The 288,358-nt window shown below is 34.2% G+C and overlaps 10 protein-coding genes across 11 annotated transcripts; 3 read left to right on the top strand and 7 right to left on the bottom strand.

Annotated features, from left to right (window-relative positions):
* Positions 1-7,235: 7,235 nt before the first annotated feature.
* On the bottom strand, positions 7,236-47,618 carry LOC128989436 (probable cytochrome P450 6a13). Its single transcript, XM_054411327.1, has 4 exons — positions 47,465-47,618; positions 9,673-9,894; positions 8,523-8,774; positions 7,236-7,414 (listed from the first exon to the last, which is right to left on the bottom strand). Exons 1-4 carry the CDS (start codon positions 47,520-47,522, stop codon positions 7,236-7,238), a joined length of 711 nt encoding a protein of 236 aa, XP_054267302.1. The 5' UTR covers positions 47,523-47,618.
* Positions 47,619-47,741: 123 nt separating this feature from the next.
* LOC128988805 (RNA-binding protein pno1-like) lies at positions 47,742-51,375 on the bottom strand. Its single transcript, XM_054410462.1, has 2 exons — positions 51,268-51,375; positions 47,742-48,450 (listed from the first exon to the last, which is right to left on the bottom strand). Exon 2 carries the CDS (start codon positions 48,441-48,443, stop codon positions 47,763-47,765), a length of 681 nt encoding a protein of 226 aa, XP_054266437.1. The 5' UTR covers positions 48,444-48,450; positions 51,268-51,375; the 3' UTR covers positions 47,742-47,762.
* Positions 51,376-59,779: 8,404 nt separating this feature from the next.
* On the top strand, positions 59,780-91,496 carry LOC128990343 (uncharacterized). The gene is made up of 8 exons (XM_054412684.1): positions 59,780-60,077; positions 64,894-65,125; positions 68,046-68,357; positions 69,338-69,513; positions 83,096-83,259; positions 83,867-83,997; positions 85,112-85,392; positions 86,383-91,496. The coding sequence occupies exons 1-8, from the start codon at positions 59,896-59,898 to the stop codon at positions 86,576-86,578; spliced, it is 1,674 nt and encodes a 557-aa protein (XP_054268659.1). The 5' UTR covers positions 59,780-59,895; the 3' UTR covers positions 86,579-91,496.
* Positions 91,497-95,068: 3,572 nt separating this feature from the next.
* On the bottom strand, positions 95,069-113,095 carry LOC128989438 (arrestin domain-containing protein 3-like). The gene is made up of 9 exons (XM_054411329.1): positions 113,078-113,095; positions 103,628-103,742; positions 101,563-101,662; positions 100,538-100,686; positions 98,054-98,262; positions 97,583-97,765; positions 96,445-96,636; positions 95,781-95,949; positions 95,069-95,302 (listed from the first exon to the last, which is right to left on the bottom strand). The coding sequence occupies exons 2-9, from the start codon at positions 103,734-103,736 to the stop codon at positions 95,169-95,171; spliced, it is 1,245 nt and encodes a 414-aa protein (XP_054267304.1). The 5' UTR covers positions 103,737-103,742; positions 113,078-113,095; the 3' UTR covers positions 95,069-95,168.
* Positions 113,096-115,130: 2,035 nt separating this feature from the next.
* LOC128989439 (carboxypeptidase B-like) lies at positions 115,131-138,248 on the bottom strand. Its single transcript, XM_054411330.1, is given in 9 exon segments — positions 115,131-115,765; positions 119,169-119,539; positions 120,185-120,413; positions 121,249-121,407; positions 121,863-121,968; positions 133,998-134,075; positions 134,077-134,186; positions 134,189-134,254; positions 138,041-138,248. Coding segments are annotated over 9 exon segments (1,506 nt in total). The 3' UTR covers positions 115,131-115,586.
* Positions 138,249-143,312: 5,064 nt separating this feature from the next.
* LOC128989440 (MOXD1 homolog 1-like) lies at positions 143,313-170,960 on the bottom strand. Its single transcript, XM_054411331.1, has 12 exons — positions 170,703-170,960; positions 161,819-161,971; positions 160,944-161,126; positions 159,687-159,773; positions 158,951-159,143; positions 157,155-157,256; positions 155,718-155,881; positions 155,026-155,139; positions 148,347-148,472; positions 147,527-147,711; positions 145,483-145,807; positions 143,313-143,543 (listed from the first exon to the last, which is right to left on the bottom strand). Exons 1-12 carry the CDS (start codon positions 170,958-170,960, stop codon positions 143,370-143,372), a joined length of 2,064 nt encoding a protein of 687 aa, XP_054267306.1. The 3' UTR covers positions 143,313-143,369.
* A 7,324-nt stretch (positions 170,961-178,284) lies between these two features.
* LOC128989441 (uncharacterized) lies at positions 178,285-179,412 on the bottom strand. The gene has a single exon (XM_054411333.1). The coding sequence runs from the start codon at positions 179,410-179,412 to the stop codon at positions 178,285-178,287; it is 1,128 nt and encodes a 375-aa protein (XP_054267308.1).
* Positions 179,413-182,525: 3,113 nt separating this feature from the next.
* Positions 182,526-186,324, bottom strand: LOC128990716 (invertebrate-type lysozyme 6-like). Of its 2 annotated transcripts, none has more exons than XM_054413248.1 (4): positions 186,168-186,324; positions 185,012-185,194; positions 184,229-184,320; positions 182,526-183,639 (listed from the first exon to the last, which is right to left on the bottom strand). In XM_054413248.1, exons 1-4 carry the CDS (start codon positions 186,211-186,213, stop codon positions 183,412-183,414), a joined length of 549 nt encoding a protein of 182 aa, XP_054269223.1. In that variant the 5' UTR covers positions 186,214-186,324; the 3' UTR covers positions 182,526-183,411. The 2 variants fall into 2 exon arrangements, with proteins under 2 accessions (XP_054269223.1, XP_054269222.1); XM_054413247.1 differs by having other exon boundaries at positions 185,012-185,197.
* Positions 186,325-220,635: 34,311 nt separating this feature from the next.
* Positions 220,636-227,815, top strand: LOC128990548 (uncharacterized). Its single transcript, XM_054412957.1, has 5 exons — positions 220,636-220,735; positions 222,666-222,726; positions 223,965-224,470; positions 226,652-226,673; positions 227,303-227,815. Exons 1-5 carry the CDS (start codon positions 220,691-220,693, stop codon positions 227,746-227,748), a joined length of 1,080 nt encoding a protein of 359 aa, XP_054268932.1. The 5' UTR covers positions 220,636-220,690; the 3' UTR covers positions 227,749-227,815.
* Positions 227,816-230,226: 2,411 nt separating this feature from the next.
* On the top strand, positions 230,227-233,451 carry LOC128989442 (uncharacterized protein K02A2.6-like). Its single transcript, XM_054411334.1, has one exon. It carries the CDS (start codon positions 230,227-230,229, stop codon positions 233,449-233,451), a length of 3,225 nt encoding a protein of 1,074 aa, XP_054267309.1.
* Positions 233,452-288,358: the final 54,907 nt, after the last annotated feature.

Below are 288,358 nucleotides of genomic sequence, written 5' to 3' on the forward strand. Positions count from 1 at the left end.
AAAACTAATTGTAATTACTCATTGTAATTACTAATTACCGGAGGGGAGGCATGTGTGAACTCGGCTATTACCTACTACTGACGAATACAGTAGTTAGTTCTCGCAGGAAAGTAGTGGAGTCGTGTCGGGTATATACAACGTCGCTAGAGAGTTGATCGGAGTAGTGTAATTTGACCTCCTTTTGCATCAGTTAATGACGAAATGTACACAATAATAAAAATAAGAGGAAGAAATTAACCAATAACTCCAACAGTTTTTGTTATGATTCGAATCAAACGTATAATTTTATTAAGAAGCAAAACTATTTTAATGGTTCGTTATAGTAGTTGAGGTTAAAACTCTCAGATGGCTATTTATTTTTTTATCTGTCAAAATAGATGGCGACTCAAAACACTTTGGAAGGACTAACACAAACTCAACCTATATTTGGTTAGATTTAGTGAATGAATACTGTCGTATAGTATTATTATTAAAACCTACAATTAATTAACTTGCTAAATCCTAAGGCTAGATTTAACTGTACAAGGTTTGTTTAAATAATTTTAGCTGGCTAGCGAATTAAAATTGTTTTATATAGTTTTTGATCAGAAAACAACTAGCCTAAGGTTTTTTTTAAGAAGGTTAGGGATTTGAAGTTTTAATAACTCAAATATTTCTATAATTTAACTACCAAAATGATAAAGTCTGATCTAGGATTTTTATATGGTTAATTTTTTTTATTACAATAAGCCTTAAGTAACTCTTTAATAAACAAACTTAAGTCTAAAGTTAGATTGGTAAAGGATCGTATCAACTGGACTTTTGATTTAAAAATTGTTCCATTAATAACCTCAACTGTTTTCAAATATTCTACGAGATTGTAGTTTGGTTTGTTTATAAAAAAAATAGCAGTACTAATGAAATATTCACGATGTAGAAGAGCTATTCTATATTTTAAAAAGAAAACAAAAATAATTACAACAAACAAACATGCGATGAAATAAAATTTCGTTGAGAATGATGCAGACAACTCAAACTGGTTGAAGTGCATCTCTATGAATGAGCGAGCTGTATCTGTATAGGTGGACGTAACTCTGAGGTAGCTAGATATATCGATTTCGAGTTTAGAGTATGTTAGGGAGGGGTGGCTGCAAATGACACCTAATATCTTGTGGCTCGCGACGCAGCTGCCGCCAACCGACCTTTTTGCGACCCTGATCGGTAAATAAGCCCTTTCCAACAAACAAATATCAGGACAGAATGGTTTATTGCTGATGGTATTGGTTTGTTAAACTAACATGGCCTTGTATGCAATTCTTTCTTAACAAATGTTAAACTATTGTCACCGTTACTCAATATAATTGTTTTTATTATCCGTATATGAATCTTAAAGTACCCATGAACTTTTAAGAAAACTACTCACAAACTAGTCACATCCCCTTAAACCATATACTTAAAATGTTCGTCATAACGAGAAACCTTGCGCAAAACTATCCATTATTTCATAAATTCCCCTTTAAGGTCGTAATTCCTTTCTAATATTTCAAAATCTATATATCTAATCCCGTAAGCCCAAAGTTTTACAATGAAATTGTGAGCGAACGGGAGGCCGAAGAAAGCCGGGACAGGTCTCATTTTAAAGGTCTGGGCATGACATTTTGGGGAAAATTATTCATTTTTCTTAATTATGCACCAAAAGGTTGTTTCGGAATAAAATAATTCACATTTTAATAACATGGGAATCTAGGTCATGTCTGCCTTGTTTACTTTAAAACACGTTTTACTTTATTTAAAGTATATAGTAATATGTAATATGTATACAAACCCTACAGAGTATGTTTTATTTGGTTTTATCTATGGTTGAACATACCAATTGACTATATAAATTCAATTACTCCATCTGGAATGCTAACACACGAATTAGTTTTAAAAGTTGGTTCAAAAGTAATGCTCATAAGAAATATGAGCCTAGGGTCTGGATTAGTTAATGGAGTACGATTAGTTGTGTTAGGTATGTCTGAAAAAAGTGTAAAGTTAAAAGTAATTACTGGAGTAGGCAAAGGGAACATATTTTTCATGTCAAAAATAAAACTAATATATACAGATCCTAATGCCGTTTAAGTTTATAAGGATTAAATTTTCACATAATTGTAATTTATTAGAAAAAATTATCTCCATTGTTTTATCTAAGTGAATTTGTCTATATTCAAAGAAATGTATATACATTTAATTAATAGTCTTGAAGGTTATTATTGAAAATGTTCCTTGGCTGTATTATGATTATAAAGTTTATATTAGAAACACACCGCAAGAACATTCCTTTGGAATTTTTATTTAAAACAGAGCAGACATAAAAATTCATTATGCAGGTATGTAATAACTATTAAACCTATTATAATACCTATACAAAAATGTTAAACGATAATTCAAGGTAGGGTAACCGATGAGACTAATAATTTGTAAAAAATAATTACTAGAATATATATAGGGGATATTGTCACTACAAGCCACTAGTTTAAAGGTACAGTAATTCAAAGTGTTGAATATTGCAACCCAACTCATCTAGTCTGGATTAGTGATGGACCATCATATGTTTTTACATTGTACATATGAAGTTGTTTACTAAATATAATTTAGTGTTGTGTTTTTAAGACAATAAAAGAGTTTACAACAATTTATTCTTTCATTAACTTTAATTTCACCAACAAAGGTTATGGGCCATTTGGAATATTAAAATAATCATTTTACAGTATTCTGTGCTTAAAAATAAGTAAAATGAGTTTTGGCTATAGAATTGAACCTTTGAAACGAAATAATTATGACACTTGGAAAATTCAAGCTGAAGCTATATTAATCCAACAAAACATAATGGAATATGTATCTGGGGAGAACAAATGTCCTGAGGATGAAGTTGGTAAGAATGCCTGGATAGTTAAAGATCTTAAAGCTAAATCAGAACTAATATTGATAATTTCACCTAGTGAATTGAAATTAGTAAAAAACTGCAAAACTTCCAAAGAAGTATGGGATTGCCTGCAGAACAATTACCAAAGTTCTGGTCCTGCAAGGAAAGCCACATTATTAAAGCAGTTAATAGTTCATAAAATGAAAGATGGAGAAGATGCTAGGGATCATGTCAACAAATTTATGGAGATTGTTGACAAACTTCAAGAAATGGACATAATTATCAATTCAGACTTACTTAGCATTATGCTACTTTACAGCTTATCATCATCATTTGAAAATTTCTGCGTAGCAATTGAGTCTAGAGACACTTTACCTTCTCCTAATGATTTAAAAATAAAAGTAATTGAGGAGAGTGAAGCTAGGTCAAAAGACACTTGTACGAATAATGAAGATACATTGTATTGCAAAACAAAGCAGTTCAACTCCAAGAAAGGTATTCACAACACTTATAGTCATAAGAAACCAGATGAGAACAACACTACAAAAGTAGGTTTCAAAGTTAAATGTTTTAGATGTGGAAAAATCGGACACAAAGCCAAAAACTGTAGATCCAAACAAATGGGAAACAGTTTTAAAGCAGAGGCTGAATGTTTCTCTTCAAATTTGAACATTTTAGGTTCTACTTCATCTGATTGGTGTATTGATAGTGGATGTACATCGCACATGTGTGGAGAGAAATCACAGTTCAGAGATATCAAAAATTCAAACGGAATTTTGAAACTTGCTTCTAAAGGAAAGACATCTGACGTTTCTGGAACAGGAACGGTTTCACTGGAATTAAAAAATTCTGAAATCATCCGTTTGAATAACACTCTGTTTGTACCAGACTTGGCAACAAATCTAATGAGTGTCAGTAAAATAACAGACAAAGGATTTAAAGTGATTTTTTAAAAAGAGAAAGCTGTCGTCCAAAATCAAACAGGAAATAAAATCAAGTTTCTGCAAACAGATAACGGCAAAGAATATTGTAATGGTGAATTTGACAAGTTCTTGAAAGAAAGTGGTATAAGGCGAAGACTAACAGTTCCATACACCCCGCAACAAAATGGTTTGGCTGAAAGAAAAAATAGAACATTATTGGATATGGCAAGATGTTTACTGATAGAATCAAATCTACCAGGATGTATGTGGGCTGAAGCTATTAACACATCTAACTATATAAGAAATCGATGCCCTTCAAAAGCTACTGAACACTTAACGCCATATGAAAAATGGACTGGAAGAAAGCCTTCAGCAAGACACTTGAAAGTATTTGGATCAAAAGTATTTGTATTAAACAAAGCTTCAAGAAAAGGAAAATTTTATCCGAAAGCGGATCAAGGAATATTTGTGGAGTATGCAAGCAATTCAAAAGCATACAGAATTTGGATGCCGCAACAAAAGCAGGTTAAAATTGCAAGAGATGTAAAAGTTCTATCAAAAATGTACTATGAAAGAAATAAAGATGTAAATGATTACAATCTTTTTGAGCAAAACGAAATAAAAGAAAGTGATAAAAAAGATCAAGATTTTTGCATTATTCCTATTGAACAGAGCGAAAATAATGATGACCAGTCTGATTTTGACACTATATTTGAAGAAAATGACAGTGAAATGGAAAATGATATTATTTTCGAAGATGATATTGAAAATCAACCTGATGATTCACCAAGCTCAAATGATATTGAAAATCAACCTGATGACTCACTAAGCTCAAATGAACATTTAGACACTGATGAAATAAGGGTATCACAGAAAAGGCAAAGAAAACCTCCTCTTTGGACAAAAGATTATCAAATGTCAGCTACTTGCAATGAAGATTCAACTTTAGGATCTTCAGGGGAATGGAATGAAGCAATAAAAGAGGAAATAAAAGCTCATTTAAAAAATGAAACTTGGGTGCTTGAGGATAGAAACAAAGAAATTAATGTAATTGGTTGTAAAATGGTATTAAAGAAGAAACTAAAACCAAATGGAGAGCTAGAAAGAAGAAAAGCACGATTGGTAGCAAAAGAATTTGCACAAAAACCAGGCATTGACTACGATGAAACTTTTGCTCCCGTAGCAAAGCTAAGTTCAATAAGACTTATGCTTGGACTTGCTGTTGAAGATGATCTAAGTATTGATCAAATGGACGTTTCAACTGCTTTTCTAAATGGAGAAATAAAAGAAAAAGTTTACATGGAACTTCCTAACAACTTTGGGGGATACCTCCAAGAAATAATGGTGGATGAGAGTGAAAATGAAGATAAATAACTATTCAACAAAACAAAGAAAATGATTACTGACTTAAAAAATGCTCAAAACAAAAAGGTTTGTCTACTAAAAAAGGCAGTTTATGGTTTAAAGCAATCAGGAAGACAGTGGTATATGAAGCTTGATGAAAAACTAAAGGAACTGAAATTCATACCATCTCAAGCTGATCCTTGTATATACATTTCAACAGTAGGTGGATGCAAATCAATAATCTCTGTATATGTAGATGACATTTTAATTGCTACAAAGAACCAAAAGTACCGCAATTACATCAAAGCCCAGCTCATGAAAACTTTTGAAATGAGAGATTTAGGTGAACTAAGCTATTGTCTGGGGGTAGAGTTCACAAGAAAGAATGGAAGGATATCAATGTCACAAACGAAATACATAAATGAAGTCCTGAAAAAATTCAATATGACTGACTGCAAACCAGCTGTAACTCCACTAACACCAGGTCTAAAATTGGTTAAAGGACATGAAAAAGATTGTAACTACCCATACCAAAATTTAATCGGTTCATTGATGTATTTGTCAATAGCCACAAGACCTGACATAACACATGCTGTGAGTTACCTGAGCCAATATAACTCTTGTTTTGGAAAAGAACACTGGATTGCTGCAAAGAGGGTTCTCAGATATTTGCAAGGCTCAAAGAACTTGTGTCTTGAATTTTTCAAAACAGGAAAGCCATTAATTGGAGCAGCAGATGCAGATTGGGCATGCAGTGAAGACAGGAGATCATACACCGGCTACTGTTTTAAATTTGGCGGTGCTGTAATCTCCTGGGAATCAAAAAAGCAGAGGACTGTAGCTCTGTCTACGAGTGAAGCGGAATACATGTCATTAACTGAAGCAGCAAAAGAAGCCATTCATTTAAAACAATTGATTAATGATATGGGAAGACCTCAAGAAGACATTGAAATATTTTGTGATAACCAATCAGGTATTACAATGGCTAAAAACTCCATTATAGGAAGTAAATCTAAACATATCAGTATCAGAGAACATTTTATACGGGAAAAAGTACAAAATGGAGAAATAAAATTGAACTACCAACCCACAGAATACATCGTTGCTGATATTTTTACTAAAGGACTAAGCAAACCAAAACATCACAAATTTCAAAAGTGCCTAGGACTTTTACCTAGCTAAGTTTGGTGAGGGGGGATGTTGAATATTGCAACCCAACTCATCTAGTCTGGATTAGTGATGGACCATCATATGTTTTTACATTGTACATATGAAGTTGTTTACTAAATATAATTTAGTGTTGTGTTTGTAAGACAATAAAAGAGTTTACAACAATTTATTCTTTCATTAACTTTAATTTCACCAACACAAAGAACCATTATTTTTGTATACAGTGCTAATTAAGCCTACCAGTTATATACTATGTTTTATTCAAACAGAATATAGATAAATCAATTTTTTAAGTACTTGAGTTATTAATAGCTTTACATTTTCAAATCCAACAGAGATAATATGTAATTCATTGATCCATGAAACCAGTGATCAAAATAAATAAAATGCATGATGTATGTGTACTAATTTTTTCCACTAAAAAGTTATTGGTACTCTCTTACTCTTCACTTCAAGAGTGCTGTTTAAGGATGTTTAATTTAAAACTCTCATACAAATTTGAGTACAGCTTTGAAATTAAATGTGTAATTTAAACTAACTAATTACCTAATTAGCGAAATTTATTGCTGCTAAGTTACTACTAAGCCTAAAAGATTTGTAAAATAAAATCTTAGGGTACTGTGAATAAAGAGAGGTAGTAACTACAACAATGATCAAAAATATGCATTTCAAGAAAAAAAATTAATTGATTATTTATTTATTATTTTTGAAGATGAAAATTTAAATAATACACCACTATAATAGTCATTCTTTAATAGGCAGTAAAATAAGGTAAACATTTCAAAAAGAATTATTTCTAATCCTTATTATATCACTATTTAAAATGAATTAAACTTACTGTTCTGTAAAAAATGTAAGTTATAAATATTTTACAGAACAGTCTTATTAACAGAACAAATAATGCAAATTTTACACTAGAGAAGAGGTTTTTCCCGCTGCTGAAACTTAAGTGGAATTCCATTTTTAGGAGCGAAGAGAAAATCAACAGCACTGGACTCAAGTTTTTGAGGAGTAGTTTCAGTTAAACAAACTTCAAACTGCTTCAAAATATGGGCTAAGGCTGACTTTATCTTGATGTAGGAGTAGAGAACAGCTGAAAAAATAAAATTTGCTGACACACATTGTAAAACTATTAAATCAAATCCATCCTAATTTCAGTTAACTTTTATGTGTATTGTAGGATCCAATGAGTAAAATCTCATAAATCATATTATTATGTATTAGGAAGAGACTATAGTTGGGCCGCTTAGAAAGCGACCTCCTCTAGCATTGGTTTAGTATTAGCGCGCAGGTCGCTTTCTAAGCGGTCGAACTATAGAAATAGTTCTCTGCAGTTTGTCTTACTTTTTAATAAGACTAAAGTTAATGTACCAATCTAACAGAGACATATCTAATTATTCACTTTAAAAACAATATTGTAAATATTAGGCTACAAACAAACAAATGATTGTTTTTAAACAAAAACTGCCTGCCAATTTAGAGGGACATTCATTTGGACAGATTTAAAATTAATCTTTAAGAATATTTAACCATAGGAGTATGTTATATCTATGATTTAACCAACAAAAGTACCTATAATATGTGGAATTAATTGGTGCTATGGAATATATGTTCTTATGTATATAATCTAATTTAAGTAGTTTTCAGTTGAATTTGATTTGTTCAAAATCAAATGTTCTCATGGAACACCCTGTAGTTTATGATGCTTCTTTTAAAGTGTACATGTGATTATGAGGCTTCTCCTTTTTTTAATTTTTCCTCACAAGTTTTACTCATTTATGTTATTATTATTAGGAGCTATTGCATATTCAACCTTGGAAGAAGTAGCTCATGTAACTTTTGTGTTGTGTTGTGTATGTTTTACTTATGGATGGTAAAATTCCGTTTTATTTATAGAGATCGTCAACTGCATCAACTGAGGTATTTGTTTTTTTGTTTTTGCAGGCGAAATAATTTATTTATCCTATAAGAACAAATCACTCTGGGTGAAGTTGGGAACATGTTAGGTTAATTTGTTGGACAGCCTCGTCCATTGTATCTGCTATGGATACAATTTAAATCTAAACCTACAAAATCTAATCAGATGAACAACACAACTGTGATTGGTACAACCAACACAGGTAGAACATACGATGAAAAATAACATTATGGCTTTAAAATGAAACTGTACTAAACTTTTGTGGACCTGGACAGGTATTTACCTGGACAGAATCTTGGTCCGATGCCAAAGGGCATGAATGCAGCGATGTGTCTAGCTGCGCTGTTTTCATCCGAGAAGCGATCAGGATCAAAGACCTCTGGATCCGGATAGTACATAGGATCCATATGGATACTCCTTAGAGGTATAAGGATCAAGGTCCCTTTCTCTATCACACTGGAGGTTCCAGGGATCAAATAGTCTTTGGTGCAGCGTCTGAAGATCAAAGGAAGAGGAGTATACTTGCGAAGAGCCTCTGTTTAGAAAAATACACTTATTGAATTTTATATCCTAATATGTTACCGGTATATTTTTCCTTTTGAAAAGACGGTATACTCTTGCTTATGTTTAAGGTGTGAGTTTAGTAAAATCAGGGTGGTAGTAAAAGGGTAGGAATTTGGATATTGGTAACATAGTTAGAGAGAAGAATATAATTATACTGGATTAGCTTTGCCGCAATCTATAAGCATCAAAGTCCACATGAGTATGAGTAACAAAGTGTATTGACTTTTTGATACTAAAATAGACACCCCATCTATATTGACTAGCTGTATCCATTTTTGTATTGGAAAAAACATAAATAACTATGATCAACTGACAGAGTGCGCTTTGGTCAACAATTAAATTTTCTCCCAAGTGGTATTGTATAGTATGTAGAATAGCATAAAATTCCAGCAATAAAATAGCATACAATGACAGTAATGAGTAATTCACCTCACCACACCCTCAGTGGCAAACTCAAGAACGATTACTTTTAACAACCGTTTATAGGAATGTGTGCATGGCTCTAAGGATGGAAGAAAACCCAAAGTTTATACATTCAAGTAGAGGCTGTTTAAAAAAAAAATCAAATTGGAAATAGATTCATACAACAATGCATAACCAAATGGTTCCCGTTGAGCAAACACAAGCACCCATATTGCAGGAATTATACGGTAAACAAAAATTAGAAAACTTTAAACATCCAGTAGGGTAACTTGTTTTGATTTAGATTGTAATCATCTGTTTATTTTTTATGCTGTATGATGGTTATACCATTGTAGGCGAAGCCATGGGTACAAGATAGTGTTAAATAAAATGTAATTTTTATTAGAGAGAAATTGTTTTTTCAATATTTCCTGAGCGTTGCTAAGCTTTTCATTTTAGAAACATACCTGATACTACTTGCTTCATGTACTTCATATCTTGCAGAGCCTCAAAAGATATCTGACCTCCATGTTTCTTCAACACTCGAACTATCTCGGTGCACAACGCATGCTGAACATTCGGTTGCTTAGCTATGTCGAACAGGGCACAAGCTAGGATATTTCCAGGAGTCTCAAACCCAGCAAGGAAAAATATGAACGACTGAGCTACCACGTAGTTATCGTCTATTTCTGTGAAAGGAAAATATTATTTATGAGTAAACCTTAGCGTTATTATTTAAGAATACTTAGTACACCGACCATTAGGACCGTTTTAGTAAATGGAGTGGGCCTGGGCTCAGGTTCGGAAGAAGTTTTAGTTTTGTTAGCCGTACAAGGAAGGGAAAAATTACCCGTGAGGAAGGGGGAGGGCGCGCAATTATCGTGTAGATCTTTCGTCATATAAATTAAAAATTTTACAAAAAAAATAAAATAACACATGACCCAAAGTTTTTTTTTTTTTTTTTTTTTTTTTTTTTTTATTGAAGTCTTTGTTCGTAGTCTACTGGATGTAACAACCAAACCAATTATGTGTTCCATAGCAATATTTGTTCACACTAATGACCAAGAGATCACCAAAAGTAATGAAAGTGTTATAAAAAGATTATGTTATTAAAAGATTGTTATTAAAAGATTCAAAAAATTAAAATTTGCCTTGAGAATCCCCCTGTACTTATACTCTATTTTAAATTATAATATCTAATGCAACCCTTAAACATCTACAAGGTTTTTCTTCTATTAGATATAATGAATGAACTCTAGGGTTTTCTAAAACCCTGAAAAAATATATTTTCCAAACCTAAACTATGTAAAATTTCTTTTTGCTGCAGTAAAATTAACTGATTAGTAAGAAATAGTTTTGTGCAATATATGTACAATGATTTTAGCTAAAGGATAAAGAAAGCCTGTTTCACAGAGAACCTTTGCTTCACTGGTTTGTTTACTGCCTTCTATCAATTCTTTGCTTTTATGAAGCGACCAAAGAGATTGTTTATTCTATTACTTATTCTGAGAGGAGTAATGTTGATGCTAAAAATTGTATGACAAATGTTTTATGAATTAAGACTTTTTTAATATCATAACGAGGAACAAATTTTACTACAATTAAATAATTATTGCCAGTAGGTAAAAACAAATATTTATTTTTGGCTAATACTTTTTAACTATACTCTGTTCACAAACTTTATACCGGGTGTCCAAAACCACCCGTACACCCCTTTCAAAACGATGGAAACCATTTCTTACAAACAAAAAATAATACAGAACTAGCTAAATTGGGCACGGTCTACCAAATGGTGATAATTTCAAATCCAAAATCACACCGGAAGTGGCTTTTTCAGACCGGAAGTTGAATTTTTTAAATGTAAACTACCAATTTCGATTACAGAATCGGGTTTTACGTTGAAAAATACATAACTTTTGTCTAAAACATTTTTTGAAAAAACTTGTTTTCTACCTCTAATGCCCCATTAAAGTCAATAATTTTTTGTCATTCATCTGTCAAGAAACAATAATAGAGAAAAACAAATAACAAAGATTACATAAAGACATGTGATAAATAGAATCAGCTGTTCATTCAACACCTTAGCACTTGAGTAACAGCTGGTCTACACATTGCTTAATTTCATTTTATTAAAAAAAAAATCATTTGTTTTTACATTAAGGGGTCAAATGCAAAAATTAATAATAAAAAAAATTAAACTAAGCAATGTGTAGACCAGCTGATACTCAATTGCTAAGGTGTTTAAAATAAACAGCTGATTCTATTTATCATATGTCTTTGTAATCTTTGTTATTTGTTTTTCTCTATTATTGTTTCAAGTAACTTTGACACACGAATGACCAAAAATTATTGACTTTAATGGGGGATTAGACCTAGAAAACAAGTTTTTTCAAAAAATGTTTTAGGCAAAAGTTATGTATTTTTCAACGTAAAATCCGATTCTGTGATCAAAACTGGTAGTTTACATTAAAAAAAATCAACTTCCGGTCTGAAAAATCCACTTCCGGTGTGATTTTGGATTTGAAATTATCATCATTTGGTAGACCGTGCCCAATTTAGCTAGTTCTGTATTATTTTTTGTTTGTAAGAAAAGGTTTCCATCATTTTGAAAGGGGTGTACGGGTGTTTTTGGACACCCGGTATAGTTATGTGTACCTATCCCCTCCACTTGATCCTACCTTTAATTTAATATCTCAACAGCTGAGGTTTTCCCAAATTTCAATCAGCTGCAACATACATACAGTAACTTTGATCACACTTAACTGAAACTTCCCCTTAAACTGGCTAAATTTTGTGAACGGTAATAAAAAACTATTTCAATTGTTTTTTTTTAGATACAATAGCCTAAGTTGTATACATTGTTCTACATAAAAAAGTGAGAAACCCCTTTTCTGGAGGAGGGGCCGTACCGTATAAGATGCAGTCATATTTAGCTGATTTGATACCTAGTCATACACACTGTTTGAGTGGTTATAGTTATATTTAAGTATATTATTGACTTTTCCTCATATCAGAGAATACCTCAGATATTATAAAGTAAAATAAACTACTCTTTATTTAAAAACTATAACTTGTTAGTAGATTGTATAATCTTTGAGTTTCATATTGTTATCTTTTCTTTATTTTGTCTAATATGGATTTTAAAAGTAAGGAAATTTACCAAACCGAAGTTTGCTTTTACTTATTCTGTTTTGAGGAAACAGTGGAGCTAATAATCAATAGTACCCATAAAGATATGTTAAAGGAGAAACTGGGAGTAACATTTTTACAATTGTTTGTAAGAATAGCAGCACTGAATAACTTAGTTTATGCAACTTTCAAAACCGTAACTTCTTAGAGGAAATACATACCTGGAATATTTTTATCGACACTATCAGAGTTCTCTTTAAGCTGTAACAACGTCTGTATAAAATCCTTCTTTTCAACACCATTGACCTTACGATAATCGATAATTTGGTTGATAACATCATGAAAAAACCTCTTGACCCTAGCTTTACAAACTGATATTCCTAGGTATTTATGAAGCCTTGGGAAAAAACAACCGGTAAACACATGATAAATAAAGTGAACTCCCAAAAGTTGGCTACCAGCTTCCCTGAAATGTTCCTGTTCTTTTGTTAAAGAATCAGGATCAATCCCGATAGTACACAGTGTGATTACATCGGTTGTGTAGCGTAAGGAAGTATCCCAGGACTCTATCAGTTTATTGTTGGATTGGTCCCGCTTTATTTTCTTCACCAAAACATTACTTTTATCCAACATAATTGGTAGCATGGATTTAACTCTGTTCACATTAAAACAAGGAGATAATTTAGAGCGAGAATACTTCCAGTCCGGACCGGTTTGGTGAATCAAATTTCTTCCTAGTGAATCGCTGGAGTTGAAGTGAAAACCTCTGTCTTCAAAATATTGGAAATCCTTTACTAACATGTTAGAAATTAAGTCTAAGTCCCGCACATACAGCACTGGTGTTTGAAATGCATAAATCCCCACATATGAGAGTCCTGATGTCTCTTTGTAAATCCTGTGAGAAATATCTACTATGTTCTTTAGAAAAACAATATCATGCATGTGGCCAAAAATGGGATATACAGGTTTTAAATATGGTATTCCACGCACTTTCCAATAGTGATATTTTGTACTTAACCACAGATAAAAACAAACACAAACTAAAACAACACTGACTATAACCGGTGTGGTGATGTTAAAGAGAAATGCTTCCATCTTGACTGGCCAGTAGCTATGGAAAGACTGGTTGGAAGTTGTTCTCTTGCAAATGACTATAATCTGTCAAGATAGCAAAAACTTGTCTGTCAAGAAAATTGATTAAATCCTATTAGTGGGCAAGAGATGATTATTTTTTATTTGTGTTATAAAACTGGTGTCCTAAATTATCTTATCATTTCCACACTTTAGCCGAGCGATAATGTAACTTTTTGTTTATTGATTTTAATTCTTAAAAATGAATCAAAAAGTTTCTTCCACAAAATAACATTTTAATAGTATTTTTCCAAAATTTTAATTTCCAAAAAATAGCATATTTACAACATAGGTTAGTTTTGGTTTTACAATTAACATTAGGCCTATTTATACACTATACTACGATTATATTGTGTTATAATCTATTATATTACGAGTTATATCGGACCATGATATATTGATATCAAAGTAAACTTTGTGCACAGTTATTTTAAAATTGTTATTAAATATGACGACTTACACAAAATGAGGTCAAACAACTTGGCTGCTTACATTTCTCAAGTCTAGCAAACAACTTTACGGTGCAGGGAGGGAGAAATGTTCTTTAATTAAAGGCACAGGTTTTACATGCTTTACTACTGACAGTTAATGGTTCTGAGTCTAAATCAAGTAGGCACTTTTTTAGTATATGCTTTTGTAAAGGTTTCATTTGACTCAATTGTGTACGCCTTGGTTTAATACTTTATTGTAGTATTAAATGTATTAAATGTAATGTTTTTTAGGTTGTGGAAACTTCTTGTTCGAGTTTATGTATGTGTTATTATTTAAATTGGTGTTATGTATATTTTGTTAGTTTATTTGGATTCATCCACCAGTTATTTAGTGAGAAAAATAACGAACATATTTTTATTGTACATGGGCTATTGTATTACCATTTACTTGATACTTTATACCATTTACTTGAATGATAGGTTTACGGAATAACCAAATGGAATTTTGAAAAGGTTTTGAAATGTTTTTTTTTCATTCAAACGTTTGTAGCAACGTTTTTTTCAGATTCATTGTATTTTTACCTTCACTTGTTTTATAAACTGAATTTAGTTTATTATTTAAAACGACTGGAATTCGTAATTTTAGTTTGATTTATCCAAACAATAAATGTCATCAGTTCTCCATTCTGTTACAATGGCATAAACCTGCTTGAATCCAAAAATAAATACAAAGCTAAATAATTTAGGGTTATTGTTATTGTTAGCTGTCAAGAAAGAATAGAGATTACATTTGCAATGCTACAGAATAATGTTGGAATTAATAAGTTTAAGCCAGCTAATCTTGCTTTGATGCAACCTCGAGCGAAAAATCTGAAAAAGTGGTCCCCAACATTCCATTTTTGATATGGTCTTCTTCAAACTGCAAAGAGTATGCGGTAATTATAAACAATTTGGTATGCCCCTATGATGGGATTTTAAACATAAAAAAAATAGATGCAATGTTTTAAAAAAATGGTAATGATGACTGGTACCAAAAAGGGGACTCATAGATATATTTACACTCCTTTAATGGTTGAAAAGAAAGAGTATGTGAATACTTTTACCAAGCTAAATAAACTTAAATAACTAAGTTCTTTCCTATCTTAAATAAATGCAACAATACTAACTAGCACGGAAAGAATGTCCAATGTGTCCTTCGCTTTTCAGAACAGTGGTAGTACAACTATAATCAAAGATAGTGTAGAAAACCCATAGTGGAAATTGTTTAACAATTATTGAAATATTTAAGCTTATAGCAAAATTTTCAGATTTAAGATTTCTTTTTTACCTAACCATTAAAAACTGAATATACCTAGATTTTTTTTTAATTTTAAAATTGTGTTTTGTTTATGTATTATATGGTAGTCTTACATAAAATTTTTTGATAAACTTTCAAATGAAAATGATTCAATTTTTGTTTGAGTTTTAGTTTTCCCATAAGTAATAATAATTTAGTTTATTTTTTTCTGAAGCTCTTGTTAATTATTTAAATCTATTTAAAATGTTGTTTAGAATATAAATAGAGAATGCTTAACTTATGAATGATGTTATGAATAAAACTTTACTCGGTGTTAATATTGCAATATGAGACGGGTAGGAAAGAGGTCAAACAAGGCGACACGTTTAAAATAGTTCCCAGATCTTGACAAACAAGTTTACAGCCAAGAGAGTGATGTTCTTTAATTAAAGTCAGAGCGTTTACTTCGCTTTCCCGCCTCTGAGAATTTATAGGTTGAAGTAACATTTGAAAAGAACAAGGTAGTTTGAGTGTTGAATGGATTTCAATTTTCCTTTTTAAAATTAAAATTAAAGTTGAATCAAATTTAATAAGGTACCACAATGGTCAATGATGACCACTATGAACGTCATAAAACATATTATTTTTTTAATTGTATAGCTAATACTTTAAAATCATCAGATTTTAAGTTAAATTTATAAAAACATTATTTTGACCCTTAAGCATTAAAGTTGTAAATAGTTTCTCCACAGCAATTTTTTATATTTCCAATGGAATTTTTTTGCATGTCTAAGTGTACTTGATACTTTTAGTACCTGCTGGTTCATATATTTACTTAATTATACAATAAACTTCGGTAGATTTGAAAATAAGATTAGGCCTAAGTTTTCATAATTTCTTTTATCATTAATTTTGGATACTGCAAGTACCTACTTGTAAATCTATTGTATAATCCAGCACGTTTGTATGTGTGCTTAGCACCCAGTAGATATAAGGTTTTTTTTTTAGAATATACACACTTCAATTAAACATGTAGTATGTGATGTTAGGCTAAACTTATGAGAAAACCGTAAGCCGCACACCAACTGTCAATTAAAGGGCTGTATTTAAATTAATCATATTTAAAATCTTGAAGAGGAATCATCAGTTGTTAGATTTGTTTATATTTATAGTTTGTATGTTTACTTTTTCCTTGAGCTAATCTTTTGATACTGCCACACAGTTTCATGCAATTACACAAGAGATTTTCATAAAAAATAAACAATAAGTATTATTAAGAATTGCAAAGTGTGTGTAGGTAATCATTGTATTTTACAGTAAATTTAGAGACCCAAATTTTCCACAGGGGCTCACATCTTGTGGGTGTACGTGGGTGACATTCATGGGGTCTCTATGCTTGGTCGCATCCTTCTTTAAGTGGCAACCAGTGAACACATAACAAAATATTTTTATTATGTGCTCGCTAGTCGCTGGTGGCAACATTACTAACTGGGGACATGCCTCTCTTGCCTCTTCGGGGCCTGAGTCATCTTTCTTTTTGACAACGAGTTCCCAATTCTTTCAATCTTTCCTGGCCCAATTTTGGGCAAACTCTTGCATATTTTTGGGGCCCGACCTATAAGGGTATCCGAGGGGAAGAGATCCATTTCAATTTCTAAATACTAGCTATTCTAGGCTAACCCTAGGGTCAGGTGAGGCGACTATGGGTTGAATGGCACCAGGCAGCAGTGTCCCAAGCCAAATGTGGTAGATACAAAAAAATTATTTCAGAACAAACATTTGGAGAAACTACTCAAGAGCACTTGTGCTAATCCCACCCAGACAGTCATCAGTCTGGTCGGCGCATGGATTCTGGGGGCGCCAAACTGGCATATCAACAAAAGAAGAACTTGGCAGAGACGGACAAACATCTATTTTAAACATCTTCGTCTAAAGAGCTCCATACAACACCCAACAGGATCTCCTCCAAATTCTGGAATGCAAGGAGGGTGGACAAGGTAAAAACTCAAAAGCGAAGCCCAGGACCTAATAGCCATTCATTAAATTAAGTCAAAATATGGTGAAAATCTCAATGCAAACCAAGAGGCAACAGAGATGAACTCAGACCACAAGAACTGCTGTAATTCCAAAAAAAGAAATCAGCAAATGGAGTCCAAAGAAAGCTTATGTACTGATGGAAAAATGAGATGGTGGAGCTCAGGAAAAAAATCCTGATCAATAGGTGATTTGGAGCTAAGAGAAGAGTATCTTAAGCATGTATCTTAAGACTTCTCTTAAAGCAAGAAATTAAGAAATGCAAAATGCCTCACTGGAAGAAATCAATTGACGAAGTTGAGGAAGATCCCAGGGGCCTCTTTTACAAGATTGTAACAAAAAAGATAAAAGTAAGGTACATAAGCCACACATTAACGACAAGAGGTGGGATTGAGATAGGCAGATAATCTCTGACTTATTCATAAAAGAGATTAGTACAAGGCAGCCCTTGGAAGAACTCGGCATCGGAGAAAACATACAAACTTTCAGTTTGAAGGAACTAGAGAAAGAAAAGAATAAACTGAAGCTGGGAAAAGTACCAGGACCAGATGGGATTCCTAATGAAGTTGTAAAGATGCTACTAGAGGAAACTCCAGGAATCTGGCTGCATCTATTCAACAAGTGCCTACAGGAAGGTGTTTTACGAGACAGATGGAAAAACAGAAGTTGGTGTTGTTGAGAAAAGGCGACAAGCCTCTTGACGTAACCTCATCTTACCGCCCAATCTGTCTCTTGGACGTAGCTGGAAAGGTATTGGAAGGCCTTATTCTTCAAAGAATTAAGACCCACCTAAAGTCAGGACAACATTGATAATTTTGCCTCTGAACTGTTTCTAATGAACATTGTCTCAAGATCATATGTTTGATACTTTTTATGTTTAGTTTTTGTTAAATTTTGTGTGTGATCTAAGAAAATTAAATGAGTGTGGATTTCTTCTGTTGAGTGCAATTTAATATTTGCCACATGTCTGTTTTTAATGTTATACTTCAATGATGAATACCAGATGGTTAAATTGTTAAATGTGTTGTTAAAAACAATAATAGTCAAATCTATGTCTTCTTTACTTGGTTGAATTAAATGTGTTGAGTTTAATAATTCAGTTTGCCCTTTTATTTTATTGAGCTAGGTATTTTAATTTAGTGTCCAGGGAAACCACATATATTTACAGGTTAACTATGTGCCCAGGGCTGTTTAAATACGGAATTTGTTAATATTTTTTTACCTGGCTAATCAAATTGAATTAATATGGCAACTGAACATAAAAAGTATCGAATACCATTGTTTGATGGAACCAATTTCAGCAATTGGAAATTTAGAATTGAAACTCTGCTGGAGGAATTAGAGTTATTGTCTTTCGTAAAGGAATCTTATGTTACCAAAGTTGAATTACTGGAAGAAGACACAGAGGAACAACGAGAGAGGAAGGAAGCAAGGTTGTTGGAATTAGCGAAACAAGATCGGAAGTGCAAGTCGCAGATTATACAGCGTATTGCCGACAGCCATTTGGAATATGCAAAAGACAAGGCAACTGCTTTTGAACTATGGCAATCTCTCTGCAACACATTTGAAAGGAAAGGTATTGCTAGCCAACTTCTACTAAGGAAGCAGTTACTAACAATGAAGTTTGATGCGAAGAATTACGTTTTAAATCGTCACTTTCTGAAATTTGACAAAGTCATAAGAGATGAGTTACGTTCTACAGGAGCAACTGTTGAGGAATCTGACATTGTTTGTCACCTATTACTGACCATGCCCAAAGAATATGAGGTCGTTGTCACGGCCATAGAGACTCTATCAATGAAGGACTTATCTCTAAGCTTTGTGAAGGTCAGACTGCTGGAAGAAGAGACAAAGAGGAGGGGCGTTGAAAAAATTGAATTTGATTGTACATCACCACCTACTGCCTTCCAGTCTCAACAAAGGAAAAAGAAAAATTTTCTGGGAAATCAAGGAACTTCTGGCAACTCATTCAATTTCACTTGTCACAGATGCGGAAAGCTTGGACACAAACGAGCTAACTGCAGAGTCAAATTACCACAGAAACCAGCAAAGAAAAATAATTCTGCGAACGTGGTCGACACCAAACAGGAAGATGCATTTTGTTTTGGAACATCAAGTGAAGACTGTTCAGCAGATACCATTAATTGGATATTAGACTCTGGAGCAACAGAACATCTGGTCAACAGTAATGAGGTATGTCTCTCTAACTTTAAGAAATTAGAACAATCTATTAAAATCAAAGTAGCCAAGTCTGGAACTTATCTTGAAGCAAAATGGAAAGGGGAATTGTATGTCACTAGTGTTGTGGAAGGGAAGGAAATTAAAATAACAATCAAAGATGTTTTATCTGTACCTGGAATTAGTCACAATTTACTTTCAGTAAGAAAATTGGAAATGAATGGTTTTTGTGTTATCTTTCAAAATTCATGTGGCTTGATTAAGAAAGATAATCAAACTGTTGCGGTTGCAAAAAGAAACGATTCTCAGTTATATATGTTAAATTTTTTGCAACACAAAGCTTTGTCAGCGTCTTCAACTGAAACAGAAATGAAACTGTGGCATGACAGGCTTGGTCATTTGAGCTATGGTTGTATTAAAAGTCTCAGGTCACAGGTAGATGGGATGGAGTTTAATACTTCAACATTACCCTTAGAAAAGTGTTCAAAGTGTGTTGAAGGGAAACAATCACAATTTCCTTACAATCAGAACAGGAGACATGCCACCAGACCTCTTGAGTTGATTCACAGTGATTTGTGTGGTCCAATCTCACCAGTTTCATTTGACGGTAAGAAATATATCATCACTTTTATTGACGACTTTACTCATTTCACGGTGGCCTATGCTCTAGAATCGAAGGCGGAAGTCACAAGATATGTCAAGATGTATCATGCTTTGGCTACATCTCATTTCAATCTAAAGATTAGCAGATTTCGTTGTGACAATGGTCGTGAATACATGTCAAATGAGTTGAAGCAGTTTTTTGAGGAGCACTTGGAATTCAGTATGAGTTCACAATCAGATATACTCCTCAACAGAACGGTGTCTCAGAACGAATGAACAGGACTATTGTTGAAAGGGCTCGTTGCTTAATACTTAATTGTGAATTAGGTAAGACATTTTGGTCAGAAGCTGGTCGAACTGCCGTATATCTAATCAACCGAAGTCCGACATCAGCTTTAGGAGGAAAGATCCCTGCTGCTTTATGGTACAATGAGAAGCCTAATCTTAGTAAGTTAAGAGTTTTTGGCTGTGCAGCATATTTGCTGTTACCTAAGGAATTAATATCAAGTAAATTTGACAGTAAGTGCTTGAAGTGTTACTTTACTGGATATTGTCCTAATGGTTATCGACTGTGGTGTCCTGAAGAAGGAAAAATAATCGCTGGAAGAAATGTTGTGTTTTATGAGGAAAACTTTAACTTTGAGAGCACACCAATTGAAGACTGGATTCCCGATCATGTACATGAATCCAGATCAAGTAAAAAGGAAGAAAAGAACAAAGAAGAACCCAGATCATTGTCTGATGAAAATCAAAGAATTTCTATACCAGATCTTGAAGAAGAGGAAGAAGAAATTGAAGACCATGTAAGTGAAGAAGAAACAATAAGACACTCTACCAGAAAGAAGAATGTGCCAAGATACTTACAGGATTATGCAGTTCTTGCTCTGAATGCTGAATCCTTTGTCGATGATGTACCACAAAGTTACAAGGATATTGCGACATGTGATGATAAGGATCATTGGTATCAAGCTGTGAAGGAAGAACTTCTTCATGGGGAGCTGAAGGAGGAAATATATATGTCCATTCCTGAAGGAGTTGAAGGAACACCCGGCTCCGTTTGCAATTTGCAAAAGGCACTATATGGCTTGAAACAGGCACCATTAGCATGGAATCAAGCTATTCATTCATTTCTCATTTCTTGAGAAAGATGTTAGGATTTTTTGTTTGTTAATTGTGTCAAATGTAAAATTATTAAATTGAGGAGGGGTGTTGAGTGCAATTTAATATTTGCCACATGTCTGTTTTTAATGTTATACTTCAATGATGAATACCAGATGGTTAAATTGTTAAATGTCTTGTTAAAAACAATAATAGTCATATCTATGTCTTCTTTACTTGGTTGAATTAAATGTGTTGAGTTTAATAATTCAGTTTGCCCTTTTATTTTATTGAGCTAGGTATTTTAATTTAGTGTCCAGGGAAACCACATATTTACATCTTCCTTTCTTTAATATATTTGTTTCTCTGTGTAATGGAATGACATGTGATTTAGTAATTATTTGTATGTTTACTCATATGACTATGGTTACCAGGGGTTACTATGTTGTTGACTTGTTTTGAAGTGAGTTGTTAAGTTAGTTGAATGTTGAATAAAAGTTCTTAGAAGAATTCGTTTTATTCTATCTTTACATGGTGGCAGCGTTTAGACTGAAGAAGAACATTTTAAAATGGAATTGACACCAGAATTACTGAAAGATATATTAAACTCTGTTCTAAATACTAAAATGAGTGAAGAGACTAAATCTAGGCAAGAACCTATGTACCAAGTCAAACCTCCTGATCCTTTCAACTTCCAAGATCCAGCAACATGGTCAAACTGGATAAAGGTATTTGGAATGTTTTGTAAAGCTACTGGGTTGGCTTTAAAATCTGAAGATCAGCAGGTGAACATGTTATTGTACTGCATGGGCCAAGAAGCTAAGGAACTCCTAACGTCACTAGGAATGTCTGAGGAAAAAAGGGTTTCATTTGATGTGGTAGTGAAAACTTTTGATGATTATTTTTCTACCAAGAAAAATATATTTTACCATCGAGCTATGTTTCTACAGAAAGACCAATGTCCAGACGAGAAGGTTGACTCTTACATTAATGATTTACATAAAATGTCAGAGAAATGTGAATGGTCATGCAGCAATTGTAAGAGTAGACATTTTAATGATGAAATGATACTTCTTAAGCTTGTTACAGGGATGTCTAATAAGAGTTTATCCAAACACCTACAATTAAAAGATGGGATAACGTTGACTGGGGCAGTTCAAGCAGCAAGGCAAGCAGAAGCGATGGAACAACAGGCTGCTAACTCGGAAGAGATAAGCGAAACATCAGTCATGGAAACAAGAAAGACGTTTTCATCAAGGTTTGGTAAAACCAGCGACACACAGCAGTTTGGTAAGGCCTCAGCATTTAATCAAAATAGTCAGAAATGTAGTCGGTGTGGTTCAAATCAGTTTCATTCCAAGGAAAAGTGTCCGGTAGTTGATAAAGTTTGTTTCAAATGCGGATTAAGTCGGCCATTTTAGTCGGGCATGTAAACGAAAACGTTTCAATTCAGTAGTTCAAGAGGTTGAATGTGAACCATCATCTAGCAAAGTTAATCCATTTGCTCTGAGTTCTGTTACGATTGATGAAAGGGTGTCAAATATAAGTTCCTCCCAGCCGTTTTATGTAAAACTTTTGGTTAATGAGACTGATTATCTTAACTTCAAAATTGACACTGGTGCTGATGTCAGCTGTATTGGAATTCAACATGCATAGATTTTGAATCTTAAGATTGAAAAAACTAGTATCAAGTTAAAAGGTCCTGATTGTATACCACTTAAAGTAATTGGTAAGTCAATCGTGAGCTTAAAGAAAGATGGTATAGATCATATGGAGGAAGTGTTCATTCTAAGCAGCCAGAAAGAGCCCCTCTTAGGGAGGACAGGGATATTAGCATTTTCATTGCTTAAGGACATTGGTGAAGTAAGTTTAAGAAACGAGTGGGAAGCAAAATATCCAAAGCTTTTTTCAGGTCTAGGAAGGTTTACTGAACCCTATACGATCAAGTTAAAAACTGATTATAACCCAGTTTCTATTGAGACGCCACAAAGGATCCCTATATCGCTCAGGGATAAAGTAAAGATTGAGCTTGATAAAATGGTAAAATCTGATGTGATAGCACCTATCACAGAACCAACAGAGTGGTGCTCTCCCTTGGTTGTTGTCTCTAAAAAGTCCGGCTCAGTAAGGTTGTGTGTTGATTTTACAGCTCTCAACAAATATGTAGAGAGAGAAAGACTAATTTTGCCATCTGTGGATGAGACCTTAGCTCAGATGGCAGGAGCAAAAATATTTTCTAAACTTGACACGAACAGTGGTTTCTGGCAAGTAGGCCTTGACAGTGAAAGTGCTAAGTTGACAACTTTTATAACGCCTTTTGGTAGGTTTTATTTCAAGCGATTACCTTTTGGGATCAGCTCTGCTCCTGAACATTTTCAAAGGAAAATGTTTGCATGTTTGGAAGGTTTAGAAGGTGTTGTAAATTTGACTGATGACATATGTGTGTTTGGTAGTACGAAGGAAGAACACGACAAAAGACTTAACTGTGTTCTCTCTCGTCTATGTGAAACTGGTATCACTTTGAATCGGGAGAAGTGCGTGTTTGAAAAGACAAAGATAACTTTCTTGGGACATTTTATTGAAAATGGCCAGCTTATGCCAGACTCAGAAAAGACCTTGGCTGTGGAGAAGTATCCTGTTCCAAAAAATCAAACCGAGTTGAAACGTTTTCTTGGAATGGTAAACTATTTAATGAAGTTTCTTCCCAACCTTTCAGAACTGACCAAGCCATTAAATGATCTCCTTTCAAAAAGAAATGAATGGTACTGGTCCAATCTTCATGAGAAACAGTTCAAGCAGATAAAGGAGTCAAGCAGGATAAATTGATTCAGGCTCCCGTTTTACATTTGTATAATCCTGAGAGGAAAACTAGAGTGTGTGCAGATGCATCGAAATTCGGACTTGGAGCCATTTTGGAACAAAATGTGGATGGTCAATGGAAGCCAATACAATATGCATCAAGAACTATGACTAACACAGAATCTCGGTATGCTCAAATTGAAAAGGAGGCTCTTTCCCTAACTTGGGCTTGTGAGAAATTCTGTTCTTTCATTATGGGAAAGAAATTTGAACTGGTTACTGATCACAAGCCCCTTATCCAAATTTTAGAACAAAAGTCTTTGTGTGACCTGACACCTCGGTTGCAGAGATTCAGAATGAGACTCATGCCTTTTGATTATGAAATGAGATATGAAACAGGAAAAAGCTTCTTTGTTCCTGATGCACTGTCTAGGGCACCATTGCAGACTGTTTCAACTGCGGAAAGTGATATACTAGATGAAGATGTTGAGGTGTTTGTTAATTCAGTTGTGTCTACATTACCTTGCTCAGACAGTAGATTAGAAATAATTCGTCAAAGTGTGAAAGAAGATGTTGTATGTAACATGTTGAGGAAAGCAATAGAATCAGGTGAGTGGACAGACTTAAAGAATACAGAATTTTTCAGAGAACGAGGGAATTTGTCTTTTGTTAATGGACTGATTTTAAAAGGATTAAGGATATTTATTCCAAAACCTTTAAGAAATGAGATTTTATCCCAGATACATAGTGGACATCTAGGAGTAAATAAGTGTCTGGCTCGTTCAAGGGACACAGTTTGGTGGCCTGGACTATCGGTGGATATAAAGAGAATGGTTGAGAACTGCTCTAGTTGCTTGGAGAATCGGGTTAATCCTGCCGAACCATTGATCACGTCTGTGGTTCCTAATCAACCCTGGGAAGTTGTTGGGACAGATTTATTCGTGTATAATCGAAAAGTATATATTTGCATGCAAGACTATTTTTCAAAATATATTGAATTGTTGTCATTAGCCAGTATAAATACGGTTGCTATAAAACAAGCTTATTTGTCAATATTTTCCAGACATGGGATTCCACGTGTTGTAAGGTCTGATAATGGAACTGCTTTAGTCTCTTCAGATATGAGAGCATTTGCAAAATGCGAATAGGGTTTCGCTATAGAGACCTCAAGCCCTCACTTCCCTCAGTCTAATGGACAAGCTGAGAGAGCGGTTGACACATGTAAAGGGATATTAAAGAGAAATAAAGATCCATATCTTGGTCTTTTAGCACATCGCTCTTCTCCTCTTGCATGTGGAGTATCACCTGCAGAATTGATTTTTGGACGGAAAATACGCACAACTCTTCCGTCAGTTCCAGAGCAGCTTCAACCTCGTTGGCCTGATATAGATCAGTATCGAAATGACCAAGAAAAACAGAATCAAAAGAACAAAATTTACTATGATCGTAGGCACAGAGCTAGGAATCTTGACATATTGGAAAAGGGGGTTAATGTATGGATAACTGATTTGAAGCGTTACGGGACTATAGTAGATAGAGGTTCCAATGATAGAGAATACATGGTGAAGTCTAATGGAAATTGTTTAAGAAGAAACAGGAGGTTTCTTATCCCGACATGTAAACAATCATATATCAACATGTATGATTCATGGGATCGTTACCCGGATGAAGGAACCCCTAATATTTGTCAAGAGAGAGAAGATAGCCTTAGCAACGGAAAAGAGAGCGAAAACACAGAAACTTCTAATGGAAAGAAAGAAGAAAATAGAGTGGAATGGGAAAGAGGCAGAAAAGTTAATGGACGGTATTTCACTAGGACCGGAAGAGAAGTTAAACCTACATTGCGGTATCAGTTTTAACATTTTATCATGGGAGAGAGGATGTAATGGAATGACATGTGATTTAGTAATTATTTGTATGTTTACTCATATGACTATGGTTACCAGGGGTTACTATGTTGTTGACTTGTTTTGAAGTGAGTTGTTAAGTTAGTTGAATGTTGAATAAAAGTTCTTAGAAGAATTCGTTTTATTCTATCTTTACACTCTGTAATTTAAAAGTTTATTCTCATAGGTCACTTAGAGAGTTAATGCCTTGGATAATGCGTATCAAGCTTGTGGCCTATTCCACAAACAAGGTATTTTTTTATTACGGTACTTTTTAAGAAGTTATATAAGAATTTCTTCATTGTTTTGCCATTGTAAATGTTGATTTTTTTAAGGAAGTATAAAATTTGTTGGACATTATGGCAAAATATAATATAATAGGTTACGTACCTTATTCCGTCTTCAGTCTTAACTTAGTCAATGCTGGATGACTAGTTTCGGGAACAAAGTCCCATTATCAAATCCTTATTTAAAACATCAATTGAATATGGTCAAATATCCGACGTAAGTCTTCATCAATGTATACATGTAGGTTGACGACACATAAAGTTCACACATTTTACATAAATATAGTTACAAAAACAATTACGATAGGCCGGCCACATTGAGTACGGGACAAACCGACGCAGGTTACACGGCGGACACGACAGAACTATATAAGACTGAAGACGGAATAAGGTACGTAACCTATTATATTATATTCAATTATCAGTCTTGGTGACAAAGATGTTTAAATTATGGCAAATGCTAATGAAAAGAAATGTATAGAGAATCTTTTGGGTGCAAGTAATTGGACTAAATGGAAGATGCTTATCCAGTTGTTGTTAAGACAACAAGGTTTGTTAAATTTTTTATGGAATCTGAAGTATGACCTATTACTAACGTCTCTGGATCTGAGCAAAATGCTATTGCAGATTGCAACAGAAAAGATGCGTCTGCTATATTATACCATTGACTATTGAATTAATAGTCAAAGGTTATACCTAATGTCATCTCTAGGCGATGAACCATCTACACTTTTTTTGACTTAGACTTCTAAAGAAGTTTGGGATTGTTTAATATCTGTGTATGAAGTCTAGTGAACAAAGGCTAGATCGTTTGCTAGAGGAGTTCTTTAGGTGGTATAAGGATCCTGATGAGGACATAGCTACCCATGTTACAAAGCTTCAAAAACATTTTGCCGAATAAAATTATGCACTCGAGAAACAAAAGGAATTAAATGTTGGTGATAGAGTTTTAATTGCACAAATTTTATCTACTTTGGGGCAATGCTTTCGTGAATTCAGAAATTTATGGGATGCTATGCCATTTAAGGATGGAACAATTAAAAGACTAGTTGAAAAGGTTAAAAGAATACTAGGTACAGTAAGTATGGCTGTGTGTTTTTATAAAGAATAAACGTGAAGTAGCTGATTGTATGCGCATCTTTCTCGCAGAAGCAAAACAAGGTGGAAAGGTCATAAAAGAAACGTTGTTTGATAACGGTTCTGAATTCCTATCACAGGAAACCACAAAAAATCATTCAGAAGTATGGTATCAAGATACGTACAACTTCTCCATACCATACTGTCCTGAATAGAATGGGTCTGTTGAGAGGGACAATCAAACGACTGTGGAGTCTGCTCGTTCTATACTTCAGAGGAAAGTCTAGCCAAAGTTTCTTTGGGCTGAGGCTTGTGATACTGTAGTCTACCTTCTTAATCTTACAGAACCAAGTCCTGTAGAAGGCAATTCACCACTTATGGTCGGGTAAGAGTGTTCCAGATCTGCAACACCTCAGAGTTTTTGGAACTAACTGTTTTGTACATCAGCCGAAGCAAATATATCATGGTTTGGAAGATGGATACAGAGTGTATGTGCAAAGCAAACGGCAAACTGTTATAAGCCATGACGTTATATTCAAACATGAAATATCTCAAGAAAGTGCCGTTCCTGATCTTCGAGCGATAAGGTTCATTTTTACCTCACTTCAAAAACAACGGAAGTGGAAATTGACGAAGCAGCACCTCCTTTTGTTTTAGAGAGAGGTGAGCAAGACAAGTCTGATGTGTTGTCTAAAAATGAAACCAAAACGATGTGTTGCGACATGGAAAAAAAGTGAAAAATACACCAAGCTGGATAAGCAGTTGAAATTTTGATCTGATGCTATTCAATCGGAAACACAGATGTTTTTTAAGGTCTTAAAAAGAAGCAATGGTATTGGATGATGCATCTGACTGGAAGGCTGTTATGGACGATGAGAGAAAATCCATCCATGGAAATGTAACTTGGATTTTGGTGGATAAACCAGAAGGAGCTCATGTCCTGGGATGTCATTGGGTACTTCGAACCAAACCTAATTCTGATGGTTCTCATGAAAAATACTAAGCTCGACTTGTAGCCTAGGGATATGTAAAACAAAAAGGAATTGACTATAATGAACTGTTTAGTCCTGTGGCACGTTATGACACCATTAGATCTGTGCTATGTACAGCTTCTGTTGAAAATCTGGAATTGTGTCAGTTTGTCGTGAAGACTGCTTTCTTATATGGTGATCTTTCAGAGGAAGTTTACATGAAGCAACCTGAAGGTTATTCTGATGGAACTGGACGTGTGTGTAAACTACAAAAGTGATTATATGGTCTGAAACAATCTCCTCGTTGTTGGAGCTTCAAACTTACAAAGTTTCTTGAAGCTCAAGTAGGTCTTAAAATAAGTAACTCAGATCTCTGTCCCTTTTAAAAAAAAGAATCAAGGGAAGAATTTATGTACTTATTTATTTAGATGATGGCTTTGTAGCTGGGACCAACATCATTGATGACTTCATGAAAAGTTTATCCAATGCTTTTAAAATCAAAACTGGTGAACTTGACAGTTATTTGGGATTGCAGATTAAGAAAGGTTCAAGTGGAATATAGATTGGTCAATCAGCCTATACTAAACGCATATTACAATGTTTTGGTATGAGTGACTCAAATTCCAATTCTATGCCATGTGAAAGACCTGTAAACAATGGTCCAGTGAAGACTGTCAATGGGAAAGTTCCATACCATGAGGCTGTTGGAAGCTTGATGCATTTAAGTTGTGTATCGAGACCTGATATTTTCTTTGCTGTGGAAATGTTTGCGAGGAATCCTACTCAAGCAGACTGGTTAAATGTCAAGAGGACATTTAGATATTTTTGAGGAACCATAAATGTTGGTATCTTGTACAAGTACAAGTCTTCACCAAGCAGTAGTGTGGATGTTTTCACCGATTCTGATTTTGCTGGGGAGGAAAGTACTCGGAAATCAATGTCTGGGTTTATCAGTTGTTATGCTGGAGGACCAGTGAGCTGGCGAAGCGAGAAATAGGGTTCCGTAGCACTGTCTACGACAGAAGCCGGGGAGTTTATGGCTGCATGTGAAGGGGCTAAAGAAGCAATATGGCTGAAACGTCTGTTTTAAGAAATAAGTTGTAATTCACAATTGACACCTGTTCTGGAAATTGACAGTGGAAGGTCCCGTGAAATTCATAAAAACCCATGAGTTTCATCGCAGAATCAAGAATCAAGAATCAAGAATCAAGATCTTTATTGTCATTGACCTTTTACAAGGAATAGACATAGTCAACAATAAATAAAAACTAAAGCTATAAAATACAGTGGGTTCTAAATTAAAAATTAATATTAACATCAGAAACTAAGTACTCTGTTATACAGTAAAATGGATTTTGGATGAGCCACTCAAACATTTTAGACTTAAACCTATTAAAAGGAACCTGTTTTGCTGTCAGACCTAATTTATTAAAAAACCGTATGCAATTTATTTTATGGCAGTTATCTGTTTTGGCCAATCTATGTGCAGGGATATCTAGATTGGATTTGCCTCTTGTATTGTAAGAGTGTATACTCTCTCTACAAGTGAATTGATGAAGATTGGCTTTAGTGTAGAGGAGTATGTGAAAAATATACAAATTTACAACGGTCATAATTTTAAGGTCTATAAAAAGAAGTCGACAGCTATCCACAGGGCCAGCCCCACAAATTGTTCGTATGACTTTTTTTTGTAATAAAAGAATTTCATGGGTGTGGGGGGAGTGTCCCCATAGTATAATCCCGTAAGAAATATGAGATTGAAAAAAACCAAAATAAGTAATCCGAAGGTATTCATTACTAACAAAATCTCTGAGTTTCCAAATTACGAAGCATTTCTGGAAGCATTTCCAGAACGAAGCATATCGAAGTTAAGTATTACTTTGTCAACAAAAAATTCATGGAAGGACTTGGTTGATGTTGAACATGTATCTAAAACACATCAGCTTGCCGACATCCTTACTAAACCTCTTAATCGAGTAAGGTTTAGCCTACTCAGCTTATGTTGAAGTAATCATTGGACTTTGTGACATGAAGCTTCAAAATTGTGAAGAGAGTATTGGAACATTGACAATTTTGCCTCTGAACTGTTTGAATGTAGGCTACATTGTCTCAAGATCATATGTTTGATACTTTTTATATTTTGCTATGTTTATTTTTTTGTGTGATCTAAGAAAATAAAAATAAGTATGGATTCCTTCCTATATTTGTTACTCGTTAGTTTAAAAGTTTATTCTCATAAATCACTTAGAGAGATAATGCCTTGGATAATGAGTAATAATAGACATCAACTCTCATAACCAATATGGCTTCAAGAAAACCCGTTCTACAGTGGATGCCATAGTAGAAACTGTCTGAAACGCAAGAGAGACAAGGGAGAAAGTTAAAAATATGAAGGGATTCTGTGCACTTATTGCACTGGATACTAAAAACGCTTTCAACTCGCTTAAATGGAGCGATATAGACAGGCTATCGACAGGCAGCAGTTCCCCTTTTACATCAAGAAACTGGTCTGCAGCTACTAAAGCAAAATGCAGATAAAGTTTGATGGTAAAGAATGGGTTCTGCAAGAAGAGATGTCCCGAGGCGACCCCCAGGGATCACAATTAGGCCCATTCTTCTGGAATCTGGTGTACGACTTGCTACTCGAAACAAAACTCAAGGAGCTAAACTCATTGGTTTTTTGCGGATGACTGTATCTTGACTATGGAAGCAGAATGCGAAGCACAACTGTAAATGAAAATGGAAGACAATATAAGTATTATCAAATTATGGTTGGAGAAAAAACCTATAGTATGGCAGTCCAAAAAACAAAGGCAGTGCTTGTCACAAAAAGAAGAAAGTTCAGGAACCCTAAACTGACCATTGATGGAGCCATCATGAAATGGGAAAAGCAATTCACATAACTAGGAGTTGAAATCTAAGGACATTACGTGTGGTCCAAATCCATCAACAAAGCAGCGCTACAGGCCTCCAAGACTATTGGCAATCTCTCAAGGCTAATGCTCAACATTGGGCGAAAGAGCCGGAAGAAAATAAATTTATTGCATAAATTTATTTACAACAAATGTTGTATGCTGCTCCAACCTGGGTTGATGGACCAAAGAAGGAAGGTGACTTAAAAAAAACTTCCTGCAGTGCACCAGTGTGCGGCCCTGAGGATTATTTCTGGATACCTGACTCTGCAGCTTTAGTTCTTGCTGGAACCCCATCAATCAACCGTCTAATAAAGAAATAAAGCAGACTGCTTCTGACAAAACTGATAGGGTGAAGATAGCCTAAGAGCAAAAAAAAGCACGAGCTAGGCTTATCGACAGGTGGCAGCGTAGATGGCATGATGACACAAAAGGGAGATGGACATACAGCCTAATACTAGACATAAAGTATTGGCTTGAAAGGAAGCATGGAGCCATGGCTTTTAATCTTGCACAAGCTATGACAGGACATGGAGCCTCTTCAGGACCTCTTCAGGATGTAAAAGGTCGAGGCAGATACCAGCGTACACTGTGGAAACCTGAGAGACGACAGCGAGCATGCAATCTTTTGGTGCCAAAAGTTTACAAACAAGCGGCAAAATTTGGAGGAAAGCCGCAGCCAGAGGGTCATAGCTGATAATCTAATCAGAATAATGTTCAAGAAAGAAGAGAACTGGAAAACTATAGAAAGTTTCATACAAAAGGTTATGGAAGAAAAAGCTGTTGAACTGAACCAGTAAAAAATACCCATCATGGCAATTTAGTGGGTCACCCAGAAGAATTGGAAAGAGGCATCCCCATATACCCTTAGTGTTTTTCCCTCTCGTAAGAAAAACCCCCAAATTATTCTCCTTTGTATTCTCAACCCGTTGGCAAGGCACGGTAGAACAACTCTATCATAAGGTCATTAACCTCAGTTAAATGGTTGTATTTAGTAACTTTTAAAATATTAAAGATTGGCGTACATCAGCTGTTTAATTTTTTTTTATATAGAGTTTGTTTATTTTTCCTGGTGTTTATCTTCTGATTCTCATTTTGGATATTTACATTATGATAAAGTTACTAGTTTTGATTCTGCTTCACCATTTAATGCAAATACACATAAGATTTTCAAAGACAATTTAGATTTGCCTCTGTAATCTATATATTTAATAAGCTAGGCATATTTTTGTCATAATTGTTTTGGAGTGGTGGTGCTACCGATCACCATGTTCAAGGTGTCGTTAGAAAGGTCTTAGCATGTAGTTTTGCCATCAAACAAAAAAACTTTGGAATTCCATCAGGGCTCTGCCCCAGTGGCCTTCAAAGTTCCCATGTTATTCTTAGGGAGAAAATGTTTGTTTATATTTGAACAGATGAATACTTTCAAATTGACACTAATATTTGAAACAGATGGTTATACTAAAATTTTTTACAAAATCAAAACACAACCAAAAAAAGTTTGATATAATGGAGACTATAAGACGTTGACCAGGACGGCCAATCAATAGGAGGAGGCCGACGAATTTTAACTGGAAGACGCAAACGAAATACATACTATTGTCGTTGATAGCCGAATACAGCAAGCACCCTTCCGTGCTGGGTTTAAAGTGTGCTCTCCAACAGTCACCAGAAGATTTCACATTAAGTTTAGGACTGTTGGATAATCGCTGCATAAGCTGTTGATTTTGGAAGACAAGGAGGAGGGTAGGACTAATTTGAAAACAGAAGAGAGGAGATATTAGAAGAGTGGCAAATGCGTTGGGAGCAGAGTGTTCTATTTTAACGTTTTAAAGGTAAACGTTCGTATTTATACCTAACATAAGAAAGAGACTGGAACAAGATTGGGAGATGGGCCATTACGAAACACAGTTTGTCACAGGACATTGAACATTTCAAGGCGATTTTGTGAAGATTTCACCAGGTGTAAGAGGAAGTATGTAGATGTGAAGAAATAAAAACCACGAGTCACGTATTTATAAATTGCTCACATCAGGAGACAAATAGGTGAGAACAGGAATATGTCTTGGATAAGATAGGCCTAGAGATGAGAAAATAAAACATGATGAGTGACAAGGAAGCAATTGAGATGTTTAGAAAAGTAGCTAGGGAAATAGGAAAAGGCAAAGGATACATACAGGCATTAAAATTTAAAAAAATAAACAAACAAAAACTAAGAAAGAAAAGGTATGAAAACTTGCCCATGAAGGGGAGAGGAAAGGTTAGATTGAATCTCAATGATCCCTATCGCTCAGGGCGGTTTAGGGAAGGGAGTCGTACTGACTTTTGGACACACAATGTGTCTGGAAATCCAATACAGCTATGAGTAAGGCTATTTTTGTAGAAAACACTATTCACAATGTTGATTATATCGATCTATTATGTACATCTTTAGTATTTCCATAATCTTTGAGTCAAATACTTTAAAGTCATCAGAAATTATGACTGTTATTCGTTTTAAAATAACGCCTGTAATACTTAGCAATTGCTCGAATTCGAGCAACAGGTACACTTAGTATTATATAATATAATAAGTTAATAATTGTGAGTAACTACTGTTTTTACAGTAGTTTTAGAGACACACATTATTCTCTTAAAAATTCTTGCGCTTGCCCTGTTGCGAAGCACGGGCAGAACAAATAGTTACCTTAAAGTTTGGATTGAGTTTCTCAGAACGGTTTCAATTGGCTTCTTTGAAAAACCGCCATACTAGTATTGACAAGAGCAAAAAAAATCTGTAGCCAAAATTGTCAATTAAGTGATGTCAATGGACGCAATTGTCCAAAGTGCTACAGACTCTTATGTTGACGACATAGAGGTGAATGAAAACATTGTTGATGGTGATGTTTTAAAGAAGTTGTTGTAAAATATGGGCTGTCAGCGAAACCAGTGGAGCCACTTGATGGAAGTAGGGTTTTGGGGCTTAACATTTCAAAAAGAGATGGCAAGTTGATGTGGAACAGAGACAACAAAATGAAAGATTTGGATGAAATTGAGAACAAGAGGGATGTGTACTCATTGTGTTGGATATAGTATACAAACATTTCATTTAAATAATCTATGGTTTATATTTTGTATTGTCTTTTCCAGCTGCTATGAAAATATGAACTTTTATAATTTTGAGACATATGATTTTTGAATGAATTGTTATGTTGTGATTACAGGAATATAGTTTGGTAGCATTTTACTATGATTGAGTAACTTTTCTTTTGTAAATAATTAAATTATTTTCTGCTCATTATCTAGTCTATTTCTCTTTCCATTTTTGACTTTTAACATTTGGCGACCGTGACAGGACTGTATGAGTTCTTAAACAGATAGTCACTATTGAGATAATGGAAAGGAATAGGAAACTAAGAAAAACCTTCAGAACAGCATTTACCAGAATTTATAATGGAATAAATGAGGAGTTATGCAAAGATGAGCAAGACCTACACAATATACAGGGTAAATTGAGCTCTCTGGAAGGTAAGATAGAAGAACTAAAAACTTTGGACAGGGAAATTTTAGATTTCTTGCTTGATTCTGAAGCAGATGAAGAAGAGTTAAATGAAGAAGTTAGGCTAGCAGATGAATATGTAGAGAAGTTTAATCAAATTAGTTTAGCTGTACAGAGTAGATTGATTAGGTATAGGGATACTTCACCTGAGTCCAATGGGTCTGTAATGAGTAAATCTACTGCTGTTAGGTCTAAGCTGAGACTACCTACTATTGAATTCACAAAGTTTAGCGGGGATTTGAAGGATTGGCTACCTTTTTGGGCACAATTCAAAAGAATAGATGATGACGAGAATATTGACGATACGGTATTGATAAATATCATTATCTTGTGCAGGCTACTTTAACTAATTCTAGGGCTCGTCAGCTGGTTGAAAGTTATCCTGCTACCTCTGAGAACTATTTGAAAGCTTTGCAAATTCTTAAAAGTCGTTTTGGTAGAGATGACCTTCTCATAGAAGTGTATATTAGAGAACTTTTGAAGTTAGTGCTGAGTAATTTAAACAGTAAGGTAGAAGTTTCTTTCATTTACGATAAACTGGAAACCCAGCTAAGAGCATTGGAGACATTAGGAGTAACAACTGACAAATGTTCTGCTATGTTATATCCTCTTATAGAGTCTTGTTTGCCCGAGGAACTGTTGAGAGCTTGGCAGCGTCACTCCGGCTATGAAGTTGATGCTGAACTTAAGGATAGACTTGATGGTTTGATGAAGTTTCTGCAGAAAGAGGTTGCTAACGAGGAAAGGATTACTCTAGCCGCATCTGGTTTTGAAAATAGTAAGCAACCTAACCCACAGCCTAAAGTAAGTAAATCTACTGTATTTCGACCTAAGCCTAGTTACGCCAGACATACTGAAATGATGCCGACGGCTGCTGGTTTAGTTAACCCAACGAATTCTGATAAGTTTAATACTCAAGACGTTAAATGTATGTTTTGTGGTTCTAACCACTTAGCTGAAAAATGTAGACAGTAAATTGACAGTAGACGAGAAGGTGAAAATCGTTGGAAAAAATGGTTGTTGCTTTACTTGCTTGAAGTATGGTCATAGGAGTGCGCAATGTAAAGTTAGAGTAAAATGTCCCAATTGTGGAAGGAGGCACACTGCTGTTATGTGTAGGGCATCTGCTGCAGAAGGAAGTTCATTGAGTGAACAACCAAGCAAAGAAAGTTCTCTAGCAAACAATGTTCACACAGAAGTGTTTTTACAAACCTTTTTAGTAAAAATTAGAAACCAAAATCGAGAGCGAACAGCACGCGCTTTAATAGATACGGGATCACAACAATCTTATATTTTGAAAAATACAGCAAAGGAATTTGGCTATGACATAGTCAGAAAGGAGAAGCTAGCTCATGCTTTATTTGGTGGCACTAGTACTGAAACAATTGAGCATGCGTGTTATAAGGTTAGACTAAGTGACTTAAATAACAGTTATGCCTGCAATTTTGACGTTCTTGATCAAGATATAATTTGTAACGATGTTACAACAGTTAAGCCTGGTCCTTGGTCCATTGAGCTTGGAACATTGGGAATTAATGTAACAGATGGAGACGGGCCTATTGAAGTTCTGATAGGTGCAGACGTTGCCGGGAAACTATACACTGAGAAACGATATCTGCTTTCCAACGGGTTAGTTGCGATGCATACTTTGTTGGGTTGGACTTTAATGGGAAGAACTACAGTTGAAGGGAATGACAGGTCCAGTTCTATGGCAGTAACTTCTTTACTGTCCCCTATTGATAATAAATCCATTTCAGATTTGTGGAGTTTGGATGTTTTAGGAATCAAGGATCCAGTGGAGGTAAAGAGTGAATCTTCAGTTAAAAGTAGAACAATGGAACATTTTGTAGAATCTGTTTCAGTGGAAAATGATGGAAGATATCAGGTCAAATTGCCATGGGTTGATGATCACCCGCCGTTACCCACTAATTTAAAAGTAGCACAGAAGAGACTCAGTAATCTAACAAATAAACTTAATTCTAGTGGATATCTTAGTTCATATCAACAGGTGTTGTCTGACTGGGAGGAATTAGGTATCATAGAGAAGGTTAATGATGCCGATTTGGAAATTGGTCACTACCTACCGCATCGACATGTGATAAAAGAAAACAGTCTTACCACGAAATTGAGACCTGTATTTGATGCATCTGCTAAAGAAAAGAATCAGCCCTCGTTGAACGATTGTCTAGAAAAAGGTGACAACCTAATTGAATTGATTCCGTCCATATTAAATCGTTTTAGACTACACAGATATGGAGTTGTTGCTGACATTGAGAAGGCTTTTCTACAGATTGGTGTACATATGGATGATAGAGATTTCCTTCGTTTTTTGTGGATTAATGAAGAGGGTCAATTGGTTGTTTACAGACACGCTAGAGTGGTCTTTGGAGTTACCTGTAGCCCATTTATGCTAAGTGCAGTAATAAAACTTCATTTAGAAAATCATTAGACTTGATAGATTCTGGATCGTTAAACTACTCAAGAAAAGTAGTAGAGACACTGTCGAGAAGTTTCTATGTAGATAACTGTATGGCAAGTTTTGATGACTTTTCAGATTTGAATCAATTTGTAGATCAAGCGACTTCTGTAATGAAAGATGCTAGATTCTGTCTTCGGAGTTGGGAGTACACAGAAATTCAGAGTTTCAAAAATGATTCTACCTTGACACCTATCTTAGGTTTAAATTGGAACAAAAATACTGACATGATTGAGTTGAATTTTGAAAACTTTGCGTTTAAAGAGCCTGAAATAGTCATAAAGAGATATATTTTGTCTTTTGCACACAAGTTGTTTGACCCCATAGGTATAACTTGTCCTGCTACACTCATGCCTAAGATATTGCTGCAGAAAACTTGGGAAAGTAAAATTGGATGGGATGACAAGGTTTCAGAAGAGATAAAACTTTTGTTTTTAGATTGGGCAAGGCAACTTGAGATTTTTTCATATTTGAAAATTCCAAGATATTTTGGAAATAAAATCGAAGGGAATATTTCTTGGACAGTTCACTGTTTTTGCGGTTTTCCTGAGGGGTGAATCTAATGGACTTGTCACAGTTCAATTAGTTCAAGCGAAGAGTAGAGTTGCACCTGTCAAGAAGATGACTATTCCTCGACTGGAGTTATTGGCGGCTACCATTGGCGCTCGTCTAACTGACAACGTCTTAAAGAGTATGGGATTTGAAAATGTCAAAACATTTTATTGGACCGACTCAACCACCGTTTTTTCATGGATTCGTCGAGAAGATTACTGGGGAGTGTTTGTTTGGAACCGAGTAAAGGAAATAAGATCCCTTAGTAACATTGAATCTTGGAATCATGTTCCAGGCCATATGAATCCAGCTGATTTGCCGTCACGTGGATGTTCTCCTAAGCAGCTAGTGGAGTCGAAATGGTGGGAGGGACCACAATGGCTAAGAAACTCATCAAACTTGTGGCCTAACCAAAACTTCAGTGATGATTGTGATGAGAAAGAAGTAAATTCTGAACTTAGGAAGAGCAAATCAACTACAAAGATTCTGATTAATTCAAAACCTGAACCAGATTGTTGGTATTACAGATATTTCTCCAGATTTGATAAAATCGTCAGATTGGTAGGCTGGATTTTGAGATTTTGTTGTAACACAAATATGTCTAAACAAAAGATATCAGGAGGATTGTCGGTTGATGAATTGATTGAGGCTCAAAATAAAGTGTTTAAACTTATTCAGAAAGACGCTTTCCATAGTATCAAGGATGAAAAATTGAGTTCATTGTGTCCGTTTGAAGACAGTGATGGCTTATTCAGGTTAAAAACGAAAGTCACAGAGAGACCTGATAGTAGGAATTTTAATCTTCCCATAGTATTGCCGAGTAACCATCCTGTTGTTCACAGATACATACAATACAAACATGAAGAAAATTCACATGTTGGAGTCCAAGGATTGTTATCTATTCTCAGAGAAGAAGTTTGGATTATTAGTGGAAGAAGAACTGTAAAATCAGTTATTGACAAATGTGTCAAATGCAAGCGATACTGTGTTAAAAGTTTGGATACTGATCCAGTACCACTTCCTTCGCAACGGGTTCGAGATGCTTCTGTTTTTGAAGTCTGTGGAGTTGACTTAGCTGGACCTGTTTTCCTTCGAGATGGACAAAAAGCTTGGATTACATTATATACATGTGCAGTATACCGTGCAGTGCATTTGGAGTTAGTTACTTCATTATCAACTGAGTCATTCTTGCAAAGTTTGAGAAGATTCATTTCCAGACGGGGTCGACCAACAGTCTTGTTTGCAGACAACGGCACTAACTTCCGAGGGGCTTACAGTGCGTTGAAGCAAATCGATTGGAATAAGATTGTTGAGTACAGCACAATCAAACGTATAAAATGGAAATTCAACCCACCTGCCTCACCATGGTGGGGAGGCTGGTGGGAAAGACTCATAAGACTATTGAAACAGCTTCTTCGTAGAGTCTTAGGAAGAGCTAGTTTGACTTATGAAGAAATTTTGACCGTTTTGTGCAGTTGTGAATCTGTCATAAATAGTAGACACTTGACTTACATTTCAGAAGACAGCCATGACATGGAAGTTTTGACGCCAGCTATGTTTTTGAATGGTACGAAGGAGTATGGAGTTATTGATTTGGACCAGATCAACTACAGTACACAAATTTGTCTCGACGTTGGAACTTTAAATTAAAATTAAAAGAAGATCTTAAAAAAAGATTTAGAAGCGAATATTTAAGTCAATTGGTGTTGCATTCGAAGAAGAAGAAATCTCGTCAAGTGCAGGTTGGAGAAATTGTTTTACTTGGAAGCGACAATACCAAACGGATGGACTGGCCTTTGGCGAAGATTGAGAAGATACTTCCTGGAAAAGATGGCAACATACGTCTTGTGGAAATGAAAACATCAAAAGGAACAGTGATGAGACCCATACAACATGTGTTTCCACTTGAATTGGTCCAGCAGAAAGACAATCAAGATGGTAATGAAACATTCGAAATGGAAGATGAACAAGTAGCCGAAGGTGTTGATCGTGAACAGGATCAACCTGTTTACACACAAAGAGGAAGAAAAATTATACCCCCACAAAGATACCTGAATTAATAATTAATATTTTGACTTTGCAAGTCAAAAGGTGGGAGAATGTTGGATATAGTATACAAACATTTCATTTAAATAATCTATGGTTTATATTTTGTATTGTCTTTTCCAGCTGCTATGAAAATATGAACTTTTATAATTTTGAGACATATGATTTTTGAATGAATTGTTATGTTGTGATTACAGGAATATAGTTTGGTAGCATTTTACTATGATTGAGTAACTTTTCTTTTGTAAATAATTAAATTATTTTCTGCTCATTATCTAGTCTATTTCTCTTTCCATTTTTGACTTTTAACACATTGTGTCGGGCAGTTAATCGGACATTTCCCGGTGGCTGGTTGGCTTTGACCAGCATGCAGTTTTCTTAAGAGGTATTTGACAGATTTGAAATGGGGCAATGTGGTGGATAACCGAATCAAGATAATGTTAGGTGAAATGGAAAGCGTAAAAGATCCTGTGTTTGGAAAATGGGCAGTGTCATCTAGTGATAAAGGAACTGTGTGGTGTTTTGCTAGCAGCTTGGCGATCAGTATTTGCATTGAAATTGGTGGTGAAATAGTTTAGTTAGGAAAGAAGATGTTTCGGCTCATATTAACGTAGCTGAGTTAGAGGCTTTGTTGAAAGGAGCGAATCTATAATATTAAAACGAAACAGTGTTTTTTTATTTCACGATTCTGAATCAACCACTCGACGGATTTTCATGATTTTTGTGTTGAAAGAAAGATAATTTTGAGAACTAGGGAATGTCGAAGCCATAATTTTAGTTTAGGGTCCCAGTTTTTTATAAATTAAGTTTTAATTTTTAAAAAGTCTAGCAGCCGACGGACGAGTTAAAGTCGTTTTAGTTTAACTATAACAGCTGGTTTCTAACTGTCATTGAAATGTTTATGTTACAAGTTGTTTGTATACAAACATATTGATCCAGAGTTTGCCTTCACACTATTTCACTTTAAAATGCAGTTTATTACCTACCATAAAAGATCTATGTTATCAGGAGATTGTGTAATTTTGAACTAAACATTTTAAACGTATAATCAAGTTTTTCATAAATGCAATCCGTCTAAGTATAAGTGCTTAATCCTTTAAGATATAAGTCTACGTGTTGATACATCTTTTCTAGATGTTTGAATATAAGTATGACTGCATACAGTACACATGAAAATGTCAATCGGTGTGTAGGTCTCCAGAAAACTGACCAGTAAGCTGCAGGGTGTCAGTAGAAACCAAAATCGATTCATACTATATCATAACTATTCCAGTAGTACTGTATGATTCAGAAACTTGATAAAGGGGTACATTCCAAAAGGCTCAGATCTCGGATGGGCTGGGCAGGCTTTGCATGGCGAAGAGGAGATACTTCAACTTTTAAAAGTGTATTTCAAGGAGTACTACAAGGTAGACGACCACTTGGAAGACCAAGTAATGAAAGACATCTTCAAATGGTATCTTCCTTAGAAATGGCAGGGGATAAAAGAGGACGGGAGGCCAGGATCATTTTTGAGGTTTCAGTGGCCAATGTGGTAAAATAAGGTACGGTAAGTGATAGTAGGCCTATCCAATGGAAGGTGGTATGTAGCTACTGTACTCAAAGCCAGTGTGTGTGAATCGGCCACCAAGTTGTAAACTAGCTGTTCTGAATCATATACAGTTTTAATGGACTACTCGATTCCCGTACGTAGGACGGGCCAAACAGCTTGTTTAGCTTTGAAATGGAATTTGAAAGAGTTAAACTTGGTCACGGATTTGGCCACCCTTTATGCTTGGGTAACATCTATATTAACAGAAGACCAACGTATTAAAACACATGGGATGGGTGAAGCTCTTGTAAGAAGACGGTTGGGCTTCTTAAAAGACCTCATATCGGAATGCGGCCTTAAGGTGAGGATGGATCTTGTTAAATAGCAATTTAACAAACCAGATCGCTTGATGAGAGTTTCTAAAAAGTGTTTTGCAGGAGAGGAGGTAAAGACCAGTATTGCAATGATGGACGAAGAAGAGAATTGGGATAAATAAAAGGTGGTCCAAAGTATCCTTCGTCTGTATCACTTTGGTGTTAATCGGACTCTTTTTACAATCAGACGTTGTTACCCGGACGTTGAGTTTGGCAAACAAGACATTGACTGCGTAGTGAAATAATGCAAAGCATGTTCATCTGTTATTCCTTTTACCATCACATGGAAGCCGGGGCACTTGGATTGCGACAAGAATTGGCACAGGCTTGCAATTGATGTGACTCACTATCATGGGTCATATAAATTTCTTACAATCATAGATTGTGGTCCGAGTCGGTTTTGCATTTGGCGACAGATACCAAGTGAGACTAAAGAATAGGTGGGAAGTAAAAATTTTACTTGAATTATTTTCAGATTGAGGTCTACCCCAAGTATTAATGGACAATAGCGCAACATTCAGATGTGAATGTGTGAGGAATGTGGGGTTATCCGTCGTTTTAGGTGTGTGAACCGTCCAACCGCCAATGGAATCGTTGAAAGAAACCATAGAACGATAAATAGAATGGCAACAAGAACCAGAAGAAGTGTTCAAGAAACGGTATATTGGTATGATCTAACATCACAAGATTTGTATGAAGAGTCGGCACCAACCTCTAAATTGTTCTGCTAAAGGTGGAGGTGTACAGCAAACACTGCATAATATTTTCAAGTGTTAAACTCAGAAAACAATTGGATGAGCAGAGTCCAAGTTAACTCTCCTATTTCCCTAGAAAAAGATTTTAAGTAAATAATGAAGTGTTCGTGCTTTTGGTTTGTATAGAGTTCACATTATTTATTACCATATGTTACATACAAATAACAAGGTTGTTTACTTTTTGTTGTCAGTTAGTTTTTACATGATTAAAGTCAAGTTTCGTTTTACTAAGTTGTACTTTTTAATTGTATAAGTGAATACACGTTATTGGCGACGAGGAATTAGAACTCACACAATGCCGACATCAGGTAGACATAGACGACATCAAGACGATCCAGGTACCGATCAAGTTCGTAATGAAAAAAGTATTTGTAATTTTAAATGTGACTTGTTCGACCCGGACACAGTAGAGATTGAAGTGTGGCACATTAAGTTTACTACAGGTCTTAAACTCAATGGAATTAACGATGATGAAACCAAACGCTTGCTATTCATAAACGCTTTGGGTACAAATGTGTTAAGCACACTGGTTAACCTTTGTAGACCTAATGATTTAAATGACTTTAAGTATGAAGAACTTTTTAAACTATTGTTGGACAATTTTAAAACTAAAAAAATCACCATTGCAGAAAGAGTCAAGTTTTTTTCACTGCGTCAGGGCTGCGAGAGTCTGACGGAGTTTGCCAATGTTTTGAGGAATAAAGTAAATGATTGTCAATTTCCCATTCAATTTTTCCAACAAGCACTTGTTACCGCTTTTGTAATGGGGATATGTGATAACAATATAAGATCCAAACTCATGGAGAAGGATTATGAAACGTTCTCAGAAGTCATTAACGTAGCTAATTCTCTTTTCTCAGTAAAAGATGCTTCATTAAATAGTTTTTCTCAGAGGGAAGATTGTAATGTTTTATCTCTAGGACCATGCTTTATATGTGGTGGTAAACATCTGAAAAGGAATTGTGACATTAAAAATCCAAGATGTTACAAATGCGGGAGTAGGAATCACATAACTAGAATATGTAAAACGGGACAGGTGGAGAAACGACACCTTAAAAGAAACATTGTTGAGAATGGTCCAATGTCAAAGGAATCAGGTAGTAACGTTGTTGGTAATGATGTAACTAGCTATAATGATACGAACTCTTTGGGAGGAATACAGGACGTTCTTTCAATCGGAAAGCAGACAACCTTTTACCCGATACTTATTCTCAATATCTTACTCAATGACCAGATCATAAGGATGCAGTTTGATACAGGTAGCTGCGCTTCAATTATCTCAGATCATACTTGGAAACAGATAGGAAAACCCGACCTTTTGTTAAGTAAACAGAATTTTACTTCATTTACAGGTCATTGTGTTAAACTTCTTGGTGAGATGGATGTAGAAGTGGTTTTTGCAAACGTTAAAACCAAACTCAGAGCTTTTGTCGCTTCGGGTGTCAAACAAAATATTTTTGGAAGAGATTGGATTACACCTTTATTTCTCCACAAAATATCACTTTCCGATTTGCAAAGGATATGTTCAGAACCGTATAAACAAACCTTACAAGTAGAAAATACGGATCAACAACTTGCCAAACTTGTGGATGAGTTTTCTGACCTTTCAACCCAATGAAAATAAATGTTCAAAGACAACTGCTCATTTGTACCTAAAAGAGGGTGCTACACCAGTGTTTAAAAAGGCAAGGCCTGTTCCTTTAGCTTTAAGGGACAAGGTTAAAGAAGAACTTGACCGGTTAAAAAGAAATGGTATCCTTGAAGAAATAGACCATTCAGAATGGGCTGCGCCATGCGTGATTGTAAGAAAACCGAATGGAGCTATTAGAATATGCGCAGATTTTTCAACGGGACTCAACTAAGCATTAAAGGTGCAACAGTTTCCATTACCAACTCAAGACGATTTATTGACCAAGATAGGTTCTGGACAGAAATTTACCACCCTTGACCTCTCTGATGCTTACCTTTCTATTCCAATGGACACAGAATCTAAAAAACTCCTTGTCATTAATACTATTTTTGGTCTTATGCGATACAATCGACTGTGTTTTGGCGTAGCTCCTGCTACGGCAATTTTTCAAAAGAAGATGCATTCTATGCTTGCTGGATTAGATGGAGTCGCTTTCCTACTGGATGATGTCATTATAACAGGAATAAATGACACTGAACATCCAAACACGTTAAAAGAGGTTTTGAAACGCATTGAGGACAATGGTTTTTGTTTAAACAGAGCTAAGTGTCACTTCATGAAGGAAAAAGTCAACTATTTGGGTCTATGTATTTCCAAAGATGGAATTTCGACGAATCAAGACAAGATAAAGCCCATAGTAGATATGCCTGAACCCCAAAACATTAAACAGTTGGAATCATTTATAGGAATGGCAAACTTTTACTCAAAGTTCATCCCAAACTTTTCTGAGATCTGTGCACCATTAAACGAACTAAGGCAGAAAAATGTTCAATGGACATGGACAGAACAATGCTCTCAGTCAATTAACCGTATTAAAGATGCTTTAGTTTCCACTCCTATTCTAGTGCCATTTAATAGTGAATTACCTATAGTAGTTGCAGCCGATGCTTCATCAGTGGGGATTGGTTGCGCAATTTTTCATCGATATCTTAACGGAGAAGAGAAGCCGATCGGGTATGCTTCTAAAACACTGAACAAGGCAGAGCAAAATTATTCGCAAATTGAACGAGAAGCTTTAGCTTTGATTTATGCTATTAAAAAGTTCCGCATCTACCTTTGGGGCACACATTTTCTGATCCAAACAGACCACAGACCTCTATTGTCTATATTCGGATCCAGCAAAGGAGTGCCAGTAACCACGTCTTGCAGAATACAAAGGTGGGCTTTGTTTTTAACAAATTTTCGTTTTGACATAGAATACGTTTCTACTAAACTATTTGGGAAAGTTGACTGTTTAAGTCGTTTGCCTTTCGAGGAAGATGTCGAGTCTGACCAAGCCGATGAGAGTTATAGCACCGTAGTTGGAATAATATTCTCAGGTAACATAGATTGTCTACCAGTTACGGCTAAAGAAATCAGTGAAGAAACGTCGAATGATGTCACTCTTAATCGGGTCAAAGAGTTTGTATTAAGTGGATGGCCAAACAAGACAAACAATCTGGAGTTAAAACCATATGAGTCAAGGAAGAACGAAATATCCATACATGAGGGCTGCCTAATGTGGGGGGTTAGAGCAATTATCCCAGAAAAGTTCAAGCAGAAATTACTTATGAACCTGCACGACACTCATTTAGGAATGGTAAAGATGAAGGCGTTGGCCCGAGATCGTTTTTGGTGGCCATCGATGGACAGTGACATCGAAAACGTGGCAAGAACTTGTGCACTATGCAACTTGTATGCTGCAAGAGAACCACAGAGAAAGTTCCTCAGTAATTGGCCGAGATGCACTGACCCTTGGACCCGTATACACTTGGACTTCGCTGGACCTTTCCTTAATAGTGTTTTTCTTTTGGTCGTAGATGCATACTCCGGTTGGCCAGAAATTATCAAGTTGAACTCTATGACTACTTCAGTAACAATCAAACTAATTAAGCTGTTAATATGCCGATATGGAATCCCTAAAACCATAGTGACAGACAACGGACCCTGTTTTACGTCCGTAGAATTTGCACAGTTTTGTAAAGCATTTGGAATCGACCACATAACCACTCCACCTTACCATCCGTGTTCCAACGGACAAGTTGAAAAATACGTCGGTACCATGAAACAGGCGTTGAGAAAACTTTGCCAAGAACAATCCCCTAAAGGTTTGGAAGCTGACTTAAACAACTTTTTATTTAAGTAAAGGTTAACACCACACATAACTTCTGGAATGTCACCTTCTGAGTTGTTTTTAGGACGTCAGCTAAGATGTATCTTAGATTTAGTTCAACCCCAAAAAGGAAGTCAGATTAAAACAGAAGAGGAAGAAAATAAAGAAGATAAAACAAAAGAGGAAGAGAATAAAGAAGGAGCCACTACTAGCCTAAAAAACTTCAAAATAAATGAACCTGTGTTTTGGGCAGAAACCAGAAACGGAAATGTTGTGTGGAAACCCGGCGTAATCTTGAAGAGACTAGGGCGAAACGTGTGGAAAGTTGAAGGTAACGATAGAAGAATCTTTAAAAAACACGCTGACCAACTAAAGCATAAAAACCTTCTTGAAGACAAGGACAGTAGTTCAATCTCGGCGAGAAGGTGAAGTGTTCGTGCTTTTGGTCTGTATAGAGTTCACATTATTTATTACCATATGTTACATACAAATAACAAGGTTGTTTACTTTTTGTTGTCAGTTAGTTTTTACATGATTAAAGTCAAGTTTCGTTTTACTAAGTTGTACTTTTTAATTGTATAAGTGAATACACGTTAAATAACTTTAGATTAAATACAGTATTTCATCATTCATAACTAACAATAATAAAATCAAAATTTAAAACTATCTACAATCAAGATCAATAACTCATGATAAGATTTATATCAGGTGTTGACCAGAATTCTAAACATATTTTTACCTTTCTGCATTTATTGTTTGTAACACCAAAAAAGATTGGGTCTGGGGTTGAATTGCTAGTCTAGCCTGCATCATCTTATCACTGCAATTACTCCTAGCACTAGCTAGCCTATGAGACTTGTACCCCTATACACCATTGAACTTGTACACCATTGAATGTTTTTTCCTAACACAAACTTGGACACCTAACCACCCTAGAAAAAGATTTTAAGTAAATAACTTTAGATTAAATACAGTATTTCATCATTCATAACTAACAATAATAAAATCAAAATTTAAAACTATCTACAATCAAGTTCAATAACTCATGATAAAATTGATATCAGGTGTTGACCAGAATTCTTAACATATTTTTACCTTTCTGCATTTATTGTTTGTAACACCAAAAAAGATTGGGTCTGGGGTTGAAGTCACATTTGCTAGTCTAGCCTGCATCATCTTATCACTGCAATCACTCCTAGTACTAGCTAGCCTATGAGACTTGTACCCCTATACACCATTGAATGTTTTTTTCCTAACACAAACTTGGACACCTAACCAAACAAATGCTTTTAAATCACGAATGATTGGTACAGTGTCGAGGGTGCATAAAGTATTACTCGTTAGATGCTATAGGTTACTCTGCTTAAGACAGTTTTTTTATAATGTAGGTTACCCTGTTTCATCTTCATAGTGACCTCTGAGGGTACCACAACCTGTGGTGAAATGTGCATTCAGGAAAAGTAATCTTCAAGAACTAAAGGCAACTACCAAACAAATAACTTAGTTTAGAGACAGTTGTTCTATGTCATATTCTGGGTAAGTGTACAATTGTGTATCATAATCAAACTAACTAAGTCACTTTGTGCAAAAGATTAAACCTAATAAAACAAAATATTTTTTATCAGGAGAAGCTGTTAAGTAGTAATGAAGGAAATATAAAATTCTAACTATATAATAAAATAGATTTTATTTTACAATCGTTCAGACATTCTCGTTGCCACATTCCTCAACTGTCCATAAACTTTGGAGGGCGGACTGCCCAGAATCAGGTTACAAACTGCTTTCATTGCAACCTGAATATTTTGGTACGAACCCAAAATATGAATTTTTGAATCGGCCAGAACAATTCGAGTTTTAGTGATATTTTCAATGGTAAACTTTGTCCTTCCTCCCTTACCCGCCAGTCGGCCAATGGCTCGCGACAAATGGTCGCCTCTCAAAGTTTTAACGTCTTTGATTTCAAAAGACTCTATGAATAAATTATCCAATCTCAACAAAGCAAGAGCATCTTCTACCTCAAATCCGTAAATAAAAGCTTTTACAAAGTCAGCAGCTTTCTGTAAGTTGCCGATATCTTCTGTGTTAGGGCAGTTGCGTATCTCCACGTTCCTGGTACGCAGATTAAAACGGACTTGGAGTTTGAGATGTTCTACGATCGGTGTGAATATCTTCATCCAGTTTTCCTTCAGAGGGGTGTACCTATGAGCTGGCACAGGGACCTTGCGGACTTCTGAGCTTGGCTGCTGTTTTGTCTTCTTGGCTGCAGGTTTGCTGCGCGGTGCTTGACCTTCGATGCCGTTAACCACTTCCACCTCCATCTCTTCAGCAGCTGCCCTCTTCGGAGCCTTCTTGCTAACAGTGTCTTCAGTCATGTTGTTCCTGAAACAGATGCTTTGATTAAAATTAGAATTTAGATTTAGACAAAAGCATACCATTGAAGAGAAGTACTAGAGACTCCAGATGTACCTATAGCTTATCAAAAAAGAATATGCCTGTACAGTAAAACGTCGATAATCAAGATTAGTTGGGACCAGACCCGATCCGTATCACAAAGTTATGCGGATTATCAAAATTACCTTAAAAAACCAGCAGGCACTATTTGGGTGAAAAACTTTTGAAAATGATTTAACTTATTTTCTATTAAATAGCTAGCCTACCAGATGAGTACAACAGTAAAGGCTCTAAAAGAGAGATCATAGATAAAATATACTCCCTTAGTAGATTTCTCATCCTAATGGAACAGCTGAAGACAATTTTATTGATAGTTCTGTACGGTTTATGTAGAGGTCGTTTACAATTTTTTTTCCGTTAATGCAGTAATTTTAAACCTCGTTTAACCAAATACAGTCTAACCTTGATATAACGAACCTCGATATAACGAATTCCTTGATATAACGAACTTTTTTAAATCCCCTAGAACTCTCCATAAGACACAATGTATATTTTACCTCTACATAACGAACAATCCATATCAACGACCTTGATTTAACGAATTTTTCATGATCCCGGCTAAAATAAGACACCTCAATATAACGAATTTATCATTGTCAGAACCTCTACATAGCGAATTTAACCTCTACTTAACGAATTGTCTGCGTTTCTCCCTCGATACAACGAACCCCCCACCACCATTATTGCTTTTGAAAAATCTATTTCTTCATAAAATGAAATGGAAAGGTGACGTCAACGCTTGCGCTAACATTCGTCTGCTCCGTTTTACACATCCCTGTCTGCTGTCGTCGTTGCATGCGCGCTATGTTTACATCTAACTGAGAACCGATTTCATTTACCGAGGACTGATGGCACCGTAATGTGTAGTAAGCTGTGATTGGGTGATAAGTAGGCCTAAATATGGTGAATTGTACAATTTTTGGATGAAGTGAAACCTTAGAAAGAAAAAGAATAGCAACATGGATATCTTAACATTCCTTTTACGAGTGTTTTTATTAAGTTGGCTATAATTATACACTTCAATAACGACTTAGCCTATCTAATATTTTTATTATTTTCAATATGATTTGTACTAAGTTCATGATAATTACAGTACATTCCTATATTGTGATTTAAAGCACTACTGTCTGTAGCCTACCACCGGCCTATCACTAGCAGTAGCTTACAAAACTCTCTACTGTTTTGTTTTGTTCTTTACGTGGTTTATTGCTATGCAATACAGTGTTTGGCTAGGTTTTAGGTGGATTGGAGTAAGCAGTAAGCTGTGATTTTAAACTTAAAGTTTGTAACCTGTACCAAGGTCAATGACTATAAATGTCATGATTGCGCAATATTTAAGTTCCCTTCCCTTTAGTATCCCGGATAATCGAGATTCTACTTTACAATGTAAACATTGTACACTGTAAAGTATTGTAGCCTTTGCGACTTTAATTTTGTTTTAATGAGGTCCAATCCCAACCTTTAAATAGACTGATGCTGGTTCTTAACCTCGACTTAGCGAAATTCCTGCACACCTAACCTCTATATAACGAACCTCATTTTAACGAAATCCTTGGTATAACGAATATTCAGTTCGGTCCCTTCAGATTCGTTATACCGAGGTTGGACTGTAATACGATCTAATCATAAACAATAAATTGTCCCCTAGTTATTTAACCAAACAGTAAAGCACAAATCAAGAAATTAACCCTAAAATAATAGAAACAAAATTTCGTCGACACTAGCGCCCAGTGTGGCGTACATCAACTAGACATGAAAAACGAGCTTCAAAATTTACAATGGGATGAGAAGTCTACTTGTGTTGGTTAGTCTATGGAGAGATAAATAAATTGACACAGTTTTTATGTTCAAGCAGTGTTCACATTTTAATTTCCTGCTACAGTACATACATGTGCGCAGTGAAAATTAAGTTATCAGACACTACATATATTTGAGCTTATAAAAAAATAGCGTTAGTGGTTAGTTTTTATGGAGCTACGTCCCTAATTAGTTTTAAAAGGCAGTAGACCTACATTTTATTTATTTGCTTAAAACACAGCTGGATTATTGACAGACCTGATTTTTTTATGTCCAAATTATGGGTGTTCTACTGTAGTAAATGTGAATCTTACAGTGGGCTACTATCATTCCTTCCTGTTTCCACATTTGTTTATTAGGCCTAGGCCTATAACAGTTAATTGTAAAAAGGTAGGCCTACCTAATCTTAGACTGTATTTCTTTTCTATTTATTATAGGAACAGAAGACTAGAAACAGTAATTGGCTGCATCAAAAGATAGTCTAATCATAGACAAATAGAATGAATATAGATTTGCTTGCACAGACGATAGACTTAACTTAGGTAGGCTATCGTCGTTCAGCTAGGACGGGGCTTTCAAACGCCAGATGTTAAGTCCATCAAATTGCTCATATCGTATACGCTATCAAAATAATATAGCAAAATAAGTTTACTTATATATCTGGGCTAAGATAACTTAACTTTTAATAACCTAGGCCTAGGCTATTTTCAATGCTGGTTTAGGCCTACCGGATTTTCATCCAAATTTAATATGGTCTTAGGCCTACATAAAACAGGTTACTAAAGTTGTATGGAATTTAATGTAAATAAAGAACCTATCACAGGCATAATGATAGGCTAGGCCTATAGGCCTAAGTCAATGATGAGAGTTACTAAGTAAGCCTACAGATCTGATACGAGAATATTAAATTAATTAACTACCGATTAAATTCTACTGTTCACAACTAACCTTTAAATTCTAAAACGTGTTAACAATTTTTCTTAAATGTCGCTGACTGACGAGTGACGACAAGACAAATGACAGAGACAGACAAATAATGGAAATGACATCGAATCGAATAGACTTCGACTATCGATCGACATCGAGGAGCGACGAGGACAATTCGACGAGAACCCAACGAGCACATACGGCCCTAGGTGTCGCGTTCCGGACAGTCTCCCGGGGGCCATCCATGACGACATACTTAGTTATAAAATAATTTTATTTATTATAAAACTACTAGCTGACCCGGCGAACTTCGTATCGCCTAAGTTATAGGTTTCCCCTAAGACAGACCGATGGAAAGAAAGTACCGTTACGTTTAATTTTCAAGATGATCTCGTTCGCATCGCTCAATCACGTCCTGGTTGAAGTTCGTTCGCTACGCTCACTCACCTTTGGGTTGGAGTTCGTTCGCTACGCTCACTCACCTTTAGTTTGGAGCTCGTTCGCTGCGCTCACTTGCCTTCAGGTTAGCTCGTTCGCTACGCTAACTCGCCTCCAGGTTGAAGTTCGTTCGCTACGCTCACTCACCTTTTGGTTGCAAATTAGCTGTTGTCATAAATGTAAAAGAAATAATAGTGCTGCACCCTGTTGGTAATCCTTGTAACTTAAATGCTATTGAACATCATAGAACAGAACCAACTTGTTTAATTGAAACAGCTGTTAAGATTCATTAATTCCATTTCTCATAAGGTTAACATGGGAAACTCCAGAGCCACTGGGGCGGAGCTTTTTTAAGAATTTCGAAACGGGAAATAGTTTACGTCCGATACGCATACCTACAGAATTTACACACCAAATTTCATAACGATCGATGAAGTCGTTCCGGAGGAGTTTGCAGACAAACACTGTGACACGAGAATTTTATATATTAGATATACTGTCATAACCTAACCAAACTAAATTTCCTAAAAATATTGTACATATATTCAGTTCTAGGTATCTACATTCGATTTTACAACACAGGCTAACCTTCTGAAATCCAGAGACACCGACTAAAACCCAGATTGCCTCAAGATGTTTTATCATAACCATTTTTTTTCATTTGTGTTTCATTGGTGGACAGCGCCTTTACAGTCCGACCCGCTAAAACAGTGACAATAAGAGGCTAGCCATAGCTGACCTCTACCCTCTACCTATGTTAATATAATTAATAATGTCATTTGTTTCTTTCTTATATTATACCTAACCTGTATTGCAATGTAATGCTGATCGGTTAGTAAAATTGTTATTAAAAAACAAAAAAAATAAAAAATAAAAGGTTCTAGGTATCTAAGAACAGATATCCTGTAAATATCAATCCTACATTTACGATTGGAGATTGATTATAAAGACGATAAAATGTTGATAAGTGCATCATTGTTTCATCAAGAATATTGAATGTTACAGTTAGCCTTATTAAAACAAAGGATCTAAAGTCATCCAAAAAAATCAACAACCACTAATCAAACTAAAACTTATATTTTAGTAGTTATATGGTTATTTTGGTAGGATAAATTATAGCATGTCGTCTCCGTTATCATAATCCGCGCTACGTCGTTACCGTGTTACGGTTACACCGAACACACACGAATCATCTTGATTGAAAAGTCATTCGCTTGTGCTCCGAAACAAGAACTCTGCACGATGACGATAATCCCCGTTATCGTCACAGTGCAGTTCTTAAACAGAATAAATGTTTAATAAAAATTTAAAAAGCTGTTAATTTTTTTATTTAACAGTTTATAATCAGCACTATTAGGATCCCATAACACTGCCTTGCTTTGTATTCTTCAATCAGCTTCAACACTTTGTCATCAGTCCATTCCATAGATAAACGAAATACTGTATGGATAATTAATTGTAGTGCAATTAAAAAAACCACCTTTGACCTTAACAACTTGTTGATAACGATAACAGTAATGTATACCCCGGCAAGAACCAGACTGGAGTCACTCCTATGTGGCCACACTGAAGCGAGCGCCGAACTCGAGTGAACGCGAATTTCCTTTGATCGTTCGCGCTGAAACCGACAATGGATGGAGCACTTCTCTGTGGAGCAGGGGCCCTATTTTTGAAATGGTTGACTGTTGAGTCAATCGTCAGCACTCAACTCAACCAACAACATGATTTGGTATTTTTGAAACCCAACAGTTGGGAAGCGAGTTGGGAATCACTAGTTGAGAGACTCGTGGTGGAAATGTAGAGCATACGACCGTCAAAAATTCAGATGACGTCATTTTGAACCAATCACAATGCAGAGTTCTTGCGGACTTCGATTTAACCTCTTCTTACTCTAAAATCTGGCAGCTAATCTCAATCTGCCATATTTCGAGACACTGAGGTAAACTGTCAACTCCGTTCTTGAGAAATTGAGATTGAGGTTATGTCTTGCTTAATCTTAGTGATTGCAAAGTACCTTAACTTAAGTAATTAACTAAAGTAAACTAAATAAAGTAATAAACTTAAGTATAAAAAATAAAATTTACTAAGTTATGGATGTTTGTTTTAGGGTGTAGCTAATTATAAGTTTAGGCATAGGCTGCACTTTACTTTAGGTCCTACACTCATCCTAAATACATTATTATTTGCTTTCTTCGTCTCTATTTCGGAACACATCACCTTATTTTAGTTTCCTTCATCGGTTTGTTTTATGTTATTTTTAATTGTTTTTTATTTAGGTTAAAGCGGCTATTTGCCATTGCACTGAAAGCATATCGTAACTTAAATTAATTTGATCCCTTTATTAGGTGAATGGTATTGAAACAAACTATGATATTGTTTCTCTCTACCACAATCTTAAAACCTTAAATCATAGGTCTAATAACAATAATTATCTTATAATAAGTTCAATTAGTATGCCTAGTCTATTTCAAACATTCCAACAAGAATAAAACCCTTGATTAAATAGTCTAGTATTGACACAGTAAATAAAATTAAAATGCGATTATTCTACAGAAAACAATCGCATAATTGGGTGCTAATACATTGACAACAAATACATAACCTCTAAATCGCAATTAGTAAATTAAAGCAATAACAAAACAATATGGCGTCGTCTCAAAAAGAGTAATTTTTTGCCGAAAGAGAGGAAGAATAAAGTGCAGTCAACCTCCACTCAACAGCTCGATAGGTGTTGAGTAGTTTTGGTTGTATAAGTCCACCGTCAACCGTTTCAAAAATACGAAACGATTGGAAATAGAATGACTCGACACTCAACTCAACAGTCAACCATTTCAAAAATAGGGCCCCAGGTGCGAACACGAACATGTGATGTGACTACCGAGCACTGCCGAACACGGCCGATTGGTGTTCGCTGGATCGCTGCACCGGTCTCACAGATGTGAATTTCGCATTCGTTACTGCTCGTTCGCTCCTGTTCACTCTCGTGTAATCGTACCTTTAAAAATAAAATCCTTGGAGACCTGTGTATTCCCCGTGGGGCAGAATAATTATAAAGGTAATTAAAAAAACTATTTTTGTATCAAAAGAAAGCTTTTAATGTCCTCTTTGGAGGAAAAACTCAGTTTAGCCTTAACTCATGATAGTTTTCTTTTAAATAACTGTTTTATTGAAGCATGACGTAATAACCACTTTTCAGAAAAGGGGCCTCTTGTTGGCCCTGTGTTATTTCTCCATAAGATAAATAAGGCATCTCTGTCGGGACCGCAAGTAAGATATTTCGTTCTCCGTAAACTGAACTTTGTTGTAGTTCTCTAAATATCCTTTAGAATGCAGGGCAATTCATTTTATGGACTAATAAGTCTGTTTATAAAGTGAATATTATAAATGGAACCTGCTTGTCGTATGAAGAAATAATATTGAGCGACAAGAGGTACCATTTCTCAGACCGTGCAGAGGCTTAACAGGCTGATTTATTTCGATCTTTTACAATCTTCAATTCGATACTTTAACCGATTATGTCCTGTTCTGTGATAAACGGGGCATATATAACAATAGATAAAAACACCAAATTTCGACATTTTCTACCTTAGTTACTTAAATCGGTCGTACTGAAAATTTTGCATCGCCGACAAGAGGTCCATTTTTGCTTTCCACATCTAAATTCAAATACCAGTATCCTCCAGCTCCCAGCAAAACAATAACTATTACTGCTTAAACAAATCATATTATCAAAAATTGTAAAAAAGTACTAAGACCTTTGCATAGCTGTTGGCTTTTTTTAACCACTTGCAGTGGCGTCATTTCACCAAATCCTTGGGGGGAAACACCAGGGGGTATGGGGGACCCTCAGAAAAGGGGGGCACCGGCCCCCCCCCGGAAAATGTTGCAGTTTTTAAACAAAAAAGGGGGTTTAAGACAGGGGGGATGGCGTGTTATACGAAAAACTCTTCACTATATCTTTTTGCTATACCCACATATATGTGGGTGGTCTCTAATAAATCTCATAATCCTATAAAATAACTCTATCTTGTAGACAAATTATTATAAATTCTAAAGCTCAACTTAAGGTTAGAAATTAATTGTAAACATCAAATTGCGAGTCAAACGTTAAGCCTAAAAATCCTATATGTATACTAGAAGTACCGTACCCCAAGTACAGTAGCAAAAATCGTTGGCCCAACGTTTCTGTCGATCGTTGGCCAACGGTATGTTTTTGGCACTCAGTCTTACGGTTGGCCAATCAACAAATTTTTGCGGAAGGGCCAACCATCCCATATTGGGCCTAAACATTAAAAAAAAACACAAAATAATAAAGATTTAGAATGAAAATCATAATTATCAGTTGAGTAAATTGATTAAATAGTTCATAAAAGCTAATTTAAAAAAAGAGATAAAATTATTAGGCCGGAACGGGTCTCGAACCCGGTTCCTTTGCCTTGTGAGCCTCACGCCTTGCTTTGTGCTAACTGTGCTTGTTGATTATGGGTGTTTTCAAGTGTTCAAAGAGTAGCCGACAGGTGCAATGGTCATCGACACTTAAAATATTTTTGATGCTACAGTTTAATATGATTCTGTTAATCTGTTTAGGCCTCAAGTAGTTGAATTGTTTTTCTGGTAGTTGAAGAGGATACTGGTATTTGAATATAGATTATTTAATTACCAATAGATTAGTAGGCTACTGTTATAATTGACTGCTATATATAATTAATTATCTTTCCCCTATAACTATTAAACATTTGCTCAAATAAGTTAAAGAATATTATAAAAAATGAAATTATTATAATTATTATATATTATTATAATTATTGCAGGTGTTTCCCACTGTATCTAGTATCACATTGTCTGACTACATTTATTACAGATCCAAGTTTTTACGCAATATTTGTCTTATATTCTGCTGCTATAACATTTATGTACTTTTTAAATAAATCAATTCGTTAAAATGCGTTTTAGAATGTTTTATACTTAAACCCAACGAAGGTTCAACGATTCTTTCCTTTAAAGGGCCAACGAATACCAGTTTCCGTTGGGCCAACGTTGGCAAATCGTTAAAATTTCTGCCAACCATTTCCCAACCGTGCCGACCATTTCCCAACGTTGGGCCAAGGATGTGTGCTACTTGGGACGTTAATTATTTTAGATTAAACCCCACAGCCACAATTAACACCATAGGCCGCGCGGCCTTTGAACTTCGAATGAATGGCAACATCGCAAGTAGAGTTGTAACAGAGTGAAAATTTAAAAACGCACGTTTTCAGGAAAAACACTTTGCAAATTTTTTTCCCCTTTTTTCAAAACTTTTATTATTTTTTTTATTTTATTAACATTTGAAGTTTCATAAAGTGTCCATGGTAACGCAATATCTTTGGTAGTTTTTTTTTTAAAGAGCATCTTTAGTGGAAAAACACAAAATCCTGTCACAACCATAACAGACGTTTAAATGAATATTAAAAATAGTAAATATTATTTTTATAACTATGTTTTGCTATAAACTAATTTACTTTTATGACCATTATACAATAAAAAGGTCACTGAGCTTTTGGTATATTTGGTCTTCCTAGAAAAAATAAAAAAACTCAAAAAATTGAAAAAAAGCCAATAAAATCTTTTTAAGTTTGTATAACTCCGAAAAAACCTACCTGAGACCCGAAAAATCGTTATGTTTGTATAGAGGTGTGCTTCTTTTGTGTATAAAACATTGAAATATGACGATATTTTAATTTTTGAAATTTTTATGATAGAAATCGTAAACGTGATGGTCAGGGACAAGCGGTACGGTCGTGAATTTTCTTAAATAATCTAAATATTTCTAAACAATCCTTCAATTATACTGTTAGTTATAATAAAAATATGTGTTTCAATTGAACTAAACTGTTCAATTTACAATTATATTAAAGTTATTGTGACGACCAAACACACTATAATCCATAAGGCTGGATTGGTCGTGAAAAAACCCGCGATGGTCGTGAAACTTTGGTCGTGAAATTACGTGTAATTTGGCTCTGTTCTGGCGGTAGCCCTGCACCTCATGTTCGAGGATACAAAGTAGACTTCTAGGTTAATCTAGCAATTGAAATATCTTATAAACAAAAATTAACACCATGTCTACTTCATTGAATGACTACGTACGGTCATGGACACACCAAAATTATAAAAAACACAATCTTTCCTTTATTAATCTTGTAATTCCTCCTTTCAACTCGAAACGACCGGCACTACAATCCTGACGTACACCCTGAACTAGTCTCTAAAACCAACTGACTCCATCGACGCCAGGCTTGCCACTGTCATACTCCAAAGTTGAAAATTTTTCCCAAATGGTCGTGACGCCAAATTGAGGGACAGACTTATTTTGTCATGGTAGTCAGTTTGCAATGACAATAAAATTATAATATGCTCCTTTTTTGTAAGTTTAATAACCATTGATGACATAAAAATATGGCTTTATATATTTCGGCATGAATAATTAGTCTAAAAACAGCGTGAAAGTTGGAAAATGTACCCTAGGGACACGTCATGGTCGTGAATTCCGAGACTTTAAAAATACTAAAAAAATACCTAGAACCTATTTAAAACCAAATAAATGTGTGTAACATGTTGCCCCCGTCGCAAAAAATATTAAAACACATAATAATAAACTACAAATCCAGTATCTACGAAGTAAAAGGCCAGGGACATGAAAACGTACGTTTTAAAATTTTCACTCAACAGCTGATTTGTTCGGATGCAGCTAATGGTACCTAATTTGTGTATTTTAAGAACACGAAAGCTTGGTTGCTGGGCTATGAAAATATTGACTCCACTTTAAAAGTAAAAAAATTTAATTTCAATTTATTGTTTTGGTTTTCACTTCTATGTGTTTTATTTTCAATCTTTCAATAAATTTATGTTTATACATTTTAATTTTAATGAACAATACGCGAAATAATAAGCTGGTGTCACCTATCTGCCATGTTATCTTATGGGATGTATGGCGCTAGACAACACCACTTGCGACGTTGCCAATTCTACCAGGCTGTGGCCTAGGTGGCCGTGTAATAACATAGACTAGAAGTCGTCCAGTGGTCGAAAACTCGACCAAAAACATGTAATGTATACGTATTGACTATTGGATACTGAAGTAGAAATCTCATATCTATATGGACCGGTCAGCTGTCACCATTTTTATTTAAAAAACATGTAGTTGTGTGAGACATTCGCCAAAAGCGTGTCTTAAGTTCTATTTTCTACCTTATTTTTGTTGCTGACAAAGTTGATGGATCATACAGTTGCTATAGCTGATTCAAAAAGTTTAAATTGGTAAAACACAACGTGCATTCGACAGAAATTTAGTCATTAAATCAACGCAGTCTGTTGGTGGCTCACATCAACTACGACTAATTTAATAAAAAAAAAACTGGTGACAGCTTTAACATGGGAATTGAATGTAAAGGTTCAGGATTCTCTATTTTCGCCCCACGCTGTAAATAAAACATGTGATTGGAATTTCTTCCATTTGTTTTGATTTTGTGTTTGTATTTAGTTGTTATTTCGTCACCAGCATGGCAACCCATAAGGCACATGTTAAATTTATAAAAAATTTCAACTTCATTTTTGTACTTATATTTGAGCCTATTTTAATTTTTAAAGGGTTTCTGCACTTCTACAGAAAAATATCTTTCTAACGGTATGCGTAGATTTTCCCTGCGATGCACACGAGCTGAGAAAAAAGGTTTTAAGGTAACATACATAGATAGATAAAACACACTCCTTTTGGTTGGTATTTGGTATTAACATAGATTAAAGAAGTAGACACTAAAGAAAGTGTCTTATGCTTTAATCTATAAATAACCAAAGGCAGCGGTGCTAGTGTACATCGAGGATACATATGGGCTGCTTGGTAAATAAAACCATAGATAAAACATATAAAACCAAAGCCTGCTAAGTGCTAACTAGAATGCGAAGTAGAACCTCACAGTCACACGCTAACGGTTTGAACTTATGTCTAATTTTTTACGATATTATTTAAGGTTATGTTATGTTATGTTATGTTTATGTTTATTGTTTTCGTTTTGGTTTTGTTGTGTTCTACTGTAAGTTTTAGTAATAAGTTATGTGGTGTCGTAAAGGTCGTAAACCTGCACCATTATGACAACTTAGATATTTTGTATTAATTGACTTTATCCAGGCCTAGTGTTCATGTAACTTATTGAGTGGCATACAATCTCAAATATGTGGAATATTTTAAACACTGGTTTAGTTGGTGGTTTAGTGTATTTTTTATACTTAACCTATAACCATGTTTGCAATAATTGTTACTTATTTAAATCTAAATCTAATTCGTTTAGGCCCACACATAATTTAGTGAAAAATTTCTATGGCTGTTGTAGAGCTGTTACAAGGATCCTTCAGAGGTAAGTAAAGTCATCATGTAGTGTAGTTATCCCCCAGGTAGGCCTACATGATATTGATACTGTCGTGTCCGTTAATGTGTCCTCTATCTGGTGACATCATCGGTAATATGTTACGCGGTCGTATTGCTGCAAAACGGCCGGCAATAGATTTTTTCGGGTGCGCGCTCTAGGCCTACTTATTGCTGACTTTACCCCCCCCCCCTTTCTTATCCCCCAGGTAGGCCTACATGATATTGATACTGTCGGGTCCGTTAAAGTGTCCTCTATCTGGTGACATCATCGGTTTCATGTTACGCGGTGGCTGCACTTTACTTTACGTCCTACACTCATTCGATTGTTTTTTTCGATTCGATATTTTCATTTGATTATTTCATTCGATATATCGTTTGGTTAGTTAGGTTAGGTTACCCTTACCTAACTAACCAAACGATATAGCCTATCGAATGAAGCAATCGATATATTGATCGATATTTTCATTCGAATGAGTGTAGGACGTCAAGTAAAGTGCAGCCTACGCGGTCGTATTTCGCTGCAATACGGCCGGCAATAGATTTTTTCGGGCGCGCCCATTACTTATTGCTGATTTTACCCCCCCTTTCTTATCCCCCAGGTACATGATATTGATACTGTCGTGTCCGTTAAAGTGTCCTCTATCTGGTGACATCATCGGTTTCATGTTACGTGGTCATATTTTGCCGCAAAAGGGCCAGCAATAGATTTTTTCGGGCGTGCGCACTACTTATGGCTGGAGTTATTGCCAGGTTCACACCAATATTCCCTGCCCGGGTCTACAGAGATATCTGACTGCGTCGCTTGGTCTGTGGATATGATGATTGGTGACGTCATAATGATAGTTGAAAAAACTGCTCTTTACTTTTCTGCATCACTGTATGCGACTGTAAGTTATGTATGTATGCTGCATTATCCGGGTACAGTTTCTTAACTGGGCTATGCTAATATTGATTGAAACTATCGATTCGATTGGTAAACCTTCATGCGGTTTTTTCACCATCAGCAAGTTTGGTTGGTTAGGTTAAGGTTATGATAGTTTTTTTATAATAGATTTTAAATATCAATTATTAATAAATATTTTTAATTCGATAGTTTTAATCAATATTAGCATAGCCCAGTTAAGATACTGTAGGCCTACCCCTTATCCTATGTAGCTTGTATACCGTATTTGTTCAGTTAGGCCTATAAAGTGTTCTTGAATAATCTGTTTTGTTTACTTACTTTCTCCTCAAAACACATACAAAAATGAACTGTCGCATATATGCGACGTTTGGTCTATTTCAAGAAAACTACCGGTATGATAATCTTCACTATTGTCTTCGCTGTAGACCGGACGTGGCAAATACAAAAGGTTATAAAAATACAAAAAAACAAGAATGAACTATTTACAAACACGATTGCAGCGTATTACAATGTAAATTATCACTGTTTTACAGGTTTTCGTCCTTGGTCTGTGTGTAGGCCTACTGTTAACCAAGTGACAGATGGTCTAACTTATGCGTAAGGGGTCAATCCATATCAAGTCATCCAGGGCATGACACCCATGTTCTCAGATTCTAATGATTTTTTTGTCATGTGTTCCTTTTGCTATTCTAATTATGAATACCAAATTTCATTTTGATATCTTGAATACTTTTTTAGTTATGAATTTTCAAAAATTGCTAAAAATGAGCGTTTTCCCGTTTCCGCCGATTATTGGGAGTACGACATTGTTTTGGTAAAAAAATCATTACTCAGTCAGTATTTATCATATCACAATGGGACTTTCACTAAAATGTTCAGAAAATCTTGTAGAATTAAGGAAAAATATGTTTATGGGGGTGGTCATTTTATGTTCCAGTCAGTAATCCATCCAACTTTAATTTTGGTCTAATCTTTAGCAAAAAACACGAAATTTTGAAAAATTTGTGAAAATTATAGGCACTATGTAAACCAAAGGTGTTTTATCATATTTATGTTCCTAAGGATATATACTAACAGGTTCTTAAAGAAAAACACTGGGATTTTCACTGCCTTTTAGTTTGTACCTCAATAAACAGAAAATTATAATTTTCATAAAAAAGGCAGAGTGCGGACAGTTAAACCTGTACTAAGAATCAATAGCTACTTCAGAAAGTGTTATTAAAAAAATTATCAAGACACATTTATAATAAAGTAGAATTATAATTTTGAAAGGCAATAAAACTGAAGTTTAAAAGCACTGACCCAAATTGGTAGGCCTACAATGTCAAGCTTAGTACAAAAAAGACGCTTGAAAAAATATGTACAGTATTAAGAAAATATGAAAACTTCTTACCACTAATCCTTAATGAATACAATTTTTGGAGATACTCAATTTGCTTTTTACATTAAGCACTTAATTTTGTACTTGGTTTTTTGTTTTTTGTCAACATGTTTTGGCAATGTTTTTCAATTAAATCCATTTCTTTTTTCGGGAAATAATACATTTAGTCAGGTTGGGTAGCAGGAAAATATTTCAGTTCTGGCAGAGAGGCTGCAATTTTAGGTTGTTATAGTATACAAGTTTCTGAATCTAAAACCGCCCAGACCTTATTATTATTTTAAATATGAAGGTGGTGTTGTGACCCATCATTTTAAACTACTTTTTTATGCTGAATTCAATGCCGCAATCCGTTTTTCATTGTCATATTTGGTTTTTAAAATATTGACATTTTAAATCAAAATAATTTTAATATTTTATCAAGAAAGCTTGATAACAAAAAACTTATATGACCTTAGTTTGTAAATGTGCAATGTTATAATGGACTAAAAATTAATTTATAAAAAGTTCTCATTAATTGCAGCATCGTATTCAGCGTAAAAGTCTTGTTTGAAACGGTGGGTCACAACCCTACCTTTACATTTGAAAAAATAACTTCGTATCCGCCATCGTATGGCGGATCCAAGATGGCGGCCAAAAATGTAAACCCAGTCAAAATGAAGCACTTGCTACTCTACAATGATCTGACGTGGTTCGGAGTTGATATCTTAAGAAATATATAAAAAAGTAGGGGGGGGAATCATTTAAAACTCACCCTGTATAAAACAATTCACAATTATTTTCCTCATAATTCTTTTAGTTTTGAACAGCCACCATTTTGAAATGATTTGATGAAACTTGACCATTTTCAACCCAGGCCGAGATAATACATTCAAGCACTTGTGTGCCAAATTTCATGAAAATCTATTAAGCCATTCGGTCATTATAGCCAATTCATGGGGACCCAGCATCCTCTTACGGCCGCCATTTTAAAGACGTCATTACGGACGACCGAGGTCCTTAAAAATTGGGGTCTGGACAGTTTTAGGTTCAGAAACTATAACCACCTAAAATTGCAGCCTCTCTGCCAGAACTGAAATATTTTCCTGCTACCCAACCTGACTAAATGTATTATTTCCCGAAAAAAGAAATGGATTTAATTAAAAAAAAGTGCCAAAACATGTTGACAAAAAACCAAGTACCAAATTAAGTGCTTAATGTAAAAAGCAGATTGAGTATCTCCAAAAATTGTATTCATTAAGGATTAGTAGTAAGAAGTTGTCATATTTTCTTAATACTGTACATATTTTTTCAAGCGTCTTTTTTGTACTAAGCTTGACATTGTAGGCCTACCAATTTGGGTCAGTGCTTTTAAACTTCAGTTTTATTGCCTTTCAAAATTATAATTCTACTTTATTATAAATGTGTCTTGATAATTTTTTTAATAACACTTTCTGAAGTTAGCTATTGATTCTTAGTACAGGTTTAACTGTCCGCACTCTGCCTTTTTTATGAAAATTATAATTTTCTGTTTATTGAGGTACAAACTAAAAGGCAGTGAAAATCCCAGTGTTTTTCTTTAAGAACCTGTTAGTATATATCCTTAGGAACATAAATATGATAAAACACCTTTGGTTTACATAGTGCCTATAATTTTCACAAATTTTTCAAAATTTCGTGTTTTTTGCTAAAGATTAGACCAAAATTAAAGTTGGATGGATTACTGACTGGAACATAAAATGACCACCCCCATAAACATATTTTTCCTTAATTCTACAAGATTTTCTGAACATTTTAGTGAAAGTCCCATTGTGATATGATAAATACTGACTGAGTAATGATTTTTTTACCGAAACAATGTCGTACTCCCAATAATCGGCGGAAACGGGAAAACGCTTATTTTTAGCAATTTTTGAAAATTCATAACTAAAAAAGTATTTAAGATATCAAAATGAAATTTGGTATTCATAATTAGAATAGCAAAAGGAACACATGACAAAAAAATCATTAGAATCTGAGAACATGGGTGTCATTTTCTTTTTTTGCTGGATGATTTGAAATGGATTGACCCTAAGGTTCAAATGTATACCTTGGTCTGTGACAATGACCGCGGCGTCGCATATATGCGACGCTCAGTAGCGAACGTGTTAAGTTATAACTTATAAGTTAAGCTAGTTCAAGAGAGAACCTGAATATCACATTTTAAATATTGAATATGGGTCAACATAAGGTTTAAATTACCTTTACCCGTCAAGTGATCCTTGATCGTAGTTGTTTGTTCTCTACATACCATAGGCTGATAGGCTACTACCATATACCATAAAAACGAATATGGGTCAGCAGTCAATATTTTTTATTATTGAACTTCGTCTATAACCAGCTGCTGTACTCAGGTCTACCCGTGCTTTGCAATGAGAAGAGGACAAGAAAATATATATATTGTTCTGGATGTTAAGTTATAGTATAGTAACTTCACCCATTTTTTCAATTCAATATTAGGCCTAGGGTTAAAAGTATTTATAAATATTCACGTACATGTTACAGGCAACCTCACACACTTAGAGTGCTTGGATTAGACTGTGAAATGACATCTACTTCTGTGAATGGTGGCCGTCCAATACCTGCTACTCTACAACTGGCAAATCCAAATGGTTACTGTGCTATTTTCCAACTCAAAGTCATGCAGAAAGCTAAAAAAGATACCATATTACTTCCCTACCTAACAGATTCTCCAAAATCATGTTCATTTAAGCTACCAAGTGAGAATATTCTTAGAGTAAGTTGTTTTACCATCAATGTCAGGTTCTCCAATAAGGAATCACATATTTTAACATACAATCAATTTTATTTGATAAAATACACCATACTGTACTATAAAGTACCTATATTCATATTCTGTAGTTAAAGTTAAAAGCATTGTCAACAAACTGATCAGGGGACGCAATCGGTTTTAAGGTAATGACAAGAAAGATATTAGTACCAAGCCTAATTTATTTATTTATTTCCAACAGACATCTCCATTTTACAGCCATACAAATCAAAACATTACAACTCAGGATGGCTTAGTTGATAATAACAAATTTTGTGCTTATAGACTAGAAATAATTAAAATCAACAATATAATAATGATCTAATAACAAACAACAATAACAATGACAAACCTAGCCAAACAAAACAAAAACTGACAAAATAACAAAAAGTATACTAATAAATAAATAATTTAAAACAACAAAAATAAATAATTAATATGAAACAATAACAACAAACCCACAAGCTAACAACCAATAACAACTGAGAAATATAAATATATAGACTAATATAAAATCAAATTGACTAGAGAGCAAGGACAAACATATAGTTAAATGCAAAGACAACAGTGAATTATTTAACAGACAAGTAGTATTTGTATGGTAACAACGAAAAACAATTTTTAATTAAAGACAGGTCAGAGACTTTGAAAGGGGGAAAAAACTAAACATTACCTAATGGTTCTACCATAAAAACGTAATAACTTAATTAGGCTATACATAGGGCCTACGTACCAATAATGTAGGCTAAATTGAAAGTCTTAAGATAAATTTCCTTTCAAAATAAATTTCTAATGTAAAAGACTTTATATTGTCTAAGCTTTGACTGTTTATATAACCTCAATATCCAATAGTCTATGAACTTTTTTATGAGTGCGAACTTTATTAGCTTACACAATTAACAGTTTTGGATTGGAAATCCCACCCACAAAAACAGAAAGTAAGTAGTTTGCTAAGACTCAAATTATAATATCTCAAAATTGGTTTTGTTTAAGTTACTATTTGTTCACTTTATTTGGTAACAAATATGGAAATAAATCACTGCAAAACATTGCTAGGCTACTTACAGACAAAGTACCAGTGGATAAGGTACATATTTAAGTATAAAGGAAAACCGTTAACCCTCTTAGCCTTCAAAAAGGATTTGTATAATTTCCAACATATCACTTCTGTATGAAAATTTGAATTCTAGAACTGGTTATTAACTTATTAAATTATAACAATTCCACTGGAAGAAGACAGAACCATTACTGTAGATCCCAATATTGTACAAATTAAGGAAAGGCGGAAAATAAGTTGACTGTTGTACCCAGAAACAATAAAAAATGGTCAATGTATTTGGAAACAAAAATAACTACGATAAGCCTATCACAAGAAGGGGTGAAGTATTCAACAGGAAAGATTGTACAAGAGATTGTCAGATTGAGAAACAGATTCTTACCTTGGAACCATAGAGAGCTACGCAACTGGTGACTATTCTAAATAATTTTGTTAAATTGAGGAAAATACATTTTTTCCACTCATTTGAAAACAATTTGTCAAAAGGACACAGATATTATTTTTAAAAGCGCCCAATCACTTTGAAAGAAGAAGTAGATTACGACAAGCTTTTCCTTGGATTGTAATCCAGACTTGAATAAGAGTAAAAGACCTAAATAAAAAAACTCAAGAGTAAATCCAGCCTACACAAAGAATTAAAGTAAAAAGTAAAAAGATCGTAACATAGCAGACTTTTTATCAGTAATGTCTAAAATTCTTTGTGAGTATTTTTTCTTGGGGTTTTTAATCAAATAATTTATTCAACTCAATCGCTATAAAAAAACTAACTAATCTAACAAAGAATAATTTTACATGACTATCTTAATAAATATATTGTCTATTCTTATAGACAACTTCAGTTCTATACTTCCTAAGGGTTCTCTAAAGGCTCGTCCACCGAAGCGGGAAAGTGGCGGGAGCAGGAAGGGGGCGAATGACCGGCGGGAACCAGCGGCAGCGATACGTGGCGGGAAAGAGGTAGCCCACACCAAAGCTGCAGGCAGCGGGAAGCGGGACGACTCCTCAGTTCCAGTTCATTTCCATCTTAGCTACAGAGTTTTCGGTTGTGTTAAGTGAATGTTTGTATTTTATGCGTTCATGTCATGAATCGTAATGTACAAGAAGAAGAAGCTTTGCTTTGCTAGCAACAGCTGAAGATAAGATGAAGCTGCAAGACGGCGATCTGTTTAGGTTCATGAAATCAATCTAAATGGACATTTATTTTGCGAGTACCATACCCTTATGCCGGATCCAAAGAAAGACGAAAGGTGGTTTTATATTTATTTTAGGACGACCATCGCGTGTTTTGATGAACTGTTCAATGAACAACGCACTGGAATCATCCTCAGCCATCTTCTCAAACGTCTCGGCACCAAATGGAGTGAAATTATTCAAGGTCATTTGGTGGTCAGTGAGAAAAAATTAAATTTAATAAAACAAAGAAATTTAACATACATTATTCGTGCTCGTATTCCACATGCGAGTAAATTTTGTCGTTGACACTAATTCGAGGAGGAATGTGAGCTTGAATTAATGTAAACGCGCCTTAAGAGACAATGAATAACATTTGAAATTACTTTAGTAAATAACATGAAGATAATAAAACATATGACTTTCATAAACTAAAAAAAAACACGTTCAGCAAGCAGTTTTTGTGAGCGACGTGATATAGCTGCGCGTGATGGATGAGTTTATGCCTCGTGATTCACACACCTTTCTTTAGACGCCTTGCCATGCTAGTGTATACACTCTACACTAGGATACTTATTATGTTTGGAAAGAGGTCATTATCATTACTTTGGATCAATATTATGATTTTTACCATGTTATGATTGCTATTTGTTGTTTCAGGAAATATTGGAGGACAAAAATATTCTCAAAGTTGGAGTAGGAGTGATTGAGGATGCAACATATTTGTTGGATAGCTACGGTATAATCTGCAAAAGTTGTCTAGACTTGAGATTTTTGGCAGAACTTGCTTTCATTGAACCTAGAGGTCTAAATTATTTGGCTCAAAAGGTTCTTGGCAAGGAGAAATTAGATATTCCAAAAAAATCCAAGAAGCCTTGGGAATCGGACGAATTAAATGATGCACTCATCCGCTATGCTGCAACTGATGCTCGATTGGGAGTGGAAATATTTTTGAAACTCAATGAAATAGTTGTGAGTTTATCATTAAGTTAATAAAGTCAAATAAATCTTAGGTGGAAGTTTACTTTATTGTGAATTTTTGTATGTAGGATTCAGCATGCTGGTACAGTACAGTAGCAGGAGCAAAGTACAATATTACAAAAACTCAGGTATTAAACAAAATTAGACATAATTATAACACTCGTTCTCAAACTAAAAATTATAGACACAATCTTGAATTTTATTAAAAAGAAAACAAAATTTACAGGAAATACATTTATGTTCCATCTACCAAAAACACTTCTAACTGAAAATGATACAAAAAAGTTAAAAAAATTTCTAAAACAGTATTTGATTAAACTTGCCCCTTATTATCTTGAAGAGTTTTGGGAGGACAAATAAAATAAATATTAAATACTGTACTTGTTTTATTTTTAGTTCCATGTAAAACATTTTATTTTGTAAGATCTGACTCTATTCCTGTACAATTGTACTGAAATGAATAAAGGATATTTTGATTTGTTTTGAAAGTGAATATATTAGAAATGTGTAGGCAACATGAAACATTGGTATGAAACTTGTCACCTAAAGAAAGTACATTGGCTTTTTGTATTTTCCAGTAGTTTTTAGAAAGTACATTTAATCCCAAGGTACACCTTGCATTGAGTATATTTTGAAACAACATCTTATGTATACATTACAAAAGGAAAAGTTTTAACATCTATATGAACATGTTTACCTCATGGGTCATATTTAAGTTGAAAATGTAGTACTGTAGGATATTACAATTCTCTTTTTCCAACAAACGACCGCTGGTTTGAGACCAAAAGCTCATAAGGCCTTCCATCTTGAATACCAACTTGTTTTTTTATTATCCTCAACATTCCTGGGGCTGTGAAGATTGTGTTTGTAAGGAATATGTGTATGCAACGGCTCCTTTATTAACCCTAGGGGATTTATCTCATCACTTGCTGGTAATCTAAGTAATTTTGTTACATGCTCTCTTGTTCTAGATTGAGCGGAACTATTCTTGGTTAAGAAGATTATTTTGGGATGAAAAGACATATTGGAAATACACAATAAAACTTTGGCGAAACAAAATTGGAAAAAAATATTATTATGATTATAGTAACTGGGGGGAAGAAAGAATCGAGCGCAGGTGGTTCAAGTACATCCAAAGATACGTTCGGTAAGTAGCTTTTGAATACATCTTAGTGTCACTAGGTTTAGAAATATGCTTTTGAAGACTGTATATATGTTGTTCGAGATCCCCTCCAAATATGATAATCACAATCGTGTATTTGACTCCTTAGGTTTGGATAAGTGTTTACAGATGGAATGACACACTGTTAAATCTTGACCAATGTTTTTTGAATTAGTAATTGAGATATTTTATTCCATTGGCTTGAATGGTCATGATTTAATAGAACGATATAATGATACAGTGTTCGATCTTGATAAAGTAAAGGTCACATTTATCGCAAATTACCACCGCAAAATTTAAATAAAGTATCATGGTGTGTCAACTTGAATTTACTTAACCAAACCTTGAATTAATCTCGGCCCCCCTCCAAAAAATCTATATATATAAAAGGCAAAGCCCACTGACTCACTCATCACTAATTCTCCCACTTTCCATTTACCTAGGAGGCTGAAATTCGGTACACCGATGCTTTGGGCATTAAATAGGAAAACTATGTAGTTTTTATTCTGATCGGGCTTTCGGGCTCCGCCCCGGTGGCTCTGGAGTTTCCCATGTTAACCTTATGAGTACTCATATTTAAATGGAATTAAAGAATCTTAACAGCTGATTCAACTAAGCAAGTTGATTCTGTGATGTTCAATAGCATTAAAGAGTTAACTAGTGGCTTGTAGGGACATAAGTCCCTAAAAAGCTCAAATGTAAAACAACTTTTTGCAATACCGGTATTCAAACAAACTCAGAATAACATTATCTATGTGTCAGAATAGGCATCCCTACACCATATCTTTTGTGTAAAAACCAGTTTGTTGTTCTTCTTTGTTTGCTTTTGTTGATGTCATTTTCTATAAATAATTTGAATCACTCCAGTGGTTTAACATGAAAAGGCAGCAAACATATCATTGTTTGTGAATAAATACTGGTTTACTAAGGTAGCTTTGGTCTTGTGGTTAATGAGGATAAATAAAAGCTTCCCTGTTTGGAATTTTAAAAATTCATTGGAGGTTCGCCTTCAGATGAATTGAAGACGCCTGCAATTTCATCTGCAGTAGGCTTATTATACCTACGACGATCCATATTTATCCTGTCTACAAACCTAAGTTCTAATTCACTGTCACCTTGTACAACCATTTCTTCCGAAGCTCTTTTGTAAATTTGTGCAAATGGATTTTCTAATAGAATATCAGCTAGTTTTGACAATATTTCAGGTTTTAAGTCACTATTTTCTCGACGCCTTTGACGAATTTCTGTTGCTGTTGATGTGTCAATAATGTACAATTGGCCATACACGGGGCCTTCATCATGTTGAGGCAGCAAATCTGAGATTGAATGATAAATCTGTCCTTGAATTTTGAAACAGTATGGTCCTTTTCCTGGAATATCTTTCTTACTGGCTGAAAAATAAGCAAAAGCCATCGCACTGTTGCATTGTCGAATGAATTTATACAGTTGTGGGCTCTCTTCAAACAAACTTTTAAGTTCTACATTAGTTTTTGACTGAGGAAGGTTAATGGCAACATGTCATAAAATGATTATTCGTTAGTTCTTCTCTAAAATGAAGAGCACTACATTGAATGCACTCTTGGTCCAGTAATCCTGCATCATGGATCTTTACATTTCTCTCGTCTACCATGGGTCTCCTAAAAAGGGGTTGTAACATATCTTGATTAAGTTCGTCATTATCTACTCTTGCTCTCCTACGCGCACTGTTATTCCTATGAACAGTTCCCCGCCTTTGTGGTATTCCCCTGGCGTTCATATTAATTACAGTACTTATAATGAAAAGAATATATATCCAGCAGCCTACATACCAAAACATCTTGAATCCCTGGTGATTTTATAACAGTATGATCGAATATGATTACTCTACGTTGTATATTCACTGCACTAAAAAAAATTACTTACGAAGGAATGCAAATACACCATTTTAGAACCAATAACATTTATAGGTTATTTTAGTTGTATATATTTACACAACCTTAACCTTAAAATGTGTAGAAATATAAAGAAAACATTTAAAATAAACATGAACATATGATTTAAAAATAAAAACAAAACAGAAGTTAGATTTAATTTAGACTCTTTGATTATTTATACAGAATATTTATTCTATGTCGTTTATTCCTTTAACACGACAATAACGTAAAAGCATGAAAAAATGAAACTTGAGTATATGATTTAAATATAAACAAAGAATGCAGACGTTTTTCCGACTAATCTTCAATATTTCAGTTTTATTATAGTATACATTTCATAGTTGACTGGCTATAAGTAAACCAAATGCGTGTATTGATCACTGTTTTCAAATCTGTGGCACAGCTGTTTTAATTTCAAAAGATGTAAACAAATTAAACCCCATGTTGTTTTATTCTGTTGCGAATTTATGGTAAAAAAATAAGATAAATGAATAGTTTTCCCTCAAAATTCACGTCAAGACCTTTAAAATAAGACCCCTCCCATCCTTCTACGGCCATCCAGTCACTCGCAATTTCTTTACAAAAATTTGACTTACGGAATTATATATAGCCTATAGATAGGTCTACCAACAGGGTGCAACATTATTATTTTTTTACATTCACGACAACAGCTTGCAACCAAAAGGTGAGTGAGCGTGGCGAACGAACTTCAACCTGGAGGCGGGTTAGCGTAGCGAACGAGCTAACCTGTAGGCAAGTGAGCGCAGTGAACGAGCTCCAACCTAAAGGTGAGTGAGCGTAGCGAACGAACTTCAACCAGGACGTGATTGAGCCATGAGAACGAGCTCACTTATTGTTATTATGAAGTTAAAAGGGGCAAAGCCTGCGGGTACAGCTAGTATTCTATATCCGCCACTGAAATGTAGTATCTTTTAGACCAAAAAAATATTTATAAGTAGAGACAACAATAATAATTTCAAATCAAGAGCATGTTGAGACAGTGACAGAGAACATTATGTCACAAAATAAAGGTTTTCATGTTATTTAATACTACTTTTAGGCAGACTATCTAATACTGTAGATAAAACAGCTAGTAAAACATAAACGAGTGAAAATTTAAGAGCACTTTATAATAATTTTTTCTCTTTTTCAGGACATTTTTATTTTTTTTATTTCATTGCCATTTGAAGTTTCATAAAATGTCTATGGTAACGCAATAGCTTTGGTGGTTTTTAGCGAATTTCCCATATAGGGAATAAGCTTTTACCGTTGGTCTCATGGTAAGACCTGGACCCGGGACCGGGTGTGGTCCTATAGCACCGAATCCCAACTAGCCGAAAGACAAATAAGTCCTAAACTGCCGAATGCAATAGTGCCGAATTCTTTCGGCAATTTGCGACGATTTAAACTTTATTTCGGGAGTTTAGGACTCTATTGAAAATAGTTCGGCACATTAGGATTTATAAGTGTCAAATACCCGGATTGTTATTTCTGTCCTAAACTGCCGAATCTTAATCTAGCGAAATTATATTCAACATCAAAATGCCGAAAACTTCCTTCGGCGTAGTACGACTTAAGCGTCCCAAATCGCCGAAAGATCTATTTGTGTTAATTTGTCGAAAGAATGCATTAAAAGTCGTAATCTGCCGAACAATAGAACATTCCCCCTTCTTAAAGGGGAGGAGCAACAGGAGGGATCGAGGGGTAACAACATGGCGTCGGTGCCCAAAGTCTCCGCCCACAGCAGCGTTTCCCCCCACCCCGGATTAACTTTCGCCAAGCACGAAGTATTGTAGTTGTCTTGCTATTCACCGATTAACGAGTAGACGTCTACACACATGTGTCATATTCCGTTCAACTTTTCGTTTTTCGAATAGCAAATGTTCGTTCACTTTTATAAACTCGCAATCGCGAGTCTTTATATGTATGCAGTTATTTGCTCAGTACTCAGTGTCAGATGCTGTTCAACGAGTCACCTGAGACACTTGGAGGCGGTTCACGAGTACGGGGTTTCGTGGCCCGCTGTTATCGTTGTTCTCGGCCAATTTTAACCGACGGCCAAAAAATGGGTTCACAACATAGAGCGTTAGCCGAGATCAAGCTTAGCCGAGACCAACGCTGACCGTCGTTTAACAGCAGGGATTTAACGGGGAACTTTCGTTATAAGGTTGGCAAAAGCCACGTGGGCTACCGGCCGAGCCGCTGCTCGCGGTCGACGAGTCCCAAAACAATAGGATGACGTGATAAATTATTATATTTACAGTATACAGAGTGTTTACTGATATTGCATAAAAAGGTTGTGAACTTAACTTGCACTTAAGTTCATTTTATACTAAAGTTTTAAGTTACTGGATTACTCATTGAATTATGAAATGAATAATACACTTTTACTGACATGTCATTGAATCGGGAAAATACAATGATGTTTTTAATAAAATTTGTTAAAACAAATCTTGGTAATGTTTGCAAACTAAATTTAGATCACCATTTATGTTCAAATTTAAGACATACTTATCAGGTTTGCAGTTTTATCCAAACATTCAAAATATTTCACAAAATGACTGTTCTTTTCAAAGATTTATGATTATCTGTTATTTATCTGTTACTTATGTATCAGTAATTTGTGAAAGAAAAAAAATTTGGAGGAACAACTGGCTATTATAGGAGTCGGGATGCCCTCATATGTAAAAAATAATAATATAAAACATAAATGATTTTGTTTAAAAGCGATCGCAATATATGTGACGTAGATATTTTTCTTTTATTGAGAAACAAATAAATATTGAACATTAGTAATAGCATTGACTTTATAAAGTCAATGGTAATAGGCTAAGTGATATTAGAATATTTCATTACAGTACTTACTGTGTAGAGGAGTGGAATTTCTAAATCAGATGGCAGTAGACACCCTAGTTAGTATTTCGCACTTTTTTCAATACCTCAGCATGTAGCTACAAATAAATAAAAGGTTAAAATACCTGATTGTTGTCTTGTGGCCCAAAGTATTGTCCTATACGGATCCAACGATGGCGCTCGCGCTGAATTGTACATAATCCACTAGGACAATACTTTGGACCACAAAGGTGACAATCAGGTATTTTAACCTTTTATTTATTTGTCAATCAGTTGGTCCAGAAACACCACAACAAAATATGAAATGTAGCTACACCTTATTTCACTGGGTTTACTCAGACTTAAGCATGAGAAATCTTAGTTGTAAGAAAACAGGTTATAATTTAATAAGAATTTTTGTAATACAACGTTTTGTAGTAAAATATAATTGACGTTATTATAGTAACCAACCAAAAGAATTCCAATTGAAGCAAATAACATTATGACAGACTAATAATGCAGGATATCGAGTAGTATTTGAGTAAAGTGAAAAAATTGTTATTGCTGTTTAAAAAGAATAATAAAAGTAAATATAACTTTGTAAGGGTTATTTCGTTTTGGAGGTTATGTTTCTCCACAGAAATCCATTTAATATAATGTTCAATCATAGATAAAACGTGTTGCTTAGTCTATGGTTCAATATACTTTAATACTATTAAGCATCAAGTAGTGGGCATTGATTATATATCCAGTCAGCGTTACCTTCAAATAGCAGTTGTAGAGGGTAAATTCGCTTCGTTGAACTTCATTATATAAAATTTAGATAGTTAAGCCTAAAATAGTGGGCATTGATTATATATCCAGTCAGCGTAACCTTGAAATAGAAGTTGTAGAGGGTAAATTCGAATCGTTAAACTTCTCCTAATGAAATGTAGATCTTTAAGCATAAAATAGCGGGCATTGATTATATACCCAGTCAGCGTTACCTTCAAATACAATTTGTAGCTGTAAATCCGCTTCTTTTAACTTCTCTTAATGAAATGTAGATCTTTAAGCATAAAATAGTGGGCATTGATTATATAACCAGTAAGCTTTATAGTCTTCACCACTTAATCGGCAGATCGGGAAATTGTCATGGTACATCCGTCTGGATGGGTTCTCAATAGGATTTCACGAAGTTAGCTGGCGTTCAATTTCTGTTGAAGTCTAATGTTATTCATATCTCATGCCTTTACTTCTTGTTGAAACTGAAATTAATAACCCTTTCTGTTATTGAATATTAGCCTACTTCAAATGAACTAGCCTAAGTTAAGTAAAAATTTCACATTGTTAATTTTAAGGCTAATAAGGCATTTGCTTTGTTGGATGTGGTAATTTTGAAGTTGTCAACTTATCATTTAATTTATTTATTTGAGTACAGTCCCGCAGAGAATCTACAATATATTATCAGATGAATAACGATATTATATAGGCTAAATATGAATCCAATTCAATATTAATATTGCATCGATTATTTTAAACCTAATGATAAATAAAAACAATAAATAACAAATACATTTACCTTAAATCGTTTAGTCACAGTTTGTGGTTTTAGTTTTTATTTTTTATTAAATATCACAGTTTTTTGTTGTTGTTATTGTTTATATTGATTAAATATCAAAAAATCGTAGACCTAAACAGATCACAACCCTATTCAATGTTTACATAATGAAAAAAGCATAGAAACGATATATTGAATTAGATAATTATCAATTTAAATCGTTAGTCATCCGATAACATGTCGCAGGTTCTCTGCGGAACTGTACCCGTTTATTCATGTAAATTTGATAAATCAAGCATAGGCCTAGGTGACCTACCTAACTTACTGTGAGATCGCACATTTGTTTTCTGTATCAATCAAATGTGTAATATTTGGTAATTGTAAATAAATAAATAAAATAAAGAGATCCTAGGCCAAGATATACGTGGACAAAAGCAAGTACTATGTATCGATTTATTAAGGATCCGAGTCATAGGCCCTAACTTAGGTAATTCATAAGGATTAAGACTAACTAATTAATGTTTTAGGATTAGTTTCAGGGCATTAGAGACTTGAGGTCCTAATGTCAGTATAGGACTTAGTTAACTCTTAAACACACAACAGTAAGGATCTAAATAAATTATTACAGAGAATTAAGAGATTACCTTACTTACTCATCTTGGATAGGCTGTATTTGGTTGGCAAAAAACACAAGGTTAGTAATATGTAACAAGTAGATAAACAATGGTAATATCTTCTGGGTTTAATAGTCAATCAATGGCCATATTGAGATTCGAGTGGAGATGACTCTTGATCTGTTTGGCCCTGGTCTGGTCCTGGTGTCTGACTGAAGTTAGTTATTATACTGACCGCAGTTCGGAAGGGCGCTAGTGAACGGGTGAACTTCCTGGGCTGGCAGCGATGGCCGGCCATGATGTACTCTTGCACCGTATTGGTTGTAGATCAGCCAATCGGACACGTCGGTCGGATGGTGGGGCTTCTATTGTTCGGGTGGTTGGCATTTTTTGGTGTCAAATAGCCGAAAGTAAGTTTAAACCGTCTTAAATAGCCGAAAACAATAAGATTCGAGAGTTTAGGACTTATTTCACTTTCGGAGCTGTTGGAATGATTCTTAATTCGATACTTTAACACGTTTGTACAGTTTTTTTCGATGGATTAGGATTTTAAAATATATATTTCGGCAGTTTAACACAAACATCTCTTTCGGCAATTTAGAACTTTAAATTCTTATTCCGTCGAACGTGATATTCGGCGAATTGGGACTCAAAACACAATTCGGCCCTATAGGATTCGGTGCTATGGCACCTTCTCCCGGGACCGTTATACTTTTTTCGTTTTGAGGTCCCCAGAGGTCAAAAACACCATCCGTTCAAATTTATATATATGTATATATGTACACATATGTATATCATTCATATGTGTTTGTTAGCGCGATAACTCGAGCAAAAATGATTTTGATAAAATTTGGTACAAACGTGTAAACTTACGTTTATTCGAACGAGTTCGCGAACCAACATAATCGGACTATAGGAACCGGGGTTTATGGGGGGTTTTATGGGATGAAAATGGGGTTTTCCCATTTTTGACCCTAAAAACTAAAAATTCTGCAATTTCTTCCTAAACCATTTTGTAGAGCTTAAAAAAAAATTATTTAGTATATTGAAGCACTGTTGTATGCCTAACGGTCCCGGAGAAAATTAAAAAAAAGTGTAATTTTAAATTCCCATGTTATTCTTATGGAGAAAATTAACACTGTTGTAGTTTACTAGTTTATGGATATATGTTGATAAAATTTGGCAAATTTATTTATTTCATCCTATACTATTGATGTATCGTAAAAAAAACACGTTTTACCTTTCCCGTAGCAGCAAACCTAAGCACTTGTTTAATCCAATGTTATTTAAATCTATAAGTATAAAAGAGGATGTTTGTATGTTTGTTTGTTTGGCAGTGATAAACTCAGACACCGCTGAACCGATTGCCACGAAACTTGGTACATACGTGTAGAATGTCATGGAATAGGTTTATACACCATCAATTTCGTGATCCGTCCAATCGGCTCCGCCCCAGTGGCTCTGGAGTTTCCCATGTTAACCTTATGAGAAATGGAATTAATGAATCTTAACAGCTGTTTCAATTAAACAAGTTGGTTCTGTTCTATGATGTTCAATGTAGCATTAAAGTTACAAGGATTACCAACAGGGTGCAGCACTATTATTTCTTTTACATATATGACAACAGCTAATTTGCAAACAAAAGGTGAGTGAGCGTAGCGAACGAACTTCAACCTGGAGGCGAGTTAGCGTAGCGAACGAGCTAACCTGAAGGCAAGTGAGCGTAGCGAACGAGCTAACCTGAAGGCAAGTGAGCGCAGCGAACGAGCTCCAACCTAAAGGTGATTGAGCGTAGCGAACGAGCTCCAACCTAAAGGTGAGTGAGCGTAGCGAACGAGCTCCAACCTAAAGGTGATTGAGCGTAGCGAACGAACTTCAACCAGGACGTTATTGAGCCATGCGAACGAGATCATCTTGAAAATTAAGAAGTTAAACGGGGCAAAGCCCGCGGGATTATAAATAGTCAAAGGCAAGACAACGTCTGCCGGGTTCAGCTAGTATGGAATAAATATGTTTTATTTATAGAAATACTAGCTGTAACCCGCGGGCTTTGCCCCGTTTAACTTCTTAATTTTCAAGATTATCTCGTTCGCATGGCTCAATCACGTCCTGGTTGAAGTTTGTTCGCTACGCTCACTCACCTTTAGGTTGGAGCTCGTTCGCTACGCTCACTCACCTTTAGGTTGGAGCTCGTTCGCTGCGCTCACTTGCCTTCAGGTTAGCTCGTTCGCTACGCTAACTCGCCTCCAGGTTGAAGTTCGTTCGCTACGCTCACTCACCTTTTGGTTGCAAATTAGCTGTTGTCATAAATGTAAAAGAAATAATAGTGCTGCACCCTGTTGGTAATCCTTGTAACTTTAATGCTATTGAACATCATAGAACAGAACCAACTTGTTTATTTGAAACAGCTGTTAAGATTCAATAATTCCATTTCTCATAAGGTTAACATGGGAAACTCCAGAGCCACTGGGGCGGAGCCCGAAAGGATTTTTGAAATAAGAATATGCCTATATGTTAATCGGGAATGTGAGCTATCATCATGCCAAATTTCAGCCCAATCCGACCAGTATTTTTCGAGTTTACTTTTCCCATACACACATACAGCAACCACCTCTTTTTTATCTAATATATAAAATTCTCGTGTCACAGTGTTTGTCTGCAAACTCCTCCGGAACGACTTCACCGATCGTTATGAAATTTGGTGTGTAAATTCTGTAGGTATGCGAATCGGACGTAAACTATTTCCCGTTTCGAAATTCTTAAAAGGGCTCCGCCCCAGTGGCTCTGGAGTTTCCCATGTTAACCTTATGAGAAATGGAATTAATGAATCTTAACAGCTGTTTCAATTAAACAAGTTGGTTCTGTTCTATGATGTTCAACAGCATTAAAGTTACAAGGATTACCAACAGGGTGCAGCACTATTATTTCTTTTACATTTATGACAACAGCTAATTTGCAACCAAAAGGTGAGTGAGCGTAGCGAACGAACTTCAACCTGGAGGCGAGTTAGCGTAGCGAACGAGCTAACCTGAAGGCAAGTGAGCGCAGCGAACGAGCTCCAACCTAAAGGTGAGTGAGCGTAGCGAACGAGCTCTAACCCAAAGGTGAGTGAGCGTAGCGAACGAACTTCAACCAGGACGTGATTGAGCGATGCGAACGAGAGAGGCGAGTGAGCGTAGCGAACGAGCTAACCTGAAGGCAAGTGAGCGCAGCGAACGAGCTCCAACCTAAAGGTGAGTGAGCGTAGCGAACGAGCTCCAACCCAAAGGTGAGTGAGCGTAGCGAACGAACTTCAACCAGGACGTGATTGAGCGATGCGAACGAGATCATCTTTAAAATTAAACGTAACGGTACTTTCTTTCCATCGGTCTGTCTTAGGGGAAACCTATAACTTAGGCGATACGAAGTTCGCCGGGTCAGCTAGTAATAGTATAGATTTTAGTATAAATTTAATCCGACAAGTTGAAATTTGCTTAGTCTGCAGGTTTGCTGCAGAGGGGGTATTTTATTAATACATCATCTTTGAGGGAAAAACACAAAATTCTGTCACAACCATAACGAATGTAAAAATGAATATTAAAAATGGGAAATGGTATTTTTATAAATATGTTTTGCTGTAAATACATTTGGTTTTAGGGCCATTTTGCAATAAACAGCTTACTAACCTTTTGTTATATTTAGTATTTCTAAAAAAATTCAAAAATCTAAATAAATTCAAAAAAGCTGAAAAAATCTCTTTAAGTTTGTATAGCTCCGAACAAACCTTCCCGATATATGAAAAACCTTTATGTTTTTAAAGAGGTGTCCTTCTCGTGTGTATAAAACATTAGAATGTGATGATATATCAATTTTTTTTAATTTTTTATGATCCAAATCATCAACGTTGTGGTCAGGGACAAGTGTTACCGTCTGGAATTGGGGATTAACCCTGCACTACTCGCGCCATATCTCATAACATGGATAACATGGACAGTTGTCCCCCATTTCGTTTTTGTATATATATATGTAAAAATATTTGTTTTATAGTAATATTATGTCTCAAAACCTATTAAGTGGCTATTTAAGATTTTTTATGAATAGTATTCATGTTTTTTTTTTTGTCCAGTATAACTTAAAAACGTTAAATTTTGAAATACGGTATCATTCTTTTTTGACCAAAAATAAATTTATGGATTTTACCCTTAAAATTTGTAATTTTTTTTCAAGGTAACATAGTAAAAACAGTTTTTATTTCAAAAAGTAGTTTAATAATGAACACAAACACAGATATTTCATTGTCAAAATATGGTTTTTATTTAGTAAAAACTGAAATTACTGTAGATATAGCAGTTTCAAATGAAAGTGTGCATCTTTGTACATCACATGACATTGAAGGTATGCATAGTTACAAGTGTGTTGAAACATGTGACTGTTTATTCCTCTACTGACATATATAATTTAAAAATAAAAAGCACAAAAAAGCAAAATAAAAAAACAGAAAAAACGTACACTAAACTATATACATGACAGGAGGTATTGTCTACTCCACAATGTCCAACAATGTCTGTCCACAATGTCTTCAATGTCCGACACGTCGTTTTTTGCCTCTATCTGGTCCTCTTCATTGTCATTTTCAATTGTATCTTTATCAGAACTATCTTCCATCAATATGTCCAGAATTATGGGTCATCGCACAATCACGGGCGCTTTGGTACACTCATGACGGTTGCACTCGCGCGGGGTCAGTTGTCACTCAGTTGAATATTGAGCGATATAACACGGGCCAGCAACCGGTTGGACGCGCAAACGCACACCTAGGAGGATCTATTGTTTTTAACGGAAAGCTACTGAAGGTCACGCCTCTCCCCCCCACTCGGCGACCGAGCTGTGCCCTAAACAAAAGCACTGGGTGACAACTGTCACCCGCGCGAGTGTTGCAGGGTTAACTAGAATCACTATATTGTTTATTTAGGTTTTCCTTCCACTACTCTCATTATTAAAATATTCCACAAGTCTTGATAAAGTATCATTAGTTTTTAAAATGTAATAGTTTTACACATACTCCTTATACACTATAAGGAGTTACGTATTAGTTATATAAGGAGTTAAGGAGTTACACTATTAGGACTCCACTATAAGCTTATACACTATAAGCTTTAACTTATATGAGGCAATAAAGATACCTGTCTATGTAAAAATAGTTGGACATTTTTTTTTTTTACATCCTTCAATTAATTGTAATATGAAAAACTTGTGTTGCAATTAAACTAAACTGTGCAATTCACAATGATATTAAAATTTATTTTCACGACCATAACACAGTACAGTTGATAAAGCTATTTTGGTCGTGAATACCGTGTGATGGCCGTGAAGCCCTGATCGTGAAATCACGTATCATTTGGCTCTGTTCTGGTGGTAGCCTTACAGGTGGGACACACGGGGGGACGATGGCTAACATAGTGTCAACGTTTGCTGCTAGAACCGCTAAGTTGAAAAATTTAAATTATGATAATTTTATAATTTTTAGTTATAAAATTAACTTTTTAATTATAAAATTAAACTGTCATAACCTAACCTAACCAACCAAACTTGCTGATAATATAAAAAATATATAAGATAAAAATGAAATGAATGTACTTATAATTTTTAATTATAAAATCAATTTTAAAATTTTGTATTATAAAATTAAACTGTCATAACCTAACCTGACCAACCAAACTTGCTGATAATATAAAAAAAGATATAAGATAAAAATCAAATGAAGAAAAATCTTTGACAAAAAGTTTAGGTCGCCGACGGATTTTGAACTCGAGACCTCCTGAACACTAGTCTGATGCGCTACCAACTATACCACGAACGCCGCTGGGATCACATCGTCTCATTACGGTAATCGTGTTGCCTCAAGATAAGACATTAGCCACTATAGATATGACGTCACCACACCTTTAGCCATTGTCCCTCCCGTATGCCCATTCCTCCGTAGCCTTACACCTCATGTTTGAGGAGGCAAAGTGGATTTCTAGGTTAACATAGCGATTAAAATATCATATCGACAAAAAATAACACCATGTGTACTTTATTACATGACTACGTACGGTCGTAGACACACCAACATTACAAAAAGCACAAAGATACCTATATTAATCTTGTACTTCATTTTTTTATTGCAAAACCACCGGCACAACAAAACTAACGCACATCCCGAACCAGTCTCTGAAACCAACTGACGTTATTGCTGCCAGGATTGCCACTGTCGTGTTCTAAAGTTGCAAATTTTGCCATTATGGTCGGGACGTCAAATCGAGGAACAGACCCATTTTGTCATGGTAGTCAGTTTGCAATAAAAACAAAATTATTATATGCTCCTTTTTTGTAAGTTTAATAAACTATTGATGACATAAAAATATGGCTTTATATATTTCGGCGTGAATAATTAGTCTAAAAACAGCGTGAAAGTTGAAAAATGTACCCTAGGGACACGTGTGGTCGTGAATTTTGAGACTTTAAAAATACAAAAAAATACCTAGAACCTATTTAAAACCAAATAAATGTTTGTAACATGTTGCCCCTGTCCCAAAAAATATTAAAACACATAATAATATACTACAAATACAATATCTACGTAGTAAAAGGCCAGAGACATTAAAACGTACGTTTACAAATTTTCACTCAAATCTTCTTATTTTCAGATCATTGATGAAGAATGTATTTGTATATGAAAGTGCGTTACCTACTCCCAGTGCGCGTATTTCACTTATTGGAAGAGTCTGTTGCGTCTGTGGTATTCCTGACTACGGAAGAGATTTCAAGGTGAAAGCTGTTGTACCCATTGACTATGGTGTTGAGTTTGATGGTGAGTAGGCCTACTAGACACTTCTTCAATGTAAATCACCATTATTGGTATTATTACTTATTTTTATTAGCGTTCTACTGTAACTAGAAATCTTTCAAGAAACTAGATTTTGTGGAATAACACATGGCAACTCCTAACTCCACCTTTAAACAAAATTTATGAAATTCATGGGATTAAAAGGACTAAACCTCACACTTCACTTTTAAATACTGGAGGGATAAAAAAATATTCCATTACCTAAATTATGGTTTTTGAAAAGCTTAAAAGTTAAATGTGTTAAGCCAGAGATTGAGCAAGGATAAATAGGCCACTTTAAGACCCGTTAAGACCCTTTTTTACATTTAATTAGAACACCTGTGACCTATGAGTGTCTATGTGTCAATTCCATGAATGAGGACTAATGATGGGTTTTGACAATGAAGTGGGGTTTGACTTTCACATACATTACTGAACCAATATCAACTACCGGCACCCATCTAAGTGTGTACTGCCTAGGTGCCCCAATATTTGTAAACATGTGCTAGCTGGTTTTTCACTTGTGCAACAAACTGTACTAACTTTTGCTTTGATTTTACTGTGGATGACAAATATTCAAATATCTTTGCAGAACTTGGTGTGTACTTTGTTCATCTATGTAACGACTGTTATGAAGATTGCCGCAACAAAGTAGACTTTGATCTTCGCCAGGAGTTGACTGAGGAATGCGGAGCTCCTCAACCAGATTATGAGGATCATCGGGTAAGTGAATAGTAGAACCCTGAGATGTAATCATAATTCTTGTTGATGTGTTCGTTTTTGAAACAAGTTCTGTGGCATACTTTGTGCCACACTTTGGTGATCTGGTCATGCGATTCAAGTTCCTGACCAAATCGTTCCTGTTGGAAACGTTAATTGAACACATTATTTAACACAGAGGAGACAATTTACCGCAATTCACAGGCCCCATGAGCCAGCTTTGATGAGAGTTTGATCAATTAAGGCATTATAACACTGAAATACGTGGATTGTTCAACATATTGAATATTAAGTATATAAGTCAACTGGACACAACATGAACTAACATTTGAATTAATAATCAATAGTAAATGACGGAATAAATGACATAGTGAATTTGACTAGATGATCTGAAATTACATATTATTAAAATACTATTACTACTCTACGACACAATACCTCAAGGGGGCGTCCCCCCCGTTTCCCCAGCAATTTAGAGACCCATGTTTGTTGTAGGAAGCCAGGCACTAGACAGAGAGTTGGTTCACTCGTTTTACCCGCCTGCTCGCTGCGCATGCGCGAGCAGCTCTGGGGTTGAGATTAGGCGGGACATTTAAATAGTTGCTGTGCTGTGGAGATTGACTCCACAGTTCTGCATCCCCGATGATTAATTAAGTTAATGTCTTCACGACCATAAGAGATGTTCAGGATATTGCCACTATCACAGCAGACAGCGGTGGTGTTACCTTGGGGGATATAAAAAAATTCAGGATTTTGCTACATTTACGGAAGAAAATTATAATGTCTACACAACTGCAGTAGATACTCTGGATTTGGACGTAATCTCAATATATTAAAATTTTGGTAAAATTTAAACAAAAATGGTATTGGTTTTGCGAATTATTCAGAAGCAATAAATTCTGGTATCGACATGTCTTTACTTTCTACTTTTGTGAGTTGTGTCCAACGATATCTCTTTTTTTACAATTTAGATTCTTTCAAGATTATCCAATAAAAGTATATTTTAGTAATACCGGTACCTTAAAATCACTCTTAATTCAAAAGATTAGTATGTTTATTTTATCAGTCCTAAAATTTGACAACTTGTTCACGTTGTAGTTTTGTGTTTTTGTTTCAGTTAAAAACAGCTAAGATCTTAGCTGCTGAAATACTTAGGTCAGGAAACCAGCATAACAAATCAAAATGGAATATAGCTGCTGAAATACTTAGGTCAGGAAACCAGCAAAACAAATCAGAATGGAATAAAGCTGCTGAAATACTTAGGTCAGGAAACCAGCATAACAAATCAGAATGGAATATGATACTGGAACACAAATTACATGCAATGTTCAAAGGTTTACCTAAAGAAGATATTCGTGATGGGAGTACAATGGAAGCAATATTGGCAATGGACTGTTGGTAAGAGAGTAATGTGTCTGTTTCTTGTGGTTCCAAGAAATTATAAAATAAAATAATAATTATAAAATAACTTGTCAACACTTTATACCATCAAAAGTAGATATTTTAAGCCAAGTATGAATGGAGACGAGTGTGATGAGTGGCGCAATCTTGTAGTCTTGTTAGTGACTAAGGCTGACATTCCTTAGACACAGTTATGCACTTAATTAGTATTTGTAATTAGTTAGTATTTATTAATAGCCCATGCAGCTAATGACGACTAAGGGACCTACAGTTTATAGTGGAATCAAAACCACATTTTTGCCTTGGTATATACAAATTGGTCTGATTATCAGGATAGTACTGCGGATAGTCGTAGTACTCACTCCTGCGGACGTTAATCCACACCAGGGAGTATCGCATCCACAGTGCATGCCTATAAATATCCACAATTTGTGACCTCCTAGTAGCTGGACAGGACAATACCACCCGTCCCAATTAATCAGAAGCATAACACTTAGATTATTAATATCAACTACAACACTATTGAATAATATAAATGACCGCTTCCTAGAATCATATAATCACCTCAAAATCTTCCTCATTACTAGAGTCATGAGGAAATGTTGCCATTATTGTAAAATGTTTCGTCCCATTCACCAGCACTTGAGGCACCAACGAACCACATCATCCTAAGAATGTAAATATCACTTTCAGCTTTTGTAAACCGGTTTCGTACACTATCCTGTCCAAGCAATCTCGAATGTTTCATAACTCTGACCATATTGACAAGCTAAACAACGGTCAGATCTTAGTATCAATCACACACTAAGACACCTAAAACACTCCGAAACAGCCATTCTCACTTATGCCAAAATCAAACGTGTTGTTAGAACGGGTCATACTTACCAACCAGTATTTTGCCTTATTCTCACAAAGGTTAAAAATAAAACCAGAGCAAAGTTTGTATAGTAAAGCTATAGAAAATAATGGCACTGTTGTAACTTTTAGGCCAGAATCAGATCATGGAAGGTTTGTCCATAACTACTTCTGTCTGTATGGATCTGGACATCATGGACTGGAGGAGCTGAAATGGCGATGGTGCAAGAGATTTTGGCAGAAAATGAGGCCTCGGCATCTATCTCGGGAGTGGATGTACTTCTACTATAACCACCCTGACTGGCCAAGGGTAGTTTCAGAATATTGACATCTGCCTCAATGTGACAGCAAAGGTAGAGTTGGAAAACTAAAAAACTACCAGTTTTCTACGCGACTCTTTGGAATTATGGCCTTGTCCGATTGGTTTTCAGTTTTCAGCATAGAGATCTGTAGGAAAATTTAGGATCTGTTTGTTTATAAATATTTAGAGTAGGCCTACAAAAGAGAGAATTATGCTCCTCAAAAAATGTTTTAAACTCCCATCACTCAAATAGTTTTTTCAATGTAGTATGTTGTACATGTTGATTTATTCACTAAGACAGGGAGGCACTTTAGTACATATTTTTAGTTGATTATGATTGCATGGTGAGTGGTATGACGTACGGTAGATAATGTAGTTTTATAACCGACTAAGGTCAGCAGTTTCTTTTTCCAGGATCATTTATAGAAGCTCAATAATCAAAGACATTGATTACAGTTTTTAAACTATCAAAAATCTACAGATTTTTTTCATATGACATTTTTAATTTTTTATTCCTAAACAAGGCACTCTATGATATTTAGGTACTGTTTTATTGTCATACAAGTATATTTTTGTGACAGAAAGTAGAGAAACTACTTGATACAACGCTAGTAAGAACAGAGATAAGAATAGAATCAGCTTCCTTAATAACTCAGCCATTATCCAGCTTACTTAATTATGTGTAAATAATGTAAACAGATGGAATGATGTAAATGATAATAAATCCAAATCCAGTATGAGTCCTGAGAAGAATATCAAGACAAACTCAAAGTGTAAAGACAGGTTTCTAAAGATTATTAGTTATTTTCTTCCACTAATGACGTACCAGAACTAATACAATAAGGAAGAAGAAACGGATAAGGCAAACAACCCATCTGAAAAAAAATTTACAGGAAGTTTATTGCACACACAAAATCCACTACACATGAAAATTATATTTAAAATTTAGTAAATTGCCCAATTTATTATAGAATGAGCGACAACTTTGTGAAATAATCCCTGTGCATGGGGGAAATATGAATTTTGATTTTTTTGTAAACTTCCTGTACTCTGTCAACCCCTTGTTACTTGAATTAGAACGAGGTACTTCTACTTCGTAGTGGCTAAGCCTCTTAAAGGGGCTTAATATTGAGTAAAATGTGTTGTTAACAGTTGTTTGTGTATTGAGTGTGTTAAACGCGTCTCTTACTGAGGTGAGTTAATTATTCTCTCCTTCATCCTTGATGTGATCTTCTTGTGAGGGGGTAACTTACCTCTGCAGGGCCTGGCTTAAAAAAAACCGGGTGCACTCGAAAAACACAAGGTAATATTGTGTTGACATTCATGTGTGAAATGTGTGAGGAGAGATTTGGGGGTCTCCAGGCTGATCTTTGCCACTACTTAAAATTTAACTAAAATATTTTTTATTTTTGGACTGACTTGTGTACCTGCGCCGCGACGGTTGGGGTTGTGAAGCTCGGGCGCTCATGGCTGCCCTTTTGAGAGTAGGGTCTCTTAATCCCTCAGGTGCCAGAGTATACCAACTATAAGCAAAATAATTTTTTCCAAATAATGAACCAGTAAAACCTGATGTATATATTTTTTTCTTAGCATAAAAGTAGGTAGGATATGAAAAATAAAGTTCCTGCAAGTGCCTTAAGCCCCAACTGGTGCTGGAAAATGTCTGAAATAAAAAAATGCTCAAGTAGAAAAAGAAAAACAACACTTATTAGTCTTAAGTCTTATGTGATGTACAAGTTTGTAAGATTTTGTGAGGTAAGCTTTTAATAAAACACACTAAATGAGGAATATAAATATTTTCTGAATCCCCAATTATGCTATTACCGAAGGTCTCATGGTAAGACCTAGATTTACATTAAGACCAATTTACTTTTTGTTTTGATGTCTCCAGAGGCCAAAAATACCATCCGTTCCAATTTTTGCCTCAAAATAACAAATTTTATTGTTTTTTCCAAACTATTTCGTTGATAAATAAAAAACAATTCAATACTATGAAGCGTTGTTGTACATCTCAAGTTTGCAGAAAATAAAATTCCAAAAATCTATAAATTTAAAATTCTTTTATTGATCTTATGGAGAAAAAGTAAACTGTAGTAGTTTACTTGCTTAAGGATAATGTTGATCGAATTTGGTAACTTTATTTTATTTTATACGAAGCTATTAATATTTTGCTGAAAATACACACTGTGTAACTTACCTTGTAGCAGCGAATCTAAGTAGCCTACTAATTTTAAACCTAATGTTATTTCCACAGGGAATAAATCTGACGTAAGGAAATTTTTAGTGATAATCTGACCAAGCAAATAGAAATTCACTTAGTCTAGGTTTGCTGCATCAGTGGAGCTATTTTTGCTTGGTAGGTTAGTTTATTAGGGTAGTGTAGCAAAATAAAATAGTAATATATATTTTACGTCACTCGTCCAAAATGTACATAAGAGAAATGTACATACTGGTCAGGTAAACACAATGATGGAGGTTGACACATTTAGATTGGTATCAATGTAATCTTAAACTATTATTATGGTATCACGGGAAATATAAAATATCATAACATTTCTTTAACTAACTAGCTGTTTTTTCAAAGAAGCAACTTACTTTTTAGCAAAATTTTTTGTAGTATGCTAAAATATAAGTTGTTTATTTTCATAGGTTTTGTTTATGCAATTTTATAAATCTAAGAAAAAATATAAATATAAGAAATTTTCTTTGCCACACTACTGTGAAATTATGTACCTGTTTTCGTTACATGTTTATCAACTGCAAAAATTTATCATTACATTGTTTGCTACCGAAAAAGAATGTTTACTATTAGTCCAGTAATTTTAGGGAAAAATACCCCCTACTTGGAAATAATTCCCTAAGTGATGAAACTTTGAACATGTGTAGTAACCCAGTAACAACAAATCAAAAATCAACATTTGTGCATGCTGTGCTACTTTACTTTTTTGCCCATATTTCACTAACCGTTGGAAATACAAAAATCTAAAGGAACACACACAAATACATCTTTTACTCACTTACATATTTGCCCAATCTCTAACAGCTATTTAGAAAAATTGAATTTAACATTTTTTAAAACATTAATTAATTTTGTTTGGTTTTTGTCAGTTTAATTATTTTCAAACAAATATTACATTGTAGCGGCCCTGCTACAAGAAAAATCCCTTAACAGCAAGGTTTTTATATGAAACGTATACATTAAAAATTTACATAGCTATTGTATTATACCCCGCCGCAGTAAACCTGCAGCCTAAGCAAATTTCTATTCGCCTGATTTGATTTTCAATTAAATCTATTTAAATTACATTAGGTTTAACAAGTACCTAGGTTTGCTGCTACAGGGAGGGTAATAAAGTGTGTTTCTAGTAGAATAATAATAGCTTGAAAATAAAACAATTTATGAAGTTTGATTAAAATATATATCCATAAACAAGCAAACCGCAACAGTTTACAATATTCTCTATAAGAACAATGTAGGAATTATAAATTTATATTTTTTTTTATTTTTCTCCATAACCAATAAGGGTACAAAAACTTAAACATACTAAATCATTTGTTTTTTCAAGGTCTTCAAAATGGTTTAGACATATATTGGGAAATTTCGTGTTTTGAGGATAAAAAATTAGAACACCCAATTTTTACACAATACTTATAAGCCCCCATAAAAACCCGTTAGCATTGTCCAATCATGCTGGTTCACGAACTCATTCAAGGTTAACCCACCATACACCTTCAAGCCAAACTTCATCAAAATCAGACAAACATAACTCAAGTTATCTCTCTCTATATAATATAGCCTATCAAACAAAATTAATGTTTTTATACAGTATATTTATTTTAATTTTTCTCAATAACTGTTTGAGATAGGGCAAATATGTAAATGAGTAAAGGATGTATTTTTGTGTGTTCTTTAACATTTGTTCAAATGAGATTTCTGTATTTCCAACAATTAGTCAAATATGGGCAAAAAAGTGACAATCGGCCGCTATTTTTCAAGATGGATATGTTGTCACTGGGTACTAGTACTACACATGTGCAAAGTTTCACCTCTTAGGGAATTATTTCCACCTAAAACCCTAATATGACTGGATGGACTATATGTGAAAGTAATGTTTACTATCTTCTTTTTGATTTTGCCAATGTAAACAAACAAAGATTTGTTATTGTTTTGTCAACTGTAAAACCAATGTAAATATTAACAATAAAATTGAAGGCATAACCTAAAAATGCCATGAGTTTCGTAATGTTACTAACTGTAATAAAGAAATATCCAATGTCTGTTTAAATTAAGAAAAAAATATCTTTGTAGTGTGTAGCGAAAAGTTACTTTCAAAACACAATGAGACTGGGTCTATACATATTCTTGAACATATTTAAAGTGCTTGATAAATCTCGCACTTCAATCAAACATATAGTCTCAAATATGTAATGACTCACTTTCTACTTTTGTTATGAAATATACTGTTATGTTTTATGTTGCAAATAAATTGTTCTGTTTTAACTTATTTTTACGAAACAAAGTGTAATTGTGAACCACTACTAAATCAAATCAAATCATCAAATCATGTTTATTACTAATATACTAATATTTTATAACTTTTTATTTAATATGATTCCGTTCATAAAATGTAAGTATCTCCTTCACTTGAACCTACCTTTAAAAAGTAGTGGGTGAACTTCTCTCCCCTCAAACTGCCTAAATTTTGTGAAAGGAGTATAGTTCAAAGGATTGAACATCGTGTCATTATTTTCCATAACACATCATACTCAATTGGAATTTATTCTAAAACTGTTAAACAGTTGCTTTTAAACTAAGGATGTTTGTAGCTGACTAACCAAACTTAATTCTTTTCTTTTCACAAAATAACATATATTCACACTAATAATAATAAGTCTTATCTCTTGATTAATTTAATGATAAGTTGTTTGGGGTATTAGACAATAAAATAACTATCAATGTTCGTTAGTTTCTAATTTTATTTTATTGACCCAATAAGAATTGCCCTGCCCAGAGTTGTTATAATATGATTTATATGTAAGGCACGGTTCACACAAGCGACTTATCTAGCTGACTTGCATTGACTAGCATTCTTTGTGACCCGGCAATACACCGGTTCACACGAGCGAAGAGTCCGCGGACTAGATGAAAATATCGATATTGCGAGTCCCATGCCTCACTTCAAAATTAAGTTTCCTAAAAGTTTCACACTCGCTTGGCCTAGTCAAGAGGTGTTAGGTTAATGAGACATAAGACTGCTTAAGGGTGTTACTCAAAGTGTAATGAACAAAATTTAAATTTATAAAAACAACAAAAGTAACAAAATTTAGAAAAGGCAAAAATCAACAATAATAAGATAAATTAATTTACAACGTTAAATTTACAAGAAAAGAAAATCAATTGAAAATATAAAAGAATTAGTTACTGACAAATTATATGACTTGTATATTTGACAAAACTTTAGTTATATATTTTATTCTTTTTACATACTATTTATTGTCCCAGAAGCACACGCACCGATACACGCACTCCGAAACTCCTGATCTTCTTGGTCCCGTGGCCCGTGGTGATCTCCTCGATTGTCCTCTCCAGGTCCTCCAGCTCCGAGAGTCCTGACCCCCAATGAGATAAAATAACAACAGTTGCAGCGTAACGACCGACCGCTCGTGTGGACTCTCCCATAAGGCTATGTGTACTGCTATGCCTCTAGAGTGGGTGACTAGCTAGCTGCAATGAGTCGAGACACGCAGGGAAGCAGGCCTGACGATGATTTCTGACACCAAGCTCGAACGTGGCTCGATTGCCATCGCCCTACGCTTGTGTGAACGGCTCCATTTGATCCTGTGGTCCGCTACCTAGTCTTGCTTACCTAGTCACGGCCTAGTCAGCTAGATAAGTCGCTCGTGTGAACCAGGCCTAACTGTTACTGTCTTTACTCATGAAAGTATATTAAGTTTACAAGGCGCTAATACCAACTATATGGTGTATAAACCAGGCAGGTAAAGGTTTGTTCCAAATTTTCCATGCATACATAATAGCAGTTTACTATATACCGTAGAATTTTGTTTTATCTAACCACCCAGTATGCAAGATGTTCGGAGGGACTAGTCATTGAGCCAACACACATTTTTAAGCAAATACCTTTGTGTACTAGACAAGCTAAGAGACTTTATCTGCTACTGTGCTAGTAAGGTGCATTAATACCCAAACCTCAACATCCCAAGCGAAAGCTCACCTCCGACTCCAAACTGTTCGATACAGTATTGTTTGGTCAAAGATAACCATTATGTAAGGATGAGGGTAGAAGTTGACAAATTAGTAGTACTGTACCGCCAAGTTACCTAGTTTTTCTTTGTTTTTCATGAATTATTAAAATAGCTATGTGGTATAAAATTTCAAACAAGAGGGTCCTGTTTATATTCTTGCTAAAGTGACAAGTTGCCCTTCTTACAAAAAGTAAAAAAGCTAACTTTGTTTTTGTTAATCTTTTAATGTTTTTGAACATGGGCCCCTGCAGGATTTGGAACAGGGGGTTGCAATATATAACAAAAATCAGGGGGGGCTGGGGCTTACCCCAAACAATTAAGAAAAAAAATTAATTTACAGTGGAACTAGAGCTTGCCACGTGTTCGAAAACTCGACCAAAAGTATGTCTTGTGCAAATTTCTATATTTAACCCCACTCCGTAAGTAAAAAATGTAATTGGAATTTCTTTCAATTATTTTGATTTTCTGATTATATTGTGTTGTTATTTCGTCACCAACATGGCAATCCATAAGGCCCATGTTAACTTAATAAATTCATTTTTTGTGATTATTTTTGAGCCCATTTTAATTTATAAAAGGACTAGCAGAGTACCCGTCCTTCGTACAGGGTTGATATATAAGTATAAAATGCTTATTGCAGTTATACTCAAGCTTTGAGTTTGCAATGAGGGAGGACGCAGTTTGATAAAATTTGCTTCTTTAAATTTACAGTATTCTATTTGTATTACACATCTACCATAGCCATAATGTTCTACCACTTCACCTAAACAATAGAGAAAAATAAACTATCAAAAATTCACAAAATATCACAAATTATTCATGAAATTAAAAACATAAACATAACTGTAAACAATCCTACTTTGACAGTTAGTTCTAATTGCGTATCACAGTTTTTTGTTGCTGCTTATTTCAATTTAGCTGTTTTCATAAATGCAAAAAAAATATAGTGCTGCACCCTGTTGGTAAATCTTATAACTTTTTAATGTTTTTGCATATCATAGAACCAACTTCTTAAGAACCAACAGCTGACTAAATTCTTTAATTCCCTTTAAATATGAATACTCATAAGGTTAACACGGGGAACTACAGAGCCACTGGGGCGGAGCCCGAAAGGATTTTTGAGATAAGAATATGCCTATATGTTAATCGGGAATGTGAGCTATCGTCATGCCAAATTTCAGTCAAATCCGTTCAGTAGTTAATGCGTGATTGAACTTCAAACAAACAAACAAACAAACACACTTAAACTTTCACATTTATAATATTAGTTAGATTCTGCACATCTACAGGCAAATATCTTTCGAGCAGTTTGTGTAGATTTTACCTGCAATGCACAGGAGCTGAGAAAAAAGTTTTTCAATAAACATGTTTGTCTATTAATATATATAAATAGCCCCACGTTAAATCTCCATAGCAGAAATATTTTCAAAATACAAATAAAACCTGCATATAAAGCCTCCTTTCCTAAGCTATCCTTTTTTGCATATAAGTGTACCTTTCTTTTGGTACACCCCGTGTATAATTCGGTCCAGTAGTATGGTCAGGCTAGCTGTCATAAGTTTTCCAAACGTTTTTTAAATATGTTAAATCAAGCCTAGAAAACAACCAAGAAAGTTATATGTTTTGTTTTTTTGTGAATGGTGTTGTTAAAGTATAAGAATCGTACATCTCTGAGACGACTACTTATTTGATGTGAACATAAATTTAAAACATTTTTAGAAATGACCATTATGAAACGTACTTTTATAAAATTTCTTAAAACCCACTTTTGATTACTAAAAGTGATTACAGAAAATTTTTGGGTATTACATTTATTTCTTATTTTTTTAGCCAGGGGGTGCAAGCGCACCCCCTTGCACCCCCCTGTGGACGCCCATGTTTTTGAAAAATATTACTTCTTTACTATGAAAACTATTATTTGTGTACAGGATAGGTTAATGTATTTTGTATGGACAAATTTTAATTACTGTGAATGTTAGTGATAATAACCACAGACAATCTATATTTTCTCTGTAGGAACTTAAAGTTTTAAGACATAGTCAGGGAATAGGAAAGAAATACTTGTGGTCTTACTATGAAATCTACCTTATACTATGAGAGTTCAAAGTAAAGTGGTTGTGAATGTCTCAAATTGACAACTTAAGAACGATTAAAATTATCCAAGGGAATTATAAAAACAATCTCTAGACCGCTTATTCATATTATAATATTACAAACTTCAAAATAAATATAGAAAAATAGCCTTGACGAGTATAATATCACAAAAGCAAGCCACTGTTAAGATAAGCCACACATTATTCTGGTCCTGAGTTGCATTCTTTTCTTGACAAGTACAGAAGACATCTGTGGTTGGTTACACATTAGTTTCTTTTGGAAGGATTGGTTTAGATTTTTCCCTGTAATACGGATAAGCCGGGTGAAAGTCATTGCATTCGTAAACACATTCTTCTGCCTCTGGGACTTCACTAGGTTCACTCCACACTTGAGCTAGAAATAATATAAAAACAATAGGAAACTTTTATGGAATTAGAGAAAACCGTTCATAAAATCGAGTACTTATGGAAAACTAGTTGGATGGTTCTGTTTAAGAGCTCAAGAGACTGATAATATAATCACATAGATTTATTAATTATTCATTCCAACGGACATCTCCATTTTAAAACTATACAAATCAAATATGTTAGTACAAAACTCAGGATGACTAACATTGTAACATTTAACAATAACAAAACAAGAAAACAGTTTTGAATCAATGTGAAATAAGTACATGTGTAAATTTAAGTGTGGTAGGGGGTCTTGTTCATATATTTTACTTCTACCTGGGTCTAAATCAAAGTAGACTGTAATTATTTACTGTGTCGACTTTTTATTGTAAGTAATGCATGGGCGTATTTATTGATATACTCATATAGGATCCTAAAGAGTTTTATCTTTACCAAACACTACTAATAAACTAAATACTTACGAAGTCCTCTTTGCTTGTGTAGTCTGAATGGTATAAAAAACTGTTTTTCATATTTGTATATTGATTCATTTTCTAGATTTTCAAAATTTTTTCTCAGAGGAATATTTCCCACAACCAACGGCATCTGAAGCACTAACCGCTCCTTTGCCTCATGCATATCCATACCAATCTGAAACAAATTTAATATAAATTTATATTAACCTATCCAGGTATTAAGTTTATGCTTTGCTATAGCGATAGGATGTCTTTTAATATGCCTTTTTAGGACACGTATATAGAGGACATTACGTATACAAACAGAATAAGAGCAAAAACAACCTAATAAGTCCAAGTAAAAAGTGAAAGGACTGGTTTCTCTAACCAGTACCATTTACTTAATGTCCAATGATCGAGGACAGTTGAGTCCATCAATAATCTATCATTCTTTAGGACAAAAATGTCAACCAACTCAAAGAGGAACTAACTAACAGGTTAGTGATGATTGACATCGGAGAACTAAAAAAGAGTTTCAAAGAATCTGATAAAAGGATACCATTTTAGTTTTTGTCACTGAGGTTATAAATAGCACTTATAACACTCCTGAGTAACAAGACTGAAGGATTTTTTCAGTCAAGTAAATTATATAGCAGTTATATTATGATGAAAACAACAAAATAAAACCCACCTCAAATCTATAATGGATTTGGATCAGCTTGCAAATGTCCTGACTTATAGAGGAAGGAGGAAGCGGTGGAATCTTGAGTTTAACAACCGTATGTTCTGACTCCCCTTGAGGAACAGCATTCATCTCGTGGCTCAATACTGTCCTCTCATTCTCCTGGTGGCGCAAGTTTTGTGAACACGAATATGTGACAGTCTGGAAACAAAGTTTGGGTTACATTTGGATAGCTTGGTTTTGTCAACTTTTGGTCTTCAGGAGATAACTGCACGTCATTAAGCTGTGGTAAATCTAAATGCTGGTTGAAGTTTTAGATGGATTTCTGTGACACACAAAAACATCGGCCAACCTTTTCACCAGCAGTTTAACAACGTCTGAATTATCTAAAGATTAGGTAGGAATCAACAGTTAAGTCTACCATGACTGTTGAACCATGTACCATATACTGTTGAACATTCTAGTTTAAGAAATTATTATGAAGGTGATGAATATTTTGCTCATACAGTGTGAGTTATTTTGACCCATCAAGTAACAAATGAATGCAAGATAAGAGAGACATAATATTGCAAAGGCTGGTAGGTAACGAGTAAGTTTGAACTGTTAGGATTGGGGGTATGAAATAAGTCCTCTTTTTGTCAAGTTGAAACAAATAGTCTAGGTTTTCTGGCAGTCGTGGGCATGGTGTTGTGAAGGACAATTTTTTGGTAATTTATTAATCAGTGTGGCAAGGTGGTGGAAAGTTATTTTGCTGTCATGAGATAAATTTATACATACATGGCTTAAGGGGGGACTCTCCTGGGGTGCTGCGAGTCATTAGGAGTGCTCCCACCTTAACATCCTATGACGCTATAAGCTCTAGCCTCGGAACTATTTTCACATTATCACAACTAGGCCTAGAGGGTTATAGCATTATCACTTGAATATATAATCATAATCCACTGGTGATTGGCAGGATTCGATCCCAGGACCGAAGTCTCATGCTCTACCACTAGACCGCAGCTTGTTCCCCTGCAGCGCAGAACAGAAGTAATAAAAAATTTACAAGTTATATATTTACAACTGAACTGCAACTACAACTGCCTTATGGGTTCATATAACAAAGTCAAAGTGGATATAAAAGTTTGCTTGAATACATAAAAATCACCTGTATAATGGAAGCTGTTGTCTTGATGACATCATTGTTGCTCATGTTGTGGATGTCCACTGTGATGTTTGCTGTCTCGCCGCAAGCAAAGCCGCGATGTTTGATCTCACATGAGGCTATGATGGTTCCTCGAGGAACACAGAAGAAACACGAGTTTGTGCACTTCTCATCTGCCGATGAACACTGGAAAGAGTTTGGTGCATGAAATAGATCATGCTTATAAAGACATTTTATAAATACTAGCTGTCCAGTAGCTGGAGTTCTGTGGGGGTGTCATTGAGCTGTTGTCAATGAACTGTTGTAATTTTTTTACTAAAAAGAACATAGTTGTGTGAGCCAGTCACAGAATGTGCTATAGTGACTAAAAAGTGCAGGCACTAGCAGATACAAACGCAATGTTTTTGACTAAACACCAACTAACAGAAACTAAACAAAATAACAAGTATACTTCTGGTATTGTTAAGGACTCACATCAGCTTTAGACACGTTGTTGATGTCAGTGAAGCTGGAGACACTGAAGTACACTCGCTTAGTGTCCTTGCTTTGCCATCGCTCCAGGGAAGACTCGCAGTAGTAGCGGATGAAACCAAACCGGCCGTTAAAGGAAGACGGCAGTTGAGCTGGCAGCTTGTACTGGAATGGGAAAGTGTGTGAACCTTTCCACAGCTGTTCTTTGAAACCTAAACAACGAGTAAGTGATTAATATTGTGATCATAAACTGCTGCTGTTTTGGCTAAGATGAACTTTAAGGTCGTCAGGTTTGTGACCCTAGGAGGCGGTTCACAAGTCACGGTTTATCCTAAGTCCGAGCGCAAAATCCAGTTATAACTATAGATTTTTGCGCCGCCCCTTAGAAATCGGGTTCATGAGTACGAGGTTGTCAGCGCTCAGGCGCAGACAGATAAACTTCACCCAATTATTACAGCGATAAACCCGAGCGTAAAAAGTCATTTTCACGAGTCCAAATAGAGCCCTGGCCAAAAATATAAACTTTTCAGGTTCACGAGTCATGGTCTAGCGCAAATAGGATAATCTCGGTCGAAAGTAACAATAAGGTTTTGGACTTGAACTTGTTTTCCTAACGGATATCTTTAAATTGATTGTACTGTGCAACCTATATTCTTACTTAATATGCCCATGCAGTTTCTTGTAAACCAAGCCAATACATAAATTATTCATATTTGCCTTAAAAAGAAAATTTTTACCTCATGTACCTATTTAAGCTCTTTGGCTATTTTATTAACCTGCAAAACATTGGTAAAGCAACTTTAGTTGATTCAACTCTAAAGGTGGATTGTTGTGGATAGGAAGCTGTGGGATAGATAAGATGTTGTTGTTTCCTCTAAAAGCCTCTTTGCATCGTATTTTTTGTGGATTGGCATTGCAAAGAACTGGGAGCGTTATTAACTGCCCTTATGTCCCAAAGTATTCAATGGCAGAAGAGAAGTATTCAAGTGTGTGTATTCAGTCTCGCAGTTTGTATTTGTTGTGCTATGGGCCCAAGAGATATTTGCGCCCCTCTCCACAGAAGTAATTGCGCCCCTCTCCACCTTATGGAATTTTTTCTCTTCCTGGCATCCCCTACAAACTTGAACCCCCTTCCACTGGGCTCGGACCCATCGACTCATTTATTAAAGCATCCCTGAATATTGTTTTGGTTGAATTTGGATTATGCTATTACGACCCTAAATATATATTACTACCTAAATATATCAGAGTCCAATGTACTTAGATGATTGCAATAAATTGGTTTATTAGAATTACCTTGAACTCGTTAATGAAAATTTTGGACATAGAAATTAATGTTGTCAACATTATAGCTCGGCCGCTTAGAAAACGACCTGCGCGCTAATGGTAAACCAATGCTGGAGGAGGTCGTTTTCTAAGCGGCCGAACTATAGCAAAGCATTCTTAAGCTACATACTGTAGATCATCTGGGTATCGCTAATTGAACTACTTTCTTCTTTTCTCTTCTCTTCTTTTTGTCTTCTCGTCTCTTCTCTGTTATACTTGTTGTCTCCAAGCTATATCATCTTTGACACAGTGCAGTGATGCTTAATATATCAAGATATCCCTGTGACTCACAAATTGCCAACTGATAATTCTGTATTCTAGCTCACCCTATGCTCTTTAATACATTCCTCACCCAAGCTAAATCCTGAAACTTCAGGAGGAAAAGGTAGTGCCCCAATTCATAAACAGTACGAATTCAATACTATTTACCCTGAACATTAGCTCATCAAAACACAGCTTAACTTGACCGAATCATTTTTCTATTTCTTAAAATCATATCATAAAGTGACATTCTTGTCCTACTTGACATTCCTTTTTAGTTGCTTGAAAATTCCATCAGTTTCATTTCTTCAGGAATCAATTTAATTTCCCAGACAATTCTTAGCTTAATTAATTCAGTTCAAGCAATTCTCTGGAGAGACTTTGAAAACCCTTTAACAAGCTTATATTGAGAACCCCCAAAGAAAGAAATAAAGAAGTGGCAAACCTCTTTGGACTTACCTAGTGAGTTACAGCGACTCACTCTTTCTACATTTGCTAGTATACAAACAGTTTTGCGGCTTCCATTGGTCTTTGAATCATTCTATGATCCTTTCTTCTAGATGTGGACTTATTATTTTGAGGGTTTGAGATGTGACCATAAATAATTTTACCCAGCTCCCTAAAGTTTTCCAACCTGGATCAGCGCCATGTCGACCAACGATTTGGATTGCGGTCCAAACAATCTCTGGGTGTTTGTCACTATTTTAAAAAAGGTTTCCACATCAAAATCACAGTGTTAATAACACAAAAGCACAGAGATTACTATAATGGTATCGTTTAATTGATTCTATAAGCGCAGCTGTTCACTCATTGTTGAATTATTTATCATGTGACAGCAAAAGATGATTGGGGGTGCTCTGTGCCCCACCCTGTATACTACTATGTATTTTATAAACTTACTACTATACTTGTGGCCAAAGAGATACTCCTTGAAGTGGAAGTACCTCTCGGTGGCACTGAATCTGTACACCTTGTCCTGACGGAAGAGTGTGTTGGTCTGACCCAGTCTGCGAGGTGGTCTCTCTCCATGGACTGCAGGGCTCGGGCTGCTAACAGGCAATCCACAGCACATAGTCAACACTTAGTCTTAATTGTAGGTATATTACACTTTCTATTGGCATTTTCAAACATATTCAGGGTTTTCATAAAATAATGGTGGGGTTTTAACTGTCTGTTAAAATTTTATCAGACAAATTAAATGTTTCATATTGATACCCCTGCATCCGGTAGCTCAAATAGTTTGCCTTTCATTAATTGAAACAGTCAAGAAAAGGCTAAGTGTGTAACTAAGTGAACTAAAGTAGTGACTCTAGTATAACGGCTATTTCGGATATCAAAAACATAGATTAATCTAAAAAAAACTCAATAATTAGCCCATATCTACTAGAAAGAACCAGAGATGCAGTCTGAGAGAAATGTGCACATGTGGGCTGAAATAGATCATCGTCTGGACGTCCATATAGCAAGAAATGGTTGTCATGTTGAATCTTATTAGCTATGTTCTAAATATTTTTGATGTCAGGAATTCAAATAAATAAATATTTTTTTTTTTGTATCTCTTTCTCGTTTCCTTTTTATTTCATAACTAAACCCCACCATTATTCTATGAAAACCCTGTATTTTCTTTCTGGTTGTTTGGAGGTAGCCCTAACTTAGATATAGGTACCGTTAAAAGTTATGAATAGGAATATAGTGGTCTTCAAAATACCTGAAATTACACACATGAAGGTTTCGCCTATTGTATTATTTACTGTCTTGTTACTGTCTTGTTACTAAACAGTATAAGTGTAAATGTATTATCATAATTGTTATTTGTATTTGACGTATTTTTGTGCTTTCAAGTTATAAAAATACCGTGAATAATTGTATTATTAAATAAACAATCAATTATTAATTTCTATCGGCTTGATGAAATAGATACTTACATTTTATTGTTAAATGGCTTTCTTCTGCCAACCGTTCTTGTAGTTTTGAAGTTGTCAGGAACTGCAATACAAGCTTCGCCAATCAGCCGAATAGTGATACCTATGAAAGTTTCTGGTATATATTATTTGCATTATTTGTTCAGGGTGGAAAAAGGTCCCAGAACAGTTGAATATAAAAAAATAATAATAAAGATAGAGCTACAATACTTGGTACAAAGATACAGTACTGGGCACAAAAGTCAATTTAACATATGTTCAGAGTGACAGCTCGCTAGGAGTCAGAGGAAAATCTTAATCATAAGCGTAGGTCAAACTATAGGTCTTAGTTAGAAGAATGCAATTCTGCAAATTTGAGCTCAAAAGAACAATGAGTAAAAAATAGCAGCTGTTCAATGACTCAAAATGGCAGATTCAATAAATTTTGGAATGGCTGCCATTTTCGACTTGGTTGTCTGTTTGATTTAAAATTGACGGCATTGTATTCTAATAGGAAAGGACTTGAATTTTATGCGAATATCAACCTATGCTTACATTTAAGATTTTATTCTGTCTTCTAGCGGGCCGTCACCCTGGTGGGGGGGGGGGGGGGTAGCGTATCACTGAATGCTGCGTTAAAATTATTTTAATCCCTATAGTAACTTTTGGACCAGGTTTTGTAGTTCTATCTTATTATTTTTTTAAATTAGTATTTTAACTGTACTGGAACTTATTCCAACCCTGTATGTGATCTATATAAACTGAGCCTCTTAAATTTATATAAAATTCAAATTAAACCTCGTGACATATAATTTTACCTATTCAATAATATCCTAAACTCTTTTAACATACTAAAATAACCACTGATGTCATAGAATTGACTATATAACAGTCAATGGTCATAGCCACCTGTAATACAAGGCTGCGACAAGACAAAAGAATTCTGCAAAATCATAAAGTACAAAGTGAGCCACTCAAATCTTCATAACATACAAATTGAGCCATTGAATCCATGGGACATACAGTCTTTGCTTCTTAAAGCTTTATGACATACAAAACGAGCCATTCAAGGCTCAATTCGTTGAGCCTTTCAAAATCTACATGACAGACACAACGAGCCATTAAAACCACGGAACATACAATCTGTATTATTCTTAAAGATTATGACACACAACTGAGCCATTCAAATCCATCTAGCATTCAATCTTCCACTCATGACATACACGTGTGTAAATTAAGTATTGAAACAAATCTGTATTTTTTAAACCGAAATAGATAGAATTATTCTGTTTGTGGCAATAATTGTTAAAAAAGGTTCCGCAATGTTTTACATCCAAAATATTTTATACCCCCCCCCCTAACAAGGTAGGGGGTAGGGGGTGACTTATTTGTTCAAATAGCAACCCCATTGAGTGACTCCTCATATCTCACCCCTAGCCAAAATGGCAGGTATTCCAAAATTGGATTTACTGATGTGAAAAAGCACCAATTTCACAAATAATGGAAAGAAATCTGTATTTTTGAAACCGAAATAGATAGAAATATTCTGTTTGTGGAATTGATTGTTAACATAGGTTCCGCAATTTTTTACATCAACAATATTTTTTCAACCCCTTTAACAGGGTAGGGGGTGGGGGTGACTTATTTTTTAATAACAACCCCTATTGAGCGAGCCCTCATTTTGAAGGGTTTGTTAAAAAAAAAACAATGACGCAACCCTGAGGTAGATAGTTCACCCCTAGCCTAAATGGCTGGTACAGTATTCCAAAATTTAATGTATGTGAAAAAGCACCCATTTTGGAATACCCGCCATTTTGGCTAGGGGTGAGATATTCACCTCGGATTTGCATCATGGTGTTTCTTTAGACAAACCCTTCAAAATGAGGGGTCACTCAATAGGGGTTGCTATTTGAAAAAAATATGTCACCCCCTACCCCCTACGCTGTTAGGGATGGTAAAAAATATTTGTTATGTATAATTCCCCACAATTAAATATTCATTACATACAACCAGTGCCACTAAATCCTTAAGACTTCCAGCCAAGTCACTCAATCTCGTCTGATATTCAAGTCAAATAACTGAAAATCACCTTGAACAGTCAGGTTGGTGTCGAGACAAACTGCTACATGACCTTTGACGTCATCTCCAGAGAAGTACACCCTGTCTGGTTCATCCAAGATTAAGTCATAACGCTTCATCCCCCTCTGAAACACACAAAGATTGGTGGACACCAAGGTTTCTGAATTACACAAAGATTTGTGGTCATCAATGTTTCTGAATTACACAAAGATTGGTGGACACCAAGGTTTCTGAATTACACAAAGATTGGTGGACACCAATGATTCTGAATCGCACAAAGATTGGCAGGCATCAATGATTCTGAATCACACAAAGATTGGTGGACACTAAGGTTTCTGAATTACACAAAGATTGGTGGACATCAATGTTTCTGGAACACACAAAGATTGGTGGACACAAAGGTTCCTGCATTGCATTAAAAGCATTGCATACAGTACAAAACTTGTAAAGCTATTGAGTTTTCTATACAGTCAAGTTTTCTTTACAAGTCAGAACAGGGTGTTCAACATAGGTGGGAATATAATTTTTGTGTTTTTTTTTTTGTGTTGTGTATACAGGGTGTTCAAAATAGGTGGGAATATAATTTTCGTGTTTTTTTTTGTGTTGTGTATACAGGGTGTTCAAAATAGGTGGGAAATATAATTTTCGTGTTTTTTTTGTGTTGTGTATACAGGGTGTTCAAAATAGGTGGGAATATAATTTTCGTAGTTATTCCTTATAAAGAGAAAATCAAGAACAAAATGTTGAATGAACAAAAATGAACAAGAAATGAACAGAAATGAACAAAAAAAATCGTAATATTTCAGTTATTTCTCTCATTCGATCTTTTTGAACTTGGTATTATTGTTTGATTGAGAATTAAAAACGCTAAATAAAAGTGTTCCTGACATTTTTTTCATAAAATCAGCCATATTTTAGTAATTTGAGTTTAAAAGATTAAATGGCCGACATTTTGAAATTTTAACTTGAATCAAGATGATTTTTTTCTAGCATGGGTCTCTTCTACCTCAACATACATATCAAGTTTCATTAAGATCGTTTAAAAAATTCAAAGATATTTTAATTTTAATTTACTAAATTACTTGTTTTTAAGCTTTTATGGTGGTTTAGAGAGAAATTGGAAAATTTGAAGTTTTTAGGGTAAAAAATGGGAAAACCAATTTTTACCCGGTTAAACCCCGTCCCCATTGTCCGATCATGCTGGTTCGCGAACTCGTTCGAATAAACGTGTAGGTTTACACGTTTGTACCAAATTTAATCGAAATTGGACCATTTTTGCTCGAGTTATAGTGTTAACGGACACACATGAATTTAAACGGATGATGTTTTTCGCCTCTAGGGACATCAAAACGAAAAGGTAAATAGATCTCGGGCCAGGTCTTACGATGAGACCTACGGCAATAGCTTATTCACTATAGGGAAGTTAAGAGACCATGGTTTTGGATTGTTCCCTGATTAAAAGTAATAATTAATGTCTGTAACGATCGATGAACTCACACGAAATACAAACAAGTTATTTAACAAGAAAAATGATTTTGTATAACAAGGTTTAATTTAAAATTTAACGCCTGCAATTGATAGTCAAAGGTTATAGTAGATAAACATAAACACGTAGAAAATAAGAAAATGTAATGAATGAATAACTACTGGTGAAGTTGGGATTTCAAGTCCTCTCTTGAGGTAACTTAAACCTTTGCAATAATAACCTATTTACATAAAACTTTACTTTTACACCAAGTAGTTAATGGTAATATTTAGTTATTTTCACCTCTGCAAATCAACTTTAAATGAATCAATTTGGAACATTACATATAACCCTAAAACAAATCTTAGATGATTACGTATTTCTGTTCACTGTTCTAGAGAGTTTGACAAAGAACGTTATTTATTTCCATCGACAAAGTATTTGAACCACGCGTGTGCAATGTTTGCGTGATACTCAAGGGTCGCTGAGGTCTTTGTTCTCCATTTGAACTCGCGTGAGCGTGTGACCTTGAAATCTCACCGTGGCTCTGTTAACACCGCTTTTACTATGATATAAAAGTGGAGTATGGTAAAATCGAATATGTACATAAAAATATTTGTTACATTATAAGATATTGTTAAACCAAAGACATTTCAATCGATACCCGGAGGTAATGCAGTGAAAGTAATTTTTACTAAATTCGAGAACAATCTGTTCAAGTGATTAATTATTCTATTGTCTTTGGAAACTGAGATAAATTTAACTTGCATAGCCACCTTGATTTGGCTGTATAACAGCTAGAACCAAATTTTATGAATTTAATTTTTTCACTACATTCTAAAGAATTGGTAATAGACAATAACCACGGATATTTTATTAACATTTAGTGGTGACTGTTAAGCATGTTGAGTCGATGGAGTACATGTTAATAGTGAATAGCAAGGGGCCGACTTTTTACTTTGGACCGAATTGTACTTTTAATAAATAATCCTAAGCTGATCCTAGTCTAAACAATTAGCGACTAGGATCATTAATACTCATACGACATTTATACTATAGGTACATATTATAATCATTAATACTCATAACACATTATATATATATATTTATAATCATTAATACTACATAAGACATTATACATTTTTACCTACGACTGTTTTTTTAAAGTGGCCATTTCAGTTCAGTTCTTAGAATTGAAAAGTTTCACTTAACAGCTGTTTACTTTCATAACAGCATAGTTTCATTTCATAACAGCATATTTTTTCTCATAACAACACGGGTAACGGACCAATGAGGTTCAAGGATTGAGAGAAAACAAGTAAAATTGTAATGCCTCGAACGTCAACTAATCAGCTGATCAGCTGATCAGTTGACAATTCTAATTGTTGATCCGACTTGTTCCACAGAAAACATATTACTATAACCCTTGTTCCTGTTGATACTCGCGTATTCAACCAAAGTCAGTGGAAGTTAAAGGAAGGTAGATTAAACTGATATAAAAATGCCAGTTAGTGAAAGTGAAGTTGACGAGATGGAAATGAGAGCACAAACTGTTTGTGCTAATCTTTTGCCACCAAAATCGAATCAAAGGTATGAATTTACATACCGGCAATTAAAAATGGACGAAACAAAATAAGGTTAAATTGATAAATGAAAACTTGCTTCTGGTTTATTTTGAAAACCTCTTAACCACTTTTTCACCCAACTCGTTGTGGACCACATATTCGATGCTGAGATCTAACTGTAAATTAACTGTTTAACTATATTACTCAGTTGTCCAAAAAATATGCAATATTTCCATAATAATTGTACCTGATACAGTATCTCAGGGAAAATCTACGGATACTGTTGGAAAGCTTTTTGACTGTAGATGTCATTTATCCTCATCTGGCATATATGCTGTTGCAATTTGGGGATTTGAGAGCAAACAAACCAAATTTATTTTCAAAATCCAAAAGATGGCTGTGAGAACTATTTTCTCCTTGCGTAAGCGTCAATCCTGCAGAGAGTACTTTTTCAATTCAAAAATCTTGACTTTTCCCTCCATCTACATTTTAGAAACTTTGACCTTTTTGAAACAAAACTTTCCTGAATTTGACATCTCTACTGAAAATCAATACACATTGCGCAATTCATTTAACTTGCCAATTCCTAAACACAAAACTTCTTTTTATCAAAAAACACACATTGTACATTGGCATAAAGCTTTTCAACTCACTTCCATTATCCCTTGGAACCAAGCCTTTCAAAATTCAAAAAACAATTAGAACATAAATTGCTAAGTATAACCTGTTATAGCGTCCAAGAATTCCTGAAATGTTTTGAAAGCTCTAATTTGTAATTATTATTGTAAATATTAGAAAATATTAGTAATTGATGTATAGTATAGCATATTTGTATTGACCTGGCTAATGCAAATTGTACAATTGTTAATTTGGCCTAATAAAATGATTTGATTTGATTTGATGTCCAGAATCTCTTTATAAGGTAAAATAGGCTAAAAAATAAGCACAAAAAATTAATTTATAAATTTAAAAAAAATTATATGGGCCTTATAGGTTGCCATGCTGGTGACGAAATAACAACAATAAATAAACCAAAACAAATGGAAGACTGCTACACAATCATCACATGTTTCATTTACAGCGTGGGGGGAAATAGAGAAGGCTGTACATTACATTTTTGGTCGAGTTTTCGACCAGTGGACGACCTCTAGTACATATTAATATAATCATTAATTGTCATAAGACATTATACATATATCATTAATACTAAAAAAGTCCGCGATCGTAGTTTTGTTAATCGTACCATGACCATATTAAATTTTAATTTTCGGGTAACTTAACATACTTCTTGTTTATTTTAAAATTATAATTAATATATCTCATTAAAACCAAACCATCGACTATTTTAACGGAACGATCAGAACACACTCTTCAGTCTCATGGAATCCGATTATATGTCCATTAGATTAATGAGATTTGTAGAAGGTTGAGATGTGACAAACAATATTATGTGTGGGGTGGTAAAGAGATAGAGAGGGTAGGGTCTTGTTATGGTGTAAACTCCTACAGCATACAAACATGTTTATCTATAAACAACATACGATCCAGTAGTAGATCAATAAACCTTTTATAATTTTAAAAATCTCTTAAAAAAGTAATCAGCCTTTGCAGACATTTTAACTTCCATTTTAAACCTCTAATTGGGGATTTTCCCTTTTAATATAAGGAAATTCGTCTATTTTAATTATGTTTTGCAACAAAGTTCGTGGAACAAGTTTTTTGTTGGCGTCTTCATTAAAACGCAATAACACATCCCCCGGTTTTCAGAAATTTATTTTGGCCATTATTAGCTATCAAATTAATCTATGGTATTTCACCCTTACTATGATTGCTTTCATAGCGGTGAAAGCCAGTTGAGCGGAGCGATCACGTTTCAGGGTTTTTAATAAAGGAATAAATAAAAAATGTGTATAGACATAACACAAAATAAAACTGTTTTATCAATTTAACTTATCAGTTTCGCTCAGAACTATCAGCATCTATAACAAATTTCATAAGTAAAGATGTGGACATTACATACATATCCTTTGTATCGGTATTTTCCTGTGTTTGCTTGCTAATGTCATCTGGTTAAACCCAATAATGGAACCTAAACCAACAGAAATTTTCTCAATCTTGGTCAGATTTTGCAATTTAGGCAGTAATAATCCTGCATGGATCAATACGATTAGCATCGTATATGTAGAACCTTTGACTAATGGTATAACTTTTTAAAGATTTGCCTGCTTTGAGAGAATTCCACAAATAGTTGTCGCCGTACCTAATGAGGTTTGTTTTCTTATTTTTTTTCAATTTTAAATAATTATTAAAAACATTGTTTTCAAGCAAGTGTTCTCCATTTAACTATCTCAAAACATTGCCAGAAGTACCTAGTTGTTGGTGCGTTTCGGGCGTTTATTGCTCGTGTTCATTTTCTACAAATATCAGGCCGTTTTTGAGAATGCATTCTGAAATTTTCCTTAGTATGACCATGACACTCTTATGCGAATTATTGTATATTATTTTAAAACGAAAACGAAAAAAAATACTTTATCCTTCTTGCCAATTATATACACCAAGTGTGTTGCCAACTCGAACACGATGATATCATCAAAAATATTTTAAATTAAATAATAAGAAAGCATGTTTATAATGGCAATTTTTTGATAATAATATTGATTTGAGAATACCAAGCTATAGTTATTTTAATTCCCAGTAACAAAAGATAAATGTTATTTGTTACAACCTTTTTTAGCTACTTAAATCGAATTTGTAAAATACTGTATCCATTCGATCAGTGGTCATCGTCCGATTTTTTTCCTTTGCACTGTGTTTAGGTCGTGGCTTGAAATTTAACATCTGCTATTATTATTTGTTTTGTTTATATTTACGTCGTTATTTTGTAACCATGTCAACCCATAAGGCCAATGTTAAAAATTAAAAACTTTGAGTTACATTTAAATTATATAGTCAATATAAAAATTTAAATTGGTTTCGTCTAAACCTTCCAAATATTCGTCAAAACAACCTTGGCAAGTTTGGCTAAAATATGTTGAGCCGTTATTGAGTTAATGTGTTAGAAAGTTTACATTAAATTTGGCTTCAAAGAGCTTCGCTTCGCTCCGCTCAAAAAAACAAAAATATTTTTGTTTATCTTATACCGAGTATGAAATGTTGTAGACGATTCAGGAGATGAATAAAATTCAATGATAAATTCTTCCAGTTTTTAAGCACCATCCTGCATGTAAAATAAATGTACACTTCATTCCTAATATGAAATTACATTTTCTCATATCAGTAACAAATTTCAAGGCTCGTGTTAAATAATGCAATCCCAAATGTTTTAAGTTCTAAGCTAGGGACTCAATTTATAATCGGTTTATATAATCCCTTAGCATACAAAAATATGTTCTCCTATTAAATTACACATTTTTTGGAAGGTGCTAAACAATACAAAATAATACATTCTCCCGGTTTCATAAAGGCAAACTCCAATTTCAAATGAGGGTAAACAAACAAATTGAAATTCTTGGTAGATGATTGGCGCATACTGTTGAAACAAAACGCAATAATACATTGAACCAGTTAGTTGTGTGGCACTCGTTTTTCTACGGTTTAATTTGATAGATATTTTAGAAATGTGACAATCAAAACGTATATTTTGTATGAAGAAAAAAGTGCATTCATTAATGCATAATTTAATACATAGTGTTGAAACTAATATAGCAGTAAATACATTAGCCATAATAATCTAAATTTCGTTAGTTATCAGTACTGAAAAAGTAATTATATTATTTTGCTACCAATGGACTGAATTGTTTTGCCTGTACAAAATGCTCTAACTGCGTCCAAAACCTTAATAATTTTCATAATACATAAAATTCTATTATCAACTATTACAAATAACTTAGCATGGTAAATCATTAACCTGTGTCATAAGATGTTTATCGTTAACATTACAGAGAATAATTAAACTTTGTGGAGTGTGTTTAGTTTGTGTCAGTTAAAATGTAAATTACACACACAAGTGTAGTGAAATTTTACTTGTTGATTAATTTTATGCAATACCTTTTTGGGAATTTTGAATTAGTAAAAGTAGTTGTAAGAAAAAGAGTTATTGATTTTTACAACAATAAAAACGCATAAAAGTGTGTTAAAACAGGTTCGGTTCTTAATATGGTAATATAATATGGTTTTCTAGACCATACTACCATATTATTATTACTATCATCATCATCATACTGTTGGTTTTGCTAAGAGGTATATTTAATTCAATCCAATCGTGTATCACATATTCACATAATAAGTCAAAACTTATAATGTAGATACGATTGCACTATTTTAGAAATAGTTAAGTCTTTTATCCTAATTAAGCCCTTTTTTCATTCAAAAGATTTCCTCAGATTGCAAGAATGATATAACTTATAATGTTTGAACTAAGTTAAGCAGTTAACTGCATAGATTTTCTAGAATTAAGGAGTAAATGTAAAACTAATCTTTATACAAAATAAACATCTATTCATTATATGTATTTATTTTTAAGTATGTATTCAAATATGTATACATTAAGTTCAATAACTATTTAATGGAAACATTTAAAAACATATAGGTATAAAATTACTCTCTGAGGAATTATCAGTAATTTTCTTATTTTCCCCCTTTAAATAAAATATACGGGGAAATGATTGTTTTCATCAAAATACTCGAGTTTTAACTTTGGCCCAGTTAGATAATTTTGAATAAGCCATACTAGGGAATCCTCGTAGTGTTAATCGTTTTCTTTGCCTTAAGGTGAATACAATATAAAAACTAGAAGTTTTAGAATTTGTTCAGTGATTCCTTAGTTGAACTCACGGAGTTATCAATTATTTTTAATTGGATAGTTCTCTTCTTTGGTCAGTGACATGAAATTTTCCCTTGATTTATACGATTTGTTAAACCAACCACAAAACACTTGAAAGTTAATAAATACAGCCATATACACTTTATTCTTCCTCAGGCATAATGCAAATGTGTTGTTGGATGATAACATAATATCACTATCTCATTCCCCCCCCCCTATTGTACTCCCTCTTTTGGTAATTTATTCAATTTTTACGTTGAAATTAACACCATACATGCCACAATTATTTTGAAACTATCGACTTGTAATATTGCATTTCTCTTCCTCTATATACAACAATCTGAAAACACTGTGAGTAACCCATCCTAATTTTTATTATAGAGAAACTTGATGTTTTTTTCTGTATTTGTATCGATTTGTACCAATCTACATCCTCTTATCGGTAATTTGATTCTTCTTTCACCGCAATTGGAGACTACGACCGATCCAATCGATCTATGCTCCAAATCAATCCAAAATATAACATATTTACACATATTTGATCGTCTTGTTGATTTGTACATCATCAACGTGGCTACATAGAAAAGTCTTTGAACGCGTATTCTATAATATTCCTGTAATATTGGAATACAACCAGCTATAATATTAAACAACAATAATAAAATTGTAATCAACTTGTTTGCTGTTTAGAGCTGATCTATCAAATATTAAGTTAACTTATTTTTTCCCAGGTTATATTTTAGTTGGCTAAACATTTTTCGATTGCTATATTTATAATGTTGTTTGTCACCTACTCATAAAACTAAGTTAAAACATTTCTAATTAATCCAAAATAAAACAAAACTAAAAGATGTAAAATATAATTACACATGACACATTTAATTTATATTCGATTTAGCAATTATTTTTTTGAATTAAATGGTTGAAACCTTTCATAGCTAAATAATTATGTTAATCACTCAGCTCATTCTCATTCCAGCTTTTTTCAAGTAGATAGAGATACTAACTCTCTATCCTAGTTACTCTAGCCACGATACCTTATAATTTACACTAAATCCATAAACTTCCTTAATACTATTAACAAAAATAAACTTATAGTCTTACAATTTTTCAATTAACTCCATCGATATTGCATGTGAAAAATCGCTGTGTAAATATATTTCATAATATGATAGATTAATGATTTTAACTATTAAAAAATAGATAAATGTTTTAAACTCTTTCATCGACATAAGGACGTCCCACTTTTTAGCGTGTTTTTTATTATATCTTGGAAAGTACGTCACGTCGTCTCACACTAGAATTGTTCAAGTTGAATTAACACTTAATTTTTTCACGTATAGTTAAGTGTGCAGTGCAAACGTTTGATGTTTATGAAAATAAATATTCTTATAATACCCATGTTACATGTTTAGTTTCAGTGAAACGCTAGTTTTACGTGTGTTTGCGGGTGAAATAAATCGTGTTTTAATTGAATTTGTTTACATATTCAAGCAATTCCCCTACCTAATACCCAATTCTATACCATGGAAACAATAATTATTTAAATTTATAGTTGACACGTTAGTTGTATTGTTTACGATAAACAGTGGCGTCAAAAGTACTTACTGCGTGACGCCTGTCGTAGCGCCGTAGGCAACAAGTGTGTCAGGCGCCACCCCCCACCAGGGGTGCTCCCCCCACCAGTGTTCCCCCCACCACCGGCCACTCACGCTTAATTATACTGGCGGCAGCCTCACCAGAGATCTCGCCCCACTCAGTTTTTATAGTGTAATTCCAGACGTCAAATTAACTTGATAATATCGTAGGCGTCTAAGCTGTCTACGCTTATCTGTTGATAACAAAGTTTGGTAAAATTGTACCTAATTGGGGTAACAGTGCCTCAAACGTTGTACATGGACGGCTTGTATCGCAATTAGTTTTGTTAAAAAATAAAAATGGTTTTTGTGCTGATTGTCAAGTTAGTAATGAAAAGGTGGGGTTAGCCTACCTTGATATAAGGATGCTAATAGATTGTATAGATTTGTACACACATTGTGTATGTAGCGACCATCGGGAACGTAGAACCTTGATAACTAGACTCTCATGGGGATTATAAAATAAGCCTTGTTATCAAGGTTGTCTTCTTATCGAGGTTTGCAATATTATGTTATTAGAGGTAAAATAAATTATAGGGGATTTAAATATGACACAAGGGTGACATGTTATGTTATCGAGGGTCTTGTTTTCGAGGCTCCACTGTATCTAGAATGAGCAGTAGACGTAAGGTGATAGACATGGTTAAGCCTATGATTATAAAAACTGGATATTGCCCTATATCGTGCATATAAAAAACTCCTATTGAGTATGCAATACCTTTATTTTTTATGGGACCATAGATGTCAAATTCAGATTTCAGACTATAGCCTATCATAGTGATTTCAGTCGCCTAGGTGTGATTATTTACTCACCATCCATATATTCCAACACTTACTGCATATATAATTTATAGTTTTATCCTTTTTTGGGAAGTAATAATACACCTGAAAATGTGTTAGTGACTTTCACTAGTAAAGTTAATTAATCAAACCAGCTAGTTACAGGATCCCGCAATCAAGACCATCGTAAGAAAAACTGTAACAAATAGTCCTGATACACAGTGGTATACGTACGTTTCTCACTTAGGCATATAAAGTATCGGATGTCCCATATTGCGTGTGTGTCCACGTGTTGACACGCATGTGTTCTCTTATCTCTCTGTTATCAGTTGACACAACCTCTTATCTAATGACGCCACGCCCTTCCTAACAACCAATCATCTTATTACCTGTTAATAATATAATACGCTAATTATACGCCATTAAGTCACTTTATTGACGAAAACAGATGATAGTAGAGGTTAAAATCAATTATAAGATGTTCTCTTGATTACAGAACAGGTTGAAATTACAATTTATTGACAAACAACATTTAAGGTAAAATATTAAATTGGGATATGTTTTGTAATGCTAGTGTTTTCAATATTTCTCCAAACACACTTAGAAAACACATGTTACATTTTGTTTTTTCAAAAAAAAAAGAATGAAAAAATTGTATCTTGATAGAAAATGTTTATGTAACTTTTTTAAAAATAGATTCAAATTAATATACATGAGTTTGATTGGTATTTTCATATAAAGCTAATTCTTAACTCCAGTTCATTAAATTTTGAAACTCCTATGTTTTATTGTACATAGTTTACAAAATTCACAGATTTAACAAAATGTTAAATAGTTATCAATTTCGAGTGCAAACTGGAAATGAATTATATATTGTGAGCACAGAATCATAACTCTTTTCTAATGAATTATTTTCTCATCAATCATTTTTGCAACTATCAGACAAAATACTCAAAATACAAAACACAAAATACAAAATGCTAATAAGGTATTTTCATAGGAAGCTATTCAACCACTGTTGATCAAGAGTTGTATTTACAAACAGTAATCTCGTATTTAAATAGTATATTTACAAATAAAATTAACAGTTTATTGATCCATCATCGACCATACTTAAAGTTCTACAAGAACACTATAATTAAATAATATTGTAGCTGTCTAAAGAAGTCGTCTACTCTTTTTCTTCTTTAAACTAACATTTTCACAGAGTCATAACATACTGATTATAGTTTCTCATTTCAAAGATAATTTTTCAAATGAAAATGGGTTTTGTTTAAGTTTTGAAGTCAAAAGAAATTCAGTATTTTAAAATATTAACACGTAAGAAAACAAAGTAGCAAGTTTCTTTGAAAGGGCCACAGTTATGTCAAGTATATTTACTATATGTTCAAAAGCAATTCGATTTCAGTTGGGTGTATTGGAAATAAAATGCTCATAGTATTAATAAATACTACATTTTGCTACGCCTTATAAATTAACGTAACACTGAGCACCAGACACTGTCAGCCTGCACTCAGGTTTAACTACTCGTGGACCGTACCGCGGATATCTGGCAACACTGCTGCACACTATGGAAGAGAACTGGCAACACCGCACGAGCGTTGCGACAGTGGCGCAGCGTTTTATCCGACTAAAGTAACTAACACTGAGTCTTGAGTCTTTGGTATGTAATGGCACGTCGCACTTCTCGCGCTCTTAGTTCAGCCCATCTCCTTGAGGACGGCTCGGGCGAGCGCCCGGACGGCGGCGAACGTCTCCCTGCCAGTGGGGATGATCTGAGCAGCAGGAAGTAGGAAGCCGTAACTGCCCTTGTCTCGGAGTTCCACCGTGTAGCTGTACTTGATACCAGCTCTCCCCTTGGCCCAGTCGTCAGAACTACCTGAAACGTTAAAAATCAATCACACATTGTATCCAATCTGAGTTTTTTTAGATACTGTTTAATGAACTAAAATTATCGTATGATTTTTTTTAGAGATATATTTTCTATTTAGAGATAGTTTTCTTGAAAGACCTTCAAATCAATGGTTAGATGAGTGAAAAAGTGTTCGCCTCGCAATATTAAGGTGGTTCTTCGATCTTAATAAAAAAATCAGTAGATTTTGATGATTTAAGACTGGACCCAAATGTTCTTGATCATAGAGCTTCTGATAAACGGTCGTAGCTAAAAAAAATAGCTTGCTTAATCAAAAACATTTTACTTGGAAGGAGGATGTACAGTTAAAGGCAGGCTTAAATTGCATTACTTGCCATGTGGCCAAAAGCAATCGTTGGATTTTAGGATTTTATCCCTTATCTCCAGAACCAATGTGACTCGATTTGACCACTATTCAAGTGTTGCGACGCATGAATGAACGATTAATTATTATCATCAGCTCTAAAATGATAAATATTATTCAATAATTGTTTGTGAGTTTTTAATTTATACATTCTTGTAAACGTGGTTTGGGCAAAAGCTATAAAATATTATAGCTACATAGGTTAGTATCATACTTGTATAAAGAGAAGAAATTACAACGAATGAAAACAAACTAATATATTATTGAATTAAGAAACTGTCAAAAAAATGGCTTTTTCGCTCTTCATATGATAAGTTTTGTTTTACTGAAAACACTTGATATTAAATACATGAAGTGTTAAAAACAAATTACTAAAGTTGTGAAAATGACTGTGGCACCTTTCTTAAAACAATTTCCTCATGAAAGTAAGAAAGAGTGTACAATTGTTAAATTGTAAGCAATTACTTGGTGCAATCAACATGTTATGATTCCCATTCATTACCAAGAAGGCGTTGATGCATTAATGTGCAATGGGAAAGTGCATCATGCTATGAGAAAGTAGAATACAGTACAACACGATTTAAATTTCACTGCAACACAGATTAAACTAAACTAAATTAATTTCGACAACGGAAGTTTTGTATGAAATTAGTGTAAAGACCTGCATCCCCCCCTGATTGATGTTCGATTAAAACCGAACAAAAACGGCAACTGTAGCGTGGAAATGATGTGTCACTGCATTTACCGTTTTTGTTAGTTTTTAATCGTTTTAAATATACCGTTTTGCCATTTTAATGTCCGTGTGTTTATGTACTGTGTGTAACGACGACCTTCTTATGAAGTGACCACCCTTTTGACATCCTTGTTGCCTGGAGATGACTTAGTAGAAGGTTGTAGAGCTAGTTGTGACACTAGCATCAATCAAGATTACCCCGATGCAGGTATTTACACCAATTTCAACGTAATCCGGACTAACATCAAAAGGGAAATTGTATGTACTGAATCCGTATGTTTTGCGTAATCTATTAGTTGACAGTTCTCTAATTTAATCAAGTTTTGAATGCTCAGTTTTATAACTAACAATCCAATATTGATAAACTTTTAGGTGTTTGAAACTGTTATACCGACAAATATAAAACCCCAGCAATCGGCATTTACTATTAGTATATAAGAAAAAAACTGAATAAAAGCCTACCCCTGCCACAGAAAATCCGCACACGCATTTCCATTTGCCTGATTTTATTTTTACAAAAATATATATCCATACAGGGTGTCCCTAATCAACCTGTACCGTTTTTGTGGGATTGTTACTTGTATAGAGACAAAAAGATTTTGCAATATAGCTAAGGGTCCCTCATACATAGTATTCCATCTACCTGTTCGTATTTAAAAAAAAATCGTATACCTTTTTAATGCTTCAACTTAGAATCTTTAATTTTGGTACAGACTTGTAAAAATACTTTGCAATAAACTTAAAAAGAAATTATTTTTTGTATTTTTTTATATCTTCAAAACGAAGAATTTTATAAAAAAAATACAAAGTCAAATAAAATTTACTAGATTTAAAAACATATCTAGTGACACCCAAAATAACAAAATCGGTCGAAAATTTACAAAGTTATGGCTTTTTTTATCACACAATATTTTGATTATAACAAACTATAACACACTTAGTGGACTTGTGCATGCTAATCTGCTCTTACTTGTTAATACATTTTTACCAACAAATAAGGTGATAAACTGTTTGAACAATGAAATAGCTACTTTAGCTACCACTGCATGAAAATAAGCTATTTTGCTAGATCATAACAAAAAACAATGGTGTGGCAATGTGATCATTTCATGCAATGGTTATGGTAGCACAATATCTGTTTCATTGTTCAAACAATGCTATTAATCAGCTGATTTATTATTAATAAGCAATGGACAACTGACAAGTAACAACTGATTATAAAACTAAAACATAGCCTACAATTCATATACACGGACGGTCTCACAAAAATTATAGAAGATGTATTAACTGGCTTTTATGATGAAATGTTCTAAATAGTAGTTTTTCTTTTTCAGCACTTATTGATCCAATGAAGAATAAAGAAACAATGTTTCAACTCACAAGGTCAACACAATAATTGTCACCAAAAGGGAATTGCAAATATCCAGAGCTACATTTCTTTCCGACCTGCGTGCTAATAAGCTTCAAGTGATAACTCCAACGATATAAACAACTCAACTCAAGTAAAACTTAAGTTTCTTGTTAACAATATGTTGTTGCCATCAGCGGAATTTACCCAGCCACACGAAATAAAGACTTTTCATGCAGTATTAACTCATGTCTATTGAATAAAATGTATGTATGTATATTAATGCATCCCGTGAAACCTTTATCCATGCCTAGGAAGTGAATAATTGAATAATAAATTATCTTATGAGTAATTTTATGTTAAACTATTAAAGAATTGGTTAAATACAAATTTAATATTTTGAAACTTAGAGTAAACTTATTTAATCAATAGCAACCTCATCAATTGTAAAAATGCACACTATTGTATAGTATTTACAGCAGTTTAAACAATTACTTCTTGTGACCAAATTTTACGACATTCCTTGCTTAAACCACTAAAGCCACTAGTAGTAATTTCAAGGCAGAAGCAGATTCAGTGTTTATGTGCCGTCATGGTTTTAAATCAATATTATAAATGCAAGTTTGTGTGTTTGTTTGTTTGAATTTGAACCAAGCAGCAACCATGCAGTGGTAGACCATTATGCCTATGGTAGATGTGCTATAATGTATACCATAAATTATAGTAAACCAAATTTTCTTGAAACGTGTACCTTGTGTGTATGTGTTCTTAAGCTGTGTCCTCTCCTATTGCAAACGTAAAGCACGAGTTTAACTGCAATAAGTATTTTTTACTCATACGCCAACCCTGTACGAAGGACGGGTACTCTAAAGAACTGATGGCTGAAATTGTCAACAATACTCTATACTTATTCCACAGCACTTGCCTGACGATGGGTAGAGCAACGATGTAGACGTCCCTATGTCATACTCGGTCCCGTGGACTTTCTTGAGCGCTTCGATCGCTTTACGTCCCAGATACACGAGGTCGTCGTAGTCCTTCACCTTGCTCTTGGTGTAGCTCCACGGCACCAGCCACATCTGCGAGTACGAGTGGAGCGTCAGGTAGACCCTGAGGCGGTCCTTGAGATCCAGGATGAACTCGGACACCGCCCGGGTCTCGGGCTCCGAGAACGCGCGGGATCCGGAGTACGTCTCCTTGCAGGGATCGTCGCTCGCCCCGCGCTCGCCCCAGTGGAAGTCCCAGTTGCGGTTCAGGTCTACGCCTTGACAGCTCTGGGAGGAACTCCAGTAGAAACTGAGATTGAAAACAAATTAAGAATATTTTTAGGAACGCATTTACATTAGTCAAGTACAGCTGGGTAATCACAAGGAATTATTTCATTTTAATTGTTGGTGATTCGAGCAAAATCATGTAGAGTTTAAGAAAAGAAAACAGAGAAAATCAAGAAATTCGTTATTTACTAATGTTTTTAGAGTGTACCATTATGACGAAATTGCAACTGCGTTTAGGACCAGGCCTTGGATCTGTTCTAAATTGATCTGGTGGCTATATTTTCTAAAAAGATAACTTCTCTTTATCTATGGAAATAATCAATTTAATAGGCTATGAAACATGGGGCTCTAACTTGGGCACAAAAGGATATTGTTTATTCCAATCATCATGATAAGTTTATTTTTATATTGTTTATATCAATCAAATAGTAAAAATTATCAAAGTTTTTGAAACTAATGCTTTTTATTTATTTCGTAACACAAATGGAGGGTAAATACTGAATATGTCGAAGTTCAAAACATTTCAAGGCAAAGATTTCGAAGTCAAAAGATGAAAAACTGATTTTAAACAATCCTTGAGTTATATGGTTAGAACAATGATAACAAGACTTATGACTGCTTTCTCGATGTACTCAAAAAACTATCTAGAATCCAATAGTTCACCTACCGCCCTCTCCTTGCAGACAGATCCTCCTCCTCCTCCTTGTACGCGGACCTCGACTTCCTCCAGAACCTATCCCTGGTGTGAGTGTACTCGTATCCGTCAGGGTTCATGACTGGCATGATGTACCAGTCCAGAGGGTCAACAATGTGGAGGTTCTTGCCGTAGTTCTCTACCAACTGTTTGATGAAATACAACGCCACAGCTGGTGAAATCCACTCCCTGCCGTGGACACCTGCAAGGGTTTAAGAGGATGTGCGCCATGTAATCAAAGAAATGGTAGACTGTAAGAATATGGGAAAATACGGGAACAAAACAATGTGATTACAACTATGAAGATTACGTAGTTACCACCCTGTCAGGATAGATCGCAGCACTATCACTTAAGATTTTGAGAACACTTAAACGCTCTTCCGGTTTAAAAAATTAGAACTTCTAAACATGTGTGTGCTAATAATTTAAGCCTTAGAAACGGTACATGTTAACCTCAAATGTTGAGATCGTTTCAATGTTTACGGATAAGTTTTAACAAAATGTATCAATGCAAGAGACGACATCGGTGGGCACTCATTAATAGTCGCCCCAAGCCACTTGAATCGCTGTTTACCTTACTTACTGGCTAATTTAGAAGGTCTTACATCTACGGTGTAGTAGGCTATATAATCGATGGAGTAAGGGCTCCGATTCCGACATTTGGCATTTACCATCCTTCACACACACTCACACACTTTAAGTAGGCTATAAGCAAAACAGGTAAGCCCTAACCAATTCACTTTAGTACTCTAACTGCTTTCTTATGTAGTTGATTTCACTAATAATTAGTTGACAATAGAACATAAGCTCACGTTTATCAAAACTAAAAAGCCCTGAGGAAGTTTAGCGTTTTCTTCAGTCTCACGAGGCGTTAAGTATTGATAAAGACGACGTTCGCTTATTTCCCAGAGCCCGGAAACAACTCACAACTTAAGTGAAACTTCTTGTTTCAACTTAAAATAATCACGAAGAAATACTAAATAACCAATTATTCTTAATAATAATCATGTGTAATACAGCTTGCTAAATAATCTTACCACCATCAATCCAAATTGCAGGTTTATTCTTGTCTTTTGAAACGGGAGATGAAATCTTGAGAACTTTAAGAGGTTTACCTTCAGTTGATTTTCCAATTGTGAATATTTCGACCAAATTAGGATACGTGTTTTGAAGATATTCCAAATAGCTTGTGATTTCTGGAACAAAGTTTGTATACATTAAAAGTTACTATCGGTTTTCACTGGAGTTAGTTCGTATGATACGTTACTATTATAAATTGTAATGACCTACAAACATATTTATGATAACCCAACCTAACATAACTGTCGCAGCGCACTGTATAAGGGTGGCCAAAGTATCGTAAAAACCACCATGTAAATTCTAATCATCATTGTTACTTACTACTTGTTTTTTATTTTTATTTATCGCTATACTTGTGTCTGTCATCTCATAGGCCATAAGCTTCAACCATTTCTGTAAAATTGTGTTAAATGATGTTTATCATGTATATGTTATTGTAAAAAGGTGTTATCCGTTGAAATGAATAAATAAATAGATAAATGAACAGAAACAATAGATTTCAGTACAAAATAAATTAAGAATTAGTATCAATGGTACTAGTCTAAAAAGGTGAACAGAAAATGGTTCTTACCGGAGTAGCGATGATATCTAGTCCAAGTCATTAAATGTCCTTTGCTTGATTTCAGCTCGACGACTTCATTTTTGTCAGGTTTTGGGTTTTGTTCATTGATTAGTTTCTGAAACAGGAGAAGTGTCAATTAATATCTTTTCAATTGTCAAAATTATAGTTTTAAGATACATTTACAATATCTTTTTAGCGTTCTTTAATCTTCGGTACATGGTCAAATGCTTTTGGATTTCGTAATATACTGTAAATCTGGTTTCAGAACAAAAAATATAAAATAAAATAAGAACTTCATTTTTTCCCCAAACGTGAGCTTTAAGTTAGGTATATGCAGGTCATATTAATAAAGAAGTAAGTATTCTAAACTATTCAAAGCTCATAACTGCGAAGGAAAACCATTTTCTTCTTATTCGAATTAAAACGTGGTTTATCAAAAATACGACACAATTATACTGTATTAAATATAAAATATTTACTATTATTTTGCTCGAACTAAATGATAAACAATAATTTAAATTTAAATCGTATTTGGTTAGATCCACACCATTAGGTTAGGTTTTGGGATGGGCGATAAAAAATCCTCGACCATCATTGTATTAGTACCAATTCGAGTACCTTGCTTGTCAATGGAGTGATGTAAGATATCTTATTTGCAAGTAGTTTACAGTAGTCTAGCAAAGGCCAAGAAGTCGGCAAGCTCACGTTTTCACTTCGTTTGCAGACACATTTGAATGGCTTTGTGTTTATTCACCAACTGTCTTGAAGTCATTTGTATCACTCGAAGCATCCGTCCAGAGACATTCACGGTTTCACTCATGGTTTCCTTGCTTCGTCATTGTTCGATGAACCCATTTCCCTCGCCGGTATGTGCTAATGACTTCGTTCTGTAGCCAAGTTTCACACAAAAGCCAAGCTACTTTGGTCTGAAGAAAAATGTATACAGGCTTGGGCTAAATATTTAACTATCGTGGAACATCCATGAAACCCTTACATGTTAGGTTAGTGGAATGTTTGTTTGTATCAATCAATTCAATTATTAATTGAGATGGGGACGCCACCAATGTACGTATTTTAACCCAAATATGAGTGAAGGATGAGTGTAGAATGGTGTGTGATGACCTGTGTAGCTTTGTTACTGACTGAATCAGCGGTTTCATTAGTCAGGATCATTTATTGATACCATATATGTATGGTGTTGTATAGCAAAAAAGATAAGCAATAAGTACTTTGTTGTATCATGCCGTAACTAAGTGTGCAACAAACAGTACAATCACGATAACACTAGTATTCATCTTAGCTCTCAGTAAAAACTAATTCTAGAAGTTGAGGTATTTTTTAACACTTTGATCAACAATTGATTAACATTGGTTAAAAAAGTTGGAAGTTATGGTCAATAAAGTACTACATCCTTAGGGTTAGGGCGAAGTACATGTTTAGGGCCGCAGTCGAAAACTGGTGACACCATTGGAAATCATATAAAATTATTCGTAAAAGGTGTTTACGTAGAGATTGTGAAAGTCGTGACCGTAGTTTATAGTGTCGAGATGACAGTTGTGATGTCGCGGATGACTCAGTCGCAATTAACACAGAGAGTGGTGGTGTTCCTAATTGCGTGCATTTAATGGTTTTGGTGACCTGACATGCATCTACCGTATGTTCCGAGTTTTACCGAACACTAGACGCTTGAAATGTGCCTTGTAAGGTAATTGCTTACATTTTAAAATTGGCTCTTTAAAATTGGCTGCACAAACTCCGATTATCCAAAAACTATTTTAAAATGTTTACAAACCATTTTATTCGATTTTCTCAATCAACTGTGTTACAGTGTACAAATCACAAAACATGTAAATTGTGCAATTACGTTAATTACTTTATCTCTTAGTTGTTACATACATTTTAGGATCGAAACTATTCTAATCATAAGTTGAGGAATCTAAGACATTGAGTAAATTTAACAACGCTCTTAATCGTTGGAAAACTTTTAAGACGGGTGTTTATTAACAACCTCCTTTCATATGAACCATTCGTTAACAAACCATAACATGACTTTCTTATTCGCTTGTTAAATTATCAACAAAATACTGTCTAGTCATCAACATAAACAATGACCAGGTTTTAGCACCTATATCTCAACTGGCTTGTGGGGAAAGGATCTTAAACCCTGAACCATCATGAACCTCAGACATTAACCTAGGCAAACAGGAAGAGCCTTAAACCCAGAAAGGAAGAATGTGATGCTGGTAGTAAATGTTGTAGTAAAGTATCTCCCAGACACTGTAGTATCTAATTTTGCAACACTGTGAGATTCAGCAATGCAAATTTATTATTTAAATAAAAAATTAGTAAATGACTAATAAAATATTCGCTACTATTTATAGTAGGCCTACCAGGGGACCGAGCATCGCTCGTGATGTTTAATTTGTAGGTGACGATAAATAATTAACATAGATCTACACATAATTTCCATGATATTATAAAATACAGTGTAAAATAAAATGTAATAAAAAAGATATAATAACATTTTCTCATGCTCACGTATTGATGCTTGCGCAACATTTTATGCTGTCGTCTCAAGTTATTGAAAAGCATCTTAGGCCTAAACAAACTCACTGACGCAGTAACAAATTACCAAATTTAAAATTCTCTACCTAAAAATAGTATCATTATACAGTAGTATTATCTTTTTTTTAAAGCTGAGCCATTGCAAGACTTAATAATATAATATTTAATCTCATAACTAATAGTTTATTAGACTAGATTTGACATCGGGTTACCTCTAACAATTAATTGATTAATTAATTGCCGTTAGACGTATCGTACAGTTTTGTGCTAGGCCAAGAAAATGTCAGTTTTGCTCAAAACTAATGAATTCCACTGATGAATGTACTCTTAGAAATAATTTAAAGAGTAAACATAATGACGGCAAAATATTTAGTAACAACTGCAAATAAACACTCCAAATTCTGGAAGATGTTCTTTTCTGCTGTTAGTGTAGTTTCAAAGATTGAATTTAAGGGTTTGCGAGACAAAAAATGTCATAGCCTATACTTTTTGCTCTTTAGACAATCATTGCTAGACAAACAAATAATAAGTATTGAAAATTTCTACAATACAGTTCAATAACAAACTCGTGATAGTATTTATCAGCTGTTGACCAGCATTGTTGTGCGTTGCGAATATTATGCGCTCTCTGGTTGCGACATGTTAGTCAATGGATCGAGGAACGTCGCAACAATGGGATCGTCCTCCGTATGGATAAAAAACATAAAAGAATGACGTAATTGGATGGATCTAATACTAATAATCTCTACTTGTGTTTGGACGTTTTTCACAGTTGCGTTGAAATAATAAGACAAGAATATTTTATTTTCGGGTAATTTGTTAGTTTATGATCCATATCGTTCCTATTTTTTTAAATTTTATAATCCGTGGGATCGTTAAAACAACATGCCCATTCCGGTGGCGCATCGTCAAAAACTACAGAACGCCCTTGGGGTTTCCTAAATACTCTTTGTTCAGCGTTAGTGTTTAATCTTTTGTGGTAAACTATTCTACGATTTTGAACAGTCGTAATTATCGCATTGCTTAATAAAACACCTCAAGTGTATTAAATAACTAATGCTAAAAATGGTAGGCATATTTATGTGAATTTCCTTTTCTTTTGTGCTGTATTTAGTCATTTGCCACTGTACTGTAGATGGTTTCTTATAAACATTATGTTACAATTCATTTATTACAGTTTGTGGCTTTCCATAAGACCAATGTTACAAGAAATTAAAATTTCATTTACAGTTTTTAATGAAAAATTATTTTTTCAATTTTATTTGTCAATGGCTAGCATGGATATTGTTTTTAGCCTGAAACTAAGATATTCCTAACAATTTAGAGAAAATCGTAGAAACCGTTTTTGAAATCATTGTGCGCAAACTTTGCTCGTATTATATTACTGTACGGATATATAATGCATAGACAATAACTATACACTTTTTTCACATTACTTATTTTGTTTAGTCAAGATTTGTATCACCTAAAGGGGGAACTTACAAATCTATTGTTGCATTTGTCAATTACATTAGCGTGGTTAGGCTACCAAAGATAAAACATAGTCCCTTAGCTATATCTAAGTTTATTTTTATTATCATAGTTATAGTTATAGTTAGGCCTATCATAGTTATATTTAGTTATCATATTATCGTTTGTTCCATAACAGCTCAACTTGTATGGTAAGCCTCTGTATAAATTTGTTAAGCTATACAGTAATAAAATAGTAGTTTTCATCACAAGGAACGAAAGTGGCTCTTTTTGGTACGTAATCGTGTTTTACAAGCGAGGCGCAGCCACGAATACTTAAAAATACCGGTATGGATCATAAACCTAAACAAATGACGTTGTTGGCCCAAATCCTATACTATTGGCAGTTCCATTTAGGCAATGTTTAATCAAGTTTTTTTTTTCAGGCCAAAAACGTCATTTATGACCCATACCGGTTCTTTTTAAGTATTCATGGGCGCAACCGAGCTTAGAAATATGAATAAGGACCAAAAAGACATTTTCGCTCCGTTTGATGAACAATTATTTTCATCATACTGTGGAAATAACCTTCTATTCGCTACAAAATTAGACCGCATAGTTTGAAGTTATACTAAGTCGTCATCAATGTTTACATTTCACTGTCGTTAAGAAAAATTACTTAAGCCATCGTGTACGAGTGATTCATAGCACTTATAATGTGCCACAAACAAATTTTGAGTTTAGCGGACCTACATTTACCATGTGTTTTTTCTGTTCCCTGAAGTTACCCGAAAACGATGATTTTGAGAACGATTTAGAGAACTGAAAACGGCTGTTTCTGGACAATATGATGAAAACAATATTTCCATTTCATTAGAATTTCGTAGACAATTTTAGTAGATAACTTAATATAGGTACTGTATATCCTAAACAACCCTTAGGACCTTTTCCTGATTTCAGTAATACTATTCTTTTTCGCATTGCTCTTACGTGGCAGTTGAGCGTTCATTTTTCTGTGTGGGGGGTTTGTGACATATGCTACATAACGCTCAAAATAATCCCTATGACTTTAACTTAAACAATATCCTTTTCTATTTGGTTCTCAGTCAAATGTTTGAAGGGGGTCTTTGACGTTATGATTCTGTGATTAATCGGTCGAATTAGACGCTTCGAGTGGTCATTACACTTTCCTCCAATCAATTCGAGTGACTGTAATTGTAAAGGCTGTGATGTAGTGTGATTGCCATGCAGCTTCAGCATGCAGATCTACACAGCTGATGGCAGCTACGGCTATCAAGGTCACCGCTTCATCATCTAAAACTGCACGCAACTTTCTACAACTTTTTGTCTTTGTTTTTACAACTTCACACAGTTTATTATTCTGCCTTTCTCGACCACGTGTGGTAGACTCTAATATAGTTGACTTTAAATGGTGTGTAAGAAATACCATATTTTTATATTTATGGATCAGAAGAACTTTTTCTGGAATAGGCCTGGAACGCTGTTCGTCTCCCATAGAAGTGAGAGTTTTAATTTGTCTGATAGGATTTTTACTAAAATATTTCCATAAACAAGTCATATTTATCTCATTAAAATGACATTAGATTTAACAAGTACTTATTTTTGCTGGCTACGAGGAAAAGTAGCTTTTGATAAAATGGTGATTGTATAGGATGAAATTAATATAATAACCAAATGTTAATGAAATATTTCCAAACTAACTGCGACAGTTTTATTGTTCTCCATAAGAATAACATGAACACTTTAAATATATTGTGTTTTATCTGTAACATTTAATTGTACAACAATCTTTCACTATACAGATTTTTTTTACAAATTTAATATCCTGCGTCCACTGTCTAAATGATTTCGTTCACATATCGTCCCCCACACCGAATAAGACAATTGCATCCAAATCACCAAAATAACGTATCCATAGGTAAGAAATAAAAAAGTTCCTGGTAAGTCGTATTCTATCACCTTTAAATCCAACCAATTAATTTAATCCTAAACACATCCTTCCCAACTTTAGGTAAATCAGTCAATTCTTCGCGTTCTATAGTTCAAGCCAAAGAAGGAAAGCAAGTAGGACATCTATTGGCTGAGGTCCGTGAGTGGCACATGCGTGTGTTGTAAATTATGGTGATAGACTGAGTACAGTGAATAACTATAGTGAGTAAGCGGCTCGGCGATGCGCTAGAACAACGGTACCGTGATCATCACGCAGATAGAACCACTTTCCCTCACCTAGACCTAGACCCCGACCTGCTCGGGTGTTTGATGAGATGTCTGTCCTAAAACATAGTTGTAGCACCACTCTGTTTATAGGCGTTCTCTCCATCGAAGTTGTTAGGCATTTAATCAGTTTTATTGATAGTTGGATTTGGTTTAGAAACGTCTGGACTTGGACAGTAACAAAGCTGATAAACGTTTTTACCCATCCCACATTCAAATTCTATGCAACCCATTTTTGTTTACTGTGATTAATGTTTATAAACTTAGAGTTTCGAAGGTTGCCGATTGCATCTGTGGTAGAATCGATTTTAGACCCAGATGCAGCTTGACTAATTTGTTAACTACGATTTTATACCAAGATCGATATTATCGATATTATTATGGACTTAAGATATTGTAACTAGACTTATCGCTCTAGCGTAGAACCTTAAGCCTGGCTATTGGAAGTTTCGTGACCAGTTACGTTATTTTTTGTGTGTTTCTACAGTGGGATTTTTTACGTTTTGAAAGGAAACTGTTTAAGCCTGGTCTTGTTACTACCATCGATGGTTACTATATAACGTCGATCTTCTTGTTAGATAGCATCATTAATTCATAGCCCAACGACAAAAGAATGGCATCTCTGGGTCTGGAAACGATCTCGCTTGGACTTGAACCGGTGACCTTCAGTTTAAAGGGGGTTGTCACGTTATAAGTTGCTTAAGTCCAGCTTAGCCTCTGCGACTTAAGCAAGAATTTTGACGTTGTGCCTCATGAAATACTCCTATTAAAGCTGGGCAAATATGGCATTGGCGGCAATGTCCTCAAGAGCCTCTCAAACTATTTGAGTGATCGTAAACAGGTTGTGTCTCTGCGGGGGGCCCTTTCCAGCGTGGGCCATCTCTCTCATGGCGTTCCTCAGGGACCAGTTTTAGGCCCTCTCCTATTCACGATCATGATTAACGACTTACATATGAATGGGGGAACGTTATTATTTGCAGACGATACGACATTACTGACCAAGGGTGTTAATATTAACTATCTAGCAACAGAAGCTGAAGACCTGCTTGAAAAAGCAAAAGATTGGTTTGTGACAAACAGACTCAAAATAAATGACGACAAAACCCAGTCACTAGTCTGCACCCTAAAACAAAGAGTTGAGGATGTGGGAGCGGTAAGGCTCCTAGGTTTCATGGTAGATTCTAGGCTGAGTTGGAACCAACACATCTCACAGGTATGCGTTAAGCTATCAAGAGTCCTCCATCTCCTTAGAAAACTTAGGCCTGAAATTCCCGAAAATTCTCTGCTGTCAGTGTACTATGCGTTATTCCACAGCCATGTGACCTATGGGCTGGTACTGTGGGGGCACTCCTCAGCGGCTGAAGATGTGCTGCTCTTGCAAAAGGCAGCTTTGAGGATCGTAACATCTGCTGGCTATTTAGATCACTGCCGACCTATCTTCAAGGACCTAGGAGTCCTTACGGTATACAGCCAATATGTTCTGGACATTCTGACCTTATTGAAGAGCAACTTAAAGGCTCACCTTAGGAGAGAAGAAGTACATGCGCACCACACCAGGAGGGCCCAAAACATAGATTTTCCCCGCTGTCGTCTCAGCCATACATCGAGTAGATATCCACGCTCAGCCATAAGAATTTACAATACGCTGCCCACTCGAGTGCGGGAGATGGATACGCCCTCTTTTAAGAAGATACTAAAAGATGCATTGATTAAAAGGCCGCTGTACTCCTTAAAGGAACTTGAGGATGAGCCCCTTGTTAGATGAGTTTCTGTCCGCCTTGCCAATAGTAAACGGCCAAGTTAAGTTTAGTGACTCAGTATAATTACTGTAAATAATGTACATAGTCTTTATTTTTATCATTAATAAATATAACGCAATCTATCAGACTGGTTCTGTCAAAGAGGAAGAATTCAAGTATACAAGTAAGTAAGTAAGTATAAACCATTGCTTGTCGTCTTGTACCATAACCAAAGTAATAATCGCAGTAACGTTAACGTTTATTGAATCAATGAAAGTTTGTTGACATAAAAAGACTTTGTAAGATTCCAAACCCTCCGATGTGATGGGGTTCTAATAACAGCGTTTTCATCATATTTATAGTATGAATGGTATATGTGTGAACTTTATATCGCCCAGTATACTGGTTTTGCACTGTAATTTAAACACTTACCAGAAGGTTTGAACACTTAGTTGCCTATTTACGTGACTAAGAAACTAGAGAGGAAAATGTAAGCAACATCGGCGCACTGGACAGAATTAAACTTAACTGGATATGAATCAAACGTGTCTGGATATGAATTTTACCTACGACAGTTTTTAAAGTAGCCATTTCAGTTCAGTTATTAGAATTGAAAAGTTTTACTTAACAGCTGTTTACTTTCATAACAGCATAGTTTTTCTCATAACAACACGGTTAACGGACCAATGAGGTTTAAGGATTGAGAGAAAAGAAGAAAAATTGTAATGCTTCGAACGTCAACTAATCAGCTGATCAGCTGATCAGTTGACAATTTTAATTGTTGATCCGACTTATTCCTGTTGATACGCTGTAGTAACTAGGGTTGCTTTCAGAGAGGTGAAAGCCTGTTGAGCGGAACAAACGTGATTTGATATTTGTATAAGTAATTAAATGTAAAAAGGTCAATAGATGTATTAATGCTGGTTTTATAGATTAAAATTATAATAATTCAAATTTGTTTTTACTACATCTTGTTATTTAGATACCTCTTCCAGAAGTGCATTATGGTAGTTTTGACCATGAAAATATTACAGTAGTTGGAATCTGATATTAACATCCAAAAAGTAAAGTATAAAAAAGAGAAAGGTAATTTAACATTCAAATGCAACTGTAGCATACAACAAAAAAACATTGGGCTACATTTTTCACCCTTACAATCGGTTAAAGTATTTAAGTATAAAAAAAACGGTAACTATAAAAAAACGAGTATTAAAGTATAACAACAGGAGGGGAAATTTGACATTTAAATTCAACCGTGCAACATAAAATGGCTGAAATGTAGGCCTAAACATAAGTAATAAGTAAACATCGCATTCAGCTGATTTAAGTGAAAACAGAATAATAATAAGAAGGGAAGACATGCCTTAAATATACAATGTAGATAATATAATTAGAAATTAGTAGCCTACTTCTGGACAAGCCTTGACAATTATCCATACCGTGGTTAAAAGTGGACTTCTATAAGCCTAGGTAATTAATTTATTTACTTATTATTATGGTTGTGACTGGACGTATGTATAGCCCGTGGCTTGGCAATCAAATAATAATATTTATACAGGATAGGCTACTGTTATCAACATTTGAAATTACTGAATTGTTACCAAATTACTGTTTCACAAAATGCAGATTCCATTTTCAGCCGAGCCATTACAATGAGGATTTGCCGAACAATTATTAATATTACAGAATAGTATTTAATGATATACAACTTTCACATTTCATAAATTACATGTTAGTTTTGCTATGGTCAAAGGTCCAAATCCAAATGTTCTTTTCATTTGGTTTTTATGTAGTAATTTTCTAGAATCATTGACTTTATATAAAGACAATGCTAGAATACCGTAGATGGCTTGTTAATACCATAATGCAAGCATTTTTGTAATCGTTTCCCCGTTTAACCAACTATTCCAAAAGATAAAAATTATATGGTGCAACACAAATAAACAACCCGATCACCTTCCTATAACCTACACTTTACCTTCCTAATCTAACCTTACTTCAAAACACTAATACTCATAAACCACGAATACTCATAAACCCCGACCTACCTTCCCCACATGCCGAAATTAGATCAGTGTTCAATCTGCGTTTTATTAATAAGTGTAATAACTTACTGCACCGTCGATGTAATTCAACATAATATAACCTGTGAGGTATTATCGGATTAAATATCGATTTCGATGCGGTTCGATATATCGCTTATTAGATTCTGATTTCTAACATTGGCTGTTTCTAAATTCTAATCAGCTGGCAACACAAATAGGTCCTCAAGAAAGTAGTCACCGCGGTCCGTATCCCTCCGCTCCTTGCTTATGCTCCACGCATTGAGAAAGTAGTTCCGTATATTTTCTCAATTTTCAGTGAATTCCGCGCCTTGAAAAAATGTTTTAACGGCATTTTCTTGTTTATTAAAATCATAGGAATGGTTTAAAAACGTTTAAAAGAAAAGTCTAGAAAGTTAAGAAATACCTTATGATTCTCTTGTTTACATTTTTCTTGTAAACAAAAAACTGTCATATGGCTACTTTAGTCCCATAAGCCTAATGTTAAAAATTGGAAATTTTAAGTTCGTTTTAAATTGCACTAGTATTATCTAATTGAAATTTGCTTGTTTAAAAACCATCTCATTATTAGTCTAAGTAATTTTGTTAAGTTTGGCTGAAATGCGTTCAGCCGTTATTGAGTGATGTTTCTCTATTTGTTGCATTGAAGTTGATCCCAAAGAGCTACGCTCAATAATAGAGATCGATGGTTGATACTCGCGTATTCTTAACATAAAGTAATGGAGGTTAAAGGAAGGTAGATTAAACAAACTTAATAATGACAGTTAGTGAAAGTAAAGTTGACGAGATGGAAATGAGAGCACAAACTGTTTGTGCTAATCGTTTGCCACTGAAATCGAAACAAAGGTATGAAATTACATACCAGCAATTCATTAAATGGACGAAACAAAATAAGGTTAAAATGATTAATGAAAATGTGCTTCTGGTTTATTTTGAAAACCACTTTTTCACCTAACTCGTTGTGGACCACATATTCAATGCTGAAGTCTAACTGTAAATTAACTGTTTCCCTATATTTTTCAGTTGTCCAAAAATATGCAATATATCTCTAATTGTACCTGATACAGTATTTATGGTAACTAGATAGGTGACCCGTTGCTCGAAATCGAGCAAAACTGAAACTTCTAATAAAAAAATGAACAAAAAATATAAACAGCAAGACCTTAATCAGAGAGTCACTCTAAAATAATGTATATAACTGATTATAGAAATATAAAAATATTATGATGTAAAAATATAAAAGTAATCTCAATATTTAAATTTACATTCACTCTCGTACTGCTTTGATTATCTCTTATGTATAGTAGGCGGGTGCACTCTATGAGCACGTAGATGTCAACCACACACTGTAAAGTGAGCTTTTGACCTAATGTAGCTCAATTCCTCTATTGACGCCAACCATCGCTACTCTTATTCTAGCATTGTTAAATCATAACAGTATCACACGTGTTGTAAAGACTAACTTAACGCAATCGTTGCGTAAACTACTATCATAGACTAACCAACGCTACTATAACGTTACTGGATATGAATAAAACGTTACTGGAAAGAATCAAACTTAACTGTATATTAAAAACGTCTGGATAGGTTTCAGATTGTAAGATAGAATAGGAAGTCTCCATTGCAGTATTTAATGTCTATTGTAACATTCCGTGGAGGCACAATCTTTATCAAATCTGTAATCACTTGCCACATCTGGTGAATCTATGTGCGAGTGGGGTCCATACGGTTGCGTCGTACTGTAATCCAGCTACTAGGAGGTCACAAATTGTGGATATTTATAGGCATGCACTGTCGATGCGATACTCCCTGGTGTAGATTAACGTCCACACGAGTGATTAATACGACTATCCGCAGTACTATCCTGATAATTAGACCAATTCGTATATACCAAGGCAAAAATGTGGTTTGGATTCCACTATAAACTGTAGGTCCCTTAGTTGCCATTAGCTTCATGGGCTATTAATTAACAGCTGTGTCTGAGGAATAATGTCGGCCTTAGTCACTGACACGACTACAAGATCGCACCACTCATCCCACACTCATCTCCATTCATACTTAGTTTAAAATAGTATTTTAAGTATTAAAGTTACCTGGACATTGACGCTGAGTACAGTATAGTCTATATCACTGTCTGCCAGGTACTGTTTGACGTCATCCACCACCCCAGGTGGACACTACCATGTCCAGAGAGTGATTCAGGGAGGGAGTGTTCCAGAATATGACTCCAGACTCTTCCTCCAGACTCTCCAACTCCTCCAGGTCCTCGTCGGTCTGGGGACCGCCCTCAACAGCTGGTATTGTCTGTAGGACTGACGCTCTACGGATCTACCGTACACCATGTTCCCCGCTGGAATGGAAATAAATTGAATCATGAATTCAATAATACTAGTTACTGTATCCTTCGATATTTTATGTGTACTATTTTTCTGTGTCATTGGCAACCTTATTTTTTAAGGCAGAGGTATTTATTTTTATAAATAAATTCTTTTCTCTGCTGCTGAAGAAAACTGAGTGTAGAAGAACGTATAGACCTTATCTATTCTATACTTATTTAATACGCAAGCAGGTTTTTTGTGACAATTAATCCTCCGAAACTACTGAACCGATTTATATGTTTTTGGTGTCATTGGAAAGAGCGTAACGTGAAGTTGTGCAGGAAACTTACTTTTTAGGGAATTAATTAGAGGGTGGGGCCCTGGGGCCCTTTAAAGTTTCATATTTCTCCATAAGATTAACATAGGAAACAAAAATTATTATAAAACTCCAGCTGTTGTCAGAAATTTAAAGTGAGAAGAAGAACATATGTTAATTGTAAACAGTCAATAAGTTTGCAAATTTAACAGTTTGCTACAAACATTTACTGACTTGGTAGAAATGAAATATTTACTATTTGAATTTGTGTTGGCGTAAATATTACAATGGAAAATACCCCCGCCGCAGCAAACCTGCAGACTAAGCGAATTTCCATTTGACTGATTGGATTTACACTGAAATGTCTACTTAAAAATATAACATTTATTCCCGATTTAAATAGAATTAGTTTAACAAGTACTTAGGTTTGCTGCATCAGGGAGGGTAAAACTGTTTTTTTTTTGTAAAATGTTAATAGTTAGTAAGAAATAAAAACATTTCCAAATTTGATCAAAATATGTCCATAAACAAGCAAACTACAACAGTTTACTCATTCTCCATAAGAATAACATGGGAATTTTAAATTTACAATTTTTTGGAATTTTCTCCGTAACCATTAGGCGCATAATAACGCTTCAATATACTAAATTATTTGTTTTTTGAAGCTCTACAAAATGGTTTGGAAATAAATTGCTAAATTTTATGTTTTTTGGGTCAAAAATGGGAAAAACCTATTTTTACCCCATAAAACCCCCCGTAAACACCCGTTCCCATGGTCCGATCATGCTGGATCGCGAACTCAATTGAATAAACGTAGGTTTACACGTTTGTACCAAATTTCATCAAAATCGGATCATTTTTGCTCGAGTTATCGTGCTGACGGACACATATATATATATATATATAAATATATAAATATATAAATATATATATATATGAATTTGAACGGATGGTGTTTTTGGCCTCTAGGGACCTCAAAACGAAAAAAAAAATCGGTCCCGCGTCCAGGTCTTACCATGAGTACTACGGTAATAGCTTATTCCCTATATGGGAAATTCGCTAAAAGCTAGAGAGCCTAGATGAATTGATATACTAAAAATAAAACTCAATTAACACTGTGCTGCATTTCTTAGTAATCATTGAAAGAGCCGATTTGCAAACTATGGTAACATAGGAAAGTCACAGAACACCACCAAGGAGAAGAAGTAGAAATAATGTTTTTTTAAATTTATAATCGTTATTATGGACAACCTAATGCGGCTATGAGTAAGGCTATTTTTAGAATACACTAAAAAACAAGATCAGCTTTTGAAAAATTATAAGATATTTACAAGAAATGTAGATTATATCGATCTGTTAGTTACATCTTGAGTATATCCATAATCTTTGAGTCGAATCTTTTAAAGTCATCAGAAATTATGACTGTTATTAGTTTTAAAAATAACGGTTGTAATACTTATCAATTGCTCGAATTCGAGCAACAGGGACACTAGTTATCATTAAATGATGAATGTCAAACCAAAATATGTTGATCAAACCAAATTCTATTACACGAAAAAAATAGCCTAATATTTAACAGTCGGCCGCTGAATCTTATAATCACTGAAGAAATAAATTAAAACAACACAGATATATTAAATGAACTTTATTTTATTTGACTTAAATACATTCTCTTATAATTTATCTTGATTAAGAATGTACGGGTTTGTTCGAGTTTGATATTTATTCTAAGCATAATGCAAACAACATTGTCAATCAGGCTTGTGTATATATGGACTGAATTTAGTTTAAAACTATTATCGCCAGAAAAACATTTTATATTTGTATGCTAAGCAATGTTGAATTGAAGTTTAATCTGATGTAAACTATAATCACCACCAAACTACTTTTAAATTTCAAAGTGTGATTTGCTTTATAATTATTATAAAATACACTACAGTAACTTATATGGTAACTCATAAAATGCAATTAAGCACAGGTGCTGTTTTATAGCCTATATTCAGGTTTATGGCTTGCATTTTATACCACCTGTAATATCATATTGTGGTGAAGGTTAAATTGATTATTGCAGTATATTTCAAGTTATGGCCCTAAATGATATTTTATTTTTATGCATCTCATACTTTTATGCTACACATTGGTACTATTCATAGACTGATAGAAAAACTTCTGTTACCTGGAATTAATACTAAACATTCCGAGATCGCACATATCACTTTGTGTATATCCTATATACTATGTATTAATTTGTTAGGTAATTTTGTCAAAAGTAAATATTAGATAATTAATACTCTAGTTTCGTACTATAATGCCAGGTATTTTAATTAGTTTGTGGATCCCTACTTCTGCGATAATTTTGTTCCTGGGTTGAATTCCACTCACACTATTCACTTACATTGATGCAAGCAAGCTTAAGCTCAATCAAAGGAAGGAACTCATTCTGCTGTCAGTGAGAGATATTTTGAGTTGGTTTGATAACTATGACGATGAGAAGTCTACTTGCAGAATTCAAAGTCAATGCCATTAAATAAACTTATAACAACGAAATAGAAAGGTAATCCCACAAATTTGACCCAGTTTGAGACGACATCTATGTGGGAACGATTTCTAGGACGAAAGGTTCCGTTGTTTGAACCGGTAACCAGAACTCGTCTTCTTAGTCTAATAGATCGCTTAGCATTACTGTTGCAGTCAGCGATGTTAGAGTGTTGTCTAAGTACAGTAGCACACTTTGTTAATAATTACAAACTGTATGCAAAATCTCTGAATGTTCACTAGTTAAAGCTAAGTGTGTCTCAAACTAATTGGGTTCCTCAATACAGGGATCGAAACCTCATAAAATTACAGAATCATGCTTCCTTTTGAACTCTTTAAGCCTACTTGTAAGTAAATCCATCCATTTATTATTATTTTTTTATTTGCATTACGCAAATGCGTAGCATGATATGACTAAAATTAAAATTAAAGTAATTTATTTAGTCTTATAGTCTCTGTTTGCATTTGTATAAAAATAAACGGTGGAAGTGTGGCATGTAATGTAGCAGCATTCTGGACTGCAAGAATGCAATCACACACGTCTTTTTTGTAAAGTAACATGTTAACATATGTCTGATAAGCAAAAATCCTTCAAGTGATATTCCGGTGACACCGTTACCAGAAAATTTTGAGGTTAATCGTCTAAGTAGCCTGAAGATAGCCTTCAAATTCCAAACTGCTAGATGGATCTTAAGCAAGATCCGTTCAAGACCCACATTACATTTTTTTCATCCTCATACTTCTACAGATTAATGTGCTTTCTAACAAAATTTGGGTGTAGGATATTAGTGTTAACAAGACACATTTGGACTGTTTCCTTACAACAACCCTGCAAATGCCAGTCGTATTGAAATACACAAAAACGTTTATTCTGTGTTAGTACATGAACTATACTATATAAAATTATCAACAGAAGACGCAACAATACTGACTACCCTACAATTATCCATTAAGTATTCAAAACTACCTTTGCTCATGATGGGCTTGAAGAAGTACGAGAACGCGTCGCGAAGCATATTCCACACGCTGTCAACAAAGGACGCTCTACCAGCTGATCCTGCTTCCTGACAGCTGATGGTAGAAACAGCTGAGAGGAGCAGCAGTAACACCAGCGCGGGAACTTCCATCACACTGACTGCTGGGCCTTGACCTACACTGTCATGGAAGGTAGACATTGGGAGCGATGGAGGAGTGTGGGGGAATCGTCTTTTATTTTGTTTGGTCCCATCAAATTCCTCTTAATGTGAGAGTTACATCAAGGTCATTTTAGCTTTTTTTGTTGGGGTGTTATTTCTTTTACTATAGATTGCCAACAGGTGATTAGAGAGTTTTCTTCAATTTTGATATTTTAATTTTAAAGAAGAATAATAGTAGTTTATTTAATAGGCCAAAATTTATATTTAATTTAATAAAGTGTTTAGAGAATTTCCTATAGGGTAGTAGCTATTACCGTAGGTGGCACGGTAAGACCTAGGCCCTGAACTGATTTACTTATTCATTTGATGTCCCCAGAGGCCAGAAAACACTATTCGTTCAAATTTTAATATATGTATATATGTGTGTCCGTGAACGCGATAACTTGAGTAATTTTTGTCCTTGATTTTGATTAAATTTGGTTAAAATTTGTAAGGTGGGATGAACTTGAATGAGTTCGCGAACCAGCTAGATCGGACTATGGGAACAGGGGTTTACTGGAGTATTATGGGGTAAAAATTGGGTTTCTCATTTTTGACCCTTAAAACATAAAATTTCACATTTTCTCTAAAAATATTTTTTAAAGAGCTTAAAAAACAAATGATTTAGTTTATCAAAGTGTTTTTGTACGGTTATTGGTAACGGAAAAAATTTTAAACTTTAAAACTCCTATGTTATTCTTATGGAGAATATTGTAAAATATTGTAGTTTGCTAAACTTTTAATATATAAAACACTTTATTAGTTTTCAGGATTCCAACCAAACAACACAAAACAGCGTGGTTTTATTATGCACGTAATCCGTGCACGCTTGGAAATAGGATGGCAACACTAAAGATAATAATACTATGATCAGCTGATTAACTATTATAACTACGATTTAACCTGTCATTTCGTGTTTATATAGTTTATGTTCTATTTTAGTTCCACGCTTGGCTTGGTTTGAACACAACCTGAAGTGTAGTATTTGAAAGATGGGCCTTACATGTTAAAAAATATTGAACTCAGTGAAAGTGATTGTGAAATGGTAGACATGTTTCATTAAACCTGTTACCTTGAAATGTCAAGAAAGAAGTATATGAACGAGCATAAGAACTGTTTTCCTCTTGGCGCATAAGTAAGAAAGTTACAAAACTGTCTGAAAATGTTTTATTGGCATATTTTGAAGAACAATCTACTTGTTTATTATGTGTTTATACTGATTATTACTGTTTATAACTGTATTATTGATAATAAGTAACACTTAAATTAAAGATACTACGACTACAATCTGTTGGTGCAGTATTTCCCATTCCGTTCGTGGCTTTATTATTGTTACATAAATGTTTAATCTATGGTTTAACCTTACCTAAAAACGTGTTTTTATTTATTTTATTTACCAACGGCAATACACGAATTTACAAATATAAAGTTTGACAGCTGTAACAGTGAATGTTTGTGTTTTTTACTAGGCATTAACAATGATAAACAATGAAAAGAATAACAGTAATAGAAATTAAACGAGTAACAATAATAAATAATGAAATGTTAACAATAATAAAGCATTAAATGAACAACAATAATAATGATTTGAGATACAACAAGATCAACAACAGCATCAACAGTGAAATATTATAGAGCGTCACATACCTCTGCTACCACTCACCTTTTTATATATCACAACTTTTATACAGGGTGTTTGTGAACTCTCTCAAAAAAAATCACAGGATTATTCCTTGGGTTAAAACATGAATATTTTACATTATAAACATGGGTCGCCGGAGCCTCGTTTTCTGTCTGTCTGTCTGTATGTGTTTTTTATAAATAACTTTATAACTCGAGTTTGAATCGAGGTACAAACTTTAAATTTGACACACTTGTGTATTTTAACGTGTTACACAAACATGCAAAATTTCATTTCGTTGACTATAGCCGTTTCAAAATGGCGGCCATCTAAAATCTTTGACCTCAAATTACATGAAAACCACTAGAGTTACAAAAGAAACACAAGAATAACAAAATGTGGGAAATTTTATGTCAAATCAAATGACACCTAGATCTTAAAGATCGGACAACAAACAGCTGAGTTATAAACTTTTTAAATAATTAATAATTTCATTACTGGCTTTTAATTGTTATTGTTTATTCTTTAAAATCATCTGATCCTTTCTAAATTGTCACAACAATGTAAGACAGCTGGTTGGACATACGATTTTGAGATGATGATCACATAATTGTTTTGAGTTATTAATTTTTTTAATAATTAATAATTTCTTTACTGGATTTTAATTGTTATTGTCTATTTTTTTAAATCATCTGATCCTTTCTAAATTGTTACAACAATGTAAGACAGCTGGTTTGCCCTAACAACAACATTTAGTTTTTTTACTAGATGGTAAATGTATTAAGTGTCCTATTTTTACCTTAACTATTGAGATCTGTTTAAGGTTACGTAATGTACTCTGTACAAGAATAAACAATAACAATTAAAAGCCAGTAAATTATTAATTAATTAAAAAGTTTATAACTCAGCTGTTTGTTGTTCGATCTTTAAACTCTAGGTGTCATTTGATTTGGCATAAAATTTCCCACATTTTGTTATTCTTGTGTTTTTTTTGTAACTCTAGTGGTTTTCATGTAATTTGAGGTCAAAGATTTTAGATGGCCGCCATTTTGAAACGGCTATAGTCAACGAAATGAAATTTTGCATGTTTGTGTAACACGTTAAAATACATAAGTGTGTCAAATTTAAAGTTTGTACCTCGATTCAAACTCGAGTTATAAAGTTATTTATTAAAAACACATACAGACAGACAGACAGAAAACGAGGCTCCGGCGACCCACGTTTATAATGTAAAATATTCATGTATCAACCCAAGGAATAATCCTGTGAATTTTTTCGAGAGAGTTCACAAACACCCTGTATATTTATATATTACGCAACATATTTGTCGTGTTGTATAGTGTTTGAAAGACTAATTATTTATATAGTGACTGTAGGAAAAATATAAAGTGTAACACGAGTGCAAAAGGCCTTTGCTGCACTCGAGATCATTCCAGACGAGTGCGTAAACATTGCTCCCGTGTACAAATAGCTGTGTCAGTCTCATGTAGCCTAGAAAATCTGAACTGTTGAACTGATATCAAAACTAGCTCATCAAATTTTACATGTGTAAAACATTCCTAATAGCAGGTCCTTTCTTATAAATAATCAAATGCAGAAATCTATAATATACCCAATATAAACAAAGCTTCAGCTCCAACACCAAGTGTTCTGAAGTTAGAATAACATTTTATTAATGATTAAAACTACTAATACGAATTGAGAAATAAAATAAATGAAAGAGTTCAAAATAGTTTGGACGTAGAATATCATCAGTATTAGGTTTTACATAAGAAATATGTGACTATGTTGAGTCTGGACTAGCAACTTAATGTACGCGTACTGTCCGCCGCGCAGTTAATTTGTGGCCACACGTTTATTTGTAAAAAAAATGTATTTATGTGTTGTTTCTCGTGACGTATTTATAGACTTTATGACGACCTCTTCGGAGTGATATTTATGTTCCTTCATCGCCTGAAGATGGCCCCACAGCTGGGCTGAAACCGGTCGCCGCTCATCGGTGATATTTGATCACATTGACGGATTAAAGGTATTTTAACCTCTAGATTAAATGTGCTGGTTTCATTATATGTACTACAGTTAGTACTGTAATGAGTTTTTACCGGACACCAACCAAGCTGGTTTTATTTGGCAATACCAACCACTGACAATGAGTGGTTATAAGCAAAAACATAACCATGAGTAGTGATTTGTTAGTCCTTTAGTTGGTGGGAATATATAAGGATTGGTACAGTGAATTGTTATTGTTAAGTTAGCTAAGAGTAGTATGGCGTAAAATATTGTAGCCTACGTCACTCGTCCAAAATATGTTTACCAGACTCTTAGGGTAATCCCACACACTTGACTTTGTCTCGAACGGGAGTTGTAATAATGTAATATACTATTAAACTGGTTACCCGTCATGTTACCACCAAATTGCCTTTCTCTGTAATAGTTTTTAAGTTCAATACTTTTCTTAAAGCTAAGATATATTTTTAGCTTAAAGATCCAATGACCAATAATTGTCAATGCTTACAGTTTGTGATTTGGAAGTAAAAGGAATAAAACAACTATAGCAAAATAATTTATTAATATTACAATAGTGACAGCCATTAGAAAACTAACTTAAAATAGCACCCTACTGCTACTCTAGGAAACTATAGGAGCTACATATTGTATTTCTCTAACTCAAAATGTACTAACATTACTGTACAAATTACATTAAGAAAACATGACATAAAAATAGTAAAAATACATATTTTACATGGCAAATCCAAGCTTTACATAAAATTTTAGAAATTGTATATGCTATCAATAAAAAATGTTATATATGTCATGTTTGATGAACTGGTTAATCTAAAGATAATATTTCATTTGGTAGTATATTATTTTAATTTAAGATGTTTATGTTTTATTGTCTTGTTTATGTATTGTTTTATTTAAGATGTTGTTTTATGTTTATTGTCAAAAATTTAGTTACATCATGCAAGAGTATACACTTTTTAATAGCTGTATTCCCAGTTATGATTTTTTCTTGGTAAATTTGATGTTGAAATATAGCCTGAGTTCAAGTCAGTATACTTTATTGTTACAGTTTCATTCCATCAGAAATGTTTTGTTCAAAAATGTTTAAAAAAATAAATTACTCTTAACAAAGTTCACAACCTAGAAAATAAACTACCCGATTAAAAAGTTTTCTCACTGAAACCTTTGAGAACTCTTTTGTTTGTAGCAAAAATGTAGAATAGTACAAACAACGATTACCTTACTGTTCATCTAAGGCATGCAAGGAAATAAATAAAATACTTAGCACTAACAATAACTTTTGAAGCTGCAAGAAACAAAACCAAACTAACTATATTTACACAATAACTAGGACCAAGAATGCTAGTCAACGAAAAATGGTAAAAATATCACATAGTTGGTCTTTGGTAGGAACTTAAGTCAGTAAGTACTTCCTTACAGTAAAAAACTTTGGACACTTTTTGAACACGGTAAAACACAAGTGTGTCTTTTACAGCTTATTTCAGTACTAAGTTTAACAAAATAAAAACAAATGTGATGTCGTATTTGCTAACAAGCATTGGTCCTGTTCCATTAGGAGTCCCCTTCAGGCTGTCCTTGCTCTGTGGACAACTGTTGAGGGAAGAAGCTTCAAGTTTTGTGAAGTTTGGAAACTTGAACACCTGTGGTTGCTGTAACACAAAAGTACTGTTTAATAGTTTGTAATGAAACTTGTGACACATTTTAAATAGATACCTATAAAATAAAACCTAAAGAACAAAATATTTTTTATGTTTAAATAGGACATCAAAGCAGCATTTATCTCTATATCTCTAACCCACTTTGAATTAAAATTCCCATCAATAAATCATTGGATATCCCAACACTGAAGTAAATTTTATGTTCCATAACAAAATGACCCCCATTAAGCTTCTTATACTCTTTATACTGTACATTTTTTAAATTTATAATTTTAATGGACTTTTTGAGCTTCTGAGTTGAAAAAATAAGGACTCATTCTATATGAAACCACAAGGGTTTGAAGAAAATGTTGAACCCTTCACATGATTAGCTTGTCTATAATGGTTAAGTAAATTAGCTGTATTAGGTGATGTCTTATGTGTTATGTAGGTGCTTGGATGAATTTCACATTGTCCTTGCTGCTGGCCTTTGTTGTAGGCTTTTAAAGCACAGCGCGCACTGAGTCAACTACAGCCTTTTTAAAATGTTAAAATACACATAATAAACGAAGCGCACAACACGGGTCCAGTTCGGCACGCCCTATACGGAGAAATTCGGCTTCAGCGATCCGGCGTTGGTTGGTCCTAGGAGCGACCAAGGCCTCCTGCCGAATCGTCAAACTGAAAATGTATTGACGATTTTGATAATCCTGATGTTTATGAAACTTGGAATGTGTGTGTTAATGATCCTTATATCACTAAAAACCTCCACCAGTTGTAAAATACAGTAGACCCCCTCTTATCCGGACACCTTTTAACCGGACTACACTCGGTGGAAATGACATCTCTTTAACCGGACAATTTTTATCAGCATATCGTTTTAATTGGACTAGATTGGCAGGAAGTGGGCGGTAGTGAAACGACTGTTCTCGTTGGAAAGATTTGAGACCAGTAATCACATGTCTAAATACGTAATAATCATTATCGGCTTATACAGTGCATTTAAACGGTCCATTTTAACGAGTATTTGGGGACGTCGGTTTAACCGGAAAAACCGTTATCCGGACTGACCTTGGTCCCGAGAAGTCCGGATAAGAGGGAGTCTACTGTATGTTGAAATTGTAAAATTGTTCAATTGTTAAACACACCTAATTTGGACATTCCTGTAACAAAGTTTTTGTCACTTTTGGAGATATGTAATTTGGTATACAGATGTTTCAGGACATAGGTTTTTTTTTTAGGCAGACCGTGTGCACTGACAGCAATGTTGGGCTGGTGAACACGATGTTGTAACATATTTCCAGCTGGTGTCGAACGGAGAAGGCTGGTGCAGTGCGGAGGTAAAAAGCTTGAGCCATGTATGTAAGGCCAAGTCGTAGTCGACCAGTCGACTCAGTGAGCGCCGTGCGTAAATGGCCAGTGGCACTCGCGGACATAAAAAACTAATGCTTACCCAAACAATTTTCTCAAAAGATTTCTAAATTTTTATGTCTGCTAAGCAATGAACCAATTAGTTAAACTTATTAGGAACTAGTAGGAAAAAGATGCAATGATGGCTTCCAAGCTGATTATAAAATAAAGACTGTAGATACAGATTATGATAAAACCATGCCACATTGGTTATTATAATCCGGGTAATAACACTGTTAAGCTGTAACATTTTACCATTGATTATTGGCATACCGGAAGTTAAACGTTTCATCATAGAATGTATTCAATTTAATTTAATTCTTTTAGACAGCCACGCACATTTTGGTTTATATTTTAAGCTGAATATGATTGAAGAGTGATTTTAGAATGGAGTGAGATCATCTGTGAAGGAATATCTAGGAGTGGAGAAAAAACATTTATTAAGATCCAATAATCATGGACTGCTCAAAGCATGATCATCCCCACAAGATTATTTTGATACATCTACTAAGATATGATTTAACATCAATATTAATCTCACCGTTTGTAGCGAGTCGTTGTAGAGTCTACAGAACGTCATGTGTTTCCCGTGGTACATTGTGGTTTCTATGGTGTCTGTGAGCAACTGTTCGCTCCAAGGCATCTTGTGAAGATGTCCCACGAAGCTTCGGTTGTGGAACTCCTCGGGTTCCTCAATGATCAAGTTGTCAAACAGACTCGACTCTCCTCCACCTTCAATTATGGAGAAGTCCGCCATTTTCCTCAAAGTAGAGATTGCCTCTTGGTTTGCAGCTTCATCAACCTCATCCTCCATCGAAAGTTTTGGGAAAGTAGGAGGAGTTGTCGACACGGTTTTCTTGATTATTCTGAAAATCATTGAGGTTATTTTGTATTATTTAAGAATACTAATTATACTTACTAGTGTACCTGTTGCTCGAATTCGAGCAATTGCGAAGCATTAAAGGCGACTCAAAGATTATGGAAATACTCACGTTCTACACAACAGTTAAATATAGTCAAAATCTTTTGTAAATATCTTATCTTTTTTCAAAAAGCTTATCTGGTTTTTTTTGTGTTTTCTACAAATCTTTCCCTCTCATAGCCGCATTAGGTTGTCTATGACAACGATTATAAATGAAAAAAACAATTTTTCTATTTCTTCTACTTGGTTGTGTTCTATGACATTTTCTATGTTTCCATTGTTTGCAAATCGGTTATTTCAATGATTGCTCAAGAAATGTAGAACAAATTTAATTCAGTTTTATTTTTAGCCTATATCAAATTGTCCAGGATTTCTCGCTCTTTTCCATTGTAATAATTACACCAACCCAAGTTTCGTCTACAGGTGCAATATGCCAACGAATATCACCTACGTACAATCTCCAAAAAGTGGTAAAAAATGCAGAAACCAACCCATGCAATAGATATAAGTTAACTCCAAAAGAAATAATTTTAAGAGTTACTATGATATTAGGATTTTCCACTGATTTGGTAATAGAATATTATATTGCAAAACATGACACAATGCAGAAGAAAATCTAATTTAAAATCAGAAAAACACATTTCAAATACTGTACTTCATTTTGACAAATTCAATAAATCACAATTTAAATATTAACAGCTGTTTCATTAAAAAGTAGTGTAGAATTATGCATATGGTCGTAATGTAAACAAATCTGAAGAGGCAACTTTAAAGACTTCTGGGGCAGGGCCCCAAGGGAATTTACCTCGTTCCTCTTTTGATGGCTCATCTACAGACCAAGACCTTTCTTTAGAGACCCCTACCAAGTTTCTATGCCCAGCCGTTCTCTCAAATTAGCTGTGACAAAAACCCCGTTTTCCTCCATAAGAATAACATGGGATGGGAATTTAAAGGCCACTGGGGCAGAGCCCCAAGGGAATTCACCATGTTTCTCTTTTGATGGCTCATCTACAAACCAAGACCTTTCTTTAGACACCTCTACCGAGTTTCTACACCCAGCTGTTCTCTCAAAATAGCTATGACAAAGAAAAACAGTTTCAAATTAATATATAGATTAAACTTTGTGGAAGAAGATTTTAAAGATCTTTACCAATCCCATATTGTATAAAAAGATTAGATTTTGTAATATTTGTAACAGCAACAGCTACTTCTGAAGTTTTGAGGACGCTATAGTCTACCCTCAAAACATTAATAAAAGGTCTTAATTATTGTTGGACTACACACTGATTTGTTTTATTCATAATTTTTCCCTATGATAAGCGAGTATGGTAAATGCAAAAATCTATGAAAGAATTGATATTGTAAAACCTTTAGATTTCTAGACTCTCAGCTAACTTTTAACACTAATACCGAAACCCCGGTCTGACAGGCCCACGGGAATTTTCAAAAAGGCATGTTGGCAACACTGTTTACTTGGGAGATTCCATTCCCCCAATACCTTCCCCCCTTTTCCTCCCCTACCTATTGATATATTGTTTGTTCATTTTGTATGGGTGCCGTGACCTTAACATGTTGTCTGTTCATAACATGTCCGTCTCAGAAGCCCATCGTTAGTGTATTTTAAAGCGGTTTCGGTATTAGTGTTAAAGTGATTGGTACTCACTGGCTGTCTGTCAATCGAAGAAACATTTGCTCAATGGTGCTCATGTTGTAATGATAAAACTTGTTCACTCCAAACGTTTGGAAGAAGAAGTCGACAGGAGTCATGCTAAGGCAACTGGCGAGTGGAGACCGTGGATAATATGTGAGGAAGCTGAGGCACATCTCTTGTTTGGTTGAAAATCCTCCCTGCAAATAGAAATACATTCTTTCTGGGATACTAGTGTGTATGACTTTAGAATGATGACAATTTATGTAATAACTTCCTAGAGTTCATGATGTGCTCCATATGTAACCTTTATCTTTCCACAATCATGGCAGAGTCTGAAATGTTGATCATGCTTGTGCTAAATTTGTAATTGTTTTGTGCAGTGAAACGTGAATAGTCTATTTAACCATTTGATTTCATTTACTTCCTTTTACTGGAGTAGTTATACAGTTAGAGTGATATAAGAGTGATAAATGTGTTTGACTTTGAGGGATAGATTACAGTGTTTAGGTTTCCAACATCTTTGATTGGTAGACCAATTAATAAATGAACAGTTGATCAATCTTTTTTGAGACACTTCTCTTTTATAACATAGGGACATCTGGAAACCTGGAGGACTCTAATCGGATTCAATTTTATTTGAAACAATTAAACAGCTTTTCTCATTCCCTGAGTCAAATTAGCATCTTCTGTTGACCTTCTTCCTTTAATAGAAGAACCATTCTGTGAAACTATTTTCTCAGATTATATTTTATACATCAGATTCACTCATTGCCTTACTAGACACTGCATTTAGAACGTATATAATTTTGAAACAGTAATTCTATCTACTTACAACAGTCGGACGATTTCTAGATTCAGTGTTATATACACATTCAGTGATTATTTCATCTCCTGGCAGTATTTGTTTTTCTTCCAACAAGACCCTGGACTGCTGGTAGTTGAAGTCATAGGTTTTATCCTGAAACATAAAGAATATTTTAAAATAAAAATTGTAGAATAAATTTGGGTACTGGGTACCTATCACAAGCTACTCTCACAACTGGTACTGGGTACCTACTATCACAAAATGAGGAGTGATTCCAACAGTTGGACATAGATACATTACAAAAAAAAAAAAGAGGCTAACTGGTCCAAAACAAATAATACAGTAGAACCTAAGTCTCTCTTAAGAGTTATTAAATAAGACTTGTCATTAAGGTTAACTACATAACAGGATTTGTAAGAGAATGTGATTAGGGGTAATATTAAATAAAGGGTATTTGAAAATGGCACACTTGTTATCAAGGTTGTCAAGGTGGTTTATCAAGGGTTCTTTATCAAGGTTCCAATATATTATGTGTCTTAAGTATGCTACACGCTATGTAGCTTTATGTCAAACTGAAGTACCGGTAATTGTACATCAATTGAATAGAACTGTTGTACATAAAGTCATAGAAAATATGTAGTGGTGGGAAGTTGAAACAATTTGACAAAAAGATGTAACCTATACAAACATTTTGGGACACCACAATAAAATAAATAAAATGTACCTACTATTTAATATGAGTAATTGTTGTAGATTGAATGAATAAAACCATTATAAACGAAATTACCTTTAGTTAGGCTTTATTGAACATAGAATCTACCATGATATAGAACTAACAATATATGAAACAAACCAACATCATAGTAGAGTGAAAATTTAAAAACGTACGTTTTCATGTCCCTGGCCTTTTACTTCGTAGATACTGGATTTGTAGTTTATTATTATGTGTTTTAATATTTTTTGGGACGGGGGCAACATGTTACACACATTTATTTGGTTTTAAATAGGTTCTAGGTATTTTTTTCGTATTTTTAAAGTCTCAAAATTCACGACCATGACGTGTCCCTAGGGTACATTTTCCAACTTTCACGCTGTTTTTAGACTAATTATTCATGCCGAAATATATAAAGCCATATTTTTATGTCATCAATGGTTATTAAACTTACAAAAAAGGAGCATATTATAATTTTATTGTCATTGCAAACTGACTACCATGACAAAATAAGTCTGTCCCTCGATTTGGCGTCACGACCATTTGGGAAAAATTTTCAACTTTGGAGCCCGACAGTGGCAAGCCTGGCGTCGATGGAGTCAGTTGGTTTGAGAGACTAGTTCGGGGTGTACGTCAAAATTGTAGTGCCGGTCGTTTCGAGTTGAAAGGAGGAATTACAAGATTAATAAAGGAAAGATTGTGTTTTTTGTAATTTTGGTGTGTCCATGACCGTACGTAGTCATTTGATAAAGTAGACATGGTGTTAATTTTTGTTTATAAGATATTTCAATTGCTAGATTAACCTAGATGTCCACTTTGTATCCTCGAACATGAGGTGCAGGGCTACCGCCAGAACAGAGCCAAATAACACGTAATTTCACGACCAAAGTTTCACGACCATCGCGGGTTTTTTCACGACCAATCCAGCCTTATGGATTATAGTGTGTTTGGTCGTGACAATAACTTTAATATAATTGTGAATTGAACAGTTTAGTTCAATTGAAACACATATTTTTATTATAACTAACAGTATAATTGAAGGATTGCCTAGACAGATTTAAATTATTCCAGACAATTCACGACCGTACCGCTTGTCCCTGACCATCACGTTTATGATTTCTATCATAACAATTTCAAAAATTAAAATATCGTCATATTTCAATGTTTTATACACAAAAGAAGCACACCTCTATACAAACATAACGATTTTTCGGGTCTCAGGTAAGTTTTTTCGTAGTTATACAAACTTAAAAAGATTTTATTGGCTTTTTTTCAATTTTTTGAGTTTTTTTATTTTCTTCTGGAAAGACCAAATATACTAAAAGCTTGGTGACCTTTTTATTGTATAATGGTCATAAAAGTAAATTAGTTTATAGCAAAACATAGTTATAAAAATAATATTAACCATTTTTAATATTCATTTAAACGTCCGTTATGGTCGTGACAGGATTTTGTGTTTTTCCACTAAAGATGCTCTTTTAAAAAATAACTACCAAAGATATTGCGTTGCCATGGACATTTTATGAAACTTCAAATGTTAATGAAATAAAAAAAATAATAAAAGTTTTGAAAATGGGGGAAAAAATTGCAAAGTGCTTTTCCTGAAAACGTACGTTTTTAAATTTTTACTCAGTAAACAAAAACAACTTCTAAACATTTGAACAGATGTTACAATGTAAAGATAGAAAGGAATTATATGACATTCTTCCCCTCCTAGCTGACATAGTCTTTTAGATACAAAGGCGGGTGTTTACTTCTGGAGCTTCTCCTTAGAGCAATCTGGTCCTGATTCAGTCTTTCCTCGTCTTGGAAGATAGGCTCAGGTCCAGCATCAACTTGAGAACTTCTTTCATTTATTTGTAGATTGGTGTTTGAGTCTTCTTCATGTCGTAAATTGGTGTTTGAGTCTTCTTCATGTCGTAGATTGGGATTTGGAGTCTTCTTCATGTCGTAGATTGGAGTTTGAGTCTTCTTCATGTCGTAGATTGGAGTTTGAGTCTTCTTCATGATGTGACACTTCTCCTACAGGTGCTAATTGCCTGGAACTCACTGTAGTTTCACGGCCATCTGCATATCTTATGTGAGAATACTCAGGATTCCCCTCAAGGAGCAGTACTTCTTCAACGAGTGGTTCGTATTTCGAGCTCCTGACAGGCCGTTTCATGAGCACTGGACCTGGATTCATGAGCCAAGATGGAGTTGTCTTACCATTACTAGATCTTCTAGAAAAGAGAAATAGTCTTTCATGCGGTGTTGTATTTGTTGAAGTACACAATAACGACCGGATAGAGTGCAAAGCTTCTAAATGTACTTTTTCCCAATCAGATATGTCCAGATTTTTACTTTTAAGTGATAGTTCGATTGTCTTCCATATAATACCAACATACCTCTCAGCTTGTCCGTTGCCCTGAGGATTGTAAGCTGTTGTACGACTGGTAGCAACTCCTAGTGAACATAAAAATGATTTTAGTTCTTGAGACATAAAACATGAACCTCTGTCAGAATGAATATAAGCCGGTACTCCAAACATTGAGAAAAGTTCCTTGAGTCTCATAATAACAGTCCTAGCAGCTGTGTCTTGAGTAGGGAACGCGAATGGAAATCGAGAGTATTCATCTACGACTATTAAAAGATAACGATTTCTACTCTTGGAAGGAAGTGGCCCTTTAAAATCTATATTCAGTCGTTCGAATGGTTGAGTAGCTTTAATAAGTTGTCCTTCATGTTTGTGGAATCGAGGTTTTACCTCTAAGCAGGTTCGACAGGAGGAAGTTACTTTTCTGATCTCATCCAGTGAATAAGGCAAGTTTTTACTCCGAGTCCAATGATACATTCGAGACACTCCTGGATGACATAAAGCGTCATGTAGTGATACAAGGTTTGATAAACTTCCTTCCATCGATGAACACACCCTGGATAAAGCATCTGCTGTTTTGTTCTCTTTTCCAGCTCTGTAAATGATCTCATACTTATAACAGGATAACTCAATTCTCCATCTCATTATTTTATCATTCTTGATTTTGCTTGCATTCCGATCACTGAACATGAATGCTACAGATCGTTGGTCTGTTATAAGGTGAAAGTGTCTGCCTAGGAGATAGTGCCTCCATTTTCTTAACGCTTCAACTATTGCATATGCTTCTTTCTCAATAGATGAATGTTTCTGTTCCGAGTTAGTAAGTGTTCTAGAGAAAAACGCAACGGGTCTACCATCAATAGTCAAAGCTGCTCCTATTGCATGATTTGATGCATCAGTTTCAACTGTTAACAACCCATCACAGTCAATCGAAGAAGTTACTGCATTAACAATGTCTTGTTTAAGTCTTTGGAATACACATTTAGCTTCTTCATTCAGTGGAAATGAACTTCTGTTTAAACAGCTCACCTTCTCAGAAAATTTAGGAATGAATTGTGAATAGTAGAGAACATACCAAGAGCTCTGTGAAGAGAGTTTGAGTTGGTTGGAATGGGAAGATCTCGAAGTGGTTGCAGACGATCTGGATCTGGTCTTATCGATTTATGACTGATTACATAACCTAATAGATGGATCATGGCTGTAGAAAACTTGCATTTATGTTTGTTCAAGGTAAGATTATATTTGGAAACAGCTTTCATAAAATTGCTCAAGTTCCTGTCATGTTCAGCCTGATCATTGCCACAGATTGTTATATCATCCAGATAGACTTGAACACCTTCAAGTTTTTCATAAGTGATTATGTTGGTTAACGTACGTTGAAAAGCAGGGACACCATTACGAACTCCAAAAGGCACTCGTGTGAATTGGTACAAATTCCCGCAAGCTTCAAATGCCGTGTAAGGTTTGTCATTTTCTGTTATTGGGATTTGATGATAGGCACTCTTAAGATCAATAAAACTATAAACTTTGTATGAAGCTACTTTGTTGACTATGTCATCAATCCTAGGGAGTGGAAATGCATCAAGTTCTGTAAAACGATTAATTGTCTGTGAATAATCGACAACCATTCTCCGTTTGTGGTTATCTGATGAAACAACAAGGACTTGTGCTCTCCATGGAGACCTGCTTTCTTCAATAATACCCTCTTTTAACAGTAGCGTTTTTCAAGTAATTGAATTTCACTTTCAATAAACTGTTCATCAATTGCTGAGTGCCTTCGAGATTTTGTTGCAATAGGCTTACAATCTGGAGATAGATTACGAAATAGTTCTACTGGCTCAACATTAGCTAAAGCCACACTACATATGTTGAGAGGCGACTCTTTTCCTCCAAATTGTACTTGTAAACTTGAGTGTCTTTTTAGAATGTCATGTCCTATAATAATATCAGAACATAAGTTTGTAAGTACGCTGAAGACCACATTCTTGTAAGTATGATCTTGTAATTTAAGATTGATTTTACAGTACCCTTTTATTGAAGAACGCAGAGTTGTGGAAGCCATTGATACCTCTCCCCCATTACATGGAATGACAGGGATGTTGAATCTAAGTGCTGAGCTTTGATTGATAAAACTACCAGAACTACCAGTATCTATAAGAGAGTATGCATCGACTCCATTTAATTATACTGGGACTACAGCTTTACTCAAACACGATGGTACTGAGGCAATACAATTTGACTGATGGACTGATGCCTTTACTGTAGAAGTTGGTGTTTTGGATTTTCTACATACCTTTTGGTAATGACCTTTAATGCCGCATCCTCTGCATATAGCTTCTTTAGCTGGACAAACAGCTCTATTGTGTTTCTTAAAGCCGCAGAAGTAACATGTCTGATTGAGTGAACACGCTATATTTTCTTGAGATGGATACGATTCTGGCTTGGCAGCAGAAGGTGTTGGATCAGGACTGGACAAGTATGGATTCTTTTCAGTGATAGGTTTTGAGGCTGCAGCGTTGATTGTTGGTAAGCACTTGTCTAAGTTGTACCGTTCAGAGTGATATTTAGCAAGTTCGAGTGATCTGGCTTGAGAAACTGCTTCATCTAAAGACAAAGTAGAGCTTTTCAACAACCGTTGACGAATGTGAGGTACTAGCAAGCCATCAATGAATGTGTCTCTGATATATTCATCTCTACTTGATACAGCAGTGACAGCTTTAAAGTTACAATCTTTGGAAAGTCGCTTCAGAGATTCTACGTATGTATCAATGCACTCACCAGACTCTTGTCTTCTGATTCTTAGTTTATGACGTGCATAAATTTCATTGACAGGTTTCAAGTACAACCTTTTCAACACATCAATTGCTTGTTTGTATGTTTCACAGTCATTTACATATTCATAAACGGATGGTGAAATGAAATTGGTTAATACTTTAAGCCTCAATTCTTCACTGATTTTACTAGTTTCAATAAAGTTTTTAAAAGTGTGAAACCAGTGTTTCCAATCTTGACTTGCATTGACTTCATTAGGATTGGCATTAAATCTTTCAGGTCTGAGTATCCGTTCCATGAAAAAAGATTGATGTATATTTTAATAAAATCTTCTATGTTCAATAAATTGTTGTAGATTGAATGAATAAAACCATTATAAACGAAATTACCTTTAGTTAGGCTTTATTGAGCATAGAATCTACCATGATATAGAACTAACAATATGAAACAAACTAACATCATAGTAAACAAAAACAACTTCTAAACATTTGAACAGATGTTACAATGTAAAGATAGAATGGAATTATATGACAGTAATATGAAATCTGAGAGAGGTATTAAATAGTTTGTTCTTCATGGTAATTGTAATATCAATATCAATTTCAATATATCAATAAGCGTGTTGAACACATTCACACAAATATGGTCTCTGGTCGGCTTGAAATCTGGTCTTAATAAAGCTTTATAAAGCTATTTTCAAAAAAAGGCAGCTATTTTAAAGGTAAATAAATATTTCTGAAAAATTACATTGTCAATATATTCTTGAACTGCTAAGCAAAAAAAATCATTAAGAGAATCACAACAGACTTTCAAAAATTTGTTTACACACTTTAGTTTACAAATCCTAACAGAAAGCTTATCTTGACCTGTGCTATTGGTGGAAGCTCAACCCCGTTGCGTACATGTCTCAACTTGATCTCTCGTCCAGCTCGGTGAGAATGTAACAACGCTGAGACCACATTGATCTCCAAAGGTAGAGTCTGCAACCAAGACAACAATTTAATTCTCTTTACAGATGTACAGATGGAAGTAGCACAGGTGACAGAGTACACAGAGTACACAGGTGAGCTAGAATTTATACTGGTAAATGGGACGTTATCTTCCTTGTTTATTACTGCTATGCCAAAAATAATCTCACGGTTGACAATGTACCTGCGCACAGTAGAGATTGACTGGTTACCCTAATGGGGAGCCTAGATGATAAAATTATAATTGCTAGCACGATTGTTACACAGCTGGTAGAAAGGTAACCAGCAAGTGCGCCTGCACAGTATGCAGCTGCCATTTGCATATTCCATTCAGTATCTCACTGCTATTCCGTTTACCAAAGCTGCTGGTATGGTGTTTTGCATTTATTTTATCCTTTTATTCAGCAGGTTGCTTGACGAAGAAGGATACACTATGTACAGGGAAGAGATTCGTCTTACATGAAGATAGAGTTGTCAACCTCACAATGAGTGTGTTGTTTAATCCAAGTCTTGTAGTAATCTTGCATAATAGACATGTCCTAGAGTAACCCAACAGTTTGACCCTTGAGGCTCCCCACTACAATACTTACAGAGTGTGTACAGTGGAAGTCACAGTAACCAGCTGTCTTGTAGTTGGTCTGGTAAGGGGGAATCACTTGGAGAGGAGAGATGATGATCCCAGTCACAAGGATGGCTCCATCGTTGGCTCGCAGCTTGTCTGTGTAGAATACCCGCAGACCTGAACTGTCTACCACTAGAAAATGGAGAAATATTTTAAAATGTATTATCGTAGGAGAAGATTGGAAATTTTAACAGGCTGGTACTCTCACAGGATATATTTATTCAGTATGGACTCAAATTACTTATCTAAACTAGTAAGATCGGATGAGCGGAAAGGTTGGATGATGTGGAAAAAAATGAAAAACCATTGTGTACCTAATTAAATTAATAATAACTTGGTATTAATATAATTGTACAGCTTTAAGTTGATTTTTTTAAATAGGTTGGTGACCTCTTTTAACCTTGCATTTGCCCGTCCACATAGACTAACTGCCCGTGCGTGGAATGTATCCAGTAGTAAAACAAGGGGTGAGCTGGTACAGTACAAAGGTGAACTGTACTGATAAAATGTTTTCGGCAGTGACCAGGATCCAAACCCACGACATCGCTGCCTTGGGCCCAAAGTCCGTTGCTCTACCGACTGTACCACAGACTCATCTAAACCATTAAATTTCTAACCTGGTAAACACCGCTACAAAATAATCATCAACAAAGTTAAAACATCACTCAGTAGTGACTGTAAAAATTATATACTGCAATATTGCTCAACTCAGCCATGACAAATCCATGAGGGAGAGCAGAGTGGTATGAAGAGTCAAGAAACTACTGAATAGTTAAATGCAGATGTCTAAAGCTCTTGGTACTAAAGAGCTTCTAAGCTCAAAGAGCTTCTACTAAAGAGCTTCTAAGTGGGAGAGGGACTTTTTTTCGACACACCTACTGTGTATTGAACCTAACACAGTTATCCCACAAATAAACAGCACACAATTTCCATGGATTTAATCTTCCACAGGAAGGCTTAGAGAACATGCAGGCTTTATGGATAATCAGGACACTCATTTACTATGCAAACTCATACTTTGAGCTCTCAGTAATCCACAATAAAATTTCATTTTGAATCTTAATGAAAATGGGATACTTATTTTTGGAAATACTATTATGTAACATATAAGTGTCTGTAAAAATGAGGATATACTCCATGGTACAATTCGGTGGTGTTTATTCCTGGTGTCTAGGGCAAAGTCCTTCACCCTTTCATGTACCACAACAGTCACGGTGGAAGAAGACTCTGTGCCTTGTGCGATAGGAATTTCTGCACACCGCTCACTGTTTGGTTCCTTACTTTCCGCCTCGACATAACAGAGCAATAAAGGATGTCCCATAAGCATGTTTTGTCTGTACCTTACTTCTCTGGCGCTGTAAATAACATATCAAATCTATCATTAAGTTACTCAAATAAGACTTACCTTTCTTCAGCGTGGGATTATCATAATGTATCTCCAGCATGAAAAATGTTGATCTTCTATTTTCTCCGATCGGTATTCCAACATGGTCAGGGAGGAACTCGCCTAAAAGAATTAGAGTTTATAAGGTGCGTGTGAGTCTAAGATGTAAAATTAAATTTCCTGTATCATTATTGAATATCTATTTATTGAAGTTTACTTTATATTTTTGGAATTACTGTTGTAAGTCACATTCTGAACTCCAAACTTTGACTAAGAGGCCCAATCAATTAGATTTGGTGCCAAAAGAACAGGATGTGTATTTCAAGGGGCCAATAATTGGAAGGTGAATGATGAGTACAGATTATAACCTTGTTACTCACTAAGATATTAGCCTTTTCTTTGGTCAGCTTTTTAAAAGCCCAATTATGAGATCAAGTACAGCTGAGACCAGAACCATAAAAAAAAGCTTCTGACCTGACGATCAAACCAGTAACCTTTTTATTACCAGGCAAGCCTTTAATGGTATGGAATGCCTTAGATGTTCCATCTATATGGACCATCTAACTATAAAAAAAACCATAGCCAGTCAAAGATTGCACTCGTGTCTAAAATTCTATTTTCTACCTGATTGTTTTCACTGAGATAGTTTCTACGCTATATATCATACAATAAGTCATCCTACCAGTTTTACTTGGTTAAAACTTACATACTCAACGACAATTTTTCATTTAAATCAGCGCAGTCTATCGGTAGCTCAACTCGACTATGTCCATTTTGATTTTTTTTTTTAAACAGATGAGGTGACAACTTTAAAGCACCCACTAGTTCGGCGCTCTCCAATCTGATCCGTTCTATTCAGTCTCAGACTGCGTCGGATGTCTTCCGCACTTTTTAAGACGTATAGTGGTCTTACAGGCTCTTTCAGTAACGGTAGAAAAATTATATGTTTTAGGTTTTAATTTGTTAATTTTTGGCTGCTGGAGTAGTAAAAGAGAATATTGTCCATTTGATGGTTCTTTATTTGCATTCTCTTTTCCTAGTTGGCCCACAACCAATGTTGTCGGAAGAATTAGGAACGGATCTGAACGAAACGCAGATCGACGGACTAGTGAGTTACAGTAAATTTAAAGCTTTACAGCTATTTTGAGGGAAGGCATCGGAGAGCGTCCGAATAGCAGGTTTCCTGCTTAACATAGGCGATGGTACCTCTAGTTCTATCGATAGTCAAAGGCTTAACTTTATACTGGAAAAACAATAATGAAATATAAATATTTATTGAAAACTCATTTAACATATATCGTTAAGTTTCTGATTAGATTCCTTACTGGATTTGGACTTGGATTCCTTCTTTGTAAAATAGCGCACGCAATAAACTAATGAATAACATTTGTTAAACAATATTTTGTTTGACATTTATTCCTAGCATTTTTTTTTGTAAGTAAAACAGTCAGTGATATTCTGGGGAATACCAATAGGAGGGCCAAGACAATCTACTTACACTGCTGCACTTTCATTCACTGCATTCAGAGAAGACATTATTAAGGGAAGTAGCATATACTCGTACTTAAGATGATTTTAAATTTAAAACTGATAGTTTTACTGTGATCAAATCAACACAGTTCAGAATATAAATACATTACCACCGTTACATTTCAGTTTGTTTTATAATTTGGTTATAGTCAGTTGACTGTCCCTTCTTAGTATTAGGAAGATTTTAGGTTTTCACTGTAGCCGGTTTTTTAGTGTTCTTATGATTTAGGAAAATAAGTGTGAAAATTTGAAGTGTTAAAATCTACAAGTAGGATGGACTAACTTACCATTGGAGCTGACGGCCCAAGCCACGGCAGGTGCCACACAGGTCTCCCAGGCGGTGGGCATGTCGGAGCCATGACACGGGGCCCCGGGGTGGCGGGGGTCTGAGTAGGCCTCCAGTTGGGCCCCTCCGGCACACGAGTACAGCAGCATGTGATGCACAAGGCCCTGTGACCCTGCAGAGATGATCGGCTCATACTGTAAACACATAATAAAAAATAGTTTTAAAAACTAACTTACTGGGTTGTTTTGTGGATAGGTTTACAGATAAAAATATTGAAAACCGCTCATAATTTCAGTAATATAATAATAAGAAGCCTCATTCTCATTGCATGCACTATGCAGCAAAGAAATTTTAGCATGATGTAAAATGTCACACTTTTTAAAACTAGTTTATCTAAAACAGTATCTTGCCTACCAAATAACAGTATCCACACAGCACTAATGAGAACACTGTTAACTGTGGCACTGCAATACTCTATGTGGAAGCTAAATGAACTCTTCAGCTAATGAAGGTGTATCAGTTTGGCATCACAAGATCAGCATATCTAACACATAAGATTAGCTGTGAAATGCGCTCAAGAGAATGTAGTTCATGTATTCGTTACTTTACACATCTAGTTAGTACCAGCAGGTGGTAAGTTTTTTTTATGTAAGCATTTTAAATTCAAATAACTTTAAAAAGCAAGTAACATACAATTCCATATAAGGAAAACAAAAACTTAAACAAGTAATACTTACACCAATTATGTGTCTCTTCCCGTTCATTGAAGGAATTTTGAATATTTTACACCAGTACATTGTGTCCATGTTTTCTGGTACTGAAAACTATGAAATAAAATTAATACAGTGATTTTGAGATATAATTCAGCAATACAAAATACCTATGGACCTAAGGTCTAAAAATTCTAAACCATTTTTAACAATTAGTTAATTACTATCTTAAACAAAGGATAAAATTTATAGTTAGTATTAGAATAAAAATGGGCGTTGTTGAGCCACTGTAAATTACAGATTTTTTTAATGCATCAACTTTTTAATCAAGCCACACTAAAATAAGGTAAGCTACAGAGTATTCTATATTAAAGCCCCACAAATCAAACTATGAGCTTATTGCATTTTATGTACCAGGTAATTGGTTAAATGGTTCTTTAAGTTGATCGTTGAGTTATGCTTACCGGTACTCTGTGAGTGGCACATTCAACTTTTGTTTTTGATAAACATCCGGTTACAGCTGGGCTGTATACTTCGGATGTTTACTTCAGTTGAGTAGTATGACTATACACAGTATACATTGTTGAGACTATACATTCTGTGTATAGTCAATGGTAGTATATGCTTTTGTGCTTTTGTTTGAGAACTTTCGACACTTCTGTTCAGGCAAGAATAAGTTCTCATAGGGATCTGACTATGGCTTTTGCACCGAAATAAGCATAACCCAGTAGGAAAATTTGGTCCTTATTGTTACACAAGGTAATTTAACCTTTTTGTTTGTCAATTAACTGGTCCAGAAACACTAAACTTATAAAGAATTATATTTTCTACTTTACTACCCAAAAGTCACTTTTCACACTTCACTTTACAAAGACAGCTGCATATTTGTATTTTTAACTGTATATAGATGCAATGAGAGTATAGGGTGGTTCGTTACTGAGACAGGTCAGCTGTTAGCCAGGACAGACGACAGGACCATTTCATATACTGTAATAGTAAAAGCCCAACGACCAAGCGTAGGATCCATAGTTGTGAACCTTCTAAAAGCTTTTCTCAAGTCAGCATCCTCCTGAGTTTCAGGCAAGCACTATAATCATGCAGCTAATCTATAAGATTTATGTTTAACTAAAAAAATTAAATATATTCATATTCATACAGCAAAACTAACACACAACCTTTGTAGCTCCACAGAAAAAAAGAATATTTTACTATTAACTACGAATAAGGAATTTTTGTAATGAATAAGAAGGTTATTTTCTTATCAAGTGGTCATAGTGGACTTACATTGTTGAGCAGGACATCCCACTGTTTCACATGAGGCATGTTGGCGCCTCTGTTTGAATGGTTGGTACCACTGATGAGGTGGACACTGCGGGAACCACGATGCAGCTTATCATGCCACTCCAGCACTCCTGACTCCTGCGGGTCCTTCGAATGCCAGGCCCAGATAATCCTCTCTGTGTCGTTCTGTAAAATGGTTGGAGATGAGAATTGATTCTAGTAAAAAGGTAAATAACTCGTAGCGATAGTGCTTGAATTTAGTAACTTTAAGAGATTTTGTTGAAAATGGAAAGAGCTTATAGCAATAGTTCCCCTGAGAAAATTAGAAGCTCTACGTATATAGACACCAAAAGGTTATACTATAGGTCGGCCGGACAGATAGCGACGAGTTTTTATCGTGTATGTAAGAGAAGGTCGCTTACTAAGCGGCCGACCCATACAATTCTCATAAATCTGATCTCTGAAGTCCCAAACTAAGACAATAAAACAGCTTTATTTTGTTGTGTAACCTTTTGTTTATCAATTGGCCTTAAGGCTCTAATTTTTTCAAAGATGATTCTTTAGTTAAATCCAAAATTTCTCTAAAGCTGAATTCAAAGCTCTATGCCGTAAAGAACAGATCAGCTTATACTATTGAATCAGTGAAATCCACCAGTAAGAGCTATTAATGGGCAACCATTTTCCATTGCCGTATGTTTCAGACTCTATAAGTGATCGGACACTCTGCACCAAAGCTATGACAAATTTTCTGTCATTTCTCCACTTCTAGTAACTACAGGTATCACTTATTTAGAGCAAAATTGGATTGTGGTGTTTGAAGAAATATGAGATTGGTTATTTGCCATCCGATGAGTAAGATGCTAAGATGAGTTATTCACCCCCAGTATCTTGTCATGCTGATGGTCACAGGTGTCCCAAGCCCTCTGGAACCTGATTACAGTGTGTGTCGTGTTCTGATGTCCTCCCAGCAACTCGTAGTTTTGTGAAGTGTCCAACACAGGTGCTCCGTTCCTGGAAGTACCATGGTAGTCCTACAACAATGAAGTAAAGTTAGTCGAGTTTGAAATTTACATTTTAATCTGGTCATAATGGTTATAATCATAATCTGGTTGTATAGCTGAATTTAATTTGCTTTGCTTTACACTAACGCCATTGTCTTCAACTTGACTGGACCTAGACGATTCATTTAAATCATAAAATTAAAAATAATGGTTTATGCTTCTAGCTTCAAGCTTATTTGTGTGACCAATCAATGATCCTTATTTTAATTCATTGGTAGGCAGTTAATCATAAACGCCCTTCTCTGCACAAACAGTTTTTTTTCTTTATTAAGAAAATTCCAGATGACGGAAATTGATTCGGGATCGATAAAAGTGATTACACCATGGTTTGATAGGATGCTACAAATCATAAAGCAAACTTATCACTTTTTCATGACTCCACTAAACCCACTAAACAAAATGAATTTAAAGGTTACTAGGATGAAACTAATGTACACCTGCAGAGTATTTTCATACATTTTTTTATTGGATCTCGCGTAACAGGGCTTTTAGAGAAAAGTTAATTGACAATTAATTACAAAGACTGAGTTTCTGTGTGTGAGTTTCACCTGATTCATGTAATTGTACAAAGCAAAATTCGTTAGGAACTTCCCTAAAGCAACTCTCAATAAGTTCAACTCTATTCAAGTTTCATATGTAAAACTTATTTGTAAGGTAAAAAAAGTTGTCGAGTTAAGCTCCAATCAATATTAATAACCCAATATAGTTTGTCTAAATTCGATAAATTCATTTAATACATAAGCTATACGGTTTTAGTTAGGTTTATAGCTAACTTCAAACAAGTTTAGCTTAAACATGGTTTATAGCATGGCAAGGGCCTCCTGCCTGCATTACTATTAGAGCACAAGGTTAAATAGGCATTACAACACCTGCATTTGATTGAATATGTTACCAAGTGCAGATTTTATAATGCAATTTTTTTTTTGTAGGCTATCCTAAAAACATGTTAATGCCCTGAATATCCAACAGAGTTTTATAATTTTAGCAAATTATTCAGCCTTGGAAGATTTAAAGTTGAAAATTGAATACAAAACAAATGTAGATTTTTATGACACTTGAAAATTTTCTGCGAAAATCATATATTGAGGTTAACCTATAATAACCATGTTTTTTTATTGTATATTTTATACTTATTTATTCAAAGTTGAATTTTAATAACATTTAGCCTCATAAAGGTCAGACTGCATAGGTTCCATTTTAATAATCGTGGTAAAAGTCGTCTAGGCTATTAAAAAAAAAAAACATAATTCTCTTCATCTAGGATATAAAGTTGCCCTACTTTATTATTTTCTCCCACTGGTGTCCAGGGCTACTGACGAAAATCCTGTAAACTATAAGTGCACCAAATGCATCGCCTCCAGCCCCAAACCTCAGCTACAGTTCCAAGGTTATTCTACAAACTGGTTTCATCCAATTAATTTGGTTGCTCGGCAGCGGTGGCGGTAAGTGAACAGATTAATTATGGTACACACCGCGTCCGGTCGCCCGCCAACTCATTATCGGACGTTTCTTCTTCTGCTCACCCGGCAAAGGATTTACGACCCCGAAGATGTCCTTTTTTCAGGAGAAATAGCTGAAAGTCCGACTACAAACTTGTTTGGTAAAACCGCCTACGTTCGACCTAATGAGATTGGAAACTACGGAATTGAAAGAAGAAAATTAATTGACAGATGTAATCGCTGGAGCTGTACAATTTAGAGGTTATGTGGAAAAATGCGGAATGTTTTATTGTGAGAACAGCGGTGTTTTAGTAATGGCGTCCGGTACAGAGGAATGTTACTGTCTCTAATTGTAACTCGGGTAAACATTTCATGTGTGTAGTTGTATGTCGTTGATCGAGGTTTTTATTTCTTTCGTGTTAAACATGTGTCTATAAAGGTTTTCCGCGAGTGCTATGTGTAATTATGAAATCACAAATGGATTAGATTTTAAAACTCTACCATGGTGCTAACAATTAGTGCATTATCAACTTTGAATTTTTTCTTAAAATAATTAGACGGCATCTTTTAAATTATACAAGATTGCAATCAAGATTCCATTTCCCATACAAATGGCCCTTGGCTTTTGAGCGGATTGTATTAAGCAAACGGAGCGGCGAGTCGTCACAGGACAAGATTCAATAAATGAAATGGTACCATTGACGATCATGAAACTGCACATCGGTATCAGGACGCGAATAATACGCGCTAATATCTCGCACCCAAGAATTTATTAAACTTCTACAATATTGAGGCTTTCAATCCACAATTTGTCGCGCTGCCGACTGAGCATATCTCACACAAACTTGATATTACTTATCCCGTAACAACAAATTAGAGTGCAATTCCAGTTGTCTTTAGAGTGTTTATACGTTGATCTACACTTACATCAGTAGTATAAGTGTATAACTGATATTAGGAAATAAGTTTATATGTTAGTAGCTATGTTAACACGCTAACACACAACCCTTCCTCCTGTGATTGCAAACCTCTTCGTATTTGAAATAGGTTGATTTTTTTCCGAATTATGGCCCTTTTATCCCTCACAAACGAATATGGATTTAAATAAATAATATGTTTGACTTCAAGGAACGTTAAAGTAAAGTTTTTATATACCGGTACAACACTTAATTATTTCCTTCTTACAGATTGAAATTTACCAAGTAAGTACTAAGTAGGTACCAAGATTACATTCAAAAGTTACTACGTGTCCAAATTGGCAAACAACCATATTTTCGAAGCTGTATCTTTTTCACACTTAGTTTCTTTCCAATTAATTCAATGATCTACTTTGTTGCACAATATGTACCAGTACCATTATTTTATATTGGATCACTTCATCAACTATGCTAGCGACGTAGCCTACTTCATGTGTGTTATAGGTTGAATATGGAGTGTATAGGCTAGTTGAGTGTACTTAGGAGTGTATAGATCGGTCTAGCTTTGTTACTGACCGAGATGAGCGTGTTTCTTTAGCCAGCCAGGATCGTTTATAAAAGCCTAAATATCAAGATCAGTCATTTAGTCAGTAAAAAATAAATGTAAATAAATCAAATGTTCAGGTACCTACAAACCAGCGATCTTCTGATACGCTGAGCGAGGACAACTACTTGGCTACCCGGCCAGTGAGATAGCTAATACAAAATTTAAAACAGTCCAAGTTTTTTAATTTGGACTAAGTAAGTCTGGGGTATTGCCATTCTCGAGCAATTTCATTGCCCAAAGACCGTATCCTTGCAGCGGTGTCAGTTCTAGACATGATTCCAGATATTTCCTTCACGGCTGTCGCACCGCCTCCACCTGGTTCCCTTTGTCGCGGACCCCGTGGCAGCTGTCTCCTCTCTGGCACGTGCCCGCCACGCGCAGCTGCCGAGCATCTGCTCCTTATCCTACACCTCCTAGAGCTGAGGACGTTCCGCTCGGGCGACCCAGAATCCTCACAATCCATCGCCACCTTGCTATTTCCGTGATGTATGACTTGCGAACCGTTGTTTGCTGAAGTTTAACGGTCGTTTTGTAGCTTACTGCTTTCGTAAGTCTAAAAGGTGGACTAAAGATCCATCCCCTTCTAGATCTCATTCTGGTGATATTTAATCTCAGGCAGTTGTAAAAATATAACAGTCTTTTCGTACAGTTTATTTGTTTGCACGCGTGTCGTGATATCTATGATCAAGCAACAGTTGTGTTTAAACGTTTATAATTTTGTCACTATGATTAAATAACTTATTTATCAGCATTGTAAGTGCTAACAGAAACGTCTTATAACACTTAAAACATATATTTACACTTATACTGTTACTCACAAGACGGTAAATATACAAAACAAGTGGTAAGTGGTGATCATTTCGATTGGACACTCCAATCATCATCAGACCCATCTTTTTCTTACCTTTTTTTGTATATTTACCGTCTTGTGAGTAACAGTATAAGCGTAAATATATGTTTTAAGTGTTATAAGACGTTATTTACTTTAACTATGATTATCTCGTATATACAGTACGCAGTAATGGACCCTTTATAGCTATCGTTTCGCTCGTGAGGCGGTCTATATAATCCTAATCAACCGTTGGTGTAAAACTCTCCCTAAAACCCCCATTACCATAGTCCGATCATGCTGGTTCGCAAACTCGTTTGAATAAATGTAGGTGTACATGTTTATACCAAATTTCATCAAAATCGTGCTAATGGACACATATATTGTTTTTGGCTTCTAGGGACCTCAACACGAAAAATGAAATCGGTCCCGGGACCAGGTCGTACCATGAGTACTACGGTAATAGTTTATTCCTAAATGGGAAATTCGCTAATAACTCAAATCTAAAGAAAAACATAGTTTAATGTTTAAAGGTGTTGCAAAATTCAACATTTATCATTAGAAAATGTTGAGAAACCATTAACCAAATCTCGAACTGATTACTTTTCATTTTCGGTCATCGTCTAGAGCAGGTAGGTGTACCAGGGGCGGACCCACGGTTGGTGTTCCCACGGCAGTTTGAAGATTTGCCAGGCACGTCGCTTGGCTGGAAGACGTTCACATACAGAGAAGTAACAAAAACACTACGAGGTGACCCGCGGTGGCGGCAGAATATTCACACGTTGACGGTTGAACAAACATTTCTACATTTTAGTTAGAAGCAATTGAAATTAGAAGCATGAGTCTGTTTACTGATCCAAATCTGAAAATGTTTTGGCAAAGATAATGACATCTTGATTTGAAAACAGTCTCCTTGAGGGTTTAAAAAATATAATTCAGTTACCAAATGATGGTAAAAAAGAATTACTAACCTAAATGAAATATTAATAAAACAACTTTAGATTTTTTACTTTCTATTGCCATCAACTTACGTACCTAACAAGGGAATTTTATATTTATTGACAACTCCGGGGTAAACGCGGCTGAAGTTGAATGTATCAGGTATCAGCTAGTTCAAAAAGGTGTGGTTGATAAAACTTTAAACTACTAAACAAAAGGGAAACTTGCAAAGCATGTATAAAAATTACAGCTCCAGGATAGGGAGTAATTATTATTAAAACTTGCAAAAGCGCAGTAAGATCAGATGCAATGTTACTACTGCGACTGCCAGGCCTTAGCGCCTGTGAAGGGTTGAGTTTGTTGTGGGCGTCATTGTGTACAAGTAGGTAGCATTTGAGATAATTAAGAGCGGAAGTGAGACACGTTTCCTGCACCTGCGTCTGCGTCGCCGGAAACTGATAAGTACGCCACCTGTCTGACATGGTTGGTCGAGTGGGCGATTCTACGCCACTGTGGACGTGCTGTCTCGTACTTGCTTCTCAATACTTCAACAAGTTTTAAATTGAAGTCTTATAAAGGTACGTTGTCACTGGTGCGGCTGGAACTGCAGTCGTTGGACGATCATCGTTGGACGATTATCGCTCGGCGATAATCGTTGCAGTAGGCATTTTCACAGGTGCAATTATTATTCAATCGTTCAGTTAATGCCTGTTGCCGAGTTGAATTAGGAATAGTGAATTATTAGTTTATAGGCTCTAACAAAATACTATTCATTTATTTGCTAGTTGAAGATCTAGAAGAGGGGGAAGATGGAGAAATTTTGGAAATGATAAGTGTTTCAAGACTTAGCACACATAGTATAATTACAAAACGAACAGAAGAGGGGTACTTCAAAATATTAATAAACAATCCTTTGCAGACTGATGAGAGAATGTTATCTGAGTTCTTCAGACTTTCAAAATGTCAGTCTAACTTTTTGTCTAGTTAGTTTGATCTATGAGGATTTTAAGAATACTTCTTAAAACAACATTCCCTATCCAACAGGAGATGAGAAGTTTGCTCTTTCGTTAAGGTAGGATAGTTTATTTATAATAGATAAATTTTTGTATTGCTAACAAACCAATAGAACGACTGCAGTTCCAGCCGCACCAGTGGTAATGCACCTTTTTATCTGCAGTCTGCTCCTAATTTAATGGATTTTTTCCGTAGGAGCCTGAACATTTAGAACAGCCCCTGTCTACTATATAGAAGGATCCGGAAGATATAGAGCAAACTCATATGAACCGATTACCAACGATAAGCACCGTCCAGAGTCGTCCAACTCGCCAAGCGTCTAACTGTCTTATCTGCCTGTTCGTACCTAAGCACTGATGTGTGACCACTTCAGCGAACACAGATTCTTCACAGAACTTTCATAATATTTGAGAACATCAGTCTGCAGCATTGATAATTTGACATGCATAGAATAGGAAAGGAAAGACCTTTCAAGGCAGTCCAAAACTGCATTTAAGCCTACCTCCTTTTAATCAAAGAAAAGTTTTAATTTCCTCTAAATTTTATCGGACTATAAAACAAAATAAATTATCCCAGGTCTTTAAGTGCAAAAGGTCTTCCCAATGCAGAGACATTTTCTCCTCACATATCCTTTTTGTTCTTCTGACAGGGACCGACAGCGGGATTGAAACCAACGAGTTAAAATAATTAAGGCAGGTATAATATCTACTGGTATTTGGTAGGAATTGAACCCGAATCTCCAGAACATAGGCCCTATTCTACACTATTTGTTCCTCTATAACTTGGAAAAACAAATATTAAATTACAGACCATTGATTAATGAACAGCCGTGGGTCAACTAATTATCTTATTGACTTCATGTTATTTTACTATAAGAACTGACAAACCAGTAAATTAGATTCCCGGAAGGTTTTCTCCAATTAATGATGTGAAAGGATGTAGCGAATGTAGCTTACACCGGTTTTCAAACATTGGATAGACAGCGCGGTGTTATAGATGAGATCGGGGCTTGATTAAAATATTATCTAAAAACAGTTTTAATTATTCTTCATGGTCTTGTTTGAGATAATTTCCAGTTATACTAAATTGATTTTACAGTGTATCAACTTTGTATTACTTAATTATTCTAAAACTTAAGGTTATAAAAAACTTAAGTTTAAAACAAAGTTTAAGTTAAACTTATTAAAGTTATTAATGATATGCTGGTTTGACTTATTATAGATGTAACTGAACTACTCTCAGTATTAGCATAGTGTAAAGAGTAGCCAATTTAACTACTCTTCATTTTCTGGCAATGGTTAATCTAAACAACTACACACCCACTACCACACTACAGGTACTAATACCAAAACATATATTTTGAAATTTTTTCCACTAATTTTCAACATTAAAAACGAAACTATTAGTTTCAGATATGTCTACTCTGCCCTCTTTAGACGAGTTGACTGCTTAGTTTTAAAAAGAAGAAAATTGAATGATACTTTTGCATCAGTTTCAAACTGACTAATACAACTCCAGCCTTGAACAACCCTTCCTTGCCCACCCTAATGTCTGAAACTCCCTCCAATCTCCCCTATTTTGGCGGGGCTTTGCTCAACAGGTAACGCACGAGAGCCTGACAAGTTTTGTTTGCTGGTGCTTATATTACAGACGAAGTAATTATGCATGTTACCTCTATTTTTACCATTATTCATACAGTTCAAAATGTCAATTTTGTTTAACTCTTTATCAAACATTTATTTTTTGGGAATTTAAGTGTATTTGTTAGGGAAATTAGGTAGTACAAACTATATTTTTCATTCAAAATACAATATTTGTAGATCGATAAATGAACAATAACTTATGTTAAAATTCAGTGGATAATTGCAACACAAACGTAATTTAAGTTGCTGCAAAAAGTAAAATGTTAAGTCTTATCTCTCAATAAATAAACCCCTTTTATGGCTCACCATGATTTGTCTACTGTATGTAAGAGAATTATCCATATTAATATAATATTATAGATAGATAATGTGGTTTATTGTAAATATTAGTATCATAAGAGGCTAAGTAGGTAAGTAAACAACTTTATCCATCGTCTTGGTTGAGTATCTTTGAAATACTGTAGTTACTATAACATATGATTATATGTTAGCAATATTCGATTCTTCGACTTAATAAGAAAAAGTAAGAATGCAATTTTTCACATAAACGAGAAAACATCGATTATAACGCCATTGTTATAACATCCATTGTTATACTCGTATAATTGAGTAGTGAGCGTATGAAATGGATTTAACTTAATTAATTTGCTTTTACTCACATAATATATAACAAGACCGAAACAAATATCAATGTGTTTTAACTAATTAAAGAGTAGTCTCATTTTCATCTGCCATTCCTAGAAAAATGATTCAGATTAACGAAAATACAAAGTAATCCTTGTTATATTTCTGTTGCGTTTTCGTGGAAACCATTGGATAATTTGTCATTTCGTTTGCGTGCATTCAAAATACTTCGTTTTAGATTCGCACTATTTACCTATTTTCTTTCGAACCTCCGCTTAAACATTATTTGTTTAGCAGTAACTTACGTCACAATTACTAAACAACACAGGCTATCCATATTTTCCTTAATTTAAACAATTTATAATCATTAAACACACCAACGAAACGGATATGTTTAATCATCAGTTTAAGCTTGAAACGATAATGTTAGTTTGTATTGATATTTTAGTGGTAGGTGTTAACGGAATTTAATACTATAAACAGGAACACCGGTCATGTGCAAATTCAACTAATCGATATCATTAATCACAGTGTTTATTGAGTATAAGCCTATACGGATAGCGTGATTTATTACAATGTTATAACAAATTATAAATGATATACAACTCATTTAGTTTCACTCACAGTTGGATATATTGTAACGAAACACACACACTACGACACTTATAACAGATAAATGAACCACTTACCAACAAAAACACTTTTTGACTGTTATCCTCCACCCAGCCTATGACCAGGTCTGCGCCCCGCATGCTCCCGTCTCTGGAGAAACCGATCCCGACGTATCCCGTGGTCCTCGCCTCAACTTGGAACTCCACCCTCTCCGTCCTGGGCGTCCAGGACAGTCGTACGTCCCCCTCGGGGCTCAGGTCAACCGACGACCTCCACGTCGCCGACCTCACCACCGCCACGCACATTATCACTCCCAGCCACACGGTAGTCCACATGCTCGACACCGACTGAGCCGCGAGCCGGTGGGGCGAAGCCCTGACACCTGGAGCGGTGAGTCATTGGAGGGGAGTGCTTTGTGATGTTTTGGCGCGATACCCGGCTTACATTGTTATGCGTAATGTTGAGAAATTCGCAGAGGGATTCAAAGGGTCGAAGGGTTTGTGAAGTCATCTTCAACTTGTATCTTGCTTCGAAATATCCCGGGGTAGTTCTTTTGGAACAATTCAGAGAAATGCAAATATACAATAATTAGAATGAATGACCCGAGTGGTTAATTCATGATTGCTTATTATTTAACTGATTAATTATAATCGATTTATGACAGGGTGGTGGAAGACCAACTGTGTTAGATTTTTAATAGGCTTCCTCAGGATGCACAACTGTTCCCTTTCAATCACTTCAAATCAATAAGTTAAAACTTTACATTTAATGTGGATATTGCAAAATTTGTTTATAGAGGTTTCGTAAAAAAGTCACAGCTAACAATGCTAGACAATATATGTTTATTGGTTACGTAAAAAATCCAAAAAAATCGTAAATTTAAAATTCCCATGTTATTCTTATGGAGAATAAGTAAACTGTTGTAGTTTCCTTGTTTATGTATATATTTTGTTCAAACTTGGCAGATCTTTATCTATGTATTATTCAACTTTATTGCAAAAACGTCTCATAGATTATGGAAAAATAAACGTTGCGGGAAGTAAAAATATCAAACAAATAACCCCGCCGCAGCAAACCTGCAGTCTAAGCGAATTTCTATTTACCTGGCTGGATTTCTACTAAAATATTTCCTTAAAATTGTCAGATTTATTTCCTATGTAAACAGCATTAATTTTAATGAATACTTAGGTTTGCTGCTACAAGGACGTATTGAGGTGTTTTTTTTTATAGAAATGATAAAAGCTTAGAATGAAATAAACAAAATTGCCAAATTTGATTATAATATAATCCATAAACAAGCAAACTAAGACGGGTCTTTATTCTGCATAAGAAATTATCTCCTTAACTATCAAGCATACAAAAACGCGTCAGTATACTAAATTTTTTTTAGCTCTACAAAATGGTTTGGAAAGAAATTGTAAAATGTTGTATTTTTAGTGTCAAAAATGGGTAAAACCATTTTTTACCTCATAAAACCCCCCATAAACCCCTGTTCCCATAGTCCGCTCATGCTGGTTCACGAACTCGTTCGAATAAACGTAGGTTTACAAGTTTGTACAAAATTTCATCAAAATCGAATCATTTTTGCTCGAGTTTTTGCGCGTTTTGGACTCATGTATATAAATTTGAACGAATGGCGTTTTTGGCCTCTAGGGACCTCAAAACGAAAAAGTAAATCGATCCCAGGTCCAGGTCTTACCATGAGACCTACGGTAATAGCTTATTAGTTATATGGGAAATTCGCTAAAATAAAGGTGGCCTACGGATAACATACAGACTGTGTGTAAGCAACACAAGAGGTTTTATATTATTCAGCTCATTCTAGGGAATTTTCCTAAGCCAAATAATGCCAAAATTGTAGTCAAGATGTAGAAAATTATGTCTAACGTTTGAAAACACTATTTAGCCTTTACTCAGATGAAACGGTAGATCACAATGACACCTAGAGTCCTTTTATACCTAAGTAAATACTTGTAAAATAAAGTAAATACTAAGTAAATCCATTGTGTCCATGAGATACAAATGTCTAATAACTGGTGGTTAGCTGGTAGGCGGGTAGGCTGTGCTGGATGGACCAGACAGGTCGGACGGGATGCTGGCGGACTACCGCTCCTCAGGAAATGCTTGAGATAATGTGCTGTTCAGGACTGATTACAACCATCCGGTGGTCTTGGATCGGATACGATCCGTTAGCCATCGAGAATAAATACACTGGAACTAATCACAAAGTAATATGTGGCAATTTGCAACAAATTAAAAGCAGTTTGCTTTAACAGCAATGTATATGTTTACTCCTAATGGGGAAGTTTGTACTAATATTATTTGTGTAACTTGTATTGTTAAAAAGATAAGTTGATCCATTTACTCAGGCTGGTGATACAGATTCGGGCTTCAAAGCGAAAATATTTTTCGGGACATTGTACAGGGTGGACGTGAAAAACATAACTATGCCACTACTAAGAAACTATTAGACGTAGAGAAAATTGGGGGAGTTCACCAATAAAAAAATATATACTCCATTTTTTTATAAATGACTTTTTTGATTTTTTCAATATGATGACTAAGTTTAAAATGTCTTATGGAGCATTCTGTATTTTATATATTTTTTAGAATTAGAATGCGATCGTTAGACTTTTTTACCGATGAAATTTCTTCGTTTATTAGCTAAAATAGCGAAAAAGGTGACTCATATTGTATATTTATCACACAAAAAGACTCTGCGAGCCACATTTTCCAATGTTTAACATGTTGTAGCAAAATAACATCAACATTCATCATTCATCCTACAGTAAGTCTGCAAAATCTGAATACTATAATATATTAATAATGTATATGCTATCTCAGTCCTGTCTTAAGGAACATGTCGGCCTTAGTCAGAAACAAGATGACAAAATCACGCCACTCATCCGACACTCATCTCCTACTTACTTACATACATACTTGGCTTAAAAACCTACCTTCGTATGGTCGCCATTTCAATTAAAAGTATTAAGTATACTGGCCAAGTCGTAGGTATAAACATAGAACTTGCCTAAAAGTCAGAAATTTTTCAGTTCAATCCTAAAAAAGGAATTTTTTATGCAATGAAATTGAACCATGCTGTCCTTAGCCTATTCATTGGACCTTTTTAGCAAATCGATAATTTGGCTGAAGAAAACGTTGGTTTACAAGTAGGCTATTGAGCAATTAGAAAAACTATAATTGCTTTTTACTCTATTCTATACTCGTCCTTTACTTTTGTAAAGTTTAAAATGAACAGCGTTTTCTCAGTTTTATGATGATAATAATCAATAATTATAATCTTTTATATTAACGAAATATGCTTCCCATGTATTTCTTATTGGAGTTAACTTTGGTTCTCTTTTCAGACCAAAAAACATATATTCTGATTTATTTTCGAACTCTTACTTCAATTTACGATATATTTAACCATTTATACACACACCACCATTAAAATACTAGCAGAGTACCCGTCCTTCGTACGCAGTTGGCGCATGAGCATAAAATGCTTAATGCAGTTGTACTCTTTCTTTACGTTTGCAATGGAATAGGACACGGTTTAAGAAAATTTGGTTCTTTCAATTTACGTTATTCTACCATAGCACATCTACCATAATCTTAAAAATAACACTTAAACATGTTTACCATTGCACCTAAACAATAGAAAAAAAAGTTCTCGTAGCTTTTTGTTGCTACTTGGTTAAAATGAGCAATTGTCATAAACGCAAAAAATTATAGTGTATATCATAGAACCAACTTGTTTAGTTGAAACAGCTAGCTGACAAAACTCTTTAATTCCTTTTAAAATATGAATACTCATAAGGTTAACATGGGAAACTCTAGAGCCATGGGGCAGAGCCGGAAAGGATTTTTGAGATTATGTTTGAAGATTATGTCTTAACTGAGATCTGTTAACGGGAACGTGAGCTATCATCATACCAAATTTCAACCAAATCTGACCAGTAGTTAATGCGTGATTGAACTTCAAACAAACAAACAAACGCACAAACATTCACATTTATAATATTAAGTATGATCCTATAGTGTATATTTTGGTTTAAGAACCTTCAGTGGCTTTCATTTAAGCTATTAGTTATTCAAATCGGACGAGTTTCAAGCAAACGCAAGGTGAACAACAACATAAACATTATTTTTATAAGGGTTTTCTATGGTTAAAATAATCAGTAAATTATAGGCTTTAATTTGAGATATTGGTCGTTTGAATCTAATCGGTTAAGTTCAAGATAATGTATTACTCAATCAAAAATCATAAATTTATTATTTCTCGGATATGATATTTATTTTTACGCTGCAGAGCAGCATGGGTCCTCTAGTGATATTTATTAATATGTTATCTTTTTGTATAGTACCTTCACACCGAATAGCTACACCTTATGCAGTAACGTAATAAGTGTAGTATATCATTAGTTGAAGGCACAGACTGTTTTTCATTGTTGATCACTTATAGAGGCTTATATTTAACAATGTAACAGTTATAATTACCCCAACGGCAACAAACCAGCAGACTAAGTGAATTTTCATTCACTTGGCTGGATATCCACTAAAATATTCCCTTACAATTGTCAAATTTATTTCCTGTTTAAATAACAATATTTAAATTATTACTTAGGTTTGCTTGTACAGGAAATGGTGTTTTTATTTGAAATTTTTATAGATTGGTATGAAACAAATTCCCAAATCCAATTCAAATAAATATCCATAAACAAGCAAACTACAGTCATTTTATTTTTCTCAATAAGGAAATCATAGGTATTTCAATTTACACTTTTGTTTAATTTTCTCCGTAAACGTCAGGCATAAAACAACTCGTACTAAATTATTTGTAAGCTGTACTAAATGTTTAGGAAATAAATTTCAATCCTTTATGTTTTAGGTTCAAAATGGGGAAAACAAGTTTTGCCCCATAAAACCCCGTATAAACTATAAACTACCGTCCCCATAGTCCGATCATGCTGGTTCGTGAACCCGTTCGAATAAACGTAGGTTTACACGTTTGTAAAACAATTATAAAAATCTTATAATTGTTGCTGAATTTGAACGAATGGTGTTTTGGCCTCTGGGAACCTCAAATCGAAAAAGTAAATTTGTCCCGGACCCAAGTATTACTACGAGACATACGGTACCTTATTCCCTATGTGGGAAATTCACTAATAATGAAGAAATGTATACATTACTACAACAGTTGAATTTTAGTTGATGGTTTTCTTTGTTATCGTTACACATGCGAATGATTTGACTTAATAATTGTTTTTGATACATTTCTCGTAGTATTAGAGTCTAAAACACTTTAGATGTTTTACACTGCACTCTCCTGAATTGTTATATACATATGCGATGACAAGGCATTATACTAAGCTATGATTTTTAATTGCATCAAATTCCTGTGCAATATTAGTAATTGCAAACGAAATATATATACACGATCGATAATACATATTGTATTTCATCTCTACGCTGTGAAAATAAATTTGACTACATTCTTCCTTATAATTCATAAAATATGAACAAAAATAAATGAGAAGAACTAAATAGATTCTACTGTAACAAACATTCTAAATAGGTAACAGGAATACTGTATACATTTTATTGTAAAGTAGTCTCAGTTGAAATATTTTCAAAACACATAACGTACGGTATTTTAAATGTTGAAAATATAAACGCATTTAATCCAGTGATGTACAAGTATTCCAAGTTTGAAGTGGAAAATGTTTTCATATAACTTCATTAAATATTTACCAGAAAGCGAATGTAACGTGTTCATGTTTTATTCACTCCATGGATAACAATGTAAAAATATTTGCAAATCTTCTGTTTTACCTTTATAGAAATTAAGTCAACAAACATTCCAAAAGAATATTTTTATAAAGATCCGACAAAGGACAAGGGAATATAGAAATTCTTCATGCATTTCTAATGTTAACTAAATTTAGATGTGTGGTGTTATTTACCTCCAAGGCAATACATTTTATCTACTGATCGTTAATTACTATAATGATATTCTGTTACATTTTCCGGTTGAAGTTTGTTTGATGGTGAACTGTGAAAGAGATTTGTGTATGAAAGGCCTAATTTGCATGTTGTTTCAAAGTCTCAGTCAAAACTTGTAATTAGATTTTGCTTTCAGTGATAGCTACTGTGCTTTCATACCAGAAGACTTCTTCTGTCCCATTTGATGGGTGTAATCAGAAAATATATCTGGATACACATATTCACCATACTTTTCTTATAAACTTGTTTTCGACTAATTATCAAAGTTTTTCTACTAGAATAGAATATCAAACAAATTTCTCTTTGGCGTTTTTTTTTAATTCGATGTGATTATGATGTGTTGGATTAATTTAAAATTACTTGCACTTCATATCGACTTTTTTACAATTGGGTATTTTTTTAGTAATTGTGTTGCTACACCCATGCTTAAATTAAATTAAAGTATATCATAAATAACTAGATTGTACGCTGTTGATCTTGGCGTTCTAAAATCTGTTAGTTTGAAATAAGAGTATACTCACACAATAATAAAGTAACAATCATATAACTAGATGTAAACTACACATTCTTTATTTATGCACGTCTCATATTAAAAACATGTAACCATTAATATGCTTATGGTTGCTTGGAGTTTTATAAAGGAGTGCAAAAAAGTCACTGCCTACTTAAAATATGATGGGAAGTAGGGTATTGTTTTTTCCTTTTATTACAAACATTTGGATCTATGACATTTCATCTTGCATTGAACCCTAATTTCAACAAAGCCATCATCCCTTAACATGAGTGGACTAAAATGCAAATTAGATCCGAACAAGGCTTAATTCGGGGCTTATTCCGGAGGCCGAGACTAATATCAGCCAGTTTAATATGTTAACCAGTTTCCCGCTGTTCAAATGCTCGGAAATGTCACCATTCCTAGCAGCTGGGCTAGTGCCAGCTCGACAAATATGAAGTGATCTTAAAGTATCAAAAGTAGCTAGTTTTTATAACTTGTGATTTTTGGTTTTCCCCCGGTTCATTTTGTTGCGATAAATTAATCGTTTATTAAAATAAATCTGAGCTATCATTGATGCAAACCTTTTCGGTGTCGTTATCATTTGGACAGTCTAAATACAACGATATTGTCACTGCCTTTTGCCTACGTTTTGGGTACAGAATTTATCCTCCCCTTAGAGTTTTCTGATGAAGCCTTTTCGACCGTTATGATATCTAGTTCAGTTCTTCAATTATCTCCACCCATTTATCTCCTGGCTCGATTGAAGGACCAGATAGACTATGAACATCCTCGAATATTGCTACCACTGGTTACATGGTTCACACAAGCAGAATATCAACATAAATCGTTTAAAACGAGTGATGCAGAAGTGACGAGGGTTAATAATACCTTCTCTTTTAAAATACTGTGAAGCAGGAAAGGTTAGGCTAGGTTAGGTTAGGTTAATCATTCAAGATTAGGTGCGAGCATCTCAAAGGTACGAGAGTCGGTAATGAATTACAAAATATTCATTAAATGTTAATTCAGAATTCGAGACTATCATTTCTGCAATAAAACGTCATTCCACTGCTGATCGTCTACAATGCTCAATTGAACATCCCATACGGCACATTGTTGCTTTTGTGAATTCCAATTCGGCTGTCAAAACTGTCAGATTATGCCAGATGGTCTGCTCGGCGCTGGGAGACGCGGCGCTCGGGAGGCTCGGCACTCGGGAGACTCGGCACTCGGGAGGCTCGGCACTCGGGAGACTCGGCACTCGGGAGGCTCGGCACTCGGGAGACTCGGCACTCGGGAGGCTCGGCACTCGGGAGACGCGGCGCTCGGGAGGCTCGGCACTCGGGACACGCGGCGCTCGGGAGGCTCGGCATTCGGGAGACTCGGCACTCGGGAGGCTCGGCACTCGGGGAGGCTCGGCACTCGGGAGGCTCGGCACTCGGGAGGCTCGGCACTCGGGAGGCTCGGCACTCGGGAGACTCGGCACTCGGGAGGCTCGGCACTCGGGAGGCTCGGCACTCGGGAGGCTCGGCACTCGGGAGACTCGGCACTCGGGAGGCTCGGCACTCGGGAGGCTCGGCACTCGGGAGGCTCGGCACTCGGGAGGCTCGGCACTCGGGAGGCTCGGCACTCGGGAGGCTCGGCACTCGGGAGACTCGGCACTCGGGAGACTCGGCACTCGGGAGGCTCGGCACTCGGGAGACTCGGCACTCGGGAGGCTCGGCACTCGGGAGGCTCGGCACTCGGGAGGCTCGGCACTCGGGAGGCTCGGCACTCGGGAGACTCGGCACTCGGGAGGCTCGGCACTCGGGGAGGCTCGGCACTCGGGAGGCTCGGCACTCGGGAGGCTCGGCACTCGGGAGGCTCGGCACTCGGGAGACTCGGCACTCGGGAGGCTCGGCACTCGGGAGACTCGGCACTCGGGAGGCTCGGCACTCGGGAGACTCGGCACTCGGGAGGCTCGGCACTCGGGAGGCTCGGCACTCGGGAGGCTCGGCACTCGGGAGGCTCGGCACTCGGGAGGCTCGGCACTCGGGAGGCTCGGCACTCGGGAGGCTCGGCACTCGGGAGACTCGGCACTCGGGAGGCTCGGCACTCGGGAGACTCGGCACTCGGGAGGCTCGGCACTCGGGAGGCTCGGCACTCGGGAGACTCGGCACTCGGGAGGCTCGGCACTCGGGAGGCTCGGCACTCGGGAGGCTCGGCACTCGGGAGGCTCGGCACTCGGGAGACTCGGCACTCGGGAGGCTCGGCACTCGGGAGACTCGGCACTCGGGAGGCGGCATCTTCGCTCAGCACTGTCAGCTAACCTATCCACGGGTTTCAGTACAGCCAGTATGGAAGTGTAAACTCTGTTAACCTCCCACTCTAACTAAAAAGAATACGAATTACATTAATTGGAATAGTTAAGTTACTTAAATTAAAGAACTATATTTTTCTTCATGACAAAATGACCGATGATTGCGTGAATTGTTTACCTGTTTTAATACATTGTTAAATTTGACGGAGGTAACTTGGACGCTGATATTCTAATTCACTTTAGATGCTATCTCATGCTATACACTTGTTTCCTTTTAATTTTCTACGAATGGTGCATAGCTTACGTCGAGGTGAATACTTTTCCTGCATAGGGGCTGGTTTTATCAGTTGATATATTTTACTTCGCATCACGTAGTATATTTAAAGAAACTCTGAGTTAAATAAGGTCTAAAAATTGAATTATAATTATTTTTCCTACAGTTACCTAACAATGTACATGTTCTCTCACTGATTTGAGAAAGCAAAGTGGCCAATTCGCTCATCAGTGAGACAATGTTAACATTGTCTCACTCTAATTACTTTGTCTCACTCCAGATTTGCAACGTGAATGCACGAAATAGTGAGCGCGTAACATACAGACAAGGTCGTATGCGCGCGATATACGTTGGCAGCACTGGCTGTAAATCAGCTGGTCAGCTGTTGTACTGTTGTATCGTTAAATGTCATAAAAGTTCACTTCTGTGTAAATATATGTTACGTTTCTTTACCAATTTATTTGTTTTATGGTAACTGTAGGAAAAATATAATGTACAAAGTCGAGTGCAAAGTGCAATTGCCTCACTCGAGAAAACTTTGCTCACTAGTTGCACAAATAACTATTCTTCTGTGTCAATTGAGTAATCCATCGTTTGATTGACATCTCTTAAGTTTCACTAGAACTTCATATATGCCACAAAGTAAATACTCAACTTATACAATTTACCTCACCTTATTATGCAGTATAATACACTGATCCAAGATCCACAGCTTGCATAAAAGTATACAGAAGTCTCCATATGCCCAATGGTTTATCATATTTCTTAAACACAAGCGACTACAGTATTACCTGGGGAAACGTGCCAACTTACCGCCAGAATGACCTTAGTGAAATACAGATCTCTTAATCAATACTTTGGTTTTGGAGTACTCAGTTATAAATATTTCTAACCTTTGACTATTAATACAACATACAACCTACAACACTTTTTTCATTATTGTGCAGGTATACTTTCACGTGAATAAAAAAATCATTGTGTTTAAAAACTGCTTGAAGAATGTATAAATAATACGGGAACAGACGATGATAGCCCGTTTAGTACTTATGTAATACTATCGAATTACTATATACAATAATCAGCTTTACTAAAATGCGTGTTTATTTGTTAATTTGGAAACTGTTATGAAAAGAAACTGTTTAAAACAGAAAAAAACACGCAAAAGAATTGATATATTAACGAAAATACTAAACTTCTAAACGTCATGTATGTTATAGTTGTGGCTGGAATCCAACACATTTCACAATATTCCAAGCAAACAGAAATTACTTTTGTTTGACCTACTGAAAGTATAAAGCGTGCTTGGTTTGGTTACAGAATTCAACATTTCCTGGGCTTTGAAACAAAAAGAAAAGTTAACTGAAGTTAAGCTTTGAAAAAATGTTAATAACTGTGTTTTAATTTAGCTCCTCTTTATATTATGTAAACATTCATAATCAATTCTAAAATGCATTTAGAGGTGTTTTGCTGCTCAATATAAAACTAAATTTATACTGAAATATAAAACGATTTATGAAGTCTTGACAACAGTATAGTTTACAGTATAGTATAGTAACAGAAATAGTTTACCTTTCTTTGGAAGTCTCAAAATTGTTATTTTAAATGACATTAGATTTCAATAAAAATTGCATTTCTCATAACTGAGAACAATACAGGTTCTCGTTTAAAAATGCATCTTAAGATGAAATTTGGATTAAATGCTGCTTCTTACAAAAAAAAAATCAAATAGTATTTTAAGTACCGGTAGTAGATAAATGTAGAATTATTTTCTAATACTAAATACTCAGTCTTAACATAAAACGTTAACCGAATGTTACTTAATCAAACAATTTGAAATGTATGTGGGATTATTTTGTTCAGTCTCAGTCCTCGAAACACTTTAACATTCATCCGTGTTAACACTCAACTGAAATTAAAATTCTCGGAAATGTTAGTAGTAACATATCCAACCGGAATGATCGTTAAAAATTCACATTTGAATACGCCAATTATAAACATTCTTGGTTTGCGGGTGGTTTTCAAGTATTTTAAACAACGTAGCGTGGAGTTTTGGTTACGACAAGTGATTTTCAAGTATTTCATATTTTGATTTCATGGTAAAACGAATGTACAAATACGATTATTAAAAATGTTATTTTGATTATGAATAACGAAAAATGAAAATACACTTATTAAATTAAATATAACTGAATATGTTATTGGATATTCATATAATAGGTTGGTTAAGAAGATTACCTGATAGTTTTGATAAAAGACTTTAAAAAGTTGTAAAACTCAAAAATGCATTCTCACATCCCAATAGTTATATGTGCAACTAGTGAGAAAAGTGAGCAATTGACTCACTCGAGAGAAATCCTTACTCACGAGCCGTAGGCGAGTGAGGAATGGTTTCTCGAGTGAGGCAATTGTACTTTGAACTCGAGTTGCACATTATAATTTTTCCTACAGTTACCATAAAACAAATAAATTGGTGAATAAACATAACCTATTTTTACACAGAAGTGAACTTTTAATATAACATTTAACGTGAAGTGACAAATACAACAGTACAACAGCTGACCAGCTGATTTACAGCCAGTGCTGCCAACGTATTTCGTGTGCATACGACGTTGCCTGCATGTTACGCGCTCACTATTTCGTGCATTCACGTTGCAAATCTGGAGTGAGACAAAGTAATTAGAGTGAGACAATGTTAACATTGTCTCACTGATGAGCGAATTCGCCACTTTGTTTTTTTAAATCAGTGAGAGAACATGTACATTGTTAGGTAACTGTAGGAAAAGGTATTTTGTGTGTAATGAAATTATATAACCTTCATATAAAAACGTGGAATTATTTTTATAGCATTGTTTAGCTTTTAAAACATAGAAGTAAATACAATAGAAGCAGAAACCAATATGAGGCCTACATTAAAAATATACAATGTTTTCCACATTTTTTAAGTATATATATACAGGGTGTTCAAAAAGGCCAATATAAAAGAGAAAATCAAGTATAACAATTTTTCCAAAATCGCTTCGTTAACCAGATATCCGCCATTTTGTATATTTTAAGTAAACTTTTTATCTTTGGACTTTTCAACTGATCTTTATAAAACTTTGTATGTATGTTAAGATAAAAGAGACCCATGTTAGAAAAAAAATCATCTTAATTTAACTTAAAATTTCAAAATGACGGCCATTTAAATTTTTCAAAGTTACTCAAAAACAGTTATTTTATGAAAAATCGTCTAGAAAATAAGAAATAGCTGAAATATAACGATTTTTGTTGTAAAATGGGGTAGAATAAGGCAGAAGCTAGTCTGGTTTGTCCCATTTTACAACTAAAAATCATAATATTTCGGCTATTTCTTATTCGATATTTATGAACTTGGTATTGTTCGATAGGGAATTAAAAATGCCAAATAAAAGTGTTCTAGACGTTTTTTTCATAAAGTTGATTAACATGGGTATCTTCTACTTTAACATACAAACCAAGTTTTATAAAGAACGGTTGAAAGAGTCAAAAGATAATAATGTTTATGTAAAAAATACAAAATGGTGAATATCTGGTAAACGAAGCGATTTTGGAAAAATGTTATACGTGATTTTCTCTTTATTTTTACCCAAGAAATCACTAGGTAAAATATGTCCCCACCTTTTTTTGAACACTCTGTATATAAATCGTATTAAAAATATATAAGCATATAAATAGTTTTTGTTTGTACAAATGTTACGGGTATTGACATTGAGACATATCTCCTTGTAGTTGTTGTACAGTCTCCAGTTCGGCAAGTTCTCGCATCTTGACAGAATATATCCCTGACATGTTTTCCTCTAAACAGTTTTCCATAAAGTTCTTCTTTTTCTCGGGAAATGGCTGGTTCAAGCAGCCTGTCGGGCCTTGGGTGTGAATAGCCGCAAAGTCGAGACAATCAATCACCCCATCTTTGTTACAGTCCTAGAACATGTGGTATTGAATTATATGGTGAAATACGCGGTCTTGGCGTTAACAACGAATTTAATAAACCAAAAAACAAACACTACTTATCTTTCAAATGAAACTCTAATCAATATAAAACGTTTTGTTAAACTGATATATCGGTTTGATTAACATATATAGTTTATACAGGCCAACTATCACTTCTATTTCAAGTAAAAAGACTAAATAAAATACAAAGATAAACAGTATTTGTTAATTATTATGTCTTTTATTAATGTGAATATTCCCGTGGCGGAGCACGGACGGTTAACTAGTATGAATAATCATAAGGTTAACATGGAGAACTCCAGAGCCTTTGGAGTGGAGCCCAAAAGTCAGATCAGATTAAAAATCTACTTAGTTCTGTTATTTAATGCCTAAAGAATCAGTGTACCAAATTTCATTCTTCTAGGTAAATGGAAAGTACCGTAGGAGGATTAGCGTTGAGTGAGTCAGTCTGTGAGGGATTTGCATTTTATAGGTATAGATCAAGATATGAAGTCAATTCTGTATTTCTATACTGTATATTATGCTCACTATTCCAACTTGGATTTGACACTTGACTTACTCTTTTGTATAACTCCATGTAATTTTGGATCGCCTTAGTAGTACATATCAGATCTGTAGCACACTTCTCATATTCAGATATCAGTTTTGGATCTGTGAAATAAATAAATTAGGCTGACTATTAAACTGACTATAAATTAGGCAAGTAACTGCTAATCCAATCTAGCGTCCTAGTAGACAAGTAAATTAAAAAGTTGGTCTACTATATACATGTTAACTTTAATACTTGAACCATTGTTAAACAATTGAATTGCATAGCAACTTAAAGGAGATTGATGTTTATGATACAGTATATTTACATCCACAATCCCAACACCACCTTCATGACACTCCCATATCTGGCTGTTAAGTTCATATTGGGCTTGAGTATTGCCATAGAGTGATTGTTAGGAATTTTCATTTATTCTGATTTTATGAGATAAAACAATATACATCATAGTTTGAACTTAATGCTGAAACGAATGAAGAAGGTAGACTTGCAATAGAGTCGCAACTCTAGATGCTTATCGTTTCCAAATGGCAAAAAATAAACGGAATAAAGGATGCATTTTTATTTAATTTACTAGTCAATTTACCAAATAAAGGATAGTCAAGGAATATGTGAATATTTAAATTTTGTTCCTAGATATAATATGTTAACTTGTAATTATTGTCTATTGATATAAAAATGTTATACATTCCCAGAACCGTCAAAATTGTTGGTGGTTTATTTATGAATAGTTGGCCTAGTATTTAAATATATTATTTTGCCGTACACGTTTGATTATATATTCTTAAAATTTACCATTTCTCTTGGCGCCGTCCTGGTCCTGTATCCCCACAGCGTCCTCCCAGAAAGGCATAGTCACTCCGAACGGTCCACAATCACCGTTTTGACACCCTCTGTAGAGGTCACACTTGGTCAGCAACTGACATAGGCAGTCTAGGCACTCTTCTGACACCAGCTGGCTGTGTTCCTTAGTATACACTGCTACCAACATGACAATGTTAACTGTGGCACCAGCTGACTGAGTGCCTTATTAGACACTGCTACCAACATAACAATGTTAACTCTGACACCAGCTGGCTGAGTGCCTTAGCAGACACTGCTACCAACATAACAATGTTAACTCTGACACCAGCTGAATGAGTGCCTGTTCTTTACCAGACACTGCTACTGACATAACAATGTTAACTCTGACACCAGCTGGCTGAGTACCTTACCAGAGATTGCTACCAAGATAATATTGTTAACACTTAGACTAGTAGTTGAAAAGTTGTAGGTGGCCAAAATCCTAGAAATGTCACAATTAACTCATCATCTGCTAAAACGTCACAGAAAATATTAAGTTGTGAGGATAGATTCATTGCAGTTTTGAAACAGAGTAGGCCTATCTTGAAGCGTCAAATACAAAAACAAGTATCTGCAGTCTATATCTGTATCTACTTACAAAATATAAAAACGAAGCAACGAATATCAAAAGTAAGAAGTATTTTTCTTGTTCGAGTTTAGATATTTTAAAGCTAAAAACAATCAATTGATTGGCAATAACCATGCTGAGTTTGTTGGTTCACGTAAAGAATTTTATTAGATAACACTAAAATGATGCAATTACACTGTTGAATAAAGCAAAATGATGTTGAAAATAAGAGATATTTTGTAAAAAGATTTAAGTGACACAGATAAGAGAATGACACAGTTTCATAGACAAAGGTGTGATGACGTGTATCAGATGATTTGTTGGGATTGAATTGTATTGGTTTCGTGGCCAGAATAAATTGGAGCTCGAATGCCCCTTTCTATGTTAAACCACATTTTAAACGTGGAATTAATCGAGTGTATACAAAACATAGAGAATGCAATCTCTGTATATCTCAAAACTTAACATGTATTAAACTTTTTGAAAATTCCCTTAGGGTTTGACTAACAATAATTAACATTGGCATTTATGCTACCTTACCTTTACTAAAATAGATCAAACACACAAGAACAAGAATTCTCTTCATTGTTCTTCAGGTAAATGATTATACAATAGTATATAAAATCAAGCGAATCCCGGTGTAATTTAAGTTAGTTTACGTCACAGGAATGTGTAAATTAAAATAATACTTGATCACTTTGAAACTTCAACAAATAAAGTTGATATCCAATGATACTTTGAATCAACTCAAGAACACGCCTTCACTGTTCTTACATTAGCATTAAACATCTTAACAAAGTTGTCGCCTAATGAGCAGCTGAAGTCTTAGCAAATAATTTGCATAACTACATAAACATGTCTTCTTCATTACCTATAGTTGTGTACGTGGTCTTGTGTCATATACCTCATCGTGTCGACGTGGTAGTAGGACAAAGATGTAACTTTAATACGGTACTAATACAATATATTCTTCTTGGGTCTACTTCAGTTTAATTGTTTTGTGGTTCAGTTTAATGGATTGAATGGTTGTGTATTGGTGTTGTTTTTCTGAATCAGCGAAAATATTACGCTTATTGGTGACGGATAAAATTTAAACAAATTTAAATTTAAAATTCCTATATTTCTTATGGAGAATGTTGTAAAATGTTGTAGTTTGCTAGTTTATGGATACATTTTGATCAAACTTGTGAAATTTATTATTATTTCGTACTAAGCTAAAGCTTTAGTATATTTTACTAAAAACACACTTTATTCGTTTCCTTGTAGCAGCAATCCCAGGTACACGTTAAACCTAATGTTATTAAAATAGATTTAATTGAAAATCAATTAAGACAAATGAAAATTCGCTTATCCGGCAGGTTCCTGCCGTGGGGGTATTAATCACATTTTGTGTTTGATTTTCCTAAACTATAGTTGAATACGTTGAACGGTCACTAAAACCTGCAAATCACATTATGTATAAAACAAGTTCTATAAAAAGCTCAAAATCTACGTTCATGCACACATTGGGTTGAGCATTTCCAAAGTCGTAAAACTCGGGATAACGGTTTATGATGCTATAAAATAAAACGTGTAAATCATAAGCGTAAGCCTATGATAGTTTATGACGTATGAGCCCAGCTAAAATTATGACATCTGTATACTGGGAAAACGTTCGAACGACTGTTGGTACTGGGAAAAACATTCGAAGGACTGTTGAAGTTTTCAAATCTTTGTTGTTACTTTTTGGGCTCAACAGTACTATTGCATAAATAGCTTAGTTTTTTTCTTCTTTTTTTCATGACGCAACATTCACCGGCGTGTTTGTCAGTTTGTCACTTGGCCAAGTTTGTAAAATTCGTGTATTTAAATGTTTTCTTATTCGTGTTTTTTGTGCAATATTTATTTTGACAAAATCATCCACGGATGACAGCTATTTTATCTTGACGCTCTACAACCTGAAGATGTGCCCCAGCGGCATGAAACAGCTGTAGTTATCACTTACTACATCAAGGATCGTTCGACGCAAAAGGTAACCTAAACCATTTTATATCTTAATTTTTTGTTTTCTGCGTAGACTTTTTATTGATTTGTCTTCCCTGAACAAGTTTTTTTATATTTCATGATGCCTAATGGCACAAGATCACTTACTGAATAATATTGTTAAATCTAATTGTCTATAGGTGATCCAACTGTCGTCTGGTTAAAAAATTCTCATTGTTAGGTTAGGTTAGGTTACGATTCAAAAGTCACATTACTCCATAGAGATAATTGATAACCACGAGTCGTCCCCATTTATACGTTATTTGTAACAGGAAAATTAAACCAAAATTTCTCAGGCGGAATTTAGTTATTTTCACTAAATCACACTTATACCACACTTATACTGTATTGTATTTTTACAGTATTAGTAGCTTTTGTAGCTACATACAACAAAAGCTACTAATACTTCAAAAAAGAGCTGTGAGATCAATTGAACAACTGCAATATAGGGAACACTGCAAACCTTTTTTCACAACTAACCAAATCCTAACTTTACCCTCCTTGTACATCCTAGAAATAATGAAATTCCTAAAAAATGACCCCCCCCAAACCAGAAACAATTGACATAACTACAACCTCAGAAATTTACAGACAAACTACAATCTACAACCACACAGACTCACTAAAACTAGCAAAAATCCAAAAATAATAGAAACTAAAATATTTAACACATTGCCAAACAACCTAAAATCAATAGATTCAAACACTCTTTTCATAAAAAAACTGAAACAATACTTAATCAACAAACCTTACTATAGTCTAAATGAATATTTCGAAGACCACACACCCTACAACAATACATAACAGTACCCAAAGAAGAAAGAAACAGAAAAAAACAAGAATTTTGACGATTCCCTGGTCTCAACGACTATGGAGAAGAGGACCTAGGTAAAAGGTAAAAGATATCAGCTTAACCTACTGTAGTGTGGGAGAGTGAGCTGGTCTAGTGGTTAGAGCGCGGGACTATGGCCCTCGGGTCCAATCCCGCCAAATTACCAATGGATTTTATCCAAGTGATAATGCTACAACCTCTAGGTCTAGCCGGAAGTATTGTGAAAAACAATCCCAGAGTTGTACCTAGCGTCCTAGGACAAAAAACCTACTGAAATGAAATTCTAGATTACAGGCAAATTGTATTTCGACATTTGATGTTAGTAATTGAAAATACAAAGATTGGTGGCAAAATCTTAAAAATGAAATAAATCAATTTGTTGCTGATTGTGCACAATTAGGAGTGTCTTTAAGCCATTAATAACGCTTGAACGCCCATTTCGTATTTCGACAGTGACGATTCAGAGTTTTGTTTTTGTGACGTTAATGGATGAAAACAGATTGATGGCGTATTGATAAAGTGGGTTAGCCGAAGCCAATACATGGTGGGACATAGAAAAAATATCAGCTGACGAGAGGAAGTTGAATAGTTTCTTGATCAGCATCTCACGTGTTATTAAATTATCTGAAAAAGCCAAAATATATACGTCCAATAACACTTGTAAAAATATATTTACACTTATACTGTTGACTTACAAGACAGTAAATATATATACAAGTTGGTAAGTGGTGATCGATTTCGATTGGACACTCCAATCATCATCAGACCTAATAGGCGAAGATTTCCATATATACACGAATAAAAATATTTCCTCAAAATTTACTTAATACCATTGACCGTTTGATTGAAGAATGTTCATTAATAATTATTGTCAGAGTGATACATTAGAGTGACTAGCCTGAGGGAACTATGTAGTGGTCTTAATAAAACTTTAGTGCCCTGTGGAACCTTGCATACTGCATTTTAATATCACTCCATACTTCATGATATGGTATGGTATTAAAATCCATTCAAGCGCTTCTTATGCTGAAAAAGATGTATACTTTATTTTATTTTATAAACTTACATTTTGATTATGCATCTTTCAGGCTGGATTAATAAACACTATTGACTATATAGTATATTTAATCAATGTAAATACCCTTAATAATACAGTTTATTTTATCAATGAAAACCCCTTTACGTTTATTAAAAACTTTAAAATATCAACGATAAATATTATCACATTAAATTATTTATTAAAAAAAACTAATTCATGACATAAGTACATACAGTACTTTAAGTCTGACTAGTTTGATGGTACTAAAGATTTCTTAAGACTAAATAGGCACAGACCAATGTAACTAATATCAATAAAGCAAAATATGTAACCATGGTAATTAATTCTACAACCTACAATCTCTAAAATACTAAAACAGTTTAGTTAATACGAAAGCTGCTTTAATACAAAATCTTGATAATACTGCAACTTGTTTCGTATTTCAAGAAGTCATCTTCAGGCTCCAAGGGATATCACGTGCACTTCATTAGAAGGTAATCGATTCACATAATATAGTAGATAGACACACAAACACGAACATTGAAACGATAAAACCAGGAATATTGGAATAGAAACTGTATGGATCATAAACATAAACAAATTCTGTAACTTGCCCGAAAGTAAACATTATTTTATATGGGCCTATCCAAATCATAATAACATTATTAAACAAAGATTCGGGCCAGTTACGTCATTTGTTTATGCTTATGATCCATACAATGTCTGTTCTAGTATTCGTGGGTAAAACAGTACATAAACAAGTAAAAAACTAATAGAAATGTTAAGAATAGGGGAAGGATGTGTCACTACCGAATGTAGAAACAAGGCAAGAACGTTGCCAGTGCAGTGACGTCACTCATTTCGTCTTGTTATCAGTCAGCTGTTCACTCCCGTCTCTCTCTCAAGTAACTTGATCACGAATATTAGAACAGAAACGTTATGGATCATAATCAAAACAAATTACGTCCCTAGCCCAAATGCATGTGCTGATTTGACAGTTGCATTTGAATATTAACATAGACAAAGAGAATTAAATATAGGCTGTCAGCTGTGCTGCGGTTACCATAAAATCTGGCGCACACCACTGAGAGCGCGATGTAGTTATAGCCTACGCACTACGTAACTACACGGTGCTCCCAGTGGTGTGGGCCAGAACCTATGGTAACCATGATATTAATAAAATCATGTTTACTTCAAACCACTGACAGCTTATGTTTATTGTCCATGTTGTTTCTCAAATAATATTCGTTACATTAAATAGCCGTATCATAATATAATTTGATTGGAAGGAAAGTCTGTTTTTATTTCGTTTTTTAAATTTTGCTTTCAAATTCTTCGCGTGTTTCTATTAAAATGGTCGTTAGAAGCATGAAGTACGGTATTTAGTTACAGAGATTAAGTGTTTGGGAAATGTTAAAGTTTTCAGCGTAAGTTGTTTTCCTTAGTTGGTGTACCTTGAATCTTTTCTTGACAAAACGAGCTGCTTGGCCTAAATAAAAAAACCAAGATTTCATAATATCAATATTTTTAATTTCAACATTTTTTTCTTTACAGCATGACGTTACAATTACTATGTGTTGGGGAGCGAGCTGGCGTAGTGGTTAGAGTGCGGGACCAGTCCCTGAGGTCTCGGGTTCGATCCCCGCCAAGTCACCAGTGGATTTTATCTAAGTGCTAATGCCGCAACCCTTAGGTCTAGCCTAAAGTAATGTGAAAAACAATTCCAGGCTCGTGCCTAGCGTCCTAAGACAAAAAAAATTACTATGTGTTATACAGTATTTTTATAAAAACTTATATCGTCAGTATACGTGATTCAATTGATTTGATATCACGGACGATTAAACATTAAAAAAATGACAAAATAAGTGTTAACAAAAACCATCTTCTTTATTACATTAAAACAACAACTAAAACTCTTATTTGTTTTTTTTAACCAAAAACAATTTAAAAACATCTGACTATATAATATTTTATCTATATAAGAAAACAGTCTTTTGGCAAAGAAATAAGAATATTATATTGAGGTGTTTTCTTTGTAAATGATTTATCATCGTACGTCAATCATCCCCCCCAAAACCCTCAATATATTTTAAATCTTCCTCTTTCTAGACCTTAAGTTATACACAGGTGATGCATTGTTATGGTCTTCTGCTTCTTGTTCATCATCTTCGGCTTTAGTTGCTTCACGGAGAGTTTGCGGAAGTAATTTCAACTCCGACATGTGTACCTTAATTGGTGGATCAGACCTCAAGAGGTACACTCCCTTCCCTAGCTTGTGTTCCACTTCAAAAGGTCCAAGCCATTTCCGTGCCATCCCTGCATGCACATTTTTAAGCTTACTACTCAAGGGATGGTTTCGCCGAAGAACCAACGTACCCGGTTTCAGGTCCTGCTCTTCAGGTACATCGTTTCTCTCAGCTTCCCTCCTCGAACTCTCTTCAGCTTGTCGATTCATATGTTTGATTTGTTTCACGTTTTCTTCATGCCATGCAGTCAAATTCATAGTTTCAGGAGAGTTTTCATGCATGAAGTTCCAATCCCCAGTTCTTTTTATTTCCCGACCAAGAAAAAGTTCTGCTGGGGAGAAGCCTGTGACGCGATTCACTCGCTGTCTGATGGCAAGGAGAGACTCATGCAAGTGTTGATCCCATTTGGTATGTTCTTTGTCAAACAAATGAATTCTTAACAGCTTCTTAAGCTCCTGATTTCTCCGTTCAGTAGGATTTGCCTGAGGGTGGTAGATTGGCGTTGTCCAGTGTTCAATAGCCCATTCATTTAGATTCCGTAACCATTGTTTTGACATGAACGGACTGCCATTATCTGTGAGAAGACATCGTGGATAACCATACCGACTAAAGACCTCTGTTCGTAGGAGCTGTAGGATTCTTCCCGATGTAGCTTCAGGAACGGCAAATGCTTCGACCCACCTGGTAAAAAGGTCTGTCACCACCAAAATTCCAGTCTTCCCTCGAGATGTTCTGGGATATGGTCCCATAAGATCTAGAGCAACAACCTCCCACGGCTGGTGTGGCCGACGTCCTCTCATGCTTGTACTAGCTTTTTGGTTGTTAGCCTTGGTACAGGCACAGATAGTGCAGGATTGGACGTAGTTCTTGATGTCCCGATGCATATTTACCCAGAAGAAACGACGCCGAATCGAAGTGTAGGTCTCGTCTTGTCCTGGATGGCCAGCTTCAGGGCTGTCGTGGTACTTCTCTAGAATCCTTATAGCCTGAGACTTCGGAACTATAATCACAGGAAAAGATTCTGATAGATGAGATTTGTACATAAGTAAACTGTCTTCCAAGCGAAGGTTCTTATAGCATGTCTTGAACTGGAATGGGACAGCTTCAGAATTAGTGTAACGTTTGGTTATCCAGGATTTCATTCTACTACAAGCTGCATCTTCATTCTGCCATTTCTTTACCAGTTCCAAGTCAATGTCACAATTTTCCCGTTGTGCCACCATAAGAACAGGCTCAATATGTCTTAACTTCATTGGGGCTGGAACTTCCCTCTCCATGAGTTCTTTGGATATCTCACCACTGTCTACCGGGTTTCTTGACAAGCTATCAGCGGCTTGATTTAACTCTCCTGGGACGTGATTTATTTCAAAGTCAAAATCAGCCAACATTAAAGACCATCGCATCAGTTTTGACTTGGTCCCAGATACTTTGTTTAACCACTGTAGCGATGAATTATCAGTGAATAATTTAAATTTTCTTCCCTCGAGATACCCCCTGAATTTTCCTACTGCCCACACTACCGCTAGAGCCTCCTTTTCAGCTGTACAATAGTTTTTCTCAGAAAGGGAAAGTTTCCTGCTTGCATATTCAATGATATCCTTGCCTCCTTCTATCCGCTCTTGAAAGAGAACAGCCCCAAGACCTACATTACTGGCATCTGTCTGTAAGCATATTTCCCGACTGGGATCCAAATAAGCTAATCCCGGAGAGTCACAGATGGATCTCTTTATCTCCCTGAAGGCTTTCTCTTCCGTCTCGGTCCATTTAAAAGGTTTATTTTGATGAAGAAGGTCAGTTAGAGGTGAAACCTTGGATTCAAAATGAGGTACAAAACAACTGTACCAACCGCAAAGGCCCAAAAACTGTCGAACTTTACGCTTCGTACCAGGTCTTTCGTACTCTTCAATAGCCTTGTTTTTCTCAGTTTGCCTCTCTAATCCTTTGTCTGTTAACACATGACCCAAATATTCTACTGAGTTGGACGTAAAGTGACATTTCTTCACCTGACAGGTAAGTCCATGAATTTTCAATCTTTCTAATACTCTTGCCAAATGTTCCAAATGATCAGAAAATGTTTTGCTGTAAACTAGTATATCGTCCAAATAAACTTGACAAAATTCACCAACATAACCTGACAAAACTTTGTCCATCAGACGCATGAATGTTGCTGGGGCATTTTTCAATCCAAAGGGCATAACACGGAATTGATATAGTCCCCTTGGTGTTGAAAAAGCTGTCATAGGCCGAGATGATTCTTCTACTTCTACTTGCCAATAGCCAGAATTCAAATCTAAAGTGCTAAATACTTTGGCCCCACTAACTTGCTTAATCAGATGTCGTAGATCAGGCATTGGGTAAGCATCAGCAATAGTTTTATTGTTAACTTGACGTAAATCCACACAAAGTCTGTAGTCTCCGTTCTTCTTTTTGGGTAATACTATTGGTGAAGCCCATCCTGAAGATGACGGTTCAATTAGTCCTTGATTTTCCATTTCCTTTACTTTTTCTATGACAAACTTCCGTTTGTCAGGGTTAAGAGGGTAAGGTTTCTGTTTGACAGGTGTGTTATCTTTACAAGAGATCATATGTTTTACCGTAGTAGTGAACCCAATTCTGTCTGTAATTACCTCTGGAAAGATACTGAGTAAATTAATCAAGTCTGTTCTTTGATCAAGATCCAAAATTCCCGTTTTCAGTTCATCCAAAACGTTGTTTTCTAATTCTGTTCCCAAATCAAAGTGTTTGTCCTCTAACCATCCCAATCTAACTCTATTTTTAATGCAAAAAAATATTTCATTTGCTGTGTAATCTATCAACACACCGTATTTAACAAGGAAATCATGCCCTAGTATGATTTCCGGGATTAAATCCTTAATCACTTTTACCGGAATGTGAATAGATTCTTGAGAACATTTGGCTTCAAGAAAATTAAATCCTTCGATTTTGTAATTTATATCTTGTACTGCACCTTTGACAGCAGTTACACCGTCTGGACAAACAGGTTTTAACAATTTAGCCACCGTCATGCCAATAAACGAATGTGATGCCTGAGTATCAAGGGCTGCAGTATAATATTTGTCACCAATCTGTATACAAATTGCCGGACGGGGATTACCCACACTCTCACTAGAAATTTGACCAATATAAGTTTTTTTTTGACTGGTAGTTTTGGGACTTAGAAACTCTTCTAGAACCATTCTCGCCCCTATTAGAACGGTTCTGGTCTAGTTTTCCGGACAACGGGCCTTCACATGCCCAGTTTGCCCACATTGATAACATTTAAAGGAGTTATCAGGGTTCGAAGTTCTGGTTTTTGAGGGATAAAAGCTTACCTCTTCGTCTAGCTTTGCTACTATACTCCTGAGTTCGTCAAATGATTTTGGTTGAGCTACCTTAACTAGAGACCTAATCTTATCATGTAAAAGTTCCATAATATAAGTAACACTCTCGTCAATACTCCCACCATCATTCATTCTCTTAAACAACTGTAACTTTTGAATAACAAATGCCCCAGCTCTCATGCCACTAGGTTGAACATCCGTCAAGAATTTCTTAGTGATTAATGCTTTGACAGCCTCTGAATTAAATCTCTGCATAAACTCATGTTTGAATGTGTCCCATTCTAGACTTAGACCCTTAATGTTTTGCCACCAAGTACCTGCCGAACCTCTCAACTGTTGGCTCACAATCTGCAGATATATTTCTGACGGTATACACGTCCGTTTTAACAAAGACTCGCTAGTAGCTAAAAACGCTGTGGGACATTCCTCTAACCTGCCGTGAAATTCCGGTAAGCTGTCTTTTATAATTTTGGGATCCACAGCAGGCATGAATGATGGTTGGTACTCTGGATTATTCCAAGTAATTGTCTTTTCCTGTGAGGATATCTGTGTTCCGATAGCTTGAATTTAATTGTGAAATTTAGTTTCCACGTAATCAATTTTAGTTTCCAATTCATTTAATTTATCAGAGTTACCATCGAAATTTGTTTCTAATTTTGTAATTTTATCAATGGTCACGACAACATCTGACTCCAATGATTCAATTCTTTTGTCTAATTTTGAATAGTTGTGAGAAATTTGTTCCATAAATGATGACATTTTACTATTAATATCTGCCGACTGTGTGTCAAGTTTCTCAGAAATATCTGCCGACTGTGTGTCAAGTTTCTCAGATTGGATATCTAGTTTCTCTGAAATTTTGGACAGTAGAGTACTCACCGGGTCAGGTTGTGATATTTGTTCTACCAACTGGGTATTTCGTCCTACCCGTGGTCGAAGCTCGTAGGCTTTGCTTCCTGTCTCCTTCTCCTCACTTTCTTCCAGGCCTTTCTCTAGCATTTCAGTTGTCAAATCTTCAACTCCTAATTTTGTCATTTCTTAATTAAAAGTCCTGTCACGGTCGCCAATTTATATCGTCAGTATACGTGATTCAATTGATTTGATATCACGGACGATTAAACATTAAAAAAATGACAAAATAAGTGTTAACAAAAACCATCTTCTTTATTACATTAAAACAACAACTAAAACTCTTATTTGTTTTTTTTAACCAAAAACAATTTAAAAACATCTGACTATATAATATTTTATCTATATAAGAAAACAGTCTTTTGGCAAAGAAATAAGAATATTATATTGAGGTGTTTTCTTTGTAAATGATTTATCATCGTACGTCAAAGCATATACTATAAACACATTTTTAAAAACTAATAATTGATTCTATTTGGGTACTATAACAAAAAAATACCCCCGCCGCAGCAAACCTGCAGTCTAAGCGAATTTCCATTTACCTGTTTGGATTTTCAATTAAATCTATTTAAGTAACATTAGTTTAAGAATTAACTAGTTTAGCTGATACAGGGAGGGTGATAAAGTGTGTTTTTTTGTAAAATAGGAATAGCTTCGTATCAGATAAACATACTTGCCAAGTTTGATAAAAATATATCCATAAACATGCAAACTGCAACTGTCTAGGACTACTTAATCTTCAAGAACAACATGGGGATTTTAAATTTAGAATTTATATAATTTTCTCCGTATCCGATAACTGTAAAAAACTCTTCCTAATAACTTGTTTGTTTTTTAAGCTCTTTAAATGGTTTAAAGACAAATTGGAAAATTTTATGTTTAATTGGAAGTAAGCGTTGAATGGAAACGGATTGATGACGTATTTGCTGAAGGGTTTGTTTTGAAATCTTTTATCTACATGAAGACATAGAAAACATATTTGCTGAAGTGAAAGTGAACGTGCTTTTTAGACATACGATGTTTTATTGAACACTTTTAAATATAGATTAAAATCTATTGAATTTTAATCTTTCAAATAGGTTTCGAAAGTGTTACAAAGCTTAAGTGTATCGTTAATTACATAAATAATTAATAGCAAAATATTCGGTATATATTAATTCGGTAAATAATATTATCAAATACATACAAAAACCCCACCTCCGTATGTTCTTCAGAGCGTCTCTTAAATGTATACATTTGAATATTTTGTTTTAGCCTATCGGTATTTTCTTACCCACTATAACCAGAACATATTACAAAATACCATGGTATTTTTCTCAAAATAAAATCCTCGACCAAATCTACCTACTAATAAATCTGAAGAAAAACATTATGGCCTAGAAAGCGAAAAAAACTCTTAGCTTTTGTCTCTGGGCAACTTGCCTATCTGGTTGAAATTAATTTCAAAGTTAAATTGCCGTGAACCCTTATGGAACGGTTCGTATATTAGATTAAACTACTTTCCCTTACACTTTAGCATTGAATGACAAACATTCTAGGCTATTTATAATTGTAATGTTTTACAACTTTGTAAGGCAATTTTTCGTGCAACTTATTTGAAATAGCAAAAGTTGAAGTTTAAACTTTAGTACAGGGGGACCGAGCCATGGCTCGGTATGTTTTTTCGATTGTAAAAGCAATATAAAGGAATCTCACGTTTTCTTTATAACTAATTTCGGCTTTATTATTTGAGTTTCAGTGGAATTTAAATTTATTATGATGAAAATTTTATCTTAACAATCTAACAAATTATTTTATTCCGATCTCACATATTCCTTACGTTGTAAAAAAAAAACAAATTGAAACAATATTTTTTATTTTAGTTCCTATTGTAGGAATTAATATACAATCATAACAATCAGCAACAGCGTTAATACAGCAAAGTACAGCGTATGCAAAGGGGTGTGATTTATTTCTTGGTACTAAATTAAATCTTTCTTTAGGTATAAGTAAAACTTCAGCATGAGCAAACACTATCATAAAAATGATGGAAGTCCGATTCAAGTATATAATGCTTACTATACAGATTTTTGTAATACAATTTAATTAATTAATTCAACTGAATACAGCTATCAAAATTATGTAAACAATCAAAAAGTGAATAAAAATTGTAAAATCTAACCTTAAATAAGAGTGAAACATTCAGTTGATGCCAGTGCACTCAAAGGTCATCAATACCAAAGACTTGCTCTATTTTAGTAATCATCGGTATAATCTTTGCTCAATAGTTACAACTGATGTTTTACCGTTTGTACTGTATTCCTTAATTTGCTAGTATACTGTGGATGGTTTGTTGTAAACACGTTACAAGTATTTTATTACTTTTTCCTTGTTCTTTTGTTCACCCAATATAGTTAGGCTACTTAGCAACTCATTAAGCTAAGTTAATTTTTTGAATTTTCAAATGAGTTGTGTTGTGAAATACGCATTTACCTGAGGTAGTGGATATAACCAATCACGTGTTTAGGGCTATAAGTCCCTAATTCTAAATTTTAGTAAAAACCCTTCCGCTGGATTTGTATATTACAGACAGACAAACTGACTTAGCTCGTATTATAGTTTAGTATAGGATTATTTAGCAAACGTTAGAATTTACACATATATAATTTTCCCCGTAGGGTGTCCCGAAACAGCTGGTATCGCTTTTGTGGGACTGTTCCTTGCATAGAGACAAAACAGATTTTGCAATACAAACATGGGTGTTGCCTAGTTTTCCGTCTATCTGTCCGTATGAGTTTGTTCATAAATTTATATATAGCTTCTAAACTCTTTAAATTAGAATACAGTATTTAAATTTGGGACAGACGTAAAACTACGTTACAATGAAATGAAATGAAATTATTTTCGTATGTTTTACCATTTCAAAATGGAGGATCAAAAATATGTAGTGTACAGACATCTCTATTTTACCCAACGCTCTAAATATATCATGTGATTGGAATTTATTCCATTTGTTTTGATTTTCTGTTTATATTTCGTTGTTATTTCGTCACCAGCATGGCAACCCATAAGGCCAATGTTGTTTTTTCAAAATTTTAAATTAATTTTTGTGCTTATTTTTGAGCCTATTTTAATTCATGGAGGGATCCTCCACATCTACAGGAAAATATCTTTCCAAAAGTATGAGTAGATGTTCCCCGTGATGCACACGAGCTGAGAAAAAGGGTTTAAAAACACGCTTGCCTATAAATAGATATGTAGTTATTTCAAGTTTTCCAACTAGACCATCTTTCAAAACATGTTTTGGTACAACTGAAAATTTTATGAATGACGATAGACTCAATTTATATTAGTAAAGTCAATTAATATGTTTCTTTGTAAAACAAATAAATCGTTTTCATAGTTCTCGTTTCAAAAGAGTGCAAACGTGTGTGGATCATCAAGATGTTTTTTACTTTCTACGGATTATAAGATATAGTTTTTTGTATTTCGTAAAGATTAATCTGGTAATGTAATTGCGTAAAAATAGACCATCGTTATGCATTTTTTGTGCTTGGTACATTGTTATCAGTTGGCTGTTGGAAACGTTTTAATATAAATTTGGTAACAAATTAAGAAAACAGTTTTAAATTTGTTTGAATACGTTACAAAGTTTAAAATCAGTATTCATGTCCCATAAAGTGATGAAAGTTCCATTCACCGTGGAGTTAGTGGTTTGAGTTGACTTGCAAATGATAGCAGAGCCGATCTTAAAACCGCTGAAACTTTCGAGACTGGAAGTCTTTACTTTTACAATGCTTAGATGTGCTGGAATGCATTCCGTTAAACATATTCAACCGTTGAATTTGTAATTTAAGGCTAGACATTTCATTTATATGGACCATATGTAACCATTTTTATCGAAACAAACATAGTCAAAGCTACTAACAGAGCGAGCCATAGTAAAAATAATATTTCCTCTCATAGTTATTGATGATGATGGCTAAATTAATGCAAAGCGTAATATAGTTTTCACCACACTATGATGTTTTTGGCTGTATTACATACGTTAATTGGTGGCTGAAAGTTACGTTTTGCTGGCCATGCCAGCTGTCATCGTAATTTTGGGACCGAGCAGGTTTTTACAGGCCGGGGCCGCAAAATCAGCTGTCCACTCCGCTTACTTACTTAAAACATGAATGCATTTTAAATACACAATCAAAATCCATAGGATTGCAATAGAATTGTGTTATTGTTACCGTTGCCTAGCAACTATTTATTTTTATTTTTGCTGATTCCTCAAATTATTTCTTTACATAACCCTAAAGTTGTATTTGTATTGACTATCAGTGTGCATTATTATAGTGGTGAATAGTGGTGATAGGGTATAGTGTGGTGAAAAATAGCGGTCGTACCGCGGACCGAAATAGTTTTGCAGCTCTCGATCGATTTAAGTTCTCGACTTCATCTCGAACTTAAAAACTATCTCGAGCCGTCAAAACCTCATTTTCGGCCCTAGGTACGAAATGTACTATTACGTAAAGCTGCGCTTTCAGTTTAGCTTGGGTAAGAGTTTGTAAAGAAATCAGCATGTAGTTGTGAACTAGCATCAGCTGACTAATAGTTTGCTTCATGTTTACGTTTTTGGATATTTTGGTTGTCATTGTGACTAATAATTGGCAGAGTTGAATTAATGTTTCAAAGGTGAGAAAGTAGGTTCGTATTTTGTTGTTGTCGTGATTTACGATTGTAAAATATAAGTAAGTTGTAGAAAGCACTGAAGGGTTTTATTTTCCTATTTATTTTCCCACAGTTTAACGGTCTTGTTTTCAGGTACTAATTCAACTTACTGTAACTTTGTGAAAACTAAACGCTACTTCTATCGATAGTTAAATATTTAGCACTAACATATAATCAAGAAATTGAGATCTAAAATATTACAAAGTAACAAAAGACGTGTTTAAAGTTCAGCAGAAAATGTAATATTTGCAAAATACGTTTACTGAGATTGAAAATAGGACCGAAGGTACTTTGCCTTGTTAGGTGTAGCCTACATCGAGAGATATCGCTCTAGTATTAATAGTCAATAGTACTATGTAGTATTATGTACCTCAATGTTTCATCTATAGCATATTGTGCCGAATACGTTAGCTTTTGTTTGATGCAATATACAATCGTGAAATGTTGTGAGGTTATCCTGCAAACTTGAAATCACTTTATTGCCAATCGATTATTATCATTAAGAGGGTGGCCGTATATGTTGACCTTGGATTTTCCCATCCACTTGGGCCTCTTGTACGTTCGTAGAACGGTTCATGCAAAGCTAAATTAGCCACGTAAAATAAATAATAACTGCATTATTTGGAAGAAAAACTTTTATATACAACAATGCTATTATTTGGGTTTTTTTCTAATAAACAATCAAAGAATATCAGCTGGCTTCAATGATAAGCACTTTTCATCATAACAGGCGGGCTTTCGTGTCCCTTCAAGGCAAGAAAAGTAGATGGAAATGGATTGCCTCAGGGTAGCGTCTTAGCCCCAGCTCTTTATAACATATACACTAACGACCAACCGTTGCCAAACGCTACACGTCAGTATATTATACCTATATGCCGATGATACGGTGGTGGCGGCACAAGGTAGGAGTTTTGAAGAGGTGGAACAGAAGCTGACTATGGCTCTAAATGAACTTTCCCAGTACTATGGTGCAAATCACCTCAAGCCGAACCCTGCTAAGACCCAAGTTTGTGCCATTCACCTAAACAATAGAGAAGCAGGCTGTGAGTTGTATGTGAGGTGGTGGGGAGACCGTCTTCAGCATTGTCCTACACCCAAATATCTTGGCGTCATACTGGACCGCACACTGACATTTAAGGTGCATTGTATTGCGACACGGGTTAAAGTCTCAGCGAGGAATAATATCATCAGGAAGCTCACCAGCAGATGATGGGGTGCTAATCCTAATGTCTTTAGAACCTCAGCTTTAGCACTCAGTGTTTCGGCTGCGGAGCACGCTGCAGTATAGAACAGTATGGAATGCATCGTCACACGCAAAAAAGGTTGACATTGCAGTCAATGACATGGCTCGGATTGTAACTGGGTGTTTGAAACCAACCCCAGCACACAAACTCTATCCTATCATAGGGATCGCCCCTCCATCAATCCGACGTGATGTCGCTGCTGACGCAGAAAGGACTAAGCGTGAGACAGACCCTCGTCACCCATTACACGGCCACAAACCTGCAGAGCGACGGCTTCGGTCCAGAAAGAGCTTTATATCACGGACACGAGTCCTGGATGGATCACTCTCAAGCAATCGGGTGGCAAGGTGGGAGGCCACGTTGACTAACCCTCCCATACCAGCCAGGGAGGAACTGGCTCCTGGTGGAGGCCTGCATTACAGGGTGTGGACGACCCTAAATCGAATCAGGGTCTAGGTACCAAAATGCAAGACAAACATGCAGAAATGGGGCTTCTTAGCAGACGAAGAAAACATCTTGTGTGCGTGTGGTGCTGTTCAGGATCCTGGCCATCTGCTGATCTGTGTACGCCTAGACCAGTCTTGCACATTAGATGATATTTTACAAGCGAATGACAAAGTCATATCGGTATAGTCGAGGCGCTGAGGGGGTTTGAGCATGCGTAAAAGTGTAACGAAATTTGACTTTTGATTGTTGCTATGGGTACCTAGTAGATAAAGAAAATCGATGTTGTCGCATTTCTAGGTGGTTAATAACATGGGGGGGAGGGGGTGAAGTTGGGGGGCCGCCCGGGGGGCCGCCGCGCACAAAATAGCTTATATCTCGTGAACCAAAAGTCATATGAATACGTTAGACACGTCAAACTGTGCAGAAAAATGCATTCTACAAATAGATTATGTAGTAGTTTCACAGAAATTGACAAGAAGTTACTAAAAATTATATTTTTTAAATTTACGATAAGTATAATCAGGAGTATAATGGTTTTTGTTGTTGTTTAGAACCATTAATTTTTAATTGACAACTTTTGAGAGTTGTACACTATAGGTAAATAGTACTTCTGTATAATGAAACTATTGCGGTACATAGCTTAACAGCTACACAATCCTCAGATCCAATAAACATAACACAAACAAAGGCGCAAAACGCGTCGCGGTCATTGTTCCTGCTGCCGTAACTATTAATGGCGAGTACAGTTCAAGCTGATACTTATAAATCCCGCACATCTTTTAGAACGATGGAGATTCTGAGGATTCATTTTCATATATATAAAATAGTATTGAGGAACTATTATGTAGCGAGAAATATAGTTTGTAAAAGAAGAGAGTTTATAAAAAATTTGGTAGTTGAACGTTTCCATCATCTGACCAGGCTGCACAATTGGTGCAACAGCTGTTTCGGCGATCGCGTAAAGGTAGTGTAAACGATACGAGTAGAAAATGTTAAATACAAGCCTTGGCGAGTGCCTTAAAAACTTCTACGAGTGTCGTTAACACTATTTACGCGAGTTGTGTGCATTAATTAACCTGCAACAGTATTTTAATTACCAAAAACCACTACTCAAAACTTAAAAAGAGAGGTTATTTTTTCTTTACCCCTCATTGTCTCTGACAGTAATGCAACGAATCATCGCACCAATCGTTAACAATTAAATTGACCTGAACAGCTGAAGTTATATTTGAAGTTCGAAGCATTATAATTTTACTTCTTATCTCTCAATCCTTGACCCTATCTGGGTACCAGTGGTGGTTATATTTTGGCCCTTTTGTAGTGGTACCTTATAATTCACCAGAGAACAGTTACATGCCCATATAAGTAGATATCTATTATATATTATGTTTCAGTGATAAATGTAGAATATAATAATATAAAAATATATATTTTTCAGCAATGCTTTTAGGCGTAGTAGTAAGAGGTTTGCAAAATTTTGGATTATTCAACTTAGAAATGTCTAAATCAACCCGCAAAAATCATAAAAATAATGTTTTTATCAATATTATCCAAATGTTAAGGTTGTGTGAAATATGATTCCTTACGTAGAAATATCAATTTCTTTTTTTTTTTTATACGCATAAAAATTAAATTTTAAAAAAACTACCAAACTACTTTAATTACCAAATTGTTTTTAATTGTTGTATGAGAAATAAATTTATTGCATCAACAGTAAATAAATATTATACTGCTGTAACAATTTAGTATTTTCACAAAAATTTTCAATAGAATAATTTTTACCATATGTTTTTACTTTTATCAATATGTCAATCCATCTCTCTTTATCAAACCTTGTATAATATATGGCCAAACAGACCAATAGGTAATTGATTCAATACATTATAATATAGAACATTTTCAAATAACCTTATTTCATGTAAATATATATAATAACCTATAACTTTTTGTAACAAAGTTGCTTCAATTTCAATATAATTTTACTTAAATAACTTGTCAAAATTCAAATTTAGCTCTATGGCAAATGAAAATTGTTATAATATATGTGTGAACAGTGGCCTACAATTTTCCGTGATAAAGTCAGCATTGACATATGTGAATGCAACAATGCATCAAACCCTCCTCACTTCTAAGAGTGCTGAGCTAGTATGAAGATATAAATTGTAAACTGCATATTTTAATATAAATTTTTTTTTTAGTGCATATATTTGGAATAAATTAGTGAAATTTGATTAAAGAAGATCCGTCCTTGTTACAAGCATTAATAACTACACAACATCAAGAAATTTAACTGTGAAGAAGACATCAATTTTGGTGAGATCACTCGAGTAGACATTTTCTTTCCTTGGATCGAAGCCATTACAACACTTTTAAGCCTAACTTTTGAACTTTTGTAGCAGAATTTAAAAGTCAAGAAACTAATAGAAGCTTATATAGAACATAAATTAATTAACCTTTCAGAAAATAATTCGAACATAATTTATATTTCAAAACAAAATTTAATTAGGCTATATATAATCACAAGATTAAATTCAAACGCCGCTCGATCACCCCACCTGAGATGAAGATCCATGCAATATAACCCCTCAACCTAAATTATAACTATTGTAATAGGCCTAGCCTAAAGCTTAATTTAGTAAATTCATTTGCCACCCTTTGTAAACTTTTATTGTGAACCCTTAGTTTCTTTTCTTTTACCATCAATTTTGTATTGTAATGAAATAAATTTAAGTTTAGATACTGCACATGGAGTTTCCATTGTATTTTAGCTTGTATTTGTAGCTATAATACATTATTATACAATATTACACTGCATAATTTAAGAGTAAAAGCTCTTTCTAAAAATGTATAGTTAAATGTAGTTGAAATCGAAATTTCCTGAGTAATTTACGTCAGAATGTGAAATGTTAACATTTTTTTACGAAAACATAATTTTTATTACCTTTTCAAAACTACATAACATTGTTATAACCAACCTCCGATTCGGAGATGTATAAATTGTAGGGAATTTATTGCAGTTTCAGATGGTGATGGAAACGATCCACCACCAAAATATATTTTGAACTCTCTTCTTTTACAAACTATATTTCCCGTTACATAATGGTCGCTCAATACTATTTTATATATATATGAAAATGAATCCTCAGAATCTCCATCTTTCTAAAAGTATAATAAGTATATAAAAATATATAAAAAAGTATTATAAAAATATAATAAGTCTCAGCTTGAACTGTATTCGCCATTAATAGTTACGGCAGCAGGAACAATGACCGCGACGCGTTTTGCGCCTTTGTTTGTGTTATGTTTATTGGATCTGAGGATTGTATAGCTGTTAAGTTATGTACCGCAATAGTTTCATTATACAGAAGTACTATTTACCTATTGTGTACTACTCTCAAAAGTTGTCAATTAAAAAATTAGTGGTTCTAAACAACAACAAAAACCATTATACTCCTGATTATACTTATCATAAATTTAAAAAATATAATTTTTAGTAACTTCTTGTCAATTTCCGTGAAACTACTACATAATCTATTTGTAGAATGCATTTTTCTGCACAGTTTGACGTGTCTAACGTATTCATATGACTTTTGGTTCTCGAGATATAAGCTATTTTGTGCGCGGCGGCCCCCCGGGCGGCCCCTCAACTTCACCCCCTCCCCCCCATGTTATTAACCACCTAGAAATGCGACAACATCGATTTTCTTCATCTACTAGGTACCCATAGCAACAATCAAAAGTCAAATTTCGTTACACTTTTATGCATGCTCAAACCCCCTCAGCGCCTGGACTAGTAGCTAGTTTTTGGAAAAGCGAAGTCTGATTTCCGGACACGGAAAGTAAGTAGTAATAACCAATCACCATATTTATTTCACTTTATTAATTTAACAACCGACCTAGAGCAAAATATTATGTTAGGCGTTAAAATGTCCGGAATGGCCGTTGGGCCATTAAAAAGCAAACAGCTCTTTGCAATAGAAACTTTGAGGTTTTTATATTGGAACTTAATTACTATAGGAAACTTTGCATATTACATTTTTAAGAGTCCCAAACATTATAGTTTGGTTTGATCTCAGTTTTAAAGAGGTTATAGCGCAACAAAATATGAATTTGTATTTTCCTTTTTTTTAAAGAGGTTGGCTGCCTCTTTTAACCTTGCATTTGCCCGTCCACATAGACTAAGCGCCCGTGCGTGGATCGTTTACAGCAAAGCAAGGAGTGAGCCGGTACAGTGCAAAGGTGAACTGTACTGATAAATTTTAGTGGCAGTGACCAGGATCCGAACCCACGACATCGCTGCCTTGGTCCATAATTTTAGATTTTAACTTTAATTTAGGCCTACTAATACACTGAAGAACCTTTTTGTAAAGTCAAGTTAATTAGGTATTGAATGTGTGGTTCTGAACAGGTTGAAAAAAAAGTTTAAAAGTATAACGATGTATTTAAACATTAGTCATGATCAAGAACATGTAAGAAAACACAGATTGTATTTTGATTTCTAAGTGGCAATAAAGTTGTTTGAATTCATCGATTATTGTAATTACAAGTGTTACTTAAACGCAGCAAAATAGTCAAGATCCAACCACTCAAGGAGTAAGCTGTTCAAATCAAACTTTATTGTTAACTAACAGTTACCCGTTGCAGGTGCCCGTTGCTGAGCTAAAAACTATTATTTTAAAGAGTTGACGCCAGTGCACTCAAACGTAAATGGTACCTAATTTAAACTACTGTACGTGGACGTTGAAAGGTTTGAGGACAAGCTTTTAAAAGATATCTTGATCGGTTTAAATAGCAGTAGAAGAAAAACCACAATGTTTTATTTTGGTCTAAAAGTTTACTTTATTTTCGCATGAAAAAGTTATACGGTATCACACAGGTGGTTGGATTGAACAAATATATTTTTGCCCAAAGAGATAGTTTAGTTTGGTTAAATTTATTGGCATCTCAAAATAAAAGATAACATGTCAGCTAATTGTTTTGTTTAGTTAATTATCACATATCTGCAATAGCAAAGATGGTAGCACATAAAACGATAAGATGGTAGTTTTAGTTAACTATAGCTAAATTTATTGCAAGGTTTGCAAGGAGCAATGGTATAGAGCAAATGTAGAAAGTTGCTCACTGTCAAATTCACCACAGACTTATTTCCATTGTTTGTGAAATGTCGCCAGTACTTCATTGCAGAGCCGCAAAGCTTGTCGGAGTGAGATATTAGAACATTTACGAGAAATGACAGTTACACACGGGTCTAGAGACGCGAAACTTTGCTCATAAATGTTTTCAAAAAATAATAAGTAGTATTTTTTTCTGAAATAACCATAATGTAAGATTGGTAGCTATTTTACTATGTGAAAAAGTTCAAATAGAATGCTAAAAATTAAATGTATTAGAATGAAATTATGTCTAATATTAAAACAGAAGTATTTTTTTTTATTTAAGAACAACTGTTTGGAATGATACGGCTAATTAGATTCAATAATTTTTATCGATTACTGAAATTATGATTCAAATTTGAACCTGATTGGCCGATTTTGGTTTAATTTGTTATAGCTATCGTTTGAAGACAATACAATAGAGTGGTCCAAAAAACGGGCACGTTTTAACATAAAATATTTATTCACAAAACTTTTACTACGTGATAGCATTTACATATGTAAGATAGAAAAACTCAAAAATTGTCAATTACCGGTATTCAATTAATCGCAATATGGCCACGTAAAGGCTCTGCTGGCATCAAATCGAAATTAACCACCCCGCCAAACATTAACATTAATAAAAGGTGCGCGATAGGCTAAATTTTGTTTTAACGCCGGCAGAGCCTTAAATGGTGGCAATATTGAGATTTATTGAATATCACCAAACACTATTTGGGTTTTACTATCTTTACATATGTACATTTTACCATGTAGGCTTAGCTAAAGATTTGTAAATACAAATCTATCTTTGAAATGTAAAAATTCTTTTTGGGCTACCCTGTATTTTAAAAGAATTTACCTACAGCTCAAATTCGTTTAACAAAATAGGTTAAACGTGGTGTTTCTAGAACCCAAATACTATATAGTAACATATACAAACTTTACGGTATATTTACTACATGCCACGCTGCATTTTCACGAACAAGTATTATATTGTTATCGTCATTGGTTTTTGAAGTGAAATTGAAATAGATTGATGCTCTCAAAGTATATTTTGTTTCTCAATATAATAAGCTTATCATATTAACATAAATGCTACAAAAAATGTTAGCTTCCTCTAATAAAATGTTACCCTAAGAAATACTCTGTATTAAACTCTTGTTCGATTCAGAAAAAATCAAAAAATCAATATTCTTGAAGCTGTAATGGCGTTAACATTGAGAGCTTTCACCACGTTTACAGCATACCTTAAATTTAAATGCTTTTTTTGTATTGAACTTTATCATAAATCTTATTATAAATAATGATACTGTTAATATAGTATGCAAAGTTGCCTGTGGCACTCAAGTTTTATGAAGACCGTGGCTAAGTTTCTATTATGTCCTAAAGCCATTCAACTTCCAAACTTGTCTTGTTAGTTGATGTGAAGCAAAGCACATCGGCAGATTCTATCGTAGATTAAACATACTATGGATTTATAATTTGTATGGGTAAGCCGAAGATAAATCTATTGGTTTTAAGTAGATCATTGAGAAACATTCAAACTATAATTGCTGTTTCCCTAATTAAGTATAATAATTTTTTAACAACCAAAAACTAAAGTACGAAATATAAAATCTTTCACTTAACTAAGGGAGAAACCACTCAAACGACCCAAAATGAAATGTACATAAAAACTGGGTTTTTACATCATAACGAGAAGTCTACTACTATTATCTATGCCACTGTTTTATGAAGCACCATTGATACATGTCGTGAAAATTTAAATCTTAGATAAAGACAAAGGACTAAATTTGACAGAAAACGCACCACGTATTTTGTAGAGTACAATGATACGTGTTAATATACATAACTAAAAGCATAGTAGATCTACTAACCAGTATTAACTAATGGTACATGAAGTTTGTGTTATTGATCAATAAGTGCTTCATATAACCAGTTAACCAGGATTTAAGTCAATAAGTCATTTATTGGGCCAAACCGACAATACTCGCATTAGCCAAGTCAATACAAGGAAAAATAAATTTAGTACATCTTAATAAACCTAAATTCCTTTAAAAATATATTCTATGAGCTTTGAATTATGAAATCTTAACATGCCAAAAGTAATATCAATCGTAAACATACTAAAAACATATAGGCCTATTGGTCATATATCTAAAGGCTAGTTTTACGGCCAGTAAATACTCATCCAAGTACAAACTTAGTTTAGCAGTTCCCAAACAACCCTAGTAATGTTTACCTCACAAATCTCGGTGTTTAAGTTTATGAGACTGTGAAATGGGTTTAAATCATAGACGTATGCCTACAACACGGGTTATGCCGGCTAAATTTATGGCCTTATCGGCGTTTTGATGTCCTGCAGCAGTTTACTTTATTAGTATTATTTTTACAAATTGGAATCTTACTCGTTATGGGTCTTTTTCACTCATGATATCAACATTTGCATTTCAAAATATTATTACTGTAGCTTTATATACAGGTGTATATTATAAGTTTGTACACATACCATACGGCTTTGATGAGACTATATGGGAAATCATGTGAAATTCAAGTAATAATTAATAACACCTTTTGGAGAAGTTATCATCAGCAAGACGAAATGTTGGCCATTCCATGGATAAGGGTAGGGTTTTTAATTCTACGTCAAGAGAATTAAAAGGATATAAACAGTAATTGGAGGTGTAAAATGTTGTTGAGGGGTATTATAAACAGGTTAAGTGTAAGAGAGGGCCATGTGGCCCTAACTTTGCCTGACTAAATAAATCATTTTCATTCATTATATTACGAATTTCGACATTCTTAATGGAAAAATGATGGCAAAGTGGGGTTAACAATGTACTGCTATGAAGGATAGGCAATTTTAATTTTTTTTCCAAGAATTAGTTTTTAAACAAAATAATAAACCTTGTCACTCATACTTTGTGTAGTTACCGACTGCCAGCAGCTAGTTTAACATCAGTGATACGCCAAACATTATCTTGTTAAGTTACAATCAACCCACCAAGTACCTGAGGCTGGTATCAATACTTGACGTCTATTTTACTCCTTGTCACTCATACTTTGTGTATTTATTGACAGCCAGCAGCTACATCAGTGATACACCAAACAATTTCTCGTTAAGATACAAGTAATCACCAAGTACCTGAGGCTGGTATCAATACTCGACGTCTAATCTACCCCTTGTCACTCATACTTTGTGTAGTTACTGGCTGCCAGCAGCTAGTTTACCATCAGTGATACACCAAACATTATCTTGTAAAGTAACAATCAACTCACCAAGTACCTGGGGCTGGTATCAATACTTGACGTCTAATCTACCCCTTGTCACTCATACTTTGTGTAGTTACTGGCTGCCAGCAGCTAGTTTACCATCAGTGATACACCAAACATTATCTTGTAAAGTAACAATCAACTCACCAAGTACCTGAGGCTGGTATCAATACTCGACGTCTAATCTACCCCTTGTCACTCATACTTTGTGTAGTTACTGGCTGCCAGCAGCTAGTTTACCATCAGTGATACACCAAACATTATCTTGTAAAGTAACAATCAACTCACCAAGTACCTGAGGCTGGTATCAATACTTGACGTCTAATCTACCTCTTATACTTTGTGTAGTTACTGACTGCCACCAGCTAGTTTCCATCAGTGATACACCAAACATTATCTTGTAAAGTAACAATCAACTCACCAAGTACCTGAGGCTGGTATCAATACTCGACGTCTAATCTACCCCTTGTCACTCATACTTTGTGTAGTTACTGGCTGCCAGCAGCTAGTTTACCATCAGTGATACACCAAACATTATCTTGTAAAGTAACAATCAACTCACCAAGTACCTGAGGCTGGTATCAATACTTGACGTCTAATCTACCTCTTATACTTTGTGTAGTTACTGACTGCCACCAGCTAGTTTACCATCAGTGATACACCAAACATTATCTTGTAAAGTAACAATCAACTCAACAAGTACCTGAGGCTGGTATCAATACTTGACGTCTAATCTACCTCTTATACTTTGTGTAGTTACTGACTGCCAGCAGCTAGTTTACCATCAGTGATACACCAAACATTATCTTGTAAAGTAACAATCAACTCACCAAGTACCTGAGGCTGGTATCAATACTTGACGTCTAATCTACCTCTTATACTTTGTGTAGTTACTGACTGCCACCAGCTAGTTTCCATCAGTGATACACCAAACATTATCTTGTAAAGTTACAATCAACTCACCAAGTACCTGAGGCTGGTATCAATACTCGACGTCTAATCTACCCCTTGTCACTCATACTTTGTGTAGTTACTGACTGCCAGCAGCTAGTTTACCATCAGTGATACACCAAACATTATCTTGTAAAGCTACAATCAACTCACCAAGTACCTGAGGCTGGTATCAATTCTTGACGTCTAATCTACCCCTTGTCACTCATAATTTGTGTAGTTAATAACTGCCCGATGCTAGGATAAAATTAGTGATAAAATGAATATGGAATTTAACGAATTCTTTGTTTATAATCAGTTTCGAAGCAATACAATTGTACTGCCCTTTCTCAGAATCGAACAGGCGACCTTTTGATTGTAAGGCGAGCATTATAACGACTCGGCTACTTTATTACCCTATGTCGCAATAACCTTAAGTACTCTTAAAACGTTATGATGCTATGAGGGTATTGAACATATTGAGGGTACATATGAGGGTATGCTACATATTCGTATGAAGACGGTATGAATACAAAGAATTTCTTATCAGAAATTATCGCCTGAATTGAATTTGTACTTTGGACTACTAATCATAGAGATTTTTTAAATTGTGCTTAAAAACATGGACATCATCTGGCAGATTTAAATAGGTTTTATATTACATGGTTTTTTTATTACTTTAAATCACGTCCGTGAAGCATTTCTAATTGGAATTTATTCTAGGACTCGATTCTTAGAGGCAATAAATAACATATTATCCTGCCGTGGGAAATCAGTATTTTGTTAAACGCTGGCCAAAATCAAAAATATACCACAGAAGTTAACGCCGGGACAAACAATATTTGCTATAATCTTTTCTTTAACTAATTTTAAGTTTTTACAATGTTAGAACTCTTATTTTTACAAATGCCTATTTGATTATTCACCGTCTATATAATTGGATTTGACGAATTGAATCTGCCATTTTCAAGTTTTCACTAAAAAAGTAAATATGGTCTAAGACCCAGAATAAAGCGCAAGTAAAGTGTGACATTTAATTTCTAACGGAAACCGTTCCTGTAAAGTCGCTAGCTGATTTACATTTATACGAGATCCCACTGCTACTAGCATAAGTTACAGAAGGATCACAAATCTTAAATATAAGATCATCCATAAAATAAATTGTATTAACTTTTAATTTTAGTGATTTATTTTTACTGAAGAACATTTTAATTACAATTACAAATACTAACATCAAGCGTACAAATCTTGTTGATTCATTCACTATGTATCACAATTTTGATTTGTTTATTGTTTATATTAATTATATTAGTAAGTACATTAATTTAAGACTGACCCGAATACAATATTATTACATATTTTGCATTACACATAACTAGCTTAACCAAAGCTGCGTAGCGAACGAGCTGACCTGAAGGCAAGTGAGCGCAGCGAACGAGCTCCAACATAAAGGTGAGTAAGCGTAGTGAACGAACTTAAACCAGGACGTGATTGAGCCATGCGAACGAACTCATATTGAAAATGAATGAGCATTTGTCATAAAACCACATTCGGAAAGGACGACGTCTGTCGGGCCAGTTAGTATATTTATAAAATATTGTACTCAAATTAATGATTATTATTCAATGGGCCAGGGCTAGAAGGGAAATAACGTTTAACGATATAATGTGAAGTTACCAAAAGAGCAAGTATTGCTCAAGAAATTTGATTGTGTCCAAAAAAAGAAAGAAATGTGTACTATCTTATTAAGTTTATATAAACAACAATCCGTGGTAAATAGAACATTTTTGCCAGCCTCATTAGCCTCAGAGAGTCATGTAGCTAACGTTACAGCTGTATAAGTATTGTGGCTGCGTAAGTGTCATGTTTCAACTTTCTACAAAAAAGTGTAACAATTCGTATTACTATTTCAATTGTCTACCTGCTGTTGTGTGACACAGAAAACCACTTGAGAATTGGTAAATTATGATAAACAAGACATCTCTCCCCAACACTATTCTCTCAATCTCAAAATATATTAGTCAAGAAGTACGACATGCTTTACATGCTAAGACGATACAGTATTAGAACAATAATTCAAATTTGAAAACGGACTTAAATATAATATGATTTAAACCTACTTGGCTCTTAGTGAGTTACCTGAGTACAGAAGGTTCCTACACATTCTTGAACCTCAACATACTATAATTATTGTAAAACCACTTTATTTTAAAGATTATGAAATATTAGCCTACAACTACATTTAGTCATGGATCAACTAGTTTTCACATGCAATTTTTCAGTTAATATGTCTATGTTTTCAACAAAGATCAAACGGATTCCAGTACAATGTCAGAATGCAAATTGGTGGTTTTACACAGCTGATGGTGCGAAGGATTACTTGTTTTGGAGCGAGACTGAACCCAGTAATTTAGCTTAGCCAGTTTACAATGGACTCGTGGAGTGCTTTGCAAACCAATGTTGGATAGCTTGAACAAGGTAGATATTGTTGAAATGATCCTGTTTTCATGTAAATAATTGAATAGGCTACTTCAAAACCTTATAATCATATACGATTAAATATATTAAATTCCTTATGTGATAAAAAGAAGATAATAGACGAGTTATTTTAGGTCACCGGTTCAATACTGATAAAAGTCAGTAGATTTTTGATGGTTCAAAACTGGACCCAGCTGTTTCTGATCCCTGCTTTTGATCCAACTAATGAAACAGCTGATCTTAATTAGTAGCTACACAGATCATCTCACAAAATTCTACACTCATTCTCCACTGATTTGTGTTAAAATACGCACCTAGGTGGCGTCCCCATCTCAAATGATTGATAAATCAATTTATAATAACTGAACTGTTAGTTGATTTATTGTGTGAAAAAAAAACAGAAGGGAATGAATTAAATAAAAATATTTGGATATTTTTAAAGTCAATAATTTATTCAAATATTTGAAACATTCAGGGTGTTATGAAATAAAAAAAATTTCAAACCATATTAACACTAGGATTGCTTTCATATCAGTGAAAGCCAGTTGAGCGGAGCGATCACATTTCATGGTTTTTTAGTAAATTAAAACAATGTTTACGGATACAATACAACTATTTCATCAACAGTTTGTTTCACAACAATAAAAATCTATAACAAGTTTCATAAGTAAAGATGAGGACTTCACATACATATGCTTTGTATCGGTAGTTTTTCTATGCTTGCTTGACCAAATCTCTACATTACCAGTACTGTATATACTGATATACAGATATATATAAGAGATACTGTATCTATTCGATCAGTGGTAGTTTCCAAATGGCTTGTAATACTTTCTCTCTATTATTGTTTATCAGTGTTCATCATCCGTATTTTCCTTTTTACAGTGTTTAGGTCGAATATTGGCTTGATTTTCAACATAATAATTATGTACATAACATAATATAACATAACATAATATATTATATAGGGTTATTACCGAGAAACGCATGTTTTTCAAATAACTAGTATTCAGGCAATTCATAGCAAAAACTATATTTATGAGTGAAAAAACAGCGTACACAATATGCAATTTCAGAATAAAATTACTTAAAATTTAGTGTTTAAAAATTACATCTCTAACGTGGTCGCCTTCTGCATTGATACAGTGTTGAAGGTGTTCCTTAAAACTTGCTACGGATTTCGCTAAAATATCTCTAGGAATGGCTTTGATTTCCTGGCGAATAGCTTCTTTAAGTTCCTGTATTGTTTGTAGTTTGTTTATGTTAACCCTAGATAAAAAAAACATTGTAAGAAATCGGGAACTGCAAATCCGGTGAGCGAGAAGGCCAAGTGACACACGTGTGATAACCCTTGTAGGGGATGTTCGAAGAAGGAATTTCATACCAAGCAGAAGGCGGCCGACCATCTTAGAGATGGAATTTTTAAACACTAAATTGTAAGTAATTTTATTCTAAAATTGCATATTGTGTACAGTGTTTTTCCACTCGTAAATATAACCTTTTCTCTGAATTGCCTGAATACTCGTTATTTGAAAAACATGCGTTTCTCGGTAATCACCCTATATTATATGATTCTTAGTTTACATTTACATCGTTATTTTGTAACCATCATGGCTACCCATAAGGCCAATATTAAATTTTAAAAACTTTAAGCTAGAACTTTTAAACTATATAAGCATCGTTAAAAATTGGCATGGTTTCATCTCAAACCTTCAAAACATTCGTCTAAACAACTTTGGTAAGTTCGACTGAAACATGTTTATCCGTTATTGAGTGATAGTATTAGGTTAGTTTGTATTGAAGCTGATCCCAAAGAGCTTCGTTTCGCCCCGCTCAATTAACAATTACACTTTTGACTCCAAAGTGGTAACATTCTAGAACAAACTTTTGACTATGGGATCTAAATCTGATGTACATATTGATTGTATTTGTTTGTATGAAAGATATCATAGCTTATGGAAGCTTTCACATCCATTCATTAAGCTTGAAAATTAACTACAATTTCAATACATTATAAAATCGGTGAGGATGGACAAAAGATTGACTATCATAAATATGATAAAAATATGATATCTGATAGAACATTGTAATTTAAGTAACAATATTTATTTACTATGTGTAACATGATTAATGAAACATTTTCTACAATAGAATACAATAAGGAATACCAATGTTGTCCAATGTATTGCAAGTCCTCCGAAAGAAGAAATCCTTACCATTGTTACTGGACCAATATCTCACAGTAGCAGATGGTCTTTTGTATTGGCGATTTAAGAACTCAATAAATGGAATCCCACTCAGTTCTAGCTTACATGTTCTAAATCGTTCTGAGATGTGCATCCAGGAATATAGCAAATGTTATTTAATTTTTGTATAGTAACGATAATTATCAACACTTGGCGTCTTACAAAATACTCATAGATAGTTGACATAGAGGAGTGACAATGCTAGGAAGGAAGATTCGGTTTTATTGGTTAGTTATGTAGTTAAACCGTCCCGTTTTAAGTCGAGCACAAACACATAATTCGATGTAATTTAACATTATTAACGTTAAAAACTTCATTTAAACAATCTTCACAAATGTTTAACTCTTAACTATTGTTTAGTGTCAATCACCTAGCAAAATTATTTTAAAACTACTTTAGCTTACCTTTATTGTAGGAACTACAACTACTGTACCACACTGGTATTATAATCACAGATGTAAGTAGTGTTTGATAAAGCATTATCTGATTGCAAGTTGTTGCATTTCAAGTTGAGGCACTTAATGTAATACCTCAAGGTTTCTTTTGTCTACTACTTTAATCCATGCTTTTACCAACCAGAGCTGTTCAAGTTATTGAAACTATTAATCATGTTTATAAATCTGTAGTGTGTAATAAGTCAAGTTACACGTGTCGTAAAATGGAGATTCTCGTTTACTTATCAATAAAAAACTATAAAAATACATAAACATAATTAATTATGATCTACTAGCAGAGTACCTGTTATTCGGACGGAGTTGGCGTATAAGTATAAAATGGTTATTGCAGTTATAATCTAGCTTTACGTTTGCAATGGGGGAGGATAACGCTTGAGAGCATTTGGTTCTTTATATTTACGGTATGCTATAGTATTACAGATATAGTATAGTATATACAGTATAGTATTACACATCTACCATAGCCAGTCTGTTATAGCACTGCACCTAAACAATATAAAAAGTAAATTTATCAAATATTCACACAATATCACAAATTACTGTACTTTAAACAATCCTACTTTGACAGTTCTCATTGTGTATCACAGCTTTTTGATGCTGCTTACTTCTAATTAGCTGTTATCATAATTGCAAAAAACATAGTAGTGCTGCACCCAGTTGGTAAACCTTATAACTTATATATATCCGAGATTTCCACCTAATTCACATCTAGGCATTTCTTATAATAACCTAAGAACAATCTATTTTCCTAAATATATTTATTTTTAGGTATGAAACAGTATTAAAAAGAGTTTTGTCAAAGTTAACATAGTACAAAAGTCCGGTTAAGTATAGTAAATACAATTGATACCCAGGACCTAGTTTGTTTGTATGTCACAATGAGTTGTCGATGGACCTCTGTTTACAGCGACAACAAGTTGACATTCACATTTTGCTGGTGAAACACAAACTTGATTAGGTTTGGTAATCATTACACTGGTGTGTAATTATTGTTGACAGGAAGTATGTTTAAAACCCCAGAATCAATGATTGTTTCATTGTATCAACATTTCTTGTAACATACTTGCCGTACTTCCTGGAATGGAGTAAAATCTATGAAAATGTTAAGTAAATAAACTATAAACTATTTAATATGTTCATTTTTCAAAAAGCGTTTCTTAACAATACATTTTAAGCAATCCAATAAATTTATTCTCTGGGTCTTACCATCAACAGATAATAATCTATGTTTGTATACAACATTAAATATGACTTTTTTCTATGAGATATTATTGGTCATTACACGAAAAAGTATTTGAAAAGATTGCCACGTTAGTTTACCCTTGACATAGAATACTTCAACAATCCTCTTTATAAATAACCATAATAACACACGTTTGTTTTTATGATAGCATATTACTTACAAGAATCTTAACTTGCGGAAAAGCTTTAACAAATAATAAGATATTGCACAAATTGAATCGACTAGTGGCTTGTAGGGGCAATAGCCCATATTCTAGTAATTATTTTGTACAAGCTAATTAGCCTCATGGGTTTCCCTACCTTGAATTATCGTTTAAAATTTTTGTATATTATAATATACTCCTTAGATTAACAACATAAGATGTCATGGCAGTAAGTAGTTGATAATAAAATACAAGTTACACATACACTGCAAATGTGAACAGTTAAGTAATTAGTCTAACTCTGTGTATGATATAAATATAATAAGCCTCTAAACAAATTTCAAGATCTTAGGTTGTTTAAATCAATTATTTATAGGCTCAGCGTTAAAAACCAACCAGGTTGAACTTAGTGCTTGTCTAACTATACCAACTTGTCGAGAGGTGTAACAGTTTTTGAATGATCCTCTGCCTCTGGAAACATCACAGAATCAGTCAGACAGAACATACACTTCATGAACATATGTACCACTGAATAATGTGTTTACATAACACAATTTCCAACCAAATCAGTTAATTTGTAAACATTATCTGTCGTTTATTTGTCACCACCAATGACATTAAATGTATCGCAGATAGGCTAGAATACAGTTTCTAAAGATTTACTTTAATTAATGACATTCACTGTAACTTGATACATCGATTACCTTTTATGCGAATGTGTTGTTTTTAAGAATACAAAAACTTCGCAGAACGATCGATTATGTAATATGACTTCAAATAAAAAAAACTCACAATCAATGAAATTTATAATCAAATCATACAGATCTTACGAGGGGAATCCAAAATATAAATTAGAAGCCAAACATAACTTATCATTGGGATTTATTAGTGGTTTTTACTTCAGTTCTACAGTTAATTATTTCTGGAGTGTTGGTCATCATACTAAAGCTGAACAACACAGTTACAATCAACGGAATCAGCGAAGAACGTAAATACGTTAAGCGTTGATACAGAAATACTACATACGAGACTTGCATAAATTGTACCATTCTGAACCAGATTAAACCAGTGATTAGTTTGCATGAATTGATATTAAATACTGGACGTGGCTGGATTACTGTTACTGTGACCTTTAGAATTAGGTACAAATTAATCACCATATTAAAGATCATAGTGTGAGTTACTATACTTGAATTTGTACTTTGTAAGGCTTCTTATACTAAGGCAATACATTTTCTAAAACTTTCTTTAGGTGCTTAAACGAAAATGTTAGAATAACAATAAAAGTCAAGATAGAGTCGGAAACAAATTAAAAACCGTTTAAAGTAACAAGCTAAATGGTTTTTGGGAGTTTGACTACTACAAAGAATACAATCCTTCTTCATATCTTACCATATTTTCGGCAACATGTTTGTATAAGTGCCCCAATCAATTTAAACATGAATGGAAAAGTCTATTGGCACTAATATCGAAATATACTACCAACAAAAGCAATTCAAACCGTAAACTAATATTTTGAAATCTTTTAAACATAATAATTTAAGCATAAATAAACGAAAATAAAGTTGTAGACTTAACCACAATTTTCACATCTAATTAAAGAATTAATTGGCTGAGGATACTGTATTTGATTCTAATTACCTCTGGAGTTATCGCTTGAAAGGTCTTATAAAAGCTCTCTCAAAGGAGAGTTTTGGATTTTGGTTAGTGAACGAGAAAACTAAAAAAAGACTTATCACGCTGAAGGTGCAAATCTGGGTTTGAATATTTATGACTGCCTAGAGCTAATTAGTGCAATTTTACGTAAAGGTTTTTGTCACTTTTTAAGATCTGATTGGTTAGAAACGTAATTGCCCCAGATCATTATAATGTATCGTGACTAGATGTGAAAATATTATTTAGATACTAAAAAAGCCAAGTGATGTACGCTTTGTTTACTGTTCATAACCCTTTCTATGACTTTATTATCTGGACTAAAAAAAATGGATCAATTGCTGATTTAATCCCACCTTACACCTTCATCGTGTTCATGGACATATACATATATATATATCATATACATACACATATATATACCGTTATATATATAAATATATTTGAAGGAATGGTGTTTTTGGCCTCTGGAGACATCAAAATGGAAAAGTAAATCGGTTCCGGGGCTTAGGTATTACCATCCAACCTACGGTAATAGCTACTTCACTATAGAGCAATTCGCTACAAAATACTCGTATTACGATTATTGATTCGCGCCATAATTTTGATAGATAGACGATGCCTGTGGTAATTTGTCACTGCTGTATTTAATTTGACAACTAAACTACGTACTGTACATCCAGAGCTCCAAATGTTTGTGCGCGTCTAGTTCGACCCGTATACCTGTAAAATGAAACTACTCGTAATATTGACTGTGGTTTTTGGATCATTACTGGTAAGATTTCATATGTATTAACTCTTTTGCCCTAATTCCCATTTTCACAATTTCTGACATTAGATGTGTAACAAATTGATTAAAACATTGATAAAATATAAATTAGGTTTTTCATGTGTTGTTTTTATTGTTTATTATTGTTTATCGAGTTGCATAATATAATTTCATGAGTTAAGGTCTAAATCTTTAACCGATATACACTTTCCTACTTTATTCAAAAAAACATAAGAAACACGTCACCAGTCACTTTGCCAGCCACGTCACAACCACGTCACCAACCACATCACCAGTCACTTCACCATCCACGTCTCCAGCCACGTCGCCAACCACGTCACCAGCCACATCACCAGTCACTTCACCATCCGCGTCGCCAGCCACATTACCTGCCACGTCACCAGTCAAATCACTAGGCACGTCACCACGAAAAGCTTACGTTTACTCCCTAGCGACTAAAAAGATAAATGTTTTTTACTAGAAAGGGAGTAAAAGAACTGCTTTAGACCCATACCGCATGTATTTGCTGCTTGAAGAAGAAAAACAGTTGCTTAGCATCGCTGGACATTTGGAAGTGAAATCTAGAAAATAGTCAAACCGTAGTGCGAAGCCCTAAAGGACTCTCCGGTACAGTACTTATGTATTACACCAGCCGATAAATCAACTTCCATTTTGTTTACAATTATTTAAACTAGAGGTCGTCCAGTGGTCGAAAACTCGACCAAATTTATGTAATGTACAGGCTTCTCTATTTTCACCCCAAGCTGTAAAAAAACATGTGATTAGAATTTATTCCATTTGTTTTGATTTTCTGATTTCGTTGTTATTTCTTCACCAGCATGGCAACATATAAGGTCCATGTTAATTTTTTTAAACTTTCAATTCAATTTTTGGGCTTATTTTTGAGCCTATTATAATTTATAAAAGGATTCTGCACACCTAGAGAAAAATATCTTTCTAAGAGTGTGCGTAGATTTTTTATGCGATGCACGCGATCTGAGAAAAAAGGTTTTAAAGAAACACGCTTGCCTATTAATATATAGATATTTATAACACCCATCTTATTACATTTCAATTTAAATGTACAGTGATATCCTCAAATGCTAGTCAAAAATCAAAAACATTAAAAAGTCATCTGTTCAATAATGTTAACACAGCTTTTTGCATAAGAGATTCCATACAATCTTGTATGTGATTTATGATAAGTAGAACAGAAAGATATTTTATTTTGAGTTAAACACTGACGCTGCACCATTTAACAAACAGTCCTGCCACAGCAAACCTGCAGACTAAGCGAATTCCAATTTGTCTGGTTGGATTATTTTCCTTCACCTGGTCAGATTTATTCTCCTTTCAAACAACATTAGATCCAAAGGTTACATAGGGTTGCTTCTAAATAGCAGGTGAAAAGAGTGTTTTCAGTGAAATGTAGCTTGGTATTGAATAAATAAATTTACCAAATTGAATAAAAATATGACCATAACAAGTAAACTATTACTCATTCTTTTCATTTGTTTTTCATTTTACTTTTGCTCTATGAAAATAGCATGGCAATTTAGAATGTACATTTTTATTTTCTCCATTATATTTATTTCTCCAACATCGGATCCTTGTACACTTTGTTTGAGACCCACTGGTTTCAAAGAAAATTTGGCATAGTTATGTTTTAAAAGAATAAGAAAACGCTAATTTTGAAATAATTTTTCAAAATATTGGCTGTATACTTTTTCATATGTAATGTGATCTACAACTTTAAACAGCCAAGTACACTACAACTTTACACAGTCAGTTAATTTAAAGCCCCATAACACGAAATTTCCATGACCCCATCTTGCTGGTTGAAATTTTTTATCAATATGTTAATGTTTATCATTTGCATAATTAATCAGGATAAAAAAGATTTTGTTCAATCTGAAATGGGATTATTCTGTTGCAGTTTGGTCAAAGCTTATCTGATATGGGATCCTTTTCGAAGGGGATGGAAATCAAAGGCCATGGTAAATCCGATATTCATTTAATCAATATTCTGTAATTTAGGCAGTTATTTCAAAACTTATTTAACAACATGTGTGCGTGTGTTTTTTTGTTTGGGTGTAAGTCTGCTCCAACTTAAAACCACATACAGCCACCAAATCAATCTTAGAAGGGACATTTCCACTGTCCAGCCATTTTTTATGTGTATCCGTCACTTCTAAGTCTCTTACTGGTTATATAACAGGGAAAAAGATTTATTTTAATTTATGCACCAGTCAAGGGAGTTTTTTGATGATGAGGAATGTGGTACTGTGACTTATTAAAAAATACAGTATAAATAGTATGTACCTCTAGCGTGTGTGTCTGTATTTGTATCTTAATGGTCTTTATTTTACTTATGTTTAGTCTGAGTGAATCTCATCCTCTATGTATCGTTTTTTTAATAATCCTGATTCTGATTTTACTTTGATTTCAGTTTCCAGGTTAGGTGTTCAAAAATAACCTTAAGCTTTTTAGCTATCGTTCCAATTTAGCTTAAATCACCAAAAATGATGTTGCTGGGAACAGTCCTTGTTAATTCATTTGTAAATACATCAACACGCTGTAAAAACAAATCTCGAACTGTCATTTCATAAATAAGTTTTTTTTAAATTAAAACTACATGAATTGTTATTTTTAGTTATCTAGTAGATTAATATAACTCTTATAATTCTTGTCTTTTATAAAAATATTTTTTTTACTAACAGTTAATTAGGATATTTTAAACCTTTTTTGAGTTTAAACAAACGCTATTATAATTTAATATAAATTCTAACTATAAAGCAACACTTATCGGTTTATAATTTGAACAATTTAGAATTCTGGTTAATTGAAACTCATTGACATTGGTAATTTCTTCTTATTTTGTCAGTACTTGTTGATTTAATTACAAAACCCACATAAAATCTAGTTTTGTACGGATTTACATTACGTGATCACGACTTTTAAAACATCCATTCAAAGTATTACGATGTAAATTCAATCTTTCCTTTTTAAAGGTCATCCAAAAGTGGAAACAACTAACAAACTTTAAAATCTTCCACCAAATTTAATAAGGTAAAACCCGGCTTAAGGTAAAAACCCCTAAGAACAAGTCTATTTAACTGGATGAGAAAGGGGTTTCCAGGTTTGCTGTATCAAGATTAAAACCAGCACAGTTAGATAATGCTATTTATTTTTAATAAAGCTGTATAATGTATCTTGTGTGTTGTGGATCTTTCAGTTCTGGACTTTCCTATACAACGAGGTGTGGCCCAGTTTTTTGAATTTTGGCAACTCTTGCCGAAGCGCATCGACCCAGAAAATAAACTACAAGGTGGTGAAATAACTGAAAAAAGCTTGAAACTCGTACCAGGCAAAAGTTTGCTTGTTAAATGCGTAGAAGGTGACAATGAAGTTAATGCGTTTGTATTCGGCTCAGAAGGTTACTTCATAGATAGATTGAAGCTAGAAAAAAGTAATATGGTTTGCGCTCAATTGTTTGATAACATTTCTGTAAGGAAATATTCGACTTTTAGAGCTGAAGATTACTTCAGCTATACTGAGTTTACGTTCAGCATAATCTACAAGTTTAACGTGAAGATTGCAAAATTCAAGATCTGGAAACTTCTGTCTGTGAGGACTTCTGTTCGTTATCTCAGCAGATTTTACAAGATTACCTCCACTCTTCACTATCACACATTGGAAAGATTGCCCGCAAAATATACGAATAGCCAGGGAATAAAGATTGTAAGTTTAAACTGATACGTTATGTGACAAAATATATCTTAGGTTTAATCAAAATCAGGAATGTCTTGAATATGGTTGTAGTTTTATAGTTAAAATAATTAAAATACATCCACGAGGCTTCAACGGTAATTTATAGTATAGAATTTCAGCTTTGTATATATATACAGGCTGTTTCACGGGAACTGTGACAAACTTCAGGAAATGGTTCCTGTGGTCAAAACTGAAAAAAATGTCCAAAAAGCATAAGTCCTATACTCACTGGTTGTCTAGTTATACGTAAAATTATTTTTATTTCGGGTTTTAGTATATATGTTGAACTTTTTGACCTCCATATTGACAAGATATGTTTATAAAACTTGCATTGATAGATAGAATATTAAATTATAAAGAGATATCATTACTGTTTTGGGCAAACATGTTGGTTATGACTGATAACGAATAAGTTTAAAAATTAAATATTTTCACAAAAATCTATATTAAAAATTATATTTTGTTTTTGACAGCTCTTCATGTAGTAACCATTCAAGATTTTAGCTTGCAACTTTACCAAAAAATGTAAAGTTTAATGGAGAACAAGGAAATGTAAATTTATGTATACCTTTTATCGGGGTTATTTTTGTCAAAATCTAAAATATTGTAAAAAATCAAAAATTAATTAAATTGAGCGAATTGAACAAAATTGTATATTTGGCTTATTCTAAACACATCCTAATAAAAGTTGGTATATGGGCTATCCTAGTTGAGAAGTATTGCATACTGGCCTAAAATGTCCTTCTTTTTCATTTTTAATGATAAGAAAACAAGAATACCCGCTTTCCTGTGTCAACCTTATGGGGAAAAAATAAAATACGATAACTTGCATATTTCTGAACACATCTTATTAAAACTAGGTATATCCTTTCTTTTAGTTGAGTACTACATGATTATGGCCTAAAATCTCTATTTTTACATTTCTGTTGCAAGAAGCCTGCTTACTCCCATCTTTTAGGAAAAGAAAATTCGTTTTTCCAACTTTTTTTGACGTTTTGACCTAAAATTGATATAATATTTCGAAAAAGTGTTTGTGATTAAATAGAATATTCAATTTTTAAGAGATACCATTACTACTTTGTGCAGAAATATTGACTGTGGTAAAAAAAATCTTTTGAAAACCAATACTTGATCCGAAAAAAAATAGATAAAAAATATGATTTTATTTTAGTAGCCATTCATGCTGTAACCTTTCTAGCGTTGATCTAGTGGATATTTTAGGCCATAATCATGTAGTACTCAACGAAAAGAAGAGATATACCAAGTTTTAATAAGATCTGTTCAGAAATGTGCGAGCTATCGTATTTTATTTTTCCCATAAGGTTAACATAGGAAAGTGGATATGCTTGGTTTCTATAATAAAAAATAAAAAAAGATGCAAATTTTAGGCCATTATGCAATACTTCTCAACTAGGAGAAACGCACTGATTAAAACTTCACAACTGAGTGTTTTTACATAAAATACTATATCTTAAGATATCACCTATAATCTCAATTAATAGTTTACAGCTAACAAGTTAAACTTTACAATTAAATTGGAATATACTACGATTTTACCGTTTGGTGTACATTTTAATACGTTGTAAGAAAGGGGATTAACCCCGTACCCACGGTGCTCATCTAAGCAGAAATCAGATATATCATAAGTTATATGATATATGATACATCATATAAAATTCCGGGGGTAAAAATCCGGGCCGTACATTTTGAGCTGACCTCTTCATATATCTGGCCAGGGGGTAAAAATCCGGGGGGTAAAATTCCGTGGGTAGAAGTCCGTGGGTAAAATTCTGGCCCGTAAACTCTAGGTTTTTTATAATTTGACGTGTTCTGATTAAATTCACAACCGTAAAAATATACCTTTATTCCGCGTTTAATCCATCGAACTGATGTCGCGAAACTCAAAAGTTCGCGGTCGGAATTTTACCCCCTGGTTTGTGACGTCACGTTCGCCCAGGGAGTAAAATTCCAGGGGGATAAAGACCCGCTACCCCCGTCAAAGAGGATGGGTCTAATAATCTACGTTTACAATACTTATCTTTGGGTAACTTCCTATAATTTATCATGCTTAGACATGTTTTGTTAATCATAAAACAAATTACAGCAGCCTAATTCTTACAAAAAATTGTTATTTCCTTTTTTTATTTTCAGGAAGATGCAGATTATGAAAGCGGTAAGTATTAACGATTGAAACACGATTTTAGCCAACAAGTCAAATATAATATTTACAGTTTACTTGTTTATTTATGTATTGTCACCCTGTATTTCGTAAGTTAGAATGATATGAGTAGTAAGAAATCCAGCTACTCCCTCCCCCAATCATGAAAATAAACACACACTACTAAACCCAACCACAACATCCCGACTGACGAACCTCGAACCACAACCACAACATGGTTGTCTCTCTCAAAAACAACACCCAACGTATCTTGCCCTAATCAGCGGCTGCGGCAGAATAGTTATTAAACTTTTTCGTTATTTACACGTATCTGCCGTGGCCACAATCTTTTCCCTGGCTGAAGAGGACGTAGTCCTGAAAAAGCCTCAGTCCATTAGGGTTTCAGAGCCCTGGACTGGAACTTCACACAAAAAATATAACAACCTTTAGTCAAACTAGATTTATTATCTACAATTGTTAGGATATATTTGAGAAATTGTGCTGTTTATTTGTGTGATTTATTATATTTTTAGTAAACCTCTGGGTTATATAGATATTATATTATAATTGGGAACGTTTAAAATAATGGTAAAAAGATATATTGATTAAATTTATTAAAATAATTTTACTATGTTTTATATTAGAGCTATTACCAACGGACGTCTACGAAATCATCGAATTTCACCTTCATGGTGATCCTGTTGGAAACCCTGTCTCAACCGATTTTAAAACTGATCAAAACCTCAAGCTCAAGTGCCAACAATACAACAAGATCCCGACCGACGGTTCTACAATAGCAGTTGGATTTATAATGTATGAAGATATAATCTTGGAAAAGTTACCCCTAGACACTTGTACGACCGGAGTTGAAGGAATATACATCAACACAAAGAAAAGAAAGACTTACAGAGATGCAGACAAAGAATTTACACTCGTGTTTAAAAAGAAAGATGGGAACTGCTTTGAAATGGACATTGGGTTTTGTTACAATTTGATTCTCAAAGATCAAGCTACTATTCGTCGTTATGCTCCTAGTGGAGTCAATTGTCCAAATGAATGGACTAGTGAAGCTGAATTGGAAGCGCCTTAGTAGTCTACACAAGATTTACTGGGTTTCTCGGATTGGCTCTTCTGATGAAAAAGATGAATCAACTAAATAAAACCTTGTTGACATATTATTACCTTATTTACAACCCTAGCATAATTGGTTCTAGATTCCAAAGAGAACCTATTATCGGATGAAATATTAGTTCGATATTATATCGACTCAGATATACTTTTCGCGTGCCATAAATATCGATTGTATGATTTCCATGACACTTCGCTGCGGTGGTTAGGTTAGGTTAGGTTACGTTCTACTTAGTTTAAGTTATGGTAATAACAAACAAGATAACATAAAACACATTTAGAAAATTTTTAAAGGGATAAATTTACAAAAATGTCAATAAATTTTTTTTGTCATAAGTTCTTGAACTAAACAGAACTTCTAACTGTTTCTAAACAACGCAGCTCACTGCACTGTAAAAGAGAAGTTTACGGTTCTCTATTTTAACCATAGAACGGTATGCCCTCATAAATATTACGACGGCAAATAGTTCTTTGGTAACAAAATGTACATTTCGGCTCTGACTCTACTGTCCGCCCTAGTAAACTTCCCCCACCCGCCAAGGAGTTCAGTGTCGCTTGTGAGGAATTTGTTGATCAGACAAGCATTGAACAAGTTTGCAATACGTTTAACGAATATTATGTAAATGTAGGTACCAACCTAGCCCGCGTTGTCCCACCGGTACTTGAGCCAGTGATCAATGATGATGACTATACGACTGACACTGTCTTCCAGCTGTTGCCTGTCACGGAGGCGGAACTTGGTAGTGTTGTTATGAGCATAAGGGGTGGGTCTGCTCCTGGTGCTGACAAAATTCCAACAAAAATGATCCAAGATAACTTTATTGAACTGAAACAAACTCTTTTGCACATAATCAACAACAGCTTACTTTAAGGTAAATTAAAACCCAGTTTTGATTAAAATTAGTATGTATGACCCTTTGAATTCCGAAAAAATGGTACATATACGAGCGGTAAATTGTATTCGACGGTGTTTGGGCGATTCATGGGTTGGCCAGCCTATTTGGCGGGTGAATGAATGAGTGAATTGAGTGAATGAACTGATACTCCATTTTTGTACAAGTTTAATAGCGTTAGTCTTGTCAATTATATTTATTTTTAATTATATTGCATACAAATTGAGATGGTATTAGAATTGCAAAAAGATTAACCTACTATTAAAACATGTCTGGATATGGATAAGAAAAGAAATCAGGTATTTTTAGATTGTAAAAAGTGTTACCTGGTACCTACCTACTAAAATATGTAATGCACTTTAAAAACAATGTATTCTTTAGTAAGAAGCTTATCCAAGAGCTGAAAGTAAAATATCAAGGAACTTCAGAATTTAATGAATATTCACCGATTGACATGCCAATTTGGTGGAAGGAATCTCCAAGGGGGTAACATAAATGGAATGTCTACTTGCAGTATCCAAAGTCAATTGTATATTTGGTTTACATAAATTAAATGCTTATTCGTAGTATCTAAAGTTTATGGTGCATTATAGTGTATTTATAATGTGATAATTCAAGTATAATTTACCTTTTCTGCAGAACTCAACTGTTGACACCTTAACACACAACATGCTTCGCAGAGTTAAAATAATTATCATATCCGAAAAATAATCACATTTATGATTTTTGATTGATTTTAACAGTATCTTGAGCTTAACTTATTCAAACGACCAATATCTCAAATTAAAGCCTATAACTTACTGATTATTTTGAGTAAAAACAGAAAAACAACATAAACAACTAGTAAGTTTTCAGGAAAATGTTTTTATTTCTTGTACTTAATATAATTTATGCATTTGTATTTGCCGGTGACAGAGAGAGAGTAGGGGGTTTCAATTGAACCTAGTGGGGTTAGCACAATGCCCATTGGTGAACTTGGCGGAAGGATATTTTTGCGAAGTTTTAGCGTCGCATCGGGACGCTTGCCCAAGCTGTCGGTTGCCGGGTTTACCTAACACATGTCACTTTGACATAATTCATTTTTTCTGCCATTGCGGCTTTCCCTCTTATAGTTTTCATTCTCTATTTGTAATGGTTGGCTCTACTGACTATTGTCATTTTAGTTTATTATCATGTGTTAATTGTTTTTGTTTACTTGGAGTTGATTGATACTAATAAAATACTTTTACCTAGATTATTCTATCATGATCAATTCTGATTTAATGGGTTTAATACATGGCGCAGTCGGTATTTGCATAGTTTGGGAATTAATATACTGACACTGAAATTTAACTTTTTTACCTATACAAACATATCAACAACTTTTGTGGTATCTACCATTATCAAAAAAGTTTATCATGGCTCATACACAAGTAAGGATGCCTGAACCTTTTTCCTTCCAACCAGCGGAATGGTCACCATGGAAAAAACGTTTCGAAAGATTTAGAACAATTAGTGATTTGGATCAATCATCTGAAGAAAAACAAGTGAGTACACTCATATATGCAATGGGCCCAAAATCAGAAGAAATATTCTCATCCTTCAAAATGACCAACGAAGAAACAAAGTATAAAACAGTCATGGACAAATTTGATGGGCACTTCAATCCAAAGAAGAATATTATTTATGAAAGAGCCAAATTTCTACGTAGAAAACAAGGACTAACAGAAACTGCAGAAGATTTTGTGACAGATTTATATTCTCTTGCTCGTACCTGTGAATGGGGAACGCTTGAAGATGAAATGTTATTAATGGTCATTATTATTGGTATGCGTGATCAAGATTTGAGTGATAAACTACAATTAGAAAATAAAGTTACATTGGAATCTGCAATAACTTCACTTCGCAAATCAGAAGAATTGAAACGACAAAAAGAAGAATTGACCCTCCCATCAATCGAAGCTGTAAATAAAAATCAACGTGCTAGATATGATAATGCAATACATTCATCCAAAAGAGAAAATAGGGATCAAGGGAGATTAACGTATTCAAGCTCAAATGTCAAGAGCTATCCCAACTCTTGTATTTGGTGTGGTTCAACCCCTTCTCATCGAAGAGGTCTGTGTCCAGCAAAAGATCGCAAATGTTCTAGGTGCAAGCGAAATGGCCACTTTTCACACTGTTGTCTTCAAAACAATGTTCGAGAAATAGACTTGGATCGTTCAGATGACTTTACCCAAATCGCTAATGAACCAGACCCATCGAAAAAATTCATTGGGTGTGTGTATTATAGTAAAACAAAAAATGATCCCTGGACAATAAATGTAAGACTTAATGAAGACACTGTCAAGTTCAAAATCGACACAGGAGCTGACGTGACAGTAATACCATCCAACATAAAGCTAAGCAAAAAAATTGCAGTCCAGCCTACCCAGAGAACTTTAAGTGCGGCTGGAGGATCGCCTCTTTCTGTTCTTGGCACAATCACTGCAAAACTCTCTTACAAAGGACAATCGTGTATGGAAAAAATGTATGTGGCTGACAAATGCACAACACCACTACTTGGCAAACCAGCAATAGAAAAACTAAAAATAATACCGGTTATTCGTGAGGTATCGAAAACTAATTTCAACAAATCTGCTAATGATTGGATCAAAAACTTTCCTGACCTTTTCAGTGGTCTAGGAAAAATGAAGGGGAGCTACAAAATTGAACTTAAAAATGATGCAAAACCTTATGCGATATCAGTTCCTCGACGGATTCCAGTACCTCTTTGGGAAAAAACAAAGAAGGAGATTGAAAATATGGTGAATATGGACGTTATAACACCCGTTGATCACGCTACTTCTTGGTGCGCACCTATGGTCGTGGTGCCTAAGAAAGATAGAACTCAGGTTCGAATATGTGTGGACCTTACTATGCTTAATAAGAATGTGTTTCGACAAACTCATTCTATTTGGGGCATTGATTATACGATGGCTCGAATAAAAGATGCCAAAGTCTTTTCCAAACTGGATGCCAACCATGGGTTTTGGCAAATAGCTCTTGCAGAAGAATCTCAAGATCTCACCACGTTTTTAACTCCTTGGGGCCGATACAAATTCAAAGTTCTTCCATTTGGTATCACAAGTGCTCCCGAGTATTTCCAGAAACGAATTCAAAAAACCTTAGGATCTCAACGAAACTGTTTAGCTCACATCGATGACATACTTGTATGGGGTTCCAGTCAAGAGGAACATGACTTGATCTTAAATGAAGTTTTAAAGAAACTCAGAAATGCTGGAATTACATTGAATAAAGACAAATGTGTATTTTCTCAGCCAGAAGTACAATTCTTAGGACATCACCTTTCATCCCGAGGGGTTCAAATCAGCCATGAAAGAGTCAAAGCCATTCTTGAGATGAAACCTCCATCTGATATAAAAGAAGTACAACGCTTCTTAGGAATGATTAATTTTTGTGGTAAATACATACCAAATCGATCAGAAATACTAAAACCAATCCATGATCTACTTAAAGAGAAAAATGAATGGTTTTGGGGAGAACAACAACAGCATGCGTTTGAAAGTATAAAAAAACTTCTGACCTCAGCACCCCAACTAGCATTTTACGACCCTCGCTTACCAACTCTTGTGTCAGCAGACGCTTCTTCTTATGGTCTCGGCGGATTGCTTCTTCAGAAACATCATGATGGTAAATTCAGACCTGTTTCTTACATTTCAAGGTCACTTACAGAAGCTGAAAAATCATATTCAAATATTGAACGTGAAGCCCTGGCAATCACATGGGCTTGTGACAAGCTCAGAGACTATATAATTGGTCGAGAGATTGTAATTGAAACGGATCACAAGCCACTTGTAAAAATCTTATCATCTAAGAATTTGGATGACATTACACCTCGCTTACAGCGAATGAGGCTTCGCATGATGAGATACTCATATTCAGTGACATATACGCCTGGAAAACACCTTGCACCAGCAGACTGTCTTTCAAGATGCCCCATTCCAAGCAAGGAAACATATGACATGGAAGAAGAAATTGAAGCTTTTGTTCAAAATGTGGTTGAAAACATACCTACGACTGATGAAAACATAAACAGGTTACGGGAAGCTCAGCAAGCAGATCCCATCTTCAGAAAGATTGCAGTATACTGTCATACTGGATGGCCAGAAAAATCACAACTTCCATCTCAACTAGTCCCCTACTTCTCGGTTAAAGATGAGATATCACTGATGGACAACTTACTTTTACGCAATTCTAGAATAATAGTACCATCAAGTCTTTGTCAAGAAATGCTTCATAGAATACACGTCGGTCATCTAGGAGCCACCAAATGTCGAGAAAAGGCTAGATTCAGTTTATGGTGGCCAGGAATGGCATCAGATATAAATATGATGGTAGCTTCATGCCCAACATGCATTAAACACAGAGAAAATCGAAATGAGCCGCTCATTCCTTCCGAGTTTCCAAAACGTCCATGGGAAAAGGCAGCAATGGATTTGTTCAAGCTTAATGGCAAATGGTTCATTGTTATAACAGATCAGTTCTCGAGATATTTTGAGATTGCAACTCTACAATCGCTCACTGCATCTGAAGTTATTGAGAAATGCAAGTCAACGTTTTCTCGCCACGGTATTCCTGAAGTTTTATACTCAGATAGTGGAACGCAGTTTGGCATCACTAGTGCAGAATTCAGAAAATTTGCCAAAGAGTACAACTTTTTATGCAAAACAAGCAGTCCTCAGTTTCATCAGAGCAATGGCTCAGCCGAAGCAGCTGTAAAAATTGCATAAGCTGTTCTAAAGAAGAACAAAGGAGATCCATATTTAGCTTTGTTGTCTTACAGGAACTCTCCACTGGCCAACGGTTACAGTCCAGCACAGTTATTATACGGACGCAGACTACGGGACAATTTGCCTACCTTACCATGTCATCTGGAGAACAAGCCAGACTTCAGTCATCTCCGAGAGAAGGAGAATCATTATAGACAAAATTACAAACGAAATTACGATCGACGACATGGTGCTCGACCCTTATCAGATATGAACCCAGGAACCAAAGTTTGGATATCTGATTTGAAACGTGAAGGAAAAGTCGTTGAAAAGTTAAACTCACCACGATCTTATAAAGTACTGACGGACAAAGGAACCATAGTTCGAAGAAACCGGTTTCACTTACAACCAATGCCAAACATTCAAAAGGAAAGTTACCACAACCATCAAGCATCAACAAATGACTATTTGGAAGGATCATTCTGACTAGAAGGATCATTGCCACAACCATCAACCATCAACAAGTAGTCAGAAGGATCATCGATCTGAGGAAGACAACGGTATGTGCTTAACAAACTTTTCAACAGATAACCGTAACAGTCAACCATTAACAAGAGGTCCGATGGATCATCATGAAGACATGCCAAACTTTTCAACGGTTCCTCCAAACACCTCTGGAATGTCTTCTGCTAACATAACAACCCGATCAAGACGACTTATAAAACCTCCCCAGAAACTCAACCTTTAAAGAGGGAGATGTAATGGTTGGCTCTACTGATTATTGTCATTTTAGTTTATTATCATGTGTTAATTGTTTTTGTTTACTTGGAGTTGATTGATACTAATAAAATACTTTTACCTAGATTATTCTATCATGATCAATTCTGATTTAATGGGTTTAATACACTATTATTGCCACTCGGATTAGTCCGTGGCCCCTTTATACAGTACTCATAACATTTTCACCTCTTTAAATTAAATGTCTACCGCGGTGATAGTTTAGATGATATGATGATAAACGTTATTTATTTATTAACGTTTATGTATGATGATGTTACGTATCTTTTGTTTACCTTTATATTGGCCTATCATCTTGCAAATACTGTCATGGTGACCAATTAACCCATAATGCCCATACGTTAAATTTATAAAAGTTCGAATTCACGTACAAGGTAAAATGCCTGTTGTGTGGTTTTGTACCTTCCCCAAGTTGTTGGTTAATACGACTCTGCTAAATTTCGTGCTGATCGCTTCAGCCGTTTAGGAGGAGTATTTGTAAAACAAAAGCAGATGTGTAGTATAAGAGCCCCCCTCAGAGACCATCCTGGGCTAGAGCTAAACTAATAGGTGTAACAGATATCAGAACTGTTTAGCAACCAATCCCTTAAGTTTATCTGTATTGAACATTCCACTGTATACAATAGTACTGTAAAAAAATATATTTCCGTACAATTCAACTAAATATTTTGATTTTATTGTGAAATGGAACTCCATGGGTCTTTCTTAAGAAAAAAGGCTAATCTGATCTTCTCTGAAATTTTTAAAGCTACAATCTTTCACAAAGAAACCGCAAACAATCAGAAACAGAAACTTTCTTACAAGATTTGAGGTAAAGCACCCAATTAAAAGTTGTAAGTCCTTAAGAAAGGGCAAACGTTTATTAACAATAGTCTTGGAGGGTAAGTAGTTTATATATTTTAATGAGACCAGTGGGTTTTATCTAGGTTCTTCTGAAGCTATTATGTAACTTAAGTTAGCACGTAATCGTAAACCGGCGGTACCGTTGATTTTATTTGGTTGGATAGCCTAGCAACGCTCGGTCTTCTGGTACTAATGATAATATTGATAAATCATGGAGGTCACCCCGTGGTCGAAAACTCGAACAAAAATATGTATTGTGCAAACTTCTCTATTTTTACCCCACGCTTTAAATAAAACATGTAATTGGAATTTCTTCAATTTGTTTAATTTTCTGTTTTAATAATAATAATAAGCCAGCTAGTTAGATACAAAATTCAAAGAACGTCTCAAAAAGATTTACTATTAAGTACATGTCCGTAGGTATTAAAAACAATTTGTTTAAATCACGGGATACTATATTGGTTTATTATTTTTTATACAGTTATTGAAAACAAACTTTAACAATGACTTATCGGATAAATGTGTATATTATTAACCAATATAAACATTAAATTTGTGAAATATCATTGCACGGTATAAAACCGGTCTCACTCGAATGGGAGGCAGGTATTTATTAGCAATATAATCACCTGTGTATGGTAATCCTGTAATATACCAACCCTCAGGCTAATCCTACAGTGGCCTTTATACTGGCCAATAAAGGTCGCACCTTTACCCAACTGAAAAAATGTGACTGAAAAAAGCGTTTAACATACAAGTTTTAAGATTTACTTTCAATTAATAAAGAACAGAGAGAATGCATCGATCAAATGTTATGTGATGGTTTCAATGTTCATTTTAAAGTCCTGTATATTAAATATAAAGTTTATCTTTTACTATAAACGCCAATCCATCTTTGATATATCTTTCTGTAACACTCCTTTACCGTCTTTCTCAACCGACGTTTACGATTGAGGTGTCTTTTAAAGTTTATATTGATGCACGGTGATAAATCGTTGCCAACAAGTTCATTTTCTTAAGGGCCTTTGCTTTATTTCTAGAGCAATAAACCGATCCTTTACCATTACCGATCCCGGTGCTGCTGGCTAACCAGGTTTCAATGTGCATTGTAAATTATCGGCATATTACCTTCAGTTAATCTTTTTGCAATAGTGTGTAAAGTTTTGTAATACTACATCTTCTTGTAGCTACAAGCATTTAACAATGCTATGAGGTAATTTTTTAAAAGTTATTATAGGGCAAATGCATTATTCGTTATTCCTCATAGACGAGCTTAGATGGAACCATACAAACGCACAATTTGCGCACGGGCCCACTCGTTATGTCCATGGATATAGAGTGAATCGGTTTTAGACTTGAGAACTACTTCATTAGTACCTTGCCAAACATAAACAAATGCTGTCTTACAAATGTTGTTGTTATGTTAGTATACATCCATCCATCCATATAACCTAAATGATATGTTCAATATGTTATTTTTAGACAGAATATGCCCTTGGTATATTATAAATAATATAGGCCTAATGTTGTGCGGACTCGATACTTTTGTACAAGTGTTCTAGATCAGGTTATGCATGTAACGTATAGTTCCAGATAAACTAAGTGTAGACCTACTCAATCACAGGTTGGTTGGTACAATCTAATATTTCACCTCTGCTGATTGCTGCTACATATTACCAACATCAACAGACCAGAGCGATGCAATGCAATCAAGTTGGCTGCGATCTGGGTAACTAAATCAATTACGTTGTTTTGACTTCAGTACAAAACGTGGTTATGTTTTGACTTGACCTAATTCTAATTTAGTTTAAAAAGCTTTTAAAATTTTTAGATTATTCTTTTAGGAAATTGTCAATTTTTTGGGAATAAATATTTTGATTCAACAAAACCTATATTAGTTATAAGACCAAAAAATAAGTTTGTAACACTTTTGTTACTTCATTACAAATGTTGTTTAACTAAGATTAAGTACAGAAAACAAACAGCTTCAAACAAAACAATAATTACTATGTTAAACCATTCCACTTCTCATACACTCGCCAGTTTTCATATTAATAAAATAACTACTGTGATTTATGGATTGGAACTGCATTAAGTAAACTCTATTGAAGAAGATTTATAAAACATAAATTAACAAAATAGTTTATGTCATCAGATTGATTTTGAGTAGACAGGTAAACATCACAAACAGTTACTGCAGTATTGAATGGATCTTAAAACAACGATTATGGCTAATATAAACACTGTTAATATAAATCTAGGGTTAACAGTTAAATACAATTAAAGATAAATCCAACAGTACATTAAACATTTAATGTTACATTAGGACAACGCAAAGTTGGTACAAATTGGTTTGATAACTAACATCAGGTTGCAGGCACACAGTTTAGCAAACTTATATGAATTTGGAATTACTTTTGATGCTGTCAGCTTCCTTGCCCTCAGCTAACTATGTTAGTTTCTACTTATTCTGTAATCACTTTAGATTATCGAGAGGAAAAAGGTAATGTTTTGAAAGTAAAACTTAATTTTTTACTTTTTTTATAAATTTGTTTTAATATATATTTAACAAAGAAATTCATTAAGACAATGCATTTATGGAATGCTAATAATACAGTGCTAATTGTACATAGCTGCAACTAATACAACTGTGCAATTAGTTGTCTGTTATGCATTTAAGAAATCTAAAGGTTATACTTCTCTCTTCAGTCTTATCACTTTGGGCAGCAGAACACCTTGCTTTTCAACCTGTAGAACCCAAAATCGTTTCTAGAAGTGATAAATAATTGTCTTTGTGTTTTTTACCTTTCAAAAATAGCCATAAAGCATCTTTTATGCTATAATATGCAGCAAACATTCAAAAACAGATTTTTAACTTCGAGTTAAAATTGATAAACATTTTATAAGCAATTTTAATAATAATTTCTTACAATAACACTATTGTAGTAATGGAGAAACGTTATACAGCTGACTTTAAGGCACAAGGGTAGACATCCCTTCTATATTTACCATCTGTACTTAATTTCGTATTCCAACAGAAAGCAATGAAATGAGCCACTCACAAAATTTGCTACTGCAGAAACGATTAATGGTTTATTTATTACATATTTGCATAATGTTACTCAGGTATGTTGTTAGTTTTAGTTTAAGAATTTTACATTTTAGGTATACTAAGCTATGCAAAATGCTTATCACACAACATGTTCTGAAGATTTAGCCAACAACGTATATTATTGATTAATAAATGTATTACCTTTCCGTCAGAAACATATACTTTTAAAATTTGACCTATTTAATCAACGTTCACTACTAATGCATAGTTAATTTTATTCAACTTAGTACCTTGACACGATGGTTGGTCAGTCAATATATCAACATCAAGATTCTATCTCAATAACAAAATTCCATTGTCTGAGTCTAAAGTAGAAAAATAAATGGGTCATTTTCTATAACTATTTATTACATAATCTACTTCAATACAAACTACAATACAACAAATTCGATGTATTCATAAACATAATTATTCAATAAACCTAGCAACGTGTACATTTGTGCTTTTGAATTTCCTAATTTCATTAAACCCCCACTTAAAAAGAAAAATATTTATTACCTGCTTGAAATGTTTTATGTTTTAAAATATTTACAATTACGATGTAAATTAAGTAAATAACAACTATAAATATATTAGTTCGACGTTTATTTTTTTGCTATAAGATAAATTTTGTAAGAAAAGAATGTTCACTGAACTCTGGTAGTTCAAGGACCTCATAAGTATGTTGTTATCTCGAGTTATAGCGTAAGACATACAACAAACCCACACACATATTTTGTGAGGTAGGTTTACTTCCATTGATTTAAAAAAATATTTATAGTTGCAGAGTGTGATGATTGAGACATATATTTTTTCCCAACGATAGTAATTTTATCGTTAGTTCTGTCCACAGTAGACAATAGCCACCAGTTTCACCGGACATAAACTAGACAGGAAGAAAGAGCTTGAAAATTTACAATGGGATGAGAAGTCTACTTGTGATGGTTAGTCTGTACATTTTGAAGTTCGTTTTTCGTGTCTGATCGCTAGTGTCGACGAAATTTTGTTTCTATTACTTTAGGTTTAATTTCATGATTTGTGTGCTTTTCTGTTTGGTTATATAACTAGGAGACATGTTTATGATTTAATCATTTTTTTTGTTTAACGAGATCATAAATGACTGAAATAACAAAAAAAAAAACTGTAAACAAAACACGACCTCTTCAGTGCATCGGACAAAATAAAAACAGAACTAACAACAAAGTTGTCTTCAGCTCATCCATAAGGATGAGAAGTCTACTAAGGGAAAATATTTTATCAATGGTAACATTTATAATACAGGGTTAGGCAAAAGTCTGGAACCCCCCAGTTAACTTTTTAACGCGTTGCAGTAGGAAAACCAAACAAAGGACATATCTTCAACATAAGAAATTGCTCTTTTCCCATCAAAGTTACAACTTTGCCCCAGCCGCCAAAACGGGGTATTTTGGGGGCAGTCCCAAATTTTCAAATGTAAACATCTATCATGTGACCCCTCATTTTAAAGGGTTTATCAAGATAAATTAAATGGCGCAAACCAGAGGCATTTTAATTGAAGATGAGCAAGCAAGATAAAGTCTGGACACCCCCAGTTAACTTTATAACGTGTGGCAGTGGGAAAACCAAACTCGACACATGTTTACACCATAAAAAATGCTTTTTATCATTAAAGTTAGAACTTGTACCCGGCCCCTAAAATGGGGTATTTTGGGGGTAGCCCCAAATTTTCAAATGTAAACATCCATCATGTGACCCCTCATTTTAAAGGGTTTCTCAAAGACAAATTAAATGGCGCAAACTAGAGCCCAATATCACACCCCTAATCAAACTAGCAGTCATTTTGAATTATCCCCTATTAACTTTTTAACAGGTTATAGCAGGAAATATAAACTCAGCATACTGGTACCTTTATAAAAAAAAAACTCACCTTTTGGTCAGTATTAAAATATTAAATTTTAAAAGTTTACTAGGGGTCTGTTTATCTTACTTACTCATCTTAAATAATAAAAATGGCTGCCATTTGGATTAGGGGTGCGATATTGACCTCTGGTTTGCGCCATTCAATTTATTTTGATAAACCCTTTAAAATCACATGATAGGTTTTTACGTTAGAAAATTAGGGGCTGCCCCTAAAATACCCTATTTTGAGGGCTGGGACTAAGTTTGATTAAGAAATGCAATTTCTTATGTTATAAATATGCGCTGAGTTTGGTTTTCCTAATGCAACGCGTTAAAAAGTTAACTGGGGGTTCCAGACTTTTGCCTAACCCCGTATAATTAAACTGCAATTTTTTTATTTAATGCCATTCCTAGTCCTAGTTCTAAAATATCACAAATCTAAAATCAGTATCACCTCAGGATATTAAATGTTGTAGAATTTACACTGAGCAAAGGTATTAGGCCTGTCAATCACTAGGTAACCTGTAAGTATTACCTGAATAAGCGGAAACAACAATCTATACATTGCTGCCCTGTGACAAGTTTACAACTGTTAAATCGGAACACAGCCAAGTCATAACTCAATAGATTTACAGGTTGACGTTGACATCGCAGCTTAATTCTTTGCGTGTAAAGTGTAAATAATATTTAGTAAAAATGTGTGACATGTTACAGTAAAACCTTGACTAAACCTATTAGTAAACAAATCTAAACATATACCAATGTAGATTTTGTAGAAAAAATCTATACAAATAATTGTACTTCGAAGTAAATTAGTTTCTTTACGAAAATAAATTACACTCCTTATAGATCCTGTTTTACGATACATGTTTTAAGATCAACAAAGTTTGAAGTAGTAGTCAATAACCTAACCGTCCTAAATGCATTTTCGATTAATACTGGTACATCAATCACATTTATAAAATCGGCAATTTTTAAAAATTTATAAAAAACGGCAATCTTGGAATGTTAAGCTAGGCGCCCACCGGGCAACCCAGCGGGTGACGCGACGCGACGCGGCACGGCGCGACGCGGAGAAAAACTTCCGTCCGCTTCTCCAGGGTTCGCGCCCACCAAGCAACTCTAGCGGAAGCGCGGGGCAGCGCGGAGAATTATTCTTTTGGAGGGGATGCACAGTGCACTTCGATTCGGATTGATATCTCCGAAACTACTGAAAACCATTTCAGGTCTGATCTTATCACCACTCTGTCACATGATTAACTGCTCCTTCGTTGAGGGAAAATTCCCTTCCAATCTAAAACTGTCAATGGTAAGACCCGTTTTCAAGAAAGGGGACAAAACCAGCTGCAATAACTACAGGCCTATTAGTTTAATATCAACCTTTAGTAAAGTATTTGAGAAAGCAATGGTTAATAGATTATGGAGTTTCCTAGAGTCCCAAAACATCCTATATGAAAACCAGCACGGATTTGTAAAAAACAGATCGACAACCAGTGCCATGCTTGGTCTCATAAACAGAGTGGTGAGGGATATGGATTCACGTCAGAAAGTAGCAGGGATGTTCTTTGATTTTAGCAAAGCTTTTGACCTCGTGAACCATGATATACTGTTGAGAAAAATGAATGATCTGGGCATTAGAGGAGTAGCTCATGCTTGGTTTTCTTCGTACCTGAAAGACAGGCGACAGTTTGTTATGATACCAGCTGTAAATAAAAGTGGCTACTTGCAGAACCATTCCTCTTCAGAAGTCCCAGTCAGGAGAGGTGTGCCCCAGGGTTCCGTCTTGGGTCCGATTCTCTTCCTTATCTTCATAAATGATGTTCCATCCAGCTTGAATCTTGCAAACATATGCCTTTTTGCCGATGACACTTCTATCACCATTTCAAATCCCAGTATTCAGGCCTTAGAACAGACCCTATTTCTTGAATCCAACTGCCTGCTTCAGTGGTGTGAGGATAATGAACTAATCTTAAATGCCAACAAAACCACACTCCTTCAATTCAGCATTGCTCAGCATCGCACATCCACTGACATACATGTTCTTCTTGATGATACCACTATTTCCCCCTCCCCAGATGTAAAGTTCCTTGGTTTAATTCTAGACGAGAACCTCAAATTTCACAAGCATATCGATCACGTTTCAAACAAGATATCTGTTGGGATTTTCATGCTCCGCACTCTTAGACATACTGTTTCGTGTGAGGTCCTCTTGACAGCCTACTATGGACTAGTTTATCCTTATCTGACATATGCTGTACCTGTCTGGGGGTGTGAAAGCCAAAGGACTCAGTTCATATTCAGGCTTCAAAAAAAGGCTCTCCGAACTGTTTTTTCCCTTCACCGTCGTCAATCCTGCAGAGATGTCTTCAGATCACATAAAGTTCTAACTTTCCCTTCCATTTACATTTTAGAAACATTATCATTTATCAAGAAAAACCAATCATCATATAGCTCTCCAAGTATCCATAGTTATCGTCTCCGCAACAATTTCAATCTTTCAGTACCACGACACTCAACCACTTTCTTTCAGAAAAATTTCCACTTCAATGCAGTAAAACTTTTTAATGACCTCCCTCTCCCTTTGAAAGCCGAACAGGACATCGGAAAATTCAGGAAATTAGTTAAGTCCATGTTGATAAATAAGGTCTGCTACAGCGTCCGGGAATTTCCTGGTAGTCTCTAACCTTATAAACATAAAAGAAAACAATTTGTATATAATGTATTTAGTAGTTAATTAATTTCATAAAAATGTAATCTCTTGACTTGGCCAATGCAATGTATTGTTAATCTGGTTGAATAAAGGACTTTGACTTTGACTTTGGACCCGAACACTCCCGAAGGGCTCACGATACTTTCGGAAAACACCCGAATGAGCGGCAGGCGAGGGGCAGACGCCGTTTCCGTGCCTCTACCCCGCGCCCACCAGGCAACTCAACGGAGGCGCGGCAACACGAGAGGAAAAAATTCTCCACCGAATTCTCACTGCCGGATTCGAGAAGAAGTTTTTTTTCCGCGCCACGTTGCGCCACCCGCTGGGTTGCTAGGTGGGCGTCAGCCCATAAAACATGGCACGGATACGTGGCAACTTTTTTCCACGGCGTCGCGCCGCACCGCGTCACCCGCTGAGTTGCCCGGTGGGCGCCTAGCTTTACAAAATAGTATATTACGTTACTAGTCCTGAAAATGAGTGTTTGCCGGACGAGTGTGGTCGTTCCCGTGCGAGACAAAGTCGAGTAGGCCTACGGGATTACCATTGGAGTCCGATGAACAGATTTTGGACGAGTGACGTACGATAGTTTACGCCATACTACTAAATCTGTACAAATCCTTATATGTTACCACCAACTAAAGGACTAAAAATCACTAGTCATAACCTCTAAGAGAGGTTATGTTTATGCTTATTATTCATTGCCACCCAAATACAGTATAATCAGCTGATTGGTGTCCGGTAAAACTTACAGTACAGTAGTACGCAGTGAAACCCCATTTGATTAAGCTGGCGGTAAACGGCTGTTTTCTGGACTAAATCCTTGCGTGGGAAGTTTGTCAAAATAGTGTAGTGTGGTGTAAAAGTAATATCCTTATATTGTATTGAAACATAAAATCAAACCTACTACAACTTAAAAAAATTCCGTTAGCAACAAAAGCAAACATCACGGTCATTGATTTAGTGCAGTTCAATGACTAGACAAAAGTTGATGGACCAAAAGTTCCCAATAATTAAACCAAAACATGTGTACTCACTCAAGTCCTTGGAAACATAATATAAATAGTGCAAACTATTAATATTGTGTTTATAGAAGATTCATGGATTCCTATAGACCAATCAAATCTATTAAACATTTTAAGAAACAATAAAAACTTCTCGACACATAAACAATATTTGTTCAACTCAACTTTTTATTTTTTATTGTTGAATACTTAATTCTTAGCAATTGACTTTTATTTGGAAAAAACTATTTTTCATGTGTCAAAGGTAACGATAGTTTAATGCTGAATTTGTCAACGATATGATTACGTATGTATTATGTAATATGTCAGTACAGTTTTGGAGATTTGATTATAGACAGCTTTCACGGATACTTATATTATAGCATAGTTCTGTTTGCACTAATAATTTTCTATTTATTAGTTATATTGAAATATTAATCTATGTTCTATTTTCTGTATAACAATGTACAAGTTTACCATACAAAATTCCCCAGAGGCACGTTAAGTCACACAATAACTAAAAAAATTAAAACTCAATTCTTTTTCAAGATAATTTTAGTTTGCATTAGTATTACAATTCAGGAATTCTCGTCTCCTAATAATCTGGTCTTTTAATAGCCTTATGAGGTTGGGAATTACGAATATAAAAACAAACATGGCCCTCAACAAGGGTTATCTTGCCGTAAAAAAACAATAACGCTAGAAACAGAGCCCATATAAATGCAAAACCCGCCACAATGTTTGCTTAACGGCGAGCCTGTGATTTAAATTGACGTTTCCAACGAGTCAGATTCTGTAGCTCACATTTAATATTGTTCTATTTGGAGTTGAATAAGTAATTTGCTAGACTGAAGAACAAGTCTTTGTCATTCTAAATAAAATGTGGTTTTGATTTAGAGACATATTTAAAACTTGTTCATTTCAAATGTGTTGGTCGATTTCGATAGGAGTGTCGAGCGGTAACATACACACAGTTTGATAAAACCTTCAAGTTCCAATTCTTGTATCATCTCATACGAACTGATAAATTGTGCTTATTGACTTTGATCACTTTAGTGGATGCTAAAAAAGAAAAAACTCAATACCTTAATCATTTACTTAACTTAAACATCAGATTTTGTATGTATTTTGATTCCTATCAAACCTGTTTTACATTCATCTCAAAGAATAACACGAACTTAGCACGGATATACAAAAACTCAAATATATTAACTTTTAGAATTAAGACGATTATAATAAACTCTTAAAACTTTGAAAAGCTAGTTTTATTTTTACTTTACTTACTAAACTATTTAACTAAACTAAACTATAACAAACTCTCTATAGTACACACACTACTTACATATATACATATATAGTACACTACACTATAGTATATATAGTAATCAATTTTTATATATACTATTATGTATTGTTTATTAAGTTAAGAGAGTATCTGGTTTGATTTTAAGTATTTTGATAAAAATGAAACTGAACTATCCTTCGTAATTTGTTGTAAACAGCTTACGATGGTTGATATAAGCATAGACTAAGCAACACAAGCAACTAAGGGAGTATGTTTTTCTATGTTATAAGCCAAGTTCTCGGTGACATACTTAACTGGAGCTCCTGCCCTAAATGTAAACAAGTCCAGTGATGAATTGACTACCTACTCTAACCAACTACTCACTCAATCACCTACTCAATAGCAAAGCCCTACTCGCCTATGGCTCGTGAGTAAGGATTTCTCTCGTGTGAGTCAATTGCTCACTTTGCTCACTAGTTACACAAATAACTATTTCTCATTTTGAGGTTGTATTTGGTGATAAACAATTAAACGATTTGTTACGGTCGAATAATGATATTAGAGAGGGTTTAATAACTTGCATTTTGAGTGAATGTGTTTAATGTATATGTAATGTTAATGTTTGTGTATTTAGCACGATGAAATAAATGTAAACTTAAACATAAATTAATAAATGACAACATATGCCATCAACATATAATGGTTTTCACTTCCATGATTCTGTACGTGTGGTTAATTTAATAAGTAATCATTTTCTTTATTTTTACTAAATATTTAAGATTTCCAAAAGCTAGCATACAGCATTGATTAAAGATGAAATCATTTTACTTGTAAATGCCTTGTATAACATATCTTTTTTGGTTAAAGGCTTAGAAGATAAAACAAAGTAGTAAGCTGTAAGTTGATACAAATTATGATTAATACTAGAATATGAGTATTTTAAATTACCAATAAGAACGATCCATATTTACATGAACAATTTTGAAATGTACTAAACATGACCGCCAAGAGGTACTCTTCTATCGCAGAAAAACAATTACTCAAAAACTCCACCTGTATAAATACTAAACCAACGTAAATGTTTATTTTGTGGCAAGTCTGTGATTTTAAATTAACATTTCAGAGATTCGGCTTTGAAGTTTATATTTGAATATTAAATTATAAGAGAGCAATATCAGTTCCACTAGTCTCACTATGAAGAAACTAACGTTTATATTATTAATTAAACTCTACTTCTCTCTCAACCGTGATAAACTAAGCGATGCAATTTTCTTTAGTATATATTCGTAATTATTTTGTACACAGCGGATATTTAAGCATTATCTGTATTTTACATAGGCTGTGGACTGTGGAGCTATCAAAAAGATCCTTTAATTGTAAAAACATGTTCTTCTACTATTAAATAAAAGCTTTTAGATTTTAGTTGAAGACACAGCGAAAGTCCCGTAAATATGCTTTTATTTTATTTTTGTTTTTGGCATCTTCATTTTGGTTCATTTTTGTAGGAAATAGTAGAATATTGAAACCAGTTCACTGACGGTACTCTTTAAGTATCTACTTTTGGTTTTTTAGTTTCAAGTTATATAACTCACATATTTTGTAGATTTTTAGGCACGTAGAACTGGTTATTACGGGATCTCTATTTTTACATCTTGAAAAAAAAAAGCTTGAAATAAAAAAAAATGTTTTTACTTTTATTTTTCTATGAAGTTGTAATATTTTAGATGATAATGATAATTAACCTTATTTCGAGTATTAATATGTACTAGATAAACCATTGCTCTAAATCGAGCAAAACTTCAATTTGTGATAAAAGAATAAATAACAAAAACCTTAACATCAAGACCTCAATCAATGAGTCACTCGACTGATAATAGAAAGATGAAAAATATTTTGTTTTAACTTTGTATAGTTGATACGGCAACTTTCGTCTGCAATTATTTGTTTTGAAGTTTAGTAACATCTGCTCAACAATCTGGTCTCACTTGTAGACTTTCAGCGAATCATAACAGATTGTCTGAAGAATTTATTCAATTATCAGAAATAAACATGTTTTCAGTGCGTAAAAAGTGCAATTCTTGTCTCAAAGACCACCAAAACATGTCAGTGATTAATTTGTTTGATCCAAAATGAAAACTAAACTAAACTAAAACTAAACTAGGACTTTTGATTTTGACCAGCCGATAAGTGGTAGAATAAGCACACAATAAGTATTTAAAAAGATTCAGTAGCTTTTATGACCCATACATTAAATGGGAAACATGGTTTGCGTTTAACAATTATCTTTTAAATACCGGTACGTCAACTTAACAGTTGACAGTTTTTACGTTAATAATGTTTATAATATTGTATCTAGTTATTGTTTGATACAGCGTAAACAATATTGTTTAGATTATTTTATAGTTTATACTATTATTATGTATAAGTTTTTAAAAATGTTTAAAATGTTATTTAGAATAATAAAAAAAACTCAATTAAAATTTGTAATATATTAATGGTCGTGAAACATATGCAATCAAAGATACTACGGGGTATTAATCGTTGAGAATAATTTGTTACAAATATATAAATAATGTGTTAAAACATTTCAACGTGATCATCACCTTACGTGAAACTTACAGTGTAACTCAAGTAATAAGATTAAAACCGTTTAAAAAAGAGAGAACTTCGACACAGTAGCATGGAAAAGTTACAGAAGTTTACCAACGATAAACCTTGAATTGCGTCGTTTGATATATAGTCGATTCTAACCTTAATATTTTATAACCTAACCTGCTGAGTTGGTAAATTTTTATATTTTACAGACGATATACTTTATTACAGTTTTATAGATAATCAATGTGTCTTACCCAAATGACTTAAATTAAAGCGTTTTATCTTAGAGCTATTATGTATGGTTTGATAACTTGTAACTATTTCACTTTGCAACAGTAAAGCTTTGTTCTTTGGAATTAATTACATTCTGTTAAAACTCACTTTTATGTATATTTTATTCATGTTAACACAAGTATACAAATAAACAACTAACTACCGTATTATGTTGAGTGGGTACATTTTTAAACTAAATGTAAGAACATCTTTAGCAAAAAGTAATTTTATGTATTGTCAGTTGTTAACAGAGTTGGCTAATTAAAGTATAGAGAGCCCTTGTCATAAAAATCTGACTGGAAAATTTACTATTGGTTCAAATCAGATGTACTCTATTAGCTAAATTATACATGCCGGGTTCAAAGTTTCAGAATCTAAAGTAACAAAATCGCCAAAAAATCATTGGCAAGTGCCTTGCTGTTTTGTTTATGACGAGATTTCAAGTTGTGTTTTAACTAACTAAAATCTACACAACAACGTTTTCACGGCCCGGATTTATTTTCATTAATGTGATTAAGGTTGTTTTATTGCTTAATCTCTTCTAACATTGAGGGTAGGAAAACATTTTAGTATTTATCTTGGGATAAATAAACGTACAAATGTTGATTTGATCGTGATTGTTTAACTCGTTTGAGTATTTGGCGTTAATTTAACAGAAATTATTATTTAGACGTTTAATGATAGACTAGACATATTTGACACTTTTATTGCAATATTATCTTAATAATTTAATGCAGTTTGTTATTTTTAATTACTACCTAAAAAGGTTACGCTCTGGAGTTAATGTAAGCTCAAATCAAGGGAATTCTTATGGATTGCCTAGAACAGTTTGGTTTATTATCGATATGTTCATTTCTATGTTGGCGTAATACAATCATAAATAATTTATAAATAAACAATTTCTGTTTAAATACCATGTTTTTAACCGAATCAAAAATTATTAAATAATATATTCTCTCCGGATATAGATTGGCTGCACAAATTTTGATTGTAAATATGTCGTAGCTATTAAAACACTTGTACGATTTAAATAGAAAAACGTGAGACGCATGCAATAGTTAATTTACTATTATCACCTATTGAATTATTCGCTAATCTAACCTTAGTTAGGAAATATAAAAATTATACGAACTGGATGTACAGTGTGAATATGTTTGTTTCCTATAGACAGCCACCTCCTCTTTATTATTATCTATTGCATGCGCTCCACTTTTTCATTTTAAAAATTAATTTTGTAGCTAAAACATATTTACAATCACAAACTGTGAAGAAGATTTTTTGAGGAGAGAATAAATTATTTAATAATTTTTAATGTGATTAAAAAGTGTTATTTTAAAAAGTTTTTGTTTATAAATTATTTTTAAATTTAAGTCTTTAATGGGAAAATCTGTTGAATCTATTTTAAGCAACAGAGAGATCTATCACTATCAGATTAATACAAAAAGATGTGGGAAAAATTTAATGACAGAATTAAATTATAAATTCTATAAAAAAGTTGTTTGGCAGTCAACAACAAATATTGGTATGGGTGCAAATGAAATTTCCCAAAATTTTAGATTTGGATTAATGCCGCTTGGTCCCTTTATGCATAACACCACCCTAGTTAATATGTTAATATAACTAATATGTAATATAATATGTATACAATATGTATACAATACAATATGTATATAATATGTTAATATGTTATATAAACCCATATGTTAATACAGAACCAGACCTTTTTATCCGTGATCAGATGTTTTATCTTTACTTTGAAATGTTTTTTTTAAATATACATTTTAGGTTATTGTGAGTATAAATTTAATAAAAAATTGAACAAAATCATATTATTTAATATTGCATTGTCATCGATTTGTGAGCTATGTTTCAAGTTCCAAGTATCTAGTTCATCGGGAAGTTATTTTAAAATCAATTGCAAAATTTGTACCAAAGACAAAAAAGTTGGTTTTAAAAAGTGTTAAAATAGTCAATTGTCAATTCTGCAGACTCAACTAATTGTAAATAAGGGCTTTTATATTGTACTCCCTAGGTAATAAGAAATTATTTGTTTAAATATTATTACATATAAATCTTTTACTAGAGTTCCTTCTTCCATGAGATTTCCAAATAAATTTGTAAAGATTGAAACCGTGCATTTTATACCACATTAGAGAACGAATTTCTCACATTCAAATATAAAAGTCATTGCAAAACTTCTGCTTCTAACGACATAGCAATAAATCACGGACATTCAAAACTCACTTTCCCCGTCTTATTTTAGTTTTACATTTAGGTTAGTACAATTCCATTGTCTAGGCATCGACTTACAAATAATGATTGGTATACACAATATGGGTTGCTTTCTGGACTGTAAATATAAATGCACTTTATATGTCCTTGGTTGGTAAAATTTGTCTTTCAATTCTACGTCCAGTGGACTAATTTGTTATGCTCATCTGTTGAACACGTTGAACCCTAAGTGCTAAGAGGGCTTATTATGCATATACTGAGCATTTTTGTATTAATTCCAAATGTTTTAACTTTTTTAGTTTTAATCAAAACATCGCAAACCATACATCATTTTCCAGAGGAAATCAAGAGCATAAAAAAAACGAAGAGGATATAATATGTTATAGGGTAATTAGAAAATTAATTTTTTTATACTAAACAATAAATATATAAAAAAATATATCAGAGAGAGTTTATATAAAATTGACTCCATTTTTTTAATTTGTTTTTTAGCATAAAAGTAATTAATAGGTAAAATTAATCCTTATTACCAAATTATCATTTTTTTCCTTTATAGAATTAATACCGTATAATATACTAGCTGCTGTACCCATGCTTTGCAACGGGAAGATGTACTATTAATACCGCCTAATCCAAACACTTGTTAAGTAGTTCGAATTCATAAAAAATTTATACAAAAAGTATAGCCTTAGTTCTAATTGTCCTACCTTTCACATAAAAAAGGCATCAATAACACGATTTTCATACCTTAAGACATTTTATAAATTGAAAGCAGAGAGCCTGGGTTGATACGGCAACGGTTGATACACAAGCAGCTTTCTTTTCACAGTCATAACTCGATAACGGCGGATTTTAACGTTTGAGGTGTCACATTAAAGGTATTTTTACGTAGATGTGCAAATACGTCTCAGAATATTAAGAAAGGACATCACTTAAGAACAGTTAAGGACTAAAGTTCCTTTAGTCGCGACATGTGCCCAGACAAACAGTTTTAAAACTATTTTCTCGTTGTTAGCAGAAGGGGTGCTGTAATTATTAACATTATTTAAGGAACACATGTATGACGATATGTTTTCCGCATAGTATTGAGTTGCTACAACACTGATTTAGGTAGCAGACGAACAACTTAGCAAACTTGTATGAACTTGTAATTGCTTTATAATACAGTCAGCCTCCTCGCAATGCACGAACGTCTGCCTTACGCCTTTGTAAAGATAAGTTTAGACATCTTATTTTTTCTCTAATTGATATGGTCATGTATCGATTTTTTTAAATTACCAAAAACCTGAGACACACATGTACTGGCCTTACTTACTTGGAGTGGTTAGAGTAGAAGGCTTAAAAGCAAACAATTAGCTAATGCAAAGTTTAATTATATATTTTGTTTTATTTTTGTTATTCGTGTGGATGTGTATGTATAAAATTCTCATGCATAACTCAATGAACAGTTTTAAAAAGAATCAATGCTGAAGATCATAATGGTTCATGGTTCAACACATATATGCTAAACAAGTTTGGAAACACAATAGTTGTATAGGTAGATAACATTTTAATAATTTAATATAAATGATATCTGAAATATGGCAATGCTTTGATTTTGCTGGATGTAAAATTTTTTATGATCTGCTACAATGTGATAATTGGAAAAAAAATATATTTTAGGCAAAATACTTAACTTACTAAAATCCAGAGCAGTATTAATAACTGCTGTATTAACTCAACAACAAATAATAACCGAACTATAAATTTGTGTCCAACTACGATGATTATTTCATTTAATTTTTTTACACGATGTCATTTTATTTGACACTTAAGATTCTGGGGATAACGTTTAGTAGAAATTGTCATTTAAACAGTTTAATATCCCCAATTCCACCACAAGTTAGCTGTAAAGCGAAGTAGACGACGCAATCAGAACCTGGGACATGTTCCAACACATTAGGCAGTTGGTTAAGCACTTTTCAACTGCTCAAGTCTACTTCTAACTTTGTATGATCAGTTTTAATGTAAACTTTATTGGCGTTGTGAAAATGTGGTTTCAATTTTGTATTTATCTCCAATAGTTTCTACAACCTACTTAACATCCAAAACTTATCCTCCCCTATTATATTTAGAAGCGAACGGCACAAACTGACACCAGTATTAGCGTACAATACGTTAGGTTCATCATGTTGTAATGGTTAGTAAGTGTAATAGCATATATGTAATATGAGTACATACATGTATCCATACACACACAGACAAATCATACACCATTAATGCTAAATGATATTTTAATGGTAAAACATTATGCATGTCGAAAAAAAATATTATTGAGTTAACGTTACGTGAAGCTTAGTATGTTTTTTGATTCAAGGACTAAAACATGTCCAGCTCTCAATTTCATATAACAATAAAATCTTCCTATTCCAATCCATACTAAAAATAAAGTTTATAGCCAATAATCAGCCCAGCCTCCTAAAAATATAATTCTCTAACGAAACATTAAAGATTTAAGACCACCCCAACATAATTTGTCATGGGAAACATAACTTTAGCAGCTTTGTTATTTACAAACACATTGTTCATAAAATATTATCTTAATCTACAAGTATAGTAACTCTAGATCTCCGTTGAGGTGGTTGTATGGAGGAGTAAAACAGCCATAAACGGGGATCTGCGTAGTGGATGTGATTTATGGACAATCCTCGGCAATATTTTAAAACGCTACGACACTTCAGGGACACTAACGTCGTATAATTTATTGTCAATAACTTAGACCACTAATACTACCCTTATCTTGACTATTCTTGTCAACCATACCCAGAGAGAAAAGCATATTTGAATAAAAACAAGTGCTTCCAAATACTGAAAAAATGAATTTTAGTAAAGATGTAAACACTTTTCTTTTAGCGTCTTTCTGGCATAGGAAGTTTGTCATTATTGCAAAATGAACTTCCTATATCCTCAAGAAATTGTCATTACGTTGATATTAACTGTGATGATTTTCTTTAATGTTTCCTTTTTAGCGAATTTCCCATATAGGGAATAAGCTATTACCGTAGTACTCATGGTAAGACCTGGACGCGGGACCGATTTTTTTTTAGTTTTGAGGTCCCTAGAGGCCAAAAACACCATCCGTTCAAATTCATATATATATATTTATATATATATATATGTGTCCGTCAGCACGATAACTCGAGCAAAAATGATCCGATTTTGATGAAATTTGGTACAAACGTGTAAACGTACGTTTATTCGAACGAGTTCGCGATCCAGCATGATCGGACCTTGGGAACGGGGGTTTACGGGGGGGTTTATGGGGTAAAAATAGGTTTTTCCCATTTTTGACCCAAAAAACATAAAATTTAGCAATTTCTTTCCAAACCATTTTGTAGAGCTTAAAAAAACAATTAATTTAGTATATTGAAGCGTTATTATGCGCCTAATGGTTACGGAGAAAATTCCAAAAAATTGTAAATTTAAAATTCAAATGTTATTCTTATGGAGAATAAGTAAACTGTTGTAGTTTGCTTGTTTGTGAACATATTTTGATCAAATTTGGAAAATGTTTTTATTTCTTACTAACTATTCACATTTTACAAAAAAAAAACAGTTTTACCCTCCTTGATGCAGCAAACCTAAGTACTTGTTAAACTAATTCTATTTAAATCAAGAATAAATGTTGTAATTTTAAGTAGACATTTCAGTGTAAATCCAATCAGTCAAATGGAAATTCGCTTAGTCTGCAGGTTTGCTGCGGCGGGGGTATTACATCTTATACGTTAAAGAGTGATCCCAAACTTTTTCTAGTTTTAATTTACAAATTATCTTCTAAAGCATTTTGTAACCGAACTACACTCACAGTTAAAGAAGAAAAAGTTGTGTATTATTCCAGCTTCAAGAACGAATTATTAATAAGCTAGTTTACCTTGTGGTTGCCAGATTCTTGAAATGTGTAGATATCTTGCTCGATGTACATTTCGCTACACGTGTAGCATCGTCAGGAGCACAATGTGACAAACTGTGCTCCTGACGATGCTACACATGTAGCGAAATGTACATCGAGCAAGATATCTACACATTTCAAGAATCTGGCAACCACAAGGTAAACTAGCTTATAAAGAAGAATGTATTAATTATTCTCTTTATCTATTTTATGCTGATATGAAAAAAACTTTGAGTGAGGTGCTCTGTGTTTGTATTATTTACTAACATGAATCAGTTGGTTCTAACAGGGTTCTTAATACAGTCAGATTGTTGTAAGCCTAGGCTATTGTTTAATGTATGACAGCTGATTAGAATCAAGCTAACATATACTGAAAAACAAACAGAGAACGCAAAAGTAAGTTTTATGGGGGTTAATGTATAACTTGACTAAACAGTTTTACACTGCACACTTATATTTACAATGTGTGAAGGTAACAATGTATTCAAATAAAATTATATTTAGTGTTCCAGAATAAAATGTTTATCAATAGAGGTTCAGAAATACGACACCAATTATCTTCACATAGCTGTCAATGCCAATGTAACTGTCAATCCGAGTGCAATGTGCAAATGTCAACACTATCTGTGCAGTCTGATGCGAATTGTTGACTATTGTTATGTTATTTGAACCCAGTGACAAGACATGTATTATGCAAAAACTTATTTATCCAACATTGCCGAACGAAACAATCATGTATTCGGCCGCTCTCATCGCCGGAACCGGACAACCACGACCGCGAAGTGAATAAGAAGAAAGAATACAAGTATGTACAGGATAGTGTAAAAAATATAGCGTTATTTTGACCAAAACCCCATTTTAAACTAAATCTTATATTAAATAATGTTGATATAATATTTCTCCTTTTATCCTAGAATACACTTACAAGTGTCGAAAAAAAAACTTATTTCTTCTATGCGTATGTTAGCTGAACAACAACTAAATGTGGGGATAGTGTTTAATTAAATAAACTTATGGTAAACACCTGACTAGCTTCTGCCTTATTCTACCCCATTTTACAACTAAAAATCGTAATATTTCACCTATTTCTTATTCGATCTTTTTGAACTTGTTATCGTTTGACAGGGAGTTAAAAATGCTAAATAAAAGTGTTTAGAAGTTTTTTTTTTTAATCAGCCGTTTTTGAGTAATTTGGGTTAATAAAATTTAAATGGACGCCATTTTGAAATTTTAAGTTGGATCAAGATGATTTTTTTCTAACATGGGTCCCTTTTATCTTAACATACATACCAAGATTTATAAAGATTAGTTGAAAAAGTCCAAAGATAAAAATGTTTATGTGAAAAATACAAAATGGCGGATATCTGGTTATAACGAAGCGATTTTGGAAACAATGTTATACTTGATTTTCTCTTTATTTTGGCCCAAAGAATCACTAGGTAAAATATGTCCCCATCTTTTTTTAACACTCTGTATAAGTTACATGCAATTATAAAAGTTGCATGACTGCCTGTCAGCAATAAACTCATGGTCACAATAGAAGCATAAAACATTATTTTTCAATATTTCTGTAAAGAGAAAACAGAATTGTTTCAGTCGTGTAAAGCTGCGGTTCAAGGGTCACTGTATGTGGGATTAACCTGACGGTCGATATATTACAGGATTACCATCCTCACTATTGCTCATACAATCCAAGTAAGACTAGTTTTATTACAACACTACTCTTATTTTGTTGAATCGTACAAAAGAATTTCAAGGGTTTTTATACATCACATCATCAATAAAATATATGTATTCTTGTTTTTACGTGCTGTGACCTTTGCTATTTTGCTGTGTATCTTCTAACAGTATAAAATAAAATATTTTCAGAGAACCTACACCAGTATCATAATGTTATACGTGCTTTTAGTATATTTAAAAACTGTAAGTATTTATTACCCTGTTTAAACTCATACCAGTGAAAATTATATGTCATTTTGGAGACGTATTTTATTTTATTCGCCTCCTTTATCCCAATTAGTTAATCAGCCAGTTTGTATATTGTAGTGGTGATTGTGAATTGTGTGGTGAATGTGGCTTCATCAGACAATGGTGGAATCTAATATTGCACCTATGCTTGATTGCAGGGACATATCAACATGGACAACATCGCTTCAATCAGCAAACCCTGTGCTGAACAACATCAGCTAATTTGCACATGATTTATGAATGGACCATATCAAATTAAATTTTATTATTAAATATATAACTCAGGTTGTTAACATTTTGCTTAAGTGGTATGTGTTACATTTTAATGACAGTATTAAACCAGATTACTCACACTCCATCAATTTTACATTAATCTCTGTCATACCATTGAGAGATTATTTCACTGAAACCTAGGTTTTTTTAAGAGGTTGGCGGCCTCTTTAACCTTGCATTTGCCCGTCCACATAGACTACAGATCTGTGCGTGGAACGTATCCAGCAAAGCAAGGGGTGAGCAGGTACAGTACAAAGGTGAACTGTACTGATAACAGTTTGTGGCAGTGACCAGGATTCGAACCCACGACACTGCTGCCTTGGGCCCGAAGTCCGCGACGCTACCAACTGAGCCACCGACTCACCACAATCCCCAGGTTTAAATTCCCAGGTTCAAGTCCTAGGGTTCAAGAACAGAAATAATTACATACAACATATAAAGAAACAGAAAAACTTGTGCGTGTTATAAAAGTATTGCTACTTATTTAAAGTATGGCAGTCTTTCAAACTCCATAAGGTCAAAACTCATAAACGATAGTATTTAGTTACCGGTATAATTAATACTAAATTCGGTATATATAATAAGTGTGTGGATTAAGCGGGATGTTTCCGTTAAGAAACACTGGTACATTTGCTAATGCTAATATAAGCTTCAATTTAAACATACGTCTATGATAGCCATTCATAAGCTACGATTTTCATGGTCTCATAAGCTTTATATTACAGTTAGTTGTATTAGTCCAGCTAATCTGGGGCTGTACAATAAATACTAAATTGAATAAAATTAATATGATTCTTAAATACGACATGACACTGTGTATCAAGGTATACTTAAGCCGCAGCCATTACAATCTATGTGATTTGATAATAAGTTATTATTAAGATTTTAAACAAACATACAATTAACAATTAAAATATATAAGTGTATGACATTAGGCCCCGGGTGCGATACGAGCGGCTAGCGGCATGAGCGGCGCCGCTCTGACATTGTGTCTCATTTAGTTGCGTGTAAATTTGTTGAGGGTGGCCACGATACGTCTGAAATTTGGTCGTCCATTGAAAAATTAAGTCTTCTTACATAAAAAAGTACTACACGCTGAAGGTAACAATAATGCCTCATAGCTTGCAAACCATCAAGCGACAAGCAAGTTTGTAAGTTAAATAGCCTGAGGTCGTAATAGAAACTTTGCGGTGGTCTTCGTAAAACTTGACTGTCACGGGGAACTGCGCAAACTGTATTTAGTCCCTAATGGTGACATGTAAAGAAAGCTTGTTTGGTTACATAAAAATGTATATTAAAAAATACTACATATATTTATTTTATCCAAGTAAACAACGGTCGACTAATTATATGACTAATGTTCCAATTGAATTAACAAGAGATATTCGGAAGGGAACATATCAACTACGAATAAATGGTAACAACATTTGACTTATCATAAAGCTTATACATGGTTTCAACAGACGAGCAGTTATTAAATGCTAAAGTTATGATTAAATAAGGCTAAACCAACTCTAAATTAAATTTTTACCAATTTGTCCTTTAAAACTTTTTACCATAGTAAACCGAAATAAAAACTAGTAAATATACATAGATATTTTATCAACCAGAACTGAACCCAAAATAACTTTACGGTTATAAGAAAAACCTTCTCATTGTCCCTTCGAGGATGTATTAAAAGTATTATCAAAAACAAAAATATGTACACGTTTAAACCGGGAATAATGTTTTGTAATTATATATATGTAGTTTATGTTGTATTCCATATCAAAGGATCAATGATTACTTATCAAAAAGGTGTGGTTTTATCAGACAAGTATTGTTCTACACAAAATCAGGTAACTTCTGATAATATATATATATATTTCCAGGATGAAGCACTACGTCTCTAGACCCGTGTGTAACTGTCATTTCTCGTAAATGTCCTAATATCTCACCATGACACAAGCTTTTCAGCTTTACAATGAAGTACTGGACATATTTCACTAACAACGAAAAAATGTCGTTGAGAGTTTGTCTGCTAGGAATTAATTTGTCCTTTAAAACTTTTTACCATAGTAAACCGAAATAAAAACTAGTAAATATACATAGACATTTTATCAACCAGAACTGAACCCAAAATAACTTTACGGTTATAAGAAAAACCTTCTCATTGTCCCTTCGAGGATGTATTAAAAGTATTATCAAAAACAAAAATATGTACACGTTTAAACCGGGAATAATGTTTTGTAATTATATATATGTAGTTTATGTTGTATTCCATATCAAAGGATCAATAAAGTACTGGACATATTTCACTAACAACGAAAAAATATCGTTGAGAGTTTGTCTGCTAGGAATTAAGCAAACTTGTTCTAGGCAAAACAAATATCAGCGTAATCTGTGGGAAAATACTGTTTTACTACTGTACTCTGTAATTCTACTAATACTATTTTACTGTCCTAGTGTTTGTGAATCGAAGACCAGTCCATAACAAAAAATACATCAAAACATTAACTATTATAATGTTTTTTTTTTAAAGACTCTATATATAATTACCTTTTAAAAATGCCTTAGTTTGAAAATTAAAGAGAAGATCCATTCAACACATTTTCCATTATGCATAACTAATTGTAATAAATAAGTATGGTTGCATTAAATAGTGAGCTAACCAAGTTAGTTAGATAGAATTGCCAGTTAGACTCTGAGAAAGTTCAGTATATTTTTGATGGTTTGATGTTGAACCTGTCTATATTTGATTATTTTGGCCAACTTTAGGCTTTCATAAATGATTCTGGAAAAAAGCCAACAGTCAGTATCAAAGCTACACAAGGCATCCAAATCCATTCTTCACACGTTTAAATGACAATAAGAAAATATAGTATTCCTGTTTTAATTTAATGTTAATAATAATGATAACTAAACACAATAATTTGTAACTGTGGATTTTGTGTTTTGACATGCATTGGTTTCTAGGGGAAAATTAAATTTTCATTGCTCGACGCTTGTCCAATTAAATATAAAATTTGGGATTACAAAAAGCCATTACAAATAGTATTTGTAAATATACTGTTTAACCTAAAAATCTAGTAGCATTTTGTTATCTTTCTCATTAAATATTTCTTAGATAGAAAAACAGCAAAGAAAATATCATTGCCATATCATTTAATAAAATATGTAGTAGAAACCAGATTAATAGGCTTCATCAGCATTTAATCTGGTTAGTAGGCTCAATTTGAGCACTATAAAAAACTTTTAGTTGGTAGATAAGATTTAAATTTTGTTGTAGAATTACTTATGAGATGTTACTTAGCACAGAACACTCTCTTACCATTACTGCTAAGCTGTCTCTTAAACATACTTAGCAGGAAATGGTGTAAAACTTAGTGATACTTAGTGATGGTAAAACTTGCATAAGCGCTTAGCAGTCTATAACTTAGAACTATATACAAATCTAATGGTGTTTGTATGGGTGTGTGTTACACAATGACCTAAAAACTACTAGACTATTAGGGCTTACATATTACAAAAATATTGCTACTATACCAAGGATCCGTTTAGGACTATTCACACTTCGATACAAACCACGGACTTTGTCTTTTTGGCTTTCAAAGTTCAAAGGTGAAGATTTTATAAGTAAATATTTATTGGTCTCAATGGCTGCAATGCGTACATTCGTTATGAAATATTAATTTAAACAAGCAGAGCTGTCAAAAATGCTCTTTAAATCACATATTCCACATAGCTGGTTTAAAAATTAAATACCGGTATGCCTTTAATATTCAGTACAACGTGTAGGGGATTTTATAACCGTTGGTGTATCAACATACATCAATCCCGTACGAAGGTCGGGTACTCTGCTGGTACTCCCTAAATAACATAATCACATTAAAATGTAAAAAAACAACATAACAATAATAAAAAATAAACCACAGATTTTATGATATAAGGCTTAATTAATGATGTTTCATATTTATTATCGAAATATTTTTGGATATTTTACTTACACCTCACAAAAGCACTTTAGTTGTAAGATTGGAACCTGGTTCTTATCACACATATAACAATTTTATTTTTGAGACTTATTTTTTTCATTTTGGTCAGTGGATTATTTTGCTACACAAGTTAGTGGGATGATCTGGAGAATTAAGATTCATATTCAGTAGCATATTATTGGCAGGGCCTTACTTGACATAACATAAAGTCAATATTAATTAAGGTCAAAACCAATTAAGTTCGGACTGAAGCCAGTTAGGCAATCGTCAAAATCAATAACCAGTGTCAAGCAGAGACCAGAACTGGCTAAGTGTATTGAAGATGTTTTTATTTTTAAAACACTGTGGCTGTTATAATAATAATAAAAAAACTAGCAATTTGCTGAATCGAAGTTAATGAGAATTAATCATAAAACTGATAATACGTGTGTTTTTTTTAACCTGTTATAATTAATCATTTACATCGATAAATCACACTGCAATGATTAACCTGAATGAGTGTAAGATCATTTAACACAATGTCTCCCTGAAAATATAGGTGGCTTAGAAAAGGGAAAAAACTCCAGGTCTCAAAAGTTTCAGCGGTTTAAAGATCGGTTCCGCTGTCATTTGCAAGTCGATTCAAACTACCAACGCTGCTGTGAGTGAAACTTTTATCACTTTATGCGACATGAATACAGAATTTAAACACTGTAGCATACCGAAACATAGTTCTAATATTATTTTAATTTAATTACTTAGAAAAGCTCCCATTAGGTAGTAAAATCTAAGCATAACATTTATCAGATTCTAAAAGGATTAAAGTTAACTAATACATGAATAGTTTAGATCTAAATCTCAATGGATATTTAACAAATATCTGTTAAGTTACAAATTCCAATTTACCAGGTCAGTTTACTAAGCTAAAAGATTTAAACTTACATATGAATACATGAAATTCGTCCATAAGTATTTTTTCTTTTTCCTATTTTAAGTATCTGTTAGCGTGTTTTAACTAATGATATTATTAACAATTTATAACCTCCAATTTAGTTAAAAAAGAACAGTAATTTTCGCTTAACTTTTTAAATAGGTAAGGTTAAGAGGAAAGTGAACATTTTACCAAACCAAATCAACCCCAAAATTTGTTTATTTTCCTCAGAATAAATTCATATTTTCCAATCTTGGAATGTACAATGCTACTTTGAGTATTGAAATGACGTTTTGAATAATATATATAAAGACAATAAAGGGAGCTCAAGAGGCTTTTCACGGCTTTAACAAACACGGACACGGACATAAACACACACGTACATTGATTAAAATAAATTCAGCCGGCTCCCGCGACGGTACAAATTAACTGTTGACCACAGGCCTGTGTTCCGTCCACGAGAACCTTTTATTTTAATCAATGTACGTGTGTGTTTATGTCCGTGTCCGTGTTTGTGTAAATATGACGACGTCCAAGCAACTGACTATGACAAGGGACTTCTCGACTTTCTAACTACGTGACCATGACGCAACTAGCGTCGAAACCATGGTTGTAGATATTACAACTTTTTATTGAACTGGGACGAAAGTAAAGGTAACTAAACCACTATTATTTTATATAAATTCATTATCTCACCATAGTAAATATAACGAGCTGTCAATGCTGCTGTCGCTGTCAATCTAACAGACGTGCAATGTGCAAATGTCATTCTTATCTGAGCGGTTTGATGCGTGCTTTGTAATCATACAGATTATAAAATGGTCTGTAGATCAAATTATAACCTTAAACTTAAAATCAAAAACTAGTTTAAGTAGAAATGCCTTCGGTAGCACCACTTTAAAATTAGTTATTTATTTTGTTTAGATTTAACAAGACAAATTGTACTGACAAAATACCTTATGATTTTCTATTAGCTGGAATGGTCACTCAACTGTACTTTCCTGTTAAAGGGAACATTCATTATTATCGATGATTTATTTTCGATGTATCGATAGTTTTGTTTTCCATCCGATATATTGATAGTAACAAATTGAAACATATCAGCTGACAAGTACGATATAGGATACAGTAAATAAATATTGTTCAGTATCAACAAACAATAAAACATATTAGCCTATATTAAAATGAAACTGTTCTAAACTAACCTAACCAACCAAACTTGCTGTAACATTTCAAAAATCCGTTTGATAGCCTATTCCTCTATGCCTTTTCTCTTCTGTTATCAAATGGAATTTTGAAACGGTAACTTAGCCTACAGCAAGCTTGGTTAGTTATGTTAGGTTAGTTTAGAATAGTTTCATGTCCTAATCCAATATATAGGCTATTATTTTTGCCTAGACAAGGTTAGTTCTTAATTTGTAATTTAAATGCGTTTGAAGATATTAAAACAGAAGGAATACCAATCGTGAAGTTAAACAAAAATATCGATTTTAACAGCTAAAAAAGCTTTTTTTAACAGGAAAGTAACCACTCAACTCAACATGAATGGGGTGGAAATTATTGGAAATTAAATAATTGTAGGAAATAAATGTAAAACATTTTAATAGCTCTCTTATACATTATAATATGTTTTATGAGCACCTAGTCCAAATCTGGTATAAGTTATGAATGGAAAACATATATTTATATACTAGTGGCTCATATTGAATGTTAATCATGCAAAATGACACTGCATTTATAAATAAAGATACATTACTTATCAACTCATATTAGCAATATTTATGTACAGTATGTATAAGGTCTAGTTGGATTACCGTCTTAGTGTTATCACGTTTTAGTATTATTATTAAGATTTCGTCTTAAAGCAATTTACTAAAATACTAAAACCACAGACGATATAAAATACAAAATATGGTCGAATACAAAATGTAAAATAATATTTATTAAATCAATTGAACCTGAATTTAACTGTTTCCTTACCAACAACAAACTGAATTAATTTTTTTTATCTGGTGTGATGACAAACATAACATCAAGTGATTAATCCACTTCTGTAATACGGGGTGTCCGTATTCTATATACGGATAATATTAGAATTGCTAGAGGTATAAATAAATAAATATCTTGTATTAAATTAACATATAATTTTTACTATAAACAACTATGCTAACTTTTAATACTTGAATACTTTTCAATGAAATGTCAACCATACAAAAAAGGCATTTTAAGCCAAGTGTTAATGGAGATGAGTGTAAGATGGGTGGTGCGATATTGTATTCTTGTTAGTGACTAAGGCCGACATAATCCTTAGACACAGCTGTTAATAATTAGCCCATACAGCTATGGCTAATAATACAAGCTAAACCACATTTTATTTTTGCCTTGGAATTTACAAATTGGTCCAATTATCAGGATAGTACTGCGGATAGTTGTAGTACTCACTAATGCGGACGTGAATCCACACCAAGGAGTATCGCATTCACAGTGCATGCCTATAAATATCCACAATTTATGTTATAAATACATAAACTAACATGACATAAATACAACCAAGATTATCTTATTCAGTAAAGTTCAGTGTGATCACCATAAGTCACTCTCAAGAGGTCAAATCGGTAATTAATCTTCTGCCACACGTTGTTTAGCATTTCTGGAGTTATCCTCTCGACTGCAGCCACCACACAATTCTGTGATTTAGTTCCCAAAACTTTGCACTGATAGGTGATACGCAATATTTTTGATAGACTCTCATGCAAATAAATCTAGGGAGGTAAGATCTGACGAGTTTGTTTGCTACAATAGACCATCTCCTACCAAACCAACGTCCAGGGAATTGTTCATTAAGAAAATCCCGAACATCATTGTGGTAGTTTGCTGGAGAATGATTTGTTCTGGCATTTGTGGTATTGCAAATTTTTGTACCTGTCCATATAAATCTGTCCTTTTTACTGTTTGTTCCAAAGAGAAATGGCCCAATTATGCATTAAGCATCAGTCTCAACCAAACATTCACTTTTGTGGTGTCTCTTTCGTGCATTTCTGAAGCATGCGGATTTCGTGATTCTCAATTATGATGATTGTGTTGTTGTGTCTGCTTACCCCACTAAGGTGAAAACTTGGTTCGTCACTGAATAGTAAATTTTGAAGAAATGTGGGATTTTCGTCAATGAGAGTCAACATCTCACTAGCAAACTTATCCTTAAAAGTCGACTCAGTTCTTAAAATTTGGCTTCAGTTGATGAAGCTGACGAAACTTAAGTGCCCGAAATTTGAACCTCTTATTTAAATTGTAATGATTTCTTCATTTATGAATTGAGTACTCTAGAAGACGATTGAATTGACGTACGTGGATTTTGATTAATCAAATGTTGCGCATTTTTTATTTATTGTACACTTATTTATTTCTTTACATGCTTTTCAGTTTTAGCCATAAGCTTGAAGTTTTCTGTTCTACAGTAAGATTGACTTTGAAGACGATGGATTAATTTTGTACTCACGTTGAGCACGACGTTGGAGTTTTGTACTCAGCAAAAGATCTCACACACGAACACAAACAAACAACATTCATATTGTTGTGGCATCCAATTAATGTAAGAAACTTGTGTTTGTATTTGCTTACAGCTAAAAGAAAATTGTCACAGCAGAATGACTACAAACAATGTTATGGATTTAAAGCCAAAGATGGTGTTGTAAACGTAATCATCATTAGGCTGTTAATCACATTAGTGGTTAAGTTGATGTTATAATATATGTTAGGTGGCCAAGTTGATGTTTTAATATATGTAAGTTGGCTAAGTTGATGTTATAATATACGTTAGGTGGCCAAGTTGATATTATAATATACGTTACGTGGCCAAGTTGATGTTATAATATACGTTAGGGGGCCAAGTTGATGTTATATTATACGTTACGTGGCCAAGTTGATGTTATAATATACGTTAGGTGGCCAAGTTGATGTTATAATATACGTTAGGTGGCCAAGTTGATGTTATAATATATGTTAGGTGGCCAAGTTGATGTTATAATATATGTTAGGTGGCAGGAAATTATTCAGATTAATTCAATAGAAAACTTCATTTTACTTCACTTTTAGTTTTTAGGCGTTGTGTTTCAAATTCGACTAAACGGCACTCACACAACATTGGTTGTATTTATGACATGTGAGCATAGTTATTTTAAAATACAATTACAATTTAATATCATGCTAGGGTACTTTCCTGTTAAAGGGAACATTCATTATTATCGATGATTTTTTTCGATATATCGATATTTTTCTTTTCCGATCAGATCCATTACAAATACAAATTGACAACAACAACAACCAATCTTGTTTAGGCTAAAATAGTCTATATGGATTAAGAAATGAAACTATTCTAAGCTAACCTAACATAACCAACCAAACTTTTTACCATTTAAAACTTCCGTTTGGGTTTGATAATAGAAAAGGCAAGTTAAACACGGAATGTTTAAATGTTACAGCAAGTTTGGTTAGTTATGTTTGGTTATTTTTTTAGAACAGTTTTATATACTGAACAATATTTATCGTAGTTGTCAGCTGATATGTTTCAATTTGTTAATATCGATATATCGAAAAAATCATCGATAATAATGAATGTTCCCTTTAACAGGAAAGTACCCATGCGAGATAGTTATTTTTTTTTATACCTCTAGCACGGACATCCTGTATTATCAGCGCCAACAATAAGGGTTTATAAATTCCATTGAAGAGTTTTAAATTATTGAGCGAAGCTCACTTTCCCTCACTTTGTAACTTCTTTGTAAGAGCATCAGAATGTAATGGCTTGACCAATTGATATGAAATTTGGCCAACAGCTAAAGAATACTAAGCACAATGTTTTGGTAAAAAATATTTGCAAATTTCCCTCTGGATTTTATTTTACGGGTCACACAATTTCGCTTGTTATTTTAATCTAAGTTGAAATAAAAATTATATTGGGTTTATGACATATGGGTTTATCTCGTTTCATTTAAATAAGATAAACATATGTTAATTGTTTGTAACTGTTTTGTTTACATTTCAATGTTTACTTTCATCCTAGGTTAAAGTTGGAATGTAACAGTTTATCAATGGAAGTAACAGTTTTGCTATATTTGTTTTGAGCATGCCTCAAAGGCCACGTCGTAATATTGGTCGTCGCACCAATAATACAAATATTGTAAGAGAGTGGCGTCGTGAACAAGAAGAACCAGATGAAGCAGTGGTGGAAGAAGCTGATTATGATAGGTAGTTAGCTAATCAATTCCAACATGAGTTAGATACACTAAAATTTTACACTTGCACTAACTGACAGTCGCCAACAACTAGCAGCTTCAAACCAATCACCGATTTGTTCGCGTTGTCGTTCAAATGCAACTAAATTCACGGCGTTAAATAATATATGGATGTGTCAAGTGTCCCGAACGAATTAACTGACCTGACAATTGTAGAACAAATGTTGATTGCACGAGTACATCCTATAAATTTGTCATTCTTTAGAACTTAAATTATATCTGGCAAACAACGGTTAATCTGTTGAAAGGGAACATATTGTAGGGTATTAGCTGCTTTAGCCATTGACAATCTTTAAATAATGCTTCGCTCATTTATGCGTCTAAAGTGTAACGGCAGACCACCCTAGTTTAATTACTTTACAATACCAAGGTACAGATTCATATTACTATTGCGTACATCAATTGAAGTAGGTAAATATTGAAATTCGAATTATTACAGTGTTTTCAATTAGAAAAAAACCATTTTTAACTGTGGCAGTAATGAATTCAACAACAACAACTGAAATACCGTCCATGCTTCAGAGAAGATAAATTCAATTACAAAGATATACAATCGTATCTTCAATGGCAATAACATTTATTACTGCTAAAACTCCAATGTTTTGACGCTCAGTATCTATTACAACATAGTAAACAATTCGACTGACTTTTGTTTAAAATCTCCCAAAATTGAGTTTAATGAAACCTTTAGTTAAAAATCGCACAATCTATTGTATACTGTGATTTTTATTATGACCTATGTAATTGTATTCAAATATTTTAAGTACACAGTATTAAAAATTAGTAGGCCTAGATGGGCAAGTTTTTATTTGATAATTATTTTATCTATAGTACTTAATAGCCTAATAGAAACATGGCAAGAAATTTCATACTTTTAGGAAATTACATTACATATTATGTTTTACATTACACATTTTTATGTAAAACGCTATCATAAAACATAAAAAGACTAAATAATTCGTCAATAAGTAGTAATTCTAAACTACTTATTATACTTGTTTAAAAACAATGTAAAATACGTGGAACTTTGTAAGAAATACAAAATTAGTTGCCATTATTGGCGGCCATTTTTTAACAAGTGAAATTTATTTATGTATTTTATGATATTTTTGTAATTACGATGCAATTTTAAGACTAATTTATTCTTTGCATTTCCTCTCTAAACTTACTCGTTTAGGAGCTACAGGAGTCAGAATGTACAGAAAAAGCCACTTTCCCCGAAACGTAACACACGCTGTAGCTCCTAAACGAGTAGCTTTAGAGAAAATAGGCAGAAAAAAGATGTAAACTTACATCTAAATTCAACAAAAAACACCGTAAAATATAAGGGATATCATAAAGTTAGCCGCAATTTTGGAGATTCGAATTTATATTTTTGAATGTCTATTATATGTTTGAAAAATAATTGAATTTCCCCTTGTGTTCTTAAAATCAAATAGTTTCTGAGATACCAATGGTGGAACAGTTAAGTTTTTCATCCTGTATATATGTTTTTTTCCAATTTTGATGAAATTTGGCTTGATGGTGTAGAGTGTGATAAACTTGAATGAGTTCGTAAACCAGCACGATCGGACCATGGGAACGTAGTTATATATGGGTTAAACTTTCGATTGTCCTATTTTGACCCACAAAACATAAAATTTTGCACTTTTTTAAAAACCATTTTGTAGAACATAAAAACCAAAATTTGTACTACATTGAAGTGTTTTCATGCACTTAATGGTTACGGGGAAATTCCAAATAACTGTAAATTTTAAATTCTCATGTTATTCTTTTTTTGAATAATTAAACTGTAGTAGTTTGCTTGTTTAAGGATATATTTTGATTAAACTTGGCAAATTTATTTATTTATACTAAGCTTTTAATATAAAAAAACATACTTTATTACTCTCCCTGTAGCAGCAAACCTAGGTACTCATTAGGTAAACCAAATGTTACTTAAATAGATTAAAGTGAAAATCAAATCAGGCGAATCTAAATTCGCTTTGTATGCAGGTTTGCTGCGGCGGGGGTATTCAAGTAAAAAGATAACTTGAGCTAAGAAGGGAAAAGGTTAGGTTTCATGTTAGCCCTTCCTAGCCTCTTCTAATACGAGGCTACAAGAAATTCACACAGGCCCTAAATATAACTGATTATTCTAATCTGTATAAGAAACCATAGTCAAATAGTTATGTTGGGTATGCTCCTAAGTAAAACAATTACAATTAAAAACAACTACGTTACACTTTAATTCTCAGCCAAACGTACAAAACTAAAATTCTCAGCCGACGAAGAATAAAAGGAAACAATGTTTCTTATATTATGACTCTAGATAACAGTGAGAGAGGAGTTATTATGTCTATAAACAACTAGTTTTATAGAAAAAGGGTCGGTTGTAGAAAATTGACTTTTAGAATTCAAAGGCTTTGTAATAATTAAATAAATAGCGTTTACTAATAAAATTTTTCAAGAAGAATATCATTTGACTCTTCGGATTTAAATAAAATAAATATAAAATAAATTTAAATAAAACACGAAACTTAACCAAACAACAGAAAATTACATTACAAAGACATTTTCAAACGAATTTTAAATTTCCTAATAAAATGGTAATGGGTAACTGCACAACGAATAAGCACTTTCAAACATTCACTTCGAAACTGTAAACAAAACTAAATGATAATTCAGTAAAATACAATGTAAGATAAGTCAATTTAACTATTACAAACAATTTGTTTTCAAGTCTTGCTACTTAAACAATGAACTTGAATTAGAAAACAGATGTTAAAATTAAAACATAAATTCTGGTTTTGATCTGGGTAAGTCTGTGGTCAACCTAAGAACTATTCAAACAATGTCCATAATATGTTTAGTTGTAAGCAAAGTGAATTGTGAATTGAGTCTGATCTAATGTCTACGGATAGCGCCACCGTTCCAAAAGTACTTAAGTGATGCACTTTGTTAATATTCTTGGACGTATTTGCACATTTACGCGAAAATACCTTTAATTTTACAGCTCAAACGTTAAAATGCATCCAGCCGTTATCCAGTTATAACTCCGAAAATAAAATTGCTTGAATATAGATATAGATTGAATATAGATTAATTCAATTCTCCTCATTCGTTAAATTATGATACGAGTACATTCATATTTTTTAATTAATTTATAAAGCTATTTTAATTTGGTTTAAAATGTAAAACTTAAGTCGCTAAGGTATTGTTACAATAAATGCATTTAGTAGATTTAAAACTCAAAATATTTCTCCTAAACTAGATCAATAAAGGAACCTGTGCTGAGAACATTGCCGGGAGTATCATAACTTCATATTATTTAACAAAAGTTTCAACTTCTTTTAAATCAAGTCCCATGGCAATATTCCCAACACCTGGTGAAAATTAGTTTGTAAAGTTAATTACGAAAGTAAATCCTCATGGGAAGTGGATGTATATTGAATACTCATATTTAAACAAAGCCTCACTGTTATATCTGTACTTAGCGTAGAGGAAAAACTTATAATATAGTAAGTTTATATAATGTTTATGTTTTCGTAGTTGGGATGAAAATTTAGTTCGAGTTTGACAGTTTTACCTCTATATTACATTTTAGATATCGAAATTGGGAATAAGTAATCAAATTCATTCAGTCATTACTAGCAACCTGCTTCACATTGTGACTTCAAAATCTGGGATATATTTGATGAGGATGGAAACGATTATGTTTCATCTTACCCCAATTATTTGCATTGCGTGTCCTATCATTTTCATGACGTTCGTGATATATTAGAAATGGATGGAGACAAATTCTTGATTTAAAAAATATTATTTTGCAGAATTACATGAAGCAAATAAAAATATCATATGGGTCACAATGACCTGCGCGTGATAGAGATCTTAGAAATAGCCTACCATATTACAAATACTAATGAAACATACTGTGAAAACACAATATCTAACGTAAGTCATTTTCTTCTTGACATTTTATACAAATAACATTACAACATTTTAATCCTGAAACATCACCAACTACAGATAATCCCATTTTCGTATGGATGTAAACAAACTAGTATCATAGCCATTTGTTTTGTTGTTAACAAAAATGTAAAATTGAAAAGGTTCAGATGATTTACAACAGAATTCAGCACAAACTATGAAATTTTTTAAAAGCCTATAGGACGAAGAACTTTCACAGGATATCATTAAAACCTAAAACCCACAAATGGCACATCTATAGGATAAGAGACTTATTCACGAATATGGTGCATTTCCCTTGAGTTTGATAATAAACGACTAAATATGTCAATTAGTTGTTGTGATTTACTTTATTTATTTATCTTTTACTCATACAGTATTCGTATAGCTAAGATTTTCTAAAACATTTTCGTGCGGAATATAAATATCAATAAAAGTCATTATCAACTTAGTGCCAACTGCAACAAATGTCACACAAGCCTAGACAGCATTCCCACATCGAACTGCTCTGATAAGAATTGTTAGATTGACTGACAGTAACATTGACAGCTCGTTATTTCATTATGTGTAGAGGCTGTATAATTGGTGCTGTAATAGCGTACATTTATTAAAGATCCTTTCGTGCTTTTCGATGCAATAGTAGTTGTCGCTGCTGGGTAACTGATTTGATTAAAATATGTTTGAAAATCTTTGCATAGTCCCTTACAGAAAAAAGTATTTTCGCATACTGTATCATTAAATAATCAATATAATTAATTCGAGTTAATCAAATATAATGAAATATACGTTATGGACGTGGTTAGGCTGTATATCTACAATACGTATTAATTTGGCTATTTAAAGCATTGTCAAGAGTTGAGATTATTGTTTTTCAGCCAACCCAAACAAAATTTAAATGAGTGCCAAATGATGTGTTCAAATTTATATAAATCTTTTTTAAATATAGGCCTACCTGTACTTGATTTTAGGGCTGTATTCGCATTTTGGTTTAGTAATTTATTGTTTGGAAACCTGTTTTATTAAAGTGAAGTACCTACTGAGTTTTGATACATATATGCATTTTTTACCGATATTTTTTTTGTCTCTGGGAATATCAAAATAACGTCCATAAGGTTGAAAATTTCAAAGAGTATTATAGACAGTTTCACCAAACTAAATTGTCATCTTTGGTAAAGGAGATGAAACGAGTTATGAACTTTTTTATCCTCAAATCTAAATCAAACCAAAATTTGGTCACGTTTATGATAAAAGTAGCTGCATTTTCCACCTCAGTTAAGTTTTGCATTGAAGATAAAGTTTATCTTCTGCGGAGTTTTGCCATAGTAGTTAGCTTTGAGCATATGGTTACCCGTAATAATTTAGTAACTTTTCACTTCTACCTTGGTTAAATTAGTTTTAAATGTTTCTCATTGTTCTATTATTCAACAAGATTATAAAACTGTTGAATATGTAGTGTCGTCATGAATATGAGTCACTGTAATGCCTTCTAGTGGTAAGAGCTATTCAGTATTGAGAACATGCCCACTCAATACAAACATAATATGTTGCAGCACGGTGGCCTTTAAACGATCGGCATAGCTTTATCACAGAGGCAAGGGCCAATAGTGCCAATAGGGCCAGTAGTGCCAATAGTGCCAATAGGGCCAATAGTGCCAATAGGGCCAATAGTGGTTGCCGCCAATTCACCAGAACATAATACGTTACATACAGTTATGCGCTCGTTACCGTGATTTTTAAAGTTATTGGGCTGTCTGTTAAATGGGGTTGAAATAGTTTTACTTTTATAGAGGCCCAATTAATATTTAGGATTTTTTATTATGGTTACAGATAATCAATATTAAAATAGTACATTTAATTTATTTCTTCTAATACAAACTTTATTTTGTTTACTTATTTTGTAAAAGTGAAAGGTCTATAAAATTTACCTTACTGGAACGAGGAGATTTGGTCGTAGACTAATATAATTCATCACCGCAGGAGGGCGGATGATAAATAAAATAAATCTTTTGGTTAAATTAAACAAACCCCATCAACATTAAGCAGGTTATTTCTGTTGTTTTTGTCTTTTCCGTTATTGTTTCAGTAAGAAATTGTTAAGATATAAAATTTACGAGTGTAATTTTAGTATAAATTTCTGATGGATATTAAAACGGTGGCTTGGATGCAATTTTGAAGTCATTGAGAATAACTTAGAACATTACATTGGCATTTAGTTTGGTATTAGAAGCCAAACAGGATAGAAAAATCTGTTTTAAAACTCTTTTCAAAAAGTTAAGAAACCCATTTCCAGAGTAGTTTACCTTTCTCTAAGAAAATACATATCGGTTTTTAGTTGAATGTTTATTGTATATTTTTACTAGGTGTGTCAACTTCATTTTACACCTAAAGGTTGTGGCCAGGTTGTAGTTCAACGGAGCAAAAAACACCTACTACACCAATCGTGTTGTAATGTCTGACTTTCATATTCACCTTGCCTGCCTAGGTTGTTAATGTTATATTATTATATTGTTATGAGTTTGTTTATGGTTGGACTGTTTACATTTAGTTGTTGTATTTTATCTTATTCCCAATTAAATTACTTTTATGTTAACTGTCTGTATATTTTTTTTTTAATCAGGGTAATTAACCGCTGCATCTCATTTCTGCTATTTCACCTACATCAAATTTATCAACACGATGAGTTTTGTAAAAGCAAGATCCTTCAAACCACACAGGCTGATAACAACAACATGACAACTTCACAACATTTATATAGACAACGTAAAACTTTTATAGACATGAGGAAATAAGCATTACTTTTTAAATCTAAGATCTGGCCGTAGATCTTTACGTTAGATATGTCTTTGCCCGTTTGGATCTAAGTAAGGACAACTGTTTTCACTTAATTCAAATTTATAAAGGGTTTTCGTCAACCTTACCAATTGTAGTTTCAATGACTTGTTTATGTATAATATTATTAGTTTCTTTGGGTTTTTTAAATCAAAACATTTCGTCATAGCTGTGTTCCTCAAGAGTGAAAGCATGAATTCCTTTTTAACATGTTTAAGTTGGAAAGTATTTTTAGTTTTTTTTTACACAAAAAATATGTTTTATTTTAGTAAAGTTACACAAATATTGTGTCCGAGTGTTTACTCATCCACTAGCTGAAAAAAAACTATATCTTAAGGCATCATTCTTTTTATACACAACTAGATTAAATTAAGGGATAATACTTTCAATTAGCAGTCGATTAACTTTAGTCAAATCCGCGCCGTCGTTTTACCTTTCAGAAACATAATTTTTAATTCCAATGGGGAAGACGGTAAGGATTTACCCATTGTATCTGTAAAGCATAAATTCCTTTAGTAAGGAGTTGTATTACTAATACCGTTTATTAATATTATATGTAACTTATTACCTCTAACATAGTCTAGATTTGATAAGAAATAAACGGCTAGACACGGCGTAAGCCCCTCGGGCGTAGGCAAACTCGGCCTAGTTCTGATGAAGTGCGACAAGTGTTCCCAGGCTAGTGTCCGAAGAGTAGAGGAGGTTTTTAGTGGGTAGTCTCTGGGCCTTAAGCCCGTTGGAGTCCCACACTACAGGCTAGCAACCTGTGTGCATAAATGCATTTTCCCACCTCTCCCTAAAAAAAAAAAAAAAAAAAAAAAAAAAACTTATTACCTCTATTACAACAAACTGGTTACTGTAACAATACAGTGTACCAGTTTATTAGGTGGGTATTTTTAAATTTGGCACGCATCTTTTAAAATCCATATAAAGCCCAAAGTACCCATGAAAGTTTGAGAAAACTACAAGTAACAATCACATAAACCATTAAAATGTTCGTCATGACGAGAGACCTTGCGTAAAATTATCCTTTTGTTCATAAATTGCCCTATAAGGTCGTAACTGATTTCCAAAGGGAACTTTCTATATTCCTGTTAAAAATACCTCAGCAATACTTATTTGTAGGTTATTCCTTAAATTTATTACCTTATTAAAATCAGGTGCAATTATTTGTTTGCATTACTGTATTCCGTTTTGTTTATTTCAGCTTAACTTAACCAATCAAAAGTTGTATCAATACTTATGAAGTCAAACGGGGCGAAGCCCGTGGGTAACAGCTTATAGTAAAATATTACAAGTTTTAGCAAAATACATTTGTTTTATGCTAATCGATGTCACATTACTGCTGATCAACAAGGATATAAACTTGAACAGTTGAAAAGTGCTTTTAACCACCTGTGTCTAATGTGTTGGAACGAATCCCAGAGTCTGTTGTATCTAACATCGCTTTGGAGCTTGTGGTGGGAATTTATTAGGATTATGGGTATTTTGGATTATTCTTTGGTACAAATTTACAAGGCGCCAAACTGCAAAAGTATGTTGGATGGAATGAATAAATTTAATGTTTTTATCCACCATTTTTATACTCTAATCTAGAATGTTAGCAACCTTATTCAAGTTTGATACATAAATAGATACTGAGCAGTACACCTTTTATCAGACAATACTTTATTAAACAATGTAAGTTGTAGTACGAAAATTAAATAATAGTACAGTTAATAATAGCAAGTATAAATTGAAAGGGTTACATCAAGTATAACGGTTGTAAACACTCGCTTCAGGCATAAGCTCATAAACAATCAGAGAAAAAGATATATTTGAAACAGTTACTAAATAACTTATATAATGTATTATTGAATATCTTTTCGTAAAACTGTAATGTTATACTTGTCAACCCTATGTCCTGTATAAACATTAAAAACCATCCTGTTCCAATCAACCGGTTAAAATTCAGTTAACAAGAATAAACTTTGCGTTATTATTATAAATTCATTCAAAAGCCCCATTTGAAGAATTGTGTCATGTAAAGGCTATGTATGGTAAGTTACTCTACCAATGTATACTATTCATACTATCGTTACCAGTATCTTTATTCTTTATTCTCTATTCTCTATATTCTTTATTCTCTATTCTCTATTCTCTATTCTCTATTCTCTATTCTCTATTCTCTATTCTCTAATTCTCTATTCTCTATTCTCTATTCTCTATTCTCTATTCTCTATTCTCTATTCTCTATTCTCTATTCTCTATTCTCTATTCTCTATTCTCTATTCTCTATTCTCTATTCTCTATTCTCTATTCTCTATTCTCTATTCTCTATTCTCTATTCTCTATTCTCTATTCTCTATTCTCTATTCTCTATTCTCTATTCTCTATTCTCTATTCTCTATTCTCTATTCTCTATTCTCTATTCTTTATTCTTTATTTCTTTATTCTTTATTTAGTTAATCATGTTTTGAATTAAAATCCCCACAGCAAACGCTTGAAAAGGAGCCATTTTTGATCAAACTTCTCATTGTCATAAACATAAACAATCCAACGTTTGGGATGTGCCAAAAATGTTGTGCGAAGTCTGTTTAATGTACTCAGTACTACTAAATATTAAAATCTTTTATTATGATTTTTAAGACTTTGAACTATAAATAAACAAATTAGAATTTGTTCTTATCCAAACATATTAAAATTGGTGAAATTTGTGAACATATTTAAAATTGTCATATTTGTGAGCATACTGAATTTCAATCATATTCTTGAAAATATTTGAGTTGTACTGGTCCATTTTAGTTTTCACTAACCAAAGTTTTCACTAAAGCAGGTATTTTAATTAAGGTATAAAATACGAATTTTCTAAGAGATGGAGAAGGTAAAAGTAATTTAGAAATCGATTTGGAGGTGCGGAATAAGGGCGAATACCTTGGCCATCTACACAGCACCTGTTGATCTTTACCAATAATAAAAATAATAAAATGAAATAAGAAACAGGCCTACGCATTTTAAAATTACTTATATCCTTAAAGTAGATCGATTTACCAAGTATTAACAATGTTAATTTTAAACTAAATAAACTGGAAAAGAGATTTTTCGTGTCGTATTAATATGTCGTTAGAAGCAGGAATTTTGCAAAGACGTTAGCGTCTGAACCAAATTTTCTTTATAATTTGGTTACCTAATTAATTAGTTACTCGATACTGTTGATACAGTATCGAGTCATACTCCACAGCGTCCTTATGTGATCATAAGGACGCTGTGGAGTATTAACTTATCAAAAGAACAAGAAAATTAAAGTTTTAACTGGTTCTGTATTTTGTTTTACATTAAAATAATTCATGCTTGAACATTTTTATATTTGAAGAGGTTTAAGTTTCTAATTTAAATTCCAAATGTTTACCGTTTGATCTATATTAATTTTCACAACTAAACAGTCCAGTCGTGTTTTATACTCTACTAACTCCTGTTTACAGTAGTGGCCTTTGTTTAAAAATGAGTGTTCAATGTACTGCCGACCCTGTGAGTTTACGGTAATTAACTTTACAAACTAATTTTAACCTGGCGTTGGGAGTCTCCGAGGGATTTGCAGGTAGCTGAAGCTTTTGTTGAAATTACTTGAAGTTATGGAACCCAGTAATTTAGCACGAATGTGTTATCGTGGACGCAATAAAATAAAATAATGCACATTAATGCAACTTCATAATTTCATTACTTATTTAATTCAATGTAGTCAGTTCCTCTAACCTTTTACAGTAAGAGTACACTTTCAAAGTGAGTGTAAAAAGTTAAAGGAACTCACTACATTGAATAAACAATAACATGTTCAGACAACAATACAATCAGCTGATTACAGTACGTTGACTTTCACCACAGCTGATTTAAAATCTTTCGGTGTTTAGTGTGAATTTTAAAGACAGTAAAAAGGTGTGCAATTTTTATGCCATTCTAATGATTAATAATTGATGTTCATAATTTTTTTGTAGCTTTTTATAGTTGTCATACACGTTTTTGCAAAGTTTAAATATCGTATCTCTTACCACCTTTTAGAAAACAATTAACAAGCGAAAAAACAAAATGGCGGCTGTGTGAGTAACTAAGGACTTCCGTACAATTTAAATATGTTATTTGGATTTGTTTCTTACCATGGAACAATACCCTAAAATATCCGACACGAATTCTGAAACACCCTGTATAATAAACACATTACAAATCTATGGCTGTTCAAAATTACTCAAGTTTATTAGGAGAGTCAGGTGAAACATTTTTACGTAAAAAGGATTCACTGGACGTAAATTGCCTGTAAAGCGTCGTACCTAAGCATTCCCAAGTGTCGTTGGGTTATAAAATATTAAGGTAGGATTGGCCATGAATCACACCACAGTTTCAGGTTTATGGCGGCTCAACTCGTGTAAAATGTTCTGAGTACCTACTTAATTTATTATAATTACAGTTATAATAAAACGTTATATTAATTTTTCAATCGTTTTAAATTGAACTTTCATGTATTTTTGCAATTTTATAAATACAAATGTAAAAACTATAGACAGGTCTTCAGATACTGTGTGCAATCTAGACATGGAGAAAAGGGATTTGTATTTATCCTTTTTATTTGGTGTTTCTTAGTTTATTTTTTCCCGTTGTTAAAGGTGAATAACACTCATAATTTCCGATGACTTAAAAGAGTCAAGTCAAAGATAATTTATGTGATCAATCCCTCCACTCCAGTAATCGAAACGTCGAAACTGAAAACGAACGCTGTTGTGTGTATCATGTGAACTATGAACAGCTGTTTTAGTATGCAATTAATACAAATTATTCGTATGTTTAAAGAGTTTTGAATTTAGTATGTTTAACCATGTTGTAGAAAAAAATTGTGGTTCTGTTAATAACTAAGAACTTCCGGACATTTTAACACCTGGTATAGTCTATAGTAATTCATGTATGACATTTTGAACGAATGGCTTTTTTCCTCTGGGGGCATCAAAATGAAAAAGTAAATCGGTCCTAGGCTTAGGGATATTGTTTTACCATGAGACTTACGGTAATAGCTGCTGAAATTCGCTAAAACTGCGAATGATACGTTACTAAGCCATCGTGTAATAGTAGTTTGAAGATAGATAGTAAGTAGCCCCCAATTCTAAGTAATAATTAAAATTGTAAACCTCACTCACGAAAATAAAAGTCTACCGAGGTATATGGCGATATCTAAAAGCATGTTATAAGACCTATTTTATTCCCCATTTCGTAACGACATATTGAAGCCATAAATAAAACATCCAATATGTATCAATGTTTACTGTGATGTACTAAAAGGTTTATCGATTGATTACATAAAGCATGCAATACTTTTGCAAATGAAAGACTAGTTTATCTGCCTTTTAACCACAGGAGATCACAATTAACTAAATTATCAGTCATTCTATGAGATTGCAAAAAGAACCCAGTATTAACATGCAAGAGGTTTTAGTATTTTTTTTTAATTCTAATTATTTATTTGAGCATCTGATTATTCATTTGTGAATTAAAATATTGTTTTACTATTAGCGTCAGCTGTGACAATAATACATAATAAAAATCCCACAGTACCCATGAATTTTTGAGAAAACTACGAGTGACACTCCCATAAACCATATACTTAAAATGTTCTTCATGACGAGAAACCTTGCGCAAAACCATCCATTATTTCATAAATTGCTCTGTAAGGTCGTAATTCCTTTCTAAAGGGAACCGTACATCTAATGTTAAAAGCTGTACCTATTTGTATGTTATTCTTTAAATTGATTACCTTATTCAAATCAGGTGTGATTATTTGTTTGTATTACTGTATTACTGTATTCTGTTTTGTTTATTTCATCCAATCAATAGCTTAATTAATACTTATGGAGTCAAACGGGGTGAAGCCCATGGGTAAAAGCTAGTTTATAATAAAGTATAAAATATTTTCCCAAAACAAATACCACACTGAATGAATTAAAAAATACTTACTTATTTGATGCAAATTTAGGACCACTCGGTTCTACTACAATGAACCTCATCTGTTTGGTAAACACAGACCTTATTTTCATTATGGTTCATAATTTATATTGTGTAATGTTTCACAACAACCAACGTTTACTGAAACTTCAAAGAGTGAATCTCTGAAAAGCTAATTTTAAATCACAAACTTGTCCCAAAGCTGACATTTACAGTAGGTTTTGCATTTATATAGGCAGCGGTTCTCTCGTTATTGTTTTTATGCGGGGAATAACGCCTGTTTACAGCTATGCTTGTAGCATGTTTTTATATTTCCCATCCATAAAGGGTAAAAATACATACCCCGTTTTATTATAGAGAGTACATTTCAGTGCTTTCATTCTCAAGAATGTATAAGTATTTGACCTCAAAACGATAAAAATATAGCTAAACAATTTCGTTTGTACAATAATATTGAACCAATGTAGTAGGTATATATTGGTATTAACTGTAAAAAAAAAAATATTGGATTAACAAAGAGTTTATTGTAATTAATATTTATAAAATGTTTTATTGTATGTTTGAACTTCGTAATCATTTTTTTTATTTCAAACCATTACGTTCTTCTTTTGTGTGCTACATATTGCCATACATATTATATTAATTTGACAGACATTTAAAAATTTAGATCACAAATTCTAAAGATAATTTGACTATAGGTAAGTACAAAAATCACTTTCTTGCTTTTCCTTTTTACAAAATATATTTCAAAATAGTTTAAGTATACTTAAACTTCCTTCACAACATACTCAAATAAAAATAAATGATAGGCATTATCGTCAATCGTACATTAGGCTTATCTTTGAATTATATTTTAGAGCTGAATGATACTTGAAATGACTTAAAGAAAATTATCAAAGTAAATTATCTTTTTTGTGCCACAAAAGAAAACACCACAACAATGAACTGGCTAAAATATTTACAGTAGGAATTGCAGTATCATGATATAACTCCAAGAAATATTTCTGAAAAGTTAACATGTATTTTAGACTTTATAAGAATAACCAATCTGAATATAATTATTCGTCGAACTGTTTATTTGAATATACCATCAAGGCATTAGTGGTCCCTCTATGGTTAGTTAACACAGGATACAAATCACGTAACATCTCTAATTACCTTAACAATGATTGTTAATGCAACAATAACATCAAGACGTGACAATCTCCAGCAGATGTGACTAATGTAAATGGTACGTGAGCTGAAACTATTCAAGTTGCGGTAACAACATTCACCTGCGTGATGTAAAAACGCTCTTACTACACTTGTAGCGTAAATAACTATTACACCACATTTAACAAACGTAATTTGTGTGGTTATGAACTTATGCTCAGTTTAGACTATCGTTAATTTGAGATACTTTCAATAAGTAGTATTCACTTTACGTTTCACAAAAAAAAAAGTCATTGACAATTTAAAATATTTGCAAGTGCAAAGACAGGTTAGGTGTGTTAACTCTAACGTAAACATACGTCAAAGTAAAAACATTAAAAAAATGTTCAGCTATTTATGAATTATTTACTAATTAATATTGTTCAGAGCCCACACAGATATAAGAGAGTTGCGGCTCTTTCGTAGAAGATATATTCTCACCTATTGCAATAGACGAGGGGTATAAGAAATGTTTAATTATTTTTTCTAACCCCGCTGCAGCAAACCTGTAGACCAAGCAGATTTCCACTTGCCTGATTGTATTTTTACTAAACTATATCCTTAAACATTTGATATTTTTTCTTATGTAAATAAGATTGGATTTAGCGTGTGGTTAGATTTGGTCTCAAGTGTGGAAAATCAGTAAGTAAATATAACAGCCACAATAGAATATACATTAACTTAGAAATAAACATATAAACATGTGACGAAAAACATGGGATATGTATGGTTTTTGTAGCATTCTCTGTAACTATTAAGGGTACAGCGGAGCTTCAATATACTTTAATATATATATGATGTTAACCCTATACAAATGTTCCCAATGATATTGCAAAATTTTATTATGTCTCAGTGATCAAAATGGAAGTCAGATTCTGCAACTTCACGGCCTCTGGGACATCAAAATTAAAAATAAAATCGGTTCCGAGTATAGGTCTTGCTGTGTCACGGTATTTGTTTTTTTGCCTAGGTAAAGAAAAAAGTCAATTTACGTTACACATACTTCCTGTTTTGCCAATATTGGTAATTGAACACTTTAAACCGTTACGTAGACGTAAATCCCCATTCGTTTTGCTTATATGTTTCAATCACAGTAATTTATGAAGTAATGAGAAGTTTTTATGGCAAAACGTTCACCAGATTTAAGTCTTTCATCAATGTTCATTATACTTACTCTTACTCTTACTCCCAGGGCCATGCATATCTAAGAAGATATTTGGCCGCACCAACAAAGCCTCTCCATCTTGCTCTATCCTCTGCATCCTCCTCAGTTGCTCCTAGTTGCTCCATGTCTTTCTTTACTTGGCTCCACCATTTTTGTTTTGGCCTTCCTCTCGGTCGTCTTCCTTCGCGATTTCTTAGTAAAACTAATTTTAACTTATTTTGCTCCTCTCTTCGTAAAACATGTCCAGCCCATCTAACTCTTCTACACTTAATTCACACACCACATCTGGATCTCCGTAGAGTTCTCTCAGTTCTCTGTTGTGTTTCTTCCTCCATTCACCACCTTCATAAATTGGTCCATAGATTTTTCTTAAAATCTTATTTTATGTTCATTATAGACGAAATTATTTTGATGTTATTTACGAAAACATACCACTCAAGTCTTTGTATGCTTTGGTGCCTTTTAGTTCTGTGGGAATCTATCTACATATTAAATATGAACTTGTAGGATATCATTTACAGTATTTTACTTCATCTACGATAGTGCCAGGGATAGTGATGAGAGTGAGTAGGTGATTCATCACTAGACCTGTTTACGTATTTAGATCATGCGCTCCACTAAGTATATCTCAAGGAACTTTCTTTCCTCAACATCCTAGGTTTATAATTGATTTTTGTGCATTAATTACTACAGGTTCCTCGAAAGTAAGTAGCAAAAATAATAAATAAAGTTTAATGGGTTACTATAAAACTAAAGTAAAGATTTATATTTATACAAAAAAGAACCTTTTGTTAAAATTTTATTTTAACCTGGTAATGTAGCGGGTGTTTCTAAATGAATATCGGGGTTTTAACGATTTACAACTTTTATACTATTAAACTTACCGCTATAATTAATACACCAAATGAAAAAGCAACTCAAAGAGTTTATGCCTAACAACGACAAATTATTTAACGAAATCAATCCAGTAGTACTGTAGATTTAACTGTAAAAATGTAAATATAAATCCCCATTTTTTCACCACTATAAACTGGGAGGCTGCTTAACATTTTGGCAAAAACTTTTAAATGGTGAGGAAATCGACCAAAGTGGAAGGTGATATTTCGAAATCAAATAAAACTTCATACAATTTACTATCATGCATTTCTAAAAAAAAAAAAAAAACTCAATAAAGGCAGCCGAAAATTGCCTAAACATATGTGAAAACACTCGTTTTCAATGTAGACAATAAAAATAGTAAACATTAAAACCGAGGATTTTGATTTGTTTATTTTGAGGCCATTTTTGCCTAACTTTATTGAGTATTTCCAAGAAATGCAAAATAGTAAATTGTTGGAAATATCCCTCTCGAAATATCACCTTCCATTTCCTCAACATTTTAAAGTTATTTGCAAGAATGTTAAGCAACCTTCCAATTTATAGTGGTGAGAAAAGCTGGAGATTTATTTTTAACTTTGTACAATTAAATCTAAAGTTCTACTGGATCAATTTTGTTAAATAATTTGTCGTTCAATGGCATAAACTCTTTGAATTGCATTTTCATTTGATGTATTAGATGTGTAGCGGTAAGTTTAATATTATAAAAGTTACAAAGCGTTAAAACCACGATGTTCATTTATAAACACCCGGTGTAAGGATCATAAAATCATAACTGCTTCATTTAAGAATATTGTTCTTCTTCTAAATAATATACAGAGTGTAATTAATTTGATAAACATCCAAAATCCTTAACATATTATCCAAACAGTAACAGATACGTCACTAATATGTCGCTATACAGAATCAATAACAATAGTGTATGCTTGCATGTGGTATTTCAAACATACTTCAAGTTTTTAGTATCTAGTTTCGTTCAAAGAAAAAACTGTTGTGTATAAATGGTTAAAATATCTTCATTCTTACTTTAATAAAGGCTCACATTACTTCGAAATATTATTGATCAGATTCAATCAGGATATCCGCGTGTTGCTATTGTAATATTATTGTAGGCCTACTACGGACAGGACAAGTTGTTATATATTTTTTTTTGGTAATGAGTAGCAAACATTCGATTTTTTTAAAGGAACAAAACTTAAACAGACATTATAAAATAATATATAATGGAAATTCATTATTAATATTTATTTATTTTAGCAAAATCCAAAAAATGACTATGTAAAAGATCAAGTAGGCCTACGTTAACGTTCAAGAAATATAAAACCTAACCTTGCAGATTAATCTAAGGGCTCCAATATATTCTTTACCTGTAAGCTCAAGTTTTAAATTTTGAGGGATATTTGAACACCTTAATAAATACAAATATTTTACAAGTGGTTTGTGAACAAGTTTTTTTCACAAAGGATTGTTTTCTAAAAGGTGAGGTCAAATAACCCTAATGTTTTGGAGCAACAAAAGTGACGTATTGTCAAACGCTACAAAATAAATGTTTGACGCCTCCGTTTTATTTACGATTTACAGCATTGATCAAAAAGGTATATTTCTAAAATGGATTGAAAATACGTTTGTTCGTAAACAGGTTTAGTTAATTAAAGGGTGTATAGATGGTTGTGTGTTCATTAATTCGTTTTAAAATCGCATCCTCAATACATTTATAGTAAATAGTTTCATAAAACATATATTTGGATATATCTAGAACATAGAAGATTTTTACGGTTGTATTTGTGTTCAGTTTTTTGAACTATTATTTATATGTAACATTATACGTTTATGCTTTGCTGATTTGTTTACTATACAGAATCCTTCCTCGATTCGAGTCTATCTAAGCCCGGCCTTGAAAGGCTACATTATCTATCTATTCTATATATAATTCAGTTTTAAAAATCTTTGTACAACTAAATCTAGAGTTCTACTGGACCGATTTTATTAATTAATGGGTCGTTGGAAAGCTTAGGTCGGGTAGATTTGCAAATAATTATGAAAGTTTGTTTTTATTATGATCTATGGTGAAAATTTTCAAAAAAACATGTTTTCCATAAGAAATACATTGAAAACGGTGTTTTTCACACTTTTTATTTGGGTGCGACTTTTAGCTGCCTTTTTTTAGTGTTTCCAAGAATTGTATGGTATCAATTTGTAGGAAATTTTATTCTCTTTCAGAATATCACCTTCCACTTTGGTCGATTTCCTCACCATTTAAAAGTTATTTGCAAAAAAGCTAAGCAACCTCCGAATTTATAATAATGAGAAAATATTGAGTTTGGGATATTTTTGTTAAACTTTGTACAACTAAATCTAGACTTCTACCGGACCGATTTTGTTAATTAATGAGTCATTGGAAAGCCGTACTCATGTAAATTTGCAAATAATTATGAAAAGTTGATTTTATTTAATATTTGTGGTGGAAAAATAAAAATAACAAAAATACATTAAAAACTGTTTTTCAGGTTTTTATTTTCAAGTTTATTTTTGTAGCCAGCTTTTGGCTGCCTTTATTAAATAATTTCAAGAAATACACAGAAGGCATTTGTAGGAAATTTTATCTTCTTTCAGAATATCACGTGCATTTTCTACGATTTACACACCATTTAAAAGTTATTGTCAAATTAGATAAGTGACCTCCAAATTTTTAGTTGTTAAAAATACTGAATTAGGGATATTTTTGTTAAACTTTGTACAACTAAATCTAGACTTCTACTGGACCGATTTTGTTAACTAATGTATTGTTTGAAAGCCTAATTTGTGTAGATTTGCAAATAATTATGAAAGTTAGATTTTATTAAAAATTTGTAGTGAATAAAGAATAATAAGCAAAAATACATTAAAAACTGTTTTTTTATAGTTAATATTTTAAAATTTCAATTTATAGTTAACTTTAGGTTGCCTTTTTTGAATATTTTCAAAAAAACGTCGAAGAGTACTTTGTAGCAAATTTTATTCTCTTTCAGAATATCACCTTCCACTTTGGTCGATTTCCTCACCATTTAAGAGTTATTTGCAAAAAAGCTTAGCAGCCTCCTAATTTATTGTGGTGAGAAAATATTGAATTGGAGAGATTTTTGTTAACTTTCTACAACTAAATCTACAGTTCTACTGGACCGATTTTATTAATTAATAGGTCAATAAAATCTGTGTAGATTTCCAAATAATTAGTAAAGTTTGAGTTTTATTTATTTATGGTAGTAATACGTTTGTCGGTATGAATAATCTAATAATCTTTATGGTAGTAATAATGGGTTAGCCAGTATGCATCATCTGATCATATGGAACACATGTATTAACCTATAGTTTAACAGCTGATTGTTTTATTGTTATTTCCTTGATTTTTCTTTGTTTACATTTAGTTGTTTACTATTTGAATTGGTGGTTGAGGTCCGTAAAGTGTGTTTCTAAAGTGATGTTTTTAATCTGTACCATTAATAAGTATTGGTAAGTTAAGTGATGTATCGATTTCATAACCAAAAATAATAATTTTAAACTGTCAATTATAAATTATTCAAATTTAATTTATAATTCACAGTTTAAAATAGTATTTAATATTCGTTATTTTGAACTGTTAATTATAAACTAAATATTTTACATTAGTTGAAAAATGAATAACTTTACTCTTCACTACATGGTTGGTGATGGAAACTGTTTCTTTAGAAGTGTCTCATTTTTATGCCATAAATCTCAATCCAGATACAGTGATATACGATCCACGGTAGTTGATGAAGTCGTCAATAACTGAGACTACTATTGTCCTTTGATCGTAGGGGATAAGACATATAGACTAGAAGTAAAAAACGCGACGGAATACAGAAATTTGATGACCAAAGATGGGGAATACGCCGGTAATGTCAAAATCGAAGCTGCAGCAAGAGTTTTTGACTGCCAATTTAAAATATATGCTGAGAAATTGGATTATTTTGTAACGGTTGGTGAAGGCACAACGATCTATAAACTAGGATTCTCAGGAAATGTGGATGCTGGGCATTACGATGTTTTGATAGAACAATAGTATGCCTGAGAATCAAGAGGATATAATCTTACCAAAATCAAAACGTGGCCGTGCATCAAAAAAATAGAAAAAGTAAAACATGTTCAGGCAGACGTGAATCAACAGCTCATAAAAATAAATTGAAGAAACCAAATTATAGTATAGATAAAGATTTACTACAAGGGGTAAAAGAGTGTTTATCAAGCAATCAGGATGGAGACCCAGAAAATGAAAAAGAAACAGAACAAGATAGTCTGACCAACACTTCACTCAGAGATGATGCAACTTCCTCAACCTCCTTAATTTGTGTATTGGGAATGCCAATACACAAATTAAATTTAAAATTGGAGCTGTAATAATGTTGCTACGAAATCTTAACAGAAATCGGGGGTTATGTAATGGCACACAATTAATTGTTAAAGAACTTTTAATAGTTCCCAATTTTAATAGTTAATAGAAGCCCAATTTAATAATTGCAGAGGTTTTAACTGGATCAGCAGCACGTGAAATTGTATTCATTCCAAGGATTGACTTAGCACAGACGGACACAGATTTACCATTTGTTTTAAAAAGACGGCAATTTCCTTTAAAATTAGCGTTTGCTATTACAATAAACATAGCGCAAGGCCAGACATTGGATAAAGTTGGGATATACCTTCCAGCACCAGTATTCAGCCATGGACAATTGTATGTTGCAATATCAAGGGTTAAAAGGTTTGAAGACATAAAAATTAAAATTATCCCTGGCAAAGAACAAGGAAGATTATTAAAACAATCAGATGAAGTCTTTACAAAGAATGTTGTTTACAAAGAAATACTGTAAATAAAATATTTTTGTAAAATTTTAATTGTTTTTCATTATTTTACTCTTTTAGAAAGTCAGTTTATTTTCTAAACAATTTCATTCTTTAAAAAATGTTCAGGTACTTACAAGGGCATATATTATGTACTACTGTACTTTCTAGGGACCGTTGTATTTAACTACAACGGGCTCTGTTGCTAGTGGTAAATATTTGTGCAACCTTTAAGTAGGTACTCTCAAATTATAAAATCGTGAAGCAAGTGAAAATATAATTCTATGAAAAACTATAGAGAATTTCATGAACATTATAACAACAAACCGTGGAATATCCAAACCAGTAGCATTCTATCTTAAGCCAAGTAACACGGATATTTTTTTAACGCTTTAAGAAGCGATTTACCTTTGAAACAGTAATGAAGAAAACGATAAACAACTAAAATAACCTCCATGCCTCGGGAAAGATTCATTTAATTAAACCCGAAGATTTTCAGTCATCTCTCCTGTTCGAAAGAGTAATATTACAACTGGAAGTATTTTCCTTTATTGTTTAGTTGTAGTACTACATCCATATGCTAATTGTAAATTGCATCACAAATCATACTAAATTGAACGAAATTGAAAGTGCTATCATAATAAGGAAAAATACACTGCCTCAGCACGCTAATAGAGTTATATAAAACACGATTTTATTACAAACACATACCATATTTTCGTTTAGTTACGTAAATGTGTCTTTATAATCAACTAGCTGTAACCCGCGGGCTTTGCCCCGTTTAACTTCTTAATTTTCAAGATGATCTCGTTCGCATGGCTCAATCACGTCCTGGTTGAAGTTCGTTCGCTACGCTCACTCACCTTTAGGTTGGAGCTCGTTCACTACGCTCACTCACCTTTAGGTTGGAGCTCGTTCGCTGCGCTCACTTGCCTTCGGGGTTAGCTCGTTCGCTACGCTCACTTGCCTTCAGGTTAGCTCGTTCGCTACGCTAACTCGCCTCCAGGTTGAAGTTCGTTCGCTACGCTCACTCACCTTTTGGTTGCAAATTAGCTGTTGTCATAAATGTAAAAGA

Source organism: Macrosteles quadrilineatus, unplaced genomic scaffold, assembly GCF_028750875.1.
Source record: "Macrosteles quadrilineatus isolate MER2022 unplaced genomic scaffold, UCM_ALF_1.0 Scaffold_3__2_contigs__length_128488019, whole genome shotgun sequence".
Classification (NCBI taxonomy): domain Eukaryota; kingdom Metazoa; phylum Arthropoda; class Insecta; order Hemiptera; family Cicadellidae; genus Macrosteles; species Macrosteles quadrilineatus.

Bases quoted from the DNA above. Each gene is read 5' to 3' on its own strand.
- LOC128989436 (XM_054411327.1), bottom strand. From the start codon at position 47,522: ATGCACATTTCACCACAGGTTGTGGTACCCTCAGAGGTCACTATGAAG. The intron at 9,895-47,464 runs GTAACCTACATT...TTCCTTTCACAG, and splicing joins CACTATGAAGATGAAACAGG to AAATAGACGATAACTACGTG. The intron at 8,775-9,672 runs GTATGTTTCTAA...TTTTCTAAACAG, and splicing joins CATGAAGCAAGTAGTATCAG to AGGCTCTTCGCAAGTATACT.
- LOC128988805 (XM_054410462.1), bottom strand. From the start codon at position 48,443: ATGACTGAAGACACTGTTAGCAAGAAGGCTCCGAAGAGGGCAGCTGCT.
- LOC128990343 (XM_054412684.1), top strand. From the start codon at position 59,896: ATGTGGAATATTTTAAACACTGGTTTAGTTGGTGGTTTAGTGTATTTT. The intron at 68,358-69,337 runs GTGAGTTTATCA...CTCTTGTTCTAG, and splicing joins TGAAACTCAATGAAATAGTT to ATTGAGCGGAACTATTCTTG. The intron at 83,260-83,866 runs GTGAGTAGGCCT...ATATCTTTGCAG, and splicing joins CTATGGTGTTGAGTTTGATG to AACTTGGTGTGTACTTTGTT.
- LOC128989438 (XM_054411329.1), bottom strand. From the start codon at position 103,736: ATGAAGCGTTATGACTTAATCTTGGATGAACCAGACAGGGTGTACTTC. The intron at 98,263-100,537 runs GTAAGTTTATAA...CTCGTTGTTTAG, and splicing joins CTTTGGCCACAAGTATAGTA to GTTTCAAAGAACAGCTGTGG. The intron at 95,950-96,444 runs GTGGGTTTTATT...AATTTGTTTCAG, and splicing joins AAATCCATTATAGATTTGAG to ATTGGTATGGATATGCATGA.
- LOC128989440 (XM_054411331.1), bottom strand. From the start codon at position 170,960: ATGTGGACTACCGTGTGGCTGGGAGTGATAATGTGCGTGGCGGTGGTG. The intron at 159,774-160,943 runs GTAAGTCCACTA...TTTATTTCATAG, and splicing joins GGGATGTCCTGCTCAACAAT to TTTTCAGTACCAGAAAACAT. The intron at 147,712-148,346 runs GTAAGTAGATAG...TTCTATTTGCAG, and splicing joins CTAGAAATCGTCCGACTGTT to GGAGGATTTTCAACCAAACA.
- LOC128989441 (XM_054411333.1), bottom strand. From the start codon at position 179,412: ATGCCGCCTCCCGAGTGCCGAGTCTCCCGAGTGCCGAGCCTCCCGAGT.
- LOC128990716 (XM_054413247.1), bottom strand. From the start codon at position 186,213: ATGAAGAGAATTCTTGTTCTTGTGTGTTTGATCTATTTTAGTAAAG. The intron at 185,198-186,167 runs GTAAGGTAGCAT...TCATGTTGGTAG, and splicing joins TTTGATCTATTTTAGTAAAG to CAGTGTATACTAAGGAACAC. The intron at 184,321-185,011 runs GTAAATTTTAAG...TTTATTTCACAG, and splicing joins GGACGGCGCCAAGAGAAATG to ATCCAAAACTGATATCTGAA.
- LOC128990548 (XM_054412957.1), top strand. From the start codon at position 220,691: ATGAAACTACTCGTAATATTGACTGTGGTTTTTGGATCATTACTG. The intron at 220,736-222,665 runs GTAAGATTTCAT...ATTCTGTTGCAG, and splicing joins TGGTTTTTGGATCATTACTG to TTTGGTCAAAGCTTATCTGA. The intron at 222,727-223,964 runs GTAAATCCGATA...TGGATCTTTCAG, and splicing joins GATGGAAATCAAAGGCCATG to TTCTGGACTTTCCTATACAA.
- LOC128989442 (XM_054411334.1), top strand. From the start codon at position 230,227: ATGGGCCCAAAATCAGAAGAAATATTCTCATCCTTCAAAATGACCAAC.